The 281479-nt window shown below is 42.5% G+C and overlaps 4 protein-coding genes and 1 pseudogene across 7 annotated transcripts in view; 4 read left to right on the forward strand and 1 right to left on the reverse strand.

The window, feature by feature from the left end:
* The first annotated feature begins 51010 nt into the window (after window positions 1-51010).
* Window positions 51011-201251, forward strand: LOC115153240 (disintegrin and metalloproteinase domain-containing protein 12). Of its 2 annotated transcripts, none has more exons than XM_029698470.1 (23): window positions 51011-51478; window positions 72122-72243; window positions 75120-75193; window positions 148972-149050; window positions 160723-160799; window positions 162504-162693; window positions 164467-164532; window positions 167948-168019; window positions 168573-168742; window positions 168967-169051; window positions 171553-171701; window positions 179810-179987; window positions 184871-184960; window positions 185315-185510; window positions 185939-186047; window positions 186618-186816; window positions 187117-187194; window positions 189384-189492; window positions 191292-191478; window positions 191860-191962; window positions 193466-193714; window positions 200475-200644; window positions 200761-201251. In XM_029698470.1, exons 1-23 carry the CDS (start codon window positions 51370-51372, stop codon window positions 200813-200815), a joined length of 2916 nt encoding a protein of 971 aa, XP_029554330.1. In that variant the 5' UTR covers window positions 51011-51369; the 3' UTR covers window positions 200816-201251. The 2 variants fall into 2 exon arrangements, with proteins under 2 accessions (XP_029554330.1, XP_029554331.1); XM_029698471.1 differs by having other exon boundaries at window positions 191340-191478.
* Window positions 201252-212633: 11382 nt separating this feature from the next.
* Window positions 212634-219968, forward strand: dhx32b (DEAH (Asp-Glu-Ala-His) box polypeptide 32b). Its single transcript, XM_029698472.1, has 11 exons — window positions 212634-213183; window positions 213591-213784; window positions 214814-215186; window positions 215477-215710; window positions 215836-215929; window positions 216031-216180; window positions 217186-217377; window positions 217576-217716; window positions 217833-218023; window positions 218243-218433; window positions 219215-219968. Exons 1-11 carry the CDS (start codon window positions 212917-212919, stop codon window positions 219387-219389), a joined length of 2202 nt encoding a protein of 733 aa, XP_029554332.1. The 5' UTR covers window positions 212634-212916; the 3' UTR covers window positions 219390-219968.
* Window positions 219969-220688: 720 nt separating this feature from the next.
* On the reverse strand, window positions 220689-231723 carry LOC115152670 (erythroid differentiation-related factor 1-like; annotated as a pseudogene).
* Window positions 231724-232403: 680 nt separating this feature from the next.
* Window positions 232404-234350, forward strand: tex36 (testis expressed 36). 2 transcript variants are annotated; one of them, XM_029698474.1, is made up of 4 exons: window positions 232404-232485; window positions 233344-233487; window positions 233686-233766; window positions 233904-234350. In XM_029698474.1, the coding sequence occupies exons 2-4, from the start codon at window positions 233410-233412 to the stop codon at window positions 234249-234251; spliced, it is 507 nt and encodes a 168-aa protein (XP_029554334.1). In that variant the 5' UTR covers window positions 232404-232485; window positions 233344-233409; the 3' UTR covers window positions 234252-234350. The 2 variants fall into 2 exon arrangements, with proteins under 2 accessions (XP_029554334.1, XP_029554333.1); XM_029698473.1 differs by lacking the exon at window positions 232404-232485 and adding an exon at window positions 232494-233193.
* Window positions 234351-258304: 23954 nt separating this feature from the next.
* ctbp2a (C-terminal binding protein 2a) overlaps window positions 258305-281479 on the forward strand; it is a 122539-nt gene continuing 99364 nt past the window's right edge. For both annotated transcript variants that reach the window (XM_029698479.1, XM_029698482.1), the window contains exon 1: window positions 258305-258588. The gene's annotated coding sequence lies outside the window, so the exon portion shown is untranslated. The remainder of the gene's footprint in view (window positions 258589-281479) is intronic.

Here is a 281479-nt window from a genome sequence, read left to right on the forward strand (position 1 = left end):
AACATACAACTATTATATCCCATTTTAAAGATACACTTCTCGTTAATCCAATCACATTGTCCGATTTCAAAAAGGCTTTACGGCGAAAGCATAACATTAGATTATGTTAGGACAGCGCCGAGACAAATAAAACCACACAGCCATTTTCCAAGCAAGGAGAGGCGTCACAAAAACCAGAAATACAGCTAAAATTAATCACTAACCTTTGATGATCTTCATCAGATGGCACTCATAGGACTTCATGTTACACAATACATGTATGTTTTGCTCGATAAAGTTCATATTTATATCCAAAAACCCCATTTTACATTGGCGTGTAACGTTTAGAAATGTTTGCCTCCCAAATCTTCCGGTGAATGAGCACATCAATTTACAGAAATATTCATCATAAACATTGATAAAATATTAAACTGTTATTCAAAGAATTATAGACACACTTCTCTTTAATGCAACCGCTGTGTCAGATTTAAAAAAAACTTTACAGCGAAAACACACTTTGCAATAATCTGAGTACAGCGCTCAGACAACAACAACAAGCAATACAGATACCCACCATTTTGGAGTCAACTAAAATCAGAAATAGCATTATAAATATTCACTTACCTTTGATCTTCATCAGAATGCACTCCCAGGAATCCCAGTTCCACAATAAATGTTTGTTTTGTTCAATAAAGTCCATAATTTATGTCCAAATACCTCCTTTTTGTTGGCGCATTTAGTCCACTACTCCAAATGCAGGAAGCGCGCGCAAAATGTCACGACGAAAAGTCAAAAGATCTATTTACGTTCGTAGAAACATGTCAAACGATATATAGCATCATTCGTTAGGATGTTTTTATCATAAACCTTCAGTAATATTCCAACCGGACAATTCCTTTGTCTTCAGAAAAGAAAAGGAACACAGCTAACTCTCATGGGAGGGCACACCACTGAATTCATGTCATTCTCTCAGTCATCTGACTCCAGGACCTCTTATTCTCCCCCAATTCACAGTAGAAGCATGAAACAACGTTCTAAAGACTGTTGACATCTAGTGGAAGCCTTGGGAAGTGCATAATGACCCCACAGACACTGTATACTGGATCGGGAATCACTTGGAAAAACTGCAAACCAGGATTTTTTTCTCAGGTTTTTGCCTGCCATATGAGTTCTGTTATACTCACAGACATCATTCAAACAGTTTTAGAAACTTCAGAGTGTTTTCTATCCAAATCTACTAATAATATGTATATCCTACCTTCTGGGCCCGAGTAGCAGGCAGTTTAATTTGGGCACAGCGTTTGACATGCTTCTAAGTACGGTAATGGAATATTTTGAATTTTTTTGTCACGAAATTCGCTCGCGCGTCACCCTACGGATAGTGACCTGAACACACAAACAAAACGGAGCTATTTGAATATAACTATGGATTATTTGGAACCAAAACAACATTTGTTGTTGAAGTAGAAGTCCTGGGAATGCATTCTGACAAAGAACAGCAAAGGTAATCCAATTTTTTTAATAGTAATTCTGAGTTTAGTGAGGGCCAAACTTGGTGGGTGTCAAAATAGCTAGCCGTGATGGCCGAGCTATGTACTCAGAATATTGCAAAATGTGCTTTCGCCGAAAAGCTATTTTAAAATCTGACACCGCGATTGCATAAAGGAGTTCTGTATCTATAATTCTTAAAATAATTGTTATGTATTTTGTCAAGGTTTATCATGAGTAATTTAGTAAATTCACCGGATGTTTTCGGTGGGTATGCTAGTTCTGAACATCACATGCTAATGTAAAAAGCTGGTCTTTGATATAAATATGAACTTGATTGAACAAAACATGCATGTATTGTATAACATAATGTCCTAGGAGTGTCATCTGATGAAGAACATCAAAGGTTAGTGCTGCATTTAGCTGTGGTTTGGGTTTATGTGACATATATGCTTGCTTGGAAAATGGCTGTGTGATCATTTGTGTCTATGTACTCTCCTAACATAATCTAATGTTTTGCTTTCGCTGTAAAGCCTTTTTGAAATCGGACAATGTGGTTAGATTAACGAGAGTCTTATCTTTAAAATGGTGTAAAATAGTTGATTGTTTGAGAAAATTGAATGCCATTGGCTGTTGGCTAGTGGTTCTTCAGGCGGAACGGGGTTCCGCTAGCGGAACGTCTGTCCTCAACAGGTTAAAACCTTCCCCAACCAGAAACCTTGGATTGATGGCAGCAATTGTGCAAAACTGAAAGCGCAAACCACTGCTTTTAATCAAGGCAAGGCAACCGAAAACATGACCGAATACAAACAGTGTAGCTATTCCCTCCGCAAGGCATTCAAAAAAGCTAAGCGTCAGTATAGAGACAAAGTAGAGTCGCAATTCAACGGCTCAGACACGAGAGGTATGTGGCAGTCTACAATCAATCACAGACTACAAAAAGAAAACCATCCCCGTCGCAGACCCTGATGTCTTGCTCCCAGACAAACTAAACAACTTCTTTGCTCACTTTGAAGACAATACAGTGCCACCGACACGGCCTGCTACCAAAACCTGCGGGCTCTCCTTCACCACAGTCAACGTGAGTAAAATTGAAACGTGTTAACCCTCGCAAGGTTTCTGGCCCAGACTGCATCCCTAGCTGCGTTCTCAGAGCACGCGCAGACCAGCTGGCTGGTGTGTTTACGGACATATTCAATCAATCCCTATCCCAGTCTGCTGTTCCCACATGCTTCAAGAGGGCCACCATTGTTCCTGTTCCCAAGAAAGCTAAGGTAACTGAGCTAAACAACTATCGCCCCGTAGCACTCTCTTCCGTTATCATGAAGTGCCTTGAGAGACTAGTAAAGGATCATATCACCTCCACCTACCTGACACCCTATGCACTCCAATGTGCTCACCGCCCCAATAGGTCCACAGACGATGCAATCGCAACCACACTGCACACTCCCCTAACCCATCTGGACAAGAGGAATACCTATGTAAGAATGCTGTTCATCGACTACAGCTCAGCATTTAACACCATAGTACCCTCCAAACTCGTCATTAAGCTCGAGACCCTGGGTCTCGACCCCGTCCTGTGCAACTGGGTCCTGGACTTTCTGACGGGCTGCCCCCAGGTGGTAAGGGTAGGAAACAACATCTCCACCCCGCTGATCCTCAACACTGGGGCACCACAAGGTGCGTTCTCAACCCTCTCCTGTACTCCCTGTTCACCCATGACTGCAAGGCCATGCACGCCTCCAACTCAATCATCAAGTGATGGCCCTCGGAGTGTGGTGTCAGGAAAATAACTTCATACTCAACATCAACAAAACAAAGGAGATGATCGTGGACTTCAGGAAACAGCAGAGGGAGCACCCCCCTATCCACATCGACGGGACAGTAGTGGAGAAGGTGGAAAGTTTTAAGTTCCTCGGCGTACACATCACGGACAAACTGAAACTGAACAGACAGCATGGTGAAGAAGGCGCAACAGCGCCTCTAACCTCAGGATGCTGAAGAAATTTGGCTTGTCACCTAAAACACACTTTTACAGATGCACAATCAAGAGCATACTGTCGGGCTGTATCACCGCCTGGTACGGCAACTGCTCCACCCACAACCGTAAGGCTCTCCAGAGGGTAGTGAGGTCTGCACAACGCATCACCGGGGGCAAACTACTTGCCCTCCAGGACACCTATACACATGGCACAGGAAGGCCAAAAAGGTAATCAAGTACAACAACCACCCGAGCCACTGCCTGTTCACCCCGCTATCATCCAGAAGGCGAGGTCAGTACAGGTGCATCAAAGCTGGGACCGAGAGACTGAAAAACAGCTTCTGTCTCAAGGCCATCAGACTGTTAAACAGCCATCACTAACATTGAGTGGCTGCTGCAAGCATACTGACTCAAACCTCTAGCCACTTAATAATAAAACATTGGATGTAATGAATGTATCACTAGTCACTTTAAACAATGCCACTTTAAACAATGCCACTTTATATAATGTTTACATACCCTACATTACTCATCTCATATGTATATACTGTACTCCATACCATCTACTGCATCTTGCCTATGCCGTTTGGCCATCACTCATCCATATATTTATATGTAAATATTCTTATTCATTCCTTTACACTTGTGTGTATAAGGTAGTTGTTGTTAAATTGTTAAATTACTTGCTAGATATTACTGCATGGTCGGAAATCGAAGCACAAGCATTTCGCTACACTTGCATGAACATCTGCTAACCATGTATATGTGACCAATAAAATTTGATCTGATTTGAGAAGTTGAAGACTAGACCAAAACATTTACCGTCTGCAGCTCTGCATGTAAAGTAGTCTAGGACAATTTACCAAGACGTGAGGGAAGACAGAACCCTCTCACCACCATGTGGTACACCTCTGATGTATCCATTCTAAGAACACTCCAGAACAAAAGAAGCCTACAACTAAGAAGGACATTGTGACCTCTGGTGGACAACCAGAGACTTTCATCGAACTACTTCCCATAGACGGGCCGAGTGGTTTCAACAGAGACGACAGAGAAAGACATCTACCTATAAATATATTTTGCATTTCTAATCCGAAGGAGCAGTTGTTAGGGTGCTAAATATTCGTATTTATGGTGAGCGTAGTTTCCAATTGTATGTACAATAAGTCCACTCACTTTGTCTCACCCGCTCTTTATCTTTCCCCACCCCCTTTCCATTGTGTAACAACTGCAATGAAAAGTCCACTAGGGACTTTTCATTGCAGTATGTTAGTAATCAATAACCAATACCGTGTGTGTGTGTGTGTGTGTGTGTGTGTGTATTTCTGTGTGATTAGTTAGTTAGTAAATAAGTAATTAAGCCAATTTGTGTATCGCTGATTCATCACTTAGGTTAGGGTTCGTGCAGATTTACGAAGTCAACGACGGTCAGAATGAGACTGATATGAGGAAATGATTGATTGATGACTGGTGTGATATCGATATATTCTTGAGTTAATTTGGGAAACGGTAACTCATTAAATAAACTTTTCCCGTCCTGCCCCAAATTCCTAGTGAGTTAATTGTTACATGATTCATTTACTTGAGTTATAATTCAACTTAGTAGGTAATTATTCAATGAATAGCAGTCATCACAGTAATGATAGTCACATCATGACACTGATGTTGCAATAGCATATTGGTGTATTGACAAATTATGGGTGGCGTATTGTTGGAAATAATAATGTGGGTGTACAAAAGGTTACATTCCAAAGGTTTTTCCTTCGGCCTTCTAGTGGTGGAATGAGCTGTATTTCCTTGTGCATTACACAGAAATGCATATCCAATAATCCAGAGATGGCGCATGAGCTCAATAGCAACTCTCCCTCTGTCTTATTACTAGGTCTTTGCCAACTGCTAAAATATCCTAAAAGAACTGGATAGGTGTAAGGAGCATTGCCAAAAACTCACATAGCCCACCAGAGAGCTAAACACAGCATATCAAATCATTGATATGATACCATATCACCGATGCCTTCACTCATTTCAGATCTGTGAGGAAGGGTCAACAACAAATTAGAGAAAGGAGCTGACATCAGCATGGAGCTGGTGCCCTGACTAAAACATTAGTGTTGAATTCATTAGTGAGTGGTCAAAGAGCCATGAATCTTTAAATAAAGCTAATCGTTAAACCTACCATGAAACATTATTGGTACACTTAGCCAATACCCGCAGAAGGATTTACAGGTTCTGGCAGGTTTGCATTTAAGGGGAAGCTTTACTCAGCTTGATACCTTAACCAATTACAGCATGAAAGAATGGCCATATTTTACCACGTCAATCTGTAACCAACTCAACAATTTTATGTGGTATTATGAGAACATACAGCATGTGTTCACGAAAACTTTGGAGGCGTTTTTAGGTAGAGCCACATCATCACAAAACTCTGCACTTGAAAGAGGTGATGCAATGTAGTTCATTCTATGGAGTTCAATTGGTGAGAGACCTACGAATTGATGGGTGAGTCAGACCCTGCTCCAGGCAGGAAGAGTTTACATCAGATCAATGCCTGAAGATCCGTGGTGACCCGTCATTCAGGGCAGGTTGGGGAGAGCCCTACCTGTTTTGAGCCCCACCTGTTTAGCTAAAAAAAAGAATAGTAATCATATTTTTAGTTGTTCCCTGTTTTGCATGTTATTTTGGCATTGATCCGTGTCACATATCAGTTTGCAAACAATACAAAACAAATTTATTGAGTTAATAAAGCCGCATACAAACATTGTCTCTTTTTTGATTTCTTGAGTAAGGCAGCTAGCTCCAAAATGCAGGTGCTTCAACCTAGCTCTGTGCTTTCTGTGGTAGGGGCATTCAGTGGAAAATACAGAGCATAGGGGTTGGTAATCTTCTGTAGTTGCGCCGTGATTGGCTCAGTGTTCTGTCACTCATGGGGACACTACGTCACCGCAAAATCTACAGAGAGAGCTAGAAAGTTCAAGCCCCCTTCGGTGCTGGCATAGATTTACATTAGAAGTGCCCATCCAAGAAGGCTCAAGGTCATTGGCCACAGATAAAATGACATCAAATCACGTTTTATCTACTGTAGCTTTGATTGGACTGATCATGTCAACATCACACTTTCAAAATCTTAGCTAGCAAGCTAGACAAGCAGTCTTATGAAAATAAATTATAGATAAAACGTATCGGTGCTCATCGGCCATTGGACATAAACATTACACAACGAGTTGGAAATTCAGCAATGAGTGGTTTGGAAGGAATCAGTGGTTAACTGCAAGCGTCACAAAGCAATCACTATTTTGCTTCCCCTGCCTGTTATTTGGTGGAGAGGGTGTGTGTGTGGTCCAAGTCTGGGTTTAGGGGTCTTTTCTCTAAGCTTAAAAGGATAAACATTCACACGCAACACCATGGGACAGAAACTGTTGAGTACATTGGCCATGCTGTCAATCCAGCACGACTTCTGCCAGGTTCAAAACAAATCTCAGGCTTCAGTGAGTTCAAGACAACTGGGAGTTCCGACTGGGAAAATAAGTTTTAAACGGTCATCCAAATCGGAATTCCAAGTCGAGAATTCGGACCCCTTTCTAGAGGGGACTATGTCTGAAGAGTATGTTTTTTTACTAGTTCCAGTTGTCTTCATGACAAAATTTGCTCATAAGAAGGACCGCCGCGCCACCTTCCTCTTCAAGTGAGCACAGCACAACTGTGAGTCCAAAATGTCTTGTGTGCTGCTGAATAAATGATGTAATATGCCAGGGAGATATGTATACTGTAGCAAAGAAACTAATAATAAGTGTATGTTGTGTAGTAAATTGTTATTAGCCCATGTGTCTCACCCTAATAATTTGGTCCCTCATAATTTAGCCTGCTGTTCTGACTTGGTGGTGCACATGTAACCTATAACCTGTTTTAGAGAAATGTCACATCAAATATTGTAAGAGCTTTCATTGTATGCTTATATGCCCCCTTTATTAGTTATATTGCCCCCTCAAATAGTTATATTGACTACATCCGTCTTAGCTCGCTCATTAATGTCATAATCGAAATTATGGATTGCCTCTTATCCACTCATCGGTTCCTTATGCCATAGTTTGTACATCTCAATTGTCTGTAGAAACCACATTAGTTTAAGCAATTCCGCCATATCAGCTATGTTTTTTTTTAAAGGCTGTAAATTAGGCTGACTGTTTCGCTGCCAGACAAGGCTCCGCTGATAGCTAGGTGTAGCGGTGGTAAGGATTCACTCCATGGTGCTGAAAAGAAAGCTCTGCTGTTGGGACAGCGTTATGTAGGCCATAACAGTTTGTGGGCACCGTTTGTCACCGTTATAGTGCAATTAATGTAGTGTTGTGTTGTGTAGTGGCTTTGCTGGCATGCGTCTAAAAAAAGTATCATTTGAGTTTGCCCCACCAAGATTTACATGCTAAAATCTCCACTGCTGAGGATAACAGCCATTGATCAACAACGGCCTCTTCAGTGTCTGAATTACCTTGAGGACCTTTGACATCATTCATTTTTTCAACCAATGTTCCATTGATTTGACTTCTGGTTCACGTATTGAAAAAAGTGAGGTAAGTAAGGTTTTTGGCATTTAAAAATAAGTAATAAGTAATCACAAAAATGTTGCCTTAAATAATGACACTTTCTATTATGTATTTCTTCAACAGTTTTTGTTTTTATCACAGAATAAATGTAAACTCAGAGAACTCTGCCATTTATACTACTCTACTTTGGCAAAGTTTAAAGGAGAGAAACAATAAAGTAAAAATGCAGCACTCTGTACACTGGTGCATTTCTAGGCGTCTATTTATAGTTTTGCTTTGCTTTCATTTCTTTTTGTCTATTCCTCTATTCATATCTAGGTCTGCCAGTTCCCGGGATATGTTTTTTCTCTCACAGAACCTTTTGGGAATGTGTCTCTCATTCTAAACTCTCTGTTTTGAGTAAGCACTGTAAGTCAGGAGACACAAAAAGTCAGGACACTTTTTTGCTGTCACTACGGTAACCACGGGAGCTGTTTGAGCTTCTGTCTCCCTCATTAATAACTTGTGCTGTGGGCCCCTATAATGCAAGCTCTGAAGACTGAGAGCTGGTCACCTGTTCCGCTATCTGAGCTGCGGGCCCAGGGGATGGAATTGTTGGCTGGCTACCCCATTAGAGAGCTGGACAAGAAGAGACTAGGCCAGAGCAACTGCCTGAAACTCCAGGGATCTCTGGTGGCTGTGTTAAACCATGTCCCTAGGCCTGAGCTGTGTGGTGAGGGTGGTGGAACACAAGAGGAGTTGTGGTTGGAGTGGCTCCATACTCACCCCTCTGGGAGTTCCATCCAGGACAAGGTGGAACCTTATTTTGACAGGACAGGAAGTGCCACTGTCAACCCTGAGGAAACTGACTGGTCAGATGGCCCTGGCTCCAGACCCCAGTCTCCAGTAAGAAGCTCTTTCCACTGGGCCCCCTGGGTACCTGGAGACAACCAGGATCAGGTGTACCCCTGGTAGAGTCTCCAATCTGTCCTCAGGAACAGGTGGCTGCCTTTATAAAAGAGGAGAGTAATATTTGAGCTACTCAGCCTGGATAGTCTGGATAGTCTAAACCTGCTCTACCAGGTAAGTTACAGTTGAGCCAAACATGTTGGGCCTTATCTTTTTTGCAGTAGGGGAGAGTGTGGTAAGTTGAGGCACCCTTGTTTCTAGGACACCATACACAAAGCAAATCATTCAACCAAATATTTAGGAAGAGATTATTTTATGGAGTCTGTGAAGGAAGAAACGACAAGGAAAAGTGGTACGCATGTTAAGTCCAAAAAACAGACTTTCAGCAACTCAAATGAATTTATTGTGTTAGAGGTTTCATGATGCTTGTATCTAAACCAAAGTAGATTGTTTTAATAAGATTGTTCTATACATCAGTTGGGGGTCTCTATACGCTTTATTAAGAGGTCTTAAACCTAGCATGAAAATGCATCTTTGTAGATGTGTGGGTTAACATAGTCAAAATATTTTCCTAAAGATAAGTTGACCCACGGGGTAAGTTGAGTCAATGGTTGAGCCAATTGCAAGTTGAAAGAATTCCCAGGAGTAATGGAATGCATTATAGCTGGGATATGAGGTAACAACAGGGCCTGGCCTATGTTAAATGTATTTGTTAAGCATTACGCCTGTGTTAAAAGATACTTAAAATGATTAAAAGACTAAAAGCGATTGGGATTGTGTTGAACTGTGTTTGGGAAATAAAGATAGATATGTTTTTAAAAAGGTAGTGGGAATAGTTAATTCAGTACAGAAATGTGTAAGCGGTTTAACTTACCCTGTGCCATGGAAAGCACTTTGTTTGGACAAGCTGTTTTTAGAACTGTAATGTTCACATTAATTCAAATTATTTCCAGCGATACACAACATCCTGATATATGTGGATAACTTTGTTAGAAAGAATTCTATATTTTCCTTGACTGAGTGATGCTGAATGTAAAAAAAATGGCTAAACTTACACCACTCTCCCCTACAGTAGTAATTCTATACGTAATCAAATCAAATCAAATCAAATTTATTTATATAGCCCTTCGTACATCAGCTGAAATCTCAAAGTGCTGTACAGAAACCCAGCCTAAAACCCCAAACAGCAAGCAATGCATGTGAAAGAAGCACGGTGGCTGGGAAAAACTCCCTAGGAAAAACTCCTGAGAAAGGCCAAAAACCTAGGAAGAAACCTAGAGAGGAACCAGGCTATGAGGGGTGGCCAGTCCTCTTCTGGCTGTGCCGGGTGGATATTATAACAGAACATGGTAAAGATGTTAAAATGTTCGTAAATGACCAGCATGGTCAAATAATAATAATCATAGTAATTGTCGAGGGTGCAACAAGCACGTCCGGTGAACAGGTCAGGGTTCCGTAGCCGCAGGCAGAACAGTTGAAACTGGAGCAGCAGCATGGCCAGGTGGACTGGGGACAGCAAGGAGTCATCATGCCAGGTAGTCCTGAGGCATGGTCCTAGGGCTCAGGTCCTCCGAGAGAAAGAAAGAAAGAGAGAAAAAGAGAATTAGAGAGAGCATATTTACATTCACACAGGACACCGGATAAGACAAGAGAATACTCCAGATGTAACAGACTGACCCTAGCCCCCCGACACATAAACTACTGCAGCATAAATACTGGAGGCTGAGACAGGAGGGATCAGAAGACACTGTGGCCCCATCCGATGATACCCCCGGACAGGGCCAAACAGGCAGGATATAACCCCACCCACTTTGCCAAAGCACAGCCCCCACACCACTAGAGGGATATCTACAACCACCAACTTACCGTCCGAAGACAAGGCCGAGTATAGCCCACAAAGATCTCCGCCACGGCACAACCCAAGGGGGGGGCGCCAACCCAGACAGGAAGACCACGTCAGTGGCTCAACCTACTCAAGTGACGCACCCCTCCCATGGACGGCATGGAAGAACACCAGTAAGTCAGTGACTCAGCCCCTGTAAAAGGGTTAGAGGCAGAAATCCCAGTGGGAAGAGGGGAACCGACAAGGCAGAGACAGCAAGGGCGGTTCGTTGCTCCAGCCTTTCCGTTCACCTTCACACTCCTGGGCCAGACTATACTTAATCATAGGACCTACTGAAGAGATAAGTCTTCAGTAAAGACTTAAAGGTTGAGACTGAGTCTGCGTCTCTCACATGGGTAGGCAGACCATTCCATAAAAATGGAGCTCTATAGGAGAAAGCCCTACCTCCAGCCGTTTGCTTAGAAATTCTAGGGACAATTAGGAGGCCTGCGTCTTGTGACCGTAGCGTACGTGTAGGTATGTACGGCAGGACCAAATCGGAAAGATAGGTAGGAGCAAGCCCATGTAATGCTTTGTAGGTTAGCAGTAAAACCTTGAAATCAGCCCTTGCCTTAACAGGAAGCCAGTGTAGGGAGGCTAGCACTGGAGTAATATGATCAAATTTTTTGGTTCTAGTCAGGATTCTAGCAGCCGTATTTAGCACTAACTGAAGTTTGTTTAGTGCTTTATCCGGGTAGCCGGAAAGTAGAGCATTGCAGTAGTCGAGCCTAGAAGTAACAAAAGCATGGATTAATTTTTCTGCGTCATTTTTGGACAGAAAGTTTCTGATTTTTGCAATGTTACGTAGATGGAAAAAAGCTGTCCTTGAAGCAGTCTTGATATGTTCTTCAAAAGAGAGATCAGGGTCCAGAGTAACGCCGAGGTCCTTCACAGTTTTATTTGAGACGACTGTACAACCATCCAGATTAATTGTCAGATTCAACAGAAGATCTCTTTGTTTCTTGGGACCTAGGACAAGCATCTCTGTTTTGTCCGAGTTTAAAAGTAGAAAATTTGCAGCCATCCACTTCCTTATGTCTGAAACACAGGCTTCTAGCGAGGGCAATTTTGGGGCTTCACCATGTTTCATTGAAATGTACAGCTGTGTGTCGTCCGCATAGCAGTGAAATTTAACATTATGTTTTCGAATGACATCCCCAAGAGGTAAAATATATAGTGAAAACAATAGTGGTCCTAGAACGGAACCTTGAGGAACACCGAAATTTACAATTGATTTGTCAGAGGACAAACCATTCACAGAGACAAACTGATATCTTTCCGTCAGATAAGATCTAAACCAGGCCAGAACTTGTCCATGTAGACCAATTTGGGTTTCCAATCTCTCCAAAAGAATGTGGTGATCGATGGTATCAAAAGCAGCACTAAGATCTAGGAGCATGAGGACAGATGCAGAGCCTCGGTCTGACGTCATTAAAAGGGCATTTACCACCTTCACAAGTGCAGTCTCAGTGCTATGATGGGGTCTAAAACCAGACTGAAGCGTTTCGTATACATTGTTTGTCTTCAGGAAGGCAGTGAGTTGCTGCGCAACAACTTTTTCTAACATTTTTGAGAGGAATGGAAGATTCGATATAGGCCGATAGTTTTTTATAATTTCTGGGTCAAGATTCGGCTTTTTCAACAGAGGCTTTATTACTGCCACTTTTAGTGAGCTTGGTACACATCCGGTGGATAGAGAGCCGTTTATTATGTTCAACATTGGAGGGCCAAGCACAGGAAGCAGCTCTTTCAGTAGTTTAGTTGGAATAGGGTCCAGTATGCAGCTTGAGGGTTTGGAGGCCATGATTATTTTCATCATTATGTCAAGAGATATAGTACTAAAACACTTTAGTATCTCCCTTGATCCTAGGTCCTGGCAGAGTTGTGCAGACTCAGGACAATGGAGTCCTGGAGGAATACCCAGATTTAAAGAGGAGTCCGTAATTTGCTTTCTAATGATCATGATCTTTTCCTCAAAGAAGTTCATAAATTTATTACTGCTGAAGTGAAAGCCATCCTCCATTTGCGAATGCTGCTTTTTAGTTAGCTTTGCGACAGTGTCAAAAAGAAATTTCGGATTGTTCTTATTTTCCTCAATTAAGTTGGAAAAATAGGATGATCGTGCAGCAGTGAGGGCTCTTCGATACTGCACGGTACTGTCTTTCCAAGCTAGTCGGAAGACTTCCAGTTTAGTGTGGCGCCATTTCCGTTCCAATTTTCTGGAAGCTTGCTTCAGAGCTCGTGTATTTTCTGTATACCAGGGAGCTAGTTTCTTATGACAGATGTTTTTAATTTTTAGGGGTGCAACTGCATCTAGGGTATTGCGCAAGGTTAAATTGAGTTCCTCGGTTAGGTGGTTAACTGATTCTTGTCCTCTGACGTCCTTGGGTAGACAGAGGGAGTCTGGAAGGGCATCAAGGAATCTTTGGGTTGTCTGAGAATTTATAGCACGACTTTTAATCTTCCTTGGTTGGGGTCTGAGCAGATTATTTGTTGCAATTGTAAACGCAATAAAATGGTGGTCCGATAATCCAGGATTATGAGGAAAAACATTAAGATCCACAACATTTATTCCATGGGACAAAACTAGGTCCAGAGTATGACTGTGGCAGTGAGTAGGTCCAGAGACATGTTGGACAAAACCCACTGAGTCGATGATGGCTCCGAAAGCCTTTTGGAGTGGGTCTGTGGACTTTTCCATGTGAATGTTAAAGTCACCAAAAATTAGAATATTATCTGCTATGACTACAAGATCCGATAGGAATTCAGGGAACTCAGTAAGGAACACTGCATATGGCCCTGGAGGCCTGTAAACAGTAGCTATAAAAAGTGATTGAGTAGGCTGCATAGATTTCATGACTAGAAGCTCAAAAGACGAAAACGTCATTGTTTTTTTTTTTGTAAATTGAAATTTGCTATCGTAAATGTTAGCAACACCTCCGCCTTTGCCGGATGCACGGGGGGTATGGTCACTAGTGTAACCAGGGGGTGAGGCCTCATTTAACACAGTAAATTCATCAGGCTTAAGCCATGTTTCAGTCAGGCCAATCACATCAAGATTATGATCAGTGATTAGTTCATTGACTATAACTGCCTTGGAAGTGAGGGATCTAACATTAAGTAACCCAATTTTGAGATGTGAAGTATCACAATCTCTTTCAATAATGGCAGGAATGGAGGAGGTCTTTATACTAGTAAGATTACTGAAGCGAACACCGCCATTTTTAATTTTGCCCAACCTAGATCGAGGCACAGACACGGTCTCAATGGGGAAAGCTGAGCTGACTACGCTAACTGTGCTAGTGGCAGACTCCACTAAGCTGGCAGGCTGGCTAACAGCCTGTTGCCTGGCCTGCACCCTACTTCATTGTGGAGCTAGAGGAGTTAGAGCCCTGTCTATGTTCGTAGATAAGATGAGAGCACCCCTCCAGCTAGGATGGAGTCCGTCACTCCTCAGCAGGCCAGGCTTGGTCCTGTTTGTGGGTGAATCCCAGAAAGAGGGCCAGTTATCTACAAATTCTATCTTTTGGGAGGGGCAGAAAACAGTTTTCATCCAGCGATTGAGTTGAGACTCTGCTGTAGAGCTCATCACTCCCCCTAACTGGGAGGGGGCCAGAGACAATTAATCGATGCCGACACATCTTTCTAGCTGATTTACATGCTGAAGCTATGTTGCGCTTGGTGACCTCTGACTGTTTCATCCTAACATCGTTGGTGCCGACGTGGATAACAATATCTCTATACTCTCTACACTCGCCAGTTTTAGCTTTAGCCAGCACCGTCTTTAGATTAGCCTTAACGTCGGTAGCCCTGCCCCCTGGTAAACAGTGTATGATCGCTGGATGATTAGTTTTAAGTCTAATACTGCGGGTAATGGAGTCGCCAATGACTAGGGTTTTCAATTTGTCAGAGCTAACGGTGGGAGCCGTCGGCGTCTCAGACCCCACAACGGGAGGAGCAGAGACCAGAGAAGTCTCGGCCTCCGACTCCGACTCGCTTAACGGGGAGAACCGGTTGAAAGTTTCTGTCGGCTGAATAAGCGACACCGGTTGAGCATTCCTACAGCGTTTCCCTCCAGACGCCATGAGAAAGATGTCCGGCTGCGGGGACCGTGCGAGGGGGTTTATACTAACGTTACTATCTGTACTTGCTGGTGGCACAGACGCTGTTTCATCTTTTCCTACACTGAAATGACCCTTGCCTAATGATTGCGTCTGAAGCTGGGCTTGCAGCACAGCTATCCTTGCCGTAAGGCGATCGTTCTCCTGTATATTATGAGTACAACGACTGCAATTAGAAGGCATCATGTTAATATTACTTAGCTTCGGCTGTTTGAAGTCCTGACGAACCATGTCCAGATAAAACCTCCGGGGTAGGAAAGTTGAATGAAAAAAAAGTTGAGTGAGGGAAAAAGTAAAAATATACGGTAATTAAAATGTAAAAACCGTCAGGTAGCAAAGTAAAAACGGCAACAAAAACGCACAGCAGCGTAAACAAGTCTGCAAGTTATTACCCACCCGCACCCGTAATGTATCTTGTAACAATTTTTACCTTCGCTGGTTAGAAACAAAGTCAGCCACTACACGACCAGGGAGTTATGTGGAGTTTTTAATTTCTGGAATTTCCTCAGAATCTGTCTTTGCATCCTAGTGAGGGATTAAAATTTGATGTTGACAAAGAAATCTAAGCCACAGCAGTGTTCTCCCTCCGTGAATCCCTGCTAGAATTCTTATGCATCATCGCTGATGTGACCACATTCTTTTCCCTTAATTTCTGTAATACAAAGCCCAGTTTTTTTTAAACTCCATGTCTGCAGTGTATGATACCTTTCACTAAAATACTATCCATAAACCAAAATGAGTTTGCTGTCATTTATGTATGTGGACACCTGCTCATTGAACGTTTCATTCCAAAATCATGGCCATTAATATGGAGTTGGTCCCCACTTTGCTGTTATAACAGCCTCCACTCTTCTAAGAAGGCGTTCCACTAGATGTTGTAACATTGCTGCGGGGACTTGCTTCCATTCAGCCACAAGAGCATTAATTAGGTTGGGCACAGATTTAGGGCGATTAAGCCTGGCTCACATTCGGAGTTCCAAAGGAGTTTGATTGGATTGAGGTCAGGGCTCTATGCAGTCAAGTTCTTCCACACCGATTTCAACAAACCATTTCTGTATAGACCTCGCTTTGTGCACGGGGACATTGTCATGCTGAAAGAGGAAAGGGCCTTCCCCAAACTGTTGCCACAGTTGGAAGCGCAGAATCATCTAGAATGTCATTGTATGCTGTGGTGTTAAGATTTCCCTTCACTGGAACTAAGGGGCCTAGACCGAACCATGAAAAACAGCCCCAGACCATTATTCCTCCTCTACCAAACTTTACAGTTGGCACTATGTATTGGGTCAGGTAGCGTTCTCCTGGTGTCTGCCAATCCCAGATTTGTCCTAGAATCCATTTCCACTGCTCCAGAGTCCAATGGTGGCGAGCTTTACGCCACTCCAGCCGATGCTTTGAATTGCGCATCATGATCTTAGGCTTGTGTGCGGCTGCTTGGCCATGGAAACCCATTTCATGAAGCTCCCGATGAACAGTTCTTGTCCTGAAGTTGCTTCCGGAGGAAGTTTGGAACTCTGTAGTGGGTGTTGCAACCGAGGACAGACGATTTTTACACGATACGCACTTCAGCACTCAACGGTCCTGTTCTGTGAACTTGTGTGGCTTACCACTTCACGGCTGAGCCGTTGTTGCTTCTAGACTTTTCCACTTCACAATAACAGCACTTACAATTGACCGGGGCAGCACTAGCAGGGCAGACATTTTATGAACTGACTTGTTGGAAAGGTGGTATCCTATGACGGTGCCACATCATAGGATGCCATCTAAACTCAGCAAAAAAGAAACGTCCCTTTTTCAGAACCCTGTCTTTCAAAGATAATTCGTAAAAAGCCAAATAATTTCAAAGATCTTCATTGTAAAGGGTTTAAACACTGTTTCCCATGCTTGTTCAATGAACGATAAACAGTTAATGAACATGCACCTGTGGAACGGTCGTTAAGACACTAACAGCTTACAGACGGTAGGCAATTAAGGTCATAGTTATGAAAACTTAGGACACTAAAGAGGCCTTTCTACTGACTCTGAAAAACACCAAAAGAAAGATGCCCAGGGTCCCTGCTCATCTGCGTGAACGTGCATTAGGCATGCTGCAAGGAGTCATGAGGACTGCAGATGTGGCCAGAGCAATAAATTGCAATGTCCGTACTGTGAGACTCCTAAGACAGCACTACAGGGAGACAGGATGGACAGCTGATCGTCCTCGCAGTGGCAGACCATGTGTAACAACACCTGCGCAGGATCAGTACATCCGAACATCACACCTGGGGGACAGGGACAAGATGGAGTTATACCAGGAATGCACAATCCCTCCATCAGTGCTCAGACTGTCCGCAATAGGCTGAGAGAGGCTACACTGAGGGTTTGTAGGCCTGTTGTAAGGCAGGTCCTCACCAGACATCACTGGCAGCAATGTCGCCTATGGGCACAAACCCACCGTCGGTGGGGGTGGAGGGTCCATCATGGTCTGGGGCGGTGTGTCACAGCATTATCGGATTGAGCTTGTTGTCATTGCAGGCAATCTCAACGCTGTACGTTACAGGGAAGACATCCTCCTCCCTCATGTGGTACCCTTCTTGCAGGCCATCCTTACATGACCCTCCAGCATGACAAATGCCACCAGCCATACTGCTCGTTCTGTGAGTGATTTCCTGCAAGACAGGAATGTCAGTGTTCTGCCATGGCCAGCCACGAGCCTGGATCTCAATCCCATTGAGGACGTCTGGGACCTGTTGGATCGAAGGGTGAGGGCTAGGGCCATTCTCCCCCAGAAATGTCCGGGAACTTGCGGTTGCCTTGGTGGAAGAGTGGGGTAACATCTCACAGCAAGAACGGGCAAATCTGGTGCAGTCCATGCGGAGGAGATGCACTGCAGTACTTAATGCAGCTGGCGGCCACACCAGATACTGACTGTTACTTTTGATTTTGACCCCCCTTTGTTCAGGGACACATTATTCAATTTCTGTTAGTCACATGTCTGTGGAACTTGCTCAGTTTATGTCTCAGTTGTTGAATCTTGTTATGTTCATACAAATATTTACACATGTTAAGTTTGCTGAAAATAAATGCAGTTGACAGTGAGATGGCGTTTCTTTTTTTGCTGAGTTTATATTAAATTAGGAAGTTAATCTATTAAATCCTTCAATGTTGATGTAATCGAATGAGCAGGAAATAAAAAGAAAAAATGTGAAAATGTGATGCGTTATAACTTGGACTATAAACAAATTCCTTTGCACATCCAGGTAGGCTGTAAATCCATAAACTGCAGTTGACTTATTTCATGATCTTGTGCTCTAGATTACGTCTTGAGAAATGTGAGCACCAGGTGAGGTGTTGAGGAATAATTCATATTTTACTAGGCAAGTACAGCCAGGGTCATCTCTCCTATTACGGGCACAGATGAGATGGCTGTAGGCCTATTGTCTGCTTCTCTTCGTCGGGTATAGGACAACTGACCTCTTGTCATTCATTGTGAAGTGGGCGGACAAAATAAAAGTGTGCTTAGAGACATGTTTCAGTGAGGAAACGTGTCAGTGCTTTGTGGACTTGTTTGTTATGTTTTCTTCTTAGGGATAGCCACCTTTTTTTCAATTTTCGCCTAAAATGACATACCCAAATCTAACTGCCTGTAGCTCAGACCCTGAAGCAATTATATGCATATTCTTGGTACCATTTAAAAGGAAACACTTTGAAGTTTGTGGAAATTTGAATTGAATGTAGGAGAATATAACACAATAGATCTGGTAGAAGAAAATACAAAGAAACCACCATCTTTTTACCACCATCTTTGAAATGCATCAGAAAGGTACCAAATATAGCCATTACTCTGGTTGTAATTCTGATGGTGTCCACAAGAGGGCAGCAGTGTATGTAGAGACTGATAACTTGAAGTTTGAGCATCCTACGTGACATTTAGTGTGAAGTCACCCAGGTACATTTGGGAAAATCGTGAAGGACGCATTTACATTTACGTTATATTTTTCTGCAAGAATATCATCAAATCTGTAGAGTTGGACTTTGATTTAGCTTTTCCAGTATTAGTAGCCATATTGAAAGTTCAATATTTGCAAAACATCCAGTTTTCTTAACTTCATAACTCTCCATATTCTTGCCATTTTTGTCCAAAAGGAAAAGGCTTGCTGTCGCACAAGGTTAGCAGCAAAATTGTGTGACAGATACGGGATAAAGCCCAGCTCATTGGCTATCTAGCTAGCTTTGTTTGACCCTGATTGGTGCTTATTTGACAAAGTTACAGTCAATCAAATAAAGACCGCCCGTGTCATCGGCGCGCCATGAAGGAGTGGCTCTCTGACCAAATTTGGTGTCCTATAGGATATACTACACTCCTAATGATATAGTGAAGCCTGGTTACATTCTAGCATCTCTGAGGAATAAATACGAATGTCATTTGACTGGTTGAAACAACGTTTAGGGTTAGATTTCCATAGATTACTTTCTTTGCAAATTGAATGAGTGGAAATACAAAATCGATCGTGCACGCTATATGGACCTTTTTAGGATCTGAAAAAGGATTTTATCTAACAAAACTAAACTTCATGTTATCTCTGGGACCCTTGGGATGATAAATCAGAGCAAGATTTCAGAATGTAAGTACACATTTCACCTTCAGAGGTGAATATATCAAACCTATCGCGGTGAAAAGTGTTTTGTTGTTAGGAGCTCTCCTCAAATAATAGCATGGCCTTTTGTCGCAGTAATAGCTACTGTAAATTGGATAGTGCAGCTTTATTAACAAGAATTTAAGCTTTCAGACAATATCAGACACTTAAATGTACAGACATTTGTTGTTTATCTAAACACAGGGTGCTGCATTATTTACAACTGCCCCGTTGACAAGACACCAACAGTTGAAGTCGGAAGTTTACATACACCTTTGCCAAATACATTTAGACTCAGTTTCACAATTCCTGACATTTAATCCTAGTAAAAATTCCTTGTCTTAGGTCAACTAGGATCACCACTTTATTTTAAGAATGTGAAATGTCAGAATAATAGTAGAGAGAATGATTTATTTCAGCTTTAATTTCTTTCATCACATTCCCAGTGGGTCAGAAGTTTACATACACTCAATTAGTATTTGGTAGCATTGCCTTTAAATTGTTTAACTTGGGTCAAATTTTTCGGGTAGCCTTCCACAAGCTTCCCACAATAAGTTGGGTGAATTTTGGCTCATTCCTCCTGACAGAGCTGGTGTAACTGAGTCAGGTTTGTAGGCCTCCTTGCTCGCACACGCTTTTTCAGTTCTGCCCACAAATTTTCTATAGGATTGAGGTCAGGGCTTTGTGATGCCCACTCCAATACCTTGACTTTGTTGTCCTTAAGCCATTTTGCCACAACTTTGGAAGTATGTTTGGGGTCATTGTCCATTTGGAAGACCCATTTGCAACCAAGCTTAAACTTTCTGAATGATGTCTTGAGATGTTGCTTCAATATATCCACATAATTTTCTTTCTCATGATGCCATGTAGTTTGTGAAGTGCACCAGTCCCTCCTGCAGCAAAGCACTCCCACAACATGATGCTGCCACCCCCATGCTTCAAGGTTGGGATGGTGTTCTTTGGCTTGCAAGCCTCCCCCTTTTTCCTCCAAGCATAATGATGGTCATTATGGCCAAACAGTTCTATTTTTGTTTCGTCAGACCAGAGGACATTTCTCCAAAAAGTACGATCTTTGTCCCCATGTGCAGTTGCAAACCGTAGTCTGGCTTTTTTATGGCAGTTTTGGAGCATTGGCATCGTCCTTGCTGAGCGGCCATTCAGGTTATGTCGATATAGGACTCGTTTTACTGTGGATATAGATACTTTTGTACCTGTTTCCTCCAGCATCTTCACAAGGTCCTTTGCTGTTGTTCTGGGATTGATTTGCACTTTTCGCACCAAAGTACGTTCATCTCTAGGAGACAGGACGCATCTCCTTCCTGAGCAGTATGATGGCTGTGTGGTCCCATGGTGTTTATACTTGCGTACTATTGTTTGTACAGATGAACGTGGTACCTTCAGGCATCCCAAGGATGAACCAGACTTGTGGAGGTCTACAATTTTCTTTCTGAGGTCTTGGCGGATTTCTTTTGATTTTCCCATGATGTCAAGCAAAGAAGCACTGCGTTTGAAGGTAGGCTTTGAAATGCATCCACAAGTACACCTCCAATTGACTCAAATGATGTCACTTAGCCTATCAGAAGCTTCTAAAGCCATGACATCATTTTCGGGAATTTTCCAAGCTGTTTAAAGGCACAGTCAACTTAGTGTATGTAAACTTCTGACCCACTGGAATTGTGATACAATGAATTATAAGTGAATTAATCTGTCTGTAAACAATTGTTGGAAATATTACTTGTGTCATGCACAAAGTTGATGTCCTAACCGACTTGCCAAAACTATAGTTTGTTAATAAGAAATTTGTGGAGTGGTTGAAAAAGTATTAATGACTCTAACCTAAGTGTATGTACATTTCTGACTTCAACTGTATCCCTAAGAATTATGTTTTATTTTTCTAATGTCTAAAACAAGCAGTAGGCTATATATTTTTTGTTTACCGGCATGTTGACTTTTCAGATGGAAAATTAGAAACGAAATTGTCCATGTCCATGGGTTTTCGAAGTAGGAGGTTCCCCAGCCTATCAACACCTAATATCAATGAGGTAAACCCTTATACTATTCTGGCTATGATAGATTTGTTATCATATTACCGTACTTGTCTTATTGTTAGCTTTGCAAAGGCTGTGTTCCTGTACAAATTATCTTCAAGCAAAAATGTACAGAGGTAGGATCTTAATTTGATCCCTTTTGTTGCTGAATTATTTCGTGCTAAGCAGGAAGTGCAAACTCTTTTTGAGTTTTAAACATTTCAAATTTGACTTGATTTGCCCTAACAAAAAATGTAGTAACCCATACAAAATGTTCATTAATTATAATCCACATAGTAATTTACATTTCCTTTTGCTACAGGATTATTTTCCTGCAGTAGCAAACTAGCTGAAATAAGATACATCTGTATATGGTTATCCATATTGGTATCAGTTTTAGAAAGTATATGTTTGAACGTGGTAATATCATCATCACTATGTTTTAGTACATTTATGATGCTGAATTAATACATGTCAAAACATCCATCATGGCCATGTATTTCTTACTATTCTAACAGGATTTATGCCACCTAGACAAGGAGGCTATTCACTAGTTTAGCAGTGGGTTTTAGTCAGGAGAAGAACTTTGCCATTAAAATCTATTTGATTAAGTCTGTGAAACATGCAGTCGTCAGCAGACACATGCACAGATAGGGCTCTATCTGTGCAGAGCACATACCCCTTCCAGTCTCTAAAGTGGCCTTTTGTTTTGGGTAAAAACATTTTTTTTTACAGTTTTTGTTGTTTTATTTTTATTTTTATTTTACCTTTATTTAACCAGGTAGGCCAGTTGAGAACAAGTTCTCATTTACAACTGCGACCTGGCCAAGGTAAAGCGAAGCAGTGCGACACAAACAACAACACAGAGTTACACATGGAATAAACAAGCATACAGTCAATAACACAATAGAAAAGTCTATATACAGTGTGTGCAAATGAAGTAAGATAAGGGAGGTAAGGCAATAAATAGGCCATAGTGGCAAAATAATTACAATTTAGCAATTAAACACTGGCGTGTAAGATGTGCAGAAGATGAATGAGCAAGTAGAGATACTGGGGTGCAAAGGAGCAAATAAATAAATAACAGTATGGGATGGGGTAGTTGGTTGGATGGGCCACTTACAGATTGGCTGTGTACAGGTGCAGTGATCTGTGAGCTGCTCTGACAGCTGGTGCTTAAAGTTGGAGAGGGAGATTTGAGTCTCCAGCTTCAGTGATTTTTGCAATTCGTTCCAGTCATTGGCAGCAGATAACTGGAAAGAAAGGTGGCCAAAGGAGGAATTGGCTTTGGGGGTGACCAGTGAGATATACCTGCTGGAGCGCGTGCTATGGGTGGGTGCTGCTGTGGTGACCAGTGAGCTGAGATAAGGCAGGGCTTTACCTAGCAAAGACTTAAAGATGACCTGGAGCCAGTGGGTTTGGCGACGAATTTGAAGCGAGGGCCAGCCAACAAGAGCATACAGGTCACATTGGTGGGTAGTATATGGGGCTTTGGTGACAAAACAGATGGCACTGTGATAGACTGCATCCAATTTGCTGAGTAGAGTGTTGGAGGCCATTTTGTAAATGACATCGCCGAAGTCAAGGATCGGTAGGATAGTCAGTTTAACAAGGGAATGTTTGGCAGCATGAGTGAAGGATGCTTTGTTGCAAAATAGGAAGCCGATTCTAGATTTCATTTTGGATTGGAGATGCTTAATGTGAGTCTGGAAGGAGAGTTTACAATCTAACCAGACACCTAGGTATTTGTAGCTGTCCACATATTCTAAGTCAGAATCGTCCAGAGTAGTGATGCTGGACGGGTGGGCGGGTGCGGGCAGCGATCGGTTGAAGAGCATGCATTTAGTTTTACTTGTATTTAGGAGCAGTTGGAGGCCACGGAAGGAGAGTTGTATGGCATTGAAGCTTGTCTGGAGGTTAATTAACACGGTGTCCAAAGAAGGGCCAGATGTATACAGAATGATGTCGTCTGCGTAGAGGTGGATCAGAGACTCATCAGCAGCAAGAGTGACATCATTGATTTATACAGAGAAAAGAGTCGGTCCGAGAATTGAACCCTGTGGCACCCCCATAGAGGCTGCCAGAGGTCTGGACAACAGGCCTTCCGATTTGACACACTGAACTCTGTCTGAGAAGTAGTTGTTGAATTAAGGTATGCAGGAACTCGTAGATGTTTTATTGTGCTTGGCCAAGCCACAGGTTGTTTTCACAGCAAACAACAGCCCTGCAAGTCCTAAACCATCCTGCAAATCAACTATTATGTCAGAGAATGGAAGTGATCTAACCATCATCCTGCAAATACACTGTGTCAGACAATGAAAGTGAACTAACCACTAATATGACACAATGCCTGATATGACGTGAAAGTGTGACAATTATTTAGTTTCAGTTGCTCATGCACACTTGACTTCATTATCCTGTGTTAAGCTGGATAGCCAGGATATTCTGAATGTCCATGTTAAATATCATGGTTAATTTGTCGCTGACTGTTGGCCATCAGGTTACACATCACCATGGTAACAAAAGCAGATCTCAAAATGAGAGCAGGAAAGCCGATAATAAGTACTCCCTAGAATATATCACAGGAAAAAGCCTTGTGTTTGTTTCCCTCACTCTATTTAATTTACCTGATAGATGCACTATATTTTGGCCAACTATTTCAACACAGCTCTGATATTTCCTCTGGGTTCCCTCTCCTTAGGCTTCCACCAAGGATACCACCCCCTCACTGCTGAGGGATGCCCTACCATGGAGAGGACAGGGGGAGAGGGAGAGGGATTCCACATCACCATCCCTCCTGAGGCCAACACTCTGGGGACTTTCGAGGGGTAGACATGTACCCCCACAGAAGGGGGTACAGTTACAGAGGTGGGGACAGGCACAAGGACAATGAAAGCTCCTCCAGGTCTTTGTCTCTACAGCCCTCTTTACACTCCTGCGTCCAGCTTCAGGTACCTCTGAGGTCTGCGAACTCGAAGTCACTGTCGATTTCCATAGGACAGCCAGGTCCACCCTGTCTCTGTACGTTGGGAACTTGTCGAAAATTGGAACCCCTATGGATAACCCCAAAACACATCAGGACCTTCGGAGATCTATGGGGGCACTAAGATGCACCCATAGGTGGGACAAACCAGAGACTAATGTGGGTCACAGCAAAGACCCTTCATCAAGCCAAAGGGTCTACGAGGTCCCCAAAGTGGCAGATACTGATGGTATTAAGAATAGGAATACTGATTCAACCACACACTGCCTTACTTCAGCGTTATTCTCATGCGCCAGAGGAACAGGTCACTCATATACCGTGGCCGGCCGGCACAATGGAAATGCAAATGAGCTATGCTGTCCTCTGCTGAGCGATTCCACACACAGACACCATGTTTTCAATATCAGCCCAGGTATGAATTTAATTTCCCCACGTCGCAGTACAACTCTAAAGTACCTATGCAAATCCATCAGCATTGCTTTCAATGGCTCCCCATTTCCAAAGCTGTGTGGATAAAATCACATTTCCAAATCTTAACAGCGTGCGCAATGCTGTAGCGAGGCAGTCTCATTTTTACCTTATACCTCATACATTGTTAATAGGATAGCTTCCCAAAGCAGCTTGAATCGAAATGCACACTGGTGAAAGATCCACAAGCGCTACATGGCTGCATAATGGAACACTATGCTTATGTGATGGAAAAACTCATCCTTCTTTTTTCATTTCATCCCCCTCTCTCACTTCCAACACATCCTTTGCATACATTATCTACCCTCTCCAGCCAGTAAGCAAAAAACAAATGGTGGTATTAGGCTTTCACGGGTGTTAAACCAGGGGAAGTGCCCCATGAAGAGAAGGGGTGAATTGTTTTAAACAATCTCACTCGCCAGGCAGGTTGTGGAGGAAACCAAGTGTCTGATGTATTTGATACCATTCCACCTATTCCGCCCCAGCCATTACCATGAGCCTGTCCTCCCAAATTAAGGTGCCACCAACCTCCTGTGGGGTGGAGGTCATCTTGTGGAGGTCGTTTAACAGTCTGATGGCCTGGGGATAGAAGATGTTTATCAGTCTCTCATTCCCAGCTTTGATGCATATCTCAGACTGGCAAATAAAAATAAAAGATTAAGATGGGCAAAAGAACACAGATACTGGATACTGCTGACGTTGAGGCTGGTGTTTTGCGGGTACTATTTAATGAAGCTGTCAGTTGAGGACTTGTGAGGCATCTCAAACTAGAAACTTTAATGTACTTGTCCTCTTGCTCAGTTGTGCACTGGAGCCTTCCACTCCTCTTTCTATTCTGGTTAGAGCCAGTTTGCACTGTTCTGTGAAGAGAGTAGTACACAGTGTTGTACCAGATCTTCAGTTTCTTGGCAATTTCTTGCATGGAATAGCCTTCACTTCTCAGAACAAGAATAGACTGATGAGTTTCAGAAGAAAGTTCTTTGTTTCTGGCCATTTTGAGCCTGTAATCGAACCCACAAATGCTGATGCTCCAGATACTCAACTAGTCTAAAGAAGGCCAGTTGTAATTGCTTTTTTAATCAGGACAACAGTTTTCAGCTGTGCTAACATAATTGCAAAAGGGTTTTCTAATGATCAATTAGCCTTTTAAAATTATAAACTTGGATTAGCTAACACAACTTGCCATTGGAACACAGGAGTGATGGTTGCTGGTAATGGGCCTCTGTATGCCTATGTAGATATTCAATAAAAAATCTGCCATTTCCAGCTACAATAGTCATTTCAACATTAACAATGTCTACACTGTATTTCTGATCAATTTCATGCTATTTTAATGGACAAAAAATGTGCTTTTTAAAAAAAAACAAGGACATTTCCAAGTGACCCCAAACTTTTGAACGGTAGTATATTTCTTTGCTCAGAAAACTTTGGGGGACAAATAATTCCACACGTGGCCAGTTGGGGATCCCTGGTCTATGACTTGGGTGGCTGGAGTCTTTGCCAATTTTCAGGGCCTTCCTCATGCCATGATTGTGTTGATGTGTGTCGACCATGATAGTTCCTTAATGATGTGAACACCAAGGAACTTGAAGCTCTCGACCTGTTCCACTACAGCCCCGTCGATGTGGATGGGGGTGTGCTCACCCCTCCATTTCCTGTAGTCCACAATCAGCTCATTTGTCATGTTTATGTTGAGGGAGAGGTTGATGTCCTGGCACCACACTGCCAGGTCTCTGACCTCCTCCCTGTAGGCTCTTATTGTCGTCAGTGATCAGGCTGTCGTGTCGTCTGCAAACGTATTGTTCATGTTGGAGTCATGCGCGGCCATGCAGTCATGAGTGAACAGGGAGTACAGGAAGGGACTAAGCATGTACCCTGAGGGGACCCCATGCTGAGGGTCAGTGTGGCGGATGGGTTGTTGCCTGCCACCAGGCAAAGGGAGGTTTTAATCCCAGGTCCTTAGCTTAGTGATGAGCTTGGAGGTCACAATGGTGAGCTGTAGTCAATTAACAGCATTCTCACATAGGTTCCTTTTGTCCAGGTGTTAAGCTGTTTAAAGGTCTTGCTACGGAGAGTGTGATCACACAGTCATCCACAACATCTTGTGCTCTCATGCATGGTTCAGTGTTGCTAGCCTTGAAGGGCGTATAGAAGATATTTAGCTCGTCTATTAGGCTCACGTCACTGGACAGCTCGCGGCTGGGTTTCCCTTTTGTAATCTGTGATAGTTTGCAAACCCTGCCACATCCAACGAGCATCGGAGCTGGTGTAGTAGGATTCGATCTTGGTTCTGTATTGACACTTTGCCTGTTTGATGGTTCGTCGCAGGGCGTAGCAGGATTTCTTTTAAGTGTCCGGATTATTGAAAGCGCCAGGTCTTTAGCTCAGTGCTGATGTTGCCTGTAATCCATGGCTTCTGTTTGGAATATGTGCGTATGGTCACTGTGGGGATAACGTTGTCGATGCACTTATTAATGAAGCTCGTGACTTATGTGGTAAACTCTTCAATGCAATTGGATGAATCCCAGAACATATTCCAGTCTGTGCTAGCGAAACAGCACTGTATCTTAGCATCCGCTTTCCCGGACCACATCACTGGTACTTCCTGTTTGAGTTTTAGATTTTTAAGCAGGAATCAGGAGGATAGAGTTATGGTTACATTTGCCAAATGGAGGGCAAACTGCTATCTTTGTATGAATCTTTGTGTGTGAAGTAAATGTTATGTAGAAGTTTTTCACCTGTAGTTGCACATGTGACATACTGGTAAAAATGAGGTAAAACAGATTTAAATTTTCCTGTATAAAAGTCACCTGCCACTAGGAGTGCCACATCTGAGTGAGCATTTTCTTGTTTGATTATGGCCCTATACAGCTCATTGAGTGCGGTCTTAGTGCCAGCATCGGTTTGAGGTGCTAAATAGACAGCTACAAAAATTATAGATGCACCATTCAAAGTGTAAATAACTTCACCATGCTTAAAAGGATATTCCATGTCAGCTTTTTTTACCCATCTATAAATAGGTCCCCTTCTTTGCTAGGCATTGAATCTCTGTTTCAAATTCACTGTTACAGATAATTGTATATATGGGGTACAGAGATGAGGTAGTCATTCAAAAATTATGTTAAACACTATTATTGCACACAGAGTGAGCACAGTTTTGCTACTGAACTTATTTAGGCTTGCCATAACAAAGGGGTTTGAATACGTATTGACTCAAGACATTTCAGTTTTACATTTTTATTTAATTTGTAAAAATGTTTAAAAACATAAATCAAATTTTACATTATGTGTTATTGTGTTAAGGCCAGTGACACAAAATATAAATTGAATCTGATTTAAATTCAGCGCTGAAACACAACAAAATGTGTAAAAAGTCAAGGGGTATAACTACACTGCATCTTCTTGGCCTTCCTGTGACACCAGGTGCTGTAGTTGTCCTGGAGGGCAGGCAGTGTGCCCCCGATGGTGCGTTTGGCTGACCACACCACCCTCTGGAGAGCCCTGCGGTTGCGGACAGTACAATTGCCATACCAGGCTTTGATACAGCTCGACAGGATGCTCTCAATGGTGCATCTATAGAAGGACGTGAGGGTCTTAGAGGCCAAGCCAAATTTCTTCAGCCTCTTGAGGTTGAAGAGGCCCTGTTGTGTCTTCTACACCACACTGTCGGTGTGAAGGGACCATTGTGATGTCCCTTGAAGCTTTTGACCCTCTCCACTGTGGCCCTGTCGATATGGATGAGGGCGTGCTCTCTCTGCTGTCTCCTGTACTCCACGATCAGCTCCTTTGTTTTGTTGCTGTCGAGGGAGAGGTTATTTTCCTGGAACCACTCCACCGAAGGCACTCACCTCCTCCCTATAGGCTGTCTCGTTGTTGTTGGTAATCAGGTCTACCCCTGTTTTGTCATCAACGGTGATAGATTCAGTTGGAGACGTGCGTGGCCACGCAGTCATGGGTGAAGAGGGAGTACAGAAGGTGGCTGAGCACACACCCCTGTGGGGCCCTAGAATGTCCAGGGGTACGTGTTATAGAAGTCTCTTTTAGGGGCCGATTCAGACTTAAGAAAGGCCTAAATTTCCTACGCACGCTTTCCTGTGCTCTTCCCAGTAGTTGGTATTAAGACTTACCTTATGCAGGGTCGGAATGCAAAGTATGAGGACATACAATTCAAATTGAGAATAACGACACAGCTATTATAGCCTACTTCACTGTGGAAACGGGACCACAATGTCATGGTGATATGATTTTCAGTTTTCTTCCATATGACTGGTTTCACATTCATCTAGGAATAATAATTTGAAACAATTGCTATGTGCAGTTACAACCCCCTTCTACAAATGGATTACTCATTTACCTATCAATTTATACATCACAGTACATGGAGAATGTTATTTCTATCGGAAATAGTAGATGTTTTTCCACTTGGAATTGACAGGTGCTCAACCTTATTCATGGTTTTCTCGCATGTGAGGAATGATCTCCACCCCAAACAAATGTGTTTCCTCATGCTTAAATTCAAAGTCAGAATACATGTAGAGAGAAAAGTGATTAAAAAGATTATGAAGTTCAATTTTCACATGTGAGCAGAGCCTAACTATTGATCAGTATGCAGCAGGTACACTCACACCGGGGAGGTAAAGCTTGGCTCACTGCAACAGTAAACATACTATAGCATGCATATAGGCCACACATATCTGCCCTGCCTGACCTCCTAATGGAATCCTTAGCTGGACCAGGTCACAGAGTGATGGATTCTGGGTGCAGTGTTGTTTCATCGCCCCCAGCTGTTCAGGCGTTCACCTGACCTGGCTGCAAGGGGCAAAACAGAGAGAAATATTGACACAAGAGCAGTGAATTATTAAACCGTTTTTACGCTTTATGACAAACAAAATGTATTTACCTCATTGAAGGTGGAGTCATTCACTGGTGTTATAAACTCACCAAACTCTGGTTCTGTTTGAACTGAAATAGTCTGAATTCGTACATTGATCTCTTGTATGTGGGAGCCAGAACATGTGATGGTGTACTCCTATGACACATTACTGTGTCTGATATTAAATGGGTCTGTTTTTAAAGGTAGTGGAGGGGTTAGGGAGTGCATGACGGATGTACCGTTATCATTGTTTACATTATTTATGCCCATGTCTAATTGTCTGCTTTTCTCACTGAGTTGTGGAGGGTGGGGGTTAAAGGACTCAACAATTCTCCCTCTTCTCCAGATCACATACTACTCCAGATCACAAAGAACCCACTCTCACTAAGTCCTAATGCTCTACCTCTGTTAGATGTGATGAAGAAATCCAAAGGTAAATGTGCCAAATGGCTTCTCTGCAAATGGTTCCCAATGCAACCGTTAAGTAGAATCAGGGTTACATCTGAAGACATCTTTGTTTCTTAATAACAAAAAGGAGTATACAAATTCATGCCCAACAATGCAGTGCAGTCACAGCAATGTTGCATTCCCAGCCAGTACTTTAATAAATTCCATGGATACGAGATGCAGTCTTTTTTGCCATAATTGAAATATTTAACCTACAATGTTTTATTATGAGGTTACTGCATATGCACAGGGTCATATACTACACGTGTGTTCTGTTTTCTGCCTCTGCAGATCAAAGTGGATTCTACAACATGAGTAAGACAGTCACTACATGAGAAGAGTGAAGAAAGACATGGACTTCAGAGAAGGTCTGCATGTCACTGAGTATTCCTGTCCAAACCAAGCAGAGACCTGTCAATCACGGCTGACAGCTGAGCCTCAGGATGTCAAACCTAGAGCACTCAGTATCAAAGTACGCATGGATCATTATATGTTATGATATGTCATGATCTGATGCTGCATGGTTACTGTGTGCCTTCTTATACTGAAATTAGAACAGATATTGGCATCTATAGAGAGACTCAGCTCTTAATGCTAGCACAGCAAACACTCCATCTTTGAGTGAAGGATTTTCTTTAACTTTGTTAAAGAATAGCTTCTTCACATTCATCTCACACAACAGTAGACCTACAGTTTAATTCGGAAATTTGCATACACTTAGGTTGGAGTCATTAAATTCTCGCTTCTCAACAACTCCACAAATTTCTTGTTAACAAACTATAGTTTTGGCAAGTCGGTTAGGACATCTACTTTGTGCATGATGCAAGTAATCTTTCCAACAACTGTTTACAGACAGATTATTTCACTCATAATTCACTGTATCACAATTCCAGTGGGTCAGAAATTTACATACACTAAGTTGACTGTGCCTTTAAACAGCTTGGAAAATTCCTGAAAATTATATCATGGCTTTAGAAGCTTCTGATAGGCTAATTGACATCATTTGAGTCAATTGGAGGTGTACCTGTGGATATATTTCAGGGCCTACCTTCAAACTCAGTGCCTCGTTGCTTGACATCATGGGAAAATCAAAAGAAATCAGCCAAGACCTCAGAAAGAAAATTGTAGACCTCCACAAGTCTGGTTCATCCTTGGGAGCAATTTCCAAATGCCTGAAGGTACCAAGTTCATCTGTACAAACAATAGTACGCAAGTATAAACACCATGGGACCACGCAGCCGTCATACCGCTCAGGAAGGAGACGTGTTCTGTCTCCTAGAGATGAACGTACTTTGGTGCGAAAAGTGCAAATCAATCCCAGAACAAACAGCAAAGGACCTTGTGAAGATGCTGGAGGAAACAGGTGCAAAAGTATCTATATCCACAGTAAAACAAGTCTTATATCGACATAACCTGAAAGGCCACTCGGCAAGGAAGAAGCCACTGCTCCAAAACCGCCATAAAAAAGTCAGACTACGGTTTCCAACTGCACATGGGAACAAATATCGTACTTTTTGGAGAAATGTCCTCTGGTCTGATGAAACAAAAATCGAACTGTTTGGCCATAATGACCATCGTTATATTTGGAGGAAAAAGGGGTAGGCTTGCAAGCCGAAGAACACCATCCCAACCGTGAAGTACGGGGTGGCAGCATCATGTTGTGGGAGTGCTTTGCTGCAGGAGAGACTGGTGCACTTCACAAAATAGATGGCATCATGAGGTAGGAAAAGTATGTGGATATATTGAAGCAACATCTCAAGACATCAGTCAGGAAGTTAAAGCTTGGTTGCAAATGGGTCTTCCAAATGGACAATGACCCCAAGCATACTTCCAAAGTGGCAAAATGGCTGAAGGACAACAAAGTCAAGGTATTGGAGTGGCCATCACAAAGTCCTGACCTCAATCATATAGAAAATCTGTGGGCAGAACTGAAAAAGTGTGTGCGAGCAAGGAGGCCTACAAACCTGACTCAGTTACACCAGCTCTGTCAGGAGGAAACCCGAAACGTTTGACCCAAGTTAAACAATTTAAAGGCAATGCTACCAAATACTAATTGAGTGTATGTAAACTTCTGACCAACTGGGAATGTGATGAAAGAAATAAAAGCTGAAATAAATCATTCTCTCTACTATTATTATGACATTTCACATTCTTAAAATAAATTGGTGATCCTAACTGACCTAAAACAGGGAATTTTTACTTGGATTAAATGTCAGGATTTGTGAAAATTGAGTTTAAATGTATTTGGCTAAGGTGTATGTAAAGTTCTGACTTCAACTGTACATCGACGAGAACTTTACCATTATGTCTGAACTGTGAATGGTACCAGTCAAAGTTAAAATACCTTTGTCTTTCCTGGCTGAAGAATAAAACTCCAATATGAAACACCTTCATGAGGGAATTGCAAAGGATGATAGGATTGCAACAGGTTTTACTTGCAAGTTACCTTACCTGTATTCATTATTACAAAGGGCTAGGTGGAGTTATTACCATATTGCTTACACTACACCTATCTATTACAATCTGCAAGGGGAGTCCTCAATGGGCAGAGGCAAGGTATATTTTCAGAATAACGGAATAGAATCTAAGCCATTTAATAGTATTTTACTAAGATGCGTGGGCCAGTGCTGGCTATCAGCTAGCTGATGCTCATAAACAAGCATCTTATGCTTCTTTTCTCCCTCCCTGCTCACTCTCTCATACCCAGGAGGCCCTGGAGCTGTTCCGATCAGACATCATCAGCCGCTCCCAGAGCAGAGTGAGGAGGCTGGAGCAGAGGGACAGGCGGAGGAGAGCCCTGCAGGGTGCAGACCCCAGACCTGATATAGGGCCTCTGGGAGGAGAAGGGAAGAGAGAGGAGGAACTGCCCCACCCGCTTAGTGGTGAGGTGATGGAATGTGTCTGTCATATTTGTGCGAGCATACTGTTTAGTGGTTCCTCAATCGTTGTCCGGGGGGACAGCTTTGCTCTCTGCTGGTCATTATCAAGTACTGCAGCGCAGTTTTAGAGCGGTCTGTTAATGTCCAACTCCACAACCCAAATACTAAACAAAAATATAAACGCAACATAGAACAATTTCAAAGATTTTACTGAGTTACAGTTCATATAAGGAAATCAGTCAAATTAAATAAATTATGCCCTAATATATGGATTTCACATGACTGGCAATACAGACGTGCATCTGTTTATCACAGATACCTTACAAAAAAAGGTAGTGGCGTGGATCAGAAACCCAGTCAGTATCTAGTATGACCACCATTTGCCTCATGCAGTGCTTCGCATAGAGTTGATCAGGCTGTTGATTGTGGCCTGCGCAATGTTGTCCCACTCCTCTACAATGGCTGTGCGAAGTTGCTGGATATTGGCGAGAACTGGAACACCCTGTTGTACACAGCACCCCAAACATGCTCTATGGGTGACATGTCTGGTGAGTATGCAGGCCATGGAAGAACTGGGACATTATCAGCTTCAAGGAATTGTGTACAGATCCTTGCGATATGGGGCCGTGCATTATCATGCTGAAACATGAGAGGATGGCGGCGGATGAATGGCACGAAAATGGGCCTCATGATCGCGTCACGGCATCTCTGTGCATTCAAATTGCCATTGAGGAAATGCAATTGTGTTTGTTTTCCGTAGCTTATGCCTGCCCATACCATAACCTAATGGCCACCATGGGGCATGCTGTTCACAGTGTTTACATCAGCAAACCATGGTCTGTGGTTGTGAGGCTGGTTGGATGTACTGCCAAATTTTCAAAAACGACGTTGGATGCGACTTATGGTAGATAAATTAACATTAAATTCTCTGGCAACAGCTCTGGTGGACATTCCTGCAATCAGCATGCCAATTGCAAGCTCCCTCACAACTAGAGTTATCTGTGGTATTGCGTTTGTATTTGTATTTATTATGGATCCCCATTAACTGCTGCCAAGGCAGCAGCTTCTCTTCCTGTGGTCCAGCAAAATTAAGGCAGTTTATACAATTTTAAAAACATTCCAATACTTTCACAGATTTCACAACACACTGTGTGCCATCAGGCCCCTACTCGACCACTACCACATTATACAGTACTAAATCCATGTGTATGCATGTGTCTGTGCCTATGTTTGTGTTACTTCACAGTCCCTGCTGTTCCACAAGGTGCTTATTTATCTGCTTTTTTAGATCTAAGTTTACTGCTTGCATCAGTTACTTGATGTGGAATAGAGTTCCATGTAGTCATGGCTCTATATTGTACTGTACACCTCCCATAGTCTGTTCTGGACTTGGGGATTGGGTATGCATGGGTGTCTGAGCTGTGTGCCAGTAATTCAAACAGACAGCTCGGTGCATTCAACATGACAACACCTCTCATAAATACAAGTAGTGATGAAGTCAATCTCTACTCCACTTTAAACCAGAAAGATTGACATACATATGATTAATATTATCTCTCTGTGTACATCCAAGGGCCAGCTGTGCTGCCCAGGGTTACTCCAAGCAGTTTAGTCATCTCAACTTACTTGTATTGTATAACAAAACTGCACATTTTAGAGTGGCCTTTTATCGTCCCCAGCACAAGGTGCACCTGAAACAACGCGACCCAAAACAACGGCGCCGCAGAGGGGCAGACGGAGCAGTCTTCTGGTCAGGCTCCGTAGATGGGCACACCGCCCACAGCTCCCGAGTATACTACTCGCCAATGTATCTACCAAGAGAACTCTCTTCGATTATAATCACAGCCACGTATATCACCCCCAAGCAGACACCTCGACGGCCCTGAAAGAACTTTATTGGACTCTGTGTAAACTGGAAACCACATATCCCGAGGCTGCATTTATTGTAGATGGGGATTATAACAAGGCTAATCTGAAAATTTTATCAGCATATCGAATGCCCGACCCGGGCTGGCAACACCCTGGATCATTGCTACTCTAATTTCCGCGACGCATACAAAGCCCTCCCTCGCCCTCCTTTCGGCAAATCTGACCACGACTCAATTTTGATGCTCCCAGCCTATAGACAGAAACTAAAACAGGAATCGCCCGTGCTCAGGTCTGTTCAACGCTGGTCTGATCAATCTGATTCCACGCTTCAAGATTGCTTCGATCACGTGGACTGGGATATGTTTCGGATAGCATCGGACAATAACATTGATGTATGTATACGCTGATTCGGTGAGCGAGTTTATTAGCAAGTGCATCTCTGATGTGGTACCCACGGTGACCATTAAATCCTTCCCCAACCAGAAACCGTGGATTGATGGCAGCAATCGCGCAAAACTGAAAGCGCGAACCACTGCTTTTAATCAAGGCAAGGCGACCAGAAACATGACTGAATACAAACAGTGTAGCTATTCCCTCCGCAAGGCAATCAAACAAGCTAAGCGTCAGTATAGAGACAAAGTAGAGTCACAATTCAACGGCTCAGACACGAGACGTATGTGGCAGGGTCTACAGTCAATCACGGACTACAAAAAGAAAACCAGCCCCGTCGCGGACACCGATGTCTTGCTCCCAGACAAACTAAACAACTTCTTTGCTCGCTTTGAGGACAATACAGTGCCACTGACACGACCCGCTACCAAAACCTGCGGGCTCTCCTTCACCGCAGCCAATGTGAGTAAAACATTTAAACGTGTTAACCCTCACAAGGCTGCCGGCCCAGACGGCATCTCTAGCCGCGTCCTCAGAGTATGCGCAGACCAGCTGGCTGGTGTGTTTACGGACTGTTCCCACATGCTTCAAGAGGGCCACCATTGTTCCTGTTCCCAAGAAAGCTAAGGTAACTGAGCTAAACGACTATCGGCCAGTAGCACTCACTTCCGTCATCACGAAGTGCTTTCGACCCCGTCCTGTACAACTGGTTCCTGGACTTTCTGACGGGCCGCCCCCAGGTGGTGAGGGTAGGAAACACCATCTCCACCCCGCTGATCCTCAACACTGGGGCCCCACAAGGGTGTTTTCTCAGCCCTCTCCTTTACTCCCTGTTCACTCACGACTGCGTGGCCATGCACGCCTCCAACTCAATCATCAAGTTTGTAGACGACACGACAGTGGTAGGCTTGATTACCAACAACAACGAGACGGCCTACTCCCTCGGAGTGTGGTGTCAGGAAAATAACTTCACACTCAACGTCAACAAAATAAAGGAGATGATCGTGGACTTCAGTAAATAGCAGAGGGAGCACCCCCCTATCCACATCGACGGGACAGTAGTGGAGAAGGTGGAAAGTTTTAAGTTCCTCGGCGTACACATCACGGACAAACTGAATTGGTCTACCCACACAGACAGCATGGTGAAGAAGGCGCAACAGTGCCTCTTCAACCTCAGAAGGCTGAAGAAACTTGGCTTGTCACCAAAAACACTCAGAAACCTTTACACATACCCAATTGAGAGCATCCTGTCGGAATGTATCACCACCTGGTACGGCAACTACTCCGCCCACAACCGTAAGGCTCTCCAGAGGGTAGTGAGGTCTGCACAACGCATCACCGGGGGCAAACTACTTGCCATCCAGGACACCTACACCACCTGATGTCACAGGAAGGCCAAAAAGATCATCAAGGACAACAACCACCCAAGCCACTGCCTGTTCACCCCGCTATCATCCAGAAGGCGAGGTCAGTACAGGTGCATCAAAGCTGGGACCGAGAGACTGAAAAACAGCTTCTATCTCATGGCCATCAGACTGTTAAACAGCCATCACTAACATTGAGTGGCTTCTGCCAACATACAGACTCAATCTCTAGCCACTTTAACCCCGTGGCGCGTTATTCAAATACCTTAGAAATGCTATTACTTCAATTTCTCAAACACTATTTTACAGCATTTTAAAGACAAGACTCTCGTTAATCTAACCACACTGTCCGATTTCAAAAAGGCTTTACAACGAAAGCAAAACATTAGATTATGTCAGCAGAGTACCCAGCCAGAAATAATCAGACACCCATTTTTCAAGCTAGCATATAATGTCACTTAAACCCAAACCACAGCTAAATGCAGCACAAACCTTTGATGATCTTCATCAGATGACATTCTTAGGACATTATGTTATACAATACATGCATGTTTTGTTCAATCAAGTTCATATTTATATCAAAAACCAGCTTTTATCATTAGCATGTGACTAGCATGTGACTAGCATTCCCACCGAACACTTCCGGTGAATTTACTAAATTATTCACGATAAACGTTCACAAAAAACATAACAATTATTTTAAGAATTATAGATACAGAACTCCTTTATGCACTCGCTATGTCCGATTTTAAAATAGCTTTTCGGTGAAGGCACATTTTGCAATATTCTGAGTAGATAGCCCAGCCATCACAGGCTAGCTATTTTGACACCAACCAAGTGTGGTACTCACCAAACTCCGATTTACTATTAGAAAAGTTTGATTACCTTTGGTGTTCTTCATCAGAATGCACTCCCAGGACTTCTACTTCAATAACAAATGTTGGTTTGGTCCCAAATAATCCATAGTTATATCCAAATAGCGGCGTTTTGTTCATGCGTTCAAGACACTATCCGAAGGGTAAATAAGGGTCATGCGCCCGACGCGTTTTGTGACAAAAAATGTCTAAATATTCCATTACCGTACTTCGAAGCATGTCAACCGCTGTTTAACCTGTTGGGGCTAGGGGGCAGTATTTGCAAGGCCGGATAAAAAACGTACCCGATTTAATCTGGTTACTACTCCTGCCCAGTAACTAGAATATGCATATAATTGTTTCATTTGGATAGAAAACACCCTAAAGTTTCTAAAACTGTTTGAATGGTGTCTGTGAGTATAACAGAACTCATTTGGCAGGCCAAAACCTGAGAAGATTCCAAACAGGAAGCGCTCTCTCTGACCATTTCATGGCCTTCTTGATCATCTCTAACAAAAACAGGGGATCTCTGGCATGACGTGACATTTTCTAACGCTCCCATAGGCTCTCAGAAGGCGCCAGAAAGCTGAATCGTGGCTTTGCAGCCCATGGCTGAAAAACATTAGCGCATTTTGATAGTGGTCGATCTGAGGACAATGGGACGGGTCGCACGTGCCCGAGTTGACTCCATGTTTACTTTCTCTCTCTTTGAACGAAAACCACCACTCCCGGTCGGAATATTATCGCTTTTTTACGAGAAAAATTGCATAAAAATTAATTTTAATAATTGGATGTAATAAACAATGCCACTTTATATAATGTTTACATACCCTACATTACTCATCTCATATGAATATACTGTACTCTATACCATCTACTGCATCTTGCCTATGCCGTTCGGTCATCGCTCATCTATATATTTATATGTACATATTCTTAATCATTCCTTTACACTTGTGTGTATAAGGTAGTTGTTGTGAAATTGTTAGATTACTTGTTAGATATTACGCCATGGTTGGAACTAGAAGCACAAGCATTTCGCTACACTCGCATGAACATCTGCTAACCATGTGTATGTGACCAATAAAATGTGATTTTATTTGATTTGTAGTGCTCATGCCATTTAATCAGCTTCTTGATTATGCCACAACTGTCAGGTAGATTGTCTTGGCAAATGACAATGCTCACTAACAGGGATGTAAACAAATGTGTGCACAGAATTTGAGAGAAATAAGTTTTTTGTGAGAAATAAGTTTTACCCCTTTTATGAGGGTAATGATGCAGACTAAATATAGTGCCCTCAGACACATCTTAATTATGCAGTGAAAGCATGCAGTGAAAGCATGCAGTGAAAGCATGCAGTGAAAGCATGCAGTGAAAGCATGCAGGGGAGAAGCCACGGAATTTCAAGGCCAACCGCGGTACTGCAGGCATTGTTTGCAGAAAACAGGATCCCCATTATATTGAATGTAAAAATGTCAATCTTTGTGGTTTATCTTCCTTGTAAAGAAAACACCAGATATATGTCCTTGAACCGATTATTTTTTAATCGCACACAGACAAAGTTATAAGGATCATTTAGTTGCTAATGGCAGCTTGCCGTATCCCGGTCGGCCTTCCGCTTGTGAGAGGGAGCAGTCCTGAACTAGCCTGCAAAGTCCCTTCCTGGAGCTCAAACTGTGCATGTTATGTCGCCATCTTAACCAACTTCATTTGGTGTGTGTGTGTATTCCTGATGGATGCTTGTGTGTTTCTCGGATTACCTTTTCAAACCCGGAGAGAGGGCCATATCAGGCAAAGAGACGCAGCTGCGCTCCAGACGGTAAATTCACAAACAGCTGTACTGTGACATGTCAGTCAATCTCTTACCTGCCTCTGTTTTACACATACACACAAGCAAAACACACACACAATGTGGATGTCCGACAGCCAAACGTCTATCTTGATTGGCGATATGACCTACCTTCTGTATCCCGTTATCATGATTTTCTTTACTCCATGTCTTTTCTGATTAGGCACACCTCAGAGAATAGTTTCCCATTGTCATGTTTATCTGACTGGGTTGATCTGCGAGCAAAATGACTATTTGTGTGAGTGAAAAAGAAGCCTGTGTGAGGCTGGTTTTATCAGTGGATCCAGGTTTGCCCATTTTGGGTCTTGGCAGATAAAGCTTCCTTTCTATGGTGACAATTTTCTTGGAACAGCTGAGGCGCCCCTGGCCTGCTAATGCTAGAATATTCCCCTTCACAACCTTAATCCACCACGTCTGAATTTCTCTCTTTACTTCTGTAGGATTTACAACAAGCTCCCTGAGGTCACTAAGAAGGAGGAGGAGGAGAAAAGGAGAGTGGTATCGCAGACCAACATATTGCGGGCAGAGCTTTTTAAAATGGTACGTTCGGTTGGTGCTGGGACATAGTTTTCCTACTCTAGTAACCAAAGTGTTGAAGAAGACTACTTGGACCAGCGTTATGAGTGCACTGGGAGGCATTCAATGTGCTTAACTTAACACAAGGAAGGTTAACAAGGTTATTAGATCAGAACAAATATTGTAGGCCTATTTCAATAATAGTCTTGCATGAGATATTTTATGAGAGGTAAACAGAAAGGAAAACACCGCACGCTGCTGCTCATGCTCCCAGGTGATATTTATTTATAACATTGTTTCGACCCTTATGTCTTCATCAGGCATCCATATCCCAGGTGGGGGTGGAAGGTCGTATATATAGGGGCAGTACTCAATGACATCACTTCCTGAAACAGGAGGTAAAAAAATGTAGAACTTATGTTCACAATATTAACATTCAATGTATCAAAATATATGCTCATACACAAGGAATGTGATCATTTACAGTAATATACATACACATACAATATTCAATTAGGATTTTAAAAAACACAATAATTTTGACATTTTGAAACTATAAAAACGGTTTGAAGTCAAACTCCTTGTTAAGGCCAAGAGGAGACCAGTGTGTTGGGCCTGTGGATACAGAAAGATTCCCTTTGAAGTTTCCTCTCAATGTCCCCTCCCCTGTGTGACATCTTGACCATTTCTATTCCAATGTATCTCAGAGAACTAATATGATGTCCAGCTTGTACAAAATGAACAGCAAACAGATGTTTTGTCTCACCGGTCCGTATATTGATGTGGTGCTCACAGATCTGTGTCTTAAGGCTTCTACATGTTTTCCCTATGTAAGACAGACCACAAGGACATTTCAACATGTAAATAACATTGGTAGACATACAGGTAATCAGGCCTTTGATATTAAACCTTTGTCCTTTGCGAGGGTTGGTAAATGAGTTGCATTTGTACATCAAGCTGCATTGAGCACATTGGCCACATATGTAATTACCCTCCAGAACCTTGTCCAAGAAAGTTTCCATTTTCTCTGGTGGGTAATCAGATTTAACCAAAATGTCTCTCATTTTTGGGGTCTTTTAAAGACCTTATGTGGGGGTTATTGAAAAATGGGTTTCAACTGTGGGTCAGTACCAATAACGTACCAGTGCTTCCTGATCTTGTCCTTAAATGCCTTCCCCAATGGTGAGTATTGGGTGAAGCATGAGGGGACATGTTCTGCTTTTTCTTTAAATTCTGGTTGAAGGCTTTCCAACTGTGTTCATTAAAGTAGAACTTGAGGGCCTCTAGGCCGCCCTGATGGGGGATGTTAGTATATAGACTGGTAACATCAAAAGTACCCAGAATAGAATGTTCAGGTATATGGTCCACACATATCAAAACAATTCTAAAATCAATAGTCTCTAGTATGCGTGGGGAGGGAGACGCCCAGGGTTTCACAAAATGGTCTACAAAGGTAGAGATATTCAGCTTTCATATTTGGATGAAGTGCCATTTGAAATACAACATAATTCTCCAAGAAAAATGCATGAACATTTTCAGCATGCTCGTTTTACAATCTATGCCCAGCAGAGGCTGCTGTTTGACTTCTTAATAGAATTTCCTCCTTACTGTAATCTATCATCGAAATGTCTACACAATCAATATCTTTGCACTGGTGTGATGTATTCATGTTTCACTGTTGCTTCAGTGCCGTGTGTATGTGTGTGTGTGTGTGTGTGTGTGTGTGTGTGTGTGTGTGTGTGTGTGTGTGTGTGTGTGTTATATCTATTATATGTGTTTTAGTAGGGACCAAATACTTTGTGTGGCATTTCCTTATGGCTGATTATCAAATAAAATTGGCCACATACACATATTTAGCAGATGTTATTGCAGGTGTAGCTTGTATTCCTAGCACCATCAGTGCAGTAATATCTAACAATACACAACAGTACACACAAATCTAAAAGTAAAATATCGAAATATCGAAATATAGACATTTTAGGACGAGCAATGTCAGATTCCGGAGTGTGTATATACACTACATGACCAAATGTATGAGGACACCTGCTCGTCGAACATCTCCACTATTCTGGGCAGTGGTGGAAAAAGTACCCAACTGTAAAAGTAAAGATACCTTAATTAATAGAAAATGACTCAAGTAAGTCACCCAGTAAAATTCTACTTCAGTAAAAGTCTAAAAGTACTTGGTTTAAAATATACTTAAGTATCGAAAGTAAAAGTATAAATTCCTTATATTAAGCAAACCAGATGGCACCATTTTCTTGTATTTTTTAATTTACGGAAAGCCATGGGCACACTCCAACATTCAGACATAATTTATAAATGAAGCATGTGTGTTTAGTGAGTCCGCCAGATCAGAGGCAGAACGGATGACCAGGGATGTTCTGTTGATAAGTGCATGAATTTGACTATGTTCCTATCCTGCTATACTTTACACCAGGCTTTCCACTAGATGTTGGAACATTGCTGCGGGGACTTGTTTTCATTCAGCCACAAGAGCATTAGTGAGATCGAGCAATGATGTTGGATGATTAGACCTGCAGTTGGCATTCCAATTCATCCCAAAGGTGTTCGATGGAGTTGAGGTTAGGGCTCTGTGCAGGCTATGTTTAGTGTTCCATATTGAGGACTGAAGAATCACACACACAGGTACAAACACACATAAAATACACACTATACACACACACTCCTCGATAGTGTGTTGTTGTAGAGTAGTGGCCGGAGGGAACACACTTAATGTATTGTGTGAAATCTGTTGTAAAATGTATTTTAATGTTTACATTTTTTATTATAACGTATACTGTATTACTGCCTCAATTTTTGCAGGACCCAGGGCCCTGAGCTTAATGTTGAGCTTGGAGGGTACTATGGTGTTGAAGGCTGAGCTTTGGTCAATGAACAGCATTCATACATAGGTATTCCTCTTGTCCAGATGAGATAGGGCAGTGTGCAGTGCAATGACGATTGCATTATCCTTGGATCTATTGGGGCGGTATGCAAATGCATCTAGGGTGTCGGGTAAGGTGGAGGTAATATGATCATAAATGAGCCTCTCAAAATACTTCATGATGACAGAAGTGAGTGCTACGTGGCGATAGTCATTTAGTTCAGTTACCTTCGCTTCTTGGGTACAGAAACAATGGTGGACATCTTGAAGCAAGTGGGGATAGCAGACTGGGATAGTGAGATATTGAATATGTCTGTAAACACTCCAGCCAGCTGGTCTGCGCATGCTCTGAGGACGTGGCTGGGGATGCTGTCTGGGCCGGCAGCCCTGCGAGGGTTAACACGCTTAAATGTCTTACTCACGTCGGTCACGGAGAATGAGAGCTCACAGCCCTCAGGAGCGGCCCGTGTTGGCGGCAATGTGTTATCCTCAACTTGTCTGGGAGCAAGACGTCGGTGTCCACGACGTGGGTGGTTTTTCCTTTATAATTTCTGGTTACTCTCTGTTATGGCGCCTGATCCTTCGCCTCTCATTTTTATTACATGGGCTAATCTAGAAGTATACTGATGGTCTGAAATGCCTGAAATGTTGATGCATCATTTCAGATCAGCAGTATGCTGGTCCAGGAGCAACAGTTGTATAAATTCAGTTGGTAATTCAGGGAGTTCATGAAATGAAAAATCCTCATAGAAAACAATGAGCAATTTTCAATTTATTAGGGGAATTTTGTTTTTACTTCCGGAAGTGTCTGTTTGCAAATCCTAGGACATAGAAGGGCAAAATAGTGAGATTACTCCAGCATAAGAGGAGAGTGATAGCATTGTGGGCTGTTTGGCCAGATAGCAGGTTATATTTATTCCCCCACTGGAATTTCTCAGGGGACAGACAGTTGATGGAAGTGAAAGCCAATTTAAAGGGAGGAATCTGTCCCGTTTGAACTACAGCTGCTTATAGAAGATTGAAAGAACATCTAGCTGGGGATTTGTGTATTTACCTGGCTTTGATTTCTAATTGCTTTGTTTGTGGATTTGCAGAAACTTCTTGACCAGATCCTGAAGAGTTGAATGAGGACAAACTTGAGTTATTCACTGCTAAACCTTCAACTCACTTAGTTCACTCTCATCCTCCTAGGATTCATGACCTTATTCATACTCACTTAATATTCAATGTATATCAAAAAAATAATATTTTTTGCTATGTAACTACTGGGTAAAAAAGGCCATGCATATAAACATGTATTCAAATGTATACAGTTGAAGTCAGAAGTTTACATACACCTTAGCCAAATACATTTAAACTCAGTGTTTCACAATTCCTGACATTTAATCGTAGTAAATATTCCCTGTCTTAGGTCAGTTAGGATCACCACTTTATTTGAAGAATGTGAAATGTCAGAATAATAGTAGAGAATGATTTATTTCAGCTTTTATTTATTTCATCGCATTCCCAGTGAGTCAGAAGTTTACATACACGCAATTAGTATTTGGTAGCATTGCCTTTAAATTGTTTCACTTCGGTCAATAGTTTCGGGTAGCCTTCCACAAGCTTCCCACAATAAGTTGGGTGAATTTTGGCCCATTCCTCCTGACAGAGCTTGTGTAACTGAGTCAGATTTGTAGACCTCCTTGCTCGCACATGCTTTTCCGTTCTGCCCACAAATGTTCTATAGGATTGAGGTCAGGGCTTTGTGATGGCCACTCCAATACCTTGACTTTGTTGTCCTTCAGCTATTTTGTCACAACTTTGGAAGTATGCTTGGGGTCTTTGTCCATTTGGAAGACCCATTTGCGACCAAGCTTTAACTTCCTGACTGATGTCTTGAGATGTTGCTTCAATATATCCACATAATTGTCTTCCTCATGATGCCATCTATTTTGTGAAGTGCACCAGTCCCTCCTGCAGCAAAGCACCCCCACAATATGATGCTGTCACCCCTGTGCTTCACGGTTGGGATGGTGTTCTTTGGCTTGCAAGCCTCCCCCTTTTTCCTCCAAACATAACCATGGTCATTATGGCCAAACAGTTCTATTTTTGTTTCATCAGACCAGAGGACATTTCTCCAAAAAGTACCATCTTTGTCCCCATGTGCAGTTGGAAACCGTAGTCGGGCGGTTTTGGAGCAGTGGCTTCTTCCTTGCAGAGTGGCCTTTCAGGTTATGTCGATATAGGACTTGTTTTACTGTGGATATAGATACTTTTGTACCTGTTTCCTCCAGCGTCTTCACAAGGTCCTTTGCTGTTGTTATGGGATTGATTTGCACTTTTCGCACCAAAGTACATTAATCTCTAGGAGACAGGACGCATCTCCTTCCTGAGAGGTATGACGGCTGCGTGGTCCCGTGGTGTTTATACTTGCATACTATTCTTTGTACAGATGAACTTGGTACCTTCAGGTGTTTGGAAATTGCTCCCAAGGATGAACCAGACTTGTGGAGGTCTACAATTTTTTTTCTGAGGTCTTGGCTGATTTCTTTTGATTTTCCCATGATGTCAAGCAAAGAGGCACTGAGTTTGGAGGTAGGCCTTGAAATACATCCACAGGTACACCTCCAATTGACTCAAATGATGTCAATTAGCCTATCAGAAGCTTCTAAAGCCATGACATCATTTTCTGGAATCTTCCAAGCTGTTTAAAGGCACAGTCAACTTAGTGTATGTAAACTTCTGACCCACTGGAATTGTGATACAGTGAGTTATAAGTGAAATAATCTGTCTTTAAACAGTTGTTGGAAAAATGACTTGTTTCATGCACAAAGTAGATGTCCTAAACGACTTGCCAAAACTATAGTCTGTTCTATAGTCTGTGTATGTAAACTTCCGACTTCAACTGTAACTTAAAAAGCTGTAAAAACAAAAATGTAAAACAAAGTTACTTCTGTCTTCCCGAAGTTTAAAAAACTTTTTTTTTTTTAATCGACATATAAATATTTGATGTCAATTGTTGTTGCCATACCTACAGCATACCTTGATTTTATATGTACATAAATAAATAAAAACATATTTTTTTAACTCTCACACTGCTGAATTCTTGTTGCAGGTGTGTGAGAATAATGTAGTTACTTAAAAAAAAGACAAACCTGCACACTGCTCATGCTCGTACCACAATTTTTATTCAAACTTGCATGTTGACTGCCTCTCAGAGCTTTTAATATCCACGTTAACTTCATAGTATTTAAAAGACTATCCAAGCTCCTGACATGATCGCTTACGGTGTATACATCTGAGAGAGGAATACACTGGAATGATTGTTGTTCTCTCCATACAGACTGAAATGTATTCACTTTGTAATGGTAATGGAATTGACATGGTTGAATCATCCTGTTTTGTATCGAACCACATTATATGTGTACAGTCTGAAGGCCAGGGCCATGAGGTATTGTGGAAACCTGCAAGGATAATTGAGGTTCTGTAAAGATGACATACACTGCCCACTCTAGTCCTCATACTTTGAAAGTGTCCACCTCAGTTGACATACTGTAACTGAAAATTTCAACCAAAGCAAATTCAAGTTTTTCTCTAAGAAATGTTTTATATTTAGCCAGCTAGAGACCAATTTACACTGCTGCAGAGTTAGTCATGGTCATGTTTTTAATTAGATATGACATTCTCAGTGGAAAATCATTGGAAGATAAATGTTGTAGGCCTATAAGGTGTTGGCCGTTGAAATATAGGCAACTGTGAGCGCAACGAAATGGTTGGGTTTATCAGCAAATGTATATGTTTTGGCTTTCTATCACTGAATGATTTAATGGTTATAGTAAAGATGTTCACAAAAATTCAGTGAACTTCAAATGTAATAATTCTCCCACCTATGGTATTTCAGAGTTTAACATGTGTTGGGTGGGAACATTGGTGAAGACAAAATCATCTTAACTTGTCATTCATCTGTGTCTGAGATGTGGAGAGCTGAGAGAGAGTCAGCCGTCATTGACTTTAGGTCAGCATTGGGGCTTGTGGAGCCTCCCATCCGGAATGCTGAAATTCCCAGCTAATGGAACTCGGGAGACAGGGAGCGTCTGTGAAAGGGCCCTTTGTCGTCGAGGTCTTTGACGACAAACCCAGAAGATGACATCGTAATCAGAGCTGAGACATCAGATTAAAGCGAGGGACTTCAGACTCAGAGTACAACTAGCTTGTAAACGCGACTGACATGACAGAGATTAACAGGACCGATGTTCATGTGTACGGAGACGCGTATTTGAACATGCTAGGAAAAGCATAAAGCAATCTCCATGGTTAGGGGGTAGTGTAAGGAATATGTCGGAAATAGTCCATATCCACCTTCATGGTGAGAAGACTCATCATGCTATAAGTTGGAGGGTAGAGAACACAACCAAAAAGATTACATGCGAAACTGGAGACAGGCAGCTAAACAAAATTCCAGGACACATTTGCATAGGATAAAGTGTCATGTACAGTACAGCAAGAGACTGACCACATCTTCATACTGTATGAGGCCTTTGTAACAGAGAATTATGGCATTATGCAACTATGTGAGACACAGGCAGAAAATAACAGTGCAACTATTCATGTATATTCCATAGAGCGCCTAAATGCGCCTTTAGGCTAAACGGGTTACTTTAATGACACCCACAAACCAGTGTATTGATAGAACTGACCTTCTCTTCGGAATGACTTTCTGTAGCCATAAGCGAATTACCCCTGTTCCAGTGGCTCAGCATAGACTGACAGCCTATACATTATGAGGAGAGGGATGCCTATATCTCTCAAGAGCACAGAGCAACATACTCCGGATCATATAGCCTACTGTCTGGGACGACTATGGCTTTTAATTCTAATCTTCCATCCTGGAGACAGAGCAGATGTGTTCCTTTGAGTCACTACTGTTAAGTCTGAGTCAAGCTGATTAAAGATTATTGATCAATAACAGAAAATGCAGGCCTCCCGGGTGGCGCAGTGGTCTAAGGCACTGCATCACAGTGCTAGCTGTGCCACCAGAGACTCTGGGTTCGAGCCCAGGCACTGTCGCAGCCGGCCACGACCGGGAGGTCCATGTGGTGACGCCCAATTGGCCCAGCGTTGTTAGGGAGGGTTTGGCCGGCAGGGATATCCTTGTCTCATCGTGCACTAGTGACTCCTGTGGCAGGCCGTGCACAGTGCATGCTGACCAGGTCGTCAGGTGTACAGTGTTTGCTCTGACACATTGGTGCGGCTGGCTTCCGGGTTGGATGTGCATTGTGTCAAGAAGAAGTGCTGCTAGTGTTTCGGAGGATGCATGGCTCTCGACCTTCGCCTCTCCTGAGTCTGTGTGGGAGTTGCAGTGATGAGACAAGACTGTAACTACTACCAATTGGGGAGAAAAAAGGGGGTACATTTATTTTAATTTTTTTAAATAACCGAAAATGCATATTGTGTGGGCGATACAACAGTAGAGAACAAGCTGAAGCATTTAATGAGAATACAGTGTATTCTGGCAGCAGGTCGATAGTTCAAATCTGTTGCTGTGCCCTTGAGCAAGGCACTTAACCCTAATTTCTCCAGGGTCGTTGTTGACAATGGCTGACCCTGGCTGAGACCCCACTCTCTGAGTGACCACATTTCCAATTCACACATGCGTGTAATAAACACGTGTACGTGTGTGAAATAGGACAAATATACCAACCAAATTACTATTCTAAGATTAATTCTAAGGTAGGTAGAAAAAGGTTCCCAGCAGAAAGACATACAGAGGTACAAAATGTAAAATATACTGAACAAAAATATAAACGCAACATGCAACAATTTCAAAGATTTTTCTGAATTACAGTTCATATAAGGAAATCAGTCAATTGAAATGAATTCATTAGGCCTAAATCTATGGATTTCACATGACTGGGCAGGGGTGCAGCTATGGGTGGGCCTTGGAGAACATGGGCCCACTCCTTAGCCACTTGGCAGGCACACCCACTGGGGAGCCAGGCCCAGCCAATCAGAATGAGTTTATCCCCACAAAGGGGCTGTAATACAGAAATAAATACTCCTCAGCCCCCCCCCCCCACCCCCCCACCCCGCTCAGACGATCCCACAGGTGAAGAAGCCTGGTGTGGAGGTCCTTGGCTGGTGTGGTTACTGTACACCTGGTCTGCGGTTGTGAGACCGGTTGGACATACTGCCAAAATCTCTAAAACAACATTGGAGGCAGCTTATGGTAGATAGATTAACATTAAATTCTCTGGCAACAGCTCTGGTGGATATTCTTGCAGTCAGCATGCCAATTGCACGCTCCCTCAAAACTGGAGACATCTGTGGCATTATGTTGTGTGACAAAACTGCACATTTTAAAGTGGCCTTGAATTGCACCCAGCACAAGGTGCATCTGTGTAATGATCATGCTGTTTAATCAGCTTATTGATATGCTACACCTGTCAGGTACAGTAAATGGATTATCTTGGCTAAGGAGAAATGCTCACTAACAGGGATGTAAACATTGTTGTGCACATAATTTGAGAGAAATACGATTTTTTGTGATTTTGGGGATTTTTTATTTCGGCTCATGAGATATGGGACCAACACTTTAAATGTTGTGTTAATATTTTTGTACAGTGTAGATAAGAGGAATCAAGGAGAGATTTTACAAAAAAGACAGTCAATATTTATAGGAAAAGCAAATATATTCCAAATATATTAAAATGTGTTGAGTCAAAAAGGATCAAATTAGAGAGAGAATAGTTTTAAACTGTTTTTCAACAGAACATTGTACAAGCATAGGAAACATGCTGAATTGTGAGTACAACTTACATTTGAATATTAAAATAAGTAACACGAATTAAAATACAATAAACAACAGAAATAGTAATTTAAAAAAAAGTATTTTGTAGTGTAGCAAAGAGTAGGACATTTGTCCCGGATTGGCATTGTTTCCTTAATTTGATTTGCAGACACTTGAGCCATGGAGATTTATTAGAACTGACTCCTACTAAGCAACATCTGCCCGTTTATCACACAGCGCACACAGTCCAGAGAAACGTGCAGGAGCAGCATCAAGCGCACATACCCAGCAGCATCAGGCGCACATACCCCCCTCAGATTTGTCCTTTTTGTGTGTGTGTGTGTGGTGGGGGGGGGGGGGGATTAATTACTAAAATAAATGTTTAAGCCCACATTTTATCAGAATTATTATTTATAAAAGAATATCTGTCAGACGTATTTCGCAGAGGGGGCACACTAACTGGGCCATTAATGTGGATGCTACCATGATTATGCATATAATTAATGATGATAACTCATAATAATGATGAGTGAGAAAGTTACATAGGGTCAAAGATCATACCCCCAAGACATGCTAACCTCTCACCATTACCAATGATTTACCATTAATTTCTATTGGGCACAAAATAATCAGTAACACAACCAAAATGAACAGTAAATGCATCCAACAAGTTTGTAGTCACAAAGCTTGATGTAGTCATTGCGTGCTAGAAATATGGGACCAAATACTAAACTTCTGAATACTTTATTGAGAAGAATATTTCATTTTGACCCCTACTTTTCAAAGAAAAAATGTATTACTTGTTAAACTAAATCTATTTATCTGAGCAATTGTATTAGTATAAAATATAATTTCCCAATATTTTTGGAGCATACAAAATAGCATGATGGAAAACTCGTTATACCGGCTGTATTAGAGCTATTCTGCCTGCTTGAACGGCGAATAGCTCAGATACACCTGAAAACATGAAATGACCCAGGAATCGATATAGAACATCGCTCAGAGATGCACAAATACGATATAACATTCAAAATGCGTGAATCTTTCATTTAACAGTCAAATTGCCATGTTTACATATTCCAAAATCCTTCTATGAATTATATGTCTGTGGTCACAACGCAACAAGTTGTTCAATATTTGGAAAAATTATTGAAATGTATCCAAATTCGACACTCTCTCTGACCTCCACAGAAAACTCCTTGCTTGTTGGGCGAAACAACAAAAAACGCCACCTGCTGGAGGGAGATAGATTTTCTCCACTCGACTCTCAGCTGCGCGATACACGTCATCAATTGGGCATCATGCGTGTTCATAGCTTCTCCCTCATTGTGGAGGAGAAGAGTGTAGCGGCTCCGATGTAAAAGAGTACGCTGGTCTCGTGAATCAGACTTCTTATGTAGGCTATCTCTGTTTTCTGTCGCTCCGGCCTACTTTTCCTTTTCATTTTTCAAACTCACTTCTCAATGTCTTGGAGACATAATTGCCAAGTTATTGAGCGCAGCATGCAGGGATTTCAACATGCTTGGATAAAAAGTTTGACAGCTCCTCTTTCGTGGTCCAGTTCTGAGGAGTTTCGTACCTGATCCGACTCTAGGCTACTGCTTTGCATCCCGCATCCTGTCAATCAATCGTGGACAGCATAGTATGGTCGTGTCGTTTCCGTAATACAATCCAAACACATTTTCCCCAAAACCGGGCAACATGACAAACTGGAGTTGGAATAACTTTGCATTTCTGATTGCTTTTTATGTCTTGTCCATGTCCGCTGCAACGGGCAATACAGACAACACACTTCTGAATTTACATAACGGTAAGTCTCTATATCAATTAGCAATGCTGACAGTTTTATTCTTTGCACTATATACAGTTTACAGTGTGTACCAAATGTCTGTCAACGTCAGTCTAAATAGATGAAAACGGAATCAACCTTAATTCAGCTATTTTATCTAAATGATCCATTAATGCAAAAATCACAGGCAACAAATGTAAAAATATGCAGATGTGAGTAATTCCACTTCAAAAAACAAACCGTTTTTCCTGTGTCTCTATTTGGCCAAATGTAATACAAATGTGTGTGTGTGTGCGTGTGTGTGTGTGTGTGTGTGTTAGAGGTAGAGAGGGAGGGAGGGAGAGAGAGGTTTGTTAATGTGGTGCATCCTGTAGCTACTGTTTCCTGCACAGTAAAATAAGACAATAGCAGGAAAGTCCGACAGACTAGACAGCAGTGCTGTATGTTCAGATTACAGAAATACATAAACCAAAATGAAGAATTAAATATTCATGAGTGATTACTGTACAGTATGTGCGAGTGAGAGAAAAAAAATCGAATCTGTGTGTGACAGGGAGACATACAGAGCGAGTGAGAGACTGACAGACAGAGAGGGAGAGAAAGAGCGCACAGAGAGAGAAGGCCAACCAGTGCAGCACAAACAACATTGTAAATACCACCAATATTTATATTTTTATTTCTCTTCCCCTAGTATTCATACAACAACTATTTGCACATTGCTAAAACACTGTACATTGTTGATAATATTACACTTGAGATGCGTTCTTTGATCAGAGAGAGGATCTAGTGAGAGCCTCTGGCATCTGTGAACACTCAGCCTGTCAGCTGGATTTAGCCACAGGGACTGGCCTCAGAACAGCTATTATCCTCCATCTCCCACCCTCTTGAGTAGAGCTTTTCTGACTCAGTCAGTGGTACAGAGGGAGTACGAAGTTAAGAAACTGTTAGGATAAAGAGTTTTGTAGTGGGTATTTGGTAACCTGGGTGGAATTGTGTTTGAGCCACTTCTATGGTCTCTCCATGAAACATAACATTAGTGAGTGTAGGGATTTAGATGGGTTAGGATAGGCCTATGTTTCATAACACCTCTTATAGCCTAGTTTATTCATGACATATAAATGGTTTCTCCATCATCTCCTCATTACAGAAGAGAGGAATGATAATGACAGTGTTATCGTTCCATCTGCTGCACTCTGTGAAAAGGCCATTACACCAGAATATATTTTAGAAACCTACAAAGGTTACACTCTGGTCCTGCATGACTCTAAACAGGATGTAAAATAGTTTGAGAATGGTGTGTATTGAAATACTGCAAAACCTTGCTTTGATGTCAGCAGGACATCGACTGAGATCTCTCCACTTATGAATTTAAATTGCAGGATAGACCATGTAGTTGGAATGTCTTCATCATCAAAATATTGGACGTGCTCTACTCTTATAATGAGATACTGATGTGTCATTTGTATAGTCATGTGTGGGCTGTAGCAGGGAGGTAAAGATTCAAGGTCTCGTAGAACTTGTTCAATAGGTGATAGTTCGAGAATCTTCACCTTCTCACCGGCAATTTGGAGAGAACTGAAAGGATAGTTCAGACTCAATGCCATTCTGGATTCTTATCCCAGTTCATATATTTCATTTCCATAGAGGCTGTAAGATCCTACTGTGTGTTCAATGGTGATTGTTAAAGGAGTTGGAGTCTCCCAGACCTCCCAGAAAAGATGGACTGTCAATCCAGAGAAAATATGAATTTGGTTGCTAAACCATAATCACATGCTGTAGGGCTAGAGGAGTGAAGTTATCCTAATTACTGTGTAACTACAGGGTTGTCAAACAACAAAGATGATTGGGTAATCGGTCTACTTTGAAAATAGCATCGTAGTGAATGTCGGTTTCATTTCAGACCGATAAACTCTTAATCATGTTTATTCCTATTAGTCTACATAGATTTAAACAAGGTTGTGTACAACCTGTGATTAATCCAGGCTTCAATATATAATTAGACTAGGGAGCCGAATTACCTTGATTAGATTTGAGGATATTAAATATTCAGTCAGACTGCTGCCCTGGTAAACTGTATTCATTATAAGGGATATAATGTCGTTGGTTGTGTCAAAAAATAGTAAGGAAGGGCCAGGGAGAGAAGATTTTACTCTGACCACACAAACATGGTCACACAGAGAAACAGTCTGAGACACACACACACACACATGCACAAGCACACACACACTCTTTCTCTGAGGAGTGTAGCGCTCATCGCCGTTTCCTTGGATGTAACTCTTGTATCCCCTCAGAATGCTATGGGATGGCTGATGGCCGCCACCGTTGCCACACCCTCCCTCTAGTTCATTGGCTGCCTTTGACATTATGCGGACATGTTGGCATTAGTTATTGTCGTTTTGGGACTGTGAGAAACAGTTATGAGTGTCTCTCTCTGTTAGCTGCCATTGGTCATTAAAGTTGTCTGTGTGATTTAGCTACCTGCTGCTCGCCAGACGCTGCTGCTGCACCACCCTGGGAGCTAACAGACAAACACAACCTGACATGCATCCCAACACACAGATGCATGCACACATGACTGCACAAGTGAATATAGAAAACACACTCGCATGTGTGTCCATTTTGAATCACCCTTGACACACACACAGACACTTGTTATGAGTCACCAAATAATCTGCAAACACGCAAATCTCATTGTAGAAAAAAATAAGAAAAACACATTTCTAAGTGAACGTTTCGGTTGACAATATACTTTTTTCAAGTCTACACAAATGTCAGTCAGCAAACAGTTCCTCGAAACATAATTAATGTTTCTTATAAAAAAGCCAGTAACAAAAGCCATAGTTCTGCAGTACATTGCTAGCAGTCAGAGATAGGAAGGCATTCCCGAACCTGAGATCTCTTTGTAGTGGACAGCAGCAGAACAGATGACCACACTGGGCACAGACAAAAAGCACTCAGAGTGAGTGCTTTTTGACATTATCAGTGTGAGGCATGAACCCTATGCCCTCTATAGGTATACTCATGGAGAGAGGTGCCATGCTAGATGCCTGTCTTCTCAATTGGATGTCCTTATAAGGCATGCATAAAATGAGGTTCATGCTGGGGTGTTCCAATAGTGGGGCCATGTTTGGTGAGCCTAAACGCCAACTGAGAGGTAAAGAAAAGAATGAAGGAGAGGGGAGAGGGCTTCATTGTGCACGGCAGAGTGAACTGACAGACACATGCAGTGTGTGGGTGGGTCATTGGGACAGTTGCAGTTTTGAGGACTTTCTAAGCACCATGTCACTATTGGTTTAGGCAGTGTCATCATCACTCACTTAACATGACCTGCTATGTACTTTGTGACACACTTGACACAAAGATTGTGGAAAATACAATCTGACATTGAATGTAGCTGTCAGAGCAGGGGAAATATTATGTCCTACAGTCACTTATTTTTTAAACTAATCAACACTAGAGAGTGCTGTGTCACGACTGTGTAACTACACATCTTAATCGTTATTTTATAGATTCTAGCCATTTTACCCTGGTCAGTTTTATGGACTGACCTTTAGAATGCTTTTGATGGTGAGCAGAGGTACTAAAACCCCTGTGCTGGGGACACTGAGGTGATAGCTGGAGCGTGCTTCTCCACAGCTGGCTGTTAGGTGTTCCTCCATTCTGGCCTTCAGTTATAGAAGGCCAGGATCCACAGGTCCCCATGATAGGATCCCCAGAGCTCAGAGGCAGAATCCTGGGTCTGCAGAGAACAGGTTGGAAAGTGGCTCCTATGCCAAGGATTCCTCTGAAGCTCCTGAGGGATGGGAGTGCCTGCTGGAGGCAGATCCCACTAACCCACCACGTCAGGCATAGGAAGCCCCACCCTAACTCACACATACTGTACACACACACACACACACTTCAGGGATCTCCCTTAACAGATGAAACTGACTTGTTGGAAAGGTGGCATCCTATGATGGTGCCACGTTGAAAGTCACTGAGCTCTTCAGTAAGGCCATTCTACTGCCAATGTTTGTCTATAGAGATTGCATGGCTGTGTGCTCGATTTTATACACCTGTCAGCAACCGGTGTGGCTGAAATAGCTTAATCCACAGAAGGGTGTCCACATACTTTTGTATGTACTGTATATAGTTTTTCTATGCATCGTCAAGACCGGACGACAGACTCGGGTATGATGAAGGGAGGAGGGGTGTCTCTTTGTCAAGAACAGCTGGTGTGCAATCTCTAATGTTAAGGAAGTCTCAGGTTTTTCCTCACCTGAGTTAGAATACCGCATGATGTTTTTCCTCACCTGAGTTAGAATACCGCATGATACGTCGCAGACTATACTATTTACCAAGAGTGTTTTTTGGAAGTTGTCTATTTACCACCATAAACCGATACTAGCACTAAGACCACACTCAACGACCTGTATAGGACCATAAGCAAACAAGAAAATGCACAGCCAGAGCCGGCGTTTCTCGTGGCCAGTGAATTTAATGCAGGAAAACTAAAATATATCTTACCAAATTTTGACCAGCATGTCACCTGTGCAACTAGAGACAATAAAACTCTAGAGCACTTTTACTCAAACAGGAAGTACCAGTGATGCACTCAATACGGAAGTTGTCCAATGATGCAGATGCTAATAAACAGGACTGTTTCGCTAGCACAGACTGGAATATGTTCCGTGATTTATCAAACATTGAGTTTACCACATCAGTCACCGGCTTCATTAATAAGTGCATCGACGACATCATCCGCACAGTGACCATACGTACATACCCCAACCAGAAGCCATGGATTACAGGGAACATCCGCACTGAGCTAAAGGCTAGAACTGCTGCTTTCAAGGAGCAGTACACTAATCCGGAAACTTCTAAGAAATCCAGTTACGACCTCCGACGAGCCATCAAACAATCAAAGCATCAACTAAGATCGAATCTTACTACGCCGGCTCTGACGCTCTACCAGACAATATATGCCTTCTATGCTCGCTCCAAGGCAAGCTACATTGAACCATGCATGAGAGCACCAGCTGTTCTGGACGACTGTGTGATCTCACTCTCTGTAGCCGATGTGAGTAAGAACTTTAAACAGGTTAACATTCGCAAGGCTGTGGGGCCAAACTTATTTTTATTTTCACCTTTATTTAACCAGGTAGGCCAGTTGAGAAGAAGTTCTCATTTACAACTGTGACCTGGCAAAGATAAAGCAAAGCAGCGCAACAAAAACAACACAGAGTTACACATAAACAAACGTACAGTCACAAAATAAAGAAAAATAGAAAAATCTATGTACAGTGTGTGCAAATGTAGAAGTGTAGGGAGGTAGGTAATAAATAGGCCCTAGAGGTGAAGATAATTACAATTTAGCATTAATACTGTAATGATAGATGTGCAGATAATGTGGGCTTCCCTGTGGCTCAGTTGGTAGAGCATGGTGTTTGCAACGCCAGCATGGTGTTTGCAACGCCAGGGTTGTGGGTTTGATTCCCACGGGGGGCCAGTACAAAAAAAATTAAAAATGCATGAAATGAAATGTATGCAATCACTACTGTAAGTCGCTCTGGATAAGAGCGTCTGCTAAATGACTAAAATGTAAATGCAGATGATGATGTGCAAGTAGAGATACTGGGGTGCAAAAGAGCAAGAGGGTAAGTAATAATATGGGGATGAGGTAGTCGGGTGTGCTATGTACAGATTGGCTGTGTACAGGTACAGTGATCAGTAAGCTGCTCAGACAGCTGATGCTTAAAGTTAGTGAGGGAGATATAAGACTCCAGCTTTAGAGATTTTTGCAATTTGTTCCAGTCATTGGCAGCAGAGAACTGGAAGGAAAGGCGGCCAAAGTAAGTGTTGGCTTTGGGGATGACCAGCGCAATGTAGCTGCTGGATTGCGCCTCTTTACTAGGCTTTACCTAGTAAAGACTTATAGATGACCTGGAGCCAGTGGGTTTGGCGACGGATATGTAGTGAGGGCCAGCCAACAAGAGCATACAGGTCGCAATGGTGGGTAGTATATGGGGCTTTGGTGATAAAACGGATGGCACTGTGATAGACTACATCCAGTTTGCTGAGTAGAGTGTTGGGGGCTATTTTGTAAATGACATCGCCGAAGTCAAGAATCGGTAGGATAGACAGTTTTACAAGGGTATGTTTGGCGGCATGAGTGAAGGAGGCTTTGTTGTGAAATAGGAAGCCGATTCTAGATTTCATTTTGGATTGGAGATGCTTATTAATGTGAGTCTGGAAGGAGAGTTTACAGTCTAACCAGATACCTAGGTATTTGTAGTTGTCCACATATTCTAGGTCAGAACCGTCCAGAGTAGTGATGCTAGTTGGGCGGGCGGGTGCGAGCAGCAATGGGGTTGAAGAGCATGCACTTAGTTTTACTAGCATTTAAAAGCAGTTGGAGGCCACGGAAGGAGTGTTGTATGGCGTTGAAGCTCGTTTGGAGGTTTGTTAGCACAGTGTCCAAAGAAGGGCCAGATGTATACTAAATGGTGTCATCTGTGTAGAGGTGGATCAGAGAATCACCCGCAGCTAAAGCGACATCATTGATATATACAGAGAAAAGAGTCGGCCCGAGAATTGAACCGTGTGCCACCCCTATAGAGTAGTGCTGCAGGGGGTGCTGAGATGTTGGCCAGGGTCGGGGTAGCCAGGTGGAAAGCATGGCCAGCCATGGAAAAATGCTTATTGAAATGATCGATTATCGTAGATTTATCGGTGGTGACAGTGTTTCCTACCCTCAATGCAGTGGGCAGCTGGGAGGAGGTGCTCTTATTCTCCATGGACTTTACACTGTCCCAAAACTTTTTGGAATTAGTGCTACAGGAAGCAAATTTCTGTTTGAAAAAGCTAGCCTTAGCTTTCCTAACTGACTGAGTATATTGGTTCCTGACTTCCCTGAAAAGTTGCAAATCGCGGGGGCTATTCGATGCTAATGCAGAACGCCACAGGATGTTTTTGTGCTGGTCAAGGGCAGTCAAGTCTGGGGTGAACCAAGGGCTATATTTGTTCCTGTGTTCTACATTTTTTTAATGTGAGTAAAGCACTTTCGAAGAGCAACCAGGCATCCTCTACTGATGGGATGATGTCAATATCCTTCCAGGATACCCGGGCCAGGTCAATTAGAAAGGCCTGCTCGCTGAAGTGTTTTAGCGAGCGTTAGATAGTGATGGGGGGTGGTCGTTTGACTGTGGACCCAGTACGCACGCAGGCAATGAGGCAGTGATCGCTTAGATCCTGGTTGAAGAAAGCAGAGGTGTATGTAGATGGAAGGTTGGTCAGGATGATATCTAAGAGGGTGCCCATGGTTACAGATTTTGGGTTGTACCTGGTAGGTTGCTTGATGATTTGTGTGAGATTGAGGGCATTTAGCTTAGATTGTAGGATGGCCGGGGTGTTAAGCATGTCCCAGTTTAGGTCACCTAACAGTACGAACTCTGAATATAGATGGGGGGCGATCAATTCACATATGGTGTCCAGGACACAACTGGGAGCCGAGGGGGGTCTATAACAAGCGGCAACGGTGAAAGACTTGTTTCTGGAATGACAAAATTACTATCGCCCCATAGCACTCACAACTATAGCCATGAAATGCTTTGAAAGGTTGGTCATGGCTCACATCAACACTATTATCCCAGACACCCCGGACCCACTCTAATTCACATACTGCTCCAACAGATCCACAGATGACGCAATCTCTATTGCACTCCACACTGCCCTCACTCATCTGGACAAAAATAATACCTATGTAAGAATGCTGTTCATTGACTACAGCTCAGCCTTCATAACCATATTTCCCTCCAAGCTCATCACCAAGCTCAGGACCCTGGGACTGAACACCTCCCTCTGCAAATGGATCCTGGACTTCCTGACGTGGTGCCCCCAGGCGGTGAGGTTATGCAACAACACATACGCCACGATGATCATCGGGTGTGCGTCGTTCCCTCCTGTACTCCCTGTTGACCCACAACTGCGTGGCCACGCACAACTCCAACACCATCACCACGTTTGCTGACGACCCAACAGTGGTAGGAATGATCAATGAAAATGATGAGGCAGCCTGTAGGGAGGAGGTCAGAGACCTGGCAGTGTGGTGCCAGGACAACAACCTCTCCCTCAACGTCAGCAAGACAAAAAAACTGATTGTGGACTACAGGAAACAGAGGGGCGAGCACGTCGCCATCCACAGCGATGGTGCTGTAATTGAACAGGTCGAGAGCTTTCTCTGTGTCCACATCACTGAACATGGTCCACACACACCCACACAGTTGTGAAGAGGGAACGACAGCACCTCTTCCCCCTCAGGAAGCTGAAAAGATTTGGCATGGGCCCTCAGATCCTCAAAACGTTCTACAGCTGCACCATTGAGAGCATCTTAATTGGCTGCATCACCGCTTGGTATGGTAACTACAAGGCACTCGGAGCTACAGAGGGTGGTGAGTACGGCCCAGTACATCCCTGGGTCCAAGCTCCCTGCCATCCAGGACCTCTATACATGGCGGTTTCAGAGGAAACAATTGTCAAAGACTCCAGCCACCCAAGCCAAAGACTGTTCTCTCTGCTTTCACACGGCAAGTGGTACCAGTGCACCAATTCTGGAACCAACAGGAACCTGAACAGCTTCTACCCCTAAGTCATAAGACCGCTAAACAAGCCTGCTAAGTAGCAAATCCAATGGCTACCCGGACAACCTGCATTGACCCTTTTCCGCACTAACTCTCTTGCACTGACATATATGCACACGCACTGGACTCTACCCACACATACTTACACATATACACTTTTTTGCACTCTCTCCTGCACTGACTCTATGAACACACACACACACATCTACACCTGTTGTTTACAAAGCAGGTGACACATACAATTTTATTTGACTGATCATAGACATCACAGAGGAGAGAGCTAGCGCTAGCTATAGGTTTTATTAGTGTAAGAGTAGGATTTCTAATAGGATTTGTTTCAACGACTGGGTTTTTTATTGTGTGCAAAGTGATACAGTAAAGTTTTAACAAGGAAAATTGTCTTATAAATGGGTCTGCCTTTGTTCTTTAGTACTATACTTTCAGAGTGATGAAATGACATTAAAGGTTTTGCTGCTAGAAGCGCAGGCTGTTAAAAGATACATTCTACAAAATGGATTTGATTGGCCTTTGTTAGTGCTAACAGAATGGGTGCAGCCCTATTGACTTCAGTAGATAGCTCTTCATTCAAAGACCATTGAAGTTAGATTGATGTAATCGGCAATTGAATATCTGAAATGTTTGTAGCCTTCAAATAAAATGGTAATATGTTTTCTATCTACAGTAAGGGAAAAAAGTATTTGATCCCCTGCTGATTTTGTGCGTTTGCCCACTGACAAAGAAATGATCAGTCTATAATTGTAATGGTAGGTTTATTTGAACAGTGAGAGACAGAATAACAACAAAAAAATCCTGAAAAACGCATGACAAAAATGTTATAAATTGATTTGCATTATAATGAGGGAAATAAGTATTTGACCCCCTCTCAATCAGAAAGATTTCTGGCTCCCAGGTGTCTTTTATACAGGTAATGAGCTGAGATTAGGAGCACACTCTTAAAGGGAGTGCTCCTAATCTCACCTTGTTACCTGTATAAGAGACACCTGTCCACAGAAGCAATCAATCAATCAGATTCTAAACTCTCCACCATGGCCAAGACCAAAGAGCTCTCCAAGGATGTCAGGGACAAGATTGTAGACCTACACAAGGCTGGAATGGGCTACAAGACCATCGCCAAGCAGCTTGGTGAGAAGGTGACAACAGTTGGTGCAATTATTCGCAAATGGAAGTAACACAAAAGAACTGTCAATCTCCCTCGGCCTGGGGCTCCATGCAAGATCTCACCTCGTGGAGTTGCAATGATCATGAGAACGGTGAGGAATCAGCCCAGAACTACATGGGAGGATCTTGTCAATGATCTCAAGGCAGCTGGGACCATAGTCACCAAGAAAACAATTGGTAACACACTACGCCATGAAGGACTGAAATCCTGCAGCGCCCGCAAGGTCCCCCTGCTCAAGAAAGCACATGTACATGCCTGTCTGAAGTTTGCCAATGAACATCTGAATGATTCAAAGGACAACTGGGTGAAAGTGTTGTGGTCAGATGAGACCAAAATGAAGCTCTTTGGCATCAACTCAACTCGCCGTATTTGGAGGAGGAGGAATGCTGCCTATGACCCCAAGAACACCATCCCCACCGTCAAACATGGAGGTGGAAACATTATGCTTTGGGGGTGTTTTTCTGCTAAGGGGACAGGACAACTTCACCGCATCAAAGAGACGATGGACGGGGCCATGTACCATCAAATCTTGGGTGAGAACCTCCTTCCCTCAGCCAGGGCATTGAAAATGGGTCGTGGATGGGTATTCCAGCATGACAATGACCCAAAACACATGGCCAAGGCAACAAAGGAGTGGCTCAAGAAGAAGCACATTAAGGTCCTGGAGTGGCCGAGCCAGTCTCCAGACCTTAATCCTATAGAAAATCTGTGGAGGGAGCTGAAGGTTCGAGTTGCTAAACGTCAGCCTCAAAACCTTAATGACTTGGAGTGCAAACCTGGTGGCCAACTACAAGAAACGTCTGACCTCTGTGATTGGCAACAAGGGTTTTGCCACCAAGTACTAAGTCATGTTTTGCAGAGGGGTCAAATACTTATTTCCCTCATTGAAATGCAAATCATTTTATAACATTTTTGACATGCGTTTTTCTGGATTTTTTTGTTGTTATTCTGTATCTCACTGTTCAAATAAACCTACCATTACAATTATAGACTGATCATTTCTTTGTCAGTGGGCAAACGTACAAAATCAGCAGGGGATCAAATACTTTTTTCCCCTAACTGTAGATCAAAATATAGAATGGTGGTTGTTGACGTTCTGTAAGTAGAAGTGTGTACAGCTAGGGAGGTGTACTCAAGGAAACACCTCAATGCACTGTGGGTAATATGACATTGATCGCAGGCTAAGGAGATAATGAAACCAACTTGGCAAAAAGCCACTGTTCTGTTCTCTCTTGTTCTGACTCTTGCCCTTTATCTATCAGCACATTTCTCTTCTCTCTCTCTATTTTTACGTGTTCCTCAAGAGTGACTAGAACACTGTAAATATACTGTAAATATCAGGTGTGAATGAAAGGTAATGTATTCAGAAACCATAAGCAGCCCAAGTAATACAATACTTATTTACTTATTATTTTTGTATGCCTATAATAGGGTTGCTGCCAGGCAGACTTGGTTTTTGAATGTAGTGTGCAACTGATTTTTCTTTGTGTCAAGGAGTATGGGAATTGGACTGTGGTTGGCATACCAACATTCTCACCAGAAAACATATGGGAACGTAGGGTTTTATTTATAATTCTACGTGTTCCCGAGGAAGATCAAGCATATGAGAATGATCATGCATGTCAACATTTTCCCTGATTCCAGAGTACTGTTGAGGGAGAGATGATAGATGTTGCATGCACCCTCCCACAAGCATGCACAACCACACACACACACATAGACAACCTCTCATCCGTCTCTTTATTAACACCAAATAATAAACAAGAGTTTCAGTGTGTAAGATCAGAGGGACCACATGAATAAAGATGGGGAACAGAGTTAAGAGCTAGTGTTGAAACCTTTATTAAAAGACATCTGCTTGACTTACTTTTATAGTGTTTTTTTTAATTGCATTCTAGCCGCAAACTGTGGCCGCTGTTAAACACTGGCTGTCGCGGTTTTCACGCACCTGGTCTCATTTTGTTAGGATATGAACCACAGTGGATACATAGAGTTTGGGCCATGCTGGGAGCACAGTCTATTGACAGTTTGTTTGATGCAGGAATAAAAGCAAATGTGCCGTTGTCATTAGACTTGTCTTCAAAGAGTCCCAGTCCCATTAACCAGAGAGAGAGAAAGTGACAGAGAGTGATGAGTTCTCCAGCTGAGATGATAGGGAAAATAGACACTGTAGTTCCCTGCTGTAGGCCCTGAGATCTCAGACTTCTTTCTCACAAACACACCATGATCCAGTCTCCCGGTGGCATTTCCAGACAGAAAACCCCAGCCCCCCTAATGCATAGCAGTAGAGCTCAGAGAACATGAAGAGAACAACAGTCTCACTGTGTTTACTGGTAGAGTTGTGGTTCCCAGAGCCTCTCGTTGATGATAGCAGGGCTTTATCACCACTCCTTAGTTCTCCCTCACTCCCTCCCTCTGTTCCTCCCTCCAACTTCCCAGGGGCCAGGGTTCCCTTCAGTTCCTTCTTGGCCACACAGGAACCCCACTGGGCCTGCTATAATCTGAGCATGCTCAGTGTGGACCTCAGATGACCATAATGATCGAGGAGAGGTGAGGAGGGGGAGCATAGAGAGAGATACTGACAAACTGGAGGGGGTTCCATATCTTTCCCACGCTCAGCTTGAAGTCAATCACACAGTATACAGTGTGCCATACTGTATATACACGACTGTTCAAAAGTTTGGGGTCACTTAGAAATGTGCTTGTTTTTTAAAGAAAAACACATTTTTGGTCCATTAAAATAACATCACATAGATCAGAAATACAGTGTAGACAGTGTAGACATTGATCCTCAACACTGGAGCTCCACAGGGGTGCGTGCTCAGTCCCCTCCTGTACTCCCTGTTCACCCACAACTGCATGGCCAGGCATGACTCCAACACCATCATTAAGTTTGCAGACGACACAACAGTGGTAGGCCTGATCACAGACAACGACGAGACAGCCTATAGGGAGGAGGTCAGAGACCTGGCCGTGTGGTGCCATCCCTCAACGTAGCCAAGACTAAGGACATGATTGTGGATTACAGGAAAAGGAGGACCGAGCACGCCCCCATTCTCATCGACGGGGCTGTAGTGGAGCAGGTTGAGAGCCTCAAGTTTCTCGGTGTCCATGTCAACAATAAACTAGAATGGTCCAAACACACCAAGACAGTCGTGAAGAGGGCACGGCAAAGCCTATTCCCCCTCAGGAAACTAAAAAGATTTGGCATGGTCCTGAGATCCTCAAAAGATTCTACAGCTGCAACATCGAGAGCTTCCTGACTGGTTGCATCACTGCCTGGTACGGCAATTGCTCGGCCTCTGACCGCAAGGCACTACATCACTGGGGCTAAGCTGCCTGCCATCCAGGACCTCTACACCAGGCGATGTCAGAGGAAGGCCCTAAAAATTGTCAAAGACCCCAGCCACCCCAGTCATAGACTGTTCTCTCTACTACCGCATGGCAAGTGGTACCGGAGTGCCAAGTCTAGGACAAAAAGGCTTCTCAACAGTTTTAACCCCCAAGCCATAAGACTCCTGAAAAGGTAATCAAATGGCTACCCGGACTATTTGCATTGTGTACCCCCCCCCCCCAACCCTCTTTTTACGCTGATGCTACACTCTGTTCATCATATATGCATAGGCACTTTATCTATACATTCATGTACATACTACCGCAATTGGGTCGACCAACCAGTGCTCCCGCACATTGGCTAACTGGGCTATCTGCATTGTGTCCCACCCACCACCCACCACCCGCCAACCCCTCTTTTACACTACTGCTACTCTCTGTTCATCATATATGCATAGTCACTTTAACCATATCTACACGTACATACTACCTCAATCAGCCTGACTAACCGGTGTCTGAATGTAGCCTCGATACGTTTATAGCCTCGCTACTGTATATAGCCTGTCCTTTTAATGTTGTTTTATTTCTTTAGTTACCTATTGTTCACTTAACACCTTTTTTGCATTATTGGCTGGAGCCTGTAAGTAAGCATTTCACTGTAAGGTCTACTACACCTGTTGTATTCAGCGCACGTGACAAATAAACTTGATTTGATTTGACTATTGTAGCTGGAAACCAGTCAAAAGTTTGGACACACCTACTCAATCAAAGGTTTGTCTTTATTTTTACTATTTTCTACATTGTATAATAATAGTGAATACCTCAAAACTATGAAATAACACATATGGAATCATGTAGTAACCAAAAAAAGTGTTAAACAACTAAAAATATATTTTCGATTTTACAGTCATGGCCAAAAGTTTTGAGAATGACACAAATATTTATTTCCACAAAGTTTGCTGCTTCAGTGTCTTTAGATATTTTTGTCAGATGTTACTATGGAATACTGAAGTATAATTACAAGCATTTCATAAGTGTCAAAGGCTTCTATTGACAATTACATGAAGTTGATGCAAAGAGTCAATATTTGCAGTGTTGACCCTTCTTTTTCAAGACCTCTGCAATCCGCCCTGGCATGCTGTCAATTAACTTCTGGGCCACATCCTAATTGATGGCAGCCCATTCTTGCATAATCAACGCTTGGAGTTTGTCAGAATTTGTGGGTTTTTGTTTGTCCACCCGCCTCTTGAGGATTGACCACAAGTTCTCAATGGGATTAAGGTCTGGGTAGTTTCCTGGCCATGGACCCAACATATCGATGTTTTGTTCCCCGAGCCACTTAGTTATCACTTTTGCCTTATGGCAAGGTGCTCCATCATGCTGGAAAAGGCATTGTTTGTCACCAAACTGTTCCTGGATGGTTGGGAGAAGTTGCTCTCGGAGGATGTGTTGGTACCATTCTTTATTCATGGCTGTGTTCTTAGGCAAAATTGTGTGTGAGCCCACTCCCTTGGCTGAGAAGCAACCCCATACATGAATGGTCTCAGGATGCTTTACTGTTGGCATGACAAAGGACTGATGGTAGCACTCACCTTGTCTTCTCCGGACAAGTTTTTTTCCGGATGCCCCAAACAATCGGAGAAAATGAGAAAATGACTTCTACCCCAGTCCTCAGCAGTCCAATCCCTGTACATTTTGCAGAATATCAGTCTGTCCCTAATATTTTTCCTGGAGAGAAGTGGCTTCTTTGCTGCCCTTCTTGACACCAGGCCATCCTCCAAAAGTCTTCACCTCACTGTGTGTGCAGATGCACTTACACCTGCCTGCTGCCATTCCTGAGCAAGCTCTGTACTGGTGGTCCCCCGATCCCGCAGATGAATCAACTTTAGGAGACGGTCCTGGTGCTTGCTGGACTTTCCTGGGCACCCTGAAGCCTTCTTCACAACAATTGAACTGCTCTCCTTAAAGTTCTTGATGATCTGATAAATGGTTGATTTAGGTGCAATCTTACTGGCAGCAATATCCTTGCCTGTGAAGCTCTTTTTGGTCAAAGCAATGATGACGGCACATGTTTCCTTGCAGGTAACCATGGTTGACAAAGGAAGAACAATGATTCCAAGCACCACCCTCCTTTTGAAGCTTCCAGTCTGTTATTTGAACTCAATCAGCGTGACAGAGGGATCTCCAGCCTTGTCCTCGTCAACACTCACACCTGTGTTAACGAGAGAATCACTGACATGATGTCAGCTGGTCATTTTGTGGCAGGGCTGAAATGCAGTGGAAATGTATTTTGGGTATTCAGTTCATTTGCATGGCAAAGAGGGCCTTTGCAATTAATTGCAATTCATCTGATCACTCTTCATAACATTCTGGAGTATATGCAAATTGCCATCATACAAACTGAGGCAGCAGACTTTGTGAAAATGTATATTTGTTTTACTCTCAATACTTTTGGCCATGACTATAGAGTCTTCAAAGTAGCCACCCTTTGCCTTGATGACAGCTTTGCACACTCTTGGCATTCTCTCAACCAGCTTCACCTGGAATGCTTTTCCAACAGTCTTGAAGGAGTTCCCACATATGCTGAACACTTGTTGGCTGCTTTTCCTTCACTCTGCGGTCCAACTCATCCCAAACCGTCTCAATTGGGTTGAGGTCGGGTGATTGTGGAGGCCAGGGCATCTGACGCAGCACTCCATCACTCTTCGTCTTGGTCAAATAGCTCTTACACAGCCTGGAGGTGTGTTTTGGGTTATTGTCCTGTTAAAAAACAAATGATGGGATGGCGTATCGCTGCAGAATGCTGTGGTAGCCATGCTGGTTAAGTCTGCCTTGAATTCTAAATAAATCACAGACAGTGTCACTAGCAAAGCACACCCACACCATCACACCTCCTCCTCTATGCTTCACAGTGGGAACCACACATGCAGAGATCATCCGTTCACCTACCCTGCGTCTCACAAAGACAACACGTTTGGAACCAAAAAATATCAAATTTGGACTCATCAGACGTAAGGACAGATTTCCACCGGTCTTATGTCCATTGCTCGTGTTTCTTGGCCCAAGCAAGTCTCTTCTTGTTATTGTTGTCATTTAGTAGTGGTTTCTTTGCAGCAATTTGACCATGAAGGCCTGATTCACGTAGTCTCCTCTGAACAGTTGATGTTGTGATGTGTCTGTTACTTGAACTCTGAAGCATTTATTAAGGCTGCAATCTGAGGTGCAGTTATTCTAATGAATGTATCCTCTGCAGCAGAGTTAACTCTGAGTTTTCCTTTCCTGTGGCGGTCCTCATGAGAGACAGTTTCATCATAGTGCTAGATGGTTTTTGTGACTGTACTTGAAGAAACAAAGTTCTTAACATTTTCCAGATCGACTTTCCTTCAAGTCTTAAAGTAATGATGGACTGTCGTTTCTCTTTGCTTATTTGAGCTGTTCTTGCCATAACATGTACTTGGTCTTTTACCAAATAGGGCTATCTTCTGTATACCACCCGTCCCTTGTAGAGGTCGACCGATTATGATTTTTCAACGCCACTACCGATTATTGGAGGACCAAAAAAAAGCAGATACCGATTAATCGGCCGAATGTATTTATTTATTTGTAATAATGACAATTACAACAATACTGAATGAACACTATTATTTTACCTTCATATAATACATCAATAAAATCAATTTAGCCTCAAATAAATAATGAAACATGTTTAATTTGGTTTAAATAATGCAAAAACAAAGTGTTGGAGAAGAAAGTAAAAGTGCAATATGTGCCATGTAAAAAAGCTAACATTTAAGTTACTTGCTCAGAACATGAGAACATATGAAAGCTGGTGGTTCCTTTTAACATGAGTCTTCAATATTCCCAGGTAAGAAGTTTTAGGTTGTAGTTACTATAGGAATTATAGGACTATTTCTCTCTATACCATTTGTATTTCATATACCTTTGACTATTGGATGTTCTTATAGGCACTATAGTATTGCCAGTGTAACAGTATAGCTTCCGTCCCTCTCCTCGCCCCTACCTGGCTCGAACCAGGGACACATCGACAACAGCCACCCTCAAAGCATCGTTTCCCATCGCTCCAAAAAAGCTGCGGCCTCTGCAAGGGGAACAACTACTTCAAGGTCTCAGAGCGAGTGCCGTCACCAATTGAAACGCTATTAGCGTGCACCCCGCTAACTAGCTAGCCATTTCACATCGGTTACACCAGCCTAATCTCGGGAGTTGATAGGCTTGAAGTCATAAACAGCTCAATGCTTGAAGCACAGCGAAGAGCTTCTGGCAAATGCACGAAAGTGCTGTTTGAATGAATGCTTACGAGGCTGCTACTGCTTATCACCGCTTCGTCAGACCGCTATATCAAATATCAAATCATAGACTTAATTAAGACATAATAACACACAGAAATACGAGCCTTAGGTCATTAATATGGTCAAATCCAGGAAACTATCATTTCGAAAACAAAACATTTATTCATTCAGTGAAATACGGAACCGTTCCATATTTTATCTAATGGGTGGCATCCCTAAGTCTAAATATTGCTGTTACATTGCACAACCTTCACTGTTATGTCATAATTATGTACAATTCTGGCAAATTAATTACGGTCTTTGTTAGGAAGAAATGGTCTTCACATAGTTTGCAAAGAGCCAGGCTGTAACGGGCGTCGTACGTAGTGGACCAAGGTGCAGCGGGTTGAGTGCTCACAATTACTTTTATTGAACACAAACGAAACAAAACAAGAAAACGATTGAACAAACAGTATTGCAGGCTAACACACAGCACTGCAACAACAACTTCCCACAAAGGGACAAGTGAAACAGGGCTACCTAAGTATGACTCTCAATCAGCAACAACAATGTACAGCTGTTCCTGATTGAGAGCCATACCAGGCCAACACAAAGAATACAGAACATAGAAAACCATAGAAATACAAAACAAGAATATTACCCAAAAACTCCAGAACACATAAATCAAACACCCCTCTTACATAAATACATATACCATTAAACCCCAAACCACATAAAACAAATACCCGCTGCCACGTCCTGACCAAACTACAATAAACAATAACCCCTTATACTGGTCAGGACGTGACACAGGCGGCCCAAACTGCTGCATATACCCTGACTCTGCTTGCACGGAACACAAGGGAAGTGACACAATTTCCCTTGTTAAAAGAAATTAATGTTAGCAGGCAATATTAACTAAATATGCAGGTTTTTAAAAATATATACTTGTGTATTGATTTTAAAGAAAGGCGTTGATGTTTATGGTTAGGTACACATTGGTGTAACGACAGTGCTTTTTGTTAAATCACCCGTTTGGGGAAGTAGGCTGTGATTCGATGAGAAATTAACAGGAACCACATTGATTATATGCAACGCAGGACAAGCTAGATAAACTAGTAATATCATCAACCATGTGTAGTTAACTAGTGATTATGTTAAGATTGATTGTTTTTTACAAGATAAGTTTAATGCTAGCCAGCAACTTACCTTGGCTTCTTGCTGCACTCGCGTAACAGGTAATCAGCCTGGCACGCAGTCTCCTCGTGGAGTGCAATGTAATCTGCCACAATTGGTGTCCAAAAATGCCGATTACCGATTGTTATGAAAACTTGAAATCGGCCTTAATTAATCGGCCATTCCGATTAATCGGTCGACCTCTAGTCCCTTGTCACAACACAACTGATTGGCTCAAACGCATTAAGGAAATAAATTCCACAAAGTAACTTTTAACAAGGCACACCTGTTAATTGAAATGCATTCCAGGTGACTACCTCATGAATTGTGCAAAGCTGTCATCAAGGCAAAGGGTGGTTATTTTGAAGAATCTCTCATATAAATATATTTGATTTGTTTAACAATTTTTGGTTACTACATGATTCCATATGTTATTACATAGTCTTGATGTCTTCACTATTATTCTACAATGTAGAAAATAGTAGAAATAAATAAAAAACTTGAATGAGTAGGTGTGTCAACTTTTGACAAGTACTGTACATACATACATACTGTCTGCTTGTATATAAATACTCAAATGAACAGCTTCTTGTGTGTCTAGCTTGTCTAACTGACTACATATAACCTCTGGTGAATTCACCTTACAAGGAGGGTAAATAAGTTGCTTTTAATGTGAAAATAGATTTACAATAGAACAAATTGGGGGAAGAGAGCTTCATATCGATTGATCGTATAACAGAGAAATTGATTTAATGCGCAGCACAGCAGTAGGTTGGTTTGTGCAGCGGTGCTGTCGAGATATATTGTTAAAGCTGTGTTCCTGATGAGCTGTGTTAAAGCATCCATTATTGATGTTGTGTCTGTGGTCTTACTGCAGAACAGAGACCCTTTGGGGACACCACTGTTTTACAGTCGAATAAGTGAGAGCTTGCACTGTGTTTGGAAAAGCAAATCTGTTGGTTTCCAAAGGCAATATATCTATAGTACTTTGCTGTCTGAGGGCTGCCTTTGTCTGAAACCGATATGGTGTGTTTGTAATGAACACGAGGGGAGACAGAGAGCTGGTTTAAAGCGCAGGGCGCAGCAAGTGTTTATTGCGAAGGACCACAGGAGGAGGCAGGTAGCTGAGTCCAGGGGCAGGCAGAAGGTCATACACAGGGGGTCCAAAAGGGCAACAGTACAGGCAGGGAAAAGGCTAGTAACATAGTCCGGGAGATCAGGCAATAAGTAGATAACAAGAAATCCGATAGGCTAAGGTACAGGCAGGCAAAAGGCGTCGTTAGTGAGGCAGGTAAATACTATCATAAACGTGAGGAGTAAATCGCAGGAAAAACAGAGGTCCGAAAGAAGTGTCACAAAACAAATAATACCTCACAGTGATAGGGTGTAAAGAACTGAACTAAATAGTGTGTGATAATGACATACAGGTGTGTGAACAGGTGATTAGAATTCATGTGATTGGGATCTGGAGAGTGAGCTGCGTTCATGGGATCTAGGTGTTTTGAGAGTGTGAGCTAGAAAGTGGGCTGGAAAGTGAGCTGCTTTTAGGGGATCTACGTGTTTGAGGGTGTGAGTTGGAAGCAGACGTCAGTGTTTTTTAAAAATGGATGCGTGTAGTAGTGTTATATTTAATGTGAATGTTTTTTTAAACCGCTGTAGATCAGTTTGGTTCACTCAAGTGACTAACAACCTTTACATAAATGGGACATTTAGTGTTAAATGAATTGAAGGTCATGTAAACAATAGAGCAACACATTTTACTTGAGGTGGCCTAAAGCTAAATCATGAAACAATCACATGTTCAAAAAACTGTTTAACATTTCATGTCTGATAACAATGTTATGTCATTCTCCATAATCTCATGGTTGACTGCCACCACGACCAGTGAAGTAAGGGTTATGTAATTCTCATTATACATTAATATACATTCTCTCAGTCAGGTCACCTCAGGTCAAGTGTCTACTTAACAGAGACCAGACGGACATCAGTATCCCACTACTCATACCCACTCAGTTCAAATCACTTCCATTGATTATATCACTAATCACTGCTATTGATCTTTTAACAGGCAACAGCTTGAACCAGAGTCTGCGACACAGTGTCGTCCCTGAGCCCCAACGCTATGACACCACGGTACCTTTCCTGCTGGAAGGGCCGGAGCGCAAACCACTAAGCCAGCTCACGTCCAGGGTAAATATTCATAAAACGGCCTTTTAGCGGCCCTGGTGAAATGTTTTAATTTTTAATTTTACCTTTATTTAACTAGGCATGTCAGTTAAGAAGAAATTATTATTTTCAATGACGGGCTAGGAACAGTGGGTTAACTGCCTTGATCAGGGACAGAACGACAGATTAATGCTAATACGCTGCTCATAACTCAGCCAACCATACATGTCAGCCTGCCTGCCGGACTGCCTCTGGTCTCTTCTGTTGTTCCAGTCATGAGCCCATAATAAATCCCCATCTCTGTTTATCCTCAGCTGATTCCCCTTTGTGGTTGTTACTGAAAGCTCACTCCCCACAGTGTTAAATGGCCCCTCTGTTGTTTGTTTCGTATGAGCTAAGCCCAGAGGCTCCACACACTATGAAATTATTCCCCCAACTTGCCAGCTTCCTATACTCTACAAATGGACAACGTGCACAAAAAGCAACATTTTGAAATGGTTTGGGGGATGGGAGAAAACTAGACTGTCTGGTGTTGTAACAAAGTCAGGTAGCAACCGGATTTGAAACCGTCTAACCATTGTGCTAAAATGTATTGGACCGATGGGCTTAGTTGTGGATGGCCAGCAAATGCAACCTAACACTTGTCATCCTTGACATACCAGAACTGTAAGCACAGCAAGGATTTATAAGACATAATAGAGGTTCTAGCTATGAACCATGTGTCACTTTTTCTTTTTTTTACCTTTATTTAACTAGGCAAGTCAGTTAAGAAGACATTCTTATTTACAATGACGGCCTTGTTCAGGGGCAGAACGACAGATTTTGACCTTGCCAGCTCAGGGATTTGATCCACCAACGTTTTGGTTACTGGCCAACGCTCTAACCACTAGGATACCTGCCGCCCCATGCCTGAAATCCATTCAGTTATTAAAACCAGGTAAATCAGCACATTTTATCTCTGCTATTACATGGGGTCATTGAGCAAATTGAGCACATTCTGCAATTGAGTCTGTGGTTTTAGGGTAGCTTCAGATGGGGAAACCCAATTCGTCCAGCCCACTAGGACTTAGTGAGAGAAATGAATGTTTGAAATCCAGGATCCCCCACTGCACCACAATGATACCGTTCCAGTCAAGGAAAACAGGGGAGTGTTGAGGAGTACTCCCAGAATATTTAAAACAGCCATTTCTTTCCAAGAGTTATACCTCAGTGCATAGGTTTTTCCTAGCTGGAGGAAATACTATGTTAGTCTTTCAACTTCACACTCTCTCAACTTCCTCAATGCTGAGCTTGAGCTTTACTTTGATGACATAGGGAGGGTATTAGTAAAACAACAACATCTCTGAAATGAGAAGGAGTCATGAGTGCTGACAAAGTAATGCATCAGAATGTGTTATAGTTTGTCTGGAACAAGGAAGAGATTGTAGTTTTTTAGTTAGGACAGAATTTAGGTGAAAGTTCATTTGATTTTATTAGAGAGATATTCCAATGTCATGACACTACATAATCAATTGAATTTGACAACAATGTCCATTTGTATTGTTCGGGAGCCAGCTGTTATAGCCATGTTGACCATTCCAACATATTCTTCAGTTTTATTATTATTTTATCAGAGATGATACCCAACTCATTTTTCCCTCACCTGTTATTTTTATTCAGCTGTTTTCGGTGCCACTAGAAGTAGCAAGCCAATATCACAGTCATCCTGAGTCAGGACAGTGGGGTGATGACCACAAATGGACCCACCATGGACCTACTGTCAACCCACTGGGTTTCTGGCAGAGAAACAGCCCTAACCTGAACAGAGCCTAGCAGGCCTGAGCCAAGTCTCATCTGTCTTAGTATCATCTGACTGGGACAAATGTTCACTCTGTCTCTGTCTGCCTATCTTTATCTCTGCCTGTCTCCATGGCCCTGCATATCTGTGTCTATCTCTGTGAAATCCGTGGGGTTTAAGGCAGTGTTTCCAACCAACTAAGTCAAGATGCAATCAAAATGCCTACCTGCGTGTCTGTGTACCTGCTTCTACATGTGTAGTAAAATAGTTATAATGACAACATGAAGCATGGACATAAATCCATACAGATTTTTCGTAGCAGGAGGTTTTCCATCCCTACAGTTAAATAAAGTTGAAATAAAATAAAATAATAATAAGTGTGTGTGTGTGTGTGTGTGTGTGTGTGTGTGTGTGTGTGTGTGTGTGTGTGTATTACACAGTATCTGATAGCCTCTCATAAACTGTGCAACAGACCGAGATCCCCAGCCTTTTCCCATGGGCCAGTTTGGTCATAAATCATGAGTGCTGAAAAGGCGGGAGTTCTCGGGAAATTGGTGTCAGTCAGCACTGAAATATGCAGACAATCCTCAAAAATGTTGTTCTTGCACTCAAGGAAAAACACTGCTTGCTCTGCAAAAACTGATTTTTGTTTCTGCTGTTGACTAACATAAACCTGACATGGATTATTGCTATAGACCTAAGGGGTAATGTTTTATTTACTGTTTTATTCTGTTTACTGTTCAACATTAGATCTTTTTTTTTTTCATTACTGTTGATCTCTTGAAAATTTGAGTCCAAGTTTTTTACCAAAGGGACATGATGAACGGTACTAATGGAAGAGTCTATGACCGGGTCATCCTGGGATGGACCATTAGTAATGGGGAGGCGTTGATATGTGCTCATTAAAAACTCAGCTGGTTAGAGTCCAGATCTTTTTCCTGGTCAGGTCACGTAGTCAGCAGAACAGGGTCCTATTCATGACAACCATCAATGCCAGGGATCTGGGAACTGGAATCCCTCTTCCTAGCTCATTACCAGCATGCCCTTCTACTTCCTGTCCAGTATGTAAGCCCGGCTGGGTGTCCCGTCCCCTCACCTTTCGTGTCTTGTGTTTGTGTTCTAGAGTCATCCTGCCTCACTGAGGCTGGTGGTGGAGGCGGAAGGTGAACAACTGGTCCTGGCACTACAAAAAAACCAGTAAGTGATCATCCTATCTTCAGCTGCAAATCCCACATCCGACCTACATCATTACAGGCATCTAGTCCTTTAAAGGAATATGAACGATTTGGCGAGATGACCAGTGGATGTTGGTTTATATCATGAATGGTTGTTTGAATTTGGAAAGGTTCAATTACATTTACATATGGAGTAAACAATGATCAGATGTGCTGCACTTCAGCTAGCATATGCTGTGCCCATGGCTGTAGTACGAGCTATGGCTAAAGCTTCTACAGTATGAGGGCTGATACAGTTTCATGAAGGGGAAAAAAAGATTTCACAGAACAAATGTCTAGGTTCTTTTATGGTTTAGTCTCTCTGAAGAGTTGAAAGAGGATAGCTGATAAAGAATGACTCGAAGGGATTTTTTATATCTCCCTTTTCCCTTTCTCTCATCACCTTCTTGTCTTCCAGGTTGTGGAATATACCAGGCATGAGAACTGGGAATCCTGTGGAGTTGTGTGTATTTGTGAGATTTACTGAATATACAGTATACACGGTTTATATATACAGTACAAGCTAAGCACTTCCAAGCACTTGGGCCAGGTATCGTTTTTATCTCAATATCAAGTCATTTCTGGGTAACAATTAAGTACCTTATTGTGATTGTTTTCAATTAAAATGCTTCTCAGCTAGGAACAATTTCTCAAGCAAGAATTTTGCTAGGACTGTCTGGGTGTGAAATGACTGGGGAGGGGAAAACGGAAAATCGCTGTTATTGGCAGAGAGTTTTGAAACTCTCTTTCTTATTCCTCTATTAACTGATTTACCACCTGGTGATGTCATCATGTAGGCCAAAACTCCATCCCACCAAAACAGGCTGAGATTTCAGGCGGTCTTTTCAAACAGCTCTTACACTAAAAGGGCATTATCATGTGCCCAAAACATAAGAGAAATAAGCTTTTTGTGCATATGGAACATTTCTGGGATCTTTTATTTAAGATCATGAAACATGGAACCCTTTACATGTTGCGTTTATATTTTTGTTCAGTATATATAAAACACAGGAAATCATGTTTTTTACTGCACCCCCACTACAAACATCAATTATCTGGTTTTCCTCTCACTTCTTCTGCCCAAATTCATCTATGTCCCTGACAAAATTTCCACCACCATATTCCTAATAATAAAAAATCCCACCCTGCTAACCCACCCACACCACCAACCCCAATGATCCGTGCATCAGCTTTGAGAGATAATTTGGCTGGGAGCTTCCATTCCCTTTGTATGTTTTCCGCCTGTCCCCCTCCCTGCATTCCTTCAGATGTGTCCACTGATATCTGTTACATGTCTGTGCCCAGACACAGGTGGGGTGTGACCTCTGTGTGTGCACTGTGTGCACTGTGCAGAGTCGTACTGTGTAGGCTCGTGCCTTCTCTGTAGGATCAGGTGGTAGGAAGAAGATCTGAGTTAGAGACAACACAGAGTAATATCATTTGCTCTCTTAGTTTGTTCTGTGTAATAGCACAATATTTTCTGTCTGTACGGTTTTATTAGATTGAATTTAAGAGGCACTAAATAGCGTTCAGTGATCAGTATGGAGGTTCTGTTATTCTAAGAAATTATTTTCACCCATAATTTAGTTGCACTGTAGACAGAGATCTAAGCAAATGGTACTCTGATGTTTATAGAGATTCTGTATGCATTCTATATAATATGTTTGTAGGTTTTATTGGCTTTCAGTAAGAGTGTGTTTGTATATTTAAGTAAAGGACCTAACAGCACAAACATATTGGCCTCTAAGATTACCTGCACCCCACCTCCTGAGCCCCCAACTCAGACCCCCCCCAGCAAATTCAGAGGTCACATCCACATCCATCTTTAAAATAAAGGGCACCACTTGCACCCTTGTACCTATCCCTACATCCCTACTCAAAACCTGCTCATATAGCCTGCTTCAGTTTGTCACCACCCTCATCAACAAGTCCCTGTTGACCGGGGAGGTATCGTCACTCTTCAAAACAATTGCAGTCACCCCCTTACTGAAGAAGCCCAACCTTGAGCAGGACATCCTATCCAACTACACTGCTATCTAGAACCTAAAAGGGGTTTTCGGCTGTCCCCATAGAACCCTTTAAAGAACCCTTTTGTTCCAGGTAGAAACCTTTTGGACCCTTTCCACAGAGGGTTCTACTTGGACCCGAAGAGGATTCTCCTATGGGGATAGGCCCATCTACAACCTCCCCTTTCTATCAAAAGTACTGGTGAAAGTGGTTGCAAATCAGCTTCAATCCCTTCTGTCTTCCAATCCGCTGTATGCAGTTTTCCAGTCTGGCTTCTGGCCCTTGCACAACACAGAAACAGCTCTGGTGAAAGTTACGAACGATTTACTAATGGCTGCAGATTCTAGATCACCTAGCCTCCTCCTTCTCCTCTTCAATCTTATTGCTGGTTTTGACACCGTTGACCACAACATCCTCCTGCGGCGTCTCAGAGAGCACACTGCAGTCACTGGAACTGCTCTGAACTGGTTCTCCTCCTACCTTTCTAGTAGGAAGCAATGCATCACTACATCACGATTGGACAGTCCAGATCGGAGGAGTCTACAGTCACATGTGGTGTCCCACAGGTACTATATATATTAACACCAAACCGGACACCATCTCAGCCCTAGCAAAATCTGGCAGCTGCCTAGATGACATCAGGGCATGGATGAAAGATAACTTCTTCCAGCTGAACAGCAGCAAGACTGAGGCTATGCTTATTGGGACACTCAAGCAGGTCACCAGTGCTGGAAACATCTGCCCTACAATTGACAGTCAAGCCATCCATCTGTTCTGTCATCTCCAACCTGGGAGTCAAGTTTGATCCTTCTCTGTCCTTTGATGCCCATATAAAACATATCTGCAAAACTTAAGGCTCAAACCATCGCTCTGCCAGACAGATGCAAAGAAACTTGTCTACGCGTTCATCTTTTCTTGGATCAACTACGACAACGCTCTGTACGGGGGCCTTCCAGCCAAATAACTTCAGAGGCTACAACTTCTACAGAATAGTTCTGCCAGAGTCCTGACCAGGACCAAGAAGTCAGCCCACATCACACCCATCCTTGCTGAACTCCATTGGCTACAGGTCAACTATAGGATTGACTTTAAAATCCTCCTCCTAGTGTTTAAAGCTTTACATGGATTGAGTCCCCCCTACATCAGCGACCTCATTTTTATCAATGAGCCACCTCAAGCTCTCCGCTCCAGCAACTCACTACTGGTTCAAGTCCCCAAGACATGTATACCGTACTATGGGAGATTGAACCTTCTGCTGCCAATGGAATGCTCTCCCTGACCATCTGAGAGCCGCTCCATCAATTGGAACTTTTTAAAACAGACCTTAAAACACATTTCTACAGATTTTCTTCTTATAGTCCTAATCTGGAAAGTTATTTTAGAACCTAGCCTACTATTGCTATTTCCTGCCTTGATTTGAAATGTATGATGTTTTTATTGTATTTATTTTATTATTATCATTTATATTTGCCTATGAAGAGCTTTGAGGTAATGCTGTAATGAAAAGCGCTATACAAATTTAAATGTTTCATTATTATTATAATTATTTTATTATTCGAGGATTACTGTAAGTGGTGGTCTTTTACAGGGTTCTGCTGACTCCATAAGATTTCTTAATTTGGCCTTCCTCCAGAGGACACCTGGTCCAGGGCCAATCTGTAAAGATCTAGGGCTACCCAAAGTAAACAGAATACCAAATTTAATTAATAAACCAATATGTAAACGACCGGCTCGATTCAGTCTTATGTAGAAAAATGTGAAATTGTGTAGAGACTCAGAGCTAGAAAATTGTATATCAAACACTACAGTTGAGGAACAATTGGAAATCAAGTCTGCTTTAAAAGTTGATAAACTTGTAACCTCACTTTTGAAAAATGGCTCATGAATGTTTTGGTACACTCACCGGAGAGCTCTGCTTTGTCGACACCCATTCAGCATCATTCACACCCTCTTAAGCTTTAGCCCCCCCCCCCCCCCCCCCCCCCCCAGCTCTTTAAGGATTCACATGTGAGGCCATGTACTAAACAACCAAAGATTTCAAGACTAAAGGCTGGTTTATACTACGGTTGTGTTTGTAAATTCAATCTGGAGTGCCAGAGGGTGCTCAGAGTGCGCTCTGGGCGTTGTCATATTGTCTGTTCATAAATTCAGAGTGTTTCGCTCTCGGAGCATTCAGAGTGCACACTGGACGCTCTGGCCGAGGAGTAGGGTTGACCCGACCGTTCTGACCTAACAACAGCAGTCAAGCACCCAAGCTAACTGGCTAACGTTGGCTAGCTTGCTAGCTACTTCCAGACACAAATGAAGGAAGAGCTCACTCTGACCATTTCACTCGCCCTAGCAGAGCTGGATAGGCTGTTTTTTTGTTATCCGGAGCGTTGGTGACTGCAACTGTACTGCTGGCAACAATTTAATTATGCTTTTTTGCCAACGCTTACTGACACCGGGCATATTCAACGTGTGTTGAGCTTTTGTAAATTTGTAATTTATTCTTCAAATTTACCAGCTATGTCTATCGACAGTTGTCGCAGTGACATCATGAACATTCTATTGAAATTGTTACTTGCATAGTGAAGTCTTTTGTTTGGACATGTAGCTAGCTAGCTAAACAATGAAACCTTAATCTCAACTCATAATGTTACTTGTTTTCTTCTTTTTTTTCTTTAACTAGGCAAGTCATTTAAGAACAAATGATTATTTCCAATGATGGCCTACCCCGGCCAAACCCGGACAATGCTGGGCCAATTGTGCTCCGCCATGTGGGACTCCCAATCGCAACCGGTTGTGATAGAGCCTGGAATCAAACCAGGGTCTTTAGTGACACCTCTAGCACTGAGATGCAGTGACATAGACCGCTGCACCACTCGGGAGCCCCTAAGGTAGCTAACCAACCAGGTTCAACTAGCAATGCAAATGGCTATAACTAGCAATGCAAATGGCTCTGAGATATGAATAATATTACTTCACAGATCATACACGTAACATTAGATAGCGAGTCAGCCAGCTAATGTTAGCTAGCTAGCTAACAATACGCTTTAACTTGAAATGAAAACGACTTTCTGGCACAATTACAAATGTGTAATATATGAAAATGTAGCTAGCTAGACTATCTTACCCATCGTATACATGGGTGAACTCTTCCCTCTCTCTGTCACGGATGCCATGGTTGCCTTAGTTTGAAGATCCAGAGACAAGTGTTTTATACAACAGCCTTCTCTGTGTTCTCTTATCGACCCCATTTGCATATTTGCAATCAAACGCCAGAATTATCTCCATCTCCTTAGCTATCATACTCTAATTCCACCAGGCCTTTCACTGATTTCGAAACTCGGTCCTCCAGAAAGTGGAGAGCAACACCTTTGTAGTTCTACTAAGTGATCTTTAAAAAAAATGTGTTAGAAAGGTTTACCTACACATACTGACCAGCTCATGTAATAGACAAATGCGTGCTACATAGCAGACCAATCCAAAGTCATCTCTCGGCATGTCCAGCCCACCCATTATCTCAGCCCATCATGGCTAGCGGGAAGGTTCTTGACTTTTTCTCTGGCTAAACCAACTAGGCTCATAATCTAACAATTGTATTCTTATTTACAGATGGCATACAAGTTTGTTATTAAGCCACATCAAAGTTCACATGTTCCAGAAGGCCTTTCTGCCAAAAAACACATTTTGATTTAAAAATAATTGTACGTTCAAATAGCTCTCCTCTGAAGTAGTGACATGCAACATACGCCTAGTTTCCTGAAACGAGTCACATATATTAGCTAGCAGCCCTCTGGCCCTGGCTCAACAGTCTGGCCTAGAGCAAGTATAGAGCTTTTCAGCTACAAGCACTAACAACCTGCTTAGCATTAACCGTATTGTAAGACAAAATCAGTGGCCTTGTGGTTAGTTTCTGCCCTGTGCTTGGAAGGAGTTTGATCCCTGGCCGAGTCATACCAAAGATTGTAAAAATGAGACCCGATGCATCTTTGCTTGGCACTAGCATTAAGGAGATAGACTCGGGGTAAGGCCCTGCGATCGACTAGCGTCCTGTCCAGGGTGTCCTTGTACATCACGCTACAGAAACGGGATAGGCTCCTACTCCTATGAGCTGTTCTGGCTCGCACAAGCCAAGGCTCATGCAAGGCTACTTACAGTTATTGAGTCTCTTTAAAGCAGGGGTATTCAACTGGAAGTACTGCAGGGGGTCCTCAAAAATATTTCGACAAATAGAATAAACAAATATTAGTTTAAAAAAAATCTATGTTTTTAAAAATATCGCTAGAAACAAAAGAATACACAAATGTTGAATTACATACCTACAGTAGAAAAGAGGAGAATATCTTCTTTCTAATGTCAACTTTATTTCTCAACAAATTACACTCATTGGAGCCAATTGCACTCACTGGAGTATCTGATATAGGCTTTGAAAAGCACCTGCGAATAGGCTACCAGTGCAGCAAGTGCTACTGGTAAGCTCTCTTGACTTGGACATTCCTTTTTGCAAACAAATGGCTAACCTTTGTTTAACCATCTAAACAGCTGCGCTTAGCGATAATGTGTTTCAATTTCCCTTTCTAGCTAATAGGCTGTTTACACTTCCTCTTCCAATTATAATGTGGGGAGGTCAAAATAATGAAAATATCAACCAAATCTATTCATTTTAAAATGTTGATTACTTCTCCTTGCCATTATCATTCACCTGATGATAAGACATACATTTTTTTCATATGATGGGGTCCCTTTGTTGCCAGTTTTTCAAGGGAGGGGGTCCCTGGGCAAGAAAGGTTGGAGACCCCTGCTCTAAAGTAACAGCCCAGACCCACTTCAACTTTTTGCTTTGTTTCTTCCAGGAAATATTTGACCCAAAAAAGGGATCCATTTGTAGCTAGACCTGCTTGTTCTGTCTGACATTCATGTTGGCTCACTGTTAGCTCTATACCTGAGCAGCAGACTGAGAAATTAGGCTGACGCATCTGGCCTCCTTCTTGGATCCTGGCTCTCATTTATTCCCATTTCTGTACTTAGATTTTTGGTGTGTGCGTGTGTGTGTGCATGTGTGTATGCGTGTGCGTGTGTGTGTGTGTGTGCGTGCGTGCGTGCGTGCGTGCGTGCGTGTGCCTGCCAGTGGAGCAGTTTTTATTTATTCAGTCTTAGTGGAGTTAGGGCTGGCACAATTACTGTATAACCTTGTAACCGACGATTATGAATGAAGACTGTCATAACTATAACATATCCGTCATAACCGTTTAAATGTGTTTATTTTGTTGAAGAACAGCTGACTGAGTGACCACAAAGCAGCACACATAGAAATATAACTAATAGAATAGTCTTGGAACCTCTAACCCTGGCAATAGCTTCAATGTGCGTTCCAAGCCCCCTTATTATCGGGGGAGACGTTTCCGGTGTGTTGTCAGCCATTGCCAATAGGAAGGATATGTCGTTAATTATGTATCAAATTAGTTAAAATTGCTAAATTACATTTACAGAATTTAAAAGCTACAGCAATGTGCTTGTGAGAACATTTTGAAAACAGTATAACCACTAACAAGCTGATGCTAGCTAGCTAGCTAGCCTCTTTCACAGACTTGACTGGTTAGCTAGCTAGCTAGCATCAGAGCTTTCTGGCTAATATCATAGACTGTGTCTAACATTGTTTCAGTATTTAACTTTGTTTTACAGAGCAATAGGTCTATTTACTTGTCATGTTAGTTGAAGTTAACATTAGTTTACAAAATAAATGTTCACTAAGATGTATATTTGCTCCAGCGTCCTGTTCAGTGCATAACATGCAAATATCTAATGTTATCCTAGCTACTGTTACTTCTCTGTACCATTTCTTTTGTCATTGATATGCTCTACATTTACCTGCTTATTCCCTGACGTTCTCCATTTTATTTGACGGATGCCCTCCGTTTATACATCCATGAACTGATTACTCATTAATTCTCCCTTTGTCACAAGTATCTTCGTCTTCTGACGATATAACGAAATCGTCGTCGGAAAAGAATGACCAATACGCAGCAGAGTCGATATAGTTCATCTTGAACATTTAATTAAATCAACACGAATACAAAAAACAACAAACAAGAAAACGAACGATAAACTGACAGTCTGCAAAGCATAGGCTCAACACAGAACAATCACCCACGAATCACAAACACAAACACACCCCAATATATGGGACTCTCAATCAAAGGCAGATAGACAACACCTGCCTTCAACTGAGAGTCCCAACCCCAATCAACACAACATAGAAACACTCTCACCAGACTACACATAGAAATACATGAACATAGAATATAAACCACAACCCCGGAAATACTACATCAAACACCCTTTAAACAAACACACCACCCTGAACCACATAAAACAAATACCCTCTGCCACGTCCTGACCAAACTACAATACTAATTAACCCTTATACTGGCCAGGACGTGACAGTACCCCCCCCCTTAAAGGTGCTAACCCCGGAAGCACCTTTAAAACAAAAAACCAAACAAAAACAACAACCCCAAACAACAAAACAAAAATTCCCCTCTACTAAAGGGAGGGAAGGGAGGGTGGCTGCCGTCAACGACGGCACTGTGCTACACCCCCCCCTCCCCAACCCACCTATATCAGGAGGTGGCTCCGGTTCAGGCCTTTCCCGGCAGTCGGGCCACTCTGGCAGTTCGGGGCAGTCTGGCCAGTCTGGCAGCTCGGGGCAGTCTGGCAGCTCGGGGCAGTCTGGCAACTCGGGGCAGTCTGGCAACTCGGGACAGTCTGGGCAGTCTGGCCACTCCGGCAGTTCAGGGCAGTCTGGCCACTCCGGCAGTTCAGGGCAGTCTGGCCACTCCGGCAGTTCAGGGCAGTCTGGCCACTCCGACAGTGCAGGGCAGTCTGGCTACTCCGGCAGTTCAGGGCAGTCTGGCCACTCCGGCAGTTCAGGGCAGTCTGGCCACTCCGGCAGTTCAGGGCAGTCTGGCCACTCCGGCGGTTCAGGGCAGTCTGGCCACTCCGGCGGTTCAGGGCAGTCTGGCCACTCCGGCGGTTCAGCGCAGTCTGGCCACTCCGGCGGTTCAGCACAGTCTGGCCACTCCGGCGGTTCAGCACAGTCTGGCCACTCCGGCGGTTCAGCGCAGTCTGGCCACTCCGGCGGTTCAGCGCAGTCTGGCCACTCCAGCAGTTCCGCGCAGTCTGGCCACTCCAGCAGTTCAGCGCAGTCTGACCACTCCGACGACTGTTGATTGGCGGGCAGCTCCGACGACTGTTGACTGGCGGGCAGCTCCGACGACTGTTGACTGGCGGGCAGCTCCGACGACTGTTGACTGGCGGGCAGCTCCGACGACTGTTGACTGGCGGGCAGCTCCGACGACTGTTGACTGGCGGGCAGCTCCGACGACTGTTGACTGGCGGGCAGCTCCGACGACTGTTGACTGGCGGGAAGCTCTGACGACTGTTGACTGGCGAGGCTGGGTTTACGCACTTGCAGGCTAGTGCGGGGAGCGGGAACAGGACGAGTCGGACTGGGTTGACGCACTTCCGGGTCCGCACGAGAGACAGGAGCTGGAAACCCAGGGCTATGGAGGCGCACAGCCGGTCTAGATCTTACCTCCTGCACAACCCGCCTTGGCTGGATCCGCTCGTACAGGGCAGACTGGGCTGTGCAGGGGCCTGATGGTAGCCGTGCGTAGAGCGGGAGTTGGGTAGCCTGGTCCTCGGAGGCGTACCGGCGACCAGATGCGCTGCGCAGGCATCCTCCTACCAGGCTGGATGCCCGCTCTAGCACGGCACCTGTGAGGGGCTGGAATAACTCGCACCGGACTGTGTGTGCGTATGGGTGAGAGTGCGCTTCTCAGCGAAACATAGCGCTCTCCACCCCATACGCTCCTCCATATAACCACGGGTAGCTGGCTTCCGGCTCTTCCTTCGCCTAGCCAAACTACCCGTGTGCCCCCCCAAAAAAAATTCTTGGGGGTGCCTCTCGTGCTTCTCCCTCAGCGCGTCTCTGGCCTCGTACCACCGTCTCTCTGCCTTGGCTGCCTCAATTTCCCACTGCGGGCGGCGATACTCCCCAGCCTGGTGCCAAGGTCCGGCCCCGTCCAGAACTTCCTCCCAAGTCCACTTCTCCCGCCAGTCCAACTCGAACGCCGTCTGCTCCTTCCTCTGCTGCTTGGTCCTTGAGTGGTGGGTGATTCTGTCACAAGTATCTTCGTCTTCTGACGATATAACGAAATCGTCGTCGGAAAAGGATGACCAATACGCAGCAGAGTCGATATAGTTCATCTTGAACATTTAATTAAATCAACACGAATACAAAAAACAACAAACAAGAAAACGAACGATAAACTGACAGTCTGCAAAGCATAGGCTCAACACAGAACAATCACCCACGAATCACAAACACAAACACACCCCAATATATGGGACTCTCAATCAAAGGCAGATAGACAACACCTGCCTTCAACTGAGAGTCCCAACCCCAATCAACACAACATAGAAACACTCTCACCAGACTACACATAGAAATACATAAACATAGACTATAAACCACAACCCCGGAAATACTACATCAAACACCCTTTAAACAAACACACCACCCTGAACCACATAAAACAAATACCCTCTGCCACATCCTGACCAAACTACAATACTAATTAACCCTTATACTGGCCAGGACGTGACACCCTTCCTCCAATGTATTCCATATTGCCCACTTCCTCAACAGACAGTAGCAGAAAACTAATAGAAACATGTCTACAACCCTTTTAAAAAAAGGGTAGTAGACATTTACAGATAATAGTGTAGATTAAAACTAAAGACTGTTTCAGTATAAAGCAACAATACAAAAAAATACATCATTTTAGCAAACATTTAAAAAGGCAACAGAAAATAATCCAAGAGACTTGTGACTGAATATACAGTACCAGTAAAAAGTTTGGACACACCTACTCATTCCAGAGTTTTTCTTTATTTCTACTATTTCCTACATTGTAGAATTAAAAACCATGAAATAACACATATGGAATCATATAAAAAGCAAAAAAGTGTTCAAACAAATCAAAATATATTTTTTATTTGAGATTCTTCAAAGTAGCCCGCCTTTGCTGTGATGACAGTTTTGCACACTCTTGGCATTCTCTCAACCAGTTTCATGAGTTAGTCATCTGGAATGCATTTCAATTAACAGGTGTGCCTTGTTAAAAGTTAATTTGTGGAATTTTTTTCCTTAATGTGTTTGAGCCAATCAGTTGTGTTGTGACAAGGTAGGGGTGGTATACAGAAGATAGCCATATTTGGTAAAAGACCAAGTTCATATTATGGCAAGAACTGCTCAAATAAGCAAAGAGAAATGACAGGCCATCATTACTGTTATACAGAACATAGCCCTATATGGTAAAAGACCAAGTCCATATTATGGCAAGAACAGTTCAAATAAGCAAAGAGAAATGACAGTCCATCCTTACTTTAAGACATGAAGATCAGTTAATCCTGAAAATGTCAAGAACTTTTGAAAGTTTTTTCAAGAGCAGTTGCAAAAACTATCAAGCAGTATGATGAAACTGGCTCTCATGAGGACCGCCACAGGAAAGTAAGACCCAGAGTTACCTCTGCTGCAAAGGATAGGTTCATTAGAGTTACCAGCCTCAGAAATTGCAGCCCAAATAAATGCTTCACAGAGTTAAAGTAACAGACATATCTCAACATCAACTGTTCAGAGGAGACTGCGTGAATCAGGCCTTCATGGTCGAATTGCTGCAAAGAAACCACTACTAAAAGGACACCACTAAGAAGCAGAGACTTGCTTGGGCCAAGAAACACGAGCAATGGACATTAGACTAGTGGAAATCTCTCCTTTGATCTGATGAGTCCATATCTGAGATTTTTGGTTCCAACCGCCGTGTCTTTGTAAGATGCAGAGTAGATGAACTGATGATGTCCGCATGTGTGGTTCCCACTGTGAAGCATGGAGGAGGAGGTGTGATGGTGTGGGGATGCTTTGCTGGTGACACTGTCAATGATTTATTTAGAATTCAAGGCACACTTAACCAGCATGGCTACCACAACATTCTGCGGCGATACGTCATCCCATCTGATTTGCGCTTAGAGGGACTATCATTTCTTTTTTAACAGGACAATGACCCAAAACACACCTCCAGGCTGTGTGAGGGCTATTTGACCAAGAAGGAGAGTGATGGAGTGCTGCATCAGATGACCTGGCCTCCACAATCACCCGACCTCAACCCAATTGAGATGGTTTGGGACCGCTGAGTGAAGGAAAAGCAGCCAACAAGTGCTCACCATATGTGGGAACTCCTTCAAGACTGTTGGAAAAGCATTCCAGGTGAAGCTGGTTGAGAGAATGCCAAGGCAAAGGGTGGCTACTTTGAAGAATCTAAAATATTAAATATATTTCGATTTGTTTAATACTTTTTTGGTTACCACATGATTCCAAGTGTGTTTTTTTCATAGTTTTGATGATGTCTTCACTATTATTCTATAATGTAGAAACAAGTAAAAAATAAAGAAAAACCTTTGAATGAGTAGGTGTGTCCAAACTTTTGACTGGTTCTGTATATTTAATAAAAAATAGACCAGATAAATTACTCACATCAAGCAGAAAAAACTATTAAAAACAAAATGAAAAAAGAAAATTCTGCATTTATTTTAGAAGATGCAATAATTGTTAATGAAACATACATTGGATGACTTGGTGAAGGTGTGGTAGAGAGAAGCTGTCTGTTTTCCTTCCCCTCCTTCATACATGGTGTTCATTTGGATAGTCCTGTTTTATTTATTTTATTTAAGCTTTATTTTACTGGAGAGTCCTGCGAACATCAACATAATGAACGTGTAATTCTGAATAGCACAATAATCCTAATTGATAACTTTGACATATTGGCATGATATACGAAATATAATGGGTACCAGCATAGCCCCATAACCTCCGTAAAGTCTGTGGACATGCTTAAAGATTTTCAGTCAAGCATGTTGCCATGATTTGTAGAAGCTGTTGTTGACAAAAGTAAATATTAATCATAAATACTTAACTTTGTTGATGTACAATATGCTGATTGAGGAGGGGTATTCATTAGAAAGTTGGTGGTGGATTGCATGTGGATGGTAGTCATGGATAATGATGGATGTTAGTCATCAAATAATTCATATTCAAATGTAGTCCAGATCAGCTAAACATTCACATTTGGAAATCACTGTTCTTGTTACAAATGCATGACTATTGTTATGGTTTCATGATGACACTTGAATAAACACATGGTGGTAGGTAATTACACTCATGAGAGGCTGGCACGATGTGGGCAACTTATACAGGTCCATTGTGCACAGAACAAAATATTGTGGGGCCCCTACCAAGCTGCAACAACAGAGAACTGGAACTCACATTAATTAGGACAGGTACACGTGGCACATAGACCTACAAAAAAATATGTGCATGTTTTGTGAACTAAAAAAGCTTTATAAACCCATTTTTTACATCACAAAGTGCGTTACAGATACCCAGCCTAAAACCCCAAAGAGCAAGCAATGCAGAGGTAGAAGCACAGTGACTACCTGGCTGAGCTCGATCAGCAGGGGTCTGGGACAAGGTAGCACGCCTGGTGAAATCAGGCAAGGGGTCCACAGCTGCAGTTGGACCAGCAGCACGGGATCAGCTACACGACCAGGGGCTCAGGTCATCCGGGAGGGGAGACACAGAAAGAGATAGAGAGAGGGTGGGGTGGGGGGATTAATGGGAGCGAAAAACCCCTCTGGGTCAAAGGGGGGGTCAAAATCAAAAGTAACAGTCTGTATCTGGTGTGGCCACGAGCTGCATTAAGTACTGCAGTGCATCTCCTCCTCATGGACTGCACCAGATTTGCCAGTTCTTGCTGTGAGATGTTACCCCACTCTTCCATCAAGGCACCTGCAAGTTCCCGGACATTTCTGGGGGGAATGGCCCTAGCCCTCACCCTCCGATCCAACAAGTCCCAGACGTGCTCAATGGGATTGAGATCCGGGCTCTTCACTGGCCATGGCAGAACACTGACATTCCTGTCTTGCAGGAAATCACGCACAGAACGAGCAGTATGGCTGGTGGCATTGTCATGCTGGAAGGTCATGTCAGGATGAGCCTGCAGGAAGGGTACCTCATGAGGGAGGAGGATGTCTTCCCTGTAATGCACAGCGTTGAGATTGCCTGCATGACAACAAGCTCAGTCCGATGATGCTGTGACACACCGCCTCAGACCATGACGGACCCTCCACCTCCAAATCGATCCCGCTCCAGAGTACAGGCCTCGGTGTAGCGCTCATTCCTTTGACAATAAACGCAAATCCGACCATCACCCCTGGTGAGACAAAACTGTGACTCGTCAGTGAAGAGCACTTTTTTGCCAGTCCTGTCTGGTTCAGCGATGGTGGGTTTGTACCCATACGCGACGTTGTTGCCGGTGATGTCTGGTGAGGACCTGCCTTACAACAGGCCTACAAGCCCTCAGTCCAGCCTCTCTCAGCCTATTGTGGACAATCTAATCACTGATGGAGGGATTGTGCGTTCCTGGTGTAAATCGGGCAGTTGTTGTTGCCATCCTGTACCTGTCCCGCAGGTGTGATGGTTGGATGTACCGATCCTGTGCAGGTGTTGTTACACGTGGTCTGCCACTGCGAGGACGATCAGCTGTCCGTCCTGTCTCCCTGTAGTGCTGTCTTAGGCGTCTCACAGTACGGACATTGCAATTTATTGCCCTGGCCACATCTGCAGTCCTCATGCCTCCTTGCAGCATGCCTAACGCACGTTCATGCGGATGAGCAGGGACCCTGGGCATCTTTCTTTTGGTGTTTTTCAGAGTCAGTAGAAATGCTTCTTTAGTGTCCTAAGTTTTCAAAACTGTGACCTTAATTGCCTACCGTCTGTAAGCTGTTAGTGTCTTAATGACCGTTCCACAGCTGCATGTTCATTAATTGTTTATGGGTCATTGAGCAAGCATGGGAAACAGTGTTTAAAGCCTTTACAATGAAGATCTGTGAAGCTATTTGGATTTTTATGAATTATCTTTGAATTATCTTTTTTTGCTGAGTTTCATTTAAATAACCATCTGCATTTTGAATGTCTTTTTCTTGTTATTTTATTAACGAAAGCATAAAGATGTTGATGAAGAAATACTGTACCGCTGTTTTGAGTTAGAAATGTAACACTTCAGAGTACTTAAGCATCAAATACATTGCAGGTAGGGGGATGTTAACACCTACAATAGCCGGGCTAAAAAGAGTCTATTGTCCTACTAATTGGGCTACAAGTGTTTGAAAACCTGTTTTCAAAATGCCACCAGCTGTCCATCACTACTGTAAATAAAAACACAGCATCTTATTTACATCTTGTTAACATTCTTTATTGTAACCTCAATGTCACAAATAATTTGTATCTACCTTTCCAATTACTTTTAGTAATAGTTTGGGATTCATTTGATTAATATTATGGTATTTATATTCCAAGAAAAACGAAAAACCCTCTGGGTTTCCGTTAGGTTGGAATGGAAAATATGGCGCTGTACAACATGACGGTCGGAGAAGGCTACACAGTACTGGGCTATTTAACTAATGAATCCCCCTATCATGTGCGGGCATGCGGGAGACCGGGGTTCAATTCCCCGAAGGGGAGGAAGGAGTAGGCTGTCCTTGTAAATAAGAATTTGTGCTTAACTGACTTTCCTAGTTAAATAAAGGTTACACTAAGAGCATAACATTTCTACACTATAATTTTAGTCTAACCAATACCCAAACGGAGATTTTGTCAAAATAAAACATCTCAATGATTTATCAAGACCAGTCCCCATGCTTTTCTCAGAGCAGTGCGAAATGGTGCTAAAATAGTTGTAGGCTATTGCTTCAAATTCTATTGCTTCTAACTTCAATATGCTCTTTAAATAAATAAGACCTACACCACTTTTAACAGCACATTACTCAATACTAGTGAGACTCATGTCGCCTACGGTAGGCCTACAGTATATCAAAAATATGACGTGACTCTCCGCCAATAATTACATATAGAGGATTGGATGAATCTCAATTAAAACCAAAAGTCGCCTCATGGGTCTCCCGGTGGCGGCCGGCATGGGTATCTGTAGCAATGCATTTTGTATTGCGATGCGGTGGCTGCGCCACTGGGGAGGCCCCATCCACAAAGTATCAAAATACAGAGAGGTGTTGGTAAAGGTATATTGTCCTGCTAATAGCCCATAATGGGCTATTATAATACTGTACATGGTGTCCAGGTCAGCATAACCAAAACATTGCGCCACTCCGGAGCCAAGACCAATATGACCAATATATATTGTCCTGCTAATAACAGGGTTAATATTATATCTGTGAGAATATCCAAGGGGCTTTTATATAATTCTAAATTAATGATAATAATAATCGCTTTGTTTAAAAAATAACAATATTTGAGATTATTTTGTTTTCAAATAACGTAAAATGTGCAAGGAAAAGGCCATTCTTGAAGATGGGGTGAGACATTGTTACTAATTTGTAAATAAAGCCAGTTTGTTATTTAGAATTATTTATTTCTGTTTTTAGAGGGAGAGAAACCAAAAACCTACAGTCATCTCATGGTTCTCCCAGTCGAGGCCGGCACAAGTATTAAACCATCATCTGTAGCAACACAGCTTGCACTGATACTGTATGCAGTGTCTTAGACCGCTGCGCTACTCAGGCGCTGTACAACATGACTGGTCGGGAGTGGGCTACAGTATTACAGTAAGAGCAAAATATATAATAAGAAAAACCTTAGTGTAACAACAGTTTTAGTAAGTAATACTTAAGTCGTGCACAATTATCAGTTTCTATTTAGGTTTATGTCACCCATTCATTGCCAGTTCGAGATATTGTAGGACCCAAAAGCATAATCAGTGCTTTTCACTCCCCCTTGAGCTGGTCTGGAGCAATTACGTAGTGACGTAGGGTACCGTACTAAACCACAAATTACCTCCAAGTAACGCAGCAAAATCGCAAAACCTTTAGTGGAGCAACCACTGTAGAAGCTAATAACAATGACACAGTCATGATACTGGTGATAGAGCTGGTGGAATGTCTTTCTCCCTGTGTTGCTTGGTCAAGAACCCATCAACCGCAGCTCTTGTGTAATTTCCATCGGTGGTCAGCACGGGGAGAAGCTGCCAGATGTGCTTGGCAGATCTGAAAGAGAGGCACGATGTTATTTCAAATCGAGTTATGTCCACTTGACAATTGAACAGAATTCAATCTTCTTCATGCTGATTATCTGTACAACATACAGATACTGTAGCAATACAGTACAAACAGATTAAAACATAATATGGAATATAATACAGATACAGATATGCACATGTGGTGGTTTCAAATAATAGTGTTACTACTGGAAGCTGGCTCTATTCCTGCATTTCCTGATAATGTCCATCTGACGTAACTAGCTAGTAGTTATTGTTCTACAGGCTTTCCTTCTCCTCAATGGTATGCAGATGCTTGACTACTTGATTATTATCTTGTGGCTGTAACATTTCATGGACATTGCACTAGAACAACAACTAGCTAGCTTTATCAGATAGACATTTTCAGGAAAAGCAGCAAACAATTATTTTCTAAACTAATGTTAGTCTCAACCAAATAACAAGTATATAGACCTATTGCTCTTTTACACAACGTAACAACCATTAGTTACAGGCTAGCCAGAAAGATTTAATACTAGCTAACCAGCTATGTTATTTAAATAAAGAAATATGCTAGCTAGCGTTAGCTTTGTAGCAGTAATGCTATGTGAAAACACTCGTTTTACATTTTTCCTACAATTTTATTTTTAATGCCTTCCTGTAACTTAGAAATTCTGTGAATGCGACATCTCCTCCCTCACATGGTAATGTAGAATGTTTATTAAAATGATGTTAACATTAATTGATGTGGCTCATGCAATGGCTGGGTCGTCACTAGTTACATTACATTTACATTTACATTTAAGTCATTTAGCAGACGCAACGCCATTGTCACGATCGTCGTAAGAACTGGCCCAAGACGCAGCGTGATTAATCAAATCAAATCAAATGTATTTATATAGCCCTTCTTACATCAGCTGATATCTCAAAGTGCTGTACAGAAACCCAGCCTAAAACCCCAAACAGCAAGCAATGCAGGTGTAGAAGCACGGTGGCTAGGAAAAACTCCCTAGAAAGGCCAAAACCTAGGAAGAAACCTAGAGAGGAACCAGGCTATGAGGGGTGGCCAGTCCTCTTCTGGCTGTGCCGGGTGGAGATTATAACAGAACATGGCCAAGATGTTCAAATGTTCATAAATGACCAGCATGGTCAAATAATACTAATCATAGTAGTTGTCGAGGGTGCAAAATGTCAGCAACTCAAGAGTAAGTGTCAGTTGGCTTTTTCATAGCCGATCTTTGAGAGTATCTCTACCGCTCCTGCTGTCTCTAGAGAGTTGAAAACAGCAGGTCTGGGACAGGTAGCACGTCCGGTGAACAGGTCAGGGTTCCATAGCTGCAGGCAGAACAGATGAAACTGGATCAGCAGCACGGCCAGGTGGACTGGGGGACAGCAAGGAGTCATCATGCCAGGTAGTCCTGAGGCATGGTCCTAGGGCTCAGGTCCTCCGAGAGAGAGAAAGAAAGAAAGAGAGAAAGAGAGAATTAGAGAGAGCATATTTAAATTCACACAGGACACCGGATAAGACAAGAGAAATACTCCAGATGTAACAGACTGACCCTAGCCCCCCGACACACAGGAGGGGTCAGGAGACACTGTGGCCCCTTCTGATAATACCCCCGAAAAGGGCAAAACTGGCAGGATATAACCCCACCCACTTTGCCAAAGCACAGCCCCCACACCACTAGAGGGATATCTCCAACCACCAACTTACCATCCTGAGACAAGGCCGAGTATAGCCCGCAAAGATCTCCGCCACGGCACAACCCAAGGGGGGGCGCCAACCCAGACAGGAAGACCACGTCAGTGACTCAACCCACTCAAGTGAGTTGACGGCATGGGAGAACACCAGTAAGCCAGTGACTCAGCCCCTGTAATAGGGTTAGAGGCAGAGAATCCCAGTGGAGAGAGGGGAACCGGCCAGGCAGAGACAGCAAGAGCGGTTCGTTGCTCCAGAGCCTTTCCGTTCACCTTCACACTCCTGGGCCAGACTACACTTAATCATAGGACCTACTGAAGAGATGAGTCTTCAGTAAAGACTTAAAGGTTGAGACTGAGTCTGCGTCTCTCACATGGGTAGGCAGACCATTCCATAAAAATGGAGCTCTATAGGAGAAAGCCCTGCCTCCAGCTGTTTGCTTAGAAATTCTAGGGACAATTAGGAGGCCTGCGTCTTGTGACCACAGCGTACGTGTAGGTATGTACGGCAGGACCAAATCGGAAAGATAGGTAGGAGCAAGCCCATGTAATGCTTTGTAGGTTAGCAGTAAAACCTTGAAATCAGCCCTTGCCTTAACAGGAAGCCAATGTAGGGAGGCTAGCACTGGAGTAATATGATCACATTTTTTGGTTCTATTCAGGATTCTAGCAGCCGTATTTAGCACTAACTGAAGTTTATTTAGTGCTTTATCCAGGTAGCCGGAAAGTAGAGCATTGCCGTAGTCCAACCTAGAAGTAACAAAAGCATGGATTAATTTTTCTGCATCATTTTTGGACAGAAAGTTTCTGATTTTTGCAATGATTAAAGTTCCACATATTTATTTGAGCGAAACGTCAAAAAAAAAAAAGAAACAAACAATCAACGAACCATGACATCAGAGGTGCCACATGCACTAACTCAAAACAAAACAAGATCCCACAAAACACAGTGGGGAAATGGCTGCCTAAATATGATCCCCAATCAGAGACATACCAATACCATACCAAGTACCAATCAGAGACATACCATACCATACCAAGTACACCAACATAGAAATAATAAACCTAGAACACCCCCTAGTCACGCGCTGACCTACTATACCATAGAGAACCAAGGGCTCTCTATGGTCAGGGCGTGACAGTCATAAACCATAACCCTGCCTATTTCTAAAATGTATCTTATTTTAAACCTATTGAATTTTCTGTGATTAGTAAAGAACAGAGTGAAAAAAAATCCAACAGCCCACACTTCCATGCAGAGACGCCAAGCTGTGTACAAAACAAAATGGATCAGTTTACACAAATCACCAAAAGACTGAGGATAGTGTAGATGAAGAAAGATTGACTGAAGAAGGAAGGTTATAAGTCTTGCACTTGGCTTTAGTTATATCAAAACCTTTTGATGAGGTGTAGCCATTAAGGTGCCGGTTTTAGTCACTTGATGGCAGGGGCCTCAACCATGGCAGTTTTCAGGCAATACAGTACATGATTAGCAGTACTGAGACTATAGAGAAATAGCACTCCTGGCCCTAATAATATACTTTGACCTTTGAATCCATATGGGGATTCAAAGGTCAAAGTATATTATTAGGGCCAGGAAAAACTCTGGGCACTCAGGTCACATGGTCAAGAAAAACTCCTGGCCCTATCCTGGTATATGCCACAGGATGTTACACATCCTCCTGCAGGTCAAAGGTGATGCAACACATTTTAACCAATCTCTTTCTGCCTTAGCCTTATAATTCCCCTTACACATTCACCTTACAAATTAGCTTTCATTTTCCAGATGTCAGTCAGCAGCAGACCAGAGACGGTAATATTACACATATTGTTGACAAATTGAAAATGTTTTGCTAACAGCCTGTGAAGTTTTTTTATAAGAGCAGTATGGCATAGAATATTTAATGCTTGACATGTTCTACACACGACTGGTCACACATACAGTATGTGTCTGTGACAGAGTGGCTCCTTTAATGTATAACAGTGATCTAGAGCATGTTAGACAGCCTCTAATGATTGATGACAGTCCTATGAGACATTACACTGATTAAAGAATGGAACGGGACTGTATAGGGAAGAAAGAGTGTGTGTATGTGTGTGTGTCCATCCGTGCACGTACTGTATGTGTGCTTGTGTGTGTCTGCCGACTGGGTTGAAGGGATTAAGATAAATGTCATGTCAAAGAGAGTCCCAAATTTTCCAATTCTGTTTAATACTGTAACATCTTTCAATGTTCCTAGTACATTCATTTGATTCAGTTCATGCTGTAATTTTGGGTGTTGCAAAGCTTTTAGATTGTAACTGGCCATCCTTTCAGCATCCTTTCAACATCCTACAGTAATGATACAAATAATAAACAGACAACAGAATATTTTTTAAAATCTCTATCTGTGCCAGCTCCTGAATGAATCCATTGGACAGCTCATAGTTGTTGACAGATTGCTTCACCATGAAGACATTTTCTCTAATTATTTTCTTCCAGGAAGGAATAGTGGATAGGGGATCATTGACAAACACAAGGCCACTGTTAAACAACATCATAATGGCTGCCAGAAACATTCCCATAGCAACATCCTCCTCACGTCTGTCATGGGCAGCAGAAGGAGGTGAGTTGAGATGTGGTCGAGTATCAGCCATACGAAACAAAGCAGAGGACTGACAATGTCATGATCCCAAACAATCACCATATATATACATACAGCAGAAGTCGGAAGTTTACATACACTTAGGTTGGAGTCATTAAAATGTGTTTTTAAACCACTCCACAAATGTCTTGTTAACAAACTATGGTTTTGGCAAGTCGGTTAGGACATCTACTTTGTACATGACACAGATATTTTTTCCAACAATTGTTTACAGACAGATTATTTCACTTATAATTCACTGTATCACAATTCCAGTGGGTCAGAAGTTTACATACACTAAGTTGACTGTGCCTTTAAAAAGCTTGGAAAATTCCAAAAAATGATGTCATGACTTTAGAAGCTTCTGATAGGCTAATTGACATCATTTGAGTGTCACGCCCTGACCTTAGAGATCTTTTTATTCTCTATTTTTGGTTAGGTCAGGGTGTGACTAGGGTGGGTAATCTAGATGTTATTTTCTATGTTGGCCTAATATGGTTCCCAATCAGAGGCAGCTGTCTATTGTTGTCTCTGATTGGGGATCATATTTAGGCAGTTTTTTCCCACTTGTTGTTTGTGGGATCTTATTTTGAGTTAGTGCATGTTGCACCTCTGTCGTCACGGTTTGCAGACCTCCACACGTCATCCTTGGGAGCAATTTCCAAAAGCCTGAAGGTACCACGTTCATCTGTACAAACAATAGTACGCAAGTATAAACACCATGGGACCACGCAGCCATCATACCTCTCAGGAAGGAGACGCATTCTGTCTTCTAGAGATGAATGTACTTTGATGTGAAAAGTGCAAATCAATCACAGAACAACAGCAAAGAACCTTGTGAAGATGCTGGAGGAAACAGGTACAAAAGTATCTACATCCACAGTAAAACAAGTCATATATCGACATAAGCTGAAAGGCCACTCAGCAAGGAAGAAGCCACTGCTCCAAAACTGCCATAAAAAAGCCAGACTACGGTTTGCAACTGCACATGGGGACAAAGATCGTACTTTTTGGAGAAATGTCCTCTGGTCTGATGAAACAAAAATAGAACTGTTTGGCCATAATGACCATGGTTATGCTTGGAGGAAAAAGAGGGAGGCTTGCATGCCGAAGAACACCATCCCAACCGTGAAGCACGGGGGTGGCAGCATCATGTTGTGGGGGTGCTTTGCTGCAGGAGGGACTGGTGCACTTCACAAAATAGATGGCATCATGAGGAAGACAATTATGTGGATATATTGACGCAACATCTCAAAACATCATTCAGGAAGTTAAAGCTTGGTCGCAAATGGGTCTTCCAAATGGACAATGACCCCAAGCAAACTTCCAAAGTTGTGGCAAAATGGCTTAAGGACAACAAAGTCAAGGTATTGGAGTGGCCATCACAAAGCCCTGACCTCAATCCTATAGAAAATTTGTGGGCAGAACTGAAAAGGCGTGTGCGAGCAAGGAGGCCTACAAACCTGACTCAGTTACACCAGCTCTGTCAGCAGGAATGGGCCAAAATTCACCCAACTTATTGTGGGAAGCTTGTGGAAGGCTACCCGAAACATTTGACCCAAGTTAAACAATTTAAAGGCAATGCTACCAAATACTAATTGAGTGTATGTAAACTTCTGACCCATTGGGAAAGTGATGAAAGAAATTAAAACTGAAATAAATCATTCTCTCTACTATTATTCTGACATTTCACATTCCTAAAATAAAGTGGTGATCCTAGCTGACCTAAGACAGGGACTTTTTACTAGGATTAAATGTCAGGAATTGTGAAAAACTGAGTTTAAATGTATTTGGCTAAGGTGTATGTAAACTTCTGACTTCAATTGTATATATAAACTGGTGGTCCTTTGTAGCTCAGTTGGTAGAAAATGTTTCTTGTAACGCCAGGGTAGTGGGTTTGATTTCCAGGACCACCCATATGTAAAATGTCTGCACGCATGACTGTAAGTTGCTTTGGATAAAAGTGTCTGCTAAATGGTGTATATTAGGAGCACATCATTAGTGGAGAAGCTCATTGAAAAGAAGAAGACCCTGGACAAAGAGCGCGCTGGTTTCCTTAGCTGTGTAATTGGATCTGTCAAGTCAGAGATATGTCTTAGCTGTGTGTCTGAGTCTTTGTTTCGGTGGCACGGATCATGTTGAAAGGAATTAGCTGTTAGCTAGTTCGGCTGTCAACTCCACAGCCTAATGGGGGCGGTTTTAAAGAGCTCTCTAACAGCTCAGTGTAAACACACTGTAATGATGGCTTTCAAGGCAGACTAAACAAACACTACAGTGACCTGGCAGGGGTCAGAAACTAGACTAGACGACTATGCAGCACAGGACATCAGCAGCATTGCTTCTTTTCTTGAAGATTTAATCCCTCTCTCTCTCAAATGCCCACTCCCTTTAGCTTTCACTCTCTTGTTTACATTCTCTCATTCTCTTTCTGTCTCTATATGTCTTTCTCTCACTTTCCAATCCAACCCATCCTGGTTCTGGACCTCCAGTGGCAGATGAGTGTGGTAGGAAGAGTGGGTGGGGGAGGGTGGTGGGACTGTGTGTATGGGGGACTTTGTGAGCAGCCTGTCTCTCTGAAGACCAGTCCTTTCCAGAACGTTTCACCTCTCCACAGGTGACCTGGGACCTAAACCAGGGGATTTGGGCCAGGCTGCTCTGTCTGGTGCCAACATAGTGTGCCCTTAGCATTACCCTCCACCCTTGGTGCCAAATCTCTGTGCCCCCTGCTTCGGGTGCCAAGACTCTGTGCTCTATCCCTGTCACAATATGCGCAGTGTTGCCGGGTTAAATTGTACAAAATGCTCTTAGCCTTTGGTATGAAATACATGTTCTTCCATGTGTTGTCTTTTAGCCTTAGTACAATGTAGTACATGAGAGCGGATTTAGGAAAGTAAAACAAATGTAATGTTATGCATCCATAACATAAATGCTCTTTGACTTTTAGATGAAATTCTTTCTGTTGGACTCTGCAGTGATTAGGCTCTGGCAATATCTTGGGTTGTGAAACAGAACACTTGGCAGTGGTTTTCTACACCTTGAGTGTGTACAGTTGTGCAGGGGTCAATGACAACTCCCCCGCAGCTGAAAGCATTGACATTTCCAATACTGAATTAAACTGAGTGGATTTTTCTCTTTTCAAATTACATTTGCAGAAGCTTAAATTATCCCTAAGCTTAGAAACAGTCATTATTGATAGTCTTATTGCTGCTTGTGGTCTTTTTTAATTAGTGGATCAGAAAGGATGTGCGAAAGTTCAGGGGGTAATACAGAGAGTGCCCTTGAGAAGAGTTGTCTGCCACTTAAAGGACAAAAGAACAGAAGGGGGATCCCTTGGTGTTGCGCAGGGGTAATGTAGACAAGACCTTAAGCCAAGCTCTGACTATTCCTTGTCATCTATTGATCTCTCTGTATGAGTGCTTTTCCAGATGGATTGTTGGACCTGTGTCTGAGTCGTATGTGTTTCGCGAAGGAGCCATGGCTTTGCAGACAGTTTTTCCACTGGACAACTGGGCAATGGGAATGCAATAACTGGACTACCTGTTTGGAAGTGAACACAGCACTAGGGGCTATGGCAACTCAATTCGAGCATTTGGTTGTCCATCTTTTTCGTTGTCTGATATGATTCCCTATCGAGGTTAGAAACTTTCCTGAAATTTCACACATTTTTTTTTCAGGACTACAAAGGGACATGATTTCTCCTGTCTACAGTGTTATGTGCCAACCACAGTTCTGTGGCTATTGGACCTAGGCCTTCAGCGGGGGAGAAAATCTTCCAAAACATTGTGCCAAACTAAAAAAATGAAGAAAACAGAGACCACACCCACACTGCTTACACAACCTATGGTAGCCCAATGCCATGACTATCACACTATCACCAAAAATAGTGACATATCAAGGAATGTGAGTTTACCAGGCTCAATGTAGGAGAGCACACTTTTTGATAGAAAGAAAGTACTCACACACAGCATGATATTAAAGAATAAGCAGTCTTATTCACTCTGACATAATAAGCCAGCAGGTCCCTATCATAAGCATACAAAAACACAACCATTATGCTAATCATTTCCAAAACTAAATGTACAACTATTATTTCCCATTGCAAACCTCATTATCACGTTCAGCACACAAAAAAAACAATGATCTAAAATTTAAATGCAACAATGTTTCACATACATAACACCATTTTCAAAGAAATAGAGAGCTGCAATAAAAAAAACAGTTCCACTTACCAGATGATGATGATGATCATTTGAATCTTAACTTGTTGAAAGTTAATCTTGAAAAATTAGCATCAACATCCATTTCGATAACACCTGCTGTTACTGCAGCCGCCACCGAATACTAGTCTACTACAAAAATTAGCAAGGTTAGACCATGGGAAAACTACTGCTCGCTATTGCGTAATGACCTGTCTGCCTCCAAGAAGGCAGAAGTTTCCATACGTTTTTGTAAAAATGGTCCCACCCATTACAAGTCTAAATGTGATTGGTTGATTCCACTGTCACTCCAAAATTCTGCTCTAATACAGTTAATGGCAGATGCCTTCTATCGAGCTTCTGAGAGCCTAGTCAATGGTGAGCTATCTAGCTAGATGTATCTCCCCAGAGACCACCAAAGAAAAATTCTGCTTAGATATTTTTTTTCTCAGTTTTCACCCTTTCATTAAAATATTATTGAAAAGAGAAAATATAAATTAAAAGGGCATTCCTCTGAAGACGTAGAAGGCCTTGACGGTTCCCCACTGGTCAACCATACATTAAACAGAACAACACTTTCTCTCAGGTTCAAGGAAAGTTTCTTGAATGTTAGATAAGGTTCTAACATTCAAGATGTTCCAAATTTCTTCCAGGCTTACATCATCTCCTTGAGATTGCTAAAGCCTATGACATCACCTCTTGCTGCTCCCGTCTGGCTACTTTTAGGTAACAGTCATCTTAGCGAAGATGTTGTCAAGCCACTTAGCAAATATGTTTGTGTTGTGTGTTTTCTTGTGTGTGCGTTTCTCATCTACCCGAGAGAACTTTGGGTGGGACGTCACCCAGGTTTCACTGCTTTTAACCTTACATATATAGGTCGCCTGTCAAGGGTGTTAGCTAGCGGAACGGTTGAAGTCCTGCGAGCGTCAGCAGTTTGTGGTTTGCTCAAGAACATTGCCGAGAGTAAGTGCCTTCAAATGAGACCTGGGAGGTGACTCACGAGCAAACCCCCACTTTTAAAATTCACACTGATAGATATGGTGTCAGTGAAGTGAACTATTGCTGTGTAGGCGAGTGCAAAACATATGGTAAGTTATGGAGGGCTTTTTCTTTCCTTTGCTTAGAGCCCTAGATGCTAATGGTGCATAATGTTCCTATTTATCTGGGGCAACATTTATCTGGATCAGCGGGAAAGGAAGACGCATCATGGAGTATGAGGGAATGCATTCTCTTTTTCTGCTACTATAGAGATCTCTGGAGATAACTTGCCTGTACATTATTGCATTTGTCTCTGGCACAATGCGAACATTGCAATGTGTCATTATGTTACATTTCCTGCCCTAGCATATCCGGTTACACGGATTGAATCTATCCAGGGTCGACTGTATCATATGTTTCATATGAAGACTCAAGCCTCTTGGCCCCCTTTTGCCATCAATATCAAAGTTTTAATGAGAGAAAATGTCTTATAAAGTACAAAAACCTTTGACTAGGGAACTACCCTCCTACAGTGCATATGGAAAGTATTCAGAACCCTTCACTTTTTCCACATTTTGTTAGGTTACATCCTTATTCTAACATTGATTTAAAAAAAAAAATCTCATCAATCTACACACAATACCCCATACTGATGAAGTGAAAACAGGATATTTACATTAGTATTCAGACCCTTTGCTATGAGACTCAAAATTGAGCTCAGGTGCATCCTGTTTCCATTGATCATCCTTGAGATGTTTCTACAACTTAATTGGAGTCCACCTGTGTTAAATTCAATAAATTGGACATGAAAGGCACACACCTGTTTATATAAGGTCGCACAGTTGACACTGCATGTCAGAGCAAAAACCAAGCCATAGGTTGAAGGAATTCTCTATAGAGCTCCGAAGCAGGATTGTCTTGGTCGAGGCAGGGTAGGGTCCGAAAAAATTTCAGCAGCATTGAAGATCCCCCAAGAACACAGTGGCCTCCATCATTCTTAAATGGAAGAAGTTTGGAATCACCATGACTCTTCCTAGAACTGGCCACCTGGCCAAACTGAGAAATCAGGGGGAGAAGGGCCTTGGTCAGGGAGGTGACCAAGAACCCGATGGTCACTCTGACAGAGCTCCAGAGTTTGTCTGTGAAGATGGGAGAACCTTCCAAAAGGACAACCATCAATACAGCACTCCACCAATCAGGCCTTTATGGTAGAGTGGCCAGATGGAAGCCACTCCTCAGTAAAAGGCACCTGACACCTGGCACCTGAGTTTGCCAAAACGCACCTAAAGGACTCTCAGACCATGAGAAACAAGATTCTCTGGTCTGATGAAACCAAGATTGAACTCTTTGGCCAGAATGCCAAGTATCACGTCTGGAGGAAACCTGGCACCATCCCTGAGGTGAATCATGGTGGTGGTAGAATCATGCTGTGGGGATGTTTTTCAGTGGCAGAGACTGGGAGACTAGTCAGGATCGAGGAAAAGATGAATGGAGCAAAGTACAGAGAGATCCTTGATGAAATCCTGCTCCAGAGCGCTCAGCACCTCAGACTGGGATGAAGGTTCACCTTCCAAATGGACAATGACCCTAAGCACACAGCCAAGACAACACATGAGTGGTGGCTTCGGGACAAGTCTCCGAATGTCCTTGAGTCGCCCAGCCAGAGCCCAGACTTGAACCCGATCGAACATCTCTGAAGAGACCTGAAAATAGCTGTGCAGCAACGCTCCCCATCCAACCTGACAGATCTTGAGAGGATATGCAGGATATGGGAGAAACTCTCCAAATACAGGTGTGCCAAGCTTGTAGCGTCATACCCAAGCAGACTCGAGGCTGCAATCGCTGCCAAAGGTGCTTCAACAAAGTACTGAGTAAAGGGTCTGAATTGTAGTCAGGAGACAGAACAGATTTGGCATGGGTCCACAGATCCTCAAAAGATTTTACACCTGCACCATCGAGAGCATCCTGACGGGTTGCATCACTGCCTGGCATGGCAACTGCTCGGCCTCCGACCGCAAGGCACTACGGGGGTAGTGTGTACGGCCCAGTACATCACCGGGGCCAAGCTTCCTGCCATCCAGGACCTCTATACCAGGCGGTGTCAGAAGAAGGCCCTAAAAATTGTCAAAGACTCCAGCCACCCTAGTCATAGACTGCTATGTCTGCTACCGCACGGCAAGTGGTACCGGAGCACCAGGTCTAGGTCCAAGAGCCTTCTAAATAGCTTCTACCCCCAAGACATAAGACTCCTGAACAGCTGATCAAATGGCTACCAAGACTATTTGCATTGCCCCCTCCCCCCTTCTACGCTGCTGCTACTCTCTGTTATTATCTATGCATAGTCACTTTAATAACTCTACCTACATGTACATATTACCTGTAGGTAATACATTGTTGGTTAAGGGCTTGTAAGGAAGTGTTTCACTGTAAGGTCTACATGTGTTGTATTCAGTGCATGTGACAAATACAATGTAATTTCATTTGATTTGAATAATTATGTAAATGTGATATTTCAATTCGGTTTTTTTACATTTGCAAAAATCTTTAAAAAACAGTTTTTGCTTTGTCATTATGAGGTATTGTGAGTAGAATGATGAGGGGAAAATGATTTAATACATTTTAGAATAAGGCTGTAACATAACAAAATGTGGGAAAAGTCAAGGGGTCTGATAACTTTCCGAATGCACTGTATATCATCGAATGAGCACATATTGTATGGAGAAGTCATATCTAACAGGCCAATTAGAGAAAGAGTCTATTAGGCTAGATCATGCCCCTACTGAGCTCATGTGTATTAGATCAGAGCAGCTTTACAGATCTTAATCTCACATGGATATACAGATGTATGTAAGTCAAATATCTGTAGTAGCTGTCAGGCAATCCAGGTGATTTAAATATTTTGAGGATTACATGGTTTTGGCTTTGAGCTGAAACCTGTAACACTGTATAATCTTTGTCATGTTCCAAGGATGCTGCCTGTAGGGATATTCAGAACAATCTATTGTTATGACAATCTATCTCTGTCCGATACTGTACGGCACCTCAACACACACACACACACACCAGGGTAAGTGTACCTCCATAATCTGCCAGATGTGTTTAGGAAAACAAGGAAGTAAGGAAATGCATCACATCACTGATGGAGTGGATTTTACTGCTGGTGTGTAAGGCCTTGTTGCACCTGCATGGGAGCAGCAAATCAAGTGGACCAACACAGAGAGAGAAGAGGAACCTGAGGGAATGTTTATTCACGAAATAGTTAAGCTAACCGGGGATTTATTTTAGATTTATCAGTTTTGTGATAAGGTCCTAAATGAGAAATTACTTCTATTTAAACAGGCAAGAGATTACAAAGGTTCCCCTTCCAGGAGATGAATGATGTGTTTTTGCCACTTCCCAGTCATATTGGACTGTGGACTTTTGGGTTGAAAGTCACTCAACCCTGAGATTTATAGAATCTCACCAGTATTGGACTGTGTGAATCAGATGTTCAAAGTTAGGGTAACGAAACAGACTCAGTGACGGACCCATCAACCTAATCCTCTGTTTAAGTGAAACATCACTCTTGGAATAGAAGCTACAACCTCCACCATGTTGCCAGAGTAATGAGGTGTGTGATGACATATTGGATGCTTTATCTTATCTTAGAATCAATGCTACAGCCGTAAAAACAGAAAAGAAGTGGAATTAATGATGCAAGACATTTAAAGAGCAGAGAGAGCATACTTTGGGGGAGAAGGGATTTAAGGGAAGTAGTATTGTGTTTTTATGAGTTGTACTAAGTGTGTCATTGCTTCCCATCACTGCTACCATCCACCTTCAGTGGTCTGTGCACCTCAGCTGTCAATCACTCTTTTTTATTCTGTCTGGCCATGGCTACTCTGGCCACATGCAAATATGGATTGTGAAGAGGTGTCAAGATTTGCAAAAACAAGAAAGAAAGAAATAAAGAAAGAAAAGGCAGAGAATTTGGATACTGCTTATATTTTCTATTCGGCCCTTAATTGTCTGTTTTCGGCTGAAGAAAAAATACGTATGGCAGAACAATGAGACAGCCTTGGGGAGCAACCTTAGATTAATTGGAGAGATAGTAACCCACTGACAGTAATATTTATGTATTTGTTTACTGTTGGATGAATAATAATGAGCCTCCTTGCTTGAAGATCCCCAGTCACTCATTAGTACCGGTGTAAAACGTGTTATGGATGTGAATATGGAAGTAGCTAAAGCAGCGGTTTTGCATTTGAGCAGTGGGTAGTTACTAATAGGGTTGGCAAAGCTATCGGTAATTTACCAAAGTTACCAGAATCTTCAGTAATTTTGGTAATTAACAGAAAATGTATGGCAATCTATCGTAACTTTGGTAATTTATACTTGAATAACTTTTTAAAAATGGATTCATATATTGTATTCATTTATTATATCTGTGTCCATATTGTTCATGAGTTTGTAGTAGATAGATATACCATATGGTTGAAGAGAAAATAGCCTAATTAATGAAAAAAGCATTTCATCAACAAAATGTTCAATTAACTCTGAAACTCTTCCAACTGTTGACTGCCACCAGTTTGACGCCAATACATTGACAACAAATACATATTGACATAGTAAAATAAATAGAAGTTTATAAATAAAAATAAATCATATTTCATTCTGTAACCCTCAGATTAAACACCAATGGTATTCACTAAATTTATTATTTAAATTTATGTTAATGTTTTACAGCTTTGTCATTCTTTTTTAAAATTGATTTCATATATTTTACATGTGAAAAGGCCACACAGAGAGCCAGAGATTATTGCAGACATCTGTGATAATCTGAAGTACCCAAAAGTGACACTAGATATCTTGTGTTAGATTACATAAAATTCTTGAAAGACACCAACATTTTGTTAGTTTACTGATAAACTTAAATAGTTTCCAGAAAGGTTTTTAAAGTAAATGACATCTGAAACTAAGACAAAAACTAAAATTGGAAAACAATTTAGTAAACTAAAACAAAAATGTAAAACAAAAAACATTTGAAAAACTAAAACTATAACTATCTGACTGCAAAACTAACTAAAATGAAAACCATATAAATTATATTTAGTTTTGTTCTTCTCAACTTTGGGCAAAAATCTAAATGGGGTTTTCAAGCTTTTTTTCGAATGGGGTTTTCAAGCTTATGAATAATTGCTGCCAGTAGATGCCGATGTTTTAAGTAGGCCTAGCTTGTGCATCACTATCACTAGCTTTCACTAGCTAACAGGGAAGAAATCCTTGGGCGAGCACGGAGTAAGACAGAGCCAAGCTAGAACAGCTTGTGAAGTTGCTGGAGCCGTTCACAAATCCACACTGACCAACTTGCTGACCAGTGACTGTGCCAAACTAAAGCAGCTTGTTAGGTTGCTGAAGCCATTCAGAATCCACACAGACCAACTTCAAACTGCCAGCCAGAAGCTGTCTGATGTGGTGCCCCATGCCTTCTCAACCTTGAGGTACACTTGTAGTCAACTACTGTTGCAAAACAGTTGGCACAGGTCCTCCTGAAGTCACTGCGTGGGCGCTTCGCATGCATACTGAATCCTCTGGAAACTTTGATCCAACCTCTGCAGCAGCTTGCCTGTATGTCTCTGGCACTTCGCTCAACAGAGATCGAGCCACTGATGAGGAAAGCAGAGTAATTTGTGCTTCAGCAAATCAGAGTACAACCGTGGAGCAGCAGGACCCCAGGAAGATGCCAGCAAGCATCTCGGCCACAGTGCTTTGAAAATATAGGTTCCTCACATTGAAGGTTGTATCTGAGGTCACTGTCTTGCCGGAGGGTCAACCTGGCCGGGCATTAAGTGCCCTGTGTGATCTGTGGAAATACCTGAAAGAGGTAAAGGGCAGCATGTTTACAGAGTCACCTCTCCAGTTCTGGCAGGCAAGGATGGCTGTTTTCCAAAGCTGTGCCTTGTGGAACTGGGTCTGAATTCTGCCCCTGCATCCCAAGTGTTCCTGGAGACAATATTATCTGTCTGTGGACAACTGTCATCAGTCTTGAGAAACCGAATGACCACCTCTTTAGAACACAGTCTTCTTGAAGATAAACCAGAAAATCTTGTTTTGTTGAACAGAAACACACACACACACACACACACAAGCTGGCTGTGAACTGATAGATTTGTGAGGAAGTATTGCTTAGGTTTTTGCTGTTGTTGCAGCTATTTGAAGGGGTTAGTCAGTGATACATGTATATATTACATCAAATCGAATCAAATTGTATTTATCACATGCGCTGAATACAACTGGTGTAGACTTTATGGTGAATTGCTTTCCTAGGAGCCCTAGTAACACGAGGAATAAAATAACATACACAAGAATGAAGCAATATACAGGGAGTACCAGTACTAGATCAATGTGCAGCGGTACGAAGTAAACATAACATGTCAAATGTGCCATGACATAACTTGTTGTTTTTTCCTCTCCTTCTGTCAGATAAAGGTACTTGATTCTTCTTAGATCTTCCAACGTTAAAAAAGCATTGGATTAGTGTAAACATGGGCAAGAGAGTTTCCTTCCACCATATTTGTTTTTCTCACCAATCTAGACAATCCAAGTCACATTAGGATTGATTTAGGATTTAAACCTAACCAAACCATGTATTTTTTTTATTGAACCTTTATTTAACTAGGCAAGTCAGTTAAGAACAAATTCTTATTTACAATGACGACCTACACCGGCCAAACCCAGACCACGCTGGGCCAATTGTGCGCCGCCCTATGGGACTCCCAATCACGGCTGGTTGTGATACAGCCTGGATTCGAACCAGGGTGTCTGTAGTGACGCCTCTAGCACTGAGATGCAGTGCCTTAGACTGCTGTTCCACTCGGGAGCCCTGGTTCAAATCCAGGCTGTATGTCCTGGTGTGGAGTAGTATGGAGTCCTTTAGTGGCCAAAAGCCTGTGTTAGCATGGACAGCGTCATTGAGGATTTTCGCCATTTTGATTTAGTCAACTGGGAAGGACTTCCAACTTCATTGGCTGATCGCTTACCCGGTTGGCATGACCTGATGACCCAGTTGGAGTCATGACATCAGGAGGGATCAGCCAATGAATTTCACTTGTGAAGAATTAAAATGACTTTCAAGATGGAGATAGACTCAATGGTTCTGCCCATGCTCTCACAGACTCCACATGACACAGATACAGAGATGTTATGGTTATCCAAGCTTATGGTCCTTGCCATCACCTTATGTATTACTGACCCCGAGTGGCAAGAATTGACACCCCCCCCCCCCAAAAAAAAAATAAACTATGGGCCTACAACACATAAATAGCCCCTCACAGTGACCGTATGTACATATCCCAACCAGAAGCCATGAATTACAGGCATCATCTGCACTGACCTAAAGGCTAGAGCTGCCACTTTCAAGGACCAGGACAATAACCCAGACGCTTATAAGAAATCCTGCTACGGCCTCAGGCGAACCATCAAACAGGCAAAGGGTCAATACAGGACTAAGATCGAATCATACTACACCGGCTCTGATGCTCACCGGATGTGGCAGGGCTTGCAAACTATCAAGGATTGCAAAGGGAAATCCAGCCGCGAGCTGCCCAGTGACGGGAGCCTACCAGACAAGTTAAATCCCTTCTATGCTCGCTTCGAGGCAAGCAACACTGAACCATGCGTGAGAGCACCAACTGTTCCGGACAATTGTGTGATCACACTCTCCGTAGCCGATGTAAGACCTTTAAACAGGTTAACATTCACAAGGCCGCATTCTAAAAACATTTTTCAAGACTAGGCCAACGAAAGAGAAACATAGACGTAACATTGAACATTTAAAAACACTTAGCTCTCCCAGCTGACGGGACCCCCCACGCGTACTCGGAGCATACGCTGACCAGCTAGCAAGTGTTTTCACTGACATTTTCAACCTTTCCCTGACCCAGTCTGTAATACCTACATGTTTCAAGCAGACCCCCATAGTCCATGTGCCCAAGAACGCCAAGGTAACCTGTCAGACAACGCCTCTTCCCCCTCAGGAGGCTGAACATTTTTGGCATTGGTCCTCAGATCCTCAAAATGTTCTACAGATTTATTGACAGCATCTTGACTGGCTGCATCACTGCTTGGTATGGCAACTGCTTGGCATCCGACAGCGAGGCGCTACAGAGGGCAGTGTTTATGGCCCAGTACATCACTGTGGCCGAGCTCCTTGCCATCCAGGACCTCTATACCAGGCGGTGTCATAGGAAGACCCTAAAAATGATCAAAGACTTCAGCCACCCAAGTCATAGACTGTTCTCTCTGCTACCACATGTCAAACGGCACAGATGCACCAAGTCTGGAATCAACAGGACCCTGAACAGCTTCTACCCCCAAGTCATAATACTGCTGAATAGTTAGTCTGGGTAGCTATTAGGGCTGACCCCATTTAGTCGACTGGTCGATTGTTTGGTTGACAGGCTGTTGGTCGACTGCTTGTTAGTTGTGATACTGCATTGGGCTACTGCCTTGGGTTCTCGATTTACCTAGTAACGTCATCAGCAGAACCAGAAATTAACTCTTCATGGTCCTTTTTGTATCACATTGTTGTAAGACAAATGCTAATGCTAGTTTTACATCAGTTCAAGCCCACAGTACAGTTCAGGCATGGGGGAGATTGGCATGTACAGTGCCTTTGGAAAGTATTCAGACCCCTTGACTTTTTCCACATTTTGTTAGGTTACAGCCCCCATCTAAATCCATCCGGACCTGTCCCGTCAGTACCTGGTGGGAATACTAAGAAAAACAAAAACTAGACCACGGGAACACGGGACAAGACGAACTGGCAACAGACAAACAGAAAACGCAGGTATAAATAGACAGGGGATAATGAGGGGAGATGGGAGACACCTGGTGGGGGGTGGAGACAAGCACAAAGACAGGTGAAAGAGATCAGGGTGTGTCAATTTGGGGAGTTTCTCCCATTCTTCTCTGCAGATCCTCTCAAGCTGTCAGCTTGGATGTGGCGTGTTGCTGCACAGCTATTTTCAGGTCTCTCCAAAAATGTTTGATCGGGTTCGAGTACGGGCTCTGGCTGGGCGACTCAAGGACATTCAGAGACTTGTCCTGAAGCCACTCCTGTGTTGTCTTCGCGGTGTGCTTAGGATCGTTGCGTTGTTGGAAGGTGAACCTTTGCCCCAGTCTGAGGTCTTGAGTGCTCTGGATCAGGTTTTCATCAAGGATCTCTCTTTACTTTGCAAGTCTCTCAGTCCCTGATGCTGAAAAAAAACACGGCATGACGCTGCCACCACCATGCTTCACCGTAGGTTTTCTCCAGACGTGACGCTTGGCATTCAGGCCAAAGTGTTTAATCTTGGTTTCATTAGACCAGAGAATCTTGTTTCTCGTGGTCTGAGAGTCTAGGTGCCTTTTGGCAAACTCATAGCGGGCTGCCTTGCCTTTTATTGAGGAGTGGCTTCTGTCTGGCCACTCTACTATAAAGGCCTAATTGGTGGAGTGCTGCAGAGGTGGTTGTCCTTCTGGAAGGTTCTCCCATCTCCACAGAGGAACTCTGGAGTTCTGTCAGAGTGACCATCGGGTTCTTGGTCACCTTTCTAACCAAGGCCCTTCTTCCCCGATTGCTCAGTTTGGCCGGGCAGCCAGCTCTAGGAAGAGTCTGGGTGATTCCAAACTTCTTCCATTTAAGAATGATGGAGGCCACTGTGTTCTGAGGGATCTTCAATGCTGCAGAATTGTTTTGGTACCCTTACCCAGATCTATGCCTGGACACAATCCTGTCTCGAAGCTCTACGGACAATTCCTTCGACCTCATGGGTTGGTTTTTGCTATGACATGCACTGTCAACTGTGGGACCATATATAGACAGGTGTGTGACTTTCCAAATCATGTCCAATCAATTGAATTTACCACAGGTGGACTCCAAGGAAGTTGTAGAAACATCTCAAGGATGATCAATGGAAACAGGATACATCTGAGTCTTATAGGAAAGGGTCTGAGTATTTATGTAAATAAGGTATTTCAGTTTTTTTGTTTCTAATAAATTTGCAAACATTCCCAAAAACCCGTTTTCGCTTTGTCATTATGGAGTATTGTGTGTTGATTTCTGAGGAAATTGTTTTATTTAAATCCATTATAGAATAAGGCTGTAACGTAAGAAAATGTGGATAAAGTCAAGGGGTCTGAATACTTTCCGAAGGCCCTGTATGTATGTAAATGTCTCACTGTTAGATGAACAATTTTCCTCTCTGACAATTAGCCAACTGTGACATTTAAAGAGTCTCAGGGAGTATGACATCATGCTCTTTGTACAGTAACAAGGAAAAATATGTTCAGTCTGGGATTGGTTTTATGGTGTTACATATTCCGGATGTGTAGGCCAACAGGCAATGAAATGGTTCATAATTTTAAAACCACTGCACCTCAGAGCTGTTATCCTCAATTGTCATCTGTCTGTGAAGCTCTTGTGTACAACTACATATAGTTGATGCTAGATAGCTAGTGATCTGGCGATGTTGTAAATTGTCTGATTAACTATTGTTTAACACCCTACCGCCATTGCCCTCTAACACCAAACCGCCATTGTCCTCTGTTCTGTTGGTGAACTTGCAGTCACTGGAGAACAAACTGGATGAGCTCCGTTCAAGACTATCCTATCAACAGGACCTGAAAAACTGTAATATCATATGTTGCTCAGTCGTGGCTGAATGAGGACATGGATAATATATACTACCGTTAAAAAGTTTGGGGTCACCTAGAAATGTCCTTGTTTTTGAAAGAAAAGCACATTCTTTGTCCATTAAAATAACATCAAATTGATCAGAAATACAGTGTAGACATTGTTAATGTTGTAAATGATCATTGTAGCTGGAAACAGCTGATTTTTTATGGAATATATATGGAATATCTAATATCTAGCGAATGCTAAACTAACTTGTTTCCTGATAAGATTTAAGTTCGGCTTCGATGCATATTTTATGTGGTTGAAATACTATCAGCTTTTATGATGCTTTTGTGATGAAGACAGCACCTCTACAGATTGTATCTAACTGAGCATTGCATTCTATCAAGATGCAGAAATAAATAAATACAATTTCTCAAGTCCTGTTGTCAAGTTCAAATGTAGCCTACATTTGGTTTATCATTTTACTGCAAGAAATGCTTCATTCTGCAGGAGATATTATTAGGGCTATGTGAGAGGTTATAGACCTACAGTCAGTGTCCAGATTTCAGTTTCCATTTAACCCATCTAAACAGTAGGGTACAGTTCCCTTGACATGCCATAGGCCTATTTGAAGTCCCGTCTTGTTACTGTCGAATTTGTACAGCGCCTCACAATCATCACACACAACACTGCTATCATCCTCTTTTACGACTACACCAAATCTTTTCCAAACATTACTTTCCTGGCCCTCCCTTCTCTTTTGTGTTCAACTCTCCAATTGCAGCTTTTGTCTTATTAAATTAAACTTCAACAATATCCTTTTTTCCTCCATGGATTGACGTTAGTTTTTTCTGCCCATTCCCAAAAACATTATTTGGCGATTGGCTGTGTAGGCTATTTGGCGCACGCGTACAGTTAAGACCTAAGGTTTAGGCTTATCCACTAATACCAGATAGCCTAATATAATGAAAGAAAAACCTCAATGCAGCCTATATAAATTGCACAATAATTATACATTTATGGATTTTTTAAGGTATTGTTTCTCTTTATTCAACCTGCCCGCCACCCACCCTCCCTTCAGCCACATATTATTAAATGACCCTAAACACGTTGAGTCACCCCACGCATCACTAGTACATACCCCAAGCCATGGATTACAGGCAAAATATGAGCTAAAGGCTAGAGCAGCCATTTTCAAGGAGCTGGACACTAATACAGACGTTTATAATCCCGCTACAACCTTCGACAAGCCATCAAACAGGCAAAGCATCAATATAGGACTAAGATTGAATCCTATTATGCCGGCACTGATACTAGACGGATGTGGCAAGGTAAACAAACTATCACGGGTTACAACGGGAAACCCAGGCGTGAGCTGCCCAGCGACGCGAGCCTACCAGACCAGCTAAATGCCTTCTATGCTCGCTTCGAGGCCAGCAAAACTGAACCATTCATGATAGCACCAGCTGTTCCAGACAACTGTGTGGTCTCGCTCTCCATAGCCGCTGTGAGTAAGACCCTTTAAACTTGATACACATGCGAAACTGTTGAGCGTGAAGAACCCAGCAGCATTGCAGTTCTTGAAACAAACCAGTGCGTCTGGCACCTACTACCATACTCCATTCAAAGGCACTTAAATATGTTGTCTTGCCCGTTCACCCTCTGAATTGCACACATACACAATCCATATCTCAATTGTCTCAAGACTTAAAATCCTTCTGTAACCTGTCTCTTCCCCTTCATCTACACTGGTTAAAGTGTATTTAACAAGTGACATCAATAAGGGATCATAGCTTTCACCAGGATTCACCTGGTCAGCCTATGTCATGTAAAGAGCAGCCATTCTTAATGTTTTGTATACTCAGTGTATAGCCATGAAATGCTTTGAAAAGCTGGTCATGGCTCACATTCATCTGGTCAGCCTATGTCATGGAAAGAGCAGGCGTGCTTAATGTGTTGTATACTCAGGGTATAGCCATGAAATGCTGGACAAAAGGAATACCTACAGTATGTAAGCATGCTGTTCATTGACTACAGATCAGCATTCAAAACCATAGTCTCCTCCAAGCTCATCACCAAGCTCAGGACCCTGGGACTGAACACCTCCATCTTCTACTGGATAATGGACTTCCTGATGGCCCACCCCCAGGTGAGAGTCGGCAACAACACATCTGCCACGCTGACCGTTAACACGGGGGCCCCTCAGGGGTTGTGTGATTACTTCCCACCTGTTCACACACAGCCGCGTGTCCGCGCACAACTCCAACACCATCAAGTTTGCTGACAACACGGCAGTGATAGGACTGATCACTGACGATGATGAGGCAGTGGGTGCCAGGACAACAACCTCTCCCTCAACTTCAGCAAGAAAATGGAGTTGATCGTGGACTACAGGAAAAGGAAGGGCGAGCACTTCCTCTGTGTCCACATCACTAAGGAATTAACATGGTCCACACACATCCACACAGTTGTGAAGGCACAACAGCGCGTAGTCCCCCTTAGGAGGCTGAAAAGATTTGGCATTGGCCCTCAGATCCTCAAAAAGTTATACAGCTGCACCATTGAGAGTATCCTGACTGTCTGCATCACCACTTGGTACAGCAACTGCAAGGCACCCGACTGCAAGGCGCTACAGAGGGTGGTGAGTACGGCCCTGTACATCACTTGGGCCGAGCTCCCTGCCATCAAGGACCTCTATACCAGGCGGTGTCAGAGGATGGCCCAAAAAATTATCAAAGACTCCAGCCACCCAAACCATAGACTGTTCTCTCTGCTACTGCACGGCAAGTGGTACCAGTGTACCAAGTCTGGAACCGACAGGGCCCTGAGCTTCTACCCCCAAGCCATAAGTCTTCCAAATAGCTACCGTAATTTCCGGACTATTGAGCGCACCTGAATATAAGCCGCACCCACTGAATTTTTAAAATATTATTATTTTGAACATAAATAAGCTGCACATGTCTATAAGCCGCAGGTGCCTACCGGTACATTGAAACAAATGAACTTTACACAGGCTTTAACGAAACACGGCTTGTAACAAAAATAAATAGGCTTTAACGAAACACGGCTTGTAACAAAAAAAATATAATTAGCAGTAAGCTTTAGTTGTCTTTTTGCACTGAGTCAATTCCTCACGCTGCTGTTTCCAACGTCTTATCATCGACTCATTAAGACCACGCTCCCGTGCAGCAGCTCAGTTTCCTTTTCCAACAGCCAGATAAATCGCCTTCAACTTGAAAGCTGCATCATATGCATTTCTCCGTGTCTTTGCCATGATGAGGGTGACAAAATGACTACCGTAATCAGAATGATGGGAGGTTTGAGAGCGCTCAATATAATCTAAACAGTAAACAAAAAAGTTGTTTGACCTTAACCCGTTCGGCAATTTCATTGGTCTAATGAAAGCTTCATGCAGCCAAAAAACTGAGCACGTCACAGAATGTGTTTTTTTGGAGAAAAAACATTTGAAAGCGGGAAAAATCCATATATTAGTTGCAGTTTATAGTCCGGAAATTACGGTAATCAAATGGCTACCCAGTCTACCTGCATTGACGCTTTTTTGCACTAACTCTCTTGCACTGACTCTATGCTCCCACCCGGACTCTACCCACACACACACACACACACATACTTACACTGACACCCCAACACACACACACACACACACACACACACACACACACACACACACACACACAAAGGCTGCTACTGTCTCTTATATATATTTTTGCCTAGTCACTTTGGCCCTACTTATATGCAATGTTCCCTCTATTTTTTTCCAGCATGGAGCGCAAACTTGAAAATTCTGTCAAACTTCCAGCACCTGTTTACTATGAACACTGCCTGTATTGTACCCACTTTAAGTTACAGTTTTAACAGTGGCCAAATAGGCTACTGTGGCTAGTTGATAATAATGTAGGCCTATCAGAGTGGCTTACCATCAAAAACAATGGAGAAAATCCATCCCATAACATTTTAACATGGAAATAGCTATTGAAATAGTTATATGATACAGTCTACAGTAGCAGCCAATGTGTGGTGTTCAATGTAGAACCTACATTCAATGAGACTTTTGAAAACATGCATGGCTTGACATTAACCTGTTTAGCCACTTGTCCTTCAGACAAGGTGACTGAAAATGTGGTTGTATTGTGTTGTTTGATGCAAGAAACCACTTCACACAAAATATTTTGTTTTGTGTAAAATAAAATTCCAATACCATTAATATAAAAAAGAATCAAACAAAACTCTATGCTACCCTCTGCCTATTGGATTCTTTGCTTATTCATGCATGCCTCAAAATACAACACTGCCAATTTAAGACATACAAAACCTTACTTGACTAGCTTTTTAAAGATGGCTAGAAATGTACATGTTTATGCTCATGTAGGAAGCAATCACTTCCCCATTGCTGATCAGAAGTTAGCTATAACTGGGCTAATAACTCACTCACTAGCAAAGAATATGAAGAAATGTGTACATGGCTACTTGCAGCTTTTGCCATTTGATCTAAAAAGAAAAGCCCATCTACTCCTGGCCGCTCATGCTGTCAATGGAATAGAATCCTCCTCCAATGCGGCCTGCCTAAAACAAAATCACAGACTAAGTCATGCATAGTTAGATTTATTTCGGTATGTTGGATTGAAAGGAGCTAATATTATGTTGCTTCAATCACGATTCCCTCATTTGAGGAAAATGTTGATAGTGTAAACTAACGGGGCAAACTCTAGTAAAGCTGAGTGAAGGTCAATCTTATGTGCGGGCTGATACTGTATTTCTGCTGTGCCCAGCTTAGAGGGAAAATTGCCTATAGTTACATAGCTACCTCAATTACCTCGTACCCTGACCTGCACGTCGACTTCGTATTGGTACTCCCTGTATATAGTCATGCTATTTTTACTCGTTATTGTTATTGATTATTCACTGTGTATTTATTCCTCATGTCACTATTTCTATATATACACTGAACAAAAATATAAATGCAACATTTAAAGTGTTTCATGAGCTGAAATAAAAAATCCCAGAAATTTTCCAAACACACAAGAAGCTTATTTCGCTTATATTTTGTGCACACATTTGTTTGCATCCCTGTTAGTGAGCATTTCTCTTTCGTCAAGATAATCCATCCACCTGACAGGTGTGGCATGTCAAAAAAATGGTTAAACCGTATGATCATTACACAGGTGCACCTTGTGCTGGGGACAATAAAAGGCCACTCTAAAATGTGCAGTTTTGTCACACAACACAATGCCACAGATGTCTCAAGTCTTCAGGGAGCGTGAAATTGGCATGATGACAACAGGAATGTCCACCAGAGTTGTTGCCAGAGAATGTAATTTTAATGTCTCTACCATAAGCCACCTCCAATGTCATTTTAGAGAATTTGGCAGTATATCTAACCGGCCTTACAACCGCAGACAACGTATAACCACGCCAGCCCAGTACATCCACATCCAGCTTCTTCACCTGCACGATCGTCTGAGACCAGCCACCCGGACAGCTGATGAAACTGAGGAGTATTTCTGTCTGTAATGAAGCTCTTTTGTGGCTGGGCCTGGCTTCTCAGTAGGTCTATGCACTCCCAGACCCACCCATGGCTGCGCCCCTTCCTAGTCATGTGAAATCCATAGATTAGGGCCTAATGAATTGATTTCAATTGACTGATATGAACTGTAACTCACTGAAAACGTTGAAATTGTTGCATGTTGCATTTATATTTTTGTTCAGTATATTTTTTTTATCTTAACTCTGCATTGTTGGACAGGGATCGTAAATGTCACTGTTAATCTACACGTGACATATAAAAATGTATTTTGTTTGATACATTTTGATCATTTTGTGTAAATAAGTGAAAGGGGGATTTGCAGTAGGTTGTATAAAACTATCCTAAATATATTAACATGTCACCAAAAAATGTATTAAAACAAACTGTTTTGCAATGGTCTATAGTAGCACTATGTAGGGAGGCACTGTAGTGTAGCCGGAGGACAGCTAGCTTCTGTCCTCCTCAATTGACTTCAATACAAAACCTAGGAGGCTCATGGTCCTCATCCCCTTCCATAGACTTACACAGTAATTATGACAATTTTCGGAGGATGTCCTCCAACCTATCAGAGTTCTTGCAGCATGAACTGACATGTTGTCCACCCAATCAAAGGATCAGATAATTAATCTATTACTGAAAACATAAGCTACATTTAGCTAGCACTGCAGTGCATAAAATATGGTAAGTAGTTGACTCAAAGAGAGAGAAAGACAATAGTTGAACAAATTAATTTCTTCCAAATTTAAGGGTAAGCAAGAGAGCTAGCTGTATTTGGTTGTATTTGTTTTGCTTTCACTTTCACTTAGCTAGCTGAATGCAGCTACCTAGTTTAGCCTACTTAAACACCCGGCTCAAACAGAAAGGGATGCAATGTTAGCTAGCTGGCTATGGCTGTCCAACACTGGCACTCTTCCAAGTCAAAGTAAGCTTTTGGTTTTATTAATTTGTTGCCACCAGGGCCCGCCGGTGTAATTGCTAAACTGCTTTCTGACTGTACACTGTACTGCATGATTGTAGCGGGTTTACTAACGCATTAGTTCAAGTAGCCATGTTGACTATGAGGTGACAACAATGTAGACTGTGTGTAGAGGTTAGCAGTCATGATATGAAGGTTTGGGTTGGAAAGGTTTTTTCCCCTGGTCACAGACAGCTGATGTCCACAGGCGAAGGGAAAAAGGTGACAGGAGAGCATTTGCAACTGTTGAACTAATGATTACACACTAGATCTGCTAGATGCAGGCAAGAGTGTGGAAGGCAGTATTGAGTGTGTCACTGTCTATTACCTTGATTACTCAAAATTCTCTCGACCTGTGCACCTATGTTGTAAACTTTCATTCATAGGTTAGGTTACAGCAACCACATGATGGGTACAGGGAAAATGTTAGTATTATGTAGTAGCCTAAACCTATTGAGCTGGGTGAATGGAATATGAATGACAGTCATACCACATGATGTTATAGAAATAAGGCCTTGCAAAAACAAAAAAGCATCCTCCCTCATCTTAAACGGCACTGACCACCACTAATAAAAATCCTTTGTAGTAAGATAATGAACATTGGGTGAGAAAGACCTTCTACACAAGAAAGAGAATGAAACAAGAGACCTTGAGATGGAAAACGTTTCTTTAACAGTGCTCAACAAATGAATGTGGGCTGCTGAGTTCCTGCCAAGCTCAATAACCTATTTATAAGGACATGTTGAGATGCCTCACAAACCAAAATACTTTAAAATGGAGACCAAACAACACCAACGAATGAGGTATCATGTCCCATCGCTCTAGTAGTTTTTGTGAGAGCAGCCTAGATCGCAATAACTTTTTCATAGCAAGGGTATCAATTTCCTAAAACCATCAGGAGAGAAGAGCAGAGGAAATAGCACCTTCTTTTGTGTTATTGAGCCTGATTAGTTCTTGAAAAGCTATTAGTTTATTCACACTCTTTGTAGGGTTCAGAGTTTAGCACTTCAGTGTGTAGTGGTGTTACATGCTTTCCCCATGCATGGAACATTTAATTTGCACGTTAAATCTTGATAGTGACAATGCATCTTCAAATGAAATTGTATTAGTCAGATGCACCGAATACACCTTACAGTGAAATGCTTATTTACGAGCCCCTAACCAACAATGCGGTTGAAAAAAAATATGGATAAGAATAAGAAATAAAAGTAACAAGTAATTAAAGAGCAGCAGTAAAATAACAATAGCGAGACTATATACAGGGGGTTACCGTTACAGACTCAATGTGCGGGGGCACCGGTTAGTTGAGGTAAAATGTACACGTCTTGTTAGTGTGCTCTCTTTTTGTACACTAGAAAGGGGATGAAACAAGATGCATTGTAAAGAGAGAGGGAACACATGTCTTTAACAGTGCTCAACCAATGAGTGTGGGCTGCTGAGTTAATGCCAGTGGAGGCTAAACAACACCAACGAATGAGGTATTATGTCATATTTACTTTCCGTCTTTTTCAAATGTAATGAAACCTAACCACAACTGGTGCTGGAATGCCAATGCAGTGCTGATGTTGTAGTGTTCAGCGAGGGCATGAGGGCACATCAGATAGAATATATCAAATCTGGAAGAGGCTTACTAATACATCTACAGTGGGATAAAAAAAACACTCATTTTTTCTTCAGTAGCTAGATAACAACAGTATCTGGATGTATTATATACAGTATGTGCCTTAATAAGAGAGGCACTGTGCAGCTGACTAGGCTTTGACTGAGCATGAGAAATGGGGAAGTGTTTCTTCAGCTGAAAGGATTAGATTTTTTTCATCCTCCACTTCTTTTCATCCTTTTCTTTGGCTCTGTGCACTCCAGAGCTGGTCTGTATGCCGGGGGTATATGGGGCTGTATGTAAATTAATTTTGGACGCAGATGCGTGTGGAAATAGAATTAGTGCTGTCACCCAGCTCTATTTCATAATTTCTCTTTCTTTCTCCCTGTCTCACTTGTTTTTTCCTACCACTCTCCTCCAATTTGGCTAGCAGTATCTGAAGTAATAGCAGTATTTTGCGACATGCTGTGGAGAAGGTTTTTCTTTGCTCTGGGAGTTCTAGACAGGGAGGTGAGCATGGGAGACTAAATTAAAGATTAATGCTTTAAAGAGCATGGAAGCTGTAAGAAACAGAGCTGGATTTCAGTCAAATTGTTCAGTGCTCAAGGGGGCTCCTGTAATGGTGAATTATTAGAGTCGTGGAGTTGTGTGTATTCAAATGGATTTCAACAGCCTTGAATTTGCATAGAACATTATATTAGTTCTGCTGTCAGAGTAAGGGTGCTGGGGTTAAATGTCCAATTGGTTGTCAGGAACTCAGTAACACTTTATCGCATCTCTCTGTTAAAAAATAAAATAAAATGTTCTGTCACTGGGCTACACACAATACCCCATAATGTCAAATTTGTACAAATTAGTAAAATATGAAAAGCTGAAATGTCTCGAGTCAGTAAGTATTCATCCCCTTTGTTATGGCAAGCCTAAATAATTTCAGGAGTAACAATGTGTTTAACATGTCACATAATAAATTGCATGGACTCACTCTGTGTGCAATAATAGTGTTTAACATGATTTTTGAATGACTACCTCCTTTCTGTACCCTACTGTATACAGTTTAAGTCGGAAGTTTACATACACCTTAGGCAAATACATTTAAACTCAGTTTTTCACAATTCCTGACATTTAATCCTAGTAAAATGTCCCTGTCTTAGGTCAGTTAAGATCAACACTTTATTTTAAGAATGTGAAATGTCAGAATAATAATAGAGAGAATGATTTATTTCACCTTTAATGTTTTTCAGCACATTCCCAATGGGTCAGAAGTTCACATACACTCAAATAGTATTTGGTAGCATTGCCTTTAAATTGTTTAACTTGGGTCAAATGTTTCGGGTAGCCTTCCACAAGCTTCCCACAATAAGTTGGGTGAATTTTGGCCCATTCCTCCCGACAGAGCTGGTGTAACTGAGTCAGGTTTGTAGGCCTCCTTGCTCGCGCACGCTTTTTCAGTTCTGCCCACAAATTTTCTATAGGATTGAAGTCAGGGCTTTGTGATGGCCACTCCAATACCTTGACTTTGTTGTCCTTAAGCCATTTTGCCACAACTTTGGAAGTTTGCTTGAGGTTATTGTCCATTTGGAAGACCTATTTGCGACCAAGCTTTAACTTCCTGAATGATGTCTTGAGATGTTGCTACAAAATGTCCACATAATTTTCCTCCCTCATGATGTCATCTATTTTGTGAAGTGCACCAGTCCCTCCTGCAGCCAAGCACGGTTGGGATGGTGTTCTTCGGCTTGCAAGCCTCCCCCTTTTTCCTCCAAACATAACCATGGTCATTATGGCCAAACAGTTCTATTTTTGTTTCATCAGACCAGAGGACATTTCTCCAAAAAGTACGATCTTTGTCCCCATGTGCAGTTGCAAACCGTAGTCTGGCTTTTTTATCTCGGTTTTGGAGCAGTGGCTTCTACCTTGCTGAGCGGCCTTTCAGGTTATGTCGATATAGGACTCGTTTTACTGTGGATGTAGATACTGTTGTACCTGTTTCCTCCAGCATCTTCACAAGGTCCTTTGCTGTTGTTCTGGGATTGATTTGCACTTTTTGCACCAAAGTACATTAATCTCTAGGAGACAGAACGCAACTCCTTCCTGAGCGGCATGACGACTGCGTGGTCCCATGGTGTTTATACTTGCGTACTATTGTTTGTATAGATGAACGTGGTACCTTCAGGCATTTGTAAATTGCTCCCAAGGATGAACCAGACTTGTGGAGGTCTACAATTTTTTTTCTGCGGTCTTGGCTGATTTATTTTCATTTTCCCATGATGTCAAGCAAAGAGGCACTGGGTTTGAAGGTAGGCCTTGAAATACATCCACAGGTACACCTCCAATTGACTCAAATGATGTCAATTAGCCTATCAGAAGCTTCTAAAGCCATAACATCATTTTCTGGAATTTTTCAAGCTGTATTAAGGCACAGTCAACTTAGTATATGTTATATTCTGACCAACTGGAATTGTGAATCAGTGAATTATAAGTGAAATAATCTGTCTGTATACAATTGTTGGAAATATTACTTGTGTCATGCACAAAGTAGATGTCCTAACCGACTTGCCAAAACTATAGTTTATTAACAAGAAATTTGTGAAGTGGTTGAAAAATGAGTTTTAATGACTCCAACCTAAGTGTATGAAAACTTCCGACTTCAACTGTATATACAAATATCTGTAAGGTCCCTCAGTCGAGAGAATTTCAACCACAGATTCAACCACAAAGACCAGGGAGGTTTTCCAATGCCCCGCAAAGAAGGGCACCTATTGGTAGATGGGTAAAAAAACTAACATTTAATATCCCTTTGAGCATGGTGAAGTTATTAATTACACTTTGGATGGTGTATCAATACACCCAGTCACTACAGGCGTCCTTCCCAATTCAGTTGCTGGAGAGGAAGCATACCGCTCAGGGATTTCACAATGAGGCCAATGGTGACTTTAAAACAGTTAGAGTTTAATGGCTATGATAGGAGAAAACTGAGGCTTGATCAACAACATTGTAGTTACTCCACAATACTAACCTAATTGACAGAGTTAAAAAAAGGAAGCCTATACAGAATAAAAATATTCCTAAACATGCATCCTGTTTGTAACAAGGCACTAAAGTTATACTGCCAAAAATGTGCCAAAGCAATTAACTTTTTGTCCTGAACACAAAGTGTTATGTTTGTGGCAAATCCAATACAACACATTACTGAGTACCACTCTTCATATTTTCAAGCACAGTGGTTGCTGCATCATGTTATGGGTATGCTTGTAATCGACTGGGGAGTTTTTCAGAATACATTATTTTTTACGGAATGGAGCTAACAGACAAAATCCTAGAGGAAAATCTGGTTTAGTCTGCTTTACACCAGACACTGGAGGTGAATTCACATTTCAGCAAGACAATAACCTAAAACACAAGGCCAAATCTACAATGGAGTTGCTTACCTAAAAGACAGTGAATGTTCCTGAGTGGCCGAGTTACAGTTTAGACTTAAATATACTTGATAATCTATGGAAAGACCTGAAAATAATATTCTAGCAATGATCAAAAACCAATTTTGACTTGAATAATTATTTAAAGAATAATGGTTAAATGAGACATAACCAGAAAGACTCACCGCTGTAATCGCTTCCAAAGGTGCTTCTACAAATTATTGACTCAGGGGTGTGAATACTTACAGTATGTATACTGTACAAAAATTAAAACACAACATGCAACCATTTCAATAAGTTACAGTTCATATGAGGGAATCAGTAAATTTAAATAAATTCATTATGCCCAAATCTATGGATTTCACATGACTGGGCAGGGGCGATACAATAGGCCCACCTACTTGGGAGCCAGGCACAGCCAATCAGAATATATATTTTTTTGCCCCCACAACAGGGCTTTGTTACAGACAGAAACACTCCTCAGTTTCATCAGCTGTCCGAGTGTCTGCTCTCAGACGATCCTGCAGGTGAAGAAGCCAGATGTGGAGGTCCTGGGCTGGCGTGGTTACATGTGGTCTGCGGTTGTGAGGCCAGTTGGATGTGCTAACAAATTCGACATTGGAGGCGGCTTATGGTAGAGAAATTAACATTAAGTTCTCTGGCAACAGCTCTGGTGGACATTCCTGCAATCAGCAAGCCGATTGCACGCTCCCTCAAGACTTGAGACCTCTGTGGCATTGTGTTATGTGACAAAACTGCACATTTTAGAGTGGCTTTTATTTTCCCCAGCATATGCTGCACCTGTGTAATGATCAGTGGTGGACAAAGTACTAAATTGTCATACTTGAGTGAAAGTAAAGGTAACTTAATAGAAAATGACTCAAGTAAAAGTAAAAGTCACCCTGTAAAATACTACTTGAGTAAAAGTCAAAAAGTATTTGGTTTTAAAAATACTTAATTATCAAAAGTAAATGGAATTGCTAAAATATACTTAAGTATCAAAAGTAGCAGTATAAATCATTTCAAATTCCTTATATAAAGCAAACCAGACGACACCATTTTTTTTTTTTTAAAGACGGATAGCCAGGGGCAGACTCCAACACTCAGACGTAATTTACAAACAAAGCATTTGAGTTTAGTGAATCTGCCAGATCAGATGCAGTAGGAATGTGTGTGAATTGGATCATTTTCCTGTCAAAATGTAACGAGTACTTTTGAGTGTCAGGGAAAATGTATGGAGTAAAAAATACATAATTTTCTTTCGGAATGTAGTAAAAGTTGCCAAAAATAGAAATAGTAAGTAAAGTACAGATACCAAAAAAAAACAACTTAAGTAGTACTTCAAAGTATTTTTACTTAAGTACTTTACACAACTGGTTATGATCATGCTGTTTAATCAGCTTCTTGATATGCTACACCTGTCAGGTGGATGGATTATCTTGACAAAAGAGAAATGCTCACTAACAGGGATGTAAACAAATTTGTGCACAAAATATGAGAGAAATAAGCTTTTTGTGCATATAGAAAATGTCTGGGATCTTTTATTTCAGCTCATGAAACATGGGACCAACACTTTGCATGTTGTGTTTATATTTGTGTTCAGTATAAATTAGATATTTATATATTTTATTTTCAATACATTTGCAAACATTTCTAAAAACATGTTTTCCCTTTGTCATTATGGGGTATTGTGTGTAGATGGGTGAGAAAAAAATGATGTAATCAATTTTGAATTTAGGCTGTAACACAACAAAATGTGGAATAAGTCACGGGGTATGAATACTTTCTGAATGCACTGTATACCATCTATAAAGGTTGTGCTGCTTTTAAATGAATGTTTATATATATTTTTTAAATAGCATTTAGGGATACTGTTGTTTATCCAAAGTATTTGTTTACTTCAAATTATATAATAATCTTATAATGGCGCCAGAAGGGATGGCTGACATTTTACGCGCTCCTAACCAACTGTGCTATTTCTTATTTTATTTTGCAGTATTTGCAACTAATTTTGTACATAATGTTGCTGCTACTGTCTCTTATGACCGAAAATTTCTGGACATCAGAACAGCGATTACTGGATTCATATTTGTCTTTAATGAGTCCGATGTGAAGGATATACTGCTTTGTCAAGACAAGGCCTAAATCCCTGTCATCAGCGTGAAGAAAAGATGGAGGAAAAGGGGGAGGAGGGTGGGAGAGGAGGGTGGGGGGAGTCTTGTAAGAATTTGCCAACGAGTAGGTAAACCACCACTTCACTCCGTATTATTGGTCAACGTGAAGTCATTGTAAAAAAAATGGATAATCTACAATTAAGACTATTCTACCAACGGGACATTAAAAACTGTAATATTATATGTTTCACCGAGACGTGGCTGAACGACGACACGTTCAGCCAAAATACATTTAAACATACGTTATTCAATTATTTGTCACGCCCTGACCATAGAGAGCCCTTGGTTCTCTATGGTATAGTAGGTCAGCGCGTGACTAGGAGGTGTTCTAGGTTTATTATTTCTATGTTGGTGCTCTTGGTATGGTTCCCAATTAGAGGCAGCTGATGTTCGTTGTCTCTAATTGGGGATCATACTTAAGGGTTCCCTGTTTCCACCTGCTTTGTGGGATCTTGTTTTGAGTTAGTGCATGTAGCACCTCTGATGTCACGGTTCGTTGATTGTTTGTTTGTTTTTGTTTGGAAGTTCGCTTAAATAAATATGTGGAACTCAAGACATGCTGCGCCTTGGTCCGTCTCTCCACACAATTGTGACATTATTGCACCCACACTGCTCGCGCGCGCCAACGAGCGTCTGCGTTGCCAAGCGCTAAAATTGAAGTCAGTTCTATTTGTGATGCTGAACACAGTGCAAGTCATGCCTGTCCCATCTCCTCATTGGTTTATAGAAGCAGATATGCACATGCCATCTCCTCATTGGTTATACCCACGTGGGTGATTGAAAGATGAACTGAGTTTGGTCGGTCGTCGTGGTAACTATGAAAGTTAGATGCCAAACGCCATTGAAAGTTCAAAGAAGAAAAAGCCTGGAAGGAGGAGAGATGACTAGTGTCGTGTCTTTGGCTATGCCGGATTAAGTGATATGACATGCTATTCTATAAAATCATTTCTCTGTAATTAATATTTCCTGATTAAGCTAATCAGGTAGATAATTAACTAGAAAGTCGGGGCATCACAAAATAATATTTAGAGAGCTGCTACCTTCCGAATAAACTCTTAAAGACCTAGTAATCTTTTACATCAATAGCAGTCAATATTTAATCGTCACCTTGTTTAGTCTCATCTGAAAGTTGTACATTTTTGGTTATCTTCACGAACCCTGGCTAACAAGTAGAATCAGCAATACAAAATTTGGTTTAATTATTTATTTACTAAATACCTAACTAATCACACAGAATTACATATACACAGAATGAATCATACATTGATGGACCTGGTGAACGGAGCCGATAGAGCGGCTGGTTACACAAAGAAAAGGGGGGTTTGAGTGAAAGAGCGGGAAGACTGAGGAACAAAGGGACAAGCTATGCTATTGTAAATACAGTATCTTATGCATTCTAAATTACCGCCCATTTGAAAAAGGAGAATGCAATAAATATTTACTCTGAGCTGCGCTTCGGTAGATGGGAGGCTGGGTGGTCCTTTGAAGAATGTCTCCGGTGGTAAACTGGTTACTTGGTAGTACCATCATCTTGTGGTAGAAGAGATACTCTGTCTGTCCCTAGCCCACGTCTACAGTTGCTGCGCTAACGCAACGGCTAGGAGGGCACACTTCTTTAGTGAATAAGAGTTTCCATACTTTTAAACTCATGCTATAGTCTGGCTGGTATAGTCGAAATTCATCCTTTCGGCGTGTTGAATGTCATCTTCACGTTGAAATTCGATGCTGATTTCGTTAGGTTATCTGAGCCCTTTTAACGTAGAACTGTCGCCCTACGTCCTCGGAACAGAAAGTTACATTTTCGTCAAGGGCTTTATATAGGAGGGGAGAGAAGGGCGTGTTTCATAGTTTATAACCAATGTCTGTTCACATGGGCAGGGCCACTGAGTTGAGCATAGTTCACTCATGAAAACCCAATTCTCTCATTTGGAGGCTAAAATTACATTTCATTTTTTCACAAATAGTTTCATATTTAAACATTTAAATTGCACAATGATTGCATGTGAATCTGATAACTAGAATGTGTAGACTTTCCAAGATACAGTTTATGTCGTCCTATCATCAGTAATAATGTCTCAGACGCCAACTAATCTGGCATCATATTCATTTAGTACCAACGCATATCTTCAGCTGGTTGGATTACCGTTCCCATATTTTGATGTCACCAGACTCTCTCTCAATGTTAACAAAGGGATTTTCAATAGTCACAATGGTAGAGTAGAGAGAGGAAAAAGGGGAAACCTCCCCCACTCAGGCTAACATCATGACACTAGAAACGATTTGATTGACCATTTTATGTGTGGAATAATTGTTGGAGTAGAGGACCTTGTGCATTTCAGGTAAAATAACAACTCAACGTTTATATCCCAGGACAAATTAGCTAGCAACAGCAAGCTAGCTAGCTATATTGCCATAAATGTTTCATGTTTTTCGACCTGTCCCCAAATTAATATAATCGGTTCAGAGTTTGTTTTGATATTTCAACCTGCGTGTCATTGTGTGGGGCCACAAAATCAATTTGCGCCCGATAGTGCACACGCGCAGCCGTTTTTTGGGTGCGGTCTAAGGTACAATTTCTCATGATAAGCTATAGACCACACAATCTACCAAGAGAATTATCATCTATATTATTCATAGCCGACTATTTACCACCACAAACTGATGCTGGCACTAAGACCACACTCAACAAGCTGAATAAGGCCATAAACAAACAAAGAAATGCTTATCCGGAAGCGGCTCTCCTATTGCAGGCAAACCTAAATCCGTTTTACCTAATTTCTACCAGAATGTCATACGTGCAACCAGAGGGGAAAGAAACTCTAGACTACCTTTACTCCACACACAGAGACACATACAAAGCTCCCCCTTGCCCTCCATTTGGCAAATCTGACCATAATTCTATCTGATTCCTGCTTACAAGCAAAAACTAAAGCAGGGAGAACCAGTGACTTGCTCAATACTGAAGTGGTCAGATGATGCGGATGCTACGCTACAATACTGTTTTGCCAGAAAACACTGAAATATGTTCCGGGATTCATCCAATGGCAATGAGAAGTATACCACCTCAGTCACCGGCTTCATCAATAAGTGCATCGACGATGTCGTCCCCACATTGACCGTACGTACATTTCCCAACCAGAAGCCATGGATTACAGTCAACATCCGCACCGAGCTAAAAGCTATAGCTGCCACTTTCAAGGAGCGGGACACTAATCCAGACGCTTATAAGAAAATCCCCTTATGCCCTCAAACGAACCATCAAACAGGCAAAGCGTCACTACAGGACTTAGATTGAATCTAATACACCAGATCTGACACTGTGGCAGGGCTTGAAAAATGTTATGAACTACAAAGGGAAATCCAACCTCTCCCTCAATGTGAGCAAGACAAAGGAGCTGATCGTGAACTACAGGAAAAGGAGGGGTGAACAGGCCCCGTTAACATCGACGGGGCTGAAGTGGAGCGGGTCGAGAGTTTCAAGTTCCTTGGTGTCCACATCACCAATGAACTATCATGGTCCAAACACACCAATATAGTTGTGAAGAGGGCACGACAACACCTTTTCCCCCTCAGGAGACTGAAAAGTTTCGGCATGTGTCCCCAGATGCTCAAAAAGTCCTTCAGCTGCACCATAGAGAGCATCCTGACCGATTGCATCACCGCCTGGTATGGCAACTGCTCGGCATCTGACCGTAAGGCACTACAGAGGGTAGTGCGTACGTCCCAGTACATCACTGGGGCTAAGCTTCCTGACATCCAGGACCTATATACTAGGTGGTGTCAGAGAAAGCGCCCAAATAATTGTCAAAGACTATGGCCACCCAAGTCATAGACTGTTCTTTCTGCTCCGGCACGGCAAGCGGTACCGGAATGCCATGTCTAAGACCAAAAGGCTCCTTAACAGCTTCTAATCTCAAGCCATAAGACTGCTGAATAATTCATCAAATGGCCACCCGGACAATTTACATTGACCCCTCCCCCCTTTATTGTTACACTGCTGCTACTCACTGTTTATTATCTATGCATAGTCACTTTACAAATTACCTCGACTAACCTGTACCTCCGCAAATTGACTCGCACCAGTACCCCCTGTATATAGCCTCGTTATTGTAATTTTATTGTTAGTTATTCTTTTTCTTAAGTAAATATTTTCTTAACTCTATTTCTTGAACTGCATTGATGGTTAAGGGCTTGTAAGTAAGCATTTCATGGTACAGGTAATACCTGTTGTATTTGGCACATGTGACAAATACAATTATATTTGATAAAGTCTTTGAGGCCACAAGCTCAACTGGATTTTAAGATGCTCATCACACTGAGGAAATAGTTCTTATTGTCATTCATTCATGCTGTTCAGAAACCATCTTTACTGGGCTCAGCAGAGTCTTAGGTAAAAGTCAGAGATTTGAATGTTGGAAGAAAAAAAGTTCTAGCATGCAATTATAGAAAAGTGGAGGTAACTCCTTCACTAAAAGAGAAGGATAAAATTGGTTATTTAAAAGTAGTGAGAGAGAGCATAAAGAGGTAGAGATCATAGATATGGGGAGGATACAGAGAAAGAGAGAACAAGGAAACGGTTTAGTTTGTCTCCGTTGCTTTCCTACACTACCTCAGGCAACCTAAACAACACTTAAGGTTTCCTACTTCTGTTCATCTGCACTCCAAGTGCTGATGATCTTCCCAAGGGCACCTTCTATTAGGCTACCCCCTAACTCTCACATCATCCTTTCTCATCCACTAATTAAGAGATACCTCACTTCACCCCATACCTCACCTAATGGAAAGCTCAAGAATAACAGAGGCTGAAGAAATGTTCAAACAAGGCTGTCTATTGAACATGCTGTAAACACTTTTTTAAAAGCAGCAACACTTCCTCTCATATTGTGTTTTTCACATTTTCTAGGTGTGTACAAAAATAATTGTCTAGAAGTCATGTCCTTGACATACACTTACTTCTGGTGAAGATGATGTAAATACAGAGGAGGAGGTTTAAAGTTTGAACAGCAAAATAAGACTGATGGCGATGGTTTTAGCCTCCCTGAGGTTCCATTGAAAGGGCCTCGTTTATCACAATTAACCTGTGTAACATCTATTAAGAAATTGCTAATTAGATAATAAGTCTGAGTTTAATGAAACGCAACAGGCTCTGAGGACTAGGGAATCCATGGTTATGATGATTAGTGTAAAGACAGGTGGACACTACACGTTTTTGGCCCGTTCTCAGTGCTCCCGATCGGCTCCTGGCGCATTTTTCAAAATCATAGGAAATTGGATCAAAACCCGGAATTAAAGCACATACCCAATTTGTGGTTGATGTCTGTCACGGACTCAGAGGCACTATACGGGCACCTACGGCATCCCAATCATTTTCAAACATGTTGAATATATTCGGTCTCAAATCGGCCATTATCGCCAAACATGAACAGTGCTCTCAGAGCAGATGCCACCCACTGGGCACACACTGCTTGAATCCACGTTGTTTCCACATCATTTCAATGAAATTGAGTTGAACCAACGTGGAATAGACATTGAATTGACGTCTGCTCCCAGTGGGCAATCATGTCCCACCGTCAGCCAGTTACTTGGAACTATAAAGGTTCTCTTCACATAGACTACCATTCGAAAGTTTGGGGTCACTTAGAAATGTCCCTGTTTTTGAAATAAAAGCAACTTTTTTGTCCATTAAAATAACATAAAATTGATCAGAAATACAGTGTAGACATTGTTAATGTTGTAAATGACTATTTTTTTATGGAATATTTACATAGGCATACAGAGGCCCATTATCAGCAACCATCACTCCTGTGTTCCAATGGCACGTTGTGTTAGCTAATCCAAGTTTATCATTTTAAAAGGCTAAGTGATCATTAGAAAACCATTTTGAAATTATGTTAGTACAGCTGAAAACTGTTCTGATTAAAGAAGCAATACAACTGGCCTTAGACTAATTGAGTACCTGGAGCATCAGTATTTGTGGGTTCGATTACAGGCTGAAAATGGCCAGAAACAAAGACCTTTCTTTGGAAACTCGTCAGTCTATTCTTGTTCTGAGAAATTAATGCGAGAAATTGCCAAGAATTGCCAATTGCCAAGAAACTGAAGATCTCGTACAATGCTGTGTACCACTCCTTTCACAGAACAGTGCAAACTGGCTCTAACCAGAATAGAAAGATGAGTGGGAGGCCTGGTGCACAACTGAGCAAGAGGACAAGTACATTAGAGTGTCTAGTTTGAGAAACAGACGCCTCACAAGTCCTCAACTGGCAGCTTCATTAAATAGTACCCACAAGACACGTCTCAATGTCAACAGTTAAGAGGCGACTCCGGGATGCTGGCCTTTTTGGCAGAGTTGCAAAGAACAAGCCATATCTCTGTCCAGTGTCTGTTATTTTGCCCATCTTCATATTTTATTTTTATTGGCCAGTCTGAGATATGGCTTTTTCATTGCAACTCTGCCTAGAAGGCCAGCATCCCGGGGTCGCCTCTTCACTGTTGACGTTGAGACTGGTGTTTTGCGGGTATTATGTAATTAAGCTGCCAGTTGAGGACTTGTGAGGCGTCTGTTTCTCAAACAAGACAAATTGTTTTGTTTCTCAAACAAGACAATTTGTTGGAGCTTTAAAAATATATTTATGTAATCATTTCTCAATTACAGTTGGTGCCGAAATGTAGCCTATTGTATGCTATATATTTTTTTATATTCATAGCCTGCAATGCATCATCCAAATGGAATGATTGTCTATGCCTTCATATAGTGGCTCAAATAAATTGTTATATATTTTTTTATCTTAAACACCAAATTAGGTCTACTGTATTATAAATTAAAGGCCACCACCACTGTAAATCGTGAATGATAACATCCATACTGCATCTGCATGCCAACCATTTGATCCCAATCAGTTTCGTGGGAATATGCATATTAGAAGTTATTCTTCTTGAATGAGGTAGGCATAGTAGCTATTGTTTAATAGTGTAGAGGAAGTTAAGAAGCTTGTATTTTGTTTCAATCAATGCATGTTAAGCCTAGTGGCTCGCACTTTTAAGTTCTGGCAGCATAAGAAAAATCTGAATTAAATGTCATAAGTAGCCTTAGTAAGTGGTGTTTTTGGTCCAACAGTAGAGCCTAATGTAAATTTATACCGTGCTATAATACTGAACAAAAATATAAATGCAATATCAAGGATTTTGCTGAGTTACACTTCATATAAGGAAATCAGTCAATTGAAATAAATTCATTAGGCCCTAATTTATGGATTTCACATGACTGGGAATCTGTTGGTCAGATACCTTAAAAAAAAGAAAATCAGTCAGTATCTGGTGTGACCACCGTTTGCCTCAGGCAGCGCAACACATCTCCTTCGCATAGAGTTGATCAGGCTATTGATTGTGGCCTGTGGAATGTTGTCCCACTCCTCTTCAATGGCTGTGTGAAGTTGCTGGAAATTGGCTGGAACTGGAACACAATGTCGTACACGTTGATCCAGAGCATCCCAAACATGCTCAATGTGTGACATGTCTGGTGAGTATGCAGGCCATGGAAGAACTGGGACATTTTCAGCTTCCAGGAATTGTGTACAGATCCGTGCGACATGGGGCCGTGCATTATCATGCTAAAAAATTAGGTGGTGGTGGCGGATTAATGGCACGACAATGGGCCTCAGGATCTCATCACGGTATCTCTGTGCATTCAAATTGCCATCGATAAAATGCAATTGTGTTCGTTGTCCATAGCCTATGCCTGCCCGTACCATAACCCCACCGCCACCATGGGGCATTCTGTTCACAACGTTGACATCAGCAAACCGCTGGCCCACACAACGCCATACACATGGTCTACAGTTGTGAGGCCAGTTGAACGTACTGCCAAATTCTTTAAAATGACGTTGGAGGCGGCTTATGGTAGAGAAATTAACATTCATAGTCCCTTTGCGGAGTTCATTTTTCAAGGTAATGTACAAAACTGAGGCGTTTATCCCGCTTATACCACAGCTTCCAATTAAAACAATACTAATGCACACATTTACCGGTAGAAATAAAAAACTGTAATTGATATTTAAAGTTTATAAGCAAATTCATACTTTTGATTCCTAGAGATGCGATCCAGTCGTTTGTTCAATTTGTTCTATATCTAGAGACGCGACCCAGTCGTTAGTTCGATCACTATGCAGGCTAGCAACATTCTTCTCTCGCCATTTAGCCTAGCTTATCCCTTGATTGCACGTGTACACCTGCAACAAGATAACGCAACCCACTTGTTCGTTCTATGTGTTCTGTTGCCATGCTCGCTGGCAATGTTCTTATCCCTTGCTTGTTAGCTAGCCAAAGAGCTACAGCTAACACAGTCACAACCTATGCAGCCAGAATAACAGATTAGTACCGTAAATTCCGGACTATAAGCCGCAACTTTTTTCCCACGCTTTGAGCCTCGCGGCTTAAACAATGACGCGGCTAATATATGGATTTTTCCCACTTTCAAATTTTTTTTCTCCAAAAAAACACATTCTGTGACGTGCTCAGTTTTTTGGCGGCATGAAGCTTTCATTAGACCAATGAAATTGCCGAACGGGTTAAGGTCAAACAACTTTTTTGTTTACTGTTTAGATTAAATCGAGCGCTCTCAAACTTCCCATCATTCTGATTACGGTAGTCATTTTGTCACCCTCATCATGGCAAAGACACGGAGAAATGCATATGATGCAGCTTTCAAGTTGAAGGTGATTTATCTGGCTGTTGGAAATGGAAATAGAGTTGCTGCACGGGAGCTTGGTCTTAATGAGTCGATGATAAGACGTTGGAAACAGCAGCGTGAGGAATTGACTCAGTGCAAAAAGACAACTAAAGCTTACTGCTAATTTTTTATTTTTTGTTACAAGCCATGTTTCGTTAAAGCCTATTTATTTTTGTTACAAGCCGTGTTTCGTTAAAGCCTATTTATTTTTGTTACAAGCCGTGTTTCGTTAAAGCCTGTGTAAAGTTAATTTGTTTCAATGTAATTGTAGGCACCTGCGGCTTATAGACATGTGCGGCTTATTTATGTTCAAAATAATATATTTTTTAAAATTCAGTGGGTGCGGCTTATATTCAGGTGCGCTTAATAGTCCGGAAATTACGGTAACTGCAATTGCATTTGTTTAAGCTGTTTTTATTGACATAAATTTGGTTACATCCATAACGTGCTGATGATGGACGATTTTGCCTGGCATAGCTAGAAACGTTTGCCTTCTCTCCAGGACACTCGATACTATTCCTTACGAGGAGATTGCATTGCATATCAAACACTTTCATTTACATTTAATTCAATTGAGCAAAACAAGTGCCCTCCCCATTGATACAAATCAGCCAGTAAACATTTAATTGGGATGGTTTTTTAGAAAAGTATTTAAGAATGTTCATGCAAACAGCGCATGATGACTGGATTGCACATCACAAATAGCCTACTAACCAAGACTAAGCACCAAACTTTTTCAATACCTGGTTTGCGTACCCATTGTTGCCTTAGCATTTACTGGTAGATATCATAAATTCAAACATCTTTCCTAACCTAACGGCTACCGATGTCATTCTTCTTTGAGCTGCTCCATGCGACAACCCGTTGCGAGCTGAGCGCGCTTGCTGCCTGCAGATTATATTCTTCTGAAACTAGGCTGTGTGCTGCAAGCATGTGGATATATTTCACGTGTTTTGCGATTGTGTAGGCTACTTTTTGCATGATTTGTCTGTCGTTCTACATAATGAATAAGTCGTATGCCTCCACTACATTACTTTTATCCACAACAGTAGGGATTAAGAAGTGAGTATAGGCAATTCCCACTGACAAAAAGTGGGTATAGGGCGTATACCTGTGTCTAGCCTCCACGACATCACTGGCCCTTTGTGTTTTACAGTCAAGGAAATTGGGACAAAGTTTGAAGATATTTTTCAATGAAGGTAAAAGACAGTAATGTTACGAGTAAAGTAGGAATCCCAGGTTTCAATAGGCGATAAGATATTAATGTTTCAAGAAAGGAGTGTATATATTTGGCCTGGCGAAGCGCTTTTATGCGCTGACTGAATGGAAGCTAATAATTATGATTTTTTTACTCTGCTGGTCTCAAGAATAATTAATAGTCCTCACTGTCTAAGACCGACTGACACCTAGACAAGACCAAGACACTCAATACGTGGTCTTGAAACCGAAACACTGCCTAATAGTACAGATTTGTAATTGTCACGGCTGTCAAAAGGAGTAGTGGACCAAAGTGCAGCGTGTGTGTAGCTCCACATTTTATGTACTCTGTGAAACTCATGCAATACATCAAAATAACTGAATAGACAAAAACAACAAACCGTGACGCAGAAGAGAACAAACACTACTCAAATATAATCACCCACAAAACCCAGGAAGAAAAACCCCTACTTAAATATGATCTCCAATTAGAGACAACGAGGACCAGCTGCCTCCAATTGGAGATCATCCCAAACAAGCCAACATAGAAATACAAAAACTAGAACCTAAGAACATAGAAATAGAAAACATAAAAAAACAAAAAACACCCCCTGTCACGCCCTGACCTACTCTACCATAGAAAATAACATCTTACTATGGTCAGGATGTGACAGTAATGTGGCATGAACACAACCAGTCATTATGTTTTCATCTGATTGTCAAACAATTAGGCTATCTCATGAGGCTCATAACCTGCACACGTTACTCAGGGAAGCAGAAGGACATGGGGTGCGGGAAAATAATTGTTTTCAAGCCTCATTTAGATATTTTTCTGAATATACACCATGTTTCATGAGCTGAAATAAAAAATCCCCAAAATTTTCCATATGCACAAAAAGCTTAGCAGTACCTAGAATTATTTCTGTCTGTGTCACGTCCTGACCAGCAGAGGGAGAAATTGTATTAGTTTTGGTCAGGACGTGGCAGAGATTTTCGTGTTACGTGTGAGTTGGTTGTTGGACTCCCAATTGAAGGCAGGTGTGTTGAGTTGCCTTTGATTGGGAGTCCTATATAGTAGTGTGTGTTTTTCCTTGTGGTTGTGGGTAGTTGTTTTTGCACTGCGTTTTGTGTGCCTGCAAAACTGTTCCTGTCGTGTTTATTGTTTTTTTTCCTGTGGATGCTTTACTTGTGTTTATTAAAAATATGAGTATCCACATTCCCGCTGCGCCTTGGTCCATTCCTGACGACAGACCTTACAGTCTGTAATAAATCCATTTTGTGGGGAAAAACTCATTCTGATTGGCTTGGCCTGGCTACCCAGTGGGTTGGCCTGGCTGCCAAGTGGGTGTGCCTACGCACTCCAAGGCCCCACATATGGCTGCACCCCTGCCCAGTCATGTGAAATCAATAGATTAGGGCCTAATACATTTATTTCAATTGACTGATTTCCTTATATGAACTGTAACTCAGTAAAATCTTTGAAATTATTGCATGGTGCGTTTATATTTTTGTTATATAATTTCCGACATTCGATAGGCTATTTGTTAGTCAACTTGTCAATAATTAGATACATGCAGCTTCTCTTCTGTCATTACTTGATGCTTGTCTAGAATACTAAATAAAGTGTTGCTCACCAGAGTAATGTCATAAATCGATAGAATGATCAATGCATCATCAACAAGTTAGTTGACATTGGTCAAGTTTTCTCTTTCATTTCTGCATCTCTCATGGAGCAAGGACGTTTAGGGACCAGGGAGATTTCCAAATGACATTTGACCAGATTTAAGGAAATGCAAAGCCATGAAAATGATCCAACATGTTTCAGATAGTATTTCAGTTCGTCTTGGATGCATATTATGTGGTTGAAAATGATATACTGTCAGCTTTTATGTCGCTGAAAGAAATTGTACGTTAGGCTAAACAACAAGTCCCTAAGCACGTATTCACATTCTCTCAAGATGCTGAAACAAATAAATCATATTTCTCCACTCCAGTTCCTGAAACAAAATTAACATTTGGTCTATTATTAATTTTCTGTGAGGAACATTAACTTCAGGAGGAGTTAATTATAATAGGCTACATGTGAGGCCTACAGTCAGTGTCCAGACTTCAGTTACTATTCCAACTATTAACCTACTCCACTTTAAAATAATTCCTGCACTCATACAGTGTCATTTGATAAATGTAAAGAGGCATCACTTACAAAACACCAAAAAATGTTATGAATGATTTTCTGCCTTACTTTCACCCCTGAATAAAAAGGGATAAAATAGATAATCGTGGAAGGTTAGTTCCGCGAACGCATTGTGGAACACACCTTTGACGTTGTTTATTATTTTCCATTGAACACATAGGCCCTTGTTGATTATCCCTTACACTGTTTTTTTACTACAGTATTTAAACTATAGTAAACTGTTAATACTACAGTATACTACAGTCATGTCTGCAAAACACTACAGTGAATACTACAGTAAAGTCGACAAAAAAACACTACAGTGAATACTATAGTATTTATAGCATAATATACAATAGTATTTTTTCATGTGGGTGTAAATCAATCGAAAACAATTCATTACGGTACGACTTATCCAATTTCTATTTGTGACACAAAATTCATTTCACCGCCTCTCAACACGTAGTTCCATTACTCCCCAATCACTATAGAAATACCATCCACAACACTGTTGGCACACTGAAGTGTTGATATAAAAAATGACAGCTGTGCATTCGGAATTCATGCTGGGTTTGTGCTAAGGATTCTGGTGACTGTCACGCTGATTCCTACGAGACGAGATCAAAGGCTCTACCAGCTACTTTGAAGTTCTCAGCCATCTAAATGTCATTTGATTGGCTGCCTGTACCTCTTGACAAAAAGAGGGCCACTGGTGGGCAGTCATTACTTAAGGGGGGCGTAATCAAATTGAGCTGTTTCAATATCCATGGGAAAAAGAGAATTCTTGCTATCTTTTCTTTTCTCAAGAGTGTGCTGCCTGGTGAGGAAGCGGTATGCTTGAGGTCCAACAAGCGTATGAAGTATCTATTCTTGAAAAAAATACAAAGCATGATGACTTATTCTAATTTTTGGAAGAATATAGGATACTGTACGTACCAAGAATGGATCTATATTTTTCATATCACATAATTAACTTAATATTGTTTGCCTTGTGGAATTCTACCACACAATCAGGCAGTCTCAAAGCTCTATCTACCTCAAAGAACCAACCAACCATAGAGCACTGGTAATGTTTAGCCAAGAGGCAAAGTAGGCTGCACATACAGACGCCATACACCCATTAACTAATATGCACCATCTGCCCTGTGCCAAGGAGATGATTACAGCAGGATTTCATCACATGAAGCCAGTGGCTGCTGCTCTAATGTATGTCATGGAACCTTACACAAGGACAACTCTGCCAAAGCCCAGCTTCCAAACGTGCCCCAAAAACTCCTCTTTAGCATTCGCATGGAATTAGCATTAGCTTGACACAAATCCTGTTTGGACTCTGAACATATCCTCTTATCCTGTACATGCCAGTCCCTACTGTAGCCTGTCTATGAAACCTACCCTATGCTCTGATGTAGGTCCCCAGTGTTGCTTAATACATTTTCAATGAGACAACGCCACAGTGTACTGTATTTACCCGCTTCTGGTTTATTGATATTAATGTGGTGTGTTGCTAATTGTAAGATAAAGATTGTGATTTATAAAAACAACAGTTATGTCATACTGTAGGTAAGACATAGAGCTTTAAAACAGGAGCGCTAAGCTTCAATCCGGCTCTCATTTTTGGTATACCTCCTAAAGAATGTTGAAATGTGAATGTTGACATGATTGACTAATCCCTCCTCATCTAATCCTACATTTTGGTCAGCAGTAAACAGCGTAGGATAGCTAGAGAGCTTCCTGCTGGGACTTCGACGCACACTGGGTCCTATTTTTATTTTATTATCCCACCGACTGATTCCTCAAATCCTCTCCATCCACCCCAGCAGAATTGTATCGTGATTAAGTAATGATTTTTTTTTTTTAAATAGATTTACTCAAATATGGGTCAACGTAGTGGGGAGTGATATTTTCTCAGATATTTTCCACTCAACTCAAACTGTACAGTAGCTTTTTAGTGTCTGTGATATGTCAATTTGGCTCACTCCTCTTTTTCTTACTGTAGTATCTATATTCCGGTACAGTAATCCAGTTAATCTTGTTCCTCTGAATATTCCTGTACTCAGACTCAGTTTTCTTCCTCTTACACACTAGCAAAGTAACACGTAAACATATGCAAACACTCAATGAAGCATGTAGGATGCTCACTCATTTGTTCCTGAACAGAATGGACAGATGTTCTTGTTCTGCTTGCACAAGCCACAAATACTTTCTAACAGACTTAAATGTAGCACCTCGAAAATTACTTCTTAGAAATAAGCACTCTGTAAAGTATTTGAGACACAGTTTTGGAGGACAGCACTCAGCTACCTACAGACCCAGCTATGCCTACACCAGTGGAGGTTCCTCGGCGGAGGAAGGGGAGGACCATCCTCCTCAGTGAATTTCATAAAAATAGAAATGGTAAAACATTTTTAAAAGTTATCATTTTTAGATAAAACTATACTAAATACAGGACCAGTCAAAAGCTTCGACGCACCTACTCATTCAAGGGTTTTTCTTTATTTTTTATATTTTCTACATTGTAAAAGAATAGTGAAGACATCAAAACTATGAAATAACACAAATGGAATCATTTAGTAACGAAAAAAGTGTTAAACAAATCAAAATATATTTTACATTGTTAAAGTAGCCACCCTTTGCCTTGATGACAGCTTTGCACACTCTTGGCATTCTCTCAACCAGCTTCACCTGGAATGCTTTTCCAACAGTCTTGAAGGAGTTCCCACATATGCTGAGCACTTGTTGGCTGTTTTCCTTCACTCTGCGGTCCAACTCATCCCAAACAATCTCAATTGAGTTGAGGTCAGGTGATTGTGGAGGCCAGGTCATCTGATGCTGCACTCCATCACTCTCCTTCTTGGTCAAATAGCCCTTACACAGCCTGGAGGTGGGTTTTGGGTAATTATTCTGTTGAAAAGCAAATTATAGTCCCACTAAGCGCAAACCAGATGGAATGGCGTATCGCTACAGAATGCTGTGGTAGCCATGCTGATTAAGTGTGCCTTGAATTCTAAATAAATCACAGACAGTGTCACCAGCTAAGCACCCCCACACCATCACACCTCCTCCTCCATGCTTTACGGTGGGAACCACACATGTGGAGGTCATCCGTTCACCTACTCTGCATCTCACAAAGACATGGCGGTTGGAACCAAAAATCCCAAATTGGACTCATCAGACCAAAGGACAGATTTCCACTAGTCTAATGTCCATTGTTCGTGTTTCTTGTCCCAAGCAAGTCACTTATTCTTATTGGTGTCCTTTAGTGGTGGTTTCTTTTCAGCAATTCGTCCATGGAGGCCTGATTCACGTAGTCTCCTCTGAAAAGTTGATGTTGAGATGTGTCTATTACTTGAACTCTGTGAAGCATTTTTTGGAACTGCAATTTCTGAGGCTGGTAACTCTAATGAACTTATTCTCTGCAGCAGAGGTAACTCTGGGTCTTCCTTTCCTGTGGCCGTCCTCATGAGAGCCAGTTTCATCATATCGCTTGATGGTTTTTGCGACTGCTCTAGAAGAAACTTTCAAAGTCCTTTACATTTTCTGGATTGACTGACCTTCATGTCTTAAAGTAAGGATGGACTGTCATTTCTCTTTGCTTATTTGAACTGTTCTTGCCATAATATGGACTTGGTCTTTTACCATATAGGGCTATGTTCTGTATAACCTTGTCACAACACAACTGATTGGCTCAAACACATTAAGAAGGAAAAACAATCCAGTAATTAACTTTTAACATGCCACACCTGTTAATTGAAATGCATTCCAGGTGACTACCTCATGAAGCTGGTTGAGAGATCGCCAAGAGTGTGCAAAGTTGTAATCAAGGCAATGGGTGGCTACTTTGAAGAATATAAAATCTAAAATGTATAACACTTTTTTGGTTACTACATGATTCCATGTGTTATTTCATAGTTGTGAAGTCTTCACTATTATTCTACAATGTAGAAAATATAAAAAATAAAGAAAAACCCTTGAATGAGTAGGTGTGTCCAAACTTTTGACTGGTACTGTATACACACATTTTAATTGAAATGCTTTCCAGGTGATACATGGAATGGACAGACAGTGACACTCTTGCCTGCATCTAGCTGATATAGGATGTCATCATTAGTCCAACAGTTGCAAACGAGAGTTTCTATTGGACAAATTCAAGTATGTTTATCCCCGTTTTGTTCTGTTTGCTTCCATTTAAGAAACGTTTTTCAACAGAATTGGCAGAACGAATACACCCCTGATCACGCGTAAACACACAGCCATGTTGTATTCCTTCTTGCATCCATGCGCTCTCCTCTTCCCTTCGCTTGTGGACTTCAATGCACAACACATCAGCTGTATTTGACCAGGTGAAAAAACCTTTCCAAGCCAAACCGCTACTCACAGCCTACATCGTTGTCACCATATTAGCTAAAGTGACATCATAGTCAGCATAGCTAATAGCACTAACACGTTAGTAAACCCGCTACAATTATGCAGTAACGTTACAGTGCATAGTCAGTAAGCAGTTACACCGCCCGGCAGGAATACGTTTGTAAAAGCAAAAGCTTACCTTGACTTGGAAGAGTGTCAGTGTTGTGTTGGATAGTCATAACCAGCTAGCTAACATAGCATCCTTCTGTTTGAGCAGGGTGTTTCAGTAGTCAAAACTAGCTAGCTGCATTTGCTACCTAAGTAAGTGAAACTGAATGTATTTTTTTTTAAATGACAATCTCTCTGTATTTATATTTTTCTCTTGCTTCCCCTTCATTTTGGAAGAAATGTATTTGTTCAAAACTGTTCAACTATTGTCTTTCTCACTCTGAGTCAACTACTCACCACATGTTATGGACTGCAGTGCTAGCTTGCTGTAGCTTATGCTTTCAGTAATAGATTAATTCTCTGATCCTTGATAGGGTGGACAACATGTCACTTCATGCTGAAAGAGCTCTGATAGGTTGGAGGACATCCTCCGGAAGTTGTCATAATTACTGTGTAAGTCTATGGAAGGGGGTGAGAACCTTGAGCCTCCTAGGTTTTGTATTGAAGTCAATGTACCCAGAGGAGGACAGAAGCTAGCTGTCCTCCAACTACACCATGGTTCTACTCTACAGAGTGCTGTTGAAGCTACTGTAGACCTTCTTTGCAAAATAGTGTGTATTAATCAATTATTTGGTGACATATGACTACCTCATATTTGTCTCTCGACCTGTGTGCGCCTACATTGTAAACTTTAAATCATAGGCTAGGTTGTAGCAACCTCATGATGGGTATAGGGAAAATTTGAGTATCATGTAGTAGCCTAAACCTATTACTGTTACATTGAACTTGGTGAATGGAATATGAATGAGTGTCATCCAATATGCTGTAATAGAAATAAGGCCATGCTCATGAAAAAAAATCATCCTCAATCATCTTAAATGGCACTGACCGCCACTGACCTACACAAACATATGCAAACTCTTACTCTTGCTCTCACACAAACACACACACACACACACACACTTCTAAATACACTATATATACAAAAGTATGTGGAAACCCATTCAAATTAGTGGATTCGGCTATTTCAGCCATACCCATAGCTGACAGGTGTATAAAATCGAGCACATGCAATCCCCAAACCTTCCCCAACCAGAAACCGTGGATTAATGGCAGCATTTGCGCAAAACTGAAAGCACGAACCACTGATTTTATTCAAGGCAAGGCGACCGGAAACATGACCGAATACAAACAGTGTAGCTATTCCCTCCGCAAGGCAATCAAACAAGCTAAGCGTCAGTATAGAGACAAAGTAGAGTCACAATTCAACGGCTCAGACACGAGACGTATGTGGCAGGGTCTACAGTCAAAAGAAAACCAGCCCCGTCGCGGACACCGACGTCTTGCTCCCAGACAAACTAAACAACTTCTTTGCTCGCTTTGTCAGTGCCACTGACACGACCCGCTACCAAAACCTGCGGGCTCTCCTTCACCGCGCCAACGTGAGTAAAACATTTAAACGTGTTTACCCTCACAAGGCTGCCGGCCCAGACGGCATCTCTAGCCGCGTCCTCAGAGTATGCGCAGACCAGCTGGCTGGTGTGTTTACGGACTGTTCCCACGTGCTTCAAGAGGGCCACCATTGTTCCTGTTCCCAAGAAAGCTAAGGAAACTGAGCTAAACGACTATCGCCCCGTAGCATTCACTTCCGTCATCATGAAGTGCTTTGAGAGACTAGTCAAGGATCATATCACCTCCACTCTACCTGACACCCTAGACCCACTCCAATTTGCTTACTGCCCCAATAGGTCCACAGACGATGCAATCACACTGCACACTGCCCTAACCCATCTGGACAAGAGGAATACCTATGTAAGAATGCTGTTCATTGATTACAGCTCAGCATTTAACACCACAGTACCCTCCAAGCTCGTCATTAAGCTCGAGACCCTGGGTCTCGACCCCGCCCTGTGCAACTGGGTCCTGGACTTTTTGATGGGCCTTCACCAGGGGGTGAGGGTAGGAAACAACATCTCCACCCTGCTGATCCTCAACACTGGGGCCCCACAAGGTGCGTTCTCAGCCCTCTCCTGTACTCCCTGTTCACCCATGACTGCATGGCCATGCACGCCTCCAACTCAATCATCAAGTTTGCAGACAAGACAACAGTGGTAGGCTTGATTTCCAACAACGACGAGACAGCCTACAGGGAGGAGGTGAGGGCCCTCGGAGTGTGGTGTCAGGAAAATAACCTCACACTCAACGTCAACAAAACAGAGGAGATGATCGTGGACTTCAGGAAGCAGCAGAGGGAGCACCCCCCTATCCACATCGACGGGACAGTAGTGGAGAAGGTGGAAAGTTTTAAGTTCCTTGGCGTACACATCACGGACAAACTGAAATGGTCCACCCACACAGACAGCATGGTAAAGAAGGCGCAGCAACCCTTTTACAGATGCACAATCGAGAGCATCCTGTCGGGCTGTATCACCGCCTGGTACGGCAACTGCTCCGCCCACAACCGTAAGGCTCTCCAGAGGGTCGTGAGGTCTGCACAACGCATCACCGGGGGCAAACTACCTGCCCTCCAGGACGCCTACACCACCCGATGTCACAGGAAGGCCAAAAAGATCATCAAGGACAACAACCACCCGAGCCACTGCCTGTGATCCAGAAGGCGAGGTCAATACAGGTGCATCAAAGCTGGGACCGAGAGACTGAAAAACAGCTTCTATCTCAAGGCCATCACACTGTTAAACAGCCATCACTAACATTGAGTGGCTGCTGCCAACACGCTGACTCAAATCTCTAGCCACTTTAATAATTAAAAATTGGATGTAATAAATAAAACTAGTCTCTTTAAACAATGCCACTTTATATAATGTTGACATACCCTACATTACTCATCTCTTATGTATATACTGTACTCTATACCATCTGCTGCATCTTGCCTATGCCGTTCGGCCATCGCTCATCCATATATTGACATGTACATATTCTTAGTCATTCCTTTACACTTGTGTGTATGAGGTAGTTGTTGTGAAATTGTTAGATTACTTGTTAGATATTACTGCATGGTTGGAACTAGAAGCAGAAGGATTTCGCTACATTCGCATTATCATCTGCTAACCATGTGTATGTGACCAATAAAATTTGATTTGATTTGATAGACAAACATTGGCAGTAAAATGGTCTTAGTGAAGAGTTCAGTGACTTTCAACGTGGCACCGTCATAGGATACAATTTCTGCCCTGCTAGAACTGCTCCGGTCAACTGTAAGTGCTGTTATTGTGAAGTGGAAACATCTAGGAGCAACAATGGCTCAGCCGTGAAGTGGTTAGGCCACACAAGCTCACAGAACAGGACAGCCGAGTGCTAAAGCGCGTATAAATCGTCTGTCCTCGGTTGCAACACTCACTACCGAGTTCCAAACTGCCTCTGGAAGCAACATTAACACAAGAACTGTTCGTCGGGAGCTTCATGTAATGTGTTTCCATGGCCGAGCAGCTGCACACAAGCCTAAGATCACCATGCGCAATGCCAAGCTTCGGCTGGAGTAGTGTAAAGCTCGCCGCCATTGGACTCTGGAGCAGTGGAAACACGTTCTCTGGAGTGATGAATGACTTTTCCCCATCTGGCAGTCCGATGGACGAATCTGGCTTTGGCGGATGCCAGGAGAACACTACTTGCCCGAATGCATAGTCCCAACTGTAAACTTTGGTGGAAAAGGAATGATGGTCTGGGGTTGTTTTTCATGATTTGGGCTAGGCCCCTTATTTCCAGTGAAGGGAAATCTTAACGCTACAGCATACAATGACATTCTACACGATTCTTTGCTTCCAACTTTGTGGCAACAGGTTGGGGAAGGCCCTTTCCTATTTCATCATGACAATACCCCCATGCACAAAGCGAGGTGCATAAAGAAATGGTTTGTCAAGATTGGTGTTGAAGAACTTAACTGGCCCTGACCTCAACCTCATCAAACACCTTTGGGATAAATTGGAATGCCGACTGTGAGCCAGGCCTAATTGCCCAACATCAGTGCCCGACCTCACTAATGTCTTGTGGCTGAATGGAAGCAAGTCCCCACAGCAATATTCTAACATCTAGTGGAAAGCCTTTCCAGAAATGGAGGCTGTTGTAACAGCAAAGTGGGGACCAACTCCATAATAATGCCCATGATTTTGTAATAAGATGTTCGACGAGCAGGTGTCCACATGCGGTGCATTCAGAAAGTATTCAGACCCCTTTACTTTTTACATGTTTTGTTATGTTACAGCCTTAATTTAAAATGTATTAAATATTTTTTCCCCCTCACCAATCTACACACAATACCCCATTATGACAAAGCAAAAACAGGTTTTTCGAATTTTTGCAAATGTATAATATTTTTTGGGGGGCGAAATATCACAATTATAAGTATTCAGACCCATTACTCAGTACTTTGTTGAAGCACCTTTGGCAGCGATTACACCCTCTTCTTGGGTATGACGCTACAAGCTTGGCACACCTGTATTTGGGGAGTTTCTCCTTATTCTTCTCTTCAGATCCTCTCAAGCTTTGTCAGGTTCAGGTCTCTCCAGAGATGTTTGATCAGGTTCAAGACTGGGCTCTGGCTGGGCCACTCAAGGACATTCAGAGACTTGTCCTGAAGCCACTCCTGCGTTGTCTTGGCTGTGTGCTTAGGGTCGTTGTCCTGTTGGAAGGTGGACCTTCACCCCAGGCTGAGGACCTGAGCACTCTGTAGCAGGTTTTCATCAAGGATCTCTCTACACTTTGCTTCATTCAGCTTTGCCTCGATCCTGACTAGTTTCCCAGTCCCTGCCGCTGAAAAACATCCCCACAGCATGATGCTGCCACCACCATGCTTCACCGTAGGGATGGTGCCAGGTTTCTTCCAGACATGATGCTTGGTATTCAGGCCAAAGAGTTCAATCTTGGTTTCTTCAGACCAAAGAATGTTGTTTATCATTTAGGTGCCTTTTGGCAAAATCCAAGAGGACTGTCATGTGCCTTTTACTGAAGATTGGCTTCCATCTGGCAACTCTACCATAAAGGCCTGATTGGTAGAGTGCTGCAGAGATTGTTGTCCTTCTGGAATGTTCTCCCGTCTCCAAAGAGGAACTCTGGAGCTCTGTCAGAGTGACCATCGGGTTCTTGGTCACCTCCCTGACCAAGGCCCTTCTCCCCTAATTGCTCTGTTTGGCCGGTTGGCCAGCCCTAGGAAGAGTCTTGGTCCTTCCAAACTTGTTCCATTTAAGAATGATGGAAGCCACCATGTTCTTGGGGACCTTCAATGTTGCAGAAATGTTTTGTACCCTTCCCCAGATCCGTGCCTCGACACAATCCTGTCTCGGAGCTCTACGTCCAAATTATCCGACCTCATGGCCTGTTTTTTTCTCTGACATGCAGTGTCAACCGTGGCACCTTATGTGCCTTTCCAAATAATATCCAATCAATTTCATTTACCACAGTTGCACTCTAGTCAATTTGTAGAAACATCTCAAGGATGGTCAATTTAAACAGGATGCACCTGAGCCCAATTTCGAATCTCAAGCAAAGGGTCTGAATACTTATGTAAATAAGGTATTTCTGTTTTCTATATTTAATAAATGTGCAAAAATGTCCAAAAACCTGTTTTTGCTTTATCATTATGGAGTATTGTGTGTAGATTGATGAAGACATTTTTTTTTACGTCCATTTTATAATAAGTTTGTAACGTAACAAAATATGGAAAAAGACAAGGGGTCTGAGTATTTTCCGAATGCACTGTACTTTTGGTCATGTATTGTATGTTTCTGTGACCATCCCCTCAGATGTATCTTTGATTATGCAGCTGTAGAGATGGGTGTTCCTGCTGCTCCTCAGCTAATGCTTGTGATGGGACTCACCATGTCAATCTGTTCATGGCCTGTAGTGACACACACACACACACACACACACACACACACACACATATATAAATACTATAATTAACTCATCAGGGATTCTTCAAAGTGCGACAATATGTCATTCAAGGTCACTCCCAAACCCTGCCCCCACTCCTCTAGCTTCCCAGTACTGTATATTTCACATATTCCTAATTACTAACAGTTTACACACGTCATTGAAAATACTGTATAAGGCAATTAAAAACCAGTGTCTAACTTCTCTCTTGTCCTCTAAAAGCGAATGTATTTTTTGATGTGGAGCTGAGGTTTTGATGTCTATTTTCTGTCCGGTTCTTTTAGGGGCCTGTTTGCAAGTCATTACACTGAGACACATTACCTGGAGGATGGGAGACCCGTCAGTGCTGCTCACAACTCTACGGTAGGCTGGAGTGCTTCTGACATTCATGTTTGAATGAACATTGTGTGCTGCTGACTTTAAAGGATGGACCTTTAACAATGTTATGTGAACTCAACTTATGTTTTTTGGATCAAATGGCCCTCAAGGCCCTGAATTTAAAATGTATTAACTTGAGATTTTGGATCACTGGCCTTCACATAATACTCCATAATGTCAAAGTGGAATTATGTTTTTAAAAACTTCTGCTAATTAATTAAAAATGAAAAGCTGAAATGTCTTGAGTCAATAAGTATACAACCCATTTGTTATGGCAAGCCTAAGTAAGTTCAGGAGTAAACATACACTTAACAAGTCACATAATATGTTGCATGGACTCACTCTGTGTGCAATAATAGTGTTTAAAATTATTTTTGAATGACTAACTTATCTCTGTACACCACACATACAATTATCTGTAAGGTCCCTCAGTCAAGCAGTGAATTTCTAACACAGATTCAACCACAAAGACCAGGGAGGTTTTCCAATGCCTTGCAAAGAAGGGCACCTATTGGTAGATGGGTATTTTTTTTTTTTACAAAAGCAGACATTGCATATCCCTTTGAGCATGGTGAATTTCTTTATTAGGCTTTGGATGGTCTATCAATACACCCGGTCACTCCAAAGATACAGACGTCCTTCCTTACTCAGTTGCTGGAGAGGAAGGAAACCGCTCAAGGATTTCACCATGAGGCCAATGGTGACTTTAAAACAGTTACTGAGTTTAATGGCTGTGATAAGAGAAAACAGAGGATGGATCAACCTCATTGTAGTAACTCCACAATACTAACCTAAAAGACAGAGTGAGAATAAGGAAGCATAAGGCACTAAATTAAAATTGAAAAACATTTGTCAAAGAAGTTAACTTTATGTCCTGAAAACAAAGCGTTATTTTTGGGGCAAATCCAACACAACACATTTGGCGGATGAATCAGAATTAGTTGGGTAACATAGATAATTAAGATGTCTTGTCTGCGTAATATGCTTATGTGATATACTTGTTATTAGAATGTATCCCTTTGGACTCTGGTGTTGGCAGTTGCACTTCTTCCCTCAGCTGGGGCTCAGTCACTTGGGGCTCAGTCACTTGGGGCCCAGAGAGGGGAGAGGTCAGACTTGTCTTTTACATGTCTCTGGTGCTATGCAGAATATCAGAAAGGGAAGAGGACAGGATGGAACATTGTCTTCATATGTGAATGTGTCTTTACCTATTCTTAAACCATGTGAAGGGATGGCATGATTAATGGGGAATCAATTACTTGTCTCCACAATGTATGCACGCAAGTCACTCCCTCCTTTGGCATTGGAGGGAGGTGTATGGCTGTGTATGGAACCATTGTATGTCCTCTCTGATGTGGCACTTATCCTGGGATAGTATATGACCTAGAGACTCACTCCCCTCAGTGAGCTTGTCCAGGAGTGGGGTCAAGAAGGGGTTTTACTTGAGATGGGAGTATCTAGAGTTGACAATTGAGTTATGCCATTGGATGAGCTAGTGTTTCTGTTCTATACCGTACCAGGAAGAGACGGTTCCAGTTTGGAGTAGGAGGACCAGACACTGGTCTATACAATGAAAACTGTTGACACATCAGATGCTATCTGCTATGTATTATAGATGTCTTTCACACAAATCTTAACCTTGTGATGTATCTGTTGTTCGTCATGTAGGTTGAGAGGGGTGTATCTTGGCTATAAAAGATATTTGTACTTTTGTGTTGTCACTCTCAACGGTTCATTAGAAATAGGGAATCGTTGAAAGTCAGTGCTATTGCAAAGCTCTTATTATTAAAAATGTAGTTTAAGTATAACTCTGACTGGTGTGTGAAGTTTGTTTCTCCTCATTTGGTAATACAGAAATTAACCACCACACACATCACTGAGTACCACTCTTCATATTTTCAAGCATGGGGGAGGCTGCATCATGTTATGGCTATTCTTCTCATCGGCAAGGACTAGGGAGTTTTTTTGCATAAAAAGAAATGGAATAGAGCTAAGAGGAAAACCTGGTTCAGTCTGCTTTCCAACAGACACTGGGAGACAAATTCACCTTTCAGCAGGACAATAACGTAAAAGACAAGGCCAAATATACTCTGCAGTTGCTTACCAAGACAACATTGAATGTTCCTGAGTGGCCTAGGTTTTGACTTAAATCAGCAAGACTTGAAAATAGCTGTCTGGCAATGACCAACAACCAACATGACACAGCTTAAAGAATTGTAAAAATCATAATGTGAAAATATTGTACAATCCAGATGTGCAAAGCTCTTAGAGACTTACCCAGAAAGTCTCATAGCTGTAGTCGCTGCCGAAGATGATGCTAACATGTATTGACTCAGGGGGTTAAATACTTATGTAATCAAGCTATATTATTGTTTTATTTTTCATAATTATTTTACAAATGTTATAATTTTTCTTCCACTTTGACATTACATAGTATTTTAATCCATTTTAAACCCACCTTGGAACCAACAGAATATTTTATGAAGAAACTACCTCAAGTAGAGCTAGTTATCATGCTATTTACATTATTGCACAAAGCACAACGTAAGTCCTCCAGAACCAGAACTACAGTATATTCCAATGGATGTCAAGGCGATTTTGGCTTCGTTAGCTTACAGTTTGATTTAGTTAGTTGGTACTGTAAGTACACAAATGCTAGTGCCAGCACTTAGATCTGGGTCAACTGAACTACTCTTCCTTACATTAATTAGCTTAACTGTTGAAGGAAGGTTTGACAACAGGACAGCACAGCGGCTTTTCTAGGCCAGCCTTCAGGTACAATGTGTTAAAGCATTCTGGGATAATCAAGCCAACCAAGCCTCATTAGTGATTTTCAAAAGCCTTTCGCTTAACATAGATAGCAGGCTTGTTCCCCCTTCACAGCTGGAGTGAGATTTGAAAATATGACTTCATTGAGCAGAGGTGAGGACAGTTTGACAGGTGCTTTGCAGGTGGAAGGGGAAATGGTTTGTGATTTGGCACTGATTGACAATCTATTTTCCTCAAAGCTAAAATACACAGTGATGTTCCTCATTCTTCAGAACATGATTGGTGGTATAAAGTAAAGTAGGAGGAGATGTTAACATATTATCTTGTCAGTGTATCAGTGTGTAGAGCTGATATAATAAGAAAGGAATAAAACATTTCAAACTTGCTAAAAATCTTGACATTGAAGACATACCATAAGAAATTGAGTGGAAGAGGATGGAAAATGGTTTATAGTCACAGTCACATAGAGCCCCAAAACCTAGCGGTCAAACATGGAAATGGTTCCAATCGTTTTGTCACCATTCATTTTTCCCATTGGGGATTTTAGAACCACTTCAAACAAGGTCTGCATGACATTTTGATAACTGTAAATCTCTCTCGGACAATGTGACTTTTATCAATATTTTCCGCTTTATTTACTCTCAGATTTAAAAAATTCAAATTGGCATCAAAGTAGACCATGCAAGCTCCTGCATGTCATCTCTAGCTGACACCTTTGCTGTCAGCTACCTAGCTTGCTACTAGCTACCTTGATCCAAAACAAAATATACACTGAGTGTACAAAACATTAGGAACACCTTCCTAATATTAAGTTACCCCCCCTTTGCCCACAAAACAGCCTTAATTCGTCGGGGCATGGACTTTACAAGGTGTCGAAAGCCTTCTACAGGGATAATGGCCCATGTTGACTCCAATGCTTCCCACAGTTGTGTCAAGTTGGCTGGTAGTGGATCTCTACTCTGAATAGCCTTTTCCATCTCATCCCACAGATGCTCAATTGGATTGAGATCTGGTGACTGGGCAGCTCACTGCAGTAAGCTGAATTCACTGTCATGTACGTGGAATTATTCATGGACAATCCTAGCCTTGTGGCATGGGGCATTATTCTGCTGAAAAAATCTATTTGCAGATGGATACGCTGCTGCCATGTAGAAATGCACCTGATGGCAATGATGTTCAGATATCCTGTGACATTCAAAGTTGCTCCACTTTTATCAAGGGGCCCAATGTGTGCCATGAAAACACACCCAAAACCATCACACCACCACCACCAGCCTGCAATGTTGACACACCGCAGGAACCAGATTCATGCAGCAGGAACCAGATTCATCAGACCAGGCAATTTTCCAATTCTCCAGTGTCCAGTGTTTTCCTTCCTTAGCCCACTGCAACTGCAGTTTCTTGTTTTTTTGCTGAAAGAAGTTGAACTCTGTAAGGTCGTTGGCTGCCATACCCCATTTGTTTCAAGGTATGATGAGTTGTGCATTCTTTTATGGGTTGTTGGGCACCAATGTTGTAATACTGTGTGCAACTATTTGGGTGAAATATGAGTTATAGATCTGTGATTGTCATTGAAAGCAAGTCTAAGAAGCAGTAGATCAGTCTATGTGCACTATGCTTTCTATGCTTTCTGTTAATTTTTGTGTCTTTTACTTTAGGTTTTGTACACCAGCTTCAAAAATGTGAAAATACAATATTTTTGGTTATGGAAAATATATTTCACAGCGGTTTAGATGGTACAACGATTCTCTACACTATACTTGCTTGTTTTGTCACATAAACTGAAATTAGGCGAACTATTAGAATTTTAGCAACCAGGAAATGCTGGAGAGATTTCTGCATAGTGCATCTTTAATAAAAGTCCCATGATGGTAGTGACTGCCCATTATTGCTTATCACTTAGTAATATTACTTTATTTTAATAAAATATTTGTTTTATTTGATGACTTTATTATTTCATTCCAAGTCATCATCTCATCTCTATAGAGCTGCTGCCTATGCTGTCTGACAAAATATATTTTTTAGTAGTTCTTCAAAGTAAATAAGGCATACTTTTATGACTGGTGAATAGTAACTATCAATCAGCTAGAACATGTATTTTCAGGCTCGTGAAGCAACTGCTTTCTATCCTCTAGACTGAGTGTTCTTTCTTCTCTCAGTCTCTGTGTCTTCTCCAAACAGACCGGCCAAGTTTAAGTGTGTGCGAAATAAATTATGGTCATTGTAGTTAATTACCACGTTTTCTGCGCTAAAGTATGTAGAATATTGGCCTGTTGGAAACTACTGATTTATCTCTACAGAAATTGAGCACACAAAAAAAGAAAAATGGAATTCAAATAATTTAACCGACGTCGGCAAATAAGCTAGCTAGCTAGCTAACTTTATGAATGACGTGAAATCTATTTCAATTCATGGTGTCTAAATGCAGTGCTGTATTAAAGCAATTCAGAGCTAACTTTTGACATGTTCTGTTACAGAGTCAAAGCCATATTTACCCATCGCAGAATGTATCCATAGTTATGAATGAATAAGCATATTTACAGTGCCTTCAGAAAGTATTCACACTCCTTGACTTTTTCCACATTGTGTTGTGTTACAGCCTGAATTTACAATGTATTGTCACTGGCCTACAAACAATACCCAATAATGTCAAAGTGGAATCTTTTTTATTTATATATATATATATTTTATTATTTTTTTTCATAAAAAATCAAAAGCTTAAATGTCTTGAGTCAATAACTATTCAACCATTTGTTATGCAAGCCTAAGTAAGTTCAGGAGTTGTCACGTCCTGACCAGTAAAGGGGTAATTTTTGTCACGATTCCCACCGACGGTGGCGCCCCCTCCTGCTCGGGTGGCGCTCGGCGGTCGTCGTCACCGGCCTATTAGCTGCCACCGATTCCTTTTTGCTTTTCCCTTTTTTTATTTTGTGACACCTGTGGTAAATTAGCCATTAGAGGGGCTATTTAGTTTAGCTGGCCCGCTCCTGTTCGTGCGGGATTAATGATTGTTTATTTGACAGACGGTTTATGTTCGTGTCGACGTTGTTTTGACGCCGTATGTACTTTCTCCCCTGTGTGTGGGAACATTTGTTTTTGTGTGAGTGTATATTAAAAACACCACTACCCTGTGTTCGCTGCTTCCTGCGCCTCATTCCTCCTCCACGACTACCAAGCCGTAACAATTTTGTTATTGTAGTTGGTCAGGACGTGGCAGGGGTGTGTTTGTTTTGTGGTGTTGGGTTTTTTGGGTTAGTTCTATGTTATGTATTTCTATGTTTGATTTTCTAGTATTTCTATTTCTATGTTCAGGGTTTTGGTTTGGTCTTCAATTGAAGGCAGCTGTTCTTCGTTGCCTTTTATTGGAGGCCATATTTAAGTGGGTTTATTTTCTCTTGTGTTTGTGGGTGGTTGTTCCATGTATAGTTAGGTTACCTTACAGGACTGTCGTTCGTTTTCTTGTTTTGTTTCAGTGTTCACGGTTAAATAAAAGTATAAGTATGGAGACTTACCACGCTGCATATTGGTCCGATATTTCTTCCTCCTCAGAAGATGATACTTATGACAAGAGTAAACATTTACTTAACAAGTCACATAATATGTTGCATGGACTCACTCTGTATGCAATAATAGTTTTTAACATGATTTTTGAATGACTACCTCATCTCTTTATCCCACACATGCAATTATCTGTAAGGTCCCTCAGTCGAGCAGTGAATTTCAAACACAGATTCAACCACAAAGACCAGGGAGGTTTTCTAATGCCACGCAAAGAAGGCCACCTATTGGTAGATGGGTAAAAAAAAGAGACATTGAATATCCCTTTGAGTATGGTGAAGTTTATTAATTACACTTTGGATGGTGTATCAATACACCCAGTCATTACAAAAATCTAGGCAACCTTCCTAACTCAGGTGTTGGGAGGAAGGACACCGTTCAGGGATTTCAGTGGTGACTTTAAAACAGTTAGAGTTTAATGGATGGATTGTCACGGTTGTCGTATGATGAAGGAGCGGACCAAAGCGCAGAGTGTGTATCGTTCCACATTTTCTTTATTGAACAGTGAAACTATGCAATACATACAAAATAAACTAAAGAACAAAAACAACAAACCGTGACGAAGAGGTGAAACATACACTAACTCAAAAACAATCTCCCACAAACCCAAAATAACTACTTAAGTATGATCTCCAATTAGAGACAACGATGACCAGCTGCCTCTAATTGGAGATCATCCCAAAAAAAGGCCAACATAGAAATACAAAAACTAGAACATCGTTTTTTTTTCTAGTTTAGATTTTCTGTCACGCCCTGACCTACTCTACCATAGAAAATAACAGCTTTCTATGGTCAGGACGTGACATGGATCAACAACATTGTAGTTACTCCACAATACTAAACTAATTGACTGAGTGAAAAGAAGGAAGCCTGTACAGAACAAAAATACAACAAAACATGCATTCTGTTTGCAACAAGGCACTAAAGTAATACTGCAAAAAATGTGGCTAAGCAATTAACTTTTTTCATGAATACAGTGTTTGGGGCAAATACAACACATTACTGAGTACCACTCTCCATAGTGGTGTCTGCATCATGTTATGGGTATGCATGTAATCGTTAAAGACTGGGGAGATTTTCAAGATAAAAAATAAACAGACAAAATACCATAGGAAAACCTGGTTCAGTCTGCTTACCACCAGACACTGGGAGATGAATTCACCTTTCAGCAAGACAAAAAACAAAAACAGAAGGCCAAATCTACACTGGAGTTGCTTTCCAAGAAGACAGTGAATGTTCCTAAGTGTCTGAGTTACAGTTTTGACTTAAATCTACTTGAAAATACCTGAAAATGGTTGTCTAGTAATGATCAACAACCAATTTCTCATTATGGGGTATTGTGTGTAGATGGGTGAGGGGAAAATCTGTTTAATCCATTTTGAATTCAGGCTGTATTACAACAAAACGTGGAATAAGTCAAGGGGTATGAATACTTTTAGAAGGCACTGTATTTGACAAGAATGCTACTATTCACCCATCATTCACATCAAACACCTGAACTCCAACAATGTTTAAAAAAAATCAAAATAGTTAACAATGCATGCATGTGCCTTTTATACATAACATATAAACATCTGACTTGATGTAAATATTAAAATGATTTGTTTATCAATGTCACAAACCTGTGACATCGAAGAGCACCATATTAACTATTAGTACTATCAGAGAATGCACAGATTCTTACCATTTTAGGAATTAGACCAGCACAAGTAACACAAAATGTAAAACAGCATATTGTGATTTTTGTTGGGTGATTTTCAAATGAAGAAACAACTGGATGCATAAGGTAGGTTTAATATGAAATACTAGATCTACTCCAGCAGAATGAGAAACACCCTTGGTGTCCATGTTGCTGCTGTCAATTGTGTTAATGTATTTCAAATACTAAGACCCTTTTTCCAGCTGTTTGACCAGTAATCAAAGCCTTTGCTTATTCCACATGTTTTGGATGGAAAATTGTTGAGAAATGTATACAGTGCCTTTGGTAAGTATTCAGACCCCTTTCCTTTTTCCACATTTTGTTACATTATAGCCTTATACTAAAATTTATTTAAAAAAGAGTAATCCTCAGCAATCTACACACAATACCACATAATGAAGCGAAAACAGGTTTTTTGACATTTTTGCAAATGTATTAAAAATAAAAAAACAGAAATACCTTATTTACATAAGTATTCACACCCTTCGCAATGAGATTCGAAATTGAGCTCATTTGCATCCTGTTTCTTTTGCTAATCCTTGAGATGTTTCTACAACTTGATTGGAGTCCACCTGTGGTAAATTCAATTGATTGGACATGATTTGGAAAGGCACACACCTGTATATATAAGGTCCCACGGTTGACACTGCATGTCAGAGTAAAAACCAAGCCATGACTTTGAAGAAATTGTCCGTAAAGCTCCGAAACAGCATTGTGTCGAGGCACAGATCTGGGGAAGGGTACCAAAAAAAATGTCTGCAGCATTGAAGGTCCCCAAGAACACAGTGGCCTTCTTCATTCTTAAATGGAAGAAGTTTGGAACTACCAAGACTCTTCCTAGCACTGGCCACCTGGCCAAACTGAGCAATCGGGGGAGAAGGGCTTTGGTCAGGGAGGTGACCAAGAAGCCGATGGTCACTCTGACAGAGCTCCAGAGTTCCTCTTTGGAGACGGGGGAACATTCCAGAAGGACAACAATCTCTGCAGCACTCCACCAATCAGGCCTTTATGGAAGAGTGGCCAGATGGAAGCCAATCTTCAGTAAAAGGCACATGACAGTCCTCTTGGATTTTGCCAAAAGGCACCTAAATGATAAACAACATTCTTTGGTCTGAAGAAACCAAGATTGAAATCTTTGGCCTGAATACCAAGCATCATGTCTGGAAGAAACCTGGCACCATCCCTACGGTGAAGCATGGTGGTGGCAGCATCATGCTGTGGGGATGTTTTTCAGCGGCAGGGACTGGGAAACTAGTCAGGATCGAGGCAAAGCTGAATGAAGCAAAGTGTAGAGAGATCCTTGATGAAAACCTGCTACAGAGTGCTCAGGTCCTCAGCCTGGGGTGAAGGTCCACCTTCCAACAGGACAACGACCCTAAGCACACAGCCAAGACAACGCAGGAGTGGCTTCAGGACAAGTCTCTGAATGTCCTTGAGTGGCCCAGCCAGAGCCCAGTCTTGAACCTGATCAAACATCTCTGGAGAGACCTGAACCTGACAAAGCTTGAGAGGATCTGAAGAGAAGAATAGGAGAAACTCCCCAAATACAGGTGTGCCAAGCTTGTAGTGTCATACCCAAGAAGAATCAATGCTGTAATCGCAGCCAAAGGTGCTTCAACAAAGTACTGAGTAAAGGGTCTGAATACTTATGTAAATGTAATATTCCCTTTTTTTAAATGAATTAGCAAACATTTCTAAAAACCAGTTTTTTCTTTGTCATTATAGGGTAGTGTGTGTATATTGATGAGAAAAAAATATTTTAGAATTTGGCTGTAACATAACAAATGTGGAAAAAGTCAAGGGGTCTGAATACTTCCCAATGCACTGTATATGCCGAATAATTTTATTTTATTTTCATTTAACAACCAATTTTACATGCTCCACTGAAATGACCAAAACCAACAGTTAAACGTCACATATTTTGAAAGTAGACTACCTTATTGTGTCTGGCAACTATTTTCATTTAAAAGTTTCCTGTCCAAAACACAACTGACTAAGTTTTTATGGACATTATAAAACCCTAAATTGGTACACAAACTCAAAAAAAATTATCATAGTGTCATAAAGAATGCTAAGGTAAATGCTGAACATAATGCTACCCAATATACTCTACATGACCAAAGGTATGTGGACACCTGCTCGTCAAACGTCTCATTCCAAAATCATCTGCATTAATATGGAGTTGGTCCCCCTTTTGCTGATATAACAGCCTCCACTCTTCTGGGAAGTGTTTCCACTAGATGTTGGAACATTGCTGCGGGGACTGGCTTCCCTTCAGCCACAAGCGCATTAGTGAGGTCAGGCACTGATATTGGGCAATTAGGCCTGGCTCGCATTCCAATTCAGGTGTTTGATGGGGCTGAGGTCTGGGCTCTGTGCAGGCCAGTCAAGTTTTTCCACACCGATTTCAACAAACCATTTCTGTATGGACCTCGCTTTGTGCACAGGAGCATTGTCATGCTGGAACAGGAAAGGGCCTTCCCTAAACTGTTGCCACAAAGTTGAAAGCATGTAATCATCTAGAATGTCATTGTATGCTGTATAGTTAAGATTTCCCTTCACTGGAAATAAAAGGCCTAGCCCGAATCATGAAAAACAGCTCCAGACCATCATTCCTTCTCCACCAAACTTTACAGTTGGCACTATGCATTCGGGCAGGTAGCTTTCTCCTGGTATCCGCCAAACCCAGATTCGTCCGTCGGACTGCCAGATGGTAAAGCGGGATTCATCACTCCAGAGGACGTGTTTCCACTGCTCCAGAGTCCAATGGCGGCGAGCTTTACACCACTCCAGGCGACGCTTGGCATTGTGCATGGTGATGTTAGTCTTGTGTGCGGCTGCTTATCCATGGAAACCCATTTCATGAAGCTCCTGACGAACAGTTATTGTGCTGACGTTGCTTCCAGAGGAAAGTTTGGAACTCGGTAGTGAGTGTTGCAAACGAGGATGATTTTTATGCGCTACAAGCTTCAGCACACCATTCTACTGCCAATGTTTGTCTATGGAGATTGCATGTCTGTGTGCTCGATTTTAGACAGCTGTCAGCAACGGGTGTGGCTGAAATAGCCGAATCCACTCATTTGAAGTGGTATCCACATACTTTTGTATATTGTTCCTGTATGTCTATGGCACCGACATGTTCATGTTTAATGTAATTAGTTGGTGACTCAGCCAAGTATTTTCATAGCAATTTCAAAAGGAGTCTCCTTTCAGAGCAGTAAAGGGGTCTCTTTTGGTGTCAAGTCAGTACAGCCTTAGTGATTGTGTAAAAGTATGAACTGGCTACGGAAAATGCCAGCTTCAAGTATTTTGTCTCACAGTTCAGTACTGACGTTCAGTATTTTTCAAACTGACTTTTGGCTAACAATGCAGTTGGTCTTAGAGTAATTGGTGTAGACTTGAATGAAGCCATTCAGCCATAATACAGAGTTTTGTTTTGACTCCAAACCAGACACTTCCTCATCATACTGTCTCAGACAGACAGTATTATGTCTCTGTACACGTAATGGCTTCCTTTCCACTTCTCCTTGGTTGACCATTGGTGAAACGAAAGATAAGTATACTATAGTATGTTAAAGAATGTCCTGACACGGTTTACATTTGACTTGAGTGTCATGTTGGTATTTTTCAGAAGAACTGTTACTACCATGGAGAAGTGGAAGGCCACGCCAACTCTGACGTCACTCTCAGCACCTGCTCTGGCCTCCGGTAAGTAACACTTCAGTCTATAGGATCCCAGAAGCCTCAGACATGCTGTGTAAGTGGCCACAATCAAGACCCACAGATTGTTCTGGCAATTCTCACATAGGAACTTCATTGGGAGGAAGGATGTGTATGACAAACCATTTGAATGTAAAAATGTTTATTTCAGAATCAAGACATACTCCATATTTTAGAGCACACCAAAAGAGTATAGTGAGACCAAGATGTTGTCTAATATCATGTACTGTTTGCATATCATAGGGTCTTAAATGAGGCATGTATAGATGGCCACTTTCATCATATTTCAGAATAATGTTTGGTGATACAAATGTAAAAAGCATTTCAAACATCCTTCCTCCCAATGAAATGTATGTGAAAATTGACAGAACAATCTGAGATGCCACAAATATTTTCCACTGCTGTGGAATCGCACTTTAGCCCCTTAAATCTCTGTCAACAAACAGGTATGAGTTTCCACTTACCCAAGAGTATAGAAGAGTCCACTGAAAGTGTATAATAGGTCCCTAGACATAGAACATGGTCTTGGTCTGGCCACCCAGTGATTATCCGTATTCTCCTCCACTCTCCTCTGGGCATGTGTCTGTGCCTAATGGCCACCTGGAAGTAATAAAGCTGCCAGGCTGAGTCTAAACAGAAACAGAAAGCCTCCTGATGTACGCTCATCTCCTGCTTAATTACCCCAAACTACAGATGCATTATGTGACGAGAAAACGTTTAGTATGCCATGAAACCTTTTAACGATGCAATAAAAGCTAATGAAGAGGAACTTTTAGAGGTAATACATTTGTGATAAAAATGTTGACCTGAATAAGAGTCCACCCCCAAGGAGTGTTACTGGTAATTCTTTTTTTTATCTTGTACCTCACAAAATCCTTGAGGCAGACAGATGTTTGACGAGCAATATGTGGCTTGGCTTCAATGCCAAAACAAATTGTTTCAGAGTTTTAGTTGGCCTAAGAGCCTCTTCGGGGAGTTGAATCTATTGTAAGTCAGTGGGGCCATTTACATTGACTGAGTTATTTCACTAAGAGACATTAGTTCAGTCTCAACATCCAGTAAGAAATAAAACAAATCTAAATAATCCAGCTGCGAAAAATTAAATAAAAATTGATTTAACCAGCTGAGTTTTAAGGCTGTGTACTAATCCAAAGGAAAGGCAGTACAGAGAGAAAAAAAATGAAATATATAAGTAGGCCTTAGAAATATCCTTCCACACTTTGGTCCTTGGAAGTCAATAGTCCACAGTCCACATAAAGAAAACTTCTCTTGATGATCAATACAATATCCTTTGCAAGTTCTTGACTTGGACTGAAATAGGTGCTGGTACTCATTTTGGGTGATGGTACTGTTTATATTTAGGTGCAAGAGCTCCACAATACTTTTGAGCTAATATTCTATTAGGTGCATGAGCTCTAGCAGTAGAAAACTTGAGGCACCGGTACTCCGTTCCGGTGAGCTCTTGCCCAAGTCAAGCACTGTCCATTACTAGACTTTGAGAAAGTTCTCACTCAAAGTTAAAGACCTAGGCTTTTAAACTATAAACATCCTAATTACAAACATTTCTGACCATAACATGCAGTCAAGAATCAAGATGGCTTCCCCCTTCTGGTCACAGAATGCTTTGTCCACAGTCAATTTATTATACCAGATCTGTTGAACAGATTTGCCTTGTCTTCCCTTGTCTTACAGGGGGTTCATCTCACTTGAAAATAAGACCTTCGTCCTTGAACCATCGTTGGACCAGGACAATTATACACACATAATTTACCGAGGGGAAAACCTCAACCTGTCCTCTGGAACCTGTGGTCATGGCTTCAACATATCCTCTGTTACACCTGACAACCATCTAAGAAGCCCTTTCAGAACATTCAGTACCAGGGTAAGGCTCATCGACAACAACTAAGTTTTTCTTCTGACAATTTCCTTCAGATAACCACCATCAAATACCACATTAGAAATATTGGTACTGTAGCATTCCATTAACAAAACTGTTCATGATAAAGCTATCAGATAAAATCATTAGATCTAGAAGATGTTCAAAAGGAAGAGCTTGATAATGGATTCATGTTGTACAGGATCTGGAATAATGGTATCAGTGAGATAGATAGTGATGTAGGAGCGTGGGCTCTTGGACTTATGACATTGTCATCCAGATAGCTGTCTGAGAGCATCTGCAACACAATGTTCTGGGTTTGATAACAATCTGAGCGGGGATGATGCCGCATTTCATGGTGGGAAAGCAATTGATTTGCCGACTGACAGAATTCACTATGGAAACACCTATGTCTTAATTTCTCTGATATAACACATGACACCATTTGAAACAGGCTGATATGATATTTGTTTTGTAATGGCAAGCCAGGGGTCCTTAGGGAGATGTTTATTGTTAATTTGTAAATTGATGCATGCCTTTATAGCTATTGCCTCAGAGGTAGGATCAAACTTATTTTTACCATAGTGTTGTAACAAAGATGATGGATTTTTGTGGCAGTCTGATCGATTATAAACAATGAGGGCAATTTTCGCTGTGACCAGGAACCAGGGCTTGAGCTGTTGTCATCGTCGTGTGTGTAGGTGGCAAGGAAGTCAGGCGCAGGAGAAACCAACTTGGTAGAACTGGAGTTGTTTAATAAATAATAAACAAACACAAACTCCAAAACCAACGTACATAAAAATAACATGGGTAAAAATAGCCGTAGCTCACCAATACAAAAATACACGAAAATCAATAACAAACAAAACAATCTCGGACAAGGACATGAGGGAAAACAGAGGGTTAAATACACAACATGTAATGAATGGGATTGGAACCAGGTGTGTAGGAAAACAAGACAAAACCAATGGAAAATGAAAAATGGATCAGTGATGGCTAGAAGACCGGTGATGTCGACCGCCGAGCATCACCCGAACAAGGAGGGGCATCGACTTCGGCAGAAGTCGTGACAGCTGTATTGATTTTGAACTTGGGTTTGCACTTGAATTGGCCCTCAGACCAGCACATGAACCATGGTAGAGATCCAACCTTGCCCTTACTCTTTCCCTGGCTCCAGAGTCCTATATGAGGGCCAGGGCAGGAGCATGGGCCCTGCTCCCCCCACCAGTCTCCATGTAGCAGGTGTACAGGTCCATCTGCCACCACGTACAGTACCTGCACGCATCCATTATCAATCCTGATCCTACCCTTTCCTTCAGAAATAATAACCAAGACACTCACTGACACAGTGAATCATCAGTTTCCAATATTGGAGCTTTAAAAGCTTGATAAAAAGAACAGGAGCACTATGATAGGACAGGATATTTCATAGAAACGTGTCTGCTGTCTGCGTGACTAAGCACATGAGTAATATACTTTTTTATGAAGCTTTCACCACTGGTGAGGCCGTCAATGTGAAGTTGAAATCGCGGGTGATTCCGTGACAGGAGCCTTTTGAAAGATTGATAAGCAATATTTTTGAAGTAGCTTTAACATAAATAACCTAATGTGGACTCACTAGAAGTTGTGCGAAAGTGTGCGTTGTTTACAAAGCTAAAAAAAAGACAGGACTTTGAGGAGGAGAAAGGAGTGGTTAAATTTAGAATGTCCATGTCCTTGAGTAAAGATTTTGTTCAAATGATGGGTTTCCCCCCCCCCCCCCCTCTCTCTGCATCACAGCACAAGAGGCATGCTCAGAAGACTACCAAATACGTAGAGCTGATCATCGTTGCAGACAACAGAGAGGTAATGTATCTATAATGAATTAAAATGCATAGATAATAGTCCTAGTGTCGTCCTACTCATCATTACCATGACTACAGTATGTGGTGTGCCCATTCAGAATGGCTAGAGACACACAGACTTCTCAGAAGAAAATAGGCGAGATTTTAACAAAGCAAGAACAAATCCTCTTGGTAACGGCAGAATTAGGTCAGTGTGCTGCTACAGTGCGGTCGTCGGTGGCAGCCGTATTCCACAGGAAGTGCTAAACAATTCCCGAGTGGACTAGACAGGAAACAGGAAATAGTGTGGATACAGAAGAAGGAGAGAAACGATCGCACTGGGATTTCCCCTTGGCTGCCCCTAGCTCATGCTATTGACCTGAACTGGAAGAGAGAGGAGGAGAGGACCCACTTGCTTGTGCTCCTCTATAAGGGCCAGGCTGGATGTAGCTGACGAAGTAGGTCTACACACAGTATACACAAGCAGGTGGATGCACAGTGGGATGAAAAAAGGAGAGTCTGTCTCACCTTGGATTGCATCCGATGCCTCTCACATGCCATTTCTGCCAATGCACATGCTCCCCGTTCTCTCGCCAATTGTTTCTGAGATGAACCCAGATCCAGATGGATCTCAGCTTGACAACCTGTCCAACATGTTATACCTTCTCTCCCAGACTGGTTGAAGATATCTGTAACATATGGGCCATGCCATTTCTGCAAAAACTACCATTATACTGTACTGCTAGGGTTGCAGAGCTACCAGTAATTTCCAGAAGTTACCGTAATCTTTAGTAATTTTGGTAATTAACAGGTGATCTATGGTAATATAATAATTGTCTTATTTGCAAAAGCTCTATATAAATAACTTTGTTTGTATAGTGCTTTTCAATACAGGTAACAAAGTGATTCACATCATAAAATAAAAGTTACTAGCTTAGAAACAAAGACAGATACAGCTAATTCAAATCATACATTGAAAACATCTTTATAAAAGTGTGTCTTCAGTAGGTATTTAAAAACAGACACTGAATCTGCAAGCCTGATTTCCTCTAGCAGACCATTCCAAAGTCTAGCCCTAATAGCAAATGCACAGTCTCCTTTTGTTTTCAACCTAGACTTTGGAATGGTCAACAGTGCCCTGCCAGAGGATCTCAGGCTGCGTCTTGACGTGTAAGGAGATAAAAGATCAGAGATATAGGATGGAGCTAAGCCAAGCCTAGCCTTAAATGTGATTAATATATATTTTTTAAATCTATTCTGAAGGTGACTGGTAGCCAGTGTAGAGAAGCTAAAATAGCTGTGATATGGATAGATTTTCTGGTGCCTGTTAAAAGCTGAGCTGCAGAATTTTGAACTAGCTGTAGACAATGGAGTGATTTCTGACAGAGACATGTATACAAAGAGTTACAGTAATCTAGGTGTGAATAAATAAAAGCAGGTAGAAGTCTCTCCAGATCAGTGACTGAAATAAAATACTTGACTTTAGCTATATTTTTATGATGATAAAAGCAAGACTGGACAACCTTCTTTACATGCAGCTAGAGGTTTAGGTCAGGGTTAAAAAAGGGGACCAAATAAAACAACCTCTGATTTCTTATCATTGAGTTGGAGAAAGTTGTCAGACATCCAACATTTGGATGGGTAGCTATAGCTAGCTTGGTCACTGGGTCTGATTGATATATAAAGCTGCGTGTCATCTGCATACAGTAGCAATGAAACTGGATGTTATGATTGTGGATGATGTCACCAAGGAGAAGCATGTACAGGGAAAAAAGGATGACCCCTGAGGGACAATAAGTGAATAGGTGCTGGGGACGATACTGAACCACCCATGCTCACTGAGAAACATCTGCCACATAGATATGACCTGAACCAGTCGAGGGCAAAGCCAGAGATCTATTGTCACGACTTCCACCGAAGTTGTTTCCTCTCCTTGTTCGAGCGGTGTTCGGCAGTCGGCGTCACCGGTCTTCTAGCCATCATCGATCCACTTTTCATTTTCCATTTCTTTTGTCTTGTTTTCTTACACACACCCTCATTAATTGTTGTGTATTTAACCCTCTGCTCCCCCCATGTCCTTGTGTGGAATTGTTTGTTTGTAAGTGCTTGTACTCTATGTTACTGGTGCGCGTCGGGTTTTGTACCCATGTAGGTTATTTTTGTATTGCCGTGGGTTTTGTATTAAACTGCTCCGGCTATTCCCTATTTCTGCTCTCCTGCGTCTGACTTCACTAGCACCAGTTCCGCAACCCTTACATTTATAGTAACTTTGGTAATTTATACTTGCATAACTTTAAAAACAAATATTCATATATAGCATTCATTTTTGTATATCTGTGTCCATATTGTCCATGCGTTTCTAGAGAATAGACCATTTGGTTCAAGAGAAAATAATGGGGGAAAAAAGCACATCTAATTTTTTTTATTTTATTATTTTTATTTAACCTTTATTTAAGTAGGCAAGTCAGTGAAGAACAAATTCTTATTTATAATGAATTAACAATGGAAAAATAACAAAATAACTCTTCCAACTATTGACTTTTTTTCACAACTGCCACAGTTTGGTGCCAAAACATTTACAACAAAGACATAATGCTTTAGGCTGAGTATAGCCCACATAGATCTCCCCCACAGCACATACCCGAGGGGGGCGCCAAACGCAGACAGGAAGATCACATCAGTGACTTTTTAATTTTTTTTATTATTTAACCTTTATTTAACTAGGCAAGTCAGTTAAGAACAAATTCTTATTTACAGTGACAGCCTAGGAACACTGTGTGTCTTTTGACACTATATAAATGAGTCATCTCGCAGTGTTTGTCATTATACGTTGGACATAAATATTTTTGCAGATATGTCTATGTCCTGGGAAATGTTCTTGTTACTTACAACCTCATGCTACTCGCATTAGCCTATGTTAGCTCAACGTCCCGCAGGAGACCCACCGATCCTGAAGAAGTTTTAAACAGGAAAAAACAAATAACGAGGGCGCGCTACCTTTTCCTAAATCCCTGAACATCACCTAACGGATGCTCCCCTAGGAAGCCAGTTCCAAAATAATGTGGTGAGTAGGATGGGCTAGCAGCACCAAACAAAGAGAAAACAATGGTATGTTTCTAAATAAATGATATGAACCAGACTCTGGTGTTTGTGTTCTTATACTGTATGATATCAATAATGATTTTATAATAATAATAATGCCATTTTGAAAATGTCTGTACCAAAAAAATCTGTCCATTTGTGTGTGAAGCAATGGAGGGAAATGTCCTGACGTGGCGATGTCTCACAGGCACATTGTCACACTTGTTCAAATGATATTGAACCCAGTCTGCAGTACTGTATACTATGTGCATTACCTTGTACATATTTCATCCACTATTAATGTCTTTCTTTGCTTACTAACATCTAACAATATTCACCCTGGGTTGCGTGTTCAGTTTCAGAAACAGGGAAAGGATGTTGAGAGGGTGAAGCAGAGACTGGCAGAGATAGCCAATTACGTGGACAAGGTAAAACCTCCACCTTCCCAATGCACAGGAGAGATCTATCATATGTTTCAAATAGAAATACCTCTGCCAGTACATAGTAATGTCATCCCAGACTAATGTCAGTCTCTCACAACTGCTTTTAGTCCATCTAAAATGGTATCATATAGGATCCCAAGCCGACGTTTTGTCATGGATCTTGACCTGGAGGTTGAACTCAGTGATTTCCACTAGATGGGACAGCTTCAAAGGCAAAATGTGCTATATAGTAAAAATGCATGATTTTTGGGTCTTAATTTAAGGATAGGGTTATGCACTAGGGTTAGCAGTGTGGTTAAGGTTAGGTTTAAAATCTGATTTTATAACTTTGGTTGTGCCAGCTAGTGACCACTCTGCAGAGCTGCCTCCAGGGCAAGATTCCTGACAATAAATGCCAACCTGCTCCCAAGCCAGTCCCCAGCCATTTATCCATACTACCTTTTTTATTTAAATAAAACAAATCTGTATATATTGTTTATATGGGAGAGATCCTAAGATGATAGTACAACTATGCATTCTTCTACTCACTGCCCCTCAGTTCTACAGGGTCCTGAACATCCGCGTGGCCCTGGTGGGCCTGGAGGTATGGAGCGACTCTGATAAGTGTCCTGTCACTCAGGACCCCTTCAACACCCTGCATGAGTTCCTAGACTGGAGGAAAGTCAAACTGCTGCCTACGAAATCACACGACAACGCTCAGCTCATCAGGTGGAGATCCTACAGTACACAAACTCATAAACAAATACCTGAAGCACACACTCAAAACGAAGTGACACAGGTACAGAAGTTATACAGCCCATACCGTTTCTGATTCGTATAGAAGCTTCAGTCGTTTGTGATTTGGGATACAAATAGACTATGATAGGATTCATAGTATCTATTTAACCCCTGAAGTCACCTTCTTTACCTCTCCTCGACCCCCTTCCCCCCAGTGGGGTGTACTTCCAGGGTACCACCATTGGCATGGCTCCCATCATGAGCATGTGCACAGTGGAGCAGTCTGGAGGCATCGTCATGGTGAGTACAACCTGAACCTCACACTGTTCCTCCTCTATGACGCTATCAGCATGAGCTCAGCTCAATACTATCCAGAGACGGCGTGTAAAGAAAAGTTGTTCACTGTTCATTGTTTGGTGTGGGGGTCGGAGAAAGGATGGTTGTAAACACCAGGATATTCACATCCATGTACACACACACACAAACACACACACACACACACACCATCCAAGGTCATTGGAAGCTTTTCCGTCATTTAACCACCCAGTCCCCAGTCTAGTTATAAATGTAGGGGGATGTGGGTTGGAGGTAAGTCATTGTACACGGAGCTTAAACAAGACACATTAACATTTTTATGACTAGTGATAAATTATTTGTGCCAGGCCATATACTAAATGTCAAAATAGAATGCCCTTTACTCACTACCACGCACAGCCCACACAGTTAAGTTATGCAATGAGCAAAATGAACTGGGTTTCCATCCCCACTGTATCACTTGATACCCGTACTAAATTGTCAGGCAGTTCCCTTCTCAGAGTCAGCCCATGCCATGCAGCTTCAACAAAGAGGTGTATTTCCCATTAATAGATATGTTTTCCTTCTGGCCAGGGTTAGCTGGTTATTTCCAGATGTTTGTCCTTACCATTACTCACACATGGAAAAGGCTTGGAGCAGGATTAAAGAACCATGTATTGAGTTATAGGGCCAAAGGACCAGATGAACCACTTTGTATTTCAACATATGTTATCAGCTCCAACCCCCTTTATTTGGTCCACATGTAGGTTGAATTTCACAGTTTGTACATCGCTGGGTTTTAAAACAAATTTAGCCAGAAACTTTTATACGTCAACCAGTGTGGGGTTGTCGTTAAATGTAAACGAAGTACAATCATCATGTTTTGGAAGATAAAATATCCCCTGCATGTCTTGAAACGATATCAGAAAGACCGTAAAACCCCTTCATGACCAAACTAACCCTGTTGTGTTCTCACCATCGTAGCTATCTTAGGGCTGCTTTGAAGGGTTGACTCTGACTTCACCTACGTCAATCCACTCTCTCTGATTCTTCAATTACAGTGCTTGTGAAGAAGCGCTCAGCCATGATGCGAGCAGTATATCCACACCACTCAGAAACATCCATGAGACCTCTCAAACATGACAGGGCTGGGAGGGACGTAGTTCTCATCCTTCCACGAAAACCCCAGGAAACTGGTCCCACCATGCAGCTCTGTAATCAGGGCAGAAATAGCTTTGCTTTACATAGGGCCCTGACATATGACCCTCTGTAAAGGGAAAGCGCATGAGTTTATTATGGACATAATAGTAGTCCTACAGTATGTACAGAGCAGTGGAAATCAGACTAGTTGTTAGGCTCTTTAGACTAGAGACCTACATACAGTAGGGACCTATGGATTAAGTAAATGTCTGATTCATAATCCGACTTGCTGTGTCGCATTGGATGACAGCATCCACATAGGGGAAACATTATATGACTGAGACAAGTCTTTCTGTCTCCAGTATCCTCCAGTATATTCAGAGCTGTATGTGTGCGTGCATGTGTGTGTTTCAGTGTGTGTATAGATAATTCATGGCTTAGTGCCTGTGGTTCACCTGGTGTACCTATCTAGGCCTGTGGAGTAGTAAAGACACACATCCACAGAGTGTGTCTGTGTGTGTAAAGCTCCATGGGCCGGGACCTTCATAATTTATACTGCTGTTGTGTTTGCTGCTGTGCACACTCAGCACTGTGCAGCAAGCTACAGCAGCCAGTCTTACCTTCACTTCTATTGTTCCCTTGCTTTCTTCTCTTTGTCTCTCCATGTCAATCAGTGTCTTTGCTGCACTTTTTTCAGTCTTTATTCCATTCTCTCTGCATGCATGCATCGCTGCCTTTCTCTGTCTAGTAGCTTTCTGTTTGTCAAATTTTTACTAGGTTTTTCTCCATCACTTCTCCCCTCTCCCTATCTCTCTACACCCCCTCCCCTCCCTGTACCCTCTCTCCTTCTGAAGGACAGTTGGCTAGCTTATATGTGCACTAAAATGTCATAATGCACCAAGTTTTTATTGCTTCCCAGCATCTGTCCCCGCCGGCAGTAGTGTGTGATTAGGGTTGGTTGGGGTTGTTGAGGGAACAGCAGACAAACTGATCAGCTCCTATCCTCCATGAGCAGAATGTGTAATGAAATGTGGATCACTGGGCAGTTGGACCTAATGGAACCACTGTGACCGAACTAACCGAACTAAGACAGATATGTATTGAACTAAGGGATAATGGGCTCTAATGTACTACTGTACCTTGTAGCTGTTTACTCTATGCAACATCCATTATCTTCCAAACATCGATGGATATATCCACTGAACTCTATGAACTAACATATTGTGCTGCTATTAACTATCCATGCTAGACATTATACAATGCAATGCTATGTTGTGATGTTCTAATAATATAGAAAGGTATTATCGCTTCAACTTTTTATCTCAGTTTCAAACCGAATGTGAACTTATGTTGTTTTTCCACTGTAGGATCATTCGGAAAATCCCCTGGGTGCAGCTGTGACTTTAGCACACGAGCTGGGGCACAACTTTGGCATGAACCACGACACCCCGGAGCGGGGGTGTGGCTGCAGGATGACAGTGGACCGTGGGGGCTGCATCATGACCCCCTCCACTGGGTGAGTGATGCCAATGGTCCAGTCCAACCATATTAATGGGTTATAAATACTGTGTTGTCTCATTAAGCAATTATTTTAAAAACAGAGTCAAAGAGGATGGTGGGTCAGCTCTATTGATTCCAGTCATTTTAGGAAAATATAGCTTTCAGTTTATCTGTACTGGCTGGAATTGAAATGGAGGTTACATCAACCTTGGCACTTTCAGATAGTCCCTTTTCTCTCATCAATGTGTAACAGTTTAACTTTGCCTCCCAAATCAGCCGTACACTTTTCGAGCATGCAAATTAAGTTCCCATTCATTCCTCAACTTTTCAGAATAAATTAGCAACGCATTTTAACCTTCTGCTAATAGACCATTCAGACAAGATGAATGCCCTCACAGCTTGTACAGGGTTGATCGTTATCTCATGTAAACACTAGTTGCCTGTGTGTCATTGTTAATGTGTGGATGGCCATGCATCTTGTTGAGGGCTGGGAACAACCACCCAGCCTGAAGACAGAGAGGCTGCTCACAGATTCTCACCCCGCTCCCAGCCTGGGATCTCATGATAACGCCTCGACTGATGGACCATGTGACTGTTTCTGAGTCAACAGCGGTCAGATAAGGTGTACCGTGTGCGTAATAGGAGATTTCACCCTTGGTCTGATGACAATTAGTTTTATCTGATGCTGAGTCTGGGCGTGTAGACGGATGGATGTGTTTGGGATGGATTCCACCTCCATTTGAGAGAGGGAAAGAAGAGGAAAAGAGTAGATGGACAGATGGGTGCCCAAGCAGTGGAGTCTGTTATTGCCATCGGAATTGGAAATTGAGAAAATTCAGCTGCATCCTGAGCAGTACAGTACATCCGAGGGCGCCTGTTCAGAACTGAGCTGCTGAGGATCATGGGTAGAATCTGAGGGGAGGGTGGCTGTCGGATACAGCTGATTCACAGCCTGTTCGACGACAGTCCCTCTGGCTCTGGGCTCTCTGTGTTTTCACTGGCCCAGGCTCTCGCTGTTGTCATTGGAGCCAGGCCATGAAGAACACAGTAACACTATTCTCAATTATGTGCTCATAAAACAACATAGCAACACACTGGAAAGAAACCGTACAGGGCTTGCAAGGGCATCCTTCGAAAATAAATGCCATTAAGTCTGTGAATCAGCGAAAGACCGTTATCCGCTTGTTGAAGTCAGCCAGAAAAAATGATGACCTTTTACCCAAAAAATAGCCGAAAAACTCTTCACCAGAGTTGGCAGTGAGCTCATTCTGTTATACTAATGCGACATTAATTGAGAAAAAAATATCTGTTAAGTCATGAAATGAATTCACCTTTAGAGTATTCTGGGTATCTTTTAGTGTCAAATACCCAATGCAGACGTTTTTATCTCAATATCAAATAATATCTGGGTATCAATTAAGAATCTTACTTTGATTGTTTTCAATTAAATTGGTAAAAAAAAATGTATATATAGCTTCTTAGAAAATAGTTATTTCTAAAGAAATACTTTTTCTAGGACTGTCTTGGAGTGGTCTGAGTGGGGAGGAGAAAACAGAAAACTAGCTGTTATTGGCAATGTCTTGGTGATGTCACCAGGCAGACCAAAATACCATCTCACCAAAACAGGTTGAAATTCCAGGCAGTCTTTTCAAACAGGTCTTGCACTAAAGGGGCATTAACCTCATAGTATGGATTTATAGACTGCGTATACAAAACCTTGAATACACCTGCTCTTTCCATGACATAGCCTATCCAGGTGAAAGCTATGATCCCTTATTGATGTCAGCTGTTAAATCCTCTTCAATCAGTGTAGATGAAGGGGAGACAGGTTAAAAACTTCTTTGGGATCGGTGTCCCTTCCACGGGACGGTTGAGCTAATTTAGGCTAATGCGATTAGCATGAGGTTGTAAGTAACAAGAACATTTCCCAAAACGTAGACATATCTAATATTGGCAGAAAGCTTAAATTCTTGTTAACCTGTCTGGGCTAGGGGGCAGTATTTTCACGGCCGGATGAAAAACGTACCCAATTTAAACAGGTTACTACTCTGGCCCAGAAACTAGAATATGCATATTATTAGTAGATTTGGATAGAAAACACTCTGAAGTTTCTAAAACTGTTTGAATGGTGTCTGTGAGTATAACAGAACTCATATGGCAGGCAAAAACCTGAGAAAAAGTCAACCAGGAAGTGGAGGATCTGAGATTTGTAGTTCTTCTTTCTAGTCCCTTTCGAAACTACAGTATTTGTGTGGTCACGTTGCACTACCTAAGGCTTCCATTGGCTGTCAAAAGCCTTCAGAAAGTTGCTTGAGCATTCTCCTGTTACTGGGCAGATAATAGGAGCTCAGTTACTGAGTGGTCTGCCTGGCAACAAAGGGATTGGATATGCGCAGTCACGAGAGCGCGCCTTTCCTTCTTTTTGTTCTTGAATGAATATGCTATTATCGCAATTTTTCATAAAAAATACCATAAAGATTGATTTTAAACAGCGTTTGACATGCTTCTAAGTATGGTAATGGAACATTTTGACTTTCGTCTCTGGTTCTGCGCTCGCGCGTTATGCCTTTGGATAAGTGATCTGTACGCACGAACAAAACGGAGGTATTTGTACATAAATATGGATTATTTTGAACAAAAACAACATTTCTTGTGGAAGTAGCAGTCTTGGGAGTGCATTCTGATGAAGATCTGCAAAGGTAAGAGAACATTTCTAATACTAATTCTGAGTTTAGGTTGCCCCGAACTTGGCGGGTGTCTGTATAGCTCACCGTGATGGCTGAGCTATGTACTCAGAATATTGAAAAATGTGCTTTCTCCGTAAAGCTATTTTAAAATCTGACAAAGCGGTTGCATCCAGGAGTAGTCTATCTAGAATTCTTTAAATAATTGTTATATATTTTGTCAAGGTTTATGATGAGTATTTTTGTAAATTCACCGGAGGTTTTTGGTGGGAATACATTTTCTGAACATCATGCGCCAATGTAAAATGCTGTTTTTGGATATAAATATGAACTTTATCGAACAAAACATACATGTATTGTGTAACATGATGTCCTAGGAGTGTCATCTGATGAAGATCGTCAAAGGTTAGTGCTTCATTTAGCTGTGTTTTGGGTTTTTGTGACATATATATTTGCTTTGAAAATGGCTGTGTGGTTATTTTGGTCTATGTACTCTCCTAACATAATCTAATGTTTTGCTTTCGCTGTAAAGCCTTTTTGAAATCGGACGATGCGGTTGGATTAAGGAGAAGTGTGTCTTTAAAATGGTGTAAAATAGTCGTATGTTTGAGAAATTGAAATTATTGGATTTTTTAGGTTTTGTATTTCGCGCCATTGGCTGTTCCATTGAATATTGGCTAGGCGTTCCGCTAGTGGAACGTCTGTTCTCATTAAAATAGAACTCAGACAATGCCCTGTTTTCAACAGAATGATGGATCAATGGGAACAATCCTACAATGTCCTCAGTTCACTTCAGCTGAAAGGCCACTGAGCACACACACAAGACAAGAAATAAGGCATTGCAGTTCTGTGTGTTTATTGGTGTGTATGCTAAATATGTGCAAACACACTGTGTGTGTGTGTGTGTGTGTGTGTGTGTGTGTGTGTGTGTGTGTGTGTGTTCATTCGTTCATATATACACGTCAGCTGGATATGCAATACCTTATTTCAGCCAGTCAAACATATCCGCCTCCGGGCTGAATTTACAGTGGCTTGTTGACAAAACCAGTCATTTCAGCAGTCCAATCTGAAACTCACTTCCTCCTCACAGTTTTCTGCCTTCTTTACCGTAGTGCACACTGTCTCTGTCCCTCAGTCCTGCTTCATCTTCAGAATGTGAGAAGCCGAGGAACAGGCAGTGACCCCTGTGTAGCTGCCTGGGTGTTGTGTCGGGACATTCTTTACTCAGACTTGCTAATGGAGTGGTGGACAGGCTGCATCTAAATGATGTGATTATCACTGACGCTGCCAACTATAATCAGGGGCTCAGATAGAGATCCACTGAGACAGGTTTTTGCTAGTCTAGACAAGCGCTAAGTGGCCAGTGGCCTTTTATTTACTGCATTTGATTTGTAATAGAAGAACAGAGGGAGAGATGGGAGGGAGAGAGAAAGAGATGGAGACAGAGAGATGTGGTGGGCTAGCTTAGTTGGGATATACAGTTACAGGATTGTGTTTGTATAGTGTACATAAAGAAGATCCCAAAGAAAGGTGGGCCCCTGATTTGAAGTATGACAGATCTTAGAGTGAGAGAGCCGAGAAAGCCACAGGGATGGTGGGGAATTTTCATGCTAGTGGATTGTGACAACCTCAAATAAGTTTGCTTTGGGTAGTCCCAGTTAGGGGGCTGTATCAGATCCACAGCACGGTGTATAACTGGGCTGCACACTCAAGATGAACCTCTGGAGAGGGGGAAATAACTACCAATGTCAAGGTAGGAAGGGATTGAGGGAACATTGACTAATTATGGGCTTGGTTGCCTGAGTTGTGCGTCAGCATGCGACTGTGTGTGTGTAACAGTTTACTTTTATGTTGCAGAGAGTCTCCTCACCCACCACCTCCATTGTCAACAGACACCGATGCCAGCGTCCAATCCTCCTTGGCATTTACTCCGCCACTGAACCCAGTGGCTCCTTGTTTGACTTGATTAGACTGACAACAGTCTTCTGGGGCCCCTGATGTAGGCTAGATTCAGAGAAACGCTACTGTTAGTTACCCGGGGTGGCAGCCCAAAATCTGCCTCAGCACAACCTTGCCATATCAGTGTGACTGATACCTCTGCATGTGTGGCATGACCACGGAGGGTCCCAAATCCTCTATGTCAGAAGTCAACAATTTACAAGGCCTTGTTGTTGCAGAGGAGGAGACATTGAGCACTGGCGACCTGAAAGTGACTGCAGTGCAGATTGTTGTCCTTGCCCTCTCTACTTTCAAAGCGTTCCAAGGAAAAATGTAAATCAGTTCTGTGTAATTCCTCAGACCGGCTGACGAAAGAGCACATCAGATCATATCCATTTCCTCTTTCCCTCTGTGTGTCTGCCTGGCATTGAACTCCTGTTAGTAATAACCCAGGCTGTCGGCATCTGAGCCCCCCGGGAGTACAAAAGGTGCTGTCTGTCATCATTGCTCTAAGTAAGATATGAACGCCCATTCATCTTATGAGCTATCAAGGCGTGATCAGAATATGAATGAGGTTCTGTGTCATCTATGGCTTTTATGAAGAACCTTATTTAGTTGTGAAATGACAACCCTTGTTGCCTTTCATACTGTCCGTCAATCAGGCCCTGCAGGATGACTAGGTTTGAGCGACCATTATGTGGCATCCGCCCCGAAACCTCCTAGTCCTAATTAGATCTACATTGCTTGACTGCACGTGGAGAAAAGATGGGGGTTTTAAGCTAATATTATCCACTGAAAAGTATAGTAATATCATTTCCTGGACGGTGTAGCCGGCACATGGCATCAGCTGATAAAACAGTCACTGGGGTGGAGGGGGATCCAAATTCCACAACTGTATTAAAAGACTAGAGGGGACTAGAGAGCAGAGCCCACGCCTCTCCCCAGGCCTGGTGGACCTGCTCTGGGCCCTCAGCTGGGGAGGAGATGATGGACAGTCTCAGGCTGGTCGGAGTAGATTGCTTTGTCTGCTAGTGGAGTTAAGCTTTGTCGGCCTGTGTTTTTTCCCAACACAGATCATGGGGTTCCTCCACTCTGGTGTGTTATCAACAGCAGGCATTCTATTTACGAGGGCCTGCTCAGTGGCTTGGTGTAGCCCTGCTCACCCTAGCTTTGGTCCCTCCTAAAGAGCAGGGGTAAACACATCTAGAACCATAGCAAGTGGATTAGGGCAGCAGACATGCTGACGTGGTGGCGGTCATCACTACTCCCAGGGAGTTGTTGTAAGTGAGAGTTCAGTGTGTTTTTCCTCAGTGGTAAGGAGGAAGCACAGTGTGTTTTCTGGCTGGCCCGCCTTACCTCTGTGCCCCTAGCAGGGTAAAGAGTGAACTGATGACAGTGCAATATCCATAGAGTTACAGCTGCCAAATCCCCCCTAGGCGGAGGCGAAGCATCACAGATCCCCTCACAAACCAGATGCCAAGTTTTAGCTACAACCCGACTCTGTGTAATGTCACGTTAAAGAAAGTGATTATGTTCAATGTCAAGGTTTATCTTCAAACCTTTTTTGGCCCACGCAATGACAAGTTTACCAACCTGGTCCACCCAGTGCCAAGACTCTCAGTCCTTTTAGTCCTCTGACTTATTGAAGCAGTCATGTCTGATGTCAGCTTTTCCACAGTCCCATGCCAACCGTCACCCTCCTGGCTATCTTGCTCGATCCACACCAGCCACCTAGCTCGGTGCCAGCCCTTATCCTCATCTGTTGCTTTTAAGAAGGCTTTTCAAAATGTCGCCTGTCCAAAGCCAACCCCCCCATCTTCACCACTCACGACACCGCTCACTGTCAGATACCAAGCTTACCCAAAACCTATTTTTTATGTGCCAGCCACCTGCCAATACCAGTCCCTTACACTGTATCATTAGCCAGCTTTACATACTGAAGGTAGGCCGGCCTAGTCATACAGTATAGTTGTATTGTAGGCCTATATGTCTCTGGCTCAGCCCACTTGCTGCCATTTATAGTACTGTAATTACAAATTTGTCACGTCCAGTGTTCTGTCCTTTGGCTTTAGTCTCTTACTGTCAGAGTTGTCAGGGTGATGGGAGGGGGGTTAGAGGAGGACAGGGGTCGATAATGAGGTGAAGCAGCAGTGTGTATCCGTCTCTCCTCCTGTGGTTTGTTGGTTGGTACATACAGTACACACACTGGCATCACAGAAACCCCCGGGGAGGACAGCTGTTACAAACAGACATTTCTCTATATTTAGGATGTTTTTATTTCCGATTTTCTTACTTTCTTATGTAGACATACACAGACTTGTTAAAAGTCAAATAAGAATGTCAATGTACTGTATGTGCCACAAGCTTGGCTGCAGCTAAAGGTCTGATCAGGTCTGATCATCATGTTTAAAATATGCTTCACCGCGTGGTATAAGTAGAATATTATGTTGTTGTTGAAGGCACATAGACACGCACTAAGAGGCATGTGTAATTTCCCCATAGCCCTCCGCTTCAGAAGTCGGTTTCTTCAAACGGCCCAGATTACCCAAGATCCTCTGTGATTGAAGACTTAGGTCTGCCTGAGCGGCGGATACATATTTATGAACTAAGGGGCTTGCAGACCAAGCTGTGTCGCTTTGTTGTATTGCTTGTTTGTTTGTTTGTTTGTTTGTCTTTGTGCTTATGAAACTGTGTCGAATCAGAGCACAACTGATGTCGGTAGACCGTTAAATATGTGCCAAGGCCTTATGAATGAATAAGCATGGTTGGGAAGGTTACTTTCTAAATGTAATATGTTACAGTTACTAGTTACCTGTCTAAAATTATAATCAGTAATGTAACTTTTGGATTACCCAACTCACTTTTGGTTTACTTAGAAGAAGACAAAAATGATCCAGTAAAAGCATTTGGTGTGTCATCATAGCGGTCTCTGACTTGTGGTCAGACTCGCTCAGATGGAAGAAACTTTAACTAGCACATTTTCTACATGCTGAATTTAATGTCATTCAGAAAACAGAAAGGTGTCGTTGTGTATCCTTTCTGAATTTAAAAGTAATCTAAGAAGTAATTATCTAGTTTTTCTAAAATATCTGTAATCTGATTAAAATATTTTAGCTGGTAACATTGCTGATTACAATTAGTTTTCTGTAATCAGATTATTCCCCAACCCTGTTACTAAGTCAGTTGAGCCTTTATAGCTCTGTCTGGGTTTGTTCGTTTATGGCACGTATACATTTACTTATGAATTCACTTATCCTAAATTTACTTTTAAAGCAAATTTGAACCGGGAATTACATACATATGGGAATGAATCAGATCATTCTTGAACGTAGTAAGTATCCTGTTGGACTGTTTTATGGAAACTCTGACCTTGAACGCCAGGAACATTCTATATTGGTTGTGCCCATATCAAAGGATTGTGCACACAACTGGTGGAATGTGACAGTGTATCTCCATAACAACACTTTGCACTCAGCAAGTTGCCATTATCTTTGCCCCTCAGGTATCCATTTCCTACTGTGTTCAGCACCTGCAGTAAGAAGGACCTGGCAGCCAGTCTGGAGAAGGGAGTGGGGATGTGTCTGTACAACATGCCTGAGGTCAAGGTGCTCTACGGGGGACAGAAATGTGGCAACGGATATGTGGAGGAGGGAGAGGAGTGTGACTGTGGAGAGCTGGAGGTACAGTAACATTCAACCACACAGAACACAGAGGAACATTTTCCATATCATATTGTATAGTTTAAATACTAACGTATTGGACCACCAGTCACTATCCAGACTAAAGAACAAAAAGAAATACAAAAAACCATGAACACTCACACAGAATAGCAACAAATGACACACAGTAACTACAAGGCAGGTAGCCTAGTGGTTAGAGCGTTGGACTAGTAACCGCAAGGTTGCTAGATCGAATCCCCGAGCAGACACGGTAAAAATCTGTCGTTCTGCCCCTGAACACGGCAGTTAACCCGCTGTCATTGAAAATAAGATTTTGTTCTTAACTGACTTGCCTAGTTGTAAAAAAAATAAATATATATATATAGCAAAGCACAACAACTCACACAAAGCCCCACAAGAAAGCACAAGCATATGAAAAGGTTTGTGTAACGTGCTTCAATATGTGCTGCGTCGGAAATAACGTGACTCTGATAACTGGATTGATTTGTGGGGATTTATTTGCCACCTGCAGAGAGTTGACAAAAACAGTTTGCAGTGTCAGCTCTTGCGGAAATGCTCTTGCGCACCTGTCAGGGTACAGCAAACCATTAAGTACATGGAAACAATACACCATCATACCCCACAGGCTGCGTGGCTAACCTAGCTAGCGAGTTACAGTAAATAAAAAGTTTTAAAACGCTCTCATGCATGGTAAGTATAATTACAGGGGTAAGAAAAAGTATGGTAACGCTTTGGAATTACTTGGGTTTCTGCTTAAATTGGTCATAAAATTTGATCTGATCTTCATCTAAGTCACAACAATAGACAAACACAGTGTGCTTAAACTAATAACACACAAACAATTATACGTTTTCATTCATGTCTTTATTGAACACATCGTGTAAACATTCACATTGCAGGGTCGGAAAAGAATGTGAACCCTTGAATTTTATAACAGGTTGACCCTCCTTTGGCAGCAATACCCTCAACCAAACATTTTCTGTAGTTGCGGGTCAGACCTGCACAACGGTCAGGAGGAATTTTGGACCATTCCTCTTTAAAAAACTGTTTCAGTTAAGCAATATTCTTGTGATGTCTGGTGTGAACCGCTCTCTTGAGGTCATGCCACTGCATCTCAATCGGGTTGAGGTCAGGACTCTGACTGGGCCACTCCAGAAGGCGTATTTTCTTCTGTTTAAGCCATTCTGTTGTTGATTTACTTCTGTGTTTTGGGTCGTTGTCCTGTTGCATCAACATCTGTTGACCTTCAATTGGCGGACAGAGCCTTACATTCTCCTGCAAAAAGTATTGATAAACTTGGGAATTTATTTTTCCATCGATGATAGCAAGCTGTCCAGGCCCTGAAGCAGCAAAGCAGACCCAAACCATGATGCTCCCTCCACCATACTTTACAGATGAGGTTTTGATGTTGGTGTGCTGTGCCTTTTTTTCTCCACACATTGTGTTGTGTGTTCCTTCCAAACAACTCAACTTTAGTTTAATCTGTCCACAGAATATTTTGCCAGTAGTGCTGTGGAACATCCAGATGCTCTTTTGCGAACTTCAGACGTGCAGCAATGTTTTTTTTGGACAGCAGTGGCTTCTTCCGTGGTGTCCTCCCATGAACACCATTCTTGTTTAGTGTTTTACGTATCGTAGACTCGTCAACAGAGATGTTAGCATGTTCCAGAGATTTCTGTAAGTCTTCAATTTATGCTCTAGGATTCTTCTTAACCTCATTGAGCATTCTGCAGAGGACAACATACCTTCTCCCAAGGAAAGGCAGACGAGAGGACAATTAAAGGGGAAGCAACAGGTTACCAAACAAATGGACCAAACAAACCAAGGATGCACTATCAAACCTGACGTTACACACTTTTTTAAACATGCGATAATACAGTTCAGTGCTTTTTACATCAAATTAAATGACAGCAACCCAGCTGTGCTAAAAAACACATATAATGTAAATGACTCCAAAAATAAATGTATCACCTCTTGAGAGGACCCATTGACCCAGTCACCTCTACTCTATCAAAATAAGAGTCCTTTGTACAACTCCTTTGAAATAAAATGCCTGTGCATAATCTATGGTAACAACATCACTATGCTACATTTGCATACGTATAGTTGCATGCCATGCTGTCAACATTGTTATTTTGCCACAAAGACAATGACATCGATGTGTAAAAGAACTCCATGCATAACACTACAAAACACTGGAGACCATCAGCTATTTTCAGCCATTTACCCAGACCCCCCCTCTCCCTGTCAGCCTCCCATATGTGCCTAGCACTGCCCTGACACTGTGCCACAATGTCACATCCTGTTCATTTACTCATTAATCAAGTGTGCCGTCCAGATTTGTGACAATCCTAATAAACAAGAGAGTAATCAGGGCAAGGTGGAGCTTTCTTTGTCTGTGCCATCAATACAACAGAGCACCACACTGACATGGCTGCCATGGGAACTGAAGCCAGTCCAAACCAGTCCAGACCCACATCTGGGGAACAGGTACTGGAGTAGTATTCAGCGTCACCACAGCAGCTGCTCTCACATCCCACAGAATATGAGAAATCCCTCTGGCACTGTGCTTAGGTGTTAGTCTTCAAGCAGAACAGCAAGAAAGCTGGTCATGAACTGGATGTGGGTGTGTTTTTGTTGTCTTAAGGATGACAGAATGGTTAAGGATACCATTAGGGGGGTTTTTGATGAAGATGCATTTGATATGCACACAATAGAACTCTTTTAGCACTCCCATTCCATCATACACCCACATAACTCTCTGTATCCACTCCTCTCCGAGATGACTATCTCATTTACTGTGGCATCCAATGCCTCAACTAATAAACAGAACATATCTGTGCTTTTGAGTCTACCCCAATGATACACACTGATGTCCTTCGATCTCAAGTGTTTACAGATTTGTCAAGCAATGATGAGACCAGTGTCACCTCAATTACAGTATGAGGTATTTCCAATCAGGCAATAATTAGAACGCTGTAATGCCAGCTGTGTGGTTTGGGTTGGCATACTGCCGTTCGCTGTTCCATTGGCGCACACCAAACACACTGACATTCTGGCACCCCCCCCCCCCCCGTGACCCTCCGTGACCCTCCGTGACCCGGTGATGTCACCACATGCCCAGTTGGACCGGGGGATGAAAGCATCCCTCTATCCCCATAAACAATAGGCTGACGTCAGGCCACAAGAGCACAGCCAATCCCATAAAACTCCCTTCAACAGTGAAGCAGAAGCCAACTAAGCCACCTCTAGTCCTGACCCACCAGCATCAACGTGTCATCAGACCACAGCGTCAATGCACCAGGGCCTGGTTGGGGAGTAAAGACAAAGGAGAGATGGTGTAGCCGGGACTCTGTTGTGGCCTGGAAGAGAATGTTCATGGGGTTCAGCTTCTAATTAAAGATCTAAAAGGGATTTCAACACCGTTCTGTACGCTACATATTCGTCGCCAGACCCACTGGCTCCAGGTCATCTATAAGTCTATGCTAGGTAAAGCTCCGCCTTATCTCAGTTCACTGGTCACGATAACAACACCCACCCGTAGCACACGTTCCAGCAGGTAAATCTCACTGATCATCCCCAAAGCCAACACCTCATTTGGCCGCCTTTCCTTCCAGTTCTCTGCTGCCAGTGACTGGAATGAATTGCAAAAATCGCTGAAGTTGGAGACTTTTATTTCCCTCACCAACTTTAAACATCAGCTACCTGAGCTGCTAACCAATCGCTGCAGCTGTACATAGTGCATCTGTAAATTTCCCACCCAATCTACCTACCTCATCCCCATACTGTTTTTATTTTATTTACTTTTCTGCTCTTTTGCACACCAGTATTTCTACTTGCACATCATCATATGCTCATTTATCACTCCAGTGTTAATCTGCTAAATTGTAATTATTTGCTCCTATGGCCTATGTATTGCCTACCTCCTCATGCCTTTTGCACACACTGTATATAGACTTTCTTTTTTTTCTGCTGTGTCATTGACTTGTTTATTGTGTTATTGGCTTGTTTATTGTTTACTCCATGTGTAACTCTGTGTTGTTGTCTGTGTCACACTGCTTTGCTTTATCTTGGCCAGGTCGCAGTTGTAAATGAGAACTTGTTCTCAACTTGCCTACCTGGTTAAATAAAGGTGAAATAAAATAAAATACTCTGTCCTTTACTCCTTTAATCTATCACATGAACCATCTACTTCTACGTCTCTTTCCCTCTCTAAATCCCAGTTCATTTCTCACTCCATCACCTCTTGTCATTCACTCTCCAGCACCTATCTGTCTCTCTCTAACACCCCTTCATTCTCTTCATCTCTTTCCCTGTGTGGTCTCTTTTCCTTTCGTTGTGTTTCAGTGTTTGTCCTTTCCAGCACTCAGGAGCCTCAAAGCCCCACCAACCTCACCTCACCACACCCCACCAACCACTTAACTACCTTTACAACATCCTTTCACTACCTTCACCTTCAATGAAATCTCAAACATTGTCCCCTTACCCTACCACACCCCCAACCTACAATACACCCTAAACTTGATCTGTGTCTCTCCACATCCACCCACCCATTGTATAGAATGCACATCAATGAACGTTAAAACAGTATGCTGTTTTAACACCAGAGTGAACCAATTCCGAAACATATGAGCCCCATACAGGGACCGAAGATATGTTTACCCTGACAGAGAATGGGCTCTCTCCTGTCTGTTTGTGCCGTGGTATTGTATCTCCAGGCTTTAGATCACAGCGTTAAAGGGCTGTGCTGTGGGACTTCAGGGCTGACAGTGCTCTGGCCGACCAGCTGACCTGGAAGACTGATCTGACATGAACACAGCAACAACAGCTGAGATTCGGGGTCCAGACCGATAATGAGGTCCATTTGTTGTTTTGTGTCTCAGGAATGCATGAACCCCTGCTGCAATGCCACCACCTGCACCCTAAAGGGAGATGCCGTGTGTGCACACGGACAGTGCTGCGAGGAATGCAGGGTAAGACTGCTCTTTCTGTTTCTATCTTTCTACCTCTCCCTCTCTCCCAAATGTCTCTCCGTCCCTCGCACTTTTGCTCTCTCATGTCTCTTTCTCTCTCTTTCTCCCTCTTTCCTCCCTGTCGAAGTGACAAAAAGCGTGGAAATCAAATTCTCTGCTCCATTGACATGTTACAAAAGCGAGAGTTTACAGTAAAAAAATGTAGACTTTTAAATCAAGGTGTATTCAAGCACTGGGCCCTCCAGAGTACAAAAAACGATGGCAAACATTTTCAATTTAGTTTGCCCTTCTGATTCCATTGTCATTGAGGTGTGGGTGTGTGGTTATTTGTCTGTCTATGTGTTCTCTCTGCAGCTGAAGCCTGCTGGCACACCGTGTCGAGAATCCAGTAACTCCTGTGATCTGCCAGAGTTCTGTACTGGTGCCAACCCCCACTGCCCTGCCAACGTGTACCTGCATGACGGGCACTCTTGCCACAAAGTGGACGGATACTGCTACAACGGCATCTGCCAGACCCACGAGCAGCAGTGCATCACACTATGGGGACCAGGTCAGTAGGGCGCCCCCCAGGGGACTGGAAGTCTTGATTGTCAAAAAAATGTTTGGAGAGATCAGATGAATACATCTAACTTTCCTTTTAACATGTTTCTTGAAGTAGCTAAGGAACAATTAATCCTAGCTTATAAATCAGTTCAATGTCAAGGGAGAGGCCATGCAGCACCTGGACAGAACAAGCTAACAGACATCACGTAAACAATCATTTTGATGAAGACAGGTTCCTCCTCAGTTGACCTGCCTTAACATCTGGAGGTCAGGGGTTACCTTTGGCTCATGGGATGCTTTGTCACATCTCTAACTCATCACATCTCGCTCTCTCCCTCTTCCCCCCCCCCTTCTCTCGCTCTCTCTCTTCCCTTCTCACTTCCCCCCCTCTTCTCTCACTCTCTTTCTATCTTCCACTATCTCTTTCTCCTGCAGGAGCCAAACCTGCCCCGGGGATCTGCTTTGAGAGGGTTAACTCAGCAGGAGATCCTTACGGGAACTGTGGCAAGGACTCCAAGGGATTGTTTGCCAAATGTGAAGCCCGGTAAGACTTAGCAGCTGTTGTGATGTAAGTCATGTCTATTGACCTTAAAAGCAAAAAGAGCTAGCAAGAAAGACCAAGGAATAAAACAATGTTGTTTATCTGAATTGGTATTATCAAGAGTGCCAATTGACAATCAGCATGGCACATTATATGGGACAAATAGCCTAGGAAGGAACAATAATTAAAAACACAATTTGGAGATGATATAAGGCAAATCACAGTTTGAAGTATTCATGAACATTTTATACTATTCATGTCGGCTAATTGTTCTTGGACCTCTAATCAAGCATTTGTTAATTGATGTAATTGCTTTAATGGCTGGAGGGCTGAGGGAGTCATTAAGGTGAGACAAAGGCTGTCTAGTTGTCTTTCACCTTTGGTTACAATTACACACCATCTCTCACATGTCAGAGATTGTCAGTGTTTAACTGTATGCCTTGTGTGTGTGTGTGTGTGTGTGTGTGTGTGTGTGTGTGTGTGTGTGTGTGTGTGTGTGTGTGTGTGTGTGTGTGTGTGTGTGTGTGTGTGTGTGTGTGTGTGTGTGTGTGTGTGTTGTCTTTTTTTACACAGAGACGCAAAGTGTGGTAAAATTCAGTGTCAAGGAGGGGCCAACCGGCCTGTGATTGGCACCAATGCTGTCTCCATAGAAACCAACATCCCTCTTCAGGAAGGAGGGAGAATCCTGTGTCGGGGGACGCACGTCTACCTGGGTGATGACATGCCTGACCCTGGACTGGTTCTGGCTGGCACCACGTGTGGAGAGGGCATGGTGAGAGCACTCTGTAGGGCGCTGCACCTGTTATCAAGCAGAACTAGAGAGAGACTGTAGTCACCAGTGGTGGGGATGCTAATGCCAAGGCTTGTATTTAGCCCAATTCCAAACCAATCACTTACTGTCATCACTGGGATCAGTTGAATTGGGTCTCTTACAAAAGAACAGAGAATGGAATAGATAGCAGTTCTCGGAAGATAGAATTTCCATTCAATAGCTAACATCACATTTGGAGTACTACAGTACTTCACATTTGATAAATAATTTATTCAATATGACTCTTTCTCTATTCCATAGATGTGTCTAAATCGTCAGTGCCAGAATGTCAGTGTGTTTGGTGTGCACCAATGTTCAGGGAAGTGCAGCGGACGAGGGGTGAGTACTCCGTGTTGGAGGGTATTATTTTATGTTGAGTATCTAGAATGCGGTGACTTATTTCCCTATGTTAGCTTAACACTGTTGTCATGTCAATATTATTAATGTATCACAGCATCTTGTTGACCTCAACATTGCCACACAGTAGAGTAGTACAGTACGCCCTTTACTACACAGAGCGCCAATGTAGTTATCGTAGTTGTAGTTAACTCACCGCCCATGAGTTATGTCAGCTACCCCGATGCTTTCCAATCGATCTTCATCGCTCCGGATGGTTTAAATCAATCCCATCTAATGGCATCATTTATGTTCTACTTAAAGTGCCGTCCATCATCTTTTGTCATAGAGAAGGCAGGCCAAGCAGCACTAGAAAATACTAGCAAGTAGCTATAGTCTGGAAGCATCAAACTGCACTAGTCAAAATGCTCACTGCTGTTTGAATAGGTATTAATACTGCGAAGAGAAGCCAATTATGTTGTATTTACTTTGTTGTTTAGTTCAATGAGTGAATGAATGAAAAGCAGGACCCTGGGCCGGATTTTCTTACTGTGACTGGCTTTTGAACCTCTGCATGGTTTCCCCACCTTTAACAGAGGTGAATATAAAACACAGAATCAAAGCTGGAGTAAGAAATTGCCCTAGTCTACCTTAATAATAATGTTTAATTGCTTCCTTTAAGTTTTATTTGACATTTAATTTTGATGATGTATGATTCAGTCATTCATTAAGAACAGGTGGAACTAGGTGGTGATGTCACCCCTATTACTAACTACACATTAGTGTCTTTATTTATCTAAACTATATTCAGACCATAGAATTAGGAATTAGAATACTAGAATGGATGTGAACCTTCTTATGATGGTCCAAAGGTCAGCCATGTTGGTCAGAGTTGGTCAACCATGGTTTGCCAGTGTTGTCATGAGATATTGTTTAAAACAATGAATGTGAATAATTCATCTTCACTCTATGTGTGTTAGCTAGCTAGGCAGAAATTTTAGAGGAATAATTCAATAAATGTTTTTAATTAACTGCCAATATGCCAACATTCCATTCAGTCAATGCTGTCGATCCACAGCCATAAAAAGTCTGAAATCAGTTGATGATAGGACATATTTTAGGTTGACTATAATTCCATTACATCATTTCTGATACATCACATGCCGAACTTTTATTCTCCTGCGTAAGTAAAAGCAGGAAATGCATCACCTATGCCTCTACTGCCGTTAATTCAAATTAGACTGGTTTTGGATTTCTCGCTGACCAAGATGGCTGCCATTTTCACCCCATTATGGAACATAGTGTTTATGACATAGCCCCTCTAGTAATTTAATATGATCTCTATGATTTCAAACCCACATGATGTCACAACCTTAACCAACCCAAGACTTTAAATAAATCCAGAGCCAGTATGCATCTCCATATGTGGCTCTTTGTAGATGTCATTCTGTATAACGTTATATGTGCATGAGTGTGTTGTGTACTGTACAGTACGTTGTGGGATAATCCTATCACATCTTTAGATCTCCCCTCAGGGGTTCTTATGTGTCCTTAAATCTTGACCTGACCACCCCTGGCCCCAAACACTCCACACACATAAGGGAGTGTCAGTCACTCTGAGGCAGGCAGGGAAAGCTCTTCCCAGTTCGGGGCCAGATTCGATCTGGAGCGATCCCAGCCACAGGCCTCCCTGCATGGATCCTTTTCCCGCTCGGAAAACTGTGTTTTGGGATGGGCTCTCCCCTGCACATGTTTTCTCAATCATGTTTGACACTGCACAGTCTATGGTGCCCGCCACATGAAAACCGATGGGTCTGATTGAACGAGTGTATGGTTTATTTGTAGAAGTAATTCAAGCATGTGGGCTGGAATCCTATTTTCATCTCTCTCTTTTATGAGGAATTGCAGGCCTGTGTGCCAGATTAAAGCATCTCTCGTATGTCATGTGTGTCATAGGCAAGTACGATGCATACTGGTAGCTTATAACGTACGTATCCATATCCCATGGATCCTTGCCATGTAGTCTCTCACTACTGTGTGTCGGATGATCCCTAGAGCCTAGAGGCCTAGCACACAAGTCTTCCTGTACTCTGACCAGTGTCTATTGGTAGAACACAAGCTATGGACAGTATTGTATTGTACAGGTGAAGATGTGTCAACTGAATATTAACCAGCATGCGTTGGGATTCTAGGTGTGTAACAACAAGAAGAGCTGCCATTGTGAGGAGCACTGGGCCCCTCCCTTCTGTGAGAGGGCGGGGTTTGGAGGCAGCCTCGACAGTGGACCAATGAGATTGTCAGGTACAGTACACTCCGTCCTCTTCATACTTCACTAACTGCACCCTGTGTTCCACTAATCTGGGCAGAGTACGAGAGTTAGTTTGGGACAATAATCAAGTTAAAACTTCTTATGGCTGGAATCCCGTTAGCGGGATCGATATGACAACAGCCAGTGAAAGTGCAGGGCACCAAATTCAAAATGACAAAAATCTCATAATTCAAATTCCTCAAACATACAAGCATTATACACCATTTTAAAGCTTTACTTCCTGTTAATCCAGCCACAGTGTCTGATTTCAAAAAGGCTTTACGGCGAAAGCAAACCATATGATTATGTTAGGTCAGCGCCTATACTCAAAAAAACAGCCATTTTCCAGCCAAAGAGAGGAGTCACAAAAAGCAGAAATAGAGATAAAATGAATCACTAACCTTTGATAAGCTTCATCAGATAACACTTATAGGACTTCATGTTACACAATACATGTATGTTTTGTTCGATAAAGTTCATATTTATATCCAAAAATCTCAGTTTACATTGGCGCGTTATGTTCAGTAATGTTTTGCCTCCAAAACAACCGGTGATTTTGCAGAGAGCCACATCAATTTACAGAAATACTCATCATAAATGTTGATGAAAATACAAGTGTTATGCATGGATCTTTAGATAAACTTCTCCTTAACGTCAGATTTCAAAAAAGCTTTACCGAAAAAGCACACCATGCAATAATCTGAGTACGGCGCTCAGATACAAAAACATGCCATACAATATATCCGCCATGTTGGAGTCAACAATAGTCAGACATAGCATTATAAATATTCACTTACCTTTGATGATCTTCATCAGAATGCACTCCCAGAATCCCAGTTCCACAATAAATGTTTGTTTTGTTCGATAAAGTCCATCCTTTATGTCCAAATACCTCCTTTTTGTTTGCGCCTTAAGTTCACAAATCCAAATTCACGACGCGCAGGTCAGACAAAAACTCAAAAAATTCAATTTCAGTTCGTAGAAACATGTCAAACGATGTATAGAATCAATCTTTAAGATGTTTTTATCATAAATCTGCAATAAAGTTTCAACCGGAGAAATCCTCTGTCTTCAGAAATGCAATGGAACTGAGCTACCTCTCATGTGAGGGCACATGGCTGAGGCTCATGCCCTGCTGGCAGTCCTCTCACTCAATGAGCTCTTATTCTCCCCCACTTCACAGTAGAAGCCTCAAACAAGGTTCTAAAGACTGTTGACGTCTAGTGGAAGCCCTAGGAAGTGCAAAATGACCCCACAGACACTGTAGTTTGGATAGGCAATCACTTGAAAAACTTTCAAACCACTTCCTGGTTGGATTTTTTCTCAGGTTTTTGCCTGCCATATGAGTTCTGTTATACTCACAGACATCATTCAAACAGTTTTAGAAACTTCAGAGAGTGTTTTCTATCCAAATCTACTAATAATATGCATATCTTAGCTTCTGGGCGTGAGTAGCAGGCAGTTTACTCTAGGCACGTCAGTCATCCAAGCTACTCAATACTGCCACCATCCATAAAAAGTTAACACCTTTAGCTGTACTTTCATAACCTGCTCACAGCAAGTTAGTTACTTTGAACCTCTACTAAGCTCTCCAAACTTGCAGACGGATCTACCTCAGTCACCTATTCACCCTAGCTACATACAACTCATTACAACTAGACACGTACAACTTTCCCTGTCTGGTCATTCAAGAGCGGAAGGAAATAATGATGTAAATAATGTCAAATGTACTAAAACCCTGATGTGGCTTCTATTAACACTCTCTGTGTGTCTTGTTTGTGCTGTGCTGTAGATGTGCGTGTGTGTGTATTAATGTGCGTGTTGTCGTATGTGACGTCAGCTGACAGCAGGGGGGTTGCCATGGCAATCCTGGCCACCCTCCTCAGCCTGATGGGTGCTGGGTTCCTGGTATTTCTCAAGAGGAAGACTCTGGTCAGTCTGCTCTTCACCAACAAGAAGACCACCATGGATAAACTGAGGTACAGTAGGACACCTCCTCCCACACCTGTGTTTCATCTTATGTTCTGGATATCAAGACAGAATACTTTTATAGAGATGCTTTCGTGTAGAGATGGTTATCTTGTAGAAATGACAGAGATATTGTTTCTAATATGCGTTATGGTCCCATGGTCTCTCTCTGGTGATTGGATGTGTTCACAGCGATACCCTTGTGACTCCACTAACCATGTGAGGGGAAGACGCATAGTCCAGCACATAGTCCTCACAATGCATGCGGGCCTTGTTTGTACAGAAAAAGGCCTGTTACTCTGTGTCTCAAAGCTGCAGCTCCTTAAGAGATGTAGAATAGTAGTTAGTAGAAGACTAGTATAGTAGTTGGAATGTTACCTCTGTCTTCATAGGTCTGTTGGGTCCACCAGGGCAACCAGCCCCAGCCAGACACAGTCCATGTACAGTTCACGACGCAAGCCCCTAGCCAAGCCTCCAGGTGCCAGCGTATACAAGGTGGGTCTCTTTCTGCAGCTGATTTTCCCTCATAGTGACTGTAGTAGAACACAAACTGTTTGTTACACGTGAGGGAGCTGGAGTTTTTCCCCCAACCTTCCCTTATGATCAATTGATTAGATCTGGTTCAGTCATAGGCCAACAAAATGGAAGACGTAAGAAGTACACTTTGCATTGTATAAAAGATTGGGATATGGATGTAGGGACAGTTAAAGTGTGTGTTAGCAAAGAAGTATTACAAACTAACTGCTGACAAACTATCGGTCACACACCATTGGATTTCTAATGCAATCATACTGTATCAAAACCCCAGCACCACAACAGGGAATCAACTTGGTGTGAGGCTTGCCATGCTTATCTGAACCTATTCATTCCAGACTTATTGTCAAAACAAGTTGACGGCTAAGCGTATAATTGATTTAGTCTCAGCGTCTCTTTCTTGAAGAAATATTAATGAGGCCACGGTATTGCTGGCAGAAGGCTGAAGAAACTTTGATTGAGAAGTAATCATGGTGCAGTATCCTTATAGGGCTGTGTATAATGGTTCTGCCTGAGATAAAAGCCTTTGTGTTCAGGGACACAGGAGAAAAGAGTTGGTGTCAAGCGTAAGAGGCAAATTGGGGTGGACTTGTTTTAGAATTGATAAGCATGTGTGTGCGCATGTGTGTGCGCGCGTGTGCGTGTGTGTGTATGCGCGTGTGTGTGTCCGCGCGCGCGTGTGTGTGTGTGTGTGTGTGTGTGTGTGTGTGTGTGTGTGTGTGTGTGTGTGTGTGTGTGTGTGTGTGTGTGTGTGTGTGTGTGTGTGTGAGCATTCAAACAGCCACAGTCGATTCCCATGGAGAACAGCTGGAGTGTATCATTGTGGTCAGAGTTCAGGAGTTAAGGGTTTGCTGGCTTGGCCAGGAAGGATGCTTAACCCAGTTCTGTCTCCAACACCAGTATCGTCTCCTCTAGTAAACGTGACTCTGGCTCCTCAGCAGTATTCAGTCTACCTGCTGTTTACTGTTTGTTCTGGCAGTCACGGTTCCCCCTGTCCAGATTTCCAGCAGACTCTCTGCAGGTCGCCTGGTGTAGCGTAGCTACAGGCCAGGCCAGCCAGTCCATCCATCTCCGGTGCAATTAGGTTTATTAACAGCAGTTCTGGACAGGCAATCTGGTGCTGGCTTTGACCGTTTCAGTCTGTTAGATTCACTTACTATGTTTTCTGTTATTGACTGCCTGTGAAACGTGTTAATTCATAGTAATAGTACATCCATGACAGAGAACATGGGTATAGTTTTACCCTGGGTTCTCCTAGCTGTATCCAGCTACTGTACATAGGTACCAGGGATTTGAAATGATTGTTTGGGAGACTCCAACAGGAAATAACCTAAATGATCTGAGGAGGAGCAGAGGGAGGAGAACATAATAGCTCAAGCCCTGACTGAAAACCCAAACTAATAGCTCTCTCTTCTCTACCTCCCTTCCCCTCCATATCCCCTCCCCCTCACTCCATCCTCACAGCCATCCCACCGGAGTTTGGAGCCTCTCCTCCCTTCACACAGTTTACATTCCCACAGCTTACGGCGGTTGCCCAACTACCAGCCCATCCACATCAGCCACCCCATGCCTGTCTCCCTGAGTGTGGGACAGCAACCTCTGCCCCCAGTCCCACCCCACCACAGGGCCCTGCCGGCCCATGCTGCCCTCTCCCCACCGCGGGCACCACCCTGCCACAGCCTGCCCAGACAGCAGCCCTACAGGATGGACCAGGTTAGTAGTCACTGTTCTGCCATGCCATCCGCTATGAATACAAATATCCAATGTATTTTCTGTAGGGCTGCACAATTCATCGAATGCACAATGAAATCGCAATATTGACATCTACAATATCCATATCTCAAGAGATTCATATCACATGCAATATTTTGAAATGTCACTCAGCTGCGTGTAATGTTTGTTTTTATAGTTTACTCATTCAAGTAGCACAGCTCTTCCTCCTCGCTGTTAGATTCGCTATAAGTTTAGATGCTGTTCTGTTAGGTCAAATGTGGTCAACAGATTGTTCCAAACAAGAAAGATGCTGCTTTCCACTTTGATTTTTAATATAAATCTTTCTATTTCTAGGATTCCATCAGTTCACCCAAGTGTTTTGATCTACATCGCAAGTAAAATTGCAATATCTCAAATCGCAATCGCAATGACATTTTTTGCCCATATCGTGCTGCCCTAATTCCCTTTTGGGGGGTTTCTTTGGAAATTGATCTTGCTGGAAACAACATAGTAAAAAGTAGATTTATTAATTCACACAATCCATAACATTTGTGTAACGGTTGTCGTCGGGAATGGAGGACCAAAACGCAGCAGGAATGTGGATGCTCATCTTGTATTTTATTTTAACCAAGAAAACACCAAAATAACAAAAGAAGAACGAACGATCAACAAAACAGTCTTGTCAGGCTCACACACGCAAAACAAGAAACAATCTCCCACAAACACTTAACCAAACACATACCCAAATATAGGACTCTCAATCAGAGGCAACTAGAAAACACCTGCCTCCAATTGAGAGTCCAACCCCAATAAACTAGACATAGAAATACAAAAGACTAGAGACCACATAGAAATACAAACCTAGAACATAACCCCAAAAACCCGGAAATAATAAATCAAACACCCTACTACATAAAACACCACCCCGAACCACATAAACAAAATACCCTCTGCCACGTCCTGACCAAACTACAATAACAAATAACCCTTATACTGGTCAGGACGTGACAATTTGAAGAACATAAATTCAACAAGGGCAATCGGAAATACGGATTCCCTCACTCACTTATTCAAAACACTTGCCTTGGGTCCCAATAAACATATTATTACACACTGGATAAGTTATGCACCATGCATACTAAATAGTGTGTTGCTATAACCACTGGAAGGCATAGCTAAATAACTTAAATGAATGTGTTTGATCAACTTGGCTCATATGTTCATTCAACTAGAAATGATTATTTAAGCAAATAAATGCTTAACTAAAAAATGCTGTGCAACTGGTTATACACAAACACACACACAGTGCTTTTAACATACAATGTTTTCAACTTACATATTTGACACCCGTTAGCATACAGTATATGAATACATTGTGCATGTCCATTTATACAGTAACTTTTATTCAACATGTCCTCTCAAGTTTTTGGTTCACAGCATTCCGATATTCCTGCTACGCCATAATGTCTGTGTCTATTATCAGTTAATCGGACTAGTCTCTCATCATGGATTTGATTGACTTATTTCAGCAATGTAAGGGTTTTCTGTGTAGTTGACTAAGGTTGGTGGGACATATTTACTCTGTTTTAATTTTACTCCTTAATCATTATAATATAGAAAAAATGTACTTGATTGTACTTTTAACAGAGCTGAGATTTACTTTGAAGTGCAAAGTGTAGTAATACAGGTGAAATCAGTCATTGGCACACACATGGTGTGGTAGCAAGAAGATCGGTATGCTGTGAACCTAGAGGTTGTGAGTTCAAATCCTAGGTGAGGACATGTTGATTAATAATTACTGTCCAAATGAACATGCACAAAATAATCATGTGTGTCAAATATGAAAACATGGTATGTCAAAAGCACTGTTTGTGTGTGTGTAACTAGTTCCACAGCCTTTTCAGTTTAGATGGCCAAATAAAATGTTTTTTGTTGAATGAACATTTGAGACAAGTTGAGCAAGTTGCCTGAATTTTTGCTTAAGTTTTCTCAAGTTGGAGCTAAGTTTGGGCCAACAACATTTTTTTTAAGTTCAGGTAACACTTGAGTAGTTGAGTAAACAAACAAATGCTGTGGAACCAGTTTACAAACAACTCAAAAAAAATGTACCGTGTGCACTTTATCCTTAAAGTTGTTCTCCACAAATCCAGTTTTGTGCTGAGCCAGCAAGGCTGTATCTAGAGTATGTAAATCAATCTGTCTGCTCAGGGCTCACGCAGGCAGGTGATCTGTATGCATAGAGCACCATGTCAGATGTCCGTAGCTTTATGAGGTGCAGAGTGCGCTGGCAGATGCACGTCATTGTAAAAAAAAAAAAAGGAAGACATTAACTTTGAGATGTTACTATTCTCTCTGGTGTATAAAGCACATAACTACTCCCAGATGTAAGGGAAGAGCATGTAAGAGATGGAGAGAGACAGATATAGATCCAATGCATCCCCTTCTCCTGAGAAAGTCTCTGTTGAGGTATGGCAACAAATGGATCACATATGTGAGAATGGAGTGTGTAGCAGCCTAGCATAGTTCAGTTCCCCATGGTAAAAACTAACAACGGATGGTATATGTATGTTGTGTTTTTTTCTACAATTGTAAGGCAACTTTGGGTCCTTGAAAAACGCTACATACAGTGCCTTCGGAAAGTATTCCGACCCCTTGACTTTTTTCCACATTTTATTACGTTTATTACATTATTCTAAAATGGATTAAAAAAAAATTAAATCCTCAGCAACATACACAAAATACCCCATAATGACAAGCGAAAACAGGTTTTTAGAAATGCCTTATTTACATAAGTATTCAGACCCTTTGCTATGAGACTCGAAATTAAGCTGAGGTGCATCCTGCTTCCATTGATCATCCTTGAGATGTTTCTACAACTTGATTGGTCCTACAGTTGACAGTGCATGTCAGCACAAAAAAGCCATGAGGTCGAAGTAATTGTCCATAGAGCTCCGAGATAGGATTGTGTCGAGGCACAGATCTGGGGAAGGGTACCAAATTATGCTGCATTGAAAGTCCCCAAGAACACAGTGGCCTCCATCATTCTTAAATGGAAGAAGTTTGGAACCACCAAGACTCTTCCTAGAGCTGGCCGTCCGGCCAAACTGAGCAATCGGGGGACGAGGGCCTTGGTCAGGGAGGTGACCAAGAATCCGATGGTCACTCTGATAGAGTTCCTCTGTGGAGATGGGAGAACCTTCCAGAAGGACAACCATCTCTACCGCACTCAATCAATCAGGCCTTTATGGTAGAGTGGGCAGATGGAAGCCACTCCTCAGTAAAAGGCACATGACAGCCCACTTGGCTGTCAAAAGGCACCTCAAGACTCTCAGACCATGAGAAACAAGATTCTCTGGTCTGATGAAACCAAGATGGAACTCTTATGCCTGAATGCCAAGCATCACATCTGAAGGAAACCTGGCACCATCCCTACGGTAAAGCATGTTGGTGGCAGCATCATGCTGATGGGATGTTTTTCAGCAGCAGAGACTGGGAGACTTCTCAGGATCGAGGCAATGATGAAAGGAGTAAAGTACAGAGAGGAGGTCCTTGATGAAAAATTGCTCCAGAGTGCTCAGGACCTCATACTGGGGCGAAGCTTCACCATCCAACAGGACAACGACCCTAAGCACACAGCCAAGACAACGCAGGAGTGGCTTCAGAACAAGTCTCTGAATTTCCTTGAGTGGCCCAGCTAGAGCCCAGACTTGAACCCGATCAAACTTCTCTGGAGACACCAGAAAATAGCTGTGCAGCAACGCTCCCCATCCAACCTGACAGAGCTTGAGAGGAGCTGCAAAGAAGAATGGGAGAAACTCCCCAAATACAGGTGTGCCAAGCTTGTAGTGTCATACTCAAGAAGACTCGAGGCTGTAATCACTGGCGAAGGTGCTTCAACAAAGTTTTGAGTAAAGGGTCTGAATACTTATGTAAATGTTATATTTCATTGCTTTTTTAATAAATTAGCAAAAATTTCTAAAAAACTGTTTTTGCTTTGTCATTATGGGATATTGTGTGTAGATCGATGAGGGAAAAAAACTATTTAATCCTTTTTAGAATTATGCTGTAACCTAATAAAATGTGGAAAAAGTCAAGGGGTCTGAATACTTTCCGAAGGCACTGTAATGATTCATTTATCATTGCTATTATTATTATTATTATTACTCAGGTTATCTTGTACTCAAGCTCTCTTGTACATATTTATCTTTGAAACAAAACTTTAAAAATTATGAAATTCAATGTTAGCTGTATATTCACGTAGTACTTTACTACAACCCAAATGTCCACTATGCTATCTAACTGCCCAAGGGTTCTCAGTGTTACGCCCCTGAAAAAGGGGAGAAATAGTCACGAGAGTGATACGGTATTGTTTCCTCAATGAGCTTTAGTGCAATGAGGAAAAAGACCGCGCTTTCCCCACGAGTTTGGGTGGAGACCAGAGCAAGTGATCTCAGGCTCATAGATTAAGAGCATTTAGTAGATCACAGATTAACACCTTTCCCCTTCAATTAGGCACCACAAAATAAAGTGAGCAATATAACATTTACACATTCCTTTTACAATTCTTACCCTTTGTACGCTTGACAGATTTTAACTTTTTAACACAATTATATGAATGTTATCAATCTCTATCAACTAATACTGAATGCCTGATCTTTTTAACCTTAGATGTTTTAAGATCCTCACATACTATGAACTTACTAATACTTTTTAATGTATAACAGGCTATGAGTATTTCCTTTAACCTGTCACATCAGCATGGTCTAAATCAGGTTTCACAGTTCAGGCAAAAAGGTACATCTTGACTTAGGAGGTCTGCTGAGGAGCACAGTTGGTGTTGAATGTGGGGGTCCATATTATGTTATATGGTGTCCAAGGTGACGTCTCATCTACATAGACTCCTGCAGTAGTGGAGTATCTGGTCCAGCACTACCCCCGCTGTGTGGGATTCATTCCCCATCTACCCACCACAGAGAGGTAGACACACAACACTTGAGGTATTAGATGCCCTTAACAACAGATCTAGTATCAGATTACCCTACCCCTTAACTATCAGAGAGAGGAAAACCTATCTGATTCAAGATGAGTGGTTAGAGGCACTTCTACTTACTGGGAGCCACACCAGGCTGGAGAGAAGGCTTCAATCTGATTAGGTCTTTATTTCAACCTCTGTGGCGCCTCTGGTTTAACTGCATCAGGAGACGATTCAGCTGCCATCCCCAGGAGGTGATCTTATTCTTTGAGTTTAGCGTTTCGAAAGGCAAATTGAAGCAACAAACAGACCGCTGTTTCACCAGAAGTGGTCTCCACTGCTTGTCCTAATACAATTTAACTGAGTCCAAGTCACAAGATGTGGTTTAAGCTACAAAACATTAACACTAGTACTGTAGACTCAGTCAAATGTGTTTTTGTGGGGGCAGTCGTATCTGGTCTAAGAGCTTGATCGACTACAACAGAGTAGCCACTAATGATGACATCACTGGGGATGGCCATTCATAACTGATTCATTAAATGACACGTCATGTCTTCAGGTGCTGTTACAACCCCACTTCTCTACCTACCACACTATGCCATGCCTACCTACCGCTGCCATGTATGCATGGTCAAACCACTCACATAATGGAATAATAATCTTTCACATCAGGGGGTCACAGTTATTCAAGCATGGTTGATGTAAATCACCTTCTTGCTGATGTGTGAAACATTACAGAGCTGGAATTCCCAACAAAGTCATCTAGTCCAGGACACACTTTCCACCCTTGAAGGACAAGCTCATATTTGTTATATAAATGGCATGTTATGGAAGATTCCAGACACTTTTTGGACGATTTCACTTGGTTTTGAGAAACAGACCCCAACCAGCGATATACCTCATGCTCATTCTGCAGTGCCAGGGCACGGATTAAAAAAAGCTCCAAAAACACCAAGTATAGTGATGTAGGTCATCAGATGTTGTACACATGAAATTGTGTCATTACGAACTTTATCTTCAATGTTACATTCCATTTTGTCAGACTCGAGCGATACTTTTCCATGTGCGAGCATGGGCATGCTTTCTCGTTCCTATTGTGGTGATACGGAACGATGCTGAGACTCCGATTTTTCACTTTAAACAAAAACCAGTGATTGCAAAGTTAAACAAACCCTTCAACTCTATGCACATCTCTATGTTAAAAACACAAAGTTTGGTAACAGAATGACGGCTCAAACAGCACAAACCGTCATTCTGTTAGCAAACTTTGTATCTGCATTGTTCTTCAAGTAAATGTGTTTTTGTAAAATGTTCTGTGGAAATTGTTAAAAATCATCCTTGTACATAGAGTTGTATGGTTTGTTTAACTTCACAATCATAGTTTATTTTTACATTTTAAAGTTACATATTGGAGTCTTTGCATCATTCTGTTACTGTAGAATTGCCTTTAACACTTCATTCTGTTCTCTAAATCCTTTGAATTTGGTGTTTGCTGTAACTTGGCACTTATTTGTGAGTATTGCGCAAGGTTTGTTCCTTTCCTCCTACAAACTGTGCAGAGCAGCTGGGATGCTGCTAGCAGATGTTTGCCATTACCTCGCCCTCCCCATTTTAGATTAGTAACACATGATGGCACCTCATTTAGATAACCTTCCAAAGAGAGTTGCTACGGAAGTGGTGGCTACAGAACAGACAGATACATTATTCTGGTGAACTCTATAACACAGTGCCCTCTAGTGAGGTTTCTGTGCCAACACTACTCTTCAACTTCTGGTTTGTCGTTCCTAGGACCGTGAGAAGCCCAGTCCGCCCCAGAAGCCCCTGCCTGCAGACCCTCTGGACAGGCGTGCTTGGGTGGAAAGCAGCACCTCGGTGGTGGGGGTCCGCCTCCCTGGACCCATCCCTATCCCCATCCCCACCGTGCCCAGGCCCCTGCTCACCATCCCACAACCAAACAGGTCTGTTCTACGGTGGGCTGGCTGGCAAAAGTTTATAGCTATATACTGTATGAATGAAAAATGTATGAAAAAAAAATGTAATCTTTGCTCTGCATGTTTTTTTTCTCCCTTTTCAGACCTGCACCCATACAATCCCTGAGACTGCCTAAGACTCATCATTTCAACCGCTGATCACAAAGAAATGGAGATGGAATAGTGGGGAGCTCTATGGATGGAGACCCATATTTGCACTACAAGACTCTACCAGACCTTTGCAACTTTGAAAGGGTCTCAGAGTTTTAGGAAAAGGGGACTGACTTCAAACATTGGTGCTATGCCTCTGAAAGGTGCTTTTGTTGTCCTCACTCAGGTACAAATGAACTATTTAATGTCTATACCTTGTAACTCACTAAGCAGCAGTGTTAGGGACTGGGAGTTTATGTTCAGTTTGTCATTAATAAGAACTGCTTTCACATTCCAAGGCATCCACTCACTTCATAATCAGCAACAGTGTCGGACTGACATGTTGGACTTGTCAATTGAGGTGTGTTTCGACCACAGGTGGTTGGTTGGTGGCACCTTAATTGAGGAGGACGGGCTTGTGGTAATGGCTGGAGCAGATTAAGTAGAATGGTATCAAAACCATGTGTTTGATGCCATTCCATTTGCTCTGTTCCAGCCATTATTATGAGCCGTCCTCTCCTCAGCAGCCTCCACTGGTTTCAACTAATCCAATTCGGTGCAAAAGCAAGGGAATTGTTCAGAGTGGACACATACTTGAGAATTGACATTTTGGATTATTGTTCGATCTTTGTATTCATACATGACCTACATACATGATCTTTATTCATACAGTATGTACCCTAATATGAGTTAATTGACAGGGTATTGGACCCAAGTATAGAACTACAGTACCACAGAGAAAAGTATCTTTGACCTTGAAGTTTTTCTCCGCTGGCGAACTTGAACACGTTTACAAACTTACAAATGATTTTGGGCTCTTACATGCCCTTAATAGTTAATGTTGTGACCACAGACTTGAAGGATATGCTGTAGTCACCGCTTTCATAAATACTCAACTCTCTTACACACAGTTTGGAGTATTTGCTGGCAGTTGTGCAATACGTAATGCTCCCAGCGGGGCCAGGAGAGTCTAAAATGAGTTGACACTGCTGGGTTCCAGAGAATTACAGCAACACCAAATAATGCAATATAACTGGGCTGGTGGAGGAGCGTGCTACACTTCAGCTCACTTGATGCTGTGGTGTCAAGATGGCTTCAGTGTTGTGAACAGTCCAAACCCCACTTAGATGGTGTCCAATGTTTTATTCATTTTTATCTTTTCAAAGTTTACTCAGACAAAAGTATGCACAAGTGGTTTACTTTATGAGGTAATTGCCGGTACTTGACCTCATGGTTATCATTATTAATTTACTATTGGAGCTCGGTCTCACACATTGGCACACAACTCTCCTTGAGGTTTTCAAGACAATTCCAATTAAGTTGAATTTGTCCTTTGAAATATTACAGTCTTACAGCAAATATATCCAATACCTGTACTGAATGTCCTGTTCTTTCCCTTTAAACTTTACTTTACTTTAATTTGTGGACTAAGTGACACAATTGATTTCCAATACATTAAAATGTTGTCCAAATTAAAGTGAGACTGTGGGTACATAATGTCTTGGCCACAATATGGTTCATTAAATATAGCTCTGATGGGTGCTGAGTAAGTGTTCATCATACTGCTCAGTCACCTGGCATGGCACGGGGTGTGTGTGTGCGTGCATGCCTGCGCGTGTGTGTAGCAGCAAGCTTACCATATGAAGTTATGACCTCACTCTCATAACTACTTTTGCAAGGTTGTTTCAACAGGAGGGAACTTTTACATAAAAAAGTATTCAGTACAGCAGTAAACAGGGGCACATGTGGTTGCATTATTGTAGGTGTAAAACAAAATATCAAACCTGGTCTGCAATGTATTGTGATCACCAATATACTGTTGTGCTTTAATTCAATGGATGCATGTGTGTGTACTCATAATGCAGTGTATGTCTTGTCGCTCAATATTGTGGAATGCACTACTCGCTACTCATCAGACTTGCATTGCGTAGTTGCATTTACACTTTTAGTAATCACTGTATATGTTCCTTTTTACAGATGTAGATAAACTGCTATCTGATGTCAGCATTTGTCAGATCTTCAGATCTATTCACATGTAAAAGATGCTTTCTACAAATGTACTGTATTTTTTGTTTCACTGTTACATTTTCAAATGAAAAGCCATTGTACAGTTAGTGTAAATATAGTATCTGTCAGCAATCATTATTTTATTTTACAAGAGCAGTGAGAACCACAAAGTGATGGTTTATCCTGTTCAATAAAACATGTTTTTTTTTAATTAAACTCCATTTGGAATGAGGATTATGGTAAAAGATTGGATTCTGGAGGAGTTGGAGTACTTGAACATTATTGCGGAGCCAAATAAATGAGGTTTCTCTTATGCTGTTCATTTGATTTATTTGCATTTATTTTGCTGACTGTACAGGCGAATGTAGGTAGAAGACAACACAAACACATTATTACAAATAATAATACATGACTCATTGGCACAGCAATGTGAAATGTGTCTCCCTCTCATAGGATAAGGTTTTATCAGACATCTGTACAGTATAGCGTAACCAAGTCAGTCCTTTGAGTCTTGAGGCAATTCTTGATGGTTTATTATTTCATTTAGCCATAAAAATCTCATCATTTAGCCATAAAAATCTTTTGTTATGCAAAACAAATATCCAGATAAAAATGCAGGTTTAGTATACATACAATGTGTTAAAAAATAAGCAACAATAATAAAGCTATTAGAAATTATGAAAAAAATGATGCTGTCCACCTAAGCCCTTTACTAATGGACTATACCATCTCTGACTATACTCTTCTGTCCTAATAAACTGATGAAATTCTGTAGGGAAAAAATAATAAACAACACTTGCTCATATATTCACTATAACAGTAACATACTGTACAACGCAACAGTAATGTTTATGGAGAAAGCATTACCTCTCTCCCAAAGGCCTTTGCTATTTCAGCTTCCCCTGGCCCAAACTGCAAAGACAAAAATATCAGTCAATTCTAGAATGATTTAAATTGCTCTAATCGCAACAGAACCCATGCTGTTACTTGTCATTGCCTCGTTCTTCACATCGTGGTCGGCCCTGTCCAACAACAACTGCACCAGCAACTCATGGTGGTTCAACACTGCCACCTAGCAGACACAGTTGTTGTATTGACTGCTTGCCTTGTCCTATGAACTTTCCTGTCCAATGTCCTATTTTCGAAGGAGTCTCGATGAGTTTGCATCATGAGTAACCTCTTTAGTGGCACATCAGAAGTTTGTGAAGAAGTGTTTGGAGTGTACCATAAGTGGTGTCTTCCCATCCTTGTCCTGGTGTCGACATCAGCCCCGGCTCTGATGAGGAGAGAGGCCACCGCTGGGTTTCCACTGACTGCTGACACCCTCATCAAAGGAGTCCAGTCAGTGGGGCACGTTGTCTCTAACATCCAACTGAGACAACAATCAACATGCCTTTTAGCCTCAAAATTATAACTTACTGCCTTTAGTCTTCCTTTTGGATAGTTAAACTAAGGCTCTGGTTAAAAGTAGTGCACTTTACATTTACTGTAGAGAATAGAGTGTAGCTTGTAAATGCTGACACCAATCTTACCTCACAGCCATACTGAATCATGTACAGTCGTGGCCAAACGTTTTGAGAATGACAAAAATATTAATTTCCACAAAGTTTAATGCTTCAGTGTCTTTAGATATTTTTGTCAGATGTTACTATGGAATACTGAAGAATAATTACAAGCATTTCACAAATGTCAAGGGTTTTATTGACAATTACATGAAGTTGATGCAAAGAGTCAATATTTGCAGTGTTGACCTTTCTTTTTCAAGACCTCTGCAATCCGCCCTGGCATGCTGTCAATTAACTTATGAGCCACATCCTGACTGATGGCAGCCCATTCTTGCATAATCAATGCTTGGACTTTGTCAGAATTTGTGGGGTTTTGTTTGTCCACCCGCCTCTTGAGGATTGACCACAAATTCTCAATGGGATTAAGGTCTGGGGAGTTTCCTGGCCATGGACCCAAAATATCAATATTTTGTTCGCCGAGCCACTTAGTTATCACTTTTGCCTTATGGCAAGGTGCTCCATCATGCTGGAAAAGGCATTGTTCATCACCAAACTGTTCCTGGATGGTTGGGAGAAGTTGCTCTCGGAGGATGTGTTGGTCCCATTCTTTATTCATGGCTGTGTTCTTAGGCAAATTTGTGAGTGAGCCAACTCCCTTGGCTGAGAAGCAACCCCACACATGAATGGTCTCAGGATGCTTTACTGTTGGCATGACACAGGACTGATGGTAGCGCTCACCTTGTCTTCTCCGGACAAGCTTTTTTTCCGAATGCCCCAAACAATCGGACAGGGGATTTATCAGAGAAAATGACTTTACCTCAGTCCTCAGCAGTCCAATCCCTGTACCTTTTGCAGAATATCAGTCTGTCCCTGATGTTTTTCCTGGAGAGAAGTGGCTTCTTTGCTGCCCTTCTTGACACCAGGCCATCCTCCAAAAGTCTTCGCCTCACTGTGCGTGCAGATGCACTCACACCTGCCTGCTGCCATTCCTGAGCAAGCTCTGTACTGGTGGTGACCCGATCCCGCAGCTGAATCAACTTTAGGAGATGGTCCTGGCGCTTGCTGGACTTTCTTGGGCGCCCTGAAGCCTTCTTCACAACAATTGAACCGCTCTCCTTGAAGTTCTTGATGATCTGATAAATGGTTGATTTAGGGGCAATCTTACTGGCAGCAATATCCTTGCCTGTGAAGCCCTTTTTGTTCAAAGCAATGATGACGGCACATGTTTCCTTGCAGGTAAGCATGGTAGACAGAGGAAGAACAATGATTCCAAGCACCACCCTCCTTTTGAAGCTTCCAGTCTGTTATTCAAACTCAATCAGCATGACAAAGTGATCTCCAGCCTTGTCCTCGTCAACACTCACGCCTGTGTTAACGAGAGAATCACTGACATGATGTCAGCTGGTCCTTTTGTGGCAGGGCTGAAATCCAGTGGAAATGTTTTTGGGGGATTCAGTTCATTTGCTTGGCAAAGAGGGACTTTGCAATTAATTGCAATTCATCTGATCACTCATCATAATATTCTGGAGTATATGCAAATTGCCATCATACAAACTGAGGCATCAGACTTTGTGAAAATTAATATTTGTGTAATTCCCAAAACTTTTGGCCACGACTGTAGGCTATGACAGCAAGGTGCCCAGCTACATTACATTATACAGGACATTATATACAGTACCAGTCAACATTTTGGACACACCTACTCATTCAAGGGTTTTTCTTTATTTTTAAAATGTCTACATTGTAGAATAATAGTGAAGACATCAACACTATGAAATAACACATATGGAATCATGTAGTAACCAAAAAACTGTTAAACACATTTTTAAAAAAGTTTATAATTGAGATTCTTCAAAGAAGCTACCCTTTGCCTTGATGACAGCTTTGCACACTCTTGGCTAGCTAGCTAGCTAAAATTGGTCCTTTCCTAAATTAGACATGGTGGAAGATAGGGATTTGGACTTTTGGTTTGACTTAATTCTCCGTACGGGCCAATGATTGTAACGGCGATTCTGATCCAACCATTAATTCATACATTGTGACCCTGGCCTGAGAGGATGGAAGTTCAATATGTAGCTAGATGTAGAAGGCTAATGTTAAATAGCTAACGCTGCCCATGAATGAAAGTTAGGCTAGCGAGCAAGCATTTCAGCCAGACAACAAAAAATAAAAGCGTGTACTGTATGACAGTGATAGACTGTTTCGTCAAAATGATAGAGAGGAGGAAAAAACTGAAATTATTTATTCACATAAGTATTCAGACCCTTTGCTATGAGACTCAAAAATGAGGTCAGGTACATCCTGTTTCCAGTGATCATCCTTGAGATGTTTCTATAACTTGATTGGAGTCCACCTGTGGTAAATTCAATTGATTGAAAAGGAGAGCCGCACACTCTAGGAGCTCAGATGCAATAATTTTATAAACTAATAACCAACGTTTTGACAGACAAGCTGTCTTCATAAGGGTATAATGACAAACACTGCGGGTCACTAGTTTATATAGTTTCAAAGGACACACACACAGGTGTCTGTAATCATGGCCGGGGGTGGCTTGATATCATTGATTGATTTACAGATATAAATAGAACATATAAAAAACATGAATGATAGCATACAATCCATAGATACAATTAGGCTACATACTAGGCCTACAAACATGTACAATGAATACCAAAATCATAATAATCACAAGAATGACTTCATATCAAAGTCCTCATTGAGACCGAAGGGAGCAAGGGTCTTTAAATTAAATTGTCAAGGTCACCCCCTCTCCTAGAGTAGTTTGTGGTTTGCTTCCAAAAAGTGGTCTGCAACTGGGTACGTTGAGTTTTTGCACCAAAGGTGCTACGATGCTCCGAGATTCGTACTTTTATTTTGCGCTTCTTTTTAACCACATCATTTTTACCACAAGGACAAGTTATTAGATAAATAACTGCCTTAGTGGAGCACATGATAACACCAAAGGCTCTCCTTTTCCTTTTCAGGTGTTCTACTCAGCTAGCCAGCACCTCGCCTAAACACGTGTGCGTTTCTTTTGCTTCCAAATTCAATTGATTAGACATGATTTGGAAAGGCACACACCTATCTATATGTGACCTGTTTCAGGAAACTAGGAGTATGTCACGGGTCACTACTTCACACGAAAGCTATTTGAACGTAATCTTTTTTTTTAATAAAAATGTGTTTTTGGGCAGAAATGCATTCTGGAACATGTGAAGTTTCATCTGCCTTAATAAGAAACTTGCAAGACATCTGTCAATATGAATAAAATTGATAAATTACGAGCCTAGTTGGTTTAGCCACAGAAAAAGTCAGCAACCTTCCCGTTAGCCATGATTGGCTGAGATAATGAGTGGGCTGGACATGCCGAGAGATGAGTTCGGATTGGTCTGCCATATAGCACACTTCTGTCTATTTAAGCTGGTTAATATGTGTAGATAATCCTGTACAACACATTTTTTATATATATATTGCTTAGTAGAACTGCATAAGTGTTGCTCTTCACCTTCTGGAGTGTCACAAAATAAGTCGTACTTGTCGTTGAAAATGTCATACATGAGAGAGAAGGACCAAGGCGCAGCGGAAGTGTGGACACTCATGTTTCTTTAATTAACAAAACAATTCAAGTATCCACTGGAAAACCAAAAACAGTACTCACGACAGCAAACAGTTTTGCAGGCTCACAAAGCAAGTGCAAAAACAATTCCCCACAACCCCAAAGACAAACACACACACCTATATAGGACTTCCAATCAAAGGCAACTATACACACCTGCCTTCAATTGGAAGTCCCAATCATCAACCCAACATTTAACAAACACAAACCCCCTGCCACATCCTGACCTAGACTAAGCAATACGCCCTCTGCTGGTCAGGACGTGACAGTACCCCCCCCTCAAGGTGCAGACTCCAGGATGCACCTAAAAAAGAAAAACACAAGAAAATCCCCAATACCCCAACAAAAACCAACAAACAATAACCCCTAAACCATAAGGGAGGGAAGGGAGGGTGGCTGCCGTCAAAGACGGCACTGTGCTACACCCTCCCTCCCTCCCCAACCCACCTATCCTGGAGGTGGCTCAGGTGCAGGCCGTGGACCTCGCTCCACCTTCGGCGTCGCCCACTTTGATGGCGCCGATAGCTGCGCAGGGCAGACGGGCCACTCGGGCTGACCCTGGCAGACAGACCACTCGGGCTGGACCGGAGGGCAGGAGGGCCCCTCGGGCTGAGCCGGGGGGCACTGGGCCGGGGGGCAGGAGGGCCCCTCGGGCTGGACCGGAGGGCAGGAGGGTCACTCGGGCTGGACCGGAGGGCAGTCTGGCAGTTCAGGGCAGTCTGGCCACTCTGGCAGTTCAGGGCAGTCTGGCCACTCTGGCAGTTCAGGGCAGTCTGGCCACTTTGGCAGTTTAGGGCAGCTCTGGCGACTGTTGACTGGCGGGCAGCTCTGGCGACTGTTGACTGGCGGGCAGCTCTGGCGACTGTTGACTGGCGGGCAGCTCTGGCGACTGTTGACTGGCGGGCAGCTCTGGCGACTGTTGACTGGCGGGCAGCTCTGGTGACTGTTGACTGGCGGGCAGCTCTGGTGACTGACTGGCGGGCAGCTCTGGTGACTGACTGGCGGGCAGCTCTGGTGACTGACTGGCGGGCAGCTCTGGTGACTGACTGGCGGGCAGCTCTGGTGACTGACTGGCGGGCAGCTCTGGTGACTGACTGGCGGGCAGCTCTGGTGACTGACTGGCGGGCAGCTCTGGTGACTGACTGGCGGGCAGCTCTTGCTCCGTCAAACAGCCCTTGTGCCCCCCCCTAAAAAAATCTTGGGGGTGCCTCTCGGTCTCCCTTACCCGTCGTGTCTCCCAGTCCTCGCCAGCCTTCTTCCGCTGCTTGGTCCTGGTTTGGTGGTGGGGAATTCTGTCACAAAATAAGTCGTACTTGTCGTTGAAAATGTCATACATGAGAGAGAAGGACCAAGGCGCAGCGGAAGTGTGGACACTCATGTTTCTTTAATTAACAAAACAATTAAAGTATCCACTGGAAAACCAAAAACAGTACTCACGACAGCAAACAGTTTTGCAGGCTCACAAAGCAAGTGCAAAAACAATTCCCCACAACCCCAAAGACAAACACACACACCTATATAGGACTTCCAATCAAAGGCAACTATACACACCTGCCTTCAATTGGAAGTCCCAATCATCAACCCAACATTTAACAAACACAAACCCCCTGCCACATCCTGACCTAGACTAAGCAATACGCCCTCTGCTGGTCAGGACGTGACATGGAGGATCGAGTTTTGTAATCAGTGGAGTATGATAGCTAAGGAGAGGGAGAAAACACCTGTCTCTGGATTACATCTTCAAACTAAGGGCAACCATTGCATCCATGACAGGGAGAAGCATTCAATCATGATGTATACAGGTAAGATAGTCTAGTTAGCTACATTTTCAGATATTACATGTTTCTAATTTTGACAGAAAGTGGTTTCATTTCAAGTTAAAGTGTACTATTAGCTCGCTAGCTAACGTTACGTGTATGATGATATTATTCGTATCTCAAAGCCATTTGCTTGGCTAGTTATAGCCTAATGCTAGCTAGCTAACATTGAACCTGGTTGGTAAGCTACCTATATGGATGCTATGTATATGGCTACCTATATGGCTACCTATATGGATGGTACCTATATAGCTACCTATAAGGATGAGCAATGACTGGACGGCATAGGCATCTTACCTATGCCGCTCGGTCATTGCTCATCCATATATTTATATGTATACCTTCTTATTCCATTCCTTTACTTAGATTGTGTGTATTGGGTAGTTGTGTAATTGTTAGATTACTTGAAAGATATTGCTGCACTGTCGGAACTAGAAGCACAAGCATTTCGTAACGTCATGAGTTGGAATTTTGGTTAATTGTTTAGCTAGCTAGCTAGCTACATTTCTTAACAAAAGACTCCACTATACAAGTATCCATTGCAAATGAATGTCACTGCGACAACTGTTGACAGACGTAGCCGGTAAATTCGCTCTGGCTATCTACTCCGATTTCAGACCACGGGTAAGATAGTCTAACTAGCTACATATTCAGATATTACACGTTTCTAATTTTGACATAAAGTCTTTTCATTTTTATTTGGGAAACTCCCCAAATACAGGTGTGCCAAGCTTGTAGCATCATACCCAAGAAGACTTGTGGCTGTAATCGCTGCCAAAGGTGCTTCAACAAAGTACTGAGTAAAGGGTCTGAATACTTACTGTATGTAAATGTATATTTCAGTTTGAAAAATTATACATTTGAAATGTTTTCAAAAAAACAGTTTTGTTTAGTCAATATGGGGTATTGTGTGTAGGTTGATGGGGGGGGGCATTTAATCCATTTTAGAATAAGGCTGTAACGTAACAAAATGTGGAAAAAGTCAAAGAGTCTGAATACTTTCCAAATGCACTGTATCACGGTCACAAGGCATATGAACAGGTTATAGAGGTTGTAGGTTGTAATATGGCTTTTTTTCTGGCTTCCCCAGTGATTTTACCCATGCACCTAGTGGCGACCTGTCATTCAGGGCAGGTGGGGCTTGCCTGTTTTGCATGTTATTTTTCCATTAATACATGTCGCATATCAGTTTGCAAACAACGTAAAAAAATGTATATGTCATTGAGTTAATAAAGCCGCATACAAACATGGTCTCTTTTTTGTTTTCTGGAGTAAGGCAGCTCCAAAATGCAGGTGTTTCAGCCTAGCTCAGTGCATTCTGTGGTGGTGGAATAAGCCAGCAGAAAATATGGAGCGTTGCGCCGTGATTGGCTCAGTGTTCTGTCACTCATGAGGACACTACATCACCACCAAGTCTAAGGGGAGACCTCAAAAATTCTAGCCCCTTGGGTGGCACCATAGAGTTACATTAGAAGTGCCGATCCAAGAAGGCTCAAGGTCATTGGCCACAGATAAAATTACGTCAAATCAGTTATATGTACAGTAGATTTGATTGGACTGATCATGTCAACATCATACTTTCAAAATCTTGGCTTGCAGTCATCATCATGAATCAAGTCGACAAAAATCAACAACAAAAAAAATCTGCTAAAATCACCACTGCATTTGTTTTTTTTATTCACCTTTATTTAACCAGGTAGGCTAGTTGAGAACAAGTTCTCATTTGCAACTGCGACCTGGACAAGATAAAGCAAAGCAGTTAGACACATACAACACAGAGTTACACATGGAATAAACAAACATACACGCATGAACCACTACTGTATGTGTGTGATTTGGGGTCCATCTCTTCCACAGAGAAGCAGGTCCATTTCTCTAGTGGGCCTGTCCATGGTGAATTTTCCTCTGTTTACCAACTCAGGTCAATGCTATGGTGACCCACGTTACCTATGACGAGGAGATGGTGGCTTGAATGGTTTAAGGCAGCCTCATGAACAACACAGACATTGAAAGGGATAAGGTGTGGGTCAACTTTTAGCTACTTGTATTGAGAGTTAGGGCTGTGGCAGTCATGAAATTTTGTCCGCAGGCTATTGTCATGTAAAATATTGCCAGTCTCACGGTAATTGACCGTATATTACATATTACTGTGTAGCCCACTATTCGGAAGCTACAGACATAAATTGGCAGATCGGCTGTCCCATGACGCGTGTGGGGGCGTTGTGTGGGTCATAGAGCAAATCGTGTTCGGGAGAGTATCATCTTTACATAAATGGGTCATAACAGTTTGTAGGCCAAATAGGCCAAACCATTCGGATGATACAGATGATTTTGTTAGGAGACCGATTTTCGGTTTTCATGGTCTGACAAAAACATCTCTAGCTTTAACCTTTCACCTGCATATGCTGATGCAGTAGATTGAGACTCATCCAATGCAAAAAAAACAGATATCCCTAGTTGAAATTGAATGATTTGTATGATGATGTTTTTCTTATGCTAATTGTATTTCCGCGGGGGCGCAGACATCGACTCTAGGGCCGCACTGAAACAGTAGCTGGCTACGTTAGCTAACTAGTGAAACGTTTTTCACACTGTGTAATGAATGCCTTTTTGATGATGGTTGCTATGGGAACCACATTGTGGCGGTTGCGGGAAAAACCTGATGTGCGGGAAATCCTTCGAAGTTTGGACAACGCTGTGATTTATTGCTACTGTTGCAATATTCATCTCATTCTCTATGCTTGCACCATTGTTGCAAATGTGAAATTGCACAATAAAGTATTAACCATGCAGCTGTGCACAGCCGCACACTCCTCCACGCTGGCCATGTTCTATTCAAACTATTGTTCTCTATTCTATTGTGCCCTGGCTGCCCTGTTCCATCATTGATCCTAGTCTCATCTGTTGGACTCTGGGATTAGTGACCACATGACTAGTCAGCCTTCACGGTCGCCGGAGCGCGTTTCATTATTCAGGCTCTCCCGGTTTGGAGCAGGGCAGGGGCATTCATTCGAAGCAATTTTATTTCGTTTGAACAACCGACTTCGAATTATATAAAATCACGTAAACTTTCTTTAAATTATTTGCATGTTCGAGGCTCTTTCTGTTAGCGCGTAGCCTATCTCTCGATTGGGTAAAGAAAGGAGCGCGTAATCCATTTCAACCATGGCGCAGGGCATAACCGGGGAGAAGTATTGGGAGGATAGAGTAGCCTTCGAAACAGAAGGAGCAGGTAAAGAAGTTGTAGAATATGGTGATGTTTTGGAGCTTAATCGATTTGACGGACTACCCTACTCCTCTCGATATTACACATTACTGAAGGAAAGGATGGATCTGCCAGTTTGGAAAGCCAGGTGTGATTTCATGGACAAGCTGGCCAACAGGCAGTTTATTATTGTCTCTGGCACTGCAAGAACTGGCAGAAGCTCTCAGGTGAGTTGATTACTCTCCCCTCTGATAATAACTAGGTTTTATCTCACAAAAATACGTGTGTAATGCAGTTACTATTGACTGCATCCCAAAAATCTTTCCTTTCTCCCAAAGGGTGCACTTGTTCAATTACCATAATGAATTTGAAAGAAAAGGACTGGTATAAGAAATAGGCCTATGGTGGAATCTCCCTCTAGCCCACGCCCATGCTAATGAAATATTTGTCCATTAGTGGGTAGTACTGAACCAGTGCACACTTCAGGAGAATAAGGAGATGTTCAAACTGGTAAGTGAAATGAAGGGTTTGGGGTTTAACACTCTAATTATGACTGAAGGACGTGATTAGAAAGGATAATCTGATGTGGCAGTATGTTTCATGTTCTATTCTTTCCCTCCTGTGGCATGCTCAGATTCCCCAGTGGTGTGCAGAGTTCTGCCTGTCTGTCCAGTACCAGAATGGCATGGTGGTGTGCACCCAGGTCCACAGGCAACATACAGTGGATCTGGCTCTGCGTGTAGCTGATGAGATGGATGTCAACATTGGTCATGAAGTGGGCTACAGCATCCCCCTAGAGACATGCTGCTCCGGTGACACTGTTCTCAGGTCTGTAAACACTATTACACACACTGCTCACACACCAATTCACAAACACACTCACACACTTACATCACCCCCCGCGTCACCCCCACCTTCTTGGTGGCTGTCTTTTCTTTTTTTAAAGAACTGAACAAAAGAGTTGAGGAGCCTCTTTTCATGGGGCTCCCCTGCAGCTGCCCAGCTCTCACTCTGACCATATGCCACGCTCTCGCGTCTCTCACTGCCATAAGTCAGCCGGGGAACAAAGACCCAAGACAAGCTAAGAAAACAGGCAGCCAGGGAGACATAATGAATCCACTGACTAGACTAATAACTACACACTTAGGAAAAAAGGTGCTATCTAGAACCTTAAAGGGTTTTTCGACTGTCCCCATAGGAGAACCTTTTAAAGAACCCTTTTTGGTTCCAGATAGAATGACTTTGGTTCCAGGTAGAGAATCTGTTTGGGTTCCATGTAGAACCCTTTCCACAAGGGTTCTACATGGAATCCAAAAGGGTTCTACCTGGAACCAAAAAGGGTCCTACCTGGATCCAAAAAGGGTTATCCTATAGGGACAGCCAAAGAAACCTTTTTCTAAGAGTAAGGGCTCTGTTCAATCTGTAGCGCGGTAGTTCAGCGTTATAGCTTGATTGAAATTTAAAGGTAACGTTCCTGCATTAGCGGAGACTGCATTCATGGTAAACGCTGCATATGTCGGCTCTATCGGAAATTACCTTTACATTTCTATTGCGCAATCTGTAACACTTCAGCGATACTGATTGAATAGAGCCCCAAATTACACAAAGTAGCCAAGCACAGCAGCTTCATTAAGGACCCTTCCAGGAGGACGGCTATTCATCTCCTAATACGTCATGTTGTCTTACACCTTTGGCTTTCATTTGCTATTAGAGCACTAGAATTGATTGATTTTATGTTTTTGTAAATAGAGTTTATGTACTCGATAAATCACTTTAGTAGAACTTTATCAACACATTTGCTACTCCCACAAAATGTTACCCTACGCCTGTCTGTGACCATTTTCTTCTTCACCCCAGGTACTGCACTGATGACATGCTGCTCAGAGAGATGATGTCAGACCCCATGCTGGAGCACTACGGTGTCATCGTCATCGACCAAGCCCACGAGAGGACGGTCAGTACAGATGTTCTACTGGGCCTTCTCAAAGACATCGCCCTGCAGAGGCCCGAGCTCCGTGTGGTGCTCCTCACAGCTACACACCCAGGACCCACACTACTGGGCCACTACAGGAATGTCCCACTGATCCAGCTGGAGGGGGTGTGTTCAGCGGAGGCGGTGTATACTGGTACCAGCCACAAGGACTACTTCTGCTCTGCCCTGCGACTGGTTCTGGAGATACACCACTCCCAAGAGGAAGGGGATATAGTCGTGTTTTTGGCCACAACTCAAGTAAGATTTTCTTAAAATGTCATATTTACATTTTAGTCATTTAGCAGACGCTCTTATCCAGAGCGACTTACAGTAGTGAATACATACATTTCATACATTTTTTTTCCCCCGTACTGGTCCCCCGTGGGAATCGAACCCACAACCCTGGCGTTGCAAACACCATGCTCTACCAACTGAGCCACACGGGACCACATATCCTAGTCTACCGTCTGGGAACGTGGCAGAAGCCATATCATGACAACTGTTGCTTCGACAACAGCATTACTCAACCTTCTCTTGTGTTTTATTAGGAGATAGATCTTGCCCGTGATATCCTCCTTCGTGAGGAGGCCAATATACCCCCACATCTAGGGGAACTTCTCCCTGTCTCGGTGCACCCTGGGCTGGGTGGAACTCTGCCCATGCCGGGTGAAGAGGAAGGCCGGTGCAGAAGAGTATTCCTCACCTCCAGTCCAAATGAAGACCTCTTTTGGGCTGTGCACATGCTGAACTTTGTCATCGATGCCGGTGTCCAGAAAAGAAATGTGAGTAACTTATTGCTGAATAGTTATTTTAAGCAAACCTTTGTACCACTTTTTGATAACAAGATTGTAATAAATGGTAATTAGTGGTGTTTTTTTATGAATGTCTGTCTTTCCTCGTGTTCTAGGTTTATAACCCTAGGATCAGAGCGAACTCAGTCGCCATTCAACCTATCAGTCGGATCCAAGCAGAAAGCCGCAAACAGCTTGTAGGACCAACAGGTATGACGAAGACTGAAATCAGTAACAAAGGCCAGGTATTGAAGTCACACAGTTTGGAGGGTCATGTGTTCTTGCTAACCTGAGCGCATCATTTCCCGCAGGGAAGAGTTTTTGTCTGTACCCAGAGGACACACCCCTGCCCAGTGAGACACGCCCCCACATCCTTGAGTCTGACATCACATCCACGGTGCTCTTCCTGAAGAGGATGGACATTGGCGGTCTGGGCCGCTGTGACTTTATCGACAGGCCAGGTACGGCAAGACAGGCTGAACAAGTGCAGGCTCTTTCTTCAACATTACTTTTTTTTTATTGTATCTACAGTACATATGTACTGGGCAGCTAAATGTATACATACTGAGTGGAGTGATACATCATCAAAATGAAATAACATTCTTAATGCATAATGCTGTTTTGTATTTAAGTTTTTGAGCTCCATGCATCCTGTAGAGAGACACATTTTGGGTTGAGCTCAGTTATTTCGTTTGGCCCCTGTGTCCGGTACAAACAGGCCTGTTGTGTGGTATTGTGTTCTATTGGAGGTCGGTGAGGCATGCGTTAGCTGAGCTGACAAGCCCTGTTCTACGGCCAATGTTTGGAGAGTTGGCCTAGTGATGCAGCAGCAGCCATAGAGGTCTAACACTCATTAACGATAAGAGTTTAGTCATGCTCTGTGTGTGTGTGTGTGTGTGTGTGTGTGTGTGTGTGTGTGTGTGTGTGTGTGTGTGTGTGTGTGTGTGTAAGCCCTGCCAAGCACTACAGCGTAATGATCATGTGCAGCTGGGCAATGTGGGCATTTCACTATAAGCCCCATGATTGGATGACATTGATTGAAAGTGTGTGTTGATGGGTGTGATGTTCTAATTATTATTATTATTATGTTGCTGATGTTGTGATGCTGTTTCTCAGGATTAGACTATCACCATAATGATCATAATGGGACAGTACATTTGAGATGTTTATTGCCCTGTATACTGTAGTTTTTTCTTGTTGAAAACATTGTTACATCCAAAACCCTCCGTGTAAAGCAAAGCCTCCCAGAACATTTATTTTGCATAGTGATGCACAGCTGATATTAGGATATTGAGGACTTAAATGACAATCAGTTTAGCCTGCTTGCTGGTTGTACCTTGAAAATAATCCGTTTTACAAGGTTGTAATCACATAGTTTACAGGTGACTTTCTTTACAAAGTCAGATACTTCACAATTCTGTCACGCACACTTCGATTCATTTCCATGGCGGTGTTATTTCCACCAGATCCTGAGGGTCTGATGCAGGCCTTGGAGGAACTGGACTATCTAGCAGCCCTGGATGACGATGGGAACCTGTCAGAGATCGGCATCATCATGTCTGAGTTCCCCCTGGAGCCCCAGATGGCCAAGACACTACTGGCCTCCTGCGAGTTTGACTGTGTCAACGAGGTGGTCACCATCGCCGCCATGCTGACAGGTGTGTGGGACTTCAACTTATGCTCTGTGGTCTGTATACCACATTAAAGGTTCGTGGTAACACACACCACCACCATGCTGTGGTCATGCTTGCACACTTGCAAACCTCATACAAAGTGAAGTCACGTCAATCCTCACATATACTTCATAATGTACAACATTAGTGTGCTAACCCCTTCTCTCATGCTGCCCCTCTTAGCACCAAGCTGCTTCCTGGTCCCCTCAAGGGAGTTGAGGCTAGAGGCCTCTCAGTGTCACCTGAAGTTCCAGCACCCAGAGGGAGACCACTTCACCCTCATCAACATCTACAAGGCTTTCAAACAGAACCAGCATGAGCCCTGTGAGTTCACAGGCCTACCTGTAGCCACAGTGCATACAACAAGCTTTAAAAAAAGGATAACATTGGCCATTGACCCTAAAACCCTCATTTACTCTCTCTGGTTTGGCGTTTTCCAGTTGTCAGTGTGGAGAAGTGGTGTCAGGACTACTTCCTGAGTCTGTGTGCCCTGCAGACGGCTGATGCTATCCGCTCTGAGCTGACTGACACCCTGAGGAGGATAGAGCTGCCTGTCTCCATGCCTTCCTTTGGCTCCAAGGGAAACACTCGCAACATTAAGAGAGCGCTGCTAGCTGGCTTCTTCATGCAGGTTCCTATCTATTGATAACTGTTACTACTAAGAAACTTGAAAGATACAATCTATCTTTTACCTACTCGTATCACTAGCAAGAGCAGTGTGCGGGTTTCTCTCGTCTTTGAAGTTATCACATTGTTCCCATGCACCTGCAAAAAGATATCTCAGATGTGCGAGTTCCTTTTGAAGTGAAACTTGAAGTGATTATAAAAGACATACTGTTATGACTTTCAGGTGGCAAGGGATGTGGATTCATCAGGGAATTACTTCATGTTGACACACAAGCACGTGGCCCAGATCCACCCTTTCTCTGCCTACGGCACCAAGACACCCAAACTGGGCCTGCCGGAGTGGGTCCTCTTCCATCAGTACTCCTTCTCAGAGGACAACTGCATCCGCACCGTGTCCCACATATCACCAGAGGAGTAAGTGGATTAGAGGTGGAGACATAAAAAATATCTAAATATAGTATATCAAAGGTAATTAAATTAAATCAAAATATATGAATAGGTTAGAACTGTGTGTAGCCTGTAACCTCCAATAGATAACTACAGATATTTACTTCAGGGAGAGACAAGAGGTCCCAGACACTGCTTTCCTTTTTGGACCAGGCTCTTCACCATGGCACATTAGAGTCAGATTGTAACGGGCGGGGGTTTTCTTAATCCTGCCCTCCAGTATCAGCTGGTTAAAAGAGGATTAGGAAGAGCACAGCTACAGAGAGGGTGCTGCTTTAATGGGGACTGTTAATGACAGACAAGGCTCGGCAGCCTTCACATGCCGTATTAGGTTACACTTTGAAATGTTTACCAAATGGCGCTCCTGGCAACTGTTAGACTGGTGTTACAGTAAGTGCTCTTTCCAACAAAGAGATTGGGTGTCATTCATAGGAAATCTTTGATTGCTGCATTTTGGTCAATTGCAGTGAATATCATAGGGAGATTCCTGTTCTTTGGTCTATGATAATCTAACTAATTTCAATTCCCTCACTGTAATTCAAATTCATTTCAGGTTGCTCTCCATAATTGCAGTTGACCCAATGATCCTGTGCTATGTTAAATTCAAGTGTAAATGAATAAAACAATACTTACTGTGAAATCAGAACCAGAAGCAAATGAATGAAAAGGCAAATATATCAGAGAATATTGGGTTGACTCGCCCAATGTCCAACTCCATGTTCACCAATGATTCCCTCCCTCTACCCAGGTTCATTCAGATGGCTCCACAGTACTTCTTCTTCAACCTGCCTCCCAGCGAGAGCAAGGACATCCTCCAGAACATCTTAGACAATGGAGCTGAACACTACAAAGCGAAGAAGATTCAAAAGAGCCCCAGCCTAGAGAGCATACCAGAGGTCACTGCCAGTTGTGTCATACAGTGATTGTGAATGCCTCGGTTGAGAATGTCTTAGAGGCAGAAACTCCCTACTCATTCCCCGGTACTGTATTATATGATCACTTTCACAAGTGTTACTTTTCAGTCATCTCATCACCAGTGTTACTTTTCAGTCATCTCATCACCAGTGTTACTTTTCAGTCATCTCATCACCAGTGTTACTTTTGAGTCATCTCATCACCAGTGTTACTTTTCAGTCATCTCATCACCAGTGTTACTTTTCAGTCATCTCATCACCAGTGTTACTTTTCAGTCATCTCATCACCAGTGTTACTTTTCAGTCATCTCATCACCAGTGTTACTTTTGAGTCATTGAAACTTAGAATCATGTTAATGTCAGGCTATCTAATTAATATAATTCAATTTGTTAATTACTGGAATTGAATTATGGGAAGAAAAGTGACACTATCTGTCCAGATTGCCAACGTGTTAGTTTTAGCAATATTTATATATGCATCCTTTCTAGTCAATGTATATTTAATTTATAGAGCCCTACGTATGTGCAGGGATGTATGTTGTTTCTTGGAACTTGCCGTTTAATAATAAACACACCACTAAAAATGCATGTTTGAAGAGTACTTAGCCTAAATGCAAATCTAGGGCTCTATTCCAACCTTATTGCGGAAGTTCAGTATTACAGCGTGATTTAAATGTAAAGGCAATGTTCCCCCACTAGAGGAGAATGCATTCAAGGTAAATGCTGCAAATGTCAGCTCAATCGGATATGACCTTTACATTTCTATCGCGCAATCTGTAACACTTCAAAGATGTATATTTAGTCAGTCCAAAAGCCAAAACATACAGCTTAGACACTTAACCCCCACGGGCGTATTCTTTGCCCTTACCCTCCACTGCTCAGTTGGACCATTTCTCTTACCTTTCTGTTAAATTACTCTAGGCTGTCATAGTGCATAAAATGTGTGTCCCAGACAGATTAGCAGAGGCGCAGAAACAGAGTAGCACAGGGACATCATTTGGGTTTGTCGCTCCATCTGCTGTGAAGAGAGAAGGGATAGGTGGGGGGGGGGGGGGGGGGGGGGGGGGGGGGGGGGGGGGGGGGGGGGGTGACCCAATTCAGGGACAGTGCATTACGGTATTGTAGCTACATGAGGCATTACAGCACCAAGTGACCTCTTTAGTCCTGCATACATACTTACAGGCTCATGCCAAGATCCAGGGCCTTTTATATACAGACAGAAATAAGTTGAACTTCTTGGCACTATGGTTGGTGTTGTGTAGTAGTGTTCATACACTGTCGTTACCAACGTGAACCAAAACAAGGTGATTAGAAATATATACTAACCTTTATTTCAAGTCAGGGCAAACATGCAGGCACACACATTCAAACATAAATACAGCAACCAGTACAAATTATCCTTTGAATGGATCGTTTGCATTCAACATTGCCTGCAGGCTATCGCATATTTTCTTTATGAAATGTAACAATAACTTAATTTCAGCTTCTGTTTTTTCACAGCATAGTTACTATAATTCCGGTTTATAAAACCAAATCCCGTTGAGATACGGGTACTCCAAAGTTTAAGTAAAGTTCACGTATCCCTCATTTAGTTAGGGATAACAAAGAAAAATGTATATCTGTAATTTAATTTCCAAATCCCCTTTACAAAACAATGTCAGTTGAAAAGGTGAAGTGCAGGAATTGTAAAACAAAATCTAAAAATAAAATAAATATTTAAATAAATCTACCAAAAAGGCAAAATTGTGGATTGCTCAATCTGGTAGTAAGGAACAGCTGGTGATAATTTCACATTGCAGGTGTATGTGTGAAGAGCATTGAACACCTTGGTAAGGGTCTGTTATTTCGGTTGTCGTCATGACCCTGCCCCAGAGGTCCCCACTTCCTGTCTGTGGGGTCAGCTGTTGCAGGAGGTCGAGGAAGAGCTCAACACGTCTGAGGAGTGGAGCAGTCTTCAGATTGAAGTAGCTTAGAGTAACCATTCTTATACGTCTTCAGAAGCTCCTCGTCCTTGTTTCTATTGTAAAAAACATAGGTATTGTTTTTAATCAAAGCTATGCTTAAAGGGATAGTGAGAGATGTAGTAAATTAAGCCATTTTCTACTTACCCAGAGTCCGATGAACTCATAGATACCATTTTTATGTCTCTGTGTGCAGTTTGAATTAAGTTGCTAACTAACGTTAACGCAATTGCTAACTAACGTTAACGCAATTGCTAACTAACGTTAACACAATGACTGGAAGAATGCTAGCTGTACCTGTAGATTTCCAGTCATTGCTCTAATGCTAGTTAGCAATGGCTCATGAAATTACCTTCAACACTGCATGCAGAGACATACAAATGTTGTATTTATAAGGTGTACAGCAGTCTCAACGTCAACAGTGAAGAGGAAACTCCGGGATGCTGGCCTTCCCATCTTAATCTTTTATTGGCCAGTCTGAGATAAGGCTTTTTCTTTGCAACTGCCTAGAAGGCCAGTATCCCGGAGTCACCTCTTCACTGTTGACGTTGAGACTGGTGTTTTGCGGGTACTATTTAATGAAGCTACCAGTTGAGGACTGGTGAGGCGTCTGTTTCTCAAACTAGACACTCTAATGTACTTGTCCTCTTGCTCAGTTGTGCACCGGGGCCTCCCACTCCTCTTTCTATTCTGGTTAGAGCCAGTTTGCACTATTCTGTGAAAAAGTAGTACACAGTGTTGTACCAAATCTTCAGTTTCCTGGCAATTTCTCGCATGGAATAGCCTTAATTTCTCAGAACAAGAATAGACTGACGAGTTTCAGAAGAAAGATATTTGTTTCTGGCCATTTTGAGCCTGTAAATCGAACCCACAAATGCTGATGCTCCAGATACTCAACTAGTCTAAAGAAGGTCTGTTTCATTGCTTCTTTAATAAGAACAACAGTTTTCAGCTGTGCTAACATAATTGCAAAAGGGTTTTCTAATGACCACTTAGCCTTCTAAAATTATCAACTTGGGTTAGCTAACACAACGTGCCATTGGCACACAGGAGTAATGGTTGCTGATAATGGGCCTCTGTACGCCTATGTAGATATTCCATTCAAAATCAGCCTTTTCCAGCTACAATAGTCATTTACAACATGAACAATGTCTACACTGTACTTCTGATCAATTTCATGTTATTTTAAAAATTGTCAAAAACTGTGCTTTTCTTTCAAAAACAAGGACATTTCTAAGTGACCCCAAACTTTTGAATGGTAGTGTATATACAGTACAAAATCCATGTGTACGTGTGTATAGAACAAATGCTATTGTGTGTGTGTGTGTGTGTGCATCTAATTTTACTGCTTGCATGAGTTACTTGATGTGGAATAGAGTTCCATGTAGTCATGGATCTATTTAGTACTGTGCACCTCCCATAGTCTGTTCTGGACTTGGGGATTGTGAAGAGACCTCGTGGCATGTCTTGTGGGGTATGCATGGGTGTCCGAGCTGTTCACCAGTAGTTCAAAAGAGACAGCTCGGTGCATTCAACATGTCAATACCTCTCATAAATACAAGCAGTGATGAAGACAAATCTCTCCTCCACTTTGAGCCAGGAGAGATTGACATGCATGTTAATCTCTCCATTGTGTCCTCCTCCCAGAGTGCTAAGAACCTTGGCGTGACCCTGGACAACACCCTGTCGTTCTCCACTAACATCAAGGCGGTGACCCGATCCTGTAGGTTCATGCTCTACAACATTCGCAGAGTACGACCCTGCCTCACACAGGAAGCGGCGCAGGTCCTAATCCAGGCACTTGTCATCTCCCGTCTGGATTACTGCAACTCGCTGTTGGCTGGGCTCCCTGCCTGTGCCATTAAACCCCTACAACTCATCCAGAACGCCGCAGCCCGTCTGGTGTTCAACCTTCCCAAGTTCTCTCACGTCACCCCGCTCCTCCGCTCTCTCCACTGGCTTCCAGTTGAAGCTCGCATCTGCTACAAGACCATGGTGCTTGCCTACGGAGCTGTGAGGGGAACGGCACCTCCGTACCTTCAGGCTCTGATCAGGCCCTACACCCAAACAAGGGCATTGCGTTCATCCACCTCTGGCCTGCTGGCCCCCCTACCTCTGAGGAAGCACAGTTCCTGCTCAGCCCAGTCAAAACTGTTCGCTGCTCTGGCACCCCTATGGTGGAACAAGCTCCCTCATGACGCCAGGACAGCGGAGTCAATCACCACCTTCCGGAGACACCTGAAACCCCACCTCTTTAAGGAATACCTAGGATAGGATAAAGTAATCCTTCTAACCCCCCCCCCCTTAAAATATTTAGATGCACTATTGTAAAGTGGTTGTTCCACTGGATATCATAAGGTGAATGCACCAATTTGTAAGTCGCTCTGGATAAGAGCGTCTGCTAAATGACTTAAATGTAAATGTAAATGTTATTAATATTACCTCTCTATGTACATCCAAGGGCCAGCCGTGCTGCCCTGTTCTGAACCAATTGCAATTTATTTTCCTAAGTTATTTTTTGTGGCACCTGACCACACGACTGAACAGTAGTCCAGGTGCGACAAAACTAGGGCCTGTAGGACCTGCCTTGTTGAAAGTGCTGTCAAGAAGGTAGAGTAGCACCTTATCATGGATATACTTCTCCCCATCTTAACTACTGTTGTATCAATATGTTTTGACCATGACAGTTTACAATCCAGGGTAACTCCAAGCAGTTTAGCCAAAAGGTATCGAAACTGTCAACAAAAGTTACACCCATTGAGTTGCAATAATCACGTCACCAGTTGTGAAGAGAGAAACCTGCTAAAGCGCTCAATGCCGCGATTCAGAGATGGCAGAGGGCCAGATATGAAGGGTCTTTATTCGTGTTTAGCAGAGAGTCAATCAGCTCTTTTAAATCCAGTTTCAACTGTTCAGAGCTGCCCTTCATGATGTCATTAAAACCCACATGGACTACGATAGAATCGATATCCCTGTCCTGGCGTAGTACATTCGAGAGCAGCTTAGTAATGTAATTCACTCGAGCTCCGGGATAGAACATTGTTTTTGCACCAGGAATGGTCACATCTCTTACCATGGAGCTGCCCAGAATCACGGCTGGCGAGAAGGATGAGGAAATCCACCCACTCCCACGCTTTGGAGAACCCTTTATGGACGGACGAGAGGCAGGATAACTTGACCCTGATGCTCCCGGCGCCTGTGGCAGGCCTCCGACAGATGGAGAAGCCCCACTCGATCCAGAGCAGGGACGGAAGGTTGACGACTTCGAATTCGTAGTAGTAGGCAGACACAGGCACCCCCAGCGACGAAGGTGCAGGAAGATCAGGCTCCAAGACAGCGAAACTATTCGTTGTTTGTATGCTCTTTGGGACTCTCGTTGGGAGTGTAGACTGCTTTGCGGGAGGTCGCCGTCTTCGGCTTCCACGGCTCATGACAAATGGTATGCATGAGTAGAAAAAGAGCTTAATAGCCAAACTCTAGCACTATCCCTTATTTCCTCGATTATGGTATACGGATGCCAAGATTATACCCTAACTCAGGGGTTTCCAAACCTTTTTGAGCCACGACCCCATTTTGATGTCTGAAAATACAACACCACCCATGCCAAAAAAAGATGTAATTAAAACCCCATGCCAAATCTTCTCAGTCTCCTGAGGGGGAATAGGTTTTGTCGTGCCCGCTTCACGACTGTGGTGGTGTGCTTGGACCATGTTAGTTTGTTGGTGATGTGGACACCAAGGAACTTGAAGCTCTCAACCTGCTCCACTGCAGCCCAGTCGATGAGAATGGGGGCGTGCTCTGTCCTCTGTTTCCTGTAGTCCACAATCATCTCCTTTGTCTTGATCACGTTGAGGGAGAGGTTGTTGTCCTGGAACCACACGGCCAGGTCTCTGACCTCCACCCTATAGGCTGTATTGTCGTTGTCAGTGATCAGGCCTACCACTGTTGTGTCATCGGCAAATTTAATGATGGTGTTGGGAGTCGTTCCTGGCCGTGCAGTCATGAGTGAACAGGGAGTACAGGAGGGGACTGAGCACGCACCCCTGAGAGGCCCCTGTGTTGAGGATCAGTGTGGCGGATGTGTTGTTACCTACCCTTACCACTTGGGGGTGGCCCGTCAGGATGTCCAGGAACCAGTGGCAGAGGGAGGTGTTTAGTCCCAGGGTCCTTAGCTTATTGATGAGCTTTGAGGGCACTATGGTGTTGAACACTGAGCTGTAGTCAATGAATAGCATTCTCACATAGGTGTTCCTTTCGTCCAGGTGGGAAAGGGCAGTGTGGAGTGCAATAGAATCTCTGCCTTTGACTCCCACACATTGTTTTCACCATATCAATTGCGGCCGTTAATATCAAAGTCTCTGCAATAGTGTGGTGTTTCACAGCGTAGCGGGCCTAGCTATTCACCGCAGGAATTATTCAAGTGCAACCTCTGGTTGAATTTGATCTTTGAATCATTTTTCATTCAGATTTTTAAGGTTAACCACATTACAATGATTTTGAGATACAAAGATGATATAATATACACATTTCAGGATTTTGGAAATTCTCCCGCAACCCCATTTTCATATTAGAGAATCACGACCCCTAGTTTGGGAACCGCTGCCCTAACCCCTCTTGCCAGTGTCTTACAGAGACAAAGCCTTTTGCTAAAGACGGATAACAATGACTGACATTTGTTAAAGAGAAAGCAACAGCTTTGTGAGTGGAGGGATATCTGTCACTGGGAGAGATGTGGCAGGACCAACACACTGGAATTAAATGCTTAGGGTTCTTTAGATAATCAACATAGCACAGTGTAACTCGAGGTGTTGAGGGCAACCAGTGAACTAGTAGTAATTTTAGAAGGCCTACATGATGCCCAGTCTTAGGCTGAAAAGATTACGGAATGTTCAGTATTATGCTTCTACTGGATGATATGTTTAGTCCTGGTTTAGCCCTGCTGGATAAGGTTAATCAGGCTGTGTATAACCAGTCCTTTCCTCACCTTGGTTTGCGCTTCATTGTTGTCATCAGCTTGACCAGCTGCAGCAGTCGGACGGAGGAACTGAGCTCAAAGACACCAATCAAATTCATCACTTCCTTTGTGTTCAGCCCTGAGGAGGTGGGGCCATATGCACTACTGTCGGGGTCCTGTCAACTCTGGGCCATCCATGTACAAAAAAAATTAAATAGATAATAATAGAGGGGTGAGGCATGTGAGTAAATGGTGGTTAGAAGTAACCGTTGATTCTCAAACAGAAGGTGCAAACTGAAGGGAATTTCTGCTATCCAAGTTCCAGTTCTATCTCCTGGCCCTGGCCTGGGGGAGCCTCACTGACTAACCTGCCATGGTGAACTCGGAGAAGGCCACCCTCTCCAGCAAGGTGCGGAGCAGCTCGAAGGGCGCGTCCTTCAGGCTGAGGAACAGGAGGACAGCCTTGCTGTAGTGCAGCTCTGCCAGGCTCCTGTGCCGTTTCCTCAGGTGCTCAACCCCCACCTGGCACAGAGGAGGAAACATAGCAATAACATACTGAAAACCTTAATGCTCTTCTACAGACAACACAACCTTAATGTTTTAAAACATAGTAGACATTTTACTCTGGTTGCAGTGTACGTCCTAGGCCTAGTCCTAGTCCTTACCTGGTTGTGGAAGCAGCTGTGGTACATGGAAGCAGCTCTGTACTGGTAGAGAGGCTGGCGGGCTGACTTGGTCTGCAGGTCACAGTAATTCAGAGACTTCAGCATGGCCTCCGTCACCTCCTGCTCAATCTGGCAACACACAGGAATGACAACTTTATTACAGACCACTGTGCTCCTACAAATAACCATTTGACTTGTGAAAAAACACTAACCATTTCACCTAGGGCAGCATGTAGAGTTTGAAAGGTTAGTTAACTTACTAGACATTTTCCATTCTGTTCATTCACCTACTATAAATCTCTCCAAGTGTGGCCCATGGCCTGTTCCTGGGCCTTTCGGGACAGAGGGGCAACATCCTGCAGCAGAGTGGCCAGGCTAAAGTAGTTAGTGGACAGCTCCCAGTTGACCAAGTCCCACACTGCAGGGTGGTTCCCTCTGGTGGCCAAGGACTGCATAGCCCTCAGGTAGATAGTCTATCGCCTGGAGAAGATCTCTGCTCTGAAGATCTCTGTCTATTTTTTAGAGCACCACATCTTAGTGAAAGCGTAGCGATTTTAAGTTGAATTGTCCTACTTTAAAAAAAGAAACCTTAGAGATCTTATGCATCAATTTTCAAAATGACACAAATGTGACTGGCACAAAGATAAGCAGATCGTCTTGCCTTCAGGCCTTTCTACTTACTTTGGAAAACAACATGGGTTGGTAGTCATTGAAATGGAAATCATTATGTCTACTAAATAATTATATGGTTGTGGTACCTAGATAGAGAGCTTCCTCTTGGGAGAACTCTCCTCTGCTCAGGTCTGCAGAGACAGCACAGTGGGCCTGGGCACAGATCCTCATCAGTTTGCCTGTGTTGCACACCAGCAGAGAGGTGTTGGTGCTGTACTCAATGGCCTCAAACTTCTTCATGCCCTTCTCAAAGCACGAGAAACTCTTCTTCCACATCTCCTGTTCAGCTATAGATACAGACTTGTTCACTGTAAAGGAAGGGGAGGATTAGAGTGAGGGAGAGGTCTGTATCCTGAACCTTTAACTGGAAGAACGATATCATGTTTGCGAAATATTTCCTATTCATAAATGAATTCAACAACCAACCATTTACAAAATCATCATCCATAACTGATAGGCAAGACTGACTGACTTATTTCACCGTTATTTAACCAGGTAGGCCAGTTGAGAAGTTCGAATTTGTAACAACAATAGCGCACTGAATTTATATAGAGGATCGGTAAAGTTTTGCCATAGTAAGCATTGTAATGTTAGCTTTTTTTATGACAGGTTCTTGCTTTTGAAAAGCACTACATTAAAATGGCAAGACCTTTACATTCAAAATAATATTTAAACCTTTTGGGTCAATTTTTTTGAGCATTTAGTGACAACCATTCCCATAGTTATCACTACACTACAGTAGAGACTCACCTTTAAGACATAGCTGAGGACGTGCCGACATCTTTCTTCCTTGTTTTGAGAGACGGTAAAGGCATAGATTGGCTGCAATATGGGAAAATAACAGGATTAATTAATTGTCAAGATAAAACATCTAAGACTCCAATAGTCACTCCAGGTAGTGGCTAGTTTCTGGTTACTATAGCTACGTCAAGGTTGCATATCAACAAGGTCACCCAAACAGTAGCTAGCGATAAATGTTTGACACTCACCCTGATCTGGTGAGTGGACTTGTACTTATCTGGAACAGACAGCTCTCCCATTGATTTGATAATAGCTACAGCTTTGCTATCATCCTGTGGGTCCGAGGTGGTACTGCAGGAGCCATTCTCATGACTGTCCTCTGGTAGATCTTCTTGACCCTCCTCGTTACTGTAGCTGTCCTCAGAGCCCCCCGCCCACAGCGACTCCCCTCCAGCTCCCTCCTCTGGAGACTCGTCCAACTGAAACAGCTCTGCCAGCATGTAAGTAGGCCGACGCTATGATCTGAGCCAATCAGAGAGGGGAGAGGACTGTCAGAGAGGGAACGGCCGACCACAGAGAAGGAACAGGCTAGCCGGGTTGTTCAACAAACGTCTAAATACATTTTTTGCAAATGTCTCTGGATATCAATGAAAGGTCTGCATGGAAATTTGAGAAACAAACAAAGACCTTTGGTCTTGTGGAGTAAGTAAGAGTCCAGTCCATTACATGTGGGTGCCTGTCCTGGTCCAGGAGCTTGACACAGTTGAGGATCAACGTTCCGATTGTCCCATACTGCTTCCTGTTCTGGCTCTTCTTCAGCATCATGTTGCTAGCCACTCTGCAAGAACAACAATGCACATTCTACAAAACAGAATGTATAGTCTGGTGCCATCTGTTGGGACTAATTTGCCATTAATGCATTGACTTATAACACTGTGCGTTGTGCACTAGTTTCAGGTATGCTGTGTTGATACTGTACCAGGTTGCAGGCACCTACTTGTAAAGAAGCACATCCACAGGCAGGGTGAAGGGGTTCTGGCATTTCTCCTCTGCTGCTTCCTCACAGAGAGTGATGAGGTCATACAGCTTTACGATGTCACTTCCACTAGCTGAGGAAACACAGAAACAGGACTATTCGATGAAGCAGGTCTACTACCACACAGTAGTGTTTATTTACCAGGTTATTCTCACATGTATTTTGTAAGTCATACAGGAGGTACAGTTAGTGTGTTGTGTTATCTCCCACCTTTGAAGAGCCAGTTGGTATAGCCGTTTATGGTGCAGTTAGACTTGAGAAAGAACCAAATGTTCTGAGCGGTGTCTTTCACAACCATGGTTGAGAAGGTGGAGTTCTCATGATCAGGGATGTCCTCTGTTCAGATCATCTCATATTTCTGACCAAAGAACAATCAGCACCAACATTAAAACAGTATTCAATTGTGAATAAAATGACTCCTTTGGGCAGTAAAAACGAGGCTTATTTACATGGACGATGCACTTGACGTGAAAGCACATGACGAGCTCTGGAACATTGCACATCAGATTGTCCAGCCAGTAGTCAATACCTGTGAGAATGTTGATTGGCTTGTGGGTATTCCTAAAAAAGAAAGAACCTTCTAGGTATTTTGCAGGGGAACATTGCTGTGGAACAGTCGTAAACCATCTGAACATTTTTATATTGACTGACATGAATAATGGCCATTGTTCCCCGTTTTTCGTGATTCTGACCTGAGTAGCTGGGTAGCATCCTTCTCCAAAGATAGGCATGTTGGACCCCACCAGCATGTGGTTGTCCTCAAACATCCACAAGATGTTCCGCACAAAGTCATTCCTCAAACCCTGTCAATCAAGTTGAGGGAAAAAAGTTGAATGGATACTTGAATTGAAAAGAATTAACTCATTTACAATCAAATAAACAAATGCCAACAAAACAAAATAGAGAAAATACACAGTCTCCTGAGTTTGTTGATGAAGTTTCTTAGCACTAGCCTACCTGACTGTTCTCCCCTTTGTTGAACAATGTAGTAAGGTTCTGCTCTTTGGAAGGCACTTGTCCCAATGCATACTTGCTGTCCATGGGAACACTTTCCTGTAAGGAATGGACATACAGTCACAAAGGAAGAAACTGTGAAACTCAACAAGAGCACAGCAACACACCGGGTACTGCACCGGGTACTGCACCGGGTACTGCACCGGGTACTGCACCGGGTACTGCACCGGGTACTGCACCGGGTACTGTAGTGTGGCCTACCTCTGTGTGCTGCAGCCTCCTCTGAGTCTGAAGCAGTGCTGATGAAGGTAACGGGCCAGGAGGGACCAAACTCCTCCGCCCACACTCCTCATCAGGGTTGTCTGATTCAGGGACAGGCTCTGTGGCTCCATCACCATTTATACTGGCAAAGACATTGAGGAGTACAACCATTAGGATTTACTATGGCTCAAATAAGGTTCTCTTGTTTCTATTGCAAGTCGTTCACATTGACAAGTAGGTTAGAAGTCCAACCTCAAGTATCTCACTTGTAGTAGAGGAACTTGGACAGGATTGCTTTTTGGTACCAGTGTTCTTTACTCTTCTTTTCCCTCTGCCACTTCTGATCTATTACCCTCTGGTAAAACTCCATTAGCCATGTCCAATCTCCTCTCTGTGACATAGTGTAAAAACAGAACATACAATCAAATGTATTTTTTACAAGCATTGTCAATCATCCAGATATGAGCTTTCTCACATCCTTCATTGACATTTAAACAGGCTTCTTCTCCACTGGCTGTCTAACTGTACCTGAGAAGAACTCATGAAGAGCCAGTTCATCTAGGAGGAGAGTCCTTCCAACACAGTGGACTGCCATGGGACTTACTGTAGGGGATCTTCAATAGCTTCTTGATGTACTGAATAGAAAAGAGAATGAGACCCTTAGGTTCACCAAACAAGTCAAATACATATTAGCAGTAGCAATAACAATACAACATTCTTAGCTGTTCAGTGGATGACCTACCTCAGAGTCCTCCACCACATCAACATGATCCCTAATGGAATCAATTAAGTCATAACCCATCCCCAAACTGGAACAAGGAGAAAGTACATGTACATGAGCACCTTGCAACAATTCAGTGATGATGCCTACCACCAGATATCACATCTCGTTTTGAGGGCTGAATAACCAGTGCTTCACCTGGAGAAAGGCTTGCTCTTGCTGCTGGACCCTAGTACAGAGGTGCCTGCATAGCCAGTTGGCAGGAGGCAGCTTCAGATCAGTCTTCTCCTGTAGTAGTGCATAGGTGGTGGGTTGAGGGGCAGCAGAGTACTTCACTGCATGGTTCTTTATTTCGTTGTTGCCTAGGCACATCTCCCCACTCCTTTGACACATGTAAACAAAGGTGGCATTGATGGTAAACTGAGTTCACTTGTCTGTTAAGTCACTGACAACTTGATTCAATATAACAAGTAAATAGTTAAATGTTAAATGATTGTGTAGATATTGTGATGTTAGCTACAACTAACTAAATACATTTAAATATCCTATGTACAGTATGTCCTGTGCAACGTCATAAAATAACGTGACCCTGCAATGCATGCATAAACAGATCGCTAACTGCAGTTCAAAGCTGGCTAGCTATTGGTTACTTGCCTGCCACTGTCATCCACTTCTTCACTTCCACGGTCTGGAGGGATGCCATTCTCTCGGTTCCCAATCCCAGCTGTTGCTGAACTCATGTTCTATCTACAAGTACCCGTTCATAGCAAACTAGCTGCCTTAAAATGTCAACAACAATTGCAGTCACAAGATTGCTGCTAAAACATCACCTGCTGTTTAGTAGCTAGCTAACATAACTTTACACACCAAACGACATAACGTTATTTGTTCATGATCAGAACAATATGAAAATGTTCTAACAAATTGAGTTACTGCTTTTACATTTAACCTATCACTGTTTTGCAGAACCTTCCAGCCGGTATCAACAACACCACTTGCTTTTGCTGTTCTGTCTGCTACTGTTGACAGACCACGCGTTATTGTAAAGCGATGGAGCTCACAACTTCCGGGTAAAAAAAGCTAAATAAAAGACCGCATTTTCAGGATTATGAATTGAGCCAAACTCCAAAACTATGAAGGGTAAGTGGCTTTTAATATAATACAACAGGATGTGGTAGCTATCTGTTACGTAACTGATATAATTGGATTTGGACAAAGGCGACAAAAACATTTAAAAGAAGAGAGGTTAGGGTTGGACTTTTAGTTTGATATAAGCAGTCGGTTGTGATGTACAGTGAGGCTTTTTAGTTGCTGCTAACTTCACATGTTCAATTATGCTCTGGATATGACAATTCCTTCTAGAAGTTAACTTCCAGTGAGTTTACAGAAAAGGATACAATAAATGACATTTTCTGGATAATTTTTATTAATTCTCTTATGTTCTGATTCTTTATTTTTCTACTCTTTACCCTAATTCCTTATCTTTAGCTAAATGTATTATTTCTTTATTTTCCCCCAGTTCCCTTTCCTTCAGTTTTATAATTAGAAGGTTAAATAAAACTGCCTTCAAATGAACTAGAAAACGGGGAATTAGGCAGGCTGAATTGTGATGTAACAAACAGAAATAAAGACACTTATTTTTTTCAAATGGAATACAAATTATTTGTGATTAGTATGTTATTATAGTTACTGTTGTTTGCATTCTTTGCGAGAAGAATGTGAGAAGCAAAAGTATTATAAACCCTGTCGAGTTGGTCATATTTTGTACTGTCGTTACAAAGTTTCAACCTTGTTAAAATGACAAAAGGTGGTAAGAAATACTCATCAATGGAAAAGGATGGCAAATGGGTAAGATTCTGATTACTTTAAATCTTTCACTATTAGCTTATGATGAGCCCATTATAATTGCACTCAACTTTGCAGATACTGACAAATAAAGTTATTATAAAGACACCCCTGTACCTTTCCTAACAACTTCATGCCTTTCAAAATGTGCAGTTGGCTCATGCAGGTTTACCAGCAAATGACACCAGTAAACGGGAGACGTGCACCAGCACAGGGTATATGATGTCTCAGAGTGAACCACTACCTCCAGCATCTAGCACAGAGAAGTATCCCAAGATCTTCATCAACACAGAACAGGTTGGCAGAGTGCAATACATTCATGCAGAGAGTGAAACATCTTACTCAAAAGTGTCTACATGGTCTTGGGTTGTTGTTATGTGTGCAATCACCTTCATTTCCATGAAGATGATTACATTTATCCTTTATACAATTTACTAATAATTGTTGGCATTACTATGCCAAAACCTAGGAGAAAATGTACTATTCTCTTTACAGAAAACCATGGGAAGAGTCTATCCATTCTCAGCCCATGATAACCAAGCTGCACTGCAAGATACCATCAATGTATTTGATGATGTAAGCAATATGCCCACTACAAAGAAAACAAAGACATCATCAAGGATGTTGTCAAATCAACACTAAGGTTTTTAGTAAGATAATACAACAAAATAAAATTGGAAACAATACAATTTTTCTTATGGTGTTTTTCATAGGGATTAGGCCGCAAGAAGTGCCTGGACGAGCGTAGACAACATAACTCCCACTTCTGCCTGTGCCACCATGGAAGTGTGAGTGGCGTGGGGGAGACGAGGGGAGATTTCTCAGCCTATCAGACAGACTACCAGGACCGCCAGGACACAGAGGGCTCCTCCACCAGCAGGCGTTTTCCCAGTAACCATCTTGATAGGTCCACTGTGGCAGCTGCTGCCCAGGCAGGAGAGCACTTTATGTGGTTCGGGAGGCATGATGAGGACCGTCCTGTGCCCCTTGAAGTGCTGGCAGCTATCAACTGCTCCTCCTCATCCAAGCCGTCCAGACACTCCTACCATATCAGGCATTAGATGAATACACCATATTATCCAAATACTCTTCTTTAGGAAATCACAAAGCAACACATCTTGATAGTTTTCCAAGTGCAAATAAAAAATATGAAACATTGAGATACGGAGATGTTAAATTGTATTATTTATACATTTCTACTTTTACAGTAAAACTGGGTTCTTAAGGAAAGACAGATCAGACAACCATCCTCTTTGTTCCTCATTAATTAATCACATCCAGATTAATTACGTAATGAAGGGCCATCTATTTTGAAGTACACCATTTGTCACAAGATTTAGATAGAAAAACCTTGTAAATCACATCATAAATGAGAAAGATTATTAGATGTGATGTACAAAAGACAAAAGAATAAACTGAGGAGACATTGCAGCCTAGTCTCATAGACTAGACGTAACATAGTAAAGGTAAATCCGGGACACTCAAATTAGTATGATATGTTATGTTTGGTTACATAAGACATATGGTTACTTAAGGCAAAAATGAAAGCAGGGTATAACACAAAGGTATTTCAACCCAAAGGTTGAGAGTTCAAATCTCATCATGGACAACTATAGCATTTTAACTAATTAGCAACTTTTCAACTACTTACTACTTTTTTTGAAACGTTGCAACTACCTAGCATGCTACATAACCCTTCCACTAACCCTAACCTCAACCCTTTTAGCTAAGACTTCCCCTAACCTTAACCTTTTAACCTAACTCACCCCTAGCCTAGCTAACGTTAGTCAGCTAGCAAACTTTAGCAACCTTGGGACCTAGCTAGAAGTCGTAACATATTATACATTTTGCAAAGTCATAACACATGAGAGGAATTGTAATTCATAACATATCATAAGAAATGAGTGATGGACATCCACAAATTAATGCATAGCATATGAAACATAACATACACTATATATAGAAAAGTATGTGGACACCCCTTCAAATTAGTGGATTTGGCTATTTCAGGCACACCCGTTGACAAGTGTATAAAATCGAGCACACAGCCATGCAATCTCCCTAGACAAACATTGGCAGTAGAATGGCCTTACTGAAGAGCTCTGTGACTTTCAGGGTGGAACCGTCTGTCCTCAGTTGCAACACTCACTACCGAATTCCAAACTGCCTCTGGAAGCAAAGTCAGCCCAAGAACTGTTCGTCGGGAGCTTTTATACAAGTGTATAAAATTGAGCACACAGCCATGCAATCTCCCTAGACAAACATTGGCAGTAGAATGGCCTTACTGAAGAGCTCTTTGACTTTCAGGGTGGAACCGTCTGTCCTCAGTTGCAACACTCACTACCGAATTCCAAACTGCCTCTGGAAGCAAAGTCAGCACAAGAACTGTTCGTCGGGAGCTTCATGAAATGGGTTTTCATAGCCGAGCAGTCGCACACAAGCCTAAGATCACCAATGCGCAATGCCAAGTGTCGGCTGGAGTGGTATAAAGCTCACTGACATTGGACACTGGAGCAGTGGAAACACGTTCTCTGGAGTGATGAATCACGCTTCACCATCTGGCAGTCCGACGTACCAATCTGGATTTGTCGGATGCCAGGTGAACGCTACCTGCCCGAATGCATAGTGCCAACTGTAAAGTTTGGTGGAGAAGGAATATTGGTCTGGGGCTATATTTCATGGATCGGTCTAGGCCCCTTAGTTCCAGTGAAGGGAAATTTTCACGCTAAAGCATACTGTACAATTACATTCTACATAATTCTGTGCTTCCAACTTTGTGGTAACAGTTTGGGGAAGGCCCTTTCCTCTTTCAGCATGACAATGCCCCCGTGCACAAAGCGAGGTCTATACAGAAATGGTTTGTCAAGATCAGTGTAGAAGAACTTGACTGACCTGCGCAGAGCCCTGGCCTCAACCCCATCAAAGACCTTTGAGATGAATTGGAACGCGGATTGCAAGCCAGGCCTAACTGCCCAACATCAGTGACCAACCTCACAAATGCTCTTGTGGCTGAATGGAAGCAAGTTCCCGCAGCAATGTTCCAACATCTTGTGGAAAGCCTTCCCAGAAGAGTAGAGGCTATTATAACAGCAAAGGGGGGACCAACTCCATTTTGGTCCCCCCCCTTTGAAATGAGATGTTTGATGAGCTGGTGTCCACATACTTTTGGTTATGTAGTGTATCATACTGAATAAATAATACGAAATTCTCTGTGACCAGGTTGGACATTTTGGTATTATATTCCTCTACTGATTAAGATTCATCATGAAAATGCAAGCTTGTTATTTCGAACTTGGTCGAATTGATACTGCTACAAACCAGACAATCTCAGGCACTTACACCAGCTCAATGGCAAACATGATTGAGATGGAAAGTGTGAGTGTGTGCCTGCATGTGGTCTGCTCTGTCTTCAGCACTGCAGTGCACCTACAGAATGTTTTATGGCTAAATGCACATAGCTCCAGCAGATGGCAGGTATGTGAGTAACGGTTCTTTTACTTATCTGTTATGTTGTACATGACCTCATCAAGAAAGACGTCACCTATCGGGGCCCAGGCTTGGAAAAGAAAAAAGGGAAAGAAATCGGGTTTGAACTTTATGTCAGAGACAGGCAAATTAGAGCATCTGCATGGAAGGGAGCTTGATGATGTCTATTAAACATGCTACAACATGTTCCAAAGTCTGGCAGATTCCCTTCGGAAACAATCTGTTTCACTGTAATCACTTAAAGAGGACATGGTCGACTGTACTGGAGCACTGAGAAGAGGGAGGGAGGATCGGGTGTAAGGCAATGAGAACACCTGCTTGGGATGTCTGTATATTCTCTATACGGGCAAAAGAGAGAGAGAGAGATAGAAGGAGAGAGAGAGAAAGAGAGAGGAGCGGGCTGTGGAGCAGCTGCTCTCCTTCATTGAGCACTCTCCAGGGAGATTGTTTTTCACAATTTCTTTCTCTCCAGGGTCTTTCTATCTTGCCTGACCTTTACTTCACCGTTAGATCATACTGTATTAAGAAGAGATGAATTAGACAATGAACTGACCTTTTGAACCATCTGTTCTCTCACAGTTAGTAGGTTTGCTGCTGGAGACAGTGGATTGACAGAACATGTGTTCAATATCCACAGGAACAGAGAAAGAGGAAGATAGTCATTTATCTTCCAAGATTGTCCTCTTTTTTTTATCTTCCACCCTATGGAAGACTTGTTAAAAATAACCAAACTTTACAGTGAGGTAAAGAAAGGCAAAGATGGATCCACCTGGATCCGCGATTCATATGGCACTGTCAAATATCTTATCTACAGAGGCAGTTGCACATCATGAATCAAATCTAATTTTATTTGTCACATGCTCCGAATAAAACGGGTGTAGACTTTACCGTGAAATGCTTGCTTATGAGCACCTTTCAACGATAAAGAGCTACAGAATAATATTAAAATGAAAAATAGTAGCACAAGAGGAATAAAATATACAAGAATGGAGCTATATACAGGGAGTACCAGTACCAGGTCAATATGCCGAGGTACCAGGTATTTGAGGTAGATATGTTCATGAACGCAGGCTAAAGTGACTAGGCATCAGGATACATGATAATAACAGTAAAATGAAGAACAGAGTAGCAGCGGCATTTGTGTATGTGTATTTGTGTTATGTCGGTATGCGTGTGTGTGTGTTATGTGTGTGGGTTTTATGTGAGAATGTCAGTGCAGTGTAGTGTGAGTGTGCGTATATAGTGTGTATATGTAGTCTTGTGAGTGTGCATAGAGTCAGTGCAAGATAGGGTCAGTGCAGATAGTCCGGGTAACCATTTAATTAACTATTTAGCAGTCTAATGGCTTGGGGGTAGAAGTGGTCTCTGAGCCTGTTGGTCCGAAAGATGATTATTCGGTATCGTTTGCCAGACAGTAGCAGGGTGAACAGTCTATGGATAGGCTGACTGGAGTCTTTTGCAATTTTTTGGGGGCCTTTCTCCTCTTTGCCTTGAACTGAAAGGATAAGGTAAGAGGAATGGAGGCGGTATAAGTGTTTCTGTGGCCTTTGGAATGATGAAAGTTATAAAAAGGTAGATTGAGAGACTGTATCAGTGGAGGCTGCTGAGGGGAGGACGGTTCATAATAATGGCTGGAACGGAGTAAATGGAATGGCATCAAACACATGGAAACCTTGTGTTTCACGTATTTGATACCATTCCACTAATGGCGGAACAGCCATTACCACGAGCCTGTCCTCTCCAATTGATGTGCCACCAACCTCCTGTGGACTGTATTAATGCTTGGGGAGAGAATTGTCGATACAGTAGCCATGAAGAGGAGCCTCTAGCGTATTTAGAAGCAGGTGCTGCTTACAAAGTAACACCTGCGCCTCGCTGTCAAGCAGTCCGTCTGTCCATCTGTCTGTGTGTTACTGTTTAGAATGTATTTTATGTCTGCACCTGCTAGATAGTGAGACTGTAGTGCTCGTCTTGGACTTGCCACAACATGCCTGTTCGATGCATTGACTATACACCACACCCCAGCCTCAAGGAGCTCAGCATAAACACACACTCATACACACAAGCACGCACACACACACACACACATACATACATACACACACACTCTTCATAGAAGAGGAAGAACTCACAGGGGGACTACTGTATGAACTTAATTACAGATGACTTGACCCCTCTCCTTCCTTTCCTTCCTCTTCCTATTTATTTGTAGGTAGCTTTGTTGTTGTTTGCTCTGCCCACTCCACACACCCTCTGTTCTGACGTAGTGACATATTTTAAATCTCTGTGGCACAGCATCCTAATTTATTCAGTTCACTGAAAGGTCAAAACAACACCCCACCCCACCCTAACTCTACAAACACTCAGCAAAATCCATTCCCACCGTCGTAACGATGATAAGCGGAAGAACCCATACTATGGTTGTATGCGTGTGTGTATTTGTGCACGTGTGTATGCGCTTGTGTTTGTGTGTGTGCGTTTTTGTGTGTTTGCGCATGTTTGCGCATGTTTGTGTGCACAGTGTGATGTGTAAATATGGACCAACAAGTACAAACATAGATGCCAGCTGGCGCATCACACTTCTTGTCTCTTATAGACAAAAGACAGATTTCAGTAAACAACCTTTCAACCAAGCGTACCTTCATGAATATTAAATTAGACTCTGAAATGAATCGTACCTCTTTGGTAGTGGAGGCCCTAGTCTGGATCTACTGTGTCTGTTTGCTGTGATTTATTTGCAGGTGTGTCTCTTTGATGTGACGAGTTGAGAGGTTCTGCACCTGCTATAGAGAAAAGGCTTTGATAAGGTGATGAAGATTGCCAGACAACCAAAGTCATGTGTGAGTCATTCCACCTCAAAAAGCACAAGAAAGAGAATTTCAACACCCACCATCTCAGATTGTTCTGAAATCGTTTTGTAGTTAGAAACAGTTAAGATTAGCATTCCTGAAACATTATTTTGTTGAAATAAAGTTTGATCTCTGAGAAATTACATTTATTGATTGCACCCAAATTGGACATTTTAATTTATAGGATTCATATAATCTTAAATAAATATAGTACCTACAAACCGATTTGGACCGTAATTCTTCCTAACAATGAGTAAGAACAAGAATACAATAAAATGACCAAAAGCCACCCACGGACCCCCCACGCTAATCCCACCCCAACAGCCAGTATACAGTACTAGTTCTCTACGTCTAACAAGTAGTATAGAGCTGCGGCTTGGAGTATTGCTGCTTCAACCGTTGTAATGTATTCCCTGTGAATCTGGTGATATTTTTTCCCCCTGTTCAGAGAAATTAGCCGTTGAAGTTGCTTGCACTCTTTACCAAATATTAGTGTGAAAGTACCAAGTCATGCCCACTAGATGCCACTGTTCTTGCTACTGCAACCACAACCTTTATTTCATTTTGCCCGTCTCTTGTGTTTATTAAAGCCAATAGATTTTGCTCATGAGGAAAATAAATTATGTGGTCAATTGTGTGGCCAAGGCAGTCCTCAATGAAAGCAATTCAGTTTGTCCTCCTCTTAGCAACCTAATGATTCAAACCAACTCTCCTTGACTAGTCCCCAAATAATTGCAGCTCTCTGAGAGGGCTATCCGTATGGTGCAATTCTCATATGAAGACTTTTCTTACAAGCCCAAAACTTTGATGGAGAAATGGGCTAGTGACTAAAATGTATAACCCTTATAAAATATTACAATTATAAACCATTGTTTGGCATTCGTATGTTTTTCAATAAAGTTCTTAGAAAACACCTCAATATGTAGTGTGATTAGTGACATTTACCATTAAACCCAACCCAATAACATTACCATTGCAATACACTATACAGTGTGTGTTTGGGTATTTTACCATTGAGACCATTAAGACTGCTGTAGCCTAATGGTTTGCTCATTCGCCAGTTGCCAGGAATGGTCTAACTAATCCAGACCCTCTGTGTGTGGGAATAAACCACACACAGAGGGGCCGTTTCCTGCTTTCATGGAGGACTGGCTTGAATTGTGAGGATGACCACACAATTTATTTTCATCATGAGCGAAAGCTATTGGTTTTCAACCAAAAGTTGCAAAGAACATGCTGTGATCCATTTAATATACAAAAGAGACCAGCAAAATGAATTAAAGGGTGTGGTGGCAGTAGCAGGAACAGGTACTTTCACACTAAGGTATGGGATAGAACGCAAGTTACTTCAATTGATAATTTCTCTGAACGGGGGGGGGGGATCACCCGATTCACAGGGAGTACATTACAAAGGTTGAAGAAGCAATACTCCAAGCAGCAGCTCCATACTACTTGTCATATTTTTATTTATTTTATATTTAACTAGGCAAGTCAGTTAAGAACAAATTCTTATTTACAATGACGTCCTACCCCGGCCAAACCCTCCCCTAACTACGCTGGGCCAATTTGCGCCGCCCTATGGGACTCCCGATCACGGCCGGTTGTGATACAGCCTGTGATCAAACCCCGGTCTGTAGTGACGCCTCTAGCACTACGATGCAGTGCCTTAGACCGCTGCGCCGCTCAGGATCCCATTAGACGTAGAGAACTGATATTGTATACTGGTTGTTGGGGTGAGATTGGCAAGGAGTGTGGGGAGTCTGTGGATGGCTTTTGATCATTTTAAAAATTGACAATTTGGGTGCAATCAATTAGCTTAATTTCTCAGAGATCAAATTATATTTCAACAAAATAATGTTTCAGGAATGCTAATCTTATATGTTTCTAACTACAGAAACGATTTCAGAACAATCTGAGATAGTGGGTGTCATGGCTTTCTGAAATTACATGGAATGACCCCTGTATCCCAGCATGCATGAAGGCCTAAAGCTAAAGTAAAGGAAGGTGTCCTTCATGTTACTGCAAGGCACATTCTCTCATCCTTTATCTCCCTCAGATTTTGAGAAATGCATTTTTGTGATAACCTCGAACTACATCAGGATGATAATGTAGGTCAGCCTTGAGTAGGCAAAGTGCAACGTGGCAGGTGATGCTGACCTGTAGACTCAGAGGTCATTTTAGTGTAAGATGATGTGATAATGTCCTTGGAACACAAAGCATGACATTGTCAAGTCTTTCCTTTAAAAACAAATAGGTCTACTGTATATGGATAGAGTAAAGAGAGACATGTTGCATCAAATACGTATTCTTGGTCAAACATTTCAATAACAGCTGTTATTATCTGGAGTCTGTTTTGTCGAGGATTCAATTGGCGTGGTCTTAGTGAAGGACACCTTCCTTTACTTTAGCTTTAGGCCTTCATGCATGCTGGGATACAGGATATATTGTCTGGAAAAAAGCTATATTGTTTCCTCATACTGCTATCTCCACCACCACCACCACCACCACCACCTTGACCTGCTACCTTGAAGGTACGTACCCTCTAACATTATTAACAAAGAGCTACTGCCCCTCTCCCAGCCCCGCTAGACACAAGTTTACCCTGATGTTGTGCCGGACAAAAACAGAAAGCCAGTTTCGGCAAACGACAGCCTCTGTAATTCCTTTTCATTGCAGATGTTCGAAGCAGTAATGAAGTTTTGCGCTTTGCATTTCTTTCATTACCTATTCATTAAAGCTTGCGACCAGAAAATAGAGTTGCCATGGAGATGGCTAGGCAAATTCACATAACATCCTATATGAATGTTTTCTGTTTACTCTGGTGCCAAGACTACACCCTCCTCCCCTCTCCCATGCAGCTCTTCCGCACCCTCACCCTCTTTTTGTGTCCTTCCCTACCATTCTTATAACCCCCCCCACTCTCTCTCATGAAACAAATTTGAACTGATGCAATGAGCTCACATTAGGACGTGTGTTTATTTCTGCTCAGACTGGTTCATTACGGTCTCATCCTCCGAACAAAAACAGTGCTAATTTTAGGCTGAAATGAGAAAGAGCCCACTCTACTCAGAGAGCTGTAATTTAACAGCAGTGCTATGTGGTCCCACTACTCTGTCCATCCCTATTCTCTCTGTAGGACATGGCAGTCAGTCTGCGTCCCCTGCCAACCAAAAAGTCCTTGTTACCATGTGGCTAAGCTCACCAGAGGCTGTGGGGATAAAATCACCAGCTATCTCATTCCTACAGATGACCAGAGGACAAGATAAATCATGCAACTGTTCCCATCATGGAGGAAGTTTGCCCAGTCGAGTTAAGAACTCCCTAGCTAGCCTCTATCTGGCAGTAACATTGCTAGCCTCCCACGGAAGGTGTGTGTGTATGTGTGTGTGTGTGCAAGTTTTTGTATGCATGCACACGTGAGTGGGTGTAACCATCCGTGTGTGCATGTGTGTGGCTTGTTAGCTGTGGTCTTGTCTGAGCTGGTGCCTCATGTCGCAGTTGGAGGGCCGATTGGTCTGGCGTGTTTGCTCCAGGCAGGATAAAACACTGGCTCCTACTGCACATCACACACCCACTTGTTTTTCATAACTCCTCTCCATCTCCTTCTTACTAAGGTAATTAAGAAGCAGCTGTGCATGCAAAATCACTTGTGGGTGGTGTGTAGGCTAATATGGCCTTATGTTTACTGTAATAGCTTGATACATATACCATGGATAATTCAACCTGAGGAGGAAAATAGAAAGAAAAACATTACCTACCTATTTCAAGGATGGATTATTCCATCACAAACACACAGCATTTGGAAAAACATGTCAAAAGGTGTGCAGCCTGTTAGTTAATGGAGAATGCAATTCTGTCACGTTTGTCGTATGAAGGAGACCAAGGCTCAGCGTGTGTATCGTTCCACATTTTATTTTAACTGTGAAACTATGCAAGACATACAAATGAACTAATAAACAAAACAACAAACCGTGACGAAGAGGTGCAACATACACTAACTCAAAACAATCTCCCACAAAACCTAGTGGGAAAAACAACAACTTAAATATGATCCCCAATTAGAGACAACGATGACCCTCTAATTGGAGATCATCCCAAAAAACAACAACACAGAAATACAGAAACTAGAACCCCACATAGAAATACATAAACTAGACAAAAAACCCAACATAGAAAAATGAAACTAGAACCAACATAGACATAAATAAACTAGACAAAACCCCCTGTCACGCCCTGACCTACTCAACCATAGAAAATAAAAGCTTTCTCTGGTCAGGACGTGACAGTAACCCCCCCCCCCCCCAAAGGTGCGGACTCCAAACGCACAACCTTAAACAACCACAAAAAAAACAGCGAGGGTTAGGGTGGGTGTCTAATGTCGGTGGAGGCTCTGGGGCAGGACGAAGAACCTTCACTTCCCGCGGATCCTCCTGCATCGGAGGCGGTTCTGGTGCGGGATGAAGAACCCTCACATCCTGCTTATCCAGCAGCATAGGAGGCGGCTCCGGTTCAGGGCGCAGCCCCCGCTCCGCCAGCTGATCCCTCCGCTTTCATGTCACCGGACCGCGGATCATCGCTGGAAGCTCCGGACTGCGGACCACCGCCGGAGACTCCAGACTCGGGACCGCGTGCCGCCGTCTCAGGAGGTTCCGGACTGCGGGCAGCCATGTCAGGAGGTTCTGGACTGCAGGCCGCCGTCTCAGGAGGTTCCGGACTGCGGGCCGCTGTCTCAGGAGGTTTCGGACTGCGGGCCGCCTCAGGAGGTTTCGGACTGCGGGCCGCCTCAGGAGGTTCCGGACTGCGGGCTGCCACAGGAGGTTCCGGACTGCGGGCTGTCTCAGGAGGTTCCGGACTGCGGGCTGCCTCAGGAGGTTCCGGACTGCGGGCTGTCTCAGGAGGTTCCGGACTGGGAACTGTCGCCGGAAGCTCCGGACTGGGAACTGTCGCCGGAAGCTCCGGATTGGGAACTGTCGCCGGAAGCTCCGGACTGGGAACTGTCGCCGGAAGCTCCGGACTAGGAACTGTCGCCGGAAGCTCCGGACTGGGAATGCGCACTGGAGGCCTGATGCATGGGGCTGGCACAGGTGGCGTCAGACTGGTGACACGCACTTCAGGGCGAGTGCGAAGAGCAGGCACAGGGCGTACTGGGCTGTGGAGGTGCACTGGAGGTCTGGAGCGTAGGGCTGGCACAATCCGTCCTGGCTGGATGCTCACTTTAGCCCGGCAAGTGCGGGGTGCTGGCACAGGACGCACTGGGCTGTGAATGCGCACTGGAGACACCGTGCGTATCGCCTTCAAACATGGTGCCTGACAGGTCACACGCTCCCTAAAGCGAGTGCATGGAGGAGACACAGGACGTACCAGACTCGGGAGGCACACTGAAGGCCAGATGCGTGAAACTGGTGCATATGACACCAGACTGGTGTCACGCTCCTCAGCACGCCCGCTGTGCAGCGCTCTCAATGCCAACACCTCTCTCCAGAATCTTGCGTCAAGTTCCTCACTCGTCTCCCTGACTGGATCTGGTTCACCCCTCGGCTCTCCACGGTAAGCACGAGGAGTTGGCTCAGGTCCCAAACCTGACTCCACAAAACTCCCCGTGTGCCCCCCCAAAAAATGTTATGGGGCAGCCTCTCGTGCTTGCCTTGATGGTACCTCGTCATGCCGTATGGGTTAAAGAATGCTCCCGCCGTCTTTCAATCCTTTGTGAACGATGTTCTCCGGGACCTGCTCGGTCAGGGTGTGGTGGTATACATCGATGATATTCTGATTTACTCCGCCACACGAGCCGAGCATGTGTCTCTGGTTCGTAAAGTGCTTGGACGACTGGTGGAGCATGACCTATACGTCAAGGCGGAGAAATGTGAGTTTTACAAACCAGCCGTCTCTTTCCTGGGATATCGCATTTCCACGTCCGGAGTGGAGATGGAATGTGACCGCATTTCAGCCGTGCGTAATTGGCCGACTCCCACCACGGTGAGGGAGGTGCAGCGATTCTTGGGTTTTGCCAACTACTACCGGAGGTTTATCCCGGGGTTTGGGCAGGTGGCGGCTCCCATTACCTCACTGATGAAGGGGGGCCCGGTGCGGCTGCGGTGGTCGGCGGAGGCGGACAGGGCCTTTAGTCGGCTGAAGGCTCTGTTCACCGATGCGCCGGTGTTGGCGCATCCGGATCCCTCTTTGCCGTTCATAGTAGAGGTGGATGCGTCCGAGGCTGGGGTGAGAGCTGTGCTATCGCAATGCTCAGGGGTGCCACCGAAGCTTCGCCCCTGCGCTTTCTTCTCTAAGAAGTTAAGCCCAGCGGAGTGTAACTATGACGTGGGGGACAGGGAGTTGCTGGCTGTGGTAAAAGCCCTGAAAGTGTGGAGACATTGGCTTGAGGGGGCATGTCACCCTTTTCTCATCTGGACCGACCACAGTAACCTGGAGTACATCCGGCGGTGAGGAGATTGAACCCTCGTCAAGCCAGGTGGGCGATGTTTTTTATGAGATTTCAGTTCACCCAGACCGCGGAAGCACTATTCACCCACGTTTTCCGGCACTGCGGCGTGCCTGCGGACATTGTTTCGGATCGGGGTCCCCAGTTCACGTCCCGGGTGTGGCGTGCATTTATGGAGTGACTGGGGATCTCGGTCAGTTTGACCTCAGGTTTTCACCCCGAAAGTAATGGGCAGGTGGAAAGGATAAACCAGGATGTGGGCAGGTTTCTGAGGTCCTACTGCCGGAACCGGCCAGGGGAGTGGGCGAGGTTCGTGCCGTGGGCCGAGTTAGCTCAGAACTCTCTTCGCCACTCCTCAACCAATCTGTCACCTTTCCAATGTGTGTTGGGGTATCAGCCGGTCCTGGGGCCCTGGCATCAGAGCCAGACGGAAGCCCCTGCGGTGGAAGACTGGGTCCAGCGCTCAAGGGAAACCTGGAACGCCGTTAAGGAGTCACTGGAACGGGCCAGGGGACAACAAAAAAAGAGCGCGGACCGTCGCCGCAGTGAGGCTCCAGTGTTTGCCCCAGGGGAGAGAGTCTGGCTCTCAACCCGGAACCTGCCCCTCCGCCTGCCCTGCCGGAAACTGGGTCCGCGGTTTGTAGGGCCATTTAAAGTCCTGAGGAGAATAAACGAGGTGTGTTACAGGTTACAACTTCCTTCTTATTATCGTATTAACCCCTCGTTTCATGTGTCTCTCCTCAGGCCGGTGGTAGCTGGTCCGCTGCAGGAAGATGAGGTGCTGGAGGTCCCTCCGCCCCCCCCTGGACATCGAGGGGCCCCCGGCGTATACAGTCCGGTCCATCTTGGACTCCAGGCGCCGGGTGAGGGGTCTGCAGTACCTCGTGGACTGGGAGGGGTACGGCCCGGAGGAGAGATGCTGGGTACCGGTGGAGGACATATTGGACCCTACGCTCATCCAGGACTTCCACCGCCTCCATCCGGATCGCCCTGCGCCTCGTCCTCCGGGGCATCCTCGAGGCCGGCGTCGGGGGGGGGTACTGTCACGACACCTACGGAAGGTGGCGCCCCTCCTCGCCCGGGCGGCGCTCGGCGGTCGTCGTCGCCGGCCTACTAGCTGCCATCGATTTATGTTTCACGTTCTGTTAGTTAGGCCTAGGTTAGTTGCGCACCTGTTTTGTGTTAGTTGTTAGTGGGGAGGGGTATTTAGGCTAGATAGTTAGGTTTATTGTTTGTGCGGGATTGTTCGTTTGTCAGGGTGTGTTTCATGTGGTTCTGTATATTGTGGAGTTACGCTATTCCTTTTGGGCTGCGTCCCTGGTTACGTTCTTTTAAGGGTGGTGCGTTACTTTTGCACACCTTGCACTCCATACCTTGCATATTTTCCGTGTGGATATTTTTATTAAATTCATTAACGGAATCTTTCTGTCTCCTGCGCCTGACTCTTCGGAATCCACAAGCCACCCATTGTGACAGAGTGTGAGGCTTTGTTATAGAGAATGTCTAAATTACATTGCATGTAATTACATTAATATTAACTATGCATTAGTTGTCCCTCCTGTATATTATACATTTCTAAATATTGAAATAATCATTTTTTTAAATCCCATTTAAAATATATATAAAAACGTATCAAGATGTTCATCCAAAAACATATTTCCAAAACAATTCTTGACAAGACAAACTATCCCCCCACACACTGTAAAACATATTGACCTGACAGCATTGTACAGATACCTGTTCCCTCTGCTTTGCTTTTATCATTTTAGCCAATGGCATCTGGCCATTTCCATGTGTTCATTTTATGGAGAACCCCTGAGACTTCCATATTTCTACTTCCCTTGAACCTCTCTCCCTCCTAAGTAAACCGCTGCCTCACAACAATTTAATCCCATTACCCAAGACTGTTAAACCTATCCAATTTTACAGATTAGGAATGCAACACAACTCTGCTCCCTATTCTGATGCTATTGCATGGGTGTCTATGGGAGACACACCCAATTAAGTAGACTGGAACTGACCTTTTTTTTTTCAATGATAAAGGCATGGGGTGAACTATCTTCATTATCCACCATCGTTTGAAGTGTCTCAAACAGTCAGATCGAAATGTCCCACAAACTCAGATGTAGGCAGTCGCGTTCCCCTGCTCAGACATTGCGTGCATCAACCAATGGTTGCGTGACACGCCATTGACTGTGTCATCGACTGACAGATTGCTATAACATATGATGTGGTTAGCTGAAACTTAAAATTCCGCAGGCATGTGTCAGTAACAACTGGGCAGAGGAACAAATCTTCATTTAGCCTTTTCAAATGTTCTTGTGGACTACTAGATATTGCCTGTGATGTACGTGACAAATGGAGGTTGTCTTAATCCTTTGGTTCAGAAATGATTTTAGACACATTTTGAGTTGTTTACCTCATTTGAGCAACAGCCCTGATAGTTCAATTAACCTTAACAAATACGTTATTTGTTAAATCAAGCTGTAAAGCTGGTTGGCTTCCTTTGAAATAACACTCATGGAGAACATATTAATTATCTTTCTCAAAATGGAAACAAACAAAATGTGACTTTCCTTTCAAAACAATGTAATTGCAATTTTCCCTGGGTAAGAAAGGACATATTCCACATCTTTATTATATCCTCTCTCATCGGGTTCTCCATTCCTACAGAACCTGTGTTCTTTAAAAGTCAGGATTGTGGAAATCATAGTAAAGGAACAGGATACCCTCACTCTAAATAGCACTTATCCTGTTTCCAAAATATATGAATCTAACAGTCGTAATGAGACTGGATTTGGAACGTATCTATCTCTCATTAACGTGTGAACTGAACTCTCTCTCACACCTGCCAAAAACGTCAATATTGAAACCCAGTCACTGTTTCATCTTAAGGAGGATGGAGCATGGAGCATGATCATGTTGCTGTTTTGGGAGAGGGGCTATGGAGCACAACACATTTGGCAAGAAAACAAAAGAGAGAAACATGGGGGGAGGAGGATGTGTCTGTATTCTCTTAGAAGGCTCTTTGAAAGTGTCAGAGTTCAGATGTAGGATCTTAATTTGAGCCAGTTTGCTACAGCAGGAAAATAATCCTGCAGCAACAGTAAATGTGAATTATTATGTTGATTATAATTAATAGACATTTTTGTGGGGGTTAATACATTTTTCGTTCAAAGTGGAATTGACAAACTTTGGAAGCCTTTTTAAAACTCAAATACACTACACGTTTGCATTCTCATCAACAAAAGAGTTACCAAATAAAGATCCTACATCTGTAGTTATCATGCATTGGACTCCATGACATGAAACCAATCGTGAAAACAAGGAGTGTGGTAAGCCTGCATTTCTCACCAGATAGTGCAGTCTAAATATGAATGTTGAGAGATGTGAACCGAGTAATAATATTGTTGGATTTAGACTCTAATGCACCTGCAAAGCAAAAGATAAATAAGGTACACACACACATACATGCACGCGCACGCATGCACCCATGCAAGCACATTCACATGCATTTGTGAAGGTGGTACTTTTATTGTTTATATTCTGTTAAACTACTGCTAAACTATTGAATCTAAATGATTCTCCCCTGAGTTAATCATTGTTATATTCTATGCATGTGTGGGTGTTTTTGTGTGTGGGGACTTTAATGTGTTACTGAAGTGCAGTGGGGTTAAGGCAGAGTTCTACCCAATCTCATAATGAGGGATTTCAAAGTAAAATTTCAAGATAACTCCCTAATCGTTCTCATGAATAGATGTGGGGTGAGATACAAGCCAACATGGGAAAATGGATACCAGCCAGGTCATGTACGGTGTTTGACTGCCCTCAGAAATGATTGATGTTGATGTAGCTACAATGCTTATTAAAAATGAAGACTGGGAATGAGGTTGAGAAAGTGGTTGTTTTATGGACTTTAATGTTCTTCTAAAAAGAGTGCTCTATATGGGAGAGAGTAAATAGACTGCAGGCTTCCCTTTTTGTGTGCAAATAAAATAAAAAGGAGAGGATAACACAATATAAGCTGCAGAGGGAGACTTAGATTGAGGTAAAATATTCATTCAAATTAGGTAAAGTGTGGAGCGGCATAAGAAAAGCCTGTTTTTAAAGATTAACATAACCCTTGAAGGTGTTATTGTATCCCCATAACCAAGTCAGGACTTGGGCAGACATAAAACCATTATCCCTCTCTATGAGTTACTGCAACAGTCCCTCAATTTACTACCACAATCACAAGCCACCCATTCGCTCTCCGAGTTAGAGACTTGCTTTGCATTTTGAAAAGGTGAAACACTCAGATCTCTGCCAGGAGGAAAGAAAAAGGGAGAAATTCATGTCATCCGTAAAAATGTGGAGTTGCATATTACAGATCCTAAGGGTAGGGCTTAGTGTTGTGTTGAATGGCATGTTTACAGTACCTTGCTCTGTCAAATGAAGACAAGATGACAGATGCAGTACGTTGGTGTAAATCTTTGTCAACAATAATATTTTTTTTCTATCTGATATATACGTGATCCATTGACCTGTGTGTGAGTGTGTGTGTTTGTGTGCGTGTGTGTGTTAAGGGAGGCAAGGAGCGCGCGAACGGTGCTATTGGTTTGTATGGGTTAAAGATACTGTATTACCTAGGCCCTATTTTAAATAACACAGCACATACTTGTTATGAGACATGATAACCAGCCTCATATTCCACATATAATGCTGTTTATGGTGTGTGAAACAATATGTACTTGAATATTTATCCTAGCTTTCGTTTTGCTGGTGTTTTTTCTCATCATGCATTATTGTTGTAACGTCGACGCAGAGAGTCAGGAAGCAGGTGCAGTTAGTGAGTTTAATATGAACGAACATAGAACAATAAAAAACAGGAGAAATGTCTGACAAGGAACATAAGCAATACTGCCTGATAACTGATAACTAAAGAGTGCTATATAATGGGTAAGTAATCAAGGAGTAACAAAGTCCAGGTGTGACTGATGAGACGCAGGTGTATGTAAAGATGGGTTGCCAGGACCTGTGGTTAGCAGACCGGCAGCGTCGAGTGTCGGAGGAGGAGCGGGAGTAGACATGACAGTACCCCCACCCCCCCACCCCCAACGGCAGCATCAGCCAGAGGACCAGGAACCACTGGCCTGAGGAGGGAAACATGAAAAGACTGTGAGATCTGGTAGTTAACGAGGAGTTGTAATCTGTAAATTACCTCGTTGACCCTCCGGAGGACCTTGAACGGCCCCACAAACCAGGGACTGAGCTTCTTACAGGACAGGCAAAGCGGGAGGTTCCTGGTGGAGAGCCAGACACGATCACCAGGATGGAACCTGGGAGCCTCACTGCGGTGGCGATCCGGCCTGCTCTTTCTGACGGTGGATGGCGCGCTGGAGTCTCACGTTGGCATCGTTCCATACCTCTTCTGCGTGCCTGAACCACTCATCCACTGCAGGAGCTTTGGTCTGGCTTAGAGTCCACAGAGCCAGGGCCAGCTGATAACTCAGAACACACTGGAAGGGAGTCAGGCAGTGGAGGAGTGATGCAATGAATACTTAGTGTACTCTACCCAGGAAAGGAATCGGGCCCACTCCCCTGTCGGTTCTGGCAGTGACTCTTCAGGAACCTCCCCAGCTCCTGGTTCATCCTCTTCACCTGCCTATTAGATTAAGGACGATACCAAAAGTGAGGCTGACTGTGACTCCCATTTTCTACATGAAAGCCTTTTATACACGAGATGTGAATTGGGGCCCGCGATCGGAGATGATATCCTCCAGAAGGCCATAGTGCTGGAAGACCTGCTGGAACAGTGCCTCAGCGACCTGAAGAGCGGTAGGGAGACCAGAGAGAGGGATGAAACGACATGATTTTGAGAATCTGTCCACAACCACCAAAATGTTGGTGAAACCATCAGATCAGTGACGAAACCAATGGACAGATGAGACCAGGGACGCTGAGGCACGGGAAGGGGAAGGTGTTTTCTTGCTGGAGCGTGCAGAGGAGATTTAGATTGAGTACATACTGAACATAAGTTGACATAGTTTGCAACATGCTGCGCCAAAGTGGGCCACCAGTATTTCTCAGAAAGGGATTGAGTGGTGCGGGTGATACCTGGATGTTCAGCGGCGAGGGATGAGTGTGCCCAGGTCAGCCAATGATCTCTGATCCCCTTGAGGGCGTTGATGCGCTCCGGATGGCAGGTGGCAGGAGCGGGTTTCCTCTCCAGAGCCTGGCGGATGTCCACATCTACATCCTAAAACACGGGGCCAACGATACGGGAGGACCGATTGAGAGGCTGGCGGACACTTACACGGCCCTCCACTGACGTGGAACCAAAGGGTGCGGGAAAGCATGTCCTCCGACATCCTGGTCCCCAGGCGGTAATCCTCCTCTCTGACCAGGAGATAGTGGGATTATGGAGTTGGAGCCACGGGAGGCCAAGAATGACTTTGTGCATGGGTGCGGAGGTGATGAGGAAGGAACGGCCTTTCCTGGTGCTTGGGTTCCACGGTGAGGATGAGTAGAGATGTGACGTGGTAATAGTGCCAGATCCCAATGGTCGCATATCCAACACTTGGACCGGAAATGGAGAGGAGAAAGGTAAGAGGTGACGTGCATCTCACACCTTGATCTGTTTCACCTGTCTTTGTGCTTGTCTTCACCCCCCTCCAGGTGTCGTCTATCTTCCCCATTATTCCCAGGGTATTTATACCCATGTTCTCTGTTTGTCTGTTGCCAGTTTGTTTTGTTCGTCAAGGTTACCAGCATTTTTCCCCTTGCTCCTGTCTTTTTCTAGTTTTCCTGGTTTTGACCATTTCTGCCTGCTCTGACTCTGAGCCTGCCTGCCGTTCTGAACCTTGTCACACCACCCTGGATTATTGACCTCTGTCTGCTTGACCCCGAGGCTGCCTGCCGTTCTGTACCTTTTGGACTCTGATCTGGATTACTGACCTCTGCCTGCCCTTGACCTGTCATTTTGCCTGCCCTCTGATTTAGTAATAAACTTTTGTTGCTTCGAAACTGTCTGCATCTGGGTCTTCTCCTGAAACGTGATAGTGCAGGGAGGATGCAAGGGCCTGGTCAATAAAATTCTCCTCCGCACCAGAATCCACTAGAACTGTAAAAACAATAGATGAGGGACAGCCAGCTAGTGAAATCAATTGTAAAAAAGGTTTGGTGGAAAGTGATGATGATGGAGTACTCACGCCTAACTCGGAAGACGGATGGTCACGGGGCCATCCCTCTGCTCTCGTGGATTCCGGGTTGGGACGTACCAGACACCGTTGAAGACAGTGAGGTGTGGCCCCTACTTCCATGGGTTCAGGGTCTGACTCAGAACGGTCAACGAAGGAGGGAGAGAGGCAATGGGGGTGCAAACGCTCCCGAAGAAGGTTATCCAGACGGATGTCCATCGCGATGAGAGTGTCCAAGGTTAGATTGTTGTCTCGGCACGCCAACTCCATCTGGACCTCTTCATGCAATCCTTTTCTGAATAGGGTGCAGAGCGCTCATACCATTCGCTGGATGCTGCCCCTGTCCGAAAGGTGAGCACATACTCTGCCCTTGTCTGGCCATCCTGCCGTAGTTGGAGTAGGCGCTCACCACCCTCTCTGCCCTCCGGCGGATGGTAGAAGACCCCCCCGAACAGAGCCATGAATCCCTCATAGGAACCCAGCTTCTCCTCTCCCAGACAGCCGTGGCCCACTCCAATGCCGGTCCGGTCAGCAGGGAAATAGCTGTGGCAACCTTGGACCTCTGTGGTAGGGGCTCCCATCTGATGAGTGAAATAGAGGGATCACTGGAGTAGGAAACCACAGCATTTGGAGGGAGACGCATCATTTTAGTCCGGGAGGGACAAACCGGCATTGCTGACCTGGGCGGCCTGTTCTCAATTTCGTAACATCGACGCAGGGAGTCAGGAAGCAGGTACAGTTATTGTGTTTAATATGAACAAACATAGACCAATACAAAACAAGAGAAACATCTGACAAGGAAACATAACAAATACTGCCTGATAACTGATAACAAAAGAGTGCTATATAAAGGGTAAGTAATCAGGGAGTAATGAAGTCCAGGTGTGATTGATGAGACGCAGGTGTACGTAAAGATGGGTTGCCAGGACCGGTGGTTGGTAGACCGGCGACATCAAACGCCGGAGAGGGGGAGCGGGAGTAGATACTGTATGACAATTGTGCAAAATCATGGTAAGTGTCTATGGAATGCTAGCACATTCTAACCACACCAAATGTAAATAATTAAACTGCTAAAATGCTTCTATTCCTCAACTTGAAATTAAACACCCTTATTTAATAACTCTTTTCATTAAAAGTAGATGGTCATGATGAGTCATTGTGACATGCATTGAAAATAAACTTAGGCGCACATTTCTTATATATTTAATCAAGTCTGTCACATACCATCCTTTTATAAAGTGCTACATTATTGCACATTCATCATACATTTTTAGCATTTACAGTTGAACTCGGAAGTTTACATACACCTTAGCCAAATACATTTAAAGACAGTTTTTCACAATTCCGACATTTAATCCTCGTAAAAATGCCCTGTCTTAGGTCAGTTAGGATCACCACTTTATTTTAAGAATGTGAAATGTCAGAATAATAGAAGAGAGAATGATTTATTTCAGCTTTTATTTATTTCATCACATTCCCAGTGGGTCAGAAGTTTACATACACTCAATTAGTATTTGGTAGCATTGCCTTTAAATTGTTTAACTTGGGTCAAACGCTTGGTGTAGCCTTCCACAAGCTTCCCACAATAAGTTGGGTGAATTCTGGCCCATCCCTCCGGACAGAGCTGGTGTAACTGAGTCAGGTTTGTAGGCATCCTTGCTCACACATGCTTTTTAAGTTCTGCCCACAAATGTTCTATAGGGTTGAGGTCAGGGCTTTGTGATGGCCACTCCAATACCTTGACTTTGTTGTCCTTAAGCCATTTTGCCACATCTTTGGAAGTATGCTTGGGGTCATTGTTCATTTGGAAGACCCATTTGCGACCAAGCTTTAACTTCCTGACTGATGTCTTGAGATGTAGCTTCAATATATCCACATCATTTTATTCCTCACGATGTCATCTATTTTGTGAATTTCACCAGTCCCTCCTGCAGCAAAGCACCCCCACAACATGATGCTGCCACCCTCGTGCTTCACGGTTGGGATGGTGTTTTTCAGCTTGCAAGTCTCCCCCTTTTTCCTCCAAATATAACGATGGTCATTATGGCCAACAGTTCTATTTTTGTTTCATCAGACCAGACGACATTTCTCCAAAAAGTACCATCTTTGTCCCCATGTGCAGTTGCAAACCGTAGTCTGGCTTTTTTATGGCAGTTTTGGAGCAGTGGCTTTTTCCTTGCTGAGTGGCCTTTCAGGTTATGTTGATATAGGACTCGTTTTACTGTTGATATAGATACTTTTGTACCTGCTTCCTCCAGCATCTTCACAAGGTCATTTGCTGTGGTTCTGGGATTGATTTGCACTTTTCACACCAAAGTACGTTCATCTCTAGGAGACAGAACGCGTCTCCTTCCTGAGCGATATCACGGCTGCGTGGTCCCATAGTGTTTATACTTGCGTAGTATTGTTTGTACAGATGAACGTGGTACCTTCAGGCATTTGGAAATTGCTCCCAAGGATCAACCAGACTTGATGAGGTCTATAATTTTCTTTCTGAGGTCTTAGCTGATTACTTTTGATTTTCCCATGATGTCAAGCAAAGAGGCACTGACTTTCAAGGTAGGCCTTTAAATACATCCCCAGGTACACCTCCAATTGACTCAAATTATGTCAATTAGCCTATTAGAAGCTTCTAAAGCCATAACATCATTTTCTGGAATTTTCCAAACTGTTTAAAGGCACAGTCAACTTAGTGTATGTAAACTTCTGACCCACTGGAATTCTGATACAGTGAAATAATATGTCTGCAAACAATTATTGGAAAGATTACTTGTGTCATGCACAAAGTAGATGTCCTAACCGACTTGTAAAAACTATAGTTTGTTAACAAGAAATTTGTTGAGTGGTTGAAAAACTAGTTTTAATGACTCCAACCTAAGTGTATGGAAACTTCTGACATCAACTGTAGGTGTGGCATTGGAACAGTAATTGAGCCCTATAGACTTAGGCTCAATTATGGGCTCAATTATCGACCTAACGGTCTATATACCTCAGCTTGCTTGAGGCTAAAGCACAAAACATCTCCCCTCATCTCTTTATCATACCTATGCCTTCTTCCCCTCTTCTCCTCCATCTCCCCCTCTCTCTCCTTTCAATACAAACATATGCTTAGTCTCCCCTTGAGACTGCTCTTCTGTTGTTTTTGTCAGCCTAAATGTTTGGGCTGTTTCCCAGAGCAGCCAGCCAGACAGACAGACAGACAGACAGACAGACAGACAGACAGACAGCGGTGCACAGCAGTAGTGTGAAGTACAGAGGTACAGACAGACAGACTCAGGGGCAGGGCCTACACACCTAAAGGGTAAATACACAATTAGCTGCATCACCACACTCCACGGCTAATTAGACAGGACAGGCTGCAGCTGTTCAGGCAGGAAGGAGGGTAAGGGAGTGGGGGGTTGTTCCCGTTTTCAAAATGTGCTTTCATTGAATATTTATTGTCATTATTTCCCTCTTTGACACTCTCTCTCTCTCCTCTCTCTCTCACTCTCACTCTCTCTCTCTCTCTGTATTTTTCTTTATCCTCTCAAACATTTTAGCTGAGTCATGTGTCAAGTATTTTATGACATCTGGGACAAATACTGTTCAAGGATAGATTGTTTTCATTTGTATCCGTTTTACCTTTCCTTTTTAAATATCTTAAATGTTAAAGGAAAATGTTACGCTAATATAGTATTAGAACACTAAAATGTGGTTTAACCAATGGGCCTACACCAGCTCTCTGTCATGAAATGATGACATTAATGAAATGCACAGTGGTTAAAAGGTTCACGGGCCTTGATCTGCTCTTATTCCCTTTTTGATTGTAAAAACGTATTTCTGAACATAATATTCCAGCTCAGAGAGCATATCATTAGACCCTTAAATAACCAACATTATTAGCAGAGCTGATTCCTCGCTGCCTCTGGGGTGGATCGGGTATGTCTTGGTGCTGCTGTCAGATTGGGAAATTAATTTGAGCTCACTGTATTTTACAAGCGGACTAATTGCCCTCACTGTTCATTCCCTCTACCATCCATCCGTACCATGTAACATTGTTTTCAATGCAAATTCTATTTCAATGCAGAAAGTGTCTGCCTACAGGAAGTGAACAGGAAACTGTACAGATTGCATGTTTAAAACATGACATAGACATGACTGCAGCTGCAGTGGATGCCATACAAGTTGCAGGCAATGAGTGGAGCAGAGAGATGCTAAGCATACACTTGCTCTCTCTCGATCTCTCTCTCTCTCTCTCTCACACACACACACACACACACACACACACACACACACACACACACACACACACACACACACACACCACAGTAGAGAGAAAACACACCATTGCTGGGTGGGTATGGGGTTGGGGTAAGGTTAGACTCAGATAAGAGAGAGAGAAAGGAGAGAGCAGTCAGTCTTCCATGGGCTCCAGTGTAAAACAAACACTTCTGCGCAAAATCTCTGGCAATAAATCAAATCAAAATCAAATCAAATGGTATTTGTCACATGCGACGAATACAACAGGTGTAGACCTTACAGTGAAATGCTTACTTACGAGCCCTTAACCAACAATGCAGTTTCAAGAAAATACCTAAAAAAGTAAGAGATAAGAATAACAAATAATTAAAGAGCAGCAGTGGATAACAATAGCGGGGCTATATACAGGTGGTACTGGTACAGAGTCAATGTGTCAATGTCGAGGTGATTGAAGTAATATATACATGTAGGTAGGGTTATTATGGCTATGCATAGATAATAACAATAGCTGCGTTATTGGTAAAACATTAAGCCTATGTGATATGTTCACCCCCCTTCTACTTCTACTTTTGTATTCATCTGATCAGTCCAACAGGACTTGGAAATAAATGTCCGCTAATCTAATTCATTAATACTAACACTGATTAATCTGCTTGGATGCAGACATGTCCATACTCGCCCCTCACATGACACTGAGATTGAGGGCCAATAAGGATGATGTCATCAAACAGATTTGGAGCATTGTCTTTATGTTCACATTGGTTAGAAATGTATCTGTCCTTATCTGATATATGGGTGATCCATTGACCTGTGTGAGTGTGTGTTAAGGGAGGCGAGGCGCGCGCGTAAGCGCCATTGGTTTGTATGGGCCAAAGCCCCGCCTCATTGAAAAAGCGAGAGAAAAAAGGAAAATAAACTGATACACACCCCTCTCTCAATTCTTGCAGGAGGGACATAATAGGAAGGAGTGTGTAAGCTTACAAACGGTGCCGCAATCAAGCATAGGATAGTTTAGAGGAAAAAGCGACATTAGGAATCAATTATTTCTGCGACGGAGATCGGTCCCGTTGCTCTAGGATTTAAGTTTTTGTGGCATCTAAAGGTGGATCCATTAATATCGAACAGGAAGCGGTCTTGTAAAGCGTATGATGCTATTTTCGGACGCATAAAGCCACCGTTTGAACTTCTCAATAAACATCTAATCGAGGTAGGACGAACTAATTTTCTAATGACTTCGAAAACCTCAGTTGTTCAACCAGTGTAGTTTTGAAAGCTATCTTTGTCGCTTGTTGGTGCCCATGTGTGTCTGCGCCATCAAGAAGTGGAGTGACTAGGGAGGGAATTGTGGGGTGGGCTATTCCGAGGACATCTTTAGTGAAAGGGGAAAAAATTGCATTAGTAAAGGCATAATGCTATTGTGGCTACGTCCTGTCAATAAAGTAATCAACTATGACCCTCAGTCATACCAACACAACAACCAACTTTGGAAGTCCAACAGATTTAATAGAAGAATAGGTGAATAAGAGAGAACAGAAGAAGGATTCCATTTTAATTGGCAGTGCCAATTTCAACACGTTGAGGAAGTCTGTTTTAGACGTTTCACATTATATGATTGGATAGAAAAAAGTTATTTAGATACAAAGAAGTTAAATATATCAAATCATTTCAGTAGTCCATGAAAACAGATGTGTCACCATTGCAGTGGTTGAGCTTTACTTTAAAGGGGCAATCAGAAGTTGCTACATACATTTTTGGATTATAAATTAATATGCACCCATTGATTCTTGAAGAATATAACTTATACATGCCTCATGAGCTTAGTTCAACTGTCGTTCCCCATCAGAAACCAAAATATAACCTTGTTTTACTCCATTTGTAAAATAAACAAACACTGTATAACCTCAACATGGTTAAAACTATACTTTTTATATCATGAGTCCTTGCATCTATAGCTCTGTCTATGAATCTTAGAGTGGTTACATTTCTCCAGCCCCATCACTCAGCTTTTTACAGGAACCATGGTGGGAAGCCCACTTTATTGTTTCAGCTGCTGATTGGCCCTTTAACTTGAGGTTTACAAGTTAGATCTCTCTCTCTCTCTCTCTCTCTCCCACTCTGTCTCTCAGTTTTATAGCTTGCATCTACTGCATACTTCACAGATGAAAGCAGGTGGTTTGATTTTAGAAGGCCACATCTCTTCTTCCAAGGCCCCTGGATTCAGCTTTTGTCATTGATAATACAAAAGTATCCCACATAATCACTGAAAACTAATCATGTAAGGAATTCAGACTCTTCATACAATGATTACTGTTATAGGTGCAAAGCAACAGGAGCTCTAGTCTCTCTCCATTCCCCCTACTTCACAATTTGTCATTATCGTGTTAAAGGGCCTGGTGGGGATTGGTATGAAAAGATAACCTTTTTTCAATTTGGAGGCTTAAGTGGAAGGAAGGTCCTTGGGAGAGGGTTCTTTTGTTTTGGCGTGGAAGGAGTGGGGACTGTGGCTGTATGCAGATGTGCTGCTGGTAACCAACATCTGCTCTCCCTGTGGGCATTGTCATGGCGCCAGCCTGTGGTGAAAAGGCCCTGTCAGTAAGGCCCTAATGACCCTGCTGCCCTCTTCTCTCTAGGGGAAAAACTTTGGAATGAACTTGAGACCTCTGTTACCTTGCCCTATTTAAGTATTTTAGGGTGGGTCAAGAGCAGATTTCCGCAATATGCGGCCCTGGGGAAGTCTCCAAGAGCGTTCCACACCTGGGTTGTGCAACATTTGCCATTATTCTTTTCAGAATTTTTCAAGCTCTGTCAAATTGGTTGTTGATCATTGCTAGAGAACCATTTTCAGGTCTTGCCATAGATGTTCAAGCAGATTTAAGTCAACTGTAACTCGGCTAGGGCTGTGGCGGCGACCGTATTACCGCCACACTGGCGGTCACGAGTCCTGAAGGCAGTCAAATTCCATGTGACCGTTTAGTCACGGCTTCTCCAAGCTCTGATGCTGCTGATGGTCATTAGAAGCCTACCAAACTTGCTAACTGCCTGGTACTTAGCACTCTATTATCCCTCTAATTACTCTGACATCAATGCAAATTGAAAATCTAATCACACACTTCATAAGAGCCCATGAGCTCATGTTGCACAACAATTCTATAGGCTATGCAATTGTGTGAGAAAACAGAGTGATGGTCTCTATTAAAAAGAGGGGGATCCTATCAGCTTTCTATAGGCTAGACCTACTATATTTATTTCTCAACTTTCCTAATATTAAGCACATTGCTTATATTTACAACAGGAGTATAGCCTACCTGACTGGCATGAAAATAAACCACGGGAAAAACATCCTCCATTCGCTATTTAAGTGCATAGATGACATTAATTTTTCCCCCTGCCCCTGTTTCGAGACAGGTGCATGATAATGATCTATTCTAAATCAAAAGAAATTTCACACATATATTATTTAGTATATGTAAACACAAGATTAAATCAAGAATAGTCTGATGGGGGTGTGTTTGGGTGCCTCCACATTCTGAAATTGCATTTTTGTCCCAGCCCCAGTTTTATCATTGGAATGGGATACCAATCGAAGCAATGGTGTACTTTAGGACCATGCGGACACCTCCGCAACTGTATGTGTGTATATATATATATATATATATATATATATATATATATATATATATATACAGTTGAATTCAGAAGTTTACATACACAGTTTTTCAACCACTCCACAAATTTCTTGTTAAACAAACTAGAGTTTTTGCAAGTTGGTTAGGACATCTACTTTGTGCATGACACAAGTAATCTTTCCAATAATTGTTTGCAGACATATTATTTCACTGTATCAGAATTCCAGTGGGTCAGAAGTTTACATACACTAAGTTGACTGTGCCTTTAAACAGTTTGGAAAATTCCAGAAAATTATGTCATGGCTTTAGAAGCTTCTGATAGGCTAATTGACATAATTTGAGTCAATTGGAGGTGTACCTGGGGATGTATTTAAAGGCCTACCTTGAAAGTCAGTGCCTCTTTGCTTGACATCATGGGAAAATCAAAAGTAATCAGCTAAGACCTCAGAAAGAAAATTGTAGACCTCATCAAGTCTGGTTGATCCTTGGGAGCAATTTCCAAATGCCTGAAGGTACCACGTTCATCTGTACAAACAATACTACGCAAGTATAAACACTATGGGACCACGCAGCCGTCATATCGCTCAGGAAGGAGACGCGTTCTGTCTCCTAGAGATTAACTCACTCTGGTGTGAAAAGTGCATATCGATCCCAGAACGACAGCAAAATACCCTGTGTAGATGCTGGAGGAAACGGGTACAAAAGTATCTATATCCACAGTAAAACGAGTCCTATATCAACATAACCTGAAAGGCCGCTCAGCAAGGAAGAAGCCACTACTCCAAAACCGCAATAAAAAAGCCAGACTACGGTTTGCAACAGGACATGGGGACAAAGATGGTACTTTTTGGAGAAATGTCCCCTGGTCTGATGAAACGAAAATAGAACTGTTTGGCCATAATGACCATTGTTATGTTTGGAGTTAAAAGAGGGAGGCTTGCAAGCTGAAGAACACCATCCCAATCGTGAAGCCAGGAATCGTGAAAAACTGAGTTTAAATGTATTTGGCTAAGGTGTATGTTAACTTCTTGCATCTAGACGTTCCGCTAGCGGAATCCCGTTCTGCCAGCGGAACGCCTAGCCAACAGCCAATGGAACAGCAGGGCGCAAAATTCAAAACATCAAAATTCTAATAATTTCAATTTCTGAAACATATGACTATTTTACACCATTTTAAAGATACCCTTCTCCTGAATCCAACCACGTTGTCCGATTTCAAAAAGGCTTTACAGCTAAAGCAAAACATTAGATTATGTTAGGACGCCACCTAAACAAGAAAAGCCACACAGCCATTTTCCTAGCAAGGAGATGTGTCACAAAAACCCCAAATCCAGCTAAAATGAAGCACTAACCTTTGACGATCTTCATGAGATGACACTCCTAGGACATCATGTTACACAATACATGTATGTTTTGTTCGATCAAGTTCATATTTATATCCAAAAACCGCATTTTACATTGGCGCGTGATGTTCAGAAAATGATTAGCCTCCAAACCTCCTTTGAATGAGCACAATATGCACATTCATTTACAGAAATACTCATCATAAACGTTGACAAAATACATAACAATTATTTAAAGAATTATAGATTTACTACCTCTTAATGCAACCGCTGTGTCAGATTTCAAAATAACTTTATGGAGAAAGCACATTGTTCAATATTCTGAGTACATAGCTCAACCATCAATGCACGCTATACAGTTAGCCGTCAATCAACGGCGTCGTCAAAACTCTAAAATACTGTTATAAATATTTTCTTACCTTTGCTGATTATCGGCGGAATGCACTCGGAAGGACTCCCACTTCCACAAGAAATGTTCATTTGTTTGATAAAGTCCATAATTTATGTCCAAATACGTCCGTTTTGTTGGCGCGTCCAGAACACTATTCCAAAAGGCACGAGACGGGGGCGCAAATCAATAGATGAAAAGCTCAAAAGTTCCATTACCGTTTGTAGAAACATGTCAAACGCTGTTTCCAATCAAACCTTATGGTGTTTTTAACATAAACAATTGCTAATATTCCAACCGGACAATAGTGTATTCATTACCGAAGAAAAAAAAATGCTATCCATGCGTGAACGCGCATGAAGTAACTACATGACCTCAGACAGTTCACTGCTTGAACCGGCTGTTATTCGGTCAAAATTCACCATAGAAGACTCAAACAACTTTGTAAAGACTGTTGCCATCTAGTGGAAGCCTTAGGAAGTGCAAGTTGACCCCACAGACACTGTAGTTTCAACAGAAAATGGTCTGAAAGACTACAATTCTCAGACTTCCCACTTCCTGGTTGGATTTTTCTCAGGTTTTTGCCTGCCATATGAGTTCTGTTATACTCACAGACATCATTCAAACAGTTTTAGAAACTCCAGAGTGTTTTCTATCCAAATCTACTAATTCTATGCAAATATTCGACTCTGGGCCTGAGTAGTAGGCCGTTTGATTTGGGTGCGTTTTTCATCCGGCCATGAAAATACTGCCCCCTATAGCGAAGAGGTTAACTTCCGACTTCAACTGTATATAACGTAGGTACATGACATAATGACTCCACGTAAAATTTGTCGCTACACCTGCAACAGCATTCCTAACCTAGCCCAAAATGTCTGCTGTGTGGATCGAGCAGTCAACAAATCGAGCAGTCATTTGAAAGAGAACATTTCAGCGAGACAACTCAGGCGAAATCCATTAATGCCAAGATAATGGAATAAATTTTCCTTGACAATCAACCGTTCTCTGTCGAGGGTGATGTTGGCTTTCGCGACTGGTCGAGCACCGGTACACACTAACGTTACCAAGTGTGCTATTGTTCAAATCAAATGTTATTAGTCACATGCGCCGAATACAACATACAATAAAATTTGATCTGAACAATAGCGCACTTGGTAACGTTAGTGTGTACCGGTGCTTTCACCTTACAGTGAGATGCTTACTTACGAGCTCCTAACCAACAATGCAGTTGCAAAAAACTACGGATAAGAATAAGAGATAAAAGTAACTAAAGAGCAGCAGTAAAATAATAATAGCGAGACTATATACAGGGGGGGTACCGATACAGAGTCAATATGTGGGGGAACTTGTTAGTTGGGGTAGAATGTACATGTAGGTAGAGTTATTAAAGTGAATATGCATAGATGACTACAGAGAGTGAGAACCTCTCTCAACGGTGCAGCTGTATAAACTTTTGAGGATCTGAGGACCCATGCCAAATCTTTTCAGTCTCCTGAGGGTGAATAGGTTTTGTCGTGCCCTCTTCACGACTGTCTTGGTGTGCTTGGACCATGTTAGTTTGTTGGTGATGTGGACACCAAGGAACTTGAAGCTCTCAACCTGCTCCACTGCAGCCCCGTCGATGAGAATGGGGGCGTGCTCTGTCCTCTTTTTCCTGTAGTCCACAATCCTCTCCTTTGTCTTGATCATGTTAAGGGAGAGGTTGTTGTCCTGGCACCACACTGCCAGGTCTCTGACCTCCTCCCTATAGGCTGTCTCATCGTTGTTGGTGATCAGTCCTACCACTGTTATGTCATCGTCAAATTTAATGATGGTGTTGGAGTCGTGCCTGGCTGTGCAGTCATGCGTGAACAGGGAGTACAGGAGGGGACTGAGCACGCACCCCTGAGGGGCCCCTGTGTTGAGGATCAGTGTGGCAGATGTGTTACCTATCCTTACAACCTGGGGGCGGCCCTTCAGGAAGTCCAGGGTCCTGTTGCAGAGGGAGGTGTTTAGTCCCAGCGTCCTTAGCTTATTGATGAGCTTTGAGGGCACTATGGTGTTGAACGCTGAGCTGTAGTCAATGAATGGCATTCTCACATAGGTGTTCATTTTGTCCAGGTGGGGAAGGGCAGCGTGGAGTGCAATAGAGATTTTATAATCTGTGGATCTGTTGGGGCGGTATGCAAATTGTAGTGGGTTTCTGGGATGATGGTGTTGATGTGAGCCATGACCAGCCTTTCAAAGCATTTCATGGTTACAGATGTGAGTGCTATGGGTCAGTAGTCATTTAGGCAGGTTACCTTAGTGTTCTTGGGCACAGGCACTATGGTGGTCTGCTTAAAACATGTTGGTGTTACAGACTCGGACAGGGAGAGGTTGAAAATGTCAGTGAAGACACTTGCCAGTTAGTCAGCGCATGCTCGCAGTACACGTCCTGGTAATCTGTCTGGCCCTGCGGCCTTGTGAATGTTGACCTGTTAAAAGCTCTTACTCACATTGGCTGCGGAGAGCGGGATCACACAGTCTTCCAGAACAGCTGGTGCTCCCATGCATGTTTCAGTGTTATTTGCCTCGAAGCGAGCATAGATGTAGTTTAGCTCGTATGGTAGGCTCATGTCACTGGGCAGCTCTTGGCTGTGCTTCCCTTTGTACTCTGTAATGGTTTGCAAGCCCTGCCACATCCGACGAGCATCAGAGCCGGTGTAGTACGATTCGATCTTAGTCCTGTATTGATGCTTTGCCTGTTTGATGGTTCATTGGAGGGCATAGCAGAATTTCTTATAAGCTTCCGGGTTAGGGTCCCACTCCTTGAAAGTATCAGCCCTAGCCTTTAGCTCAGTGCGGGTCCTGCCTGTAATCCATGGCTTCTGGTTGGGGTATGTAAGTATGGTCACTGTGGGGATGACATCATGTATGCACTTATTGATGAAGCCAATGACTGATGTGGTGTATCCCGGAACATATTCCAGTCTGTGCTAGCAAAACAGTCCTGTAGCTTAGTATCTGCTTCCTCTGACCACTTTTTTATTGACCTAGTCACTGGTGCTTCCTGCTTTAATTTTCGCTTGTAAACAGGAGAATACAATTATTGTCAGATTTTGCCAAATGGAGGGCGAGGTAGAGCTTTGTATGAGTCTCTGTGTGTGGAGTAAAGGTGGTCCAGAGTTTTTTTTCCCCCTCTGGTTGCATATTTAACATGCAGATAGAAATTTGGTCAAACGGATTTAAGTTTACCTGCATTAAAGTCCCTGGCTACTGGGAGAGCCGCCTCTGGGTGAGCGTTTTCTTGTTTGCTTTTTGTGGAATACAGCTCATTCAATGCTGTCTTAGTGCCAGCCTCTGACTGTGGTGGTATGTAAACAGCTACACAGAATACAGTTGAGAACTCTCTCAGTAGGTAGTGTGGTCTATAGCTTATCATGAGATACTCTACCTCAGACAAGCAATAGCTCGAGACTTCCTGAGATATCGTGCATCAGCTGTTGTTTACAAAAATACATAGACCGTCGCCCCTTGTCTTACCAGACGCCTCTGTTCCATCCTGCCGGTACATCATATAACCAGCCAGCTCTATGTTGATATTGTCGTCATTCAGCCACAACTCCGTGAATCATAAGATGTTACAGTTTTAATGTCCCGTTGGTAGTTTAATCTTCCCAATAACTTGGCAATTTTATTCTCCAAAGATTAAACATTTGCTAGCAGAATGGAGGGAATTGGGGGTTTATTCAATCGCCTACGAATTCTCAGAAGGCAGCCTGACCTTCGGCCCCTCTTTCTCCGCCTCCTCTTCACGCAGATCATGGGGATTGGGGCCTGTTCCCGAGGAAGCAGTATATCCTTCGCGTTGGGCTCGTCAGTCATGAAAGGGGAAAAAAAAGGATTCTGCTAGTCCGTGGTGAGTAATCGCATTCCTGATGTCTAGAGATTATTTTCGGTCATAGAGACAGTAGCAGCAACATTTATTTACAAAATACGTTTTAAAAAAAGTAACAAAAAAACACAATCGGCTGGGGGCACGTAAAACGTCTGCCTTCTTCTCCGGCGCCATCTTACCAGATGTTACCCTACCTGAGTTACACAGTAATTGCTTCACTGCAATTTGCGTCATGACATACTATGGAATGCCGTTTGGATCTTATTTAACACTATTTGACGTGTTAAATAAGGTTTTAATTTGACACGTCAAATAACACAGTTCTATTATAGAATGTTGTGTGTTCTGAATTTGCACGTGCAAGACAAGCACCACCACTAAAATCAGTTGCACTGTCAAAGCTGTACAAAAAAGTCTGCAAACACTGGCCACGAACAACGTATTTACAATACCGTGTTGGTAATAAAGCATTATTTGTTCGACCGCAACTTCTGGGGTAGCTAGCTTGCTCTAGCTTGGTACCTAGCTTGCACCAATACAACTAGCAAGAAACCAGTAGAAACTGCAGTCATTTTCACTATTCTTAGCAATGATTTAGGAATCCTTGTGAGTAAGTATTAGCTAGGTAGCCACTTGTTGTTCGCCTGTTGAAATTGAACTTCAGTTCATGAAAATAAATAGTTGGCCAGCTACTTAATCCTGTTGCCCAAAGCTAACGTTATAAGCAGTCAGTTAGCTTCATCTGGCTAGTGAGGCTTGACCTGACCGGGTTATGTGTTGTGAAGCTAGGATTAGGCACAATAGTGGAATTTGTGGGGGTGCCTTCAAAATAAAAGTACCTATTTGAAAGTGATGCAGAAGGTTATAATTGGTGGAATCATGCCATATTTAGACTAGATAATGTTAAACAAGGTTGGAATGTGAAGCAATGAAATGGGGGGTATCAGTCAACTTGGTGACACCCACAGAACACAACTGTGAAGAGTTTAGGCAAATATTAGCTTTGTAGCTCTTATCGCGGGACTGTGACTGTATGAAATAACCTCCCGAGTCAGCCAATTGTGTGTATTGACATTCGTATTGCACTGTACGGCTTTACCTGAGGATAGGGGATCAATGAAATGGGGTATCAGTCTACTCAATATCCAAGCTATTTTTTTCCAACGTCCTACTAAGTATGCTCCAATGCAATTCTAAAGTATAGTACATACAGTGGGATTAAAACAGATTTTTGTGAAATTAACATTGTCTTTTGTTGATTTTTTTTATATAACATTCCAACCCCGTTTAGCATGATCTATTCAATTATGGCATAATTTGACTATTTCTATGCATTTGCATCTCCTTTCAATGACTTACTTTTATTGTGAAGACTAACGGCGAAGTCCACTATTGTGGCTAATCTCTAATCCTTATTGTGGCTAGCTTCACATAGACATAGACCGCCATTAATCAAATAAGAACTGTCTTATAAATTAGGGTTATTTTAGATGATGACACCTAGCTATATAGTTAGCTAGCTAACTATTGCTACTGAAACAGATGATGTCGTTTTGCTATGTTTTTGGGAAGAACATTGTTTGCATCCATGAGCTAGCTAGGTTTTTTTATGACCAGCACTGTAGGTGCGCGAGACAACTTTACCAGCATCGTGGCATATGTATCGATGAATTGCTGTGACTTATGAAATACGAGTGAAAGTGTAATCAATGTGTAATAACTAAGTAAACATTTTTATGAACGCGTTAAATTATTATGTGACGTGCAGTCATATTCAGGTCCTGATGTGTCAAATAAGCTTGTTGACCAGTCAAATCGTGTTATTTGACGTGTATCTTTTTTCACGTGCAAAGACCCAAACATCATTCCACAGACATCCTGGTTGAGAATGAAACGACTGAACAAATGAACAACGAAACAGCACAGCAAGTAAGTGAAAGAAATAGGTTTTGATTACGTTTTACTGGTAATGGAGACATACGTAAATGCCAACAAAATAACTTTTTGGTTTACAAGCGATATCTTTGGACAGCATCCAAAGTGTAATCAGTAGGCTTTGGCGGTATACCGTATACCGGGGTATTTGGAAATAGCCATGGGATGGCTTTTTAGTACCGTCAATACCGTTGAAACTATTTAATATAAAAAAAAGTTAAAAAAGTTTTTAAAATACATTTTCTTATTTGTAGCAATTTAAGTAAATACCCGCAGTCAACATGTGCAATGCATTGGGCGATAAAGCAGATCGTGTTCTTATTTCACCTGTCACATTATTTTACATTTTGAAGCTTACTTAGTTCCCCAGCACAGTTGAGCCAGTCACTTGTTTAAGTAATAATGCCCACGAAGCCGGTGTTTGGAGGATATATTGTCACAGGTGTTGTTAGGCCCGAGACAAAGACATATCTGTGACCAATCTTTATTCCCAGTCATGTAAAATCCATAGATTAGAGCCTAATGAATTTATTTCGATTGAGTGATTTCATTATATGAACTGTGATCTTTGAAATTTTAGCATGTTGCGTTTTTTTTTTTTTTTTCATTGTAATAAGGTGACTGGCATCATATTGTGTAGCTTTCTGCTGTGCTTGAGGAGGCAAAGCCTTTTTGGATTAGTTATTTGTACAGCTGCCACTGTTATCTTGATTTCCTTGTGTTTTTTTCTCCTCTCCGTTCTCACCCGTCTGCTCCTCTTCTCCAATCAGGTCAGGCAGGCCTGTTGCCCTAGCGGCTCCAGACTCCACACAGACACAGCGCGCTCCTGGAGAGCCAGTACTGCATGCGTCAAAACTTTGTTCATTTGCACACATTGTTCACATTCGCTTGTAAATGTCCAAACTCAACAAAAATGACATTCGGTAGCATCTACCTATATATGTGTAACTTAATGAGCTGGATTGTCTGTCTTTGCAATTAGTTTATTTTTGTTTGCACCTCGTTTGCATATTTAGCTAGCAGCCTCCATGCAAATTTGATATTACTTGTGCAAATTTTGTTAGCATTCTGGTAATAGATTCCCAATGGGCTTTTTACATTTTGGCGCCCACTTGTGTACTAAACCGGTAATACCGTAAATCCCGGTATGAGAGAAGGATGATGTGACTATATGAACATCTGGATACCGCCCAACCCTAGTAATTCGTAACTTGCTCAAAGGTATATTTTATTCAATGTCTGTTTTTTTTTTTTTTTTTTACCCATTTACTAATAGGGGCCCTTCATTGCGAGCATTGGAAAACCTCCCTGATCTTTGTGGTTGAATCTGTGTTTGAAATTCACTGCTCAACTGCGGGACCTTAAATATGTGTGGGGTACAGAGATGAGGTAGTCATTAAAAAATCATGTTTAACACTATTATTCCACACAGACTCCCTGCAACTTATTATGTGACTTGTTAAGCAAATGTTTACTCCTGCAGTTATTTAGGCTTGTCTAACAAAGGGGTTGAATACGTATTAATTCAAGACATTTGAGTTTTCCATTTGTAATTAATTTGTACAATTTCCGAAACACATAATTCCAATTTGACATGGAGTATTGTGTGTAGGCCAGTGATGACAAATCAACATTGTATCCATTTTAAATTAAAGTCAAGGGCTGTGAAAACTTTCTGAAGCCATTGTATATACAGTGTACTGTATATAGTTTTTGTTGTTGGACATAAGACTTTAAAATCACCACGAAATCATCTCCAAGTTATTTTAATTTAGGTAATCTGTTCCCAAGTATTTGCTCTCATAAATGCTCTCATATCTCAATTTAATCAAGGTTTGAAATTATTCTGTTTTTGTCAAATGCTATATCTGTTTGAAATTCTAGCGTTCAATTTGCAGTGTACAAATTATAACTAAGTTCTGGCCCCCCAAACGTATCGGCCCACGGCGAATGTAATTGGGGACCCGTGGTATTAGAATGTTTTGATTTCAAAGTTGCTAAATTTGACTTTTCATTGAAGTGTCTGCCTTTCTTTAACCTACATATTCCTACTGTTATTCTTAGCAAATGTGTGCTAAACAGAGTGTACAGTCTCTCCTTCTCCCATATTCTCTCTTTCACCCCTCCCTACCTCTATCCATCCTCCCTGTTGGGGATTGAGCTTCTGCTCATGTATCCCTGGCATTTATGTATTCGGATACAAAAGGAGTGTTTTGCCCCTCCCGGCAGACGCATCACATGCAGAATCACAATGCACATGGCAGCTAATATCAGGGTGTTTGATTTATCACTGATGCCAGAAAAATGCAAACTAGCGATTTTGTATTTATGACATCCCATTGCGGCATGTGTGCCTATTGGTGGAGATGAAGAGTTATGCGTGAAGGGGAGCCATGGAGTCGCTGTGTTGGAACTGATCTCAGGTGGATGTGAAGTAGAGGTCGACCGATTATGATTTTTCAACACCGATACCGATTATTGGAGGCCCGAAAAAAGCCGATACCGATTAATCGGCCGATTTGAAAATAAATAAAAAAGAATAATAAAAAAAGATACAAAAAAAGATTACAAAAAAAAAATATATATATATAATACATTTTTTACTTATTTTTAAGAATGACAATTACAACAATACTGAATGAACACTTATTTTAACTTAATATAATACATCAATAAAATCAATTTGGCCTCAAATAAATAATGAAACATGTTCAATTTGTGTTGGAAAAGTGTTCAAAAGTGTTGGAGAAGAAAGTAAAAGTGCAATATGTGCCATGTAAGAAAGCTAACGTTTAAGTTCCTTGCTCAGAACATGAGAACATATGAAAGCTTACTTTTAACATGAGTCTTCAATATTCCCAGGTAAGAAGTTTTAGGTTGTAGTTATTATAGGAATTATAAGACTATTTCTCTCTATACGATTTGTATTTCATATACCTTTGACTATTGGATGTTCTCATAGGCTATTTATGATTGCGAGTGTAGCAGTATAGCTTCCCTCCCTCTCCTCGCTCGAACCAGGAACACATCGACAACAGCCACCCTCGAAGCAGCATTACCCATGCAGAGCAAGGGGAACAACTACTTGAAGTCTCAGAGCGAGTGACGTTTGAAACGCTGTTAGCGCACACGTCGGTTACACCAGCCTAATCTCGGGAGTTGATAGGCTTGAAGTCATAAACAGCGCAATACTTGAAGCATTGCGAAGAGCTGCTGGCAAAACGCACGAAAGTGCTGTTTGAATAAATGCTTACGAGCATGCTGGTGCCTACCACCGCTCAGTCAGACTGCTCTATCAAATATCAAATCATAGACTTAATTATAATATAATAAACACACAGAAATACGAGCCTTAGGTCATTAATATGGTAGAATCCGGAAACTATCATCTCTAAAACAAAACGTTTATTCTTTCAGTGAAATACGGAACCATTCCGTATTTTATCTAACGGGTGGCATCCCTAACTCTAAATATTCCTGTTACATTGCACAACCTTCAATGTTATGTCATAATTACGTAAAATTATGTCAAATTAGTTTGCAACGAGCTAGGCGGCCCAAACTGTTGCATATACCCTGACTCTGCGTGCAATGATCGCAAGAGAAGTGACACAATTTTACCTGGTTAATATTGCCTGCTAACCTGGATTTCTTTTAGCTAAATATGCAGGTTTAAATAGTCTTCACACAGTTCGCAACGAGCCAGGCAGCCCAAACTGCTGCATATACCCTGACTCTGTTGCAAGAGGTGACACATTTTCCCTAGTTAAAAGAAATTCATGTTAGCAGGTAATATTAACTAAATATGCAGGTTAAAAAATATATACTTGTGTATTGATTTTAAGAAAGACGATGTTTATGGTTAGGTACACGTTGGAGCAACGACAGTCCTTTTTCGCGAATGCGCACCGCATCGATTATATGCAACGCAGGACAGGCTAGATACACTAGTAATATCATCAACCATGTGAAGTTAACTAGTGATTATGATTGATTGTTTTTTATAAGGTAAGTTTAATGCTTGCTAGCAACTTACCTTGGCTTCTTACTGCATTCGCGTAACAGGCAGGCTCCTCGTGGAGTGCAATGTAAAGCAGGTGGTTAGAGCGTTGGACTCGTTAACCATAAGGTTGCAAGATTGAATAACCCGAGCTGACAAGGTAAAAATCTGTCGTTCTGCCCATGAACAAGGCAGTTAACCCACCGTTCCTAGGCCGTCATTGAAAATAAGAATGTGTTCTTAACTGACTTGCCTAGTTAAATAAAGGTGTAAACAAAAACAAAAAAATGGTGCAAATCGGTGTCCAAAAATACCGATTACCGGTTGTTATGAAAACTTGAAATTGGCCATTCCGATTAATCGGTCGACCTCTAATGTGAAGGCACAGTCAAGAGTGAACATGATGCGTGTGTGCCAGTGTGCCACTATTTCACGTAAAATTAAGATCACTGTATTTTGACTAATTTGGATCCACTGAAGGCTGATTGTTGTAATGCACAGCTCTAAAATAAAACTTTGTTCACCAGATTTTCTACTTGGGAATTTGTGTAGTTGGGTGCATTTCAGGCACTGGTGATTTGTAGTTGCATTTAGATGCAGATGTTTCCAACACACCTAATATGCATGTAACACACTAAACATGTCTGGACATGGTGGTTGTGAATGTAAGGATCTACTTAAATGAACAGCTGGTGTCTGAAAAGAGGGTGATTGCCACATATGCTGTGAACAATCTGTTATAAACTGATCATTTGACATATTTTGTCATTGTTATGAAGGCTTAATGCATGAAACACTACTTTTTTTCTTCAAATGATTGAATGTGTTGTCAGGTTGATGTCTATTATACACATGTAACGTCAATCCATGTTTGAATAGGATGCTATGCAGACAGGCATTTTAAGTCACACAATTGACTGGCAAAACAATTACAAGTATTAATTAGTGATGCACTGATATGACATTTTTGGCCGGTACCGATATCCAATATTTTCCTTGCCCAAAACAACAATACCGATATTTAACATTTTAGCGGCCTTTTAAGCGTTCGAGTACAGTTAAATAGTTAACACACACACACACACACATGAACGCAGCGGTCTAAGGCACTGCATCTCAGTGCAAGAGGCATCACTACAGTCCCTGGTTCGAATCCAGGCTGTATCACATCCGGCTTTGATTGGGAGTCCCATAGGGCGACACACAATTGAAGGAAAAATGGCCCCGGAGAAGAAGGCAGGCGCTTTACATGTCCCCAACCATTTTTTTTTTTTTGGTTTGTTTGTTTATTTGCGTTGTTTGTAACTTATTTTTTTACTTATTTTGTAAATAATGTTGCCACTACCGTCTCTTATGACCGAAAATAACTTATGGACATCAGGACTGCTATTACTCACCACGGACTGACAGAATCCTTTTGTTCCTTTAACAAGAAATTTGTGGAGGGGTTGAAAAACGAGTTTTAATGACTCCAACCTAAGTGTATGTAAACTTCCGACTTCAACTGTAGTCTCGCTATTGTTATTTAACTGCTGCTCTTTAATTGCTTGTTACTTTTATTTCATTCTTATCTATATATTTTTAAACTGCATTGTTGGTTAGGGGCTCGTAAGTCAGCATTTCACTGTAAGGTCTACACCGGTTGTATCCGTGCTTCTACACCTGCATTGCTTGCTGTTTGGGGTTTTAGGCTGGGTTTTTGTACAGCACTTTGAGATATCAGCTGATGTAAGAAGGGCTTTATAAATAAATTTGATTTGATTTATTCGACGCATGTGACTAATAAAATTGATTTGACAATTGGCAATCGTCCGGCCCGTCACTGTAAATATTAATTTGTTCTTAACTGTTAAAAGTTTACACACACACACACCACACTGACCAGAAAGTTATTTTGTTGGCATTTACCTATGTCTCCATTACCAGTAAAACATAATCAAAACCTATTTCTTTCACTTACTTGCTGTGCTGTTTCGTTGTTCAGTCGTTTCATTCTCAACCAGGATTTCTATGGAGCTCCGTTTGGGTCTTTGCATGTCAAAAAAGATGCATGTCAAATAACACGATTTGACGTGTCAAATAACACGATTTGACCAATCAGGACCTGAATATGACTGCACGTCACATAATAATTTAACGCGTTCATTAATTTTTGACGTAGTTATTACAAATTGATTAAGCTATCACTCGTATTTCATAAGTCACAAGGATTCATCGATACATATGCCATGATGCTGGTAAAGTTGTCTCCCGCACCTACAGTGCTGGTCATAAAAAAAGCTAGCTAGCTCATGGATGCAAACAATGTTCTTCCCCAAAAACATAGCAAAACGACATCATCTGTTTCAGTAGCAATAGTTAGCGAGCTAACTATAAAGCTAGGTGTCATCATCTAAAATAACCCTAATTTATAAGACAGTTCTTATTTGATTAATGGTGGTCGGACCCAGCTATGTGAAGCTTGCCACAATAAGGATTAGCCACAATAGTGGACTTTGCAGTTAGCCTTCAAAATAAAAGTATGGCATAGTTCTACTATTTGTATTCATTTGCATCACTGTCAATGGCATACTGATATTTTGAAGGCTAACCGCAAAGTCCACTGTTGTTGCTAATCCTTATTGTGGCTAGCTTCACCACATGTACCCCGGTCCGGTCGACCCGCACTAGCCAGATGAAGCTAGCTGGCTGCTTATAACATTAGCTTTGGGCAACAGGGTTAAGTAGCTGGCTAGCTATTTATTTTCATGAACTGAAGTTCAATTTCAGTATGCGAACAAGTGGCAACCTGTCACGATCGTCAAAAGGAGTAGACCAAGGTGCAGCGTGGTAAGTGTTCATCCTTGTATTTATTTTAAATCAGAACACTAAACACAAAATAAGAAACAATGATAACGACCGTCACGTCTTGCATGCTTAACAAGCAGTACAAAAATAAGATCCCACAACTACAGGTGGGGAAAGGCTGCCTAAGTATGATTCCTAATCAGAGACAACGATAGACAGCTGCCTCTGATTAGGAACCATACTCAGCTCAACACAAAGAAATAGACACCATAGAATGCCCACCCCACACCCTGACCTAACCACATAGAGAAACAAACCGTCTCTCTCAGGTCAGGGCGTGACACAACCTAGCTAATACTTACTCACAAGGATTCCTAAATCATTGCTAAGAATAATAAAATGACTGCAGTTTCTACTGGTCATTGTAGCAAGCTAAAGCTAGTTATCCCAGAAGTTGCGGTCAAACAAATAATGCTTTATTACCAAGCGGTATTGAAAACACATCATTCGTGGCCGGTGTTTGCTTGTTTGCAGACTTTTTTTGTACAGCTTTGACAGTGCTACTGTATCTTTTTTGACACGCAAAGACCCAAATGGCGTTCCATAGTATGCATATCGTGAAGCTAATAGCAGTGACGCTATTACTGTGTAACTCCGGTAGGGCAACATCTGAAAAAGTGTGCACTTGGTAGTGTGTACCGGTGCTCGACCAGTTTCACTTTCGCTGAAATGTTCTTCTTTTTTCAAATGACTGTTCGACTTATTGACTGCTCGATCCACACAGCAGACATTGTGGGCTAGATTAGGAATGCTGTGTTGCATGTGTAGCGCAAAATATGACGTGGCATAGTTGCGTTATGTACCTACGTTATATAGGTATGCAAGGTAGCTTTGACATCGGTTTATAACATCAGCGTTAAACTAGACATTGGGCCGATGTTGGCATTTTTATCTAAAATCGGCCTATTCCGATATGTTCACCGATATATCGTGCATCCCTAATATTAATAATATCCTTGCATCCTAATACTCTTTTTTTTAACATATAATTTAGCTCTAGCTGAATCCACCAAATATTTCTCAAAGGCAAAAGCACAAACCTCTTTAGTAAGTTACTATAGGAAGTCTTCTGAGACCGTTTGACTACCCTGCGATTGTGCAATGCATTATGGGGAGGAGTTAATTGGTGTGAAATTACAATATACCCTTCTGCTTAGGGAGGACATTTATAGCCTGATGTCACTCACAGCTTTTCAAAATTACTGTTCCAGGAGCTGTATCCCTTAAATAACGTTTGATTTATGGTTAGATATAAAAACATCTACACTTATTGTTCAGGAGATGTGACCGTGGTATGCAATAATGTGGTCTAAGACAGTGTTTCCCAAACTCAGCTGATTCAAATAACCAACTCATCATCAAGGTTTGATTATTTGAATCAGCTGTGCTAGGGATAGTGGAAGCAGGACGGAGTTTGGGAAACCCTGATCTAATATAGGGATTATATGATGAAAAGTATAACAGGTTATTTTTGGAGCGATAATGGAATGACTGGGTGTTGTCATGGAGACCATGCTCATACAATGGTTATACACTGAGTGTACAAAACATTAGGAACACCTGCTCTTTCCATGACAGACTGACCAGGTGAAAGTTTTGATCCCTTATTGATGTGACTTGTAAAATCCACTTCAATCAGTGTAGATGAAGGGGAAGAGACAGGTTAAAGAAGGATTTTTAAGCCTTGAGACATGGCTAGTGTATGTGTGCCATTTAGAGGGTGAATGGGCAAGACAAACGCTGTAAGTGCCTTTTGAACAGGGTATGGTAGTAGATGCCAGGCATACCGGTTTGTGTCAAGAACTGTAACACTGCTGGGATTTTCATGCTCAACATTTTCCTTTGTGTATCAATAATGGCCCACAACCCAAAGGATATCCAGCCAACTTGACACAACTGTGGGAAGCATCGCTACATATTCGTCGCCAGACCCTCTGGCTCCAGGTCATCTATAAATCTATGCTAGGTAAAGCTCCGCCTTATCTCAGCTCACTGGTCACGATAGCAACACCCACCCGTAACACGCGCTCCAGCAGGTATATCTCACTGGTTATCCCCAAAGCCAACACCTCCTTTGGCCGCCTTTCCTTCCAGTTCTCTGCTGCCAATGACTGGAACGATTTGCAAAAATCGCGGAAGCTGGAGACTTATGTTTCCCTCACTAACTTTAAACATCAGCAATCTGAGCAGCTAACCAATCGCTGCAGCTGTACAGTCGTGGCCAAAAGTTTTGAGAATGACACAAATATTAATTTCCACAAAGTTTGCTGCTTCAGTGTCTTCAGATAGTTTTACCAGATGTTACTATGGAATACTGAAGTATAATTACAAGCATTTCATAAGTGTCAAAGGCCTTTATTGACAATTACATGAAGTTGATGCAAAGAGTCAATATTTGCAGTGTTGACCCTTCTTTTCAAGACCTCTGCAATCCGCCCTGGCATGCTGTCAATTAACTTCTGGACCACATCCTGACTGATGGCAGCCCATTCTTGCATAATCAATGCTTGGAGTTTGTCAGAATTTGTGGGTTTTTGTTTGTCCACCCGCCTCTTGAGAATTGACCACAAGTTCTCAATGGGATTACGGTCTGGGGAGTTTCCTGGCCATGGACCCAAAATATCGATGTTTTGTTCGCCGAGCCACTTAGTTATCACTTTTGCCTTATGGCAAGGTGCTCCATCATGCTGGAAAAGGCATTGTTCGTCACCAAACTATTCCTGGATGGTTTGGAGAAGTTGCTCTCGGAGGATGTGTTGGTACCATTCTTTATTCATGGCTGTGTTCTTAGGCAAAATTGTGAGTGAGCCCACTCCTTTGGCTGAGAAGCAACCCCACACGAAGGGTCTCAGGATGCTTTACTGTTGGCATGACACATGACTGATGGTAGCGCTCACCTTGTCTTCTCCGGACAAGCTTTTTTTCCAGATGCCCCAAACAATCAGAAAGGGGATTCATCAGAGAAAATGACTTTACCCCAGTCCTCAGCAGTCCAATCCCTGTACTTCTTGCAGAATATCAGTCTGTCCCTGATGTTTTTCCTGGAGAGAAGTGGCTTCTTTGCTGCCCTTCTTGACACCAGGCCATCCTCAAAGTCTTCGCCTCACTGTGTGTGCAGATGCACTCACACCTGCCTGCTGCCATTCATGAGCAAGCTCTGTACTGGTGGTGACCCGATCCCGCAGCTGAATCAACTTTAGGAGACGGTCCTGGTGCTTGCTGGACTTTCTTGGGCGCTCTGAAGCCTTCTTCACAACAATTGAACCGCTCTCCTTGAAGTTCTTGAAGATCCGATAAATGGTTGATTTAGGTGCAATCTTACTGGCAGCAATATCCTTGCCTGTGAAGCCCTTTTTGTGCAAAGCAATCATGACGGCACATGTTTCCTTGCAGGTAACCATGGTTGACAGAGGAAGAACAATGATTCCAAGCACCACCCTCTTTTTGAAGCTTCCAGTCTGTTATTCGAACTCAATCAGCATGACAGAGGGATCTCCAGCTTTGTCTTCGTCAACACTCACGCCTGTGTTAACGAGAGAATCACTGACATGATGTCAGCTAGTCCTTTTGTGAAATGTAGTGGAAATGTTTTTTGGGGGATTCAGTTCATTTGCATGGCAAAGAGGGACTTTGCCATTAATTGCAATTCATCTGATCACTCTTCATAACATTCTGGAGTATATGCAAATTGCCATCATACGAACTGAGGCAGCAGACTTTGTGAAAATGAATATTTGTGTCATTCTCAACTTTTGGCTACGACTGTACATAGCCCATCTGTAAATAGCCCACCCAATCTACCTACCTCATCCCCATATTGTTTTTATTTACTTTTCTGCTCTTTTGCACACCAGTATTTCTACTTACACATCATCATCATCTGCTCATCTATCACTCCAGTGTTAATTTGCTAAATTGTAATTACTCCGCTACTATGGCCTATTTATTGCCTTACCTCCTCACACCATTTGCACACACTGTATATAGACTTTCTTTTTTTTCTATTGTGTTATTGACTGTACGCTTGTTTATTCCATGTGTAACTCTGTGTTGTTTGTGTCGAACTGCTTTGCTTTATCTTGGCCAGTTCGCAGTTGTAAATGAGAACTTGTTCTCAACTGGCCTACCTGGTTAAATAAAGGTGCATTTTTTAAAATAATAATAATAATAATAAAAAATCGGAGTCAACATGGACCAGCATCACTGTGTAACACCTTCGACACCCTGTAGAGCCCATGCGAACTGAGGCTGTTCAGAGGGGGGTGTTCCTAATGTTTGGTGTACTCACTTTATTTCTTTTGTTCAGAAAACTTAGGGGGGACAAATAAAACTTGGTGGGGACTAATTTAGCCCTTGGGGCACCTAAATGGGGAACCCTGGAATAGACTTCCCTGCAGATTCCTGGTTCTGTATGCCTGTTGATAACTTATTTGCCAAGGTAAGTGGACCTGGTGCTGTGTTTGGGAGTGTGGGGGTTGGAGGTGGTCTTGTTTCCAGCATGGAGGAAAACTGATTCAAGGATCAAGGAAAATAATTTTGAGATTCAACTTCACTGTGAGATGGAGAACTCAGACATCAGTGGGAGGCTTTTACAGCCTTCTCAGTCTATTACAGTAGGAGGATCAGCATGCCATGCCACTGGGCCTGGTAATGGCCTCCTACCTTGTGAAAATGCTGCTCTGTAGATTTCCACTCCTCTCCTTAATGACAGGTGATTTTAATCTAAACGAGCACTCAATTGCTTTCAACATCATGGAGGCTTTGCCAGGGCTGGGTGAGTGGGTTTGCTAAGGGAAGTGTTATTGTAGGAGGAGATGGAGGTGAGAGGAGTTGTGTGTTGATTGATTATGCACAAAGAGGAGGAGTGAGGGAAACATTGTTATTCTATTAAATATAATCTCAAGTCATAAAGCAAGCTCTTATTTTTGCTCCACAACTCTCTCTGTATGTCTCACTGTCTGTCATTGTCTGGCTGTCTGTCATTTGCTGTCTGTCATTTGCTGTCTGTCATTTGCTGTCTGTCATTTGCTGTCTGTCATTGGCTGTCTCTCTCTCTCATTGTCTGGCTGTCTCTCTCTCTCATTGTCTGGCTGTCTCTCTCTCTCATTGTCTGGCTGTCTCTCTCTCTCATTGTCTGGCTGTCTCTCTCTCTCATTGTCTGGCTGTCTCTCTCTCTCATTGTCTGGCTGTCTCTCTCTCTCATTGTCTGGCTGTCTCTCTCTCTCATTGTCTGTCTGGCTGTCTCTCTCTCTCATTGTCTGTCTGGCTGTCTCTCTCTCTCATTGTCTGTCTGGCTGTCTCTCTCTCTCTCATTGTCTGTCTGGCTGTCTCTCTCTCTCATTGTCTGTCTGGCTGTCTCTCTCTCTCATTGTCTGTCTGGCTGTCTCTCTCTCTCATTGTCTGTCTGGCTGTCTCTCTCTCTCATTGTCTGTCTGGCTGTCTCTCTCTCTCATTGTCTGTCTGGCTGTCTCTCTCTCTCATGTCTGTCTGGCTGTCTCTCTCTCTCATTGTCTGTCTGGCTGTCTCTCTCTCTCTCATTGTCTGTCTGGCTGTCTCTCTCTCTCTCATTGTCTGTCTGGCTGTCTCTCTCTCTCTCATTGTCTGTCTGGCTGTCTCTCTCTCTCTCATTGTCTGTCTGGCTGTCTCTCTCTCTCTCATTGTCTGTCTGGCTGTCTCTCTCTCTCTCATTGTCTGTCTGGCTGTCTCTCTCTCTCTCATTGTCTGTCTGGCTGTCTCTCTCTCTCATTGTCTGTCTGGCTGTCTCTCTCTCTCTCATTGTCTGTCTGGCTGTCTCTCTCTCTCTCATTGTCTGTCTGGCTGTCTCTCTCTCTCATTGTCTGTCTGGCTGTCTCTCTCTCTCATTGTCTGTCTGGCTGTCTCTCTCTCTCATTGTCTGTCTGGCTGTCTCTCTCTCTCATTGTCTGTCTGGCTGTCTCTCTCTCTCATTGTCTGTCTGGCTGTCTCTCTCTCTCATTGTCTGTCTGGCTGTCTCTCTCTCTCATTGTCTGTCTGGCTGTCTCTCTCTCTCATTGTCTGTCTGGCTGTCTCTCTCTCTCATTGTCTGTCTGGCTGTCTCTCTCTCTCATTGTCTGTCTGGCTG

This window comes from Salmo trutta, chromosome 18 (assembly GCF_901001165.1).
Source record: "Salmo trutta chromosome 18, fSalTru1.1, whole genome shotgun sequence".
In the NCBI taxonomy this organism is placed as follows: Eukaryota; Metazoa; Chordata; class Actinopteri; order Salmoniformes; family Salmonidae; genus Salmo; species Salmo trutta.

What these genes read in the sequence shown, in the direction of transcription:
- LOC115153240 (XM_029698470.1), top strand. Translation starts at nt 51,370, where the DNA reads ATGACAAACTGGAGTTGGAATAACTTTGCATTTCTGATTGCTTTTTAT. An exon ending in AGCACCTGCTCTGGCCTCCG is followed by an intron (nt 160,800 to 162,503) that starts GTAAGTAACACT and finishes CTTGTCTTACAG; the next exon opens with GGGGTTCATCTCACTTGAAA. An exon ending in ATCATGACCCCCTCCACTGG is followed by an intron (nt 171,702 to 179,809) that starts GTGAGTGATGCC and finishes TTTGCCCCTCAG; the next exon opens with GTATCCATTTCCTACTGTGT.
- dhx32b (XM_029698472.1), top strand. Translation starts at nt 212,917, where the DNA reads ATGGCGCAGGGCATAACCGGGGAGAAGTATTGGGAGGATAGAGTAGCC. An exon ending in CATCGCCGCCATGCTGACAG is followed by an intron (nt 217,378 to 217,575) that starts GTGTGTGGGACT and finishes TGCCCCTCTTAG; the next exon opens with CACCAAGCTGCTTCCTGGTC. An exon ending in ACAGAACCAGCATGAGCCCT is followed by an intron (nt 217,717 to 217,832) that starts GTGAGTTCACAG and finishes GGCGTTTTCCAG; the next exon opens with TTGTCAGTGTGGAGAAGTGG.
- tex36 (XM_029698473.1), top strand. Translation starts at nt 233,143, where the DNA reads ATGACAAAAGGTGGTAAGAAATACTCATCAATGGAAAAGGATGGCAAA. An exon ending in TCTTCATCAACACAGAACAG is followed by an intron (nt 233,488 to 233,685) that starts GTTGGCAGAGTG and finishes TTCTCTTTACAG; the next exon opens with AAAACCATGGGAAGAGTCTA. An exon ending in CCATCAATGTATTTGATGAT is followed by an intron (nt 233,767 to 233,903) that starts GTAAGCAATATG and finishes TGTTTTTCATAG; the next exon opens with GGATTAGGCCGCAAGAAGTG.